The 288,358-nt window shown below is 39.6% G+C and overlaps 10 protein-coding genes and 1 pseudogene across 10 annotated transcripts; 4 read left to right on the top strand and 7 right to left on the bottom strand.

The window, feature by feature from the left end:
* The first annotated feature begins 1,960 nt into the window (after positions 1-1,960).
* LOC115062203 (olfactory receptor 11A1-like) lies at positions 1,961-10,462 on the top strand (annotated as a pseudogene).
* An 860-nt stretch (positions 10,463-11,322) lies between these two features.
* On the top strand, positions 11,323-12,258 carry LOC115062206 (olfactory receptor 52D1-like). Its single transcript, XM_029530837.1, has one exon. It carries the CDS (start codon positions 11,323-11,325, stop codon positions 12,256-12,258), a length of 936 nt encoding a protein of 311 aa, XP_029386697.1.
* A 3,199-nt stretch (positions 12,259-15,457) lies between these two features.
* agpat3 (1-acylglycerol-3-phosphate O-acyltransferase 3) lies at positions 15,458-33,948 on the bottom strand. The gene is made up of 10 exons (XM_029530963.1): positions 33,769-33,948; positions 24,922-24,979; positions 24,502-24,732; positions 23,782-23,951; positions 23,497-23,658; positions 20,772-20,925; positions 20,570-20,672; positions 18,988-19,063; positions 18,483-18,681; positions 15,458-18,322 (listed from the first exon to the last, which is right to left on the bottom strand). The coding sequence occupies exons 3-10, from the start codon at positions 24,677-24,679 to the stop codon at positions 18,231-18,233; spliced, it is 1,134 nt and encodes a 377-aa protein (XP_029386823.1). The 5' UTR covers positions 24,680-24,732; positions 24,922-24,979; positions 33,769-33,948; the 3' UTR covers positions 15,458-18,230.
* Positions 33,949-34,978: 1,030 nt separating this feature from the next.
* Positions 34,979-41,755, bottom strand: LOC115061953 (pyridoxal kinase-like). Its single transcript, XM_029530546.1, has 11 exons — positions 41,553-41,755; positions 40,180-40,234; positions 38,253-38,357; positions 38,015-38,098; positions 37,883-37,917; positions 37,695-37,780; positions 37,518-37,563; positions 37,306-37,417; positions 37,006-37,142; positions 36,825-36,891; positions 34,979-36,385 (listed from the first exon to the last, which is right to left on the bottom strand). The coding sequence occupies exons 1-11, from the start codon at positions 41,631-41,633 to the stop codon at positions 36,258-36,260; spliced, it is 936 nt and encodes a 311-aa protein (XP_029386406.1). The 5' UTR covers positions 41,634-41,755; the 3' UTR covers positions 34,979-36,257.
* Positions 41,756-44,503: 2,748 nt separating this feature from the next.
* chpfa (chondroitin polymerizing factor a) lies at positions 44,504-51,978 on the top strand. The gene is made up of 4 exons (XM_029492914.1): positions 44,504-44,982; positions 46,023-46,587; positions 48,142-48,324; positions 48,499-51,978. The coding sequence occupies exons 1-4, from the start codon at positions 44,690-44,692 to the stop codon at positions 49,759-49,761; spliced, it is 2,304 nt and encodes a 767-aa protein (XP_029348774.1). The 5' UTR covers positions 44,504-44,689; the 3' UTR covers positions 49,762-51,978.
* A 5,294-nt stretch (positions 51,979-57,272) lies between these two features.
* Positions 57,273-129,538, bottom strand: asic4a (acid-sensing (proton-gated) ion channel family member 4a). Its single transcript, XM_029530641.1, has 10 exons — positions 128,963-129,538; positions 66,977-67,121; positions 66,490-66,617; positions 66,209-66,362; positions 63,028-63,081; positions 61,158-61,311; positions 59,047-59,138; positions 58,846-58,925; positions 58,196-58,303; positions 57,273-57,404 (listed from the first exon to the last, which is right to left on the bottom strand). Exons 1-10 carry the CDS (start codon positions 129,536-129,538, stop codon positions 57,273-57,275), a joined length of 1,623 nt encoding a protein of 540 aa, XP_029386501.1.
* A 93,414-nt stretch (positions 129,539-222,952) lies between these two features.
* On the bottom strand, positions 222,953-230,580 carry gmppaa (GDP-mannose pyrophosphorylase Aa). The gene is made up of 12 exons (XM_029530465.1): positions 230,444-230,580; positions 229,708-229,805; positions 229,468-229,571; positions 229,048-229,240; positions 228,794-228,853; positions 228,578-228,708; positions 226,023-226,157; positions 225,560-225,657; positions 225,408-225,454; positions 225,230-225,322; positions 224,374-224,542; positions 222,953-223,495 (listed from the first exon to the last, which is right to left on the bottom strand). Exons 1-12 carry the CDS (start codon positions 230,481-230,483, stop codon positions 223,395-223,397), a joined length of 1,269 nt encoding a protein of 422 aa, XP_029386325.1. The 5' UTR covers positions 230,484-230,580; the 3' UTR covers positions 222,953-223,394.
* Positions 230,581-231,130: 550 nt separating this feature from the next.
* pnkd (PNKD metallo-beta-lactamase domain containing) lies at positions 231,131-241,458 on the bottom strand. The gene is made up of 9 exons (XM_029529988.1): positions 241,285-241,458; positions 238,702-238,817; positions 238,319-238,431; positions 237,479-237,537; positions 237,106-237,198; positions 236,368-236,531; positions 235,682-235,768; positions 234,442-234,557; positions 231,131-233,674 (listed from the first exon to the last, which is right to left on the bottom strand). The coding sequence occupies exons 1-9, from the start codon at positions 241,440-241,442 to the stop codon at positions 233,501-233,503; spliced, it is 1,080 nt and encodes a 359-aa protein (XP_029385848.1). The 5' UTR covers positions 241,443-241,458; the 3' UTR covers positions 231,131-233,500.
* On the top strand, positions 240,995-246,137 carry LOC115061586 (protein lifeguard 3-like). The gene is made up of 13 exons (XM_029529989.1): positions 240,995-241,051; positions 242,148-242,251; positions 242,690-242,980; positions 243,092-243,159; positions 243,280-243,344; positions 243,444-243,497; positions 243,642-243,692; positions 243,816-243,855; positions 244,089-244,126; positions 244,240-244,327; positions 244,661-244,756; positions 244,891-244,944; positions 245,265-246,137. The coding sequence occupies exons 3-13, from the start codon at positions 242,707-242,709 to the stop codon at positions 245,412-245,414; spliced, it is 978 nt and encodes a 325-aa protein (XP_029385849.1). The 5' UTR covers positions 240,995-241,051; positions 242,148-242,251; positions 242,690-242,706; the 3' UTR covers positions 245,415-246,137.
* Positions 245,840-271,392, bottom strand: dars1 (aspartyl-tRNA synthetase 1). Its single transcript, XM_029529987.1, has 18 exons — positions 271,256-271,392; positions 268,519-268,621; positions 266,906-266,935; positions 266,478-266,535; positions 264,786-264,878; positions 263,510-263,612; positions 258,804-258,906; positions 257,817-257,897; positions 255,408-255,467; positions 252,703-252,814; positions 251,094-251,228; positions 249,544-249,691; positions 247,978-248,124; positions 247,603-247,645; positions 247,189-247,269; positions 246,804-246,915; positions 246,545-246,616; positions 245,840-246,412 (listed from the first exon to the last, which is right to left on the bottom strand). The coding sequence occupies exons 1-18, from the start codon at positions 271,276-271,278 to the stop codon at positions 246,321-246,323; spliced, it is 1,596 nt and encodes a 531-aa protein (XP_029385847.1). The 5' UTR covers positions 271,279-271,392; the 3' UTR covers positions 245,840-246,320.
* Positions 271,393-273,927: 2,535 nt separating this feature from the next.
* Positions 273,928-275,864, bottom strand: cxcr4b (chemokine (C-X-C motif), receptor 4b). Its single transcript, XM_029530329.1, has 2 exons — positions 275,775-275,864; positions 273,928-275,571 (listed from the first exon to the last, which is right to left on the bottom strand). The coding sequence occupies exons 1-2, from the start codon at positions 275,787-275,789 to the stop codon at positions 274,441-274,443; spliced, it is 1,146 nt and encodes a 381-aa protein (XP_029386189.1). The 5' UTR covers positions 275,790-275,864; the 3' UTR covers positions 273,928-274,440.
* Between the last annotated feature and the right edge of the window lie 12,494 nt (positions 275,865-288,358).

Here is a 288,358-nt window from a genome sequence, read left to right on the forward strand (position 1 = left end):
TCGCTTCCGAACTCCACCTGTTCCACTGTTACACAAAATTAGTGATCGAACTTCACCGTGGTCATTTCTCTGCGTGAGAAATCACTTGTGGAAATGCGTGTGTCTCACGCCAAATAGGTGAGACTTGAGAGCCCTGCTAAAGGAAGCAGAGGGATAACCAAACGGAGCCAGACATTCCATGATGTGTTAAAGACATGGAGTCAGAAAAGTCTGACAGAGAATGAACTCTCACGAAGGCACGTGCTTTGCTTCTTGGTCGAATTCCGCTGTTCCGTAGTCGTATGTCGGACTCACAAATGTAATTTTGAGGCAAACTTGTATAAATTCACGAAGCATACGAATTGCGGAATTTGCATTTACGAAATGTGTACGTTGAATTTTGAGACTGATCAGCCAATCAGGTTTGCTTGCTTTCAGCCAATCATATAGCGCCTTACATTTCTCCACACGTAAACCGTTGGCGACCGTCGTCGTTATGGCAACAGTAAACAACATGTTTGCAAAGGCGGCATGTAACATCCGGTCACTTAGTTTAGTTTGTTTGTGCCTTGATGTAACTTTGTTATGATTTGGCGCTATACAAATAAATCAGATTTGATTTAATGTTTACGCTAAGAATGGCGCTTCAACTAATTCAATGACATTGCATGATTTCCATGTATAGTCATAAATGTCACTGACAGGGTGAGGTTGATTAAGTCTCTCTATGCAATTGGCTGAAAGCAGACACACCTGATTGGCTGATGAATATGTCAGTCGGAAACATACATTTGATTGACAGCTTTATCAGCTAATGGTGACGTTGGTTGACCTGCGACGTCAGATCAGTCTCAAAATTCAACGCCCAGATTTCGCAACGGACATTCAGCAATTCGTATGCTCCGTCAATTTGTATTATAAGTGTGCCTCAAAATGACAATTGTGAAGTACGAAATACAGCATGTGCATTTGTGAGTCCGTAATACGACCAAGAAGCAAAGCACGTGCCTTCGTGACAGTTCATTCTCAGACTTTTCTGACTCCACGGAAAGACAGCAGAGGGAAGATGTCCTGCCATCCCCCTCTGAGTTTCCACTTTATGGATTAATGCTCCAAGTTTTTGCAGCGTCCGGCAGCAGTGTAGAAAAAGCCAGCTGACTGACATCTTTAAGCCTTTTTCAGATGACTGACAACAACATGAGAAGTTAAAGGTGAAGCTGTATTGAAAACTTGATTGCATTAATATACTTAATATGTGCACATAGACAGCAGGAGAGAAGAAATGAGATAAAGGTCAGATTTTTTTCCCCCACATTTCTTCCTGTGAGAAGAATTCCTCATCCCACTTTGTCATTGCGATACGCCAGATTGCCAGAAATACGGCCCTGGTCATTGTTTTACATTTCAATGTAAGATGAAACCCAAATATGGCAGTTTGAAGTCCCATTTTTACAGTTCCACTGGGTATTTTTGCCATGGCGGAGTATGAATACATCACGTAGACACACAATAGGATGGCCTAGTATTTCCTCGAGCAGCAGGTGGGAGGGAAAATAGGGAATATGAGGGAAAAGGGTTATTATCATAAAGATGGTCCAAATACATCTTTATATTATTTATCACGCATTAAAATAATATATATTATATTGCATATTTATGTTAGCTTCATTCATGGACACTTTGTCTGCCATCATGGGGTCACAAAAGCACATTTCAGTCATCAGTGTACAATCCAGATCCAAAAGCTCGGGTCTTTGGAGGTTAATTAGCAGAGATCTTTCTTTCCTTTTTTCCTCATCACCCTGGTCTTCAGTAGGAGGGGTGAAGGAGGCTTTTATTAGGAGCGTTACATTTGTTCAAACTGCCAGAGGCCACCATCAGAGATTTTATCCATAATCATAATGCTGAAGTTCCAAATGATCAAATAGCACAGCAATGTAATGAAAAACATTTCATTATGGGGAATGTGTCAGTAATTACAATGTTTACTCTGTCGGGGTTCAATGGCACAGCAAACTTAAGACTCACTGTTCTTGCTCTCACTTTATTGTGTTACTTTGTTATTTGGCTGGTAAATGTGACCATTATTATGACGATCATAATAAATAGAAACCTTCATGAGCCCATGTACATCTTGCTCTGTAATCTGTGCATCAATGGACTCTATGGGACATCAGGTTTTTATCCTAAATTCATCGGTGATCTTCTGTCTGGGTCTTATGTCATCTCCTATGCTGGGTGTCTTCTGCAGGGTTTTGTGTTGCACTCCTCAGCTTGTGCTGATTTCTCTTTTCTAGTTCTGATGGCCTATGACAGGTATGTGGCTATATGTCGACCCCTGATATACCATGCTCTGATGACTACGCAAAGAGTTTGTATTTTTGTGTTTTTTGGGTGGTTTGTTCCCTTTTACATGCTGTTCATGAGCACAATAACAACAGCAAATCCAATATTGAGCGACTATCCGAAGGGTCCAAAAAAATATAGTCGCAGAGAGGCTAAGAAAGGGAAAGGCGATTACCTGCCAGACACGATGGTGGTGAGGAATCACGGCTCCGAGACATATTACCTTTTGCACATTTATTGCTGCTCAAACACAAACATTGGGACGATCACTTCCAAAGCATCTTGTATGAGCACCAAAATGTCAAAGCAAGTAAAAGGCGATATGAAGCAAAGAAAAGTGATGTGATGGCGCTGTGACATCGGTCAGCAAAAGTAGAACTTCCCCCCCTCACCCTCTCATTCCAAAAAACCCGCCAGGAGAAGACCAGCTGATAATAGTATTGCTGACGTAACACCTACACCATGTGACAAATCCCCGTATGTGACAAGTCATTCAGAAACCCATGCATCCTCAATAAACACCACAAGCCCGTGACATTGCTGGCACCTACATTCCGGCCCCATAATTATTACAATTAACACAGTAATAATTACAAACACACACACAAAAAATCATACAATTTCACCTTGTCCTAGTCCATTATAAAGTTCATCGTAGCTCTTGATTTCAGTTCTCTTGAAGGAAGTCAAGTCACGTCCATGACAGAAGTCAGTAATAATTGTCCAGAGTGAATCACTCATGTCAGGTCTGGGTCAACAAGTCAAACAGTCCTTAGGCCTGAGCAGACTCCTGAAGCAGACAGATCTTGGTCACAGGTCTGCAGAGAGTACTAGTCTGGGTCTTAATTTGAACCTGCCGCACTAGTCCTCTTCTGTCTGGAAGTGTCTCAGTGATCCTTCCAATGACCCAGGAATTCCTAGGTGCAGAATCGTCCACTATTAGTACGATGTCCCCAGGAATGAAGTTCCTCTTGACCTTTGTCCACTTCTGCCGTTCCTGTAACTGTGGCAAATACTCCTTTATCCACCTTTTCCAAAACAAATCAGAAATGTATTGGACTTGTCTCCATCTGCGACGTGTATAACTGTCCTCCTTGTGAAACAGTCCAGAAGGTAGACACGGTTGTTTTTTGAGAAGCAGCAAATGATTAGGTGTAAGTGCTTCCAAGTCGTTTAGGTCTGTGGATTCCTTGGTAAGAGGTCTGCTATTGAGGATGGATTCAACCTCACACAGGACAGTATGGAGTCCCTCCTCGTCCAAACTCTGTGCTCTCAAAGTGGAGTTAAGAACTCCTCTGATGGAACGAATTAACCTCTCCCATGCGCCGCCATGATGTGATCCGGTAGGAGGATTAAAGGTCCATTTAATTCCTTTCTGTGAGAGTGTATCATTGATCTGTTCCAGGTTCCATCCTTCTATAGCTCGTTTCAACTCCCGCTCAGCACCAACAAAATTAGTGCCATTGTCCGAGCGGAGCTCCTTAACTTGTCCTCTCCTTGCCATGAAGCGTCGTAAAGCATTAATAAAGGAACTTGTGTCCAAAGATGAAGCCACTTCAATGTGCACTGCTCTTATCACCAAACAGGTGAAGATGACTCCATATCTTTTGACAAGACTCCTTCCCCGCTTGATGTCAAAAGGTCCAAAATAATCCACACCGACATAACTGAAAGGTGGTGCATCAGGTGAAACTCTGTCAGCAGGCAAGTCTGCCATCTGCTGGTGACCGATGTTACCATGAAGCCTGCGACAAACCACACATCTGGACAAGATTTTTCTTATGGCTACACTGGCAGAAGGAATCCAATAGCGTTGACGTAGCTTTGACAGCACATGGTTCCTGCCACCATGTCCAACTGCTTTATGAATGTGGCGTATAATGAGGTCAGAGATGTGAAGATCTTTGGCTATTATAGCTGGATGTTTAGACTCTTCAGGCATAGCTGCCTTACTCAGACGACCTCCAACTCTCAAAACACCATCATCCAGTATCGGGTCGAGCTTGTATATGTGGCTGTTTGTTTTCACGCTCTCTCCCTTTTGTAAGCAGGAAAACTCTTCTGGGTACTTCTGCCTTTGACAGAACTTGATTATTTCCAGTTCACTGTTTTTGATCTCTTCCAATGAGAGGTAACCATGACACATCTTGATGTCCTTGTGTTGCCCTTCTCTTGATGCAGACTGAGCAGTAGCTTCCTTCCTCTTCCTGATGTTCAAAAGCAAAGCCTTAAGCCTCAGTATCCAAGCCATGACTCTCAGGAGACGAGTCCATGATGAGCTGCGATCTATCAAGCATGTCACAGCGTTATCTTTCTCTTGCTCCACAGAAATAATAGCAGAGACTTTGACTTCTGGGTCTCCAGCTGTAAACTTTCCCAAGCCATCTGGATACAAAGGCCAAGCTTCCTCAGGTTGCAGAAGGAATGAAGGACCACACATCCACATTTCATCCTTTAAAAAGGATTCCACTCTCACACCTCTGGAGGCGAGGTCCGCAGGATTGCAGGTAGTAGACACATACCTCCATTGCGATGGATTAGACATCCTAAGAATTTCTGAGACTCTGTTAGCTACAAAGACTCGAAATCTTGAAGTTTCGTTTTTGATGTATTTCAGAACTGAGGTACTATCCGACCAGAAAACAGAGTCTTGTAGTTCCATCCTCAGCTCCTTTCTCCACAGCTTGTCCATTCGAGCCGCCACAACAGCTGCTGTTAGCTCCATACGTGGGATTGTCACAGTCTTTAAAGGTGCCACCCTGGATTTTCCCATTATAAAGGCTCTATGTACAAGACCTTGGTGATTGTGCAACAGCAGGTAGGTGACAGTCCCGTATCCCTCTTCGCTTGCATCCGCAAAGTGATGTAACTGGGCGGAGGTTATTTCTCCAAAGTTGGGAGGTTTTAAGCATCTGCTAGTCCTGAAGCCATCCAGTGTTTGTAGCTCTTTAACCCAATCTCTCCATTCCTGAGCTGCAGATGCAGGTATAGCGTCATCCCAGCCCAGCCCTTTGCGGCAGAGGTCCTGCAGTATCCTTTTAGCAGTGAAAATCACAGGAGACAAGATTCCAAGAGGATCATAAAACGAACCAACAGTAGAGAGGATTCCTCTGCGGGTCAGCGGCTTCTCTGGAATGGTTATACTGAATCCAAAGGTATCAGATTGTGCACACCATTGCACTCCCAGAGCCCTCTCCACTGGAAGGATATCCTGATCCAAATCCAGATCCTTGACCTCCTTTGCTCTTTCCTCCTCTGGTATTGCTGCCAGAACACTGCGGCTATTACTTATCCACTTGGTCAAGTTAAAGCCTCCCTTAGCACATATTTTCCTCAGGTCCTCATACAAGCAAATGGCTTCCTGTTCTGTGGTCACCGAGACAAGAAGGTCATCAACATAAAAACTGTGCATGATGGTTTCAAATACATGCTGACTGAAGAATTCCTTGTTATCCTCGGCGCACCTACGGAGTGCAAAATTAGCAATGCTTGGGGAAGATGTAGCCCCAAACAGATGGACAACCATCCTGTACTCCATCATCGGCTGGCTAAGATCTCCATTGGGCCACCAAAGAAATCTTAACAGGTCTGCATCTTCCTCTGGCACTCGAACCTGATGAAACATCGCTTCAATATCAGACATCAGAACAATAGGTTCCTTCCTGAACCTAGTTAAAACCCCAATTAGCATGCTTGTGAGGTCCGGTCCTTGCAGGAGATGTGCATTGAGTGAGGTTTCTTTGAATGATGCTCCACAATCAAAAACTACACGCATCTTCCTTTTTTGAGGATGGTATACCCCATGATGCGGAATATACCAAACCTTGCCATCACTGCGCTCCAAATCTATGTCTGGCACTCTCTCTGCAAATCCACTCTCTATGAGGTTATCCATGAATTCAACATAGTCTTTGTGGAATGATGGCTCCCTGGCAAACCTTCTCTTCAAGTTGAGAATACGTTGCTCTGCAATTATGCGGTTATTAGGCATGCTTAAGTTTCTGTCTTTCAGAGGAAGAGCGATGCTGTAATGTCCATCAACCAGTTTTGCAGATCTATCAGCCATCTCAAGAAACTTGCAGTCATCCTTTGACATCCCCACCAATTCCTCTTGGTTGTTCTCCGGGAAATCCACTTTAAACTGCTTACTCCAGAGTTCATCAAGTGTGACAGCTGATATTCTGTTAATGGAAACTGTTGACTGACATCCAGGACTATTATCATCTCCACCAAGTGGTCCATTTACTGTCCAACCCAGCACTGCCTTTACAGCATACGGCCCTCCATCCATGCTCCTAATGACCTCCAGGGGCTCCAAAGCATTAGGAACGTTTGTGCCAATCAGAATCTCCACATCTGCATCAATTTCTGGCAAGCAAACATGTTTCAAGTGAGGCCATTTGTCCAAGTCTTGCTGGCGTGGGATGTTACTTCTATCGACAGGCATCTTTGGTTGTACAAAGAGCTTTGGTATTTCATAATACACGTCACTGTCCAATCCAGCAACTTCCAAATGAGAAGTAACACCACTGTCAACCACCTTTTCTTGTCCCATGGTGCGCAGAAGAATTTTTGTTTTCCTCCCAGGGAGACCCAGCCTGTCCATCAGACCCACTGTGCAGAAAGATGCTGTACTCCCTGGATCCAAGAAGGCGTATGTTTCTACTGTCCATTGTCCTTTAGCTGATTTAACTCTGACAGGTACAATAGCGAGCTTACAATCTTGATCACCGGCCCCAGTGAGACCACTGGTTTGCACTTCTACCATACCGCTGCTTGATGGATTTTCTGAAATGTTCCCATCCTTTTCCATTTCCACTTCATTTTCCCTCTGATGTATATGCAACATGCTGGGGTGTCGTGCACCACATATTTTACAAGAAAGACGCTTCCTGCACTCTTTGCTCATGTGCCCAGTGCACAAGCAGCCAAAGCAAACTCCATTAGTTTTCAGGAAATTCATCTTTTCACTGTGGGCTTTCCTCTCCAATAGAGTACACGACTCCATCCTGTGTCCATAGCTTTTACAGTAAAGACAAGATTTCTCAGGTCCATCCCTTTTGTTATCTGATTGAGTCCCTTTTTTGAATGTTACAACATTTGTGGCGAAACTGCTCCCTCTAGGCTTTGAACGAGGTATGGATTTTGTTCGGCCACTTTCCTTTATTGTGACGATTGGAGCATCCTGTATGTCTCCAAATACAGGATCCATTGTGATTTTTACCTGTCGTTCAATGAAGTGGACAATATCAGCAAACATAGCTCTGCGTCCGCACTTTTCTTGGATGTCACATGCTGCTGTACGCCACTTGTCCCTCAGCTTGTACGGTAGCCTTTTGATGATGTTAAGCATATTTGCTGATGTATTTAAATCACACAGATTGTATACATCCTTCATGGCATTACAACACCCACGTAAAAACAGACTGTACGCTTGCAAAGCTTTTGCATCTTCTGATTTAATCGATGGCCATGCAAAGATTTTATCCATGTAAGCAGATGCAATTACATGATCATTTCCAAAATGTTCATGGAGCAAAGTTTTCGCTGTGGCATATCCATTTCCATCAGTCATGTGTTGACAGCTTCTGACCAGTTGTTGAGGCTGTCCTCTGGTGTATTGCTCCAGGTAATAAAAACAGTCTCTCTCATTGTTGGCCTTTTGTTCAATTGTTTGTTCAAATGACTGTATGAAGGTGTGATATTGCAGAGGGTTTCCATCAAATATCTGAATATCCCTTTTTGGCAGTGATGCTAGACATTGCTGCTGCACCAGCATTGATGTTATTTCATTTTGTTTCTCCATCACAGACATGATGTAGTTGTCGCTGCTGATGTTCTGAAAAAAGGGTACATTTTCAGCCTTGAGATGAGACATTGGTGGTACTGCATCATTTGGAGTTGTGCTCTGAAATTTTGTTGGCACCGAAGACCCCTGCTGGAGAGTTTTAACTGCAACCTGTTGCTTTGACTTTACACCACCAAAGTTTGGATTCAAAGTTTCTGCTTCAGGTTGTCCTCCTCCATCCTTTCCATCTTTACATGGTAAAAAGGGCTCTGCATGAATATTAATTCCCTTTTCAAAATAAGACTCCATGCCGTCCAGTTTGCTAGAAGCAGCACTCCTCACGCTTGATCCAGACTTTCTCAACACATTTACTTTTGCCACAGATGCAGCTATCTCTGCTTCGAGTTGGAGTTGTTCCTTTCTTTTCCTTATTTGCTCTTCCTGCTCTTCAAGAGCGTGTTTTTCCTTGAGCAAGCTTTGGCGAGCCAGCAAAGCAGCAACATCGGCCTCAGCTCTGAGACGTGCGGATGAAGTGGATGACACATTAGACCTTGTGCTGTGTTTAACGCTGTCATGATTTGAAATACTGTCAAATGGTGCTATTTCATCCTGATCATCATTTTGAGGGCATAACAACCATTTTCCTTCTTCCACATCCTGCTGTGCTTCATCTTCCACAGACAATTCCTGATTGGACAGGTGAGTTTCCAATAGAGGTACTTGGGTTATTTTAAACCATGCTTCCACCTCCTTAATGCATCCATCTTTGTGCTTATTGACCTTTGAAAACCATTGATTTTGTCTTTCTTGTTCCTCAGTGGGAATAAATGGCATCAGAGATTCATGTAAAGCAGTAGCGCACTCAGATTGTTGCATTAAATCATTCAGTTGTGATTTGACCGGAAACACATTTTTCTTATCCCTCATGAGCTCCTTGAGAGATGAAATCAAGCGTTTTATTTCATCCACTTTCTTTTTGCGCTCCTTTTGAATTGATTCAATTTTATTCACCATGGCCTTTTCCGTGAGAATTCTTTTTCGTTTCTCCTCAGATTTACCGACGCTTGTTCCAGTATGTGTAGCGCTCATTTTGCATGCACACAAAAATCACAATGAGAATCCAAACCAAAGCCAGCAATATCAAAAACCACAATAGTTGCGCAACATCAGTTCATGAAATCCAGCGCCGCAATAAATCACACAGTGAGGCAGCAATCCAAGCTTCCAACAAAGCGTCAAAACTTCACTCAACAGCAACAAGCAAGACTCCGGGACAACACGCCAACTTCCATTCGGTATCAACCAGCTCAAACTGTTTCCAAAAGCCAACATAACAGCCGAACTAAGTCAGTTTTACATACCGCTGGTGATCCGCGTTGTTGCCCGGCTGCTGCACTGTGAGGCGTCCTCAGGTGAGCTCCAGCTCAAAGCGCTTTGTCTCGAACGTTTTTGCTGACAATATTGAGCGACTATCCGAAGGGTCCAAAAAAATATAGTCGCAGAGAGGCTAAGAAAGGGAAAGGCGATTACCTGCCAGACACGATGGTGGTGAGGAATCACGGCTCCGAGACATATTACCTTTTGCACATTTATTGCTGCTCAAACACAAACATTGGGACGATCACTTCCAAAGCATCTTGTATGAGCACCAAAATGTCAAAGCAAGTAAAAGGCGATATGAAGCAAAGAAAAGTGATGTGATGGCGCTGTGACATCGGTCAGCAAAAGTAGAACTTCCCCCCCTCACCCTCTCATTCCAAAAAACCCGCCAGGAGAAGACCAGCTGATAATAGTATTGCTGACGTAACACCTACACCATGTGACAAATCCCCGTATGTGACAAGTCATTCAGAAACCCATGCATCCTCAATAAACACCACAAGCCCGTGACATTGCTGGCACCTACATCCAAGGTTATGTGGCTTACACATACCAAAGATCTACTGTGTTAATTTGTTAGTCTCTAATCTTGCTTGTTCTGCTTCTATTGCAAAAATGATTATTCCAGCTTTTAATTATACTTTTTACTTTTGCCATTTCATGTTTGTTATTTGGTCTTATGTTTGCCTCATCAAAACGTGCCTTAGATCCGAAGAGAGTAGGAGTAAGTTTATGCAGACATGTTTACCACATCTCGTGTCTTTAATTGTTGTTGTTGCATGTTTGCTTTTTGATTTGTTGTACATGCGATTTGGCTCAAAACAATTATCACAAAATGTCCAGAATTTCATGGCAATAGTGTTTGTCTTGATTCCTCCTATCGTTAACCCCCTCATGTATGGATTCAAACTGAGGCAAATAAGAATCCGAATTCAAAAGTGTATTTGTAGTAAAAAGTCAGATTTTTGACCAAAGCCATGAGATATCAGCACAAAGAAAAACCATGAGGGTTTTCAAAGCAATGCCTCAGACGTTTAACCAGTTTCCTTTCAGGATAAGACAATGTGAGATTTATGCAAAAAACAACATTCAGAGTTGTATACTATATTTACCAAAGTCTGGTAAATATGATACATAATATATTCTAATATAATTCGATTTCAATATCTTTGTCATTGTGTCAACTATTTGGCTGGTAAATTTAGCTATTATGACAATAACTGTGGAAAAAATGTACTCATCTTTCTGCATGTGCAATTTGTGTATCAATGGGCCTGACAACAACAGGGTCATGGGACATGATGCAGAAAGGCAGTGAGCCGTAAGGGTTCAGATCTGACAGTGCAGGACCTGTCTGATTTGTTAATCCAGACTGTCAACTAAAAAGGAAAACATGAACTGAGGAAACAGATGAAGTGAGAAGTTTGGTAGAATGCAGCTTCAAGAGACATATTATTTACTCCTTATATGTTTAACCTCAGACAGGAGACTGGCAGTGTGTAACAATGATGGGTCACTTGGTCAGATGCTATCAAGTGTCTGAAGAAGACTACAACGGTTGTTGCCAAATGTAATGACAATTATTACAGTTACACAAACAAAGTCTATGTGTGTCTATCTACATAAACAAGAAAAAGTTCATTTCACCTTCACTGGATGAACAAACACTCTTATTCCCATGTGTCTCCCTGTTGTTGTTAGATGGTATAGAGAGAGGGCAGACCCTGTAGGGATGGAACTCCAGCTCTTTAAGCCATCTGTCCTGTCACTGAGGCACTGACACAGGGGAAGTAGGATTTGAAGTGAGGTGTCTGATCTGTTCGTTAATCATGGAAAATGTTTCTTTTGTAAGAATCTTCACCCTGTCCGGGTTAAATGAGACGCTTAATTACAGAGTAGCACTCTTCTCTTTGACGTTATTATATTACTGTGCTATTTTGTTCTTCAATGTCTCTCTCATCATTATTATTGCGTTAGATGAAAACCTTCATGAACCTATGTACATCTTATTGTGTAGTTTTTGTGTTAATGGACTTTATGGAACCACAGGTTTCTACCCCAAATTCCTGCTAGATCTGCTGTCACCTTCTCCAGAAATCGTCTATGAAGGATGCCTCTTCCAGGCTTTCATCATGTACTCCTTTGCTTCCTGTGATCTGTCCATTCTGGCAGTTATGGCCTATGACAGGTATCTGGCTATATGTCGCCCGCTGCACTACCACTCTCAGATGTCTAAGAGGAGGCTGTCTCAGCTGGTATGTTTCTCCTGGTTAACTCCTCTCTGTATCCTCTCCATCAATGTTTTTCTAACATCCAGACTCAAGTTATGTAGTTCAAACATGCAGAAAATATTTTGTGTGAACTGGGTAATTGTTAAACTTGCTTGCTCTGAAGCTGACACCTTTTCAAACAACATAGCTGCCTATATTTCAATTGTTATCTATGTTTCTCATGGCTTTTTCATAATTTGGACTTACATGCACATTGTTAAAACTGCTGTCAGGTCGGAGAATGTCAGGGTGAAGTTTATGCAGACCTGTGTGCCTCATTTAATTTCTTTAATTACATTCCTTGTTACCATACTTTTTGATTTGATGTACATGCGATTTGGCTCCAGAGATTTACCTCAAAACCTTCAAAACTTCATCTCGATCGAATTTCTGCTCATTCCTCCTCTGATGAATCCTCTAATATATGGATTTAAACTGAGCAAAATACGGCAAAAGATTCTATATTTGGTTCATGTTGGGAAACAAGTGACCTAGTGCCATAGATGGGAACATGTGGTATAGTAAACCAATGACACTTGCCGATGAGAATATTTCAACCAATACCTTACACTATACATGTAATTTGAAATATATAAGGGATTGAATATTGTATTTGAACAGCATCGTAGTCAGTTTATATGTTAGATTTTTTTTTTTTTTTATAAAAATCTGAATACCACCCTATGTTGAATGAAGAATAATGACCTAGCCCAAAATAAAAAGTTTAAACTGTAAAGAACGGAGTTTAAAAGGCTCTTTGAATGGTAATCTTTCACTTTTCTACCAAATGAATGAGAAAAAAAGAACTAACATGACGGTAAAAAGGGCTTTGCCACCAACAGCTCAGGCGGTCCCTCTGCTGTTCACTTCCTGCTTCTGTAGGAGCTGGTATGCAGTGAACAGAAAGAAGAGCTCACTCCGCAGGCTGCCGTTCTCTCTCAGGTGCACCGACCAAACACTGTCAGCCAATGCATCCTCTCCACTGTGGGTGTCTGTGTGGTCTTTCCTCAGCTCCACTCCAGACAGTCGTGTAGGATGGTGCTCTGAATCTCCTGACGACAGGAGACAAAACGAATCATCAGTCCAGCCATAATTCACTCTTTTTAAATAGAAACTAAGCATTAAGAGTCAAAAATAAAGCTTCTGTGGATATAAAAAAATTTTTTTTTTATTGAACTCCAGAGGGTTTATATTCTTGAGAGTTTAGAATAACCAAAAGCCAACACAAGGTCAATTTAGAAGCAAAATTTTTTCAAGCTTCACTTTTCAAACCATCGCAGCCAGCAGGTCCTTAGAGTGCAGAGATAAGTCTTTTACCATAATGATCGTGTATTTCTTGTAATTTGTATAATTTAGGGGGGAAAAAATGTCCATTCATTGGTTGGTTGAGATATTTGCTTGCTCAGTCAGTTCTAGTCTTATATAAAAACCTTTTCTTTAGTTCCCCTTGTTGGTCTTGCTGTGTGAGCAGTAGACAACATGTCAATGGTCTCAGTGTCTATGAACAAAATGTACCATTATACCTGCCTGGAACCTGTTTGCACACTCCTTTAATGATCCCTGAAAAATGTGGACAACGCTTCCTGTTGTCTCTGTTAATAAATCAAGATATTGAATATATTGTTAATGTGAACAAAAGAACGAGTCACACCCTTTCAGCTTCCCAAAAAAGCATTTTTATTCAGATTCAAATTCGGTGTTAATGCCACAGCAGATGCATTGCCAGTCTTTAAAAGGGTCCCTGAGTCAGAATTAACTTGATTCAGTGACTGTGCAATTATGCACGCCATGCAAAAAATCACGACTACGGTAGGAAACTGATTATAATTATAAATTATAAAGTCTGAAAAAAATGCTTGGCAAGCATCATCCGTGACAACAGCCTTCTGTCTCTGGCTTCAATTAGAAGAGAGGCATCGCTCAAGGTATTTACAGCTCCAAACCTGATAGACAGTGAGACAGTAATGAGTATAATAACCTTTGCAGATAATTCTGTAAAATGAACCCAGGAGGCCAGCTCAGTTTAACCCTTGCTCTGCTGTAGATTTTCAATCATTGGTACATTTGGTTGCAGCCTGAATGTGCCGTTCTGCCATTCAAAAGAAAAGAACAGGATATCTTGGCAATTTCTAAAACAGAACGTCATAGTCATCATTTACAGTATGTATACATTTATACAGTCTCTCAGTGACCCATCACATTTGTGCAACTATACAGTGGAAAAAAAAGAGTTTAGTTAACCCTTTGGAATGACCTTAATTTGTGTGTGTTGGCCCTGTGGTGGACTGGCAGCCTGTCCATGGTGTACTCCGCCCTTGCCCAGTGTGAACTGGGATTGGCTCCAGGATGCACCCCACTCAGAAACAGGTGGTAAAAGATTAATGAATGAATAATCTTGTCCATAGTGAAATACAATTCTAACACTCAGTGTCAGATATTAACATTACCAGAAGCTAACAGGAGTCTATTAGCTCATCAGTCCAGTCTGACAAACTGTCCATAAATGGAGATGATTTCAAGCTGTGACTCTTCTCATTGAGGAAGGTGCCAAGCCGAGATGACTCAGTCTCCTCAGAGGCTTAGAGTAGCCACTGGATCTGGTGTCCATCTTTGTTCATGACTATTATAGACAAATGAAGCAGCATGGTATCCATGGATACAGAGGCGGCAGCGTTTCGTAGACTGGTGAGACTCAAGTTGTATTGTTTGGGCTCAACACCAAACACATAAGTTCAAGGGGGAAGTATAAATCAACAGCGGTGAAGTACAGTGGAGGGAGTGTCAGGACTGTGCAGCTCAACGCCATCATAAGGAATGACATCCCTGTCCACCTGACAGAGTACAGTCTGGCTGATGCAGCAGGACAGCGGCCCTAACATGGAAATAAATCTACAGCAGAACACATTCATATGGAGGAAGTTACTCAGTCCCAGGGCCTGTTACTTTTCCGGCAGCACTATGAACGTTTAACGGCTGCGTGGTTTGTGTAGTATCACAGTGCAGCATTTATCTGCAAGTGTGTCTTAGATGAAGAACAGATTACATTTTACCAGTACAGAATACCAGATCATTCCAAAAAGTCTGCAGACCCTTCCTTACCAATGCAAAACGTCCTGTGGGCATCAGACATTGCTTCATATCATTTAAAAGGTCTACTGCAAAATAAAATCAAAGTGCAATTTCTAAAAACAAATGAGCCATTTATAATTTACCTTATGCACATATTTTCAGTTTACACAATCTTGTGTGACTATGTTGTAGCTTAATGGAAAGCTGAGTCATGATGAGAGGAGGAAGATGGATGCCAGCGGGCCTCTGTGAAAATGCCTGTCAATGGAGGAGGGAAACACATGAAGGGAGGAGGACATGTTTCGTGGTCACTCAGCCACTGAGCTGAACTTATTTCATCCAAATGTAAGCGCAGACAGAGAAACTCACACAAATCCAAATGAGTCGAGAGAGTAAAAGTTGCTTTGTGATTAAATCCTTTAATATTCTCAAGTTTTTGATTTGAAGAGAACATAAAAATAGCCTTAGAAAACAAAACAAAAGCTGACATAAGATGTGCAACTATATATCCCGAGGTTTAAAAATAAGAAGGAAAAAAAAAAAAAGTAAAAATTGTGTCAATTTGTAAAGGTATTTGGTTCTAGTAAAGAATTCAAACAAGAAAGAGAGCAACCACAACTTACACTTCTTGACTGAATAAAAAACATCCAGTGTAAAAAGTTTTTTTTTTCTTTTTTTTTTTAATCATTTCTGTTTTGGAAATGGTTTTTACTGAATGACAGCATGGATTTTGGAGTGTGTTTGTATCCAATACTCAGTGTTGGGAATTTAACAGAAAACAGACTATGCTCCTAAAGCCTTTCACAGATATCTGAGGTAAAGCAACTCCAGGTACCTTTGAGTCAAAAAAAAAAGAAAAAAAAAGTGGATCAATTATGGACATGACCTTTTCCATTCTCCTTTCTCTTTATTTCTTTTATCAAACTTTAGAACAAGTCACTTGACAACTAATCTCAGCAACTTGATTGTTATACTGGAGGGCATGTTTTACATTTGGATCCTGCATACAACAGGGGCTCAGTTACCATCTACAGAGTCACACAAAAATTAAGCATTGTTGTCTATTAAGGCTTGCATGATATTTGTCTGGGTTGAAAAACTCTACAGAAAGTACACAACATAACTGCCGCTTAGGAGTGATGATCCCCAAAACTTTAAAACACACTAAATAAAATATGGGATTAATACTACATGTGGCACAGGAGGGCAGAGGAGAAGAGAGCAGGTCACAAAATATTCCCTCCACCTCTTGCTACCATTATTTGCATTTGGATACTATGAAATGTGATCCTGTCATGTACTACATGAAAGGAGAAGAGAAAAAAAAAAAACAACAACAACCAACTCCGATTATTAAATGGTGAAATGTATAAAACTGAAAGTACACCAACAAAGGCTAAGTGTCGTAGTGTACCGAGTATCCATTGAAGTTGCCCTATTCGCCGAGTGTACGCAACTTTCTCTGCAGTTAACAAGACTCCTTCAACAAGGTGACACCTTCCGAGCTTTCTGGTTTTAAGACCAACACTGGTTTTCCTAAATCCTCAAACGCTTTAGTGATGAAACCAAATGGAAGCACACTATTTCACCATGCGCTGTTGTGATGGGAGGAAGCAAAGGCGTGTACTCAAACATAACAGAGGTGAGAGGTGAGTGCTGTTTTAAAGGGCTGGCGAATAAGCAATCCCTTGCCTGAGCAAGCTTGACTTAAGGCAAAGGTTAAAACATCACTACCACGTTTCCATGTGAGGGAAGCAAAATAATAACCAAACAGGCTACATAAAGATAGTTGGTGACCTTTTTCTGGAATCTCAAGTCCACTGCCATTCAACAGCATAGTGGTCACATCAATGCAAGCAGTGTGAGCTGCCTTTTTACTGGCATCAGAGGGCGAGTGGTGTGTTGAACTGCTCCAGTGATCATTCTGAGATTGCTGGTTGAATTAACATCACATTTAGGGGGGCAAAGAAAAAATAAACACCAAAGGACAGCATGTATGCAAATTCCTATTTGTGCAAAGCATGTGAAAACAGGAATGAGATTGAAAGGAGAATTGAAATGTTTTAGAATGAATATGTAGGTATCAGTGCTGCGGGCTACAAATGAGACCTGTAACAGATGGTAGGCGTCCTTGATCAGGACAGTTTTCACATTCAGAGCCCTTGTTGTAGTTCAACAGACACCAGCTTCTCGAAACCAGGATGTTAATAGGCCAATTCACCAAGATCACAAGATGAAAGCAGGAAAAAAAAAAAAAAAAAAAAAAAAAAGACAACAAACAAACTTCACCCCCCTGTGATATCTAGCTCTGGAGATGATGTGGGATTTATATCCTGAGAGCTCTGCTCTGAGGCTCCTCCTAAGAACCTCGTACAACGGAGGTGAATTGAATGTCATTATTGGTGCTCAAATTACATGAAATGAAAACTTCAAGAACATGTTGCTTTACATAAACTACCTACCAATGACTCCAGTGAGGACAGTTTTCACAACTCTTTACATTCAAAACATAGTTTCTGGTGAAAATCGTCAGTAATTATCTCACTAACATCAGTTGCTGTTTCTGGAAAGAAACTGAGATCTGAGGTATCAAACAGCGATTTGATCACCATTACCAAAATGTTATTTCCCTCCATTTTTTTGGTAAGGGGTCTGCAAACCTAGAGAAAGTTATCTCAATCAAAACTATCTGCATTGCTAGACATGGGGAGGTTAAATTTGGGGGGGGTTGTGATTTATGTGAATTGACCCTTTAAAATTAAGGAAACCAGGCTGGGCCTCAAGGCACCGGCTCCCATTACAAGTCCCACCTTGTGAAAAAGGGGAGGGGACATCCTGCACATAACAGATTGCTCTTGCAATAATGTGTGGCCCCTGGATGGATGGTAAGATAAAAAGGGGGGAAAAAAAAGAAGCCTGATTTGGATTAGTTCGTGTTCTGTGGGCGAAGAGAAATCAGCACACCCTCACACCCTGATCGGCTGATGACTGTGACAGGGAAGTGGAGATAGGTTGTGCAGAGCAGAATATGGGTGGACTGGCTGCCCATGTTACCTCAGAGAGGTTAGGTGCTGCACCTCAGATGTTACCAGGATTTAATAGGGCTGGGATGGGAACGAGCTGGATTAAGATGCAGGGGAATACGTTACTGCATCTCCCCCTCCTTTTGTTGTGTGCTACACCAGAGAGCTTGAACCCCAAGACCTTGCATGCTCTCTCTCAAACTAGTGCCATTAGTATTTCTAAGTCTGGTCTCTATTATGTTTTCACAGCTGCATCTCCTCCCCAATCTACCAACTGACTCAACAGTGGGAGGAGAATAGAGTTGGGTAGTGGTGAGACACCGCAGGGCGTTCACACAGAAACAGCCGTACACGGGAGGGGTGGGTTGACACACTTTAGTTTTGTTTTTTGGCCTCCAGGTTGCCGTAACTGGAGCCTGTTTTCTTCACCTCAGTGACTCCTATGAGGCGACGGATAGCTATGGAGGCTGTGGAGACAACAAAAGCACAAAAAGGAGTGGCACGAATGAGGACAATTCAGATGTTGAATAACACTGAGCCTTTAGCAAACTGAAGAGTCCTAGCTAATGCCTATGAGTAAGAAGATGCGCTGCCATTTAAAATGTCTCTGGTGCCGAGTTAACCCACCTATGATGAGGAATATGATGAAGCCAATGATGAGGAGTGGGGACCCACTGACAACCACTCCACAAGCAAAGTTGATGAGAGGTGAAAGCAGGAGGGTGGCCCAAAACAGGAAGTTCAATAGTGTCCATGGTCGGCGAGGTGGGATTATTGTAGGTCCGGGGAACTTGCCTTCTTTGTTGTAGAATTCCTGTAAGGCATCCTGAGAAAGACAGAAAGAAGAATTATTAACCATGTAACAAGCCTCCTTTATTTTGGTAGTACACACTGCACAAACTATAATGAAGCTATTCATCAAATCCAGAAATGTCTTTATGAGAAAAGACATATTAAAATTTGCTTGAGTGGTCTAAATGTGTGAAATATCTGTATTTGTGTTTCCATAATTTTCAGAATTTACTTATTCTGGTTATGACTGAAGAAAAATCCCCAACATTTGTGAGGTGGATTGGTCCTTTTTGGATTTTCACTGTGGGGAGCCTTTAGTGGCTGCTTTAATTAGTTTTACCTTCTCCTGATAGATCTTGTGCAGCCAGTTGGCACATTCGGCCTCATTATCTGGTATATCCTCCACAGAGAAACGTCTAGAGGGAAAAGTGCAAAACAAGAATGCGTGTCTATCACAAACATTTTGACTGGTTCATTTATGCTGCAATTTGTGTGGAAATAAGAAACAGGCATGGTGGATTGAAATCAGATGGGCTATTCACAGAAGCCAGGATTTAAAAGTCTGCACGGAGAGCTGAGGGTGAGTGAGAAAAGGCTATAAACTTCAAATGAAACTTACTCACGGCAAAAACTTTTCATTTTTTAACCATTATTTTTTCCATATTGTCTGTGGCACACAAGATAACAACAGGGATGCAGTGAAGATTCAGACTAATTTGGGTGAACAGTGAACAGCCTGACTGAAAGCACTATAATAGGAAATAGTTAAACTATAGACACATTACAACAGAACCCAAGTTATTTGTAAACAAAGAACCTTGTTTTGTCTTGTCTTTAAACCTTGCAATTATGATATAACAGACTATTAGAGTTGATGATCCCTTTAAAGACACAGGCAAGTTTCATATTAATACAATGTAACTGAAGTGGCAGTTTCTCGCCACAGGAGGGCGCCCTCATCATCTGCTAAATCATCCATTTCTCTGCGTACTTCAGCCTCCATATCTTTATAATTGACTCTGGTCCAAAAAAACAAATAAAAGTAGGATCTTCCAGTATCTTTATGTTTGTCTTTGGGGTTATGTGAAATAAAAAAAAACACTATGCATCTGTAGTTATGTGAAAAAAAATGCTTCCATAAATCCCTGGCAAGCTCTTTAATCAGACAAGGTCCAAACTAATATATTCTAACTTTATGGTAGAAATTAAAAAAGAAAATAATCTCTATCTACGTGATTTTTTTTACTCTGTAGAACACCTGAAAACATGAAGCAGACTGTGAACTCGGCAGTTTACCAGTTGCAGAAAATACTGTAGATGAGAAACAGCAGTTGTTTGTACAGAATTTAAGTGCAGCAGCTCTTCGTAAAGGAGGCAAGGTCATTAAATTGTATGTACATTATCTATGTTGCTTTAACAATAGATCATCGAGGCCAATGCTGCTTTTGCCTGTGAAAAGGAACTCATGACAGTAATCTGACTTTTTAGAGAAAGCTATATGGTTATGGATCAGGACCAAATCAGGAAGTGAACATCAGTGTCCGTGTCATGTTTCTGAAAGTCTCTGTTCTAGAGGTTTGAAAACTTCAAAGTAGTTTGGATGCCCAGTGCAAACTTGGTGAAGCGATTTGCTTTAAAACTAAAAGGATATTAGTGTCGATGTAGCCTCGGTGGGAATGCACTTCCTATTAGAGTTACTGGTCTGAAACCATAAACATTCTGGGAAACTAGCCAACACCCTAAGCTCTTCCACCATCCCTTTCATTGTTACAGACAAAAACCCAATTGGATGGAGGCCTAAAGTTTAAAATACATTCATCATCTTCCACTTGGAGACTCAGCTGGCAGTGCAACACATCATTACTAAAATAACAGAACACAGAAACAAAAACCCATATCAGACGTAAACGCAGAGTACTGACCTTACACTCATGTCAGCTTTGTATTTCTTGCCGTTCACAATACCCAGGAGAGTGGGAGTTTGGTTATCTTTGAAGTTGAGAGTCACATCATACACAGCAGTTACTGTAAGACACAACAAAGTCACACATTAGACACATTAGTGCAAAAAAAGACGTGTATTTTGAACATAGTGAACTTTGCATATGTGTATATATACACCACCTGTGCCCTTAAGACACTGCAGTGTTGTGGTGAATCCTTTGGTTCGGGGTAGGAGGTGGTATTTGAGCTTGGGCAGGCCTTTACTCTCTGCAACCTGCATACTGATTTGGTGTTTCTTCTCTGTAAAGCGGGTGCCCTCACAATAAAGAAGAAACTGAAGGGAAGAGTTGTGTTAATAGATACACACACAAATATATATATATATATATATATATATATATATATATATATATATATATATATATATATATATATATATATAGTGACCTCATTTTTGTTGCTTTTCTTCTGATCCTTTTATACTTGATTGAATTAAAGATTAAGTTAACCTCAATATAAAGTCTGTGTTATCTTATTGGGCTTAATGCAGGCAGGTGGGTGACAGCTCTACCACACAGTTATATTCAGTTAAATTTTAAATATAAAAAAGGAAATAAATATCCAAAAAAGGCTTGTTGTCTCTGCCCCTCTCTTCTATCCACACCCAGTGCCAGAATACCTGCTGCAAATGACACTGACTGGAATCAAACAAGTGCCGCAGACAAGGGCCATACACCACGTTCCAAATTATTATGATTGAAGGTCCATAAACATTTAATTTTTTGTTTTTCAATTAAACTCATGGGTGGTATTGTGTCTCAAGGCTCTTTGGATCAATGAAATAAATATCAGTCACCTGTGATAAATAGTTTGCCAGGTGAGCCCAATTAAAGAAAGCTACCTAAGGACGTTCCACATTATCAAGCAGGCCACAGGTTTCAAGCTGTATGGGAAAGAAAAAGAATCTCTCTGCTGCCAAAAAGCGTCAAATAGTTCAATGCCTTGGCCAACATATGAAAACACTAGATATTTCATGAAAACTAAAGCGTGATCATCGAGAGCTTTGTTGCTGATTCAGAGGGTTCATGCTGAGAGAGGCATAATTAAGAATTTTTCTGCCAGGCAAATTAATCGGATTAAGACAGCTACTGCTAAAATGCCATTACAAAGCAGCAAAGAGGTATTTGAAGCTGCTGATCCCTCTGGAGTCCCGCAAACCTCAAAATGCGGGATCCTCCGGAGGCTTGCAGTTGTGCATAAACCTACTATTCGGTCACCACAAGCAGAAACGGTTGCAGTCGGCCCAGAAATACATGAGGACTTGTATTAACAAACACACTAATTTACTGATGAGTGCGGATGATCCAGATGGGTGTAGTGGATGGTTATTGGGTGGCCACCATGTCCCAACAAGGCTGCAATGTAAGCAAGGAATGGCGGAGTCATGTTTTGGGCCTGAATCACAGGAAGAGAGCTGGTGAGCCCCTTCAGGGTCCCTGAAGGTGTGAAAATGACCCTGGCAAAGTATATAGAGTTTCTGACTGTCCACTTTCTTTCATGGTACAAAAAGAAAAACCGTCTGTAACCTTCTGTAGCAAATGATCTTCATGCATGACAATGCACCATCTCATGCTGCAAAGAATACCTCTGTGTCATTGGCTGCTATGGGCATAAAAGGAGAGGAACTCATGGTGTGGCTCCCATCCTCACCTGACCTCAACCCCATTCCTTGAACAAAAGATCTATGAGGGTGGGAGGCAATTCACATCGAAATAGCAGCTCAGGGAGGCTACCCTGACATCCTGCAAAAAAAAAAAAATTCAGGCAGAAACTCTCCAAAAACTCACAAGTTCAATGGATGCAAGAATTGTGAGGGTGATATTAAAGAAGAGATCCTATGTTAACATGTAATTTGGCCTGTTAAGATTAACAATTATCAATTGAACTTCAGTAAATATGGCCAGTGCATTTTGAGATTTTTATTTTGGGGGAAAAAAACAAACAAACAAAAAAACGACTTGAACTTGGGAAGGATGTTCGACTTATACTCTAACGGTTGTTGACTTGAATTCTAACTGTCATTCACATAAACCATTTAGGAAAATCTGAGAAAAATAGCATTTGTATAATAATTTGGAACGCAGTTTATAGCCTCCTGTTTATGGGGCAGGTGCCCAACCCACTATAACACCGGTGGCCCAGTGGCCTGATACTTGACTTGAGGGGAAATTAGATCAACTGCTGATCTGCCTAATCTAAGCCGGCAAAGTGGGCGAGTCACTGTGAAAATCTTTTTTTTTTTTTTTTTAAACACCCTCAGCAAAGATCTATGTCGTACAGCTGCACATGGCGCCATAAGTCAAGAGGGTTTGAATGTAAAGCACTTATTTATTTAGACTGAATGGAGCTGTTTTGCATCACTGAGCAGGGAGAAACCCACTCACATTCCAGTCCAGTCGACCGAGTTTCCCCAAAGAAAAAATAAATAAAACACACACTGCACAGTTAAAAAAAATACAGCTGGTGCAAACAGAGAACTTGAATTGTATACCAGTGAATGGGCCAGAGCATCTGGAGTTTATGTATTTCTAAAGAGTAGTTATTCCCTATGAAAATAATTCCACTTCATCACATCTCAGATCTTATTTTTAGAGTTGTGTTTCTATTGGTAGTAATAACATTGTACCCACTGAGGTACAAGATGAGATGTGGGAACATAAGCAGTCAGCCAGGTGCACCTTGTGCAAAAAACACTTGTAATCCTCTCTCGACCCCCAGACAGTGAATAAAGTCAATAAACCAAGGTCATATCAGAAACCTGTTTGCACAACTGGGCCAGAATGGACTGACTTCTAAAATGACACCTACACTCGTACATACAAACCCGTGTTGGACATGTACCTACCCACATATATTCAGGGTAGTCTTTGAGCCTGCTCAGTCCACTGAAGACTGTTTTTCGATCTTCCTCCCACTTTCTTTTGCAAAAGACTATTTCAAGGAAGTACCAGGTCCAGCCAATCAGAGGAACCTTCAGCAGTTCATGCTTGGCTAACACTTTTGAGCTCTGTAGAGGAAAGAGAGATAGTTGTTTAGTTCATTCAGAGCAATGAAGCGGTTGAGAAACGTTATGAATAAGTCTGTATGTGTATCTTTCATGAGGGTCAAAATATGTTGCTGCTTATCTGACCCCTAAGACGCCATATCTTTCACACATGGTCCAGCCACAGAGGAAGTCGATTTCAAAGTTGTGGTTGAGGATGATGATGACATGCTCTTTGCCAAACTTGTCCACCGTAGCCTGGTCGGTGTATAGGGTGCAGTCTGTGCCTGACCACCACTCCAGCAGCATCACCAGCTCTGCACACAGATGACAAGTTCTGAACATTAAGATGGCACTTGAAACTCTCATCTCCACTTGAGATCTTAAATAATTAGTTTTCCTAAAAGGCTGCACAAAAGCATTTCTCTCTAAATACAGGTCAGGTTTGGTGCTTTGGTGTTTTGTATATCAATACTGAGTGAACCTTCATCAAACTCTGTAGTGTTTTAAAGCAGTTGTGTAGCAATTGTAGCATCTAACTGAGCTGTGGCTACCTCTGTTAACCCATGACAGCAGCCATTTCTGGGAAAAAGCTCTGATAAATACACAGTGCACTTTCTGGACAGCACTGCATGGCAGATAAGGTTATTTGGCTTCTGGGGAAATCATCAAAATGAAGGAGCAAATATTTGTCTCAGATCTAAATTCAGATTATGTAATAGACAGGTCCGTGGGTCAGGTGTGTCAAAATAAGACATGCATGACGTCTTTACTTTATTTATGTTTATGTATATGAATATGAAATATGAAAACCTCTTGATGCAAAGATATTTTGCAGGAACAACACAACATGCATCATCTACTCACGGCTCCAGAGGGAGTAGCTGAGCCTGCAGTTGATTCTGCGGTAGAGTTGTTTGTTAATTGGCCAGAGGATGCAGGTACAGAGCTGGATGAAGTTTATGATGAGGCCGCTCACCACAAACACAAAGCCCATCAGCAACTGCAGTATAAACAGGCTCTTCAGGTAGGCCAGAAGAGCCATGGCTGAGGAGCCTGGAGAGCTGAGTAGGCTCCTCTCTATACACTACGACCAACCTGGAGGGGAACATGAACAGCAGAGGCAGTGCCACAGCACAACAATTTCAATGACAGTTACGCAAACAAAACCGAAAGGCACAGAAGTCGAGAGAGAAAATCACAGGAGGACAGAGTGGTAAACATTAAAAAGTTTCATGGAGCAGTGTAGACAAAAGGATGTGGCCTGTTTAAGACTGTGTTTCTTACCACGGTGGGATACTTTTACAGTCCGCGTTTACACGGTCCTTCAGCCAGTACCACAGACCTGGAAAGAGCAGCAGAGGTTGAATTAACAGCAGCCAGGGCGACATGGCTCATAGGCCACAGCCCAGCGTCATTACAGAATAATTTAATAAATGGAACCTGTGCCTGTGTCTTACACAACTAATAAAATAAATAAAAGAAGCATTCTTCTTTGAGCAGGTATCCCAGTTTGCATGAATCACAAAGTTATTTATGAACAGACTCAGGTGGAAATAAGTACATCTTAAGTGCTTTGTAATGATTGTTTGGATTAAACATCACGCTAGATTGATTGTTGAGGTTTTATTGTTGTGGCTGTCCTACCATTCACCCGAACTTGCCCATGACTAACTGCTTCTTACTGTTGTAGATTAACCACTGAAAGTGACAACTTAATGGATCGAGGAATATATTTTTCAAGATGTGCCTAAAATTAAACTTGCATATACTGCATAATTCAACCCGAGGATGTTACTTTGGTTATTACAGGATATTATAATCAGCAGCTTGTTCAGTTTTATTGAAATCTTTATGACTTTTTGACTGTTAATTTGACTGAATAAGTTGTATGAGGACCAGATCTTGGTCTAGATTTAAACTGATTTATTAAAGTTCAAGTGATAAAATATAATAGTTGCAGCCACAGATGCACTGTACTTTATGCTGCTGCTTATCCTGATAGACAAGGTGGCATGCAAACTCTCCTGGTAAGTGTTTTTCATGATTTTAGATTTACCATTTCAAATGCTATGTACCCTAAAAGCCACTTGGCCCTATTGACCCTGATGTAGCCAAGATGTAGATGCTGTATGTTGTTGCTGGTATGTGCACATTTGTTCATTTGGATAAATGTAATTTTCATAAACAAGCTCACAAGTCATCCACAAGTTGTATGGTGCTTGGAAGCAAATTAACAGAAAGGCTTGAGCTGGTCATTCTGTAAGATTCATATATTTACACTTTTATGCATCTGCTTGTAAAACATTTTGCATTTATCTGTCTTGCAGCACTGCAATGTAACAATGTAGCAACGTAAGTTAAACCATTCTTTTTTTAGATGCCCTGAAAAATATGTATTTGTAATATAATAATTGAAATAATAGAATAAACACATCACCAAATGGCTTGAACCAACAACTACAAGTTGACAGTAAAGAAAGCTTTACATGTTCGGATTCAGTCTGGGCCTGTGTCAGCTGTCTTTGAGTGCTGCGGTTTCATCCAACAGGTGAACTGAAAATAATTAATCGTACCTTGGTAAGAATGTGACTGCTTGTATGAGCTCTGCAACAGTCTGGGGCCTGATCCTGGCCATTGTCATGTGCAAAGGATACTGGGACAGACTGACCAAGAACAAACGTGAAGGGTCTGAATTATGCAACATCTGCCGCAGACGTAACATTGTTTATATAGTTTGTGCTGTCAAAACACCAGGTGCTGTTGTTAAAGAACATTTCACATTACATGATATTAGCTTCAATTATTGCAATTTTCTTTTCATATTTTTCAAAAAGGGAAACACGTTGGCATCGTGGTTAGCGCTGTTAACCCGCAATTAGAAGGTTGCGGGTTTGGTTCCCGGCCTGGGTCCTTTCTGTGTGGAGTTTGCATGCTCTCCCTGTGTCTGTGTGGGTTTCCTCCAGGTACTCTGGTTTCTGAAATTCCTAAAGAAAAACTCTGGTGACTGAATTTTTCCAAAAGTGAAATGGTTTTGGTTGTTTCCCCAGGTACATTAGTCCATTATTTTCCACGTTCGGCTGCTCCTGCGTGGCTGCTGTTGGCTATTTTGACATCAAATTTTTGCAGTCTTTTCGCTGGATGCCCTTCCCAGCACATCCTTTCCCATTGATCCAGGATTGGGACTGGCACAAGTGCTGGTTGTGGCTGAGGTTTGGACCTGGGGGCTCTGCAAGCAAGGCACGCACACTGAGCTATATCCCCAGGCCACATGAGTGTACATGTGTATGTGTATCTCAGCATACTTAGGTGACTAACCATTACAAGATATGTTAAGCAGAAGCACAACCTGCTTCACCCCTCCTACCATTAGACTATTGACGAAAATGTTGCCACAGATGTGACGATTACTATTCAGGAATACTGAAGAGTACGCTGGGTGCCTGGCCTTGAATGGACTGTTCCCACGTTTACCAAAGCCCATTACAGTGTAGGTCAAGCCAGTTTAAAGCTGTTCTGAGGAACGTTTCTAATCTGCCTAATAAGGAGTTATTCCTTTCCAGGTATGTGTAGAGATCTGTTGTGGCCATGGCCTTCAGCTGCTTTGTTTAGCATCATGGTATATGGCTATAACATATATTTACATGGCTGGAATATCTAAATTTGTTCAAAACATTTTTCAAACCAAAACTTCAATAGCTATATTATACGTTATGTGCAACAGCTAGTACATAATGCACAATCATTTAGATTCACAGCTACATCTGTGTCGGAAAAAAACAGCAGAAAATGCAGGAAGGACACAGGAACACTTTCACGCATGACTCTTACATAACGGCCTTCAACACAGATGCGGTCTTGACTACTTACTTGTTTCTTCAAATATTAAATTACTTTTTTTACACAGAAAAAGAACAGTGAAACTGAAAGAACTGCCAAACAGTCAGCAGAGCTTTATCAACCCAAAGAAATCAAGTTCAACTGTAACTTTCAAATAACCTCTATATATTTCCAGGGACTTTTACATTACATTCTTCTAAGTGAAGGGTAAACTGACAAACTAAAACTAAGCCAGATAGTCCACATAAGGGAGGTCTATAACAGGAAGGTAACAAGTCTTACCCAGTACAATTAATCCAATCCCTCATGAAACAAAATGCAACACAGTACACAGAACAGTGAAGTAGCTAGGGTGTAAAGGGAAGGAAATAATACTTGCACATCCACAGAACTTCAGCTCAGTTTCTTTGGCCAACAAAAATGAAAACGTTTCTAAATAACTGAAGTTAGGACAGGCAGATGTTGAAATACTGTCACATATGCATGCATGTCACTCCACGGTTCTGATTATCAGACACATCCAAGCTGTCTCTGCATTATGTTAGTAATGTGACCTTTAGTCCTACTTGGAGAGAGTGATCAGGACAGGGACCGTTACCCTATTGCACACTTAATCTGACTCCTGTTACATTCCTGTAAGGGTAGCAAGCAACAACACCACAGAACCAACGAGTGCAGTGTGCATTTAATACATATTACAACTGTAATTTAAGGTTTGCGTGAGATGGACTATACAAAATTAAGTCTAGGGTGGGTTGTGGGGGGAAATCTCTTACAATCATTTAATAGAAGAGCGTTCAAACTAATCACTGAATAGACTAAAGCATCGTGTTCTGTACAGACTTTGCCTTGGGCTGTCATTTCTATTAGTAGATCAGAGGAGGAACTTTCAGAAAAAAAACATACTCTCCCAAGCAACTTCAACAAATCCAATTGGGTAGGATTAAACAGAAACAGCTGGAAGGCAAACACGCTTATTAAATGTCTGACCTAAACCAAAAACTGCTGAGTCACTCTTATTTTGGGTAATCGCAAATTTTTTGAATGTGAATATTCAGAGTTTACATTTTCTAAATATGCAAATATCATTGAAAAATATTAACTAAACTCGGGGCTAATGGTGTAATGTTAGTTTGTTATTTTCAAACTCCTGTTAGCTGTTAGTTTTGGTTACACGTCAGGATTGTTTTAGAGTAAAGCCTTTTAAATTTCAGTCATTGATGTCTGGAGACAAATTAGCCAATGGAGAGCTAACGCAGTCAAAACTTTTCTGTAACAACAAGCAGTAACTCTGTGTGACAACAGATACACACTTGAGACCAATTTTATTTTTTTCACACTTTTTTTCCCTGCTATCAATTTAATAACCATGCCTAAAAAGAGGGCTGCTATAAAATGTGTCATGCAATCTGAAGTACTGTGAGTATACAAAACGCGTTAATATCACCTTCTCTTTGTCTTGCAAGATTGTCAGTTCACACATTCATCTTCGGTTCCTCATTTTTCCGCAGATGATATAAATAAGTGTTTGTTCAACAAGCATACAAACATCTAAATTCAACCTTTATATGAAAGCTTAACCCTTACAAGTATTTTGGCCATGCAAAGGTTTCAAATACTCTTTCAAATAAAAAACAAATAATTGCAAATTTAGGTTTGGTGATATTTGTAACCGACATGTGGTTCTCAAGCTTGAATGACAAGCCAAAAAGTCAATATTTTAATACATATTGCAATTGTATTAAGACACATGATTTCAGTTAAATTTATAGTTTTTACGACAGAAATTTACTTTGAATATTAATACTTGTGATTTCAGTAAGTTCTGTTAATTTTTTGTCAGACAAGAGAAAACCAGCAAGAGCTTTCTGGAAAAGAAAATATTTATCGTTTACAGTATTTATTGTTGTGTTATTGGTGTTTATTTGTTGTTCAGCTTATTTTTGTTTGACAGATATAAAAAGTGACTTGTCTGTGATAACACAAACACGCAATATCAGCCTGATTAGGTGGATGTCTTTTAAAACATTACAAAATTATGATTTCTTAATACAGAACATATAAACTGGCAAAAACAATGCACATTTTTTTTTATTATTAAATGACGATACCACTGTAACAATTTGCCTAAGGCACAGGTAAATAGCTAAAGCCAAATGGAACTAATTGGCTAAGTGCTGCAGTAGCTATTTAGGTTAGCTGTATTGACACTAATCAGCAAATTTGTTTTTTTTTTTCCCCCTTAATGCTCACATGAAGTAAAAAAAAAAGCAAACTATCACCAATATTGATCTTAAAAACACTATAACTGCATTACATAATCTCCCTAATCAAAAAGATAAACCTTTCCTATCGCCAAACCTCAGGTATTACTGTTTAAAGACCACATTCCCCTTTAAAGAAACATGAACACAAAGAAAAATTCACTTGCCATATAAATGACACTACGTAACAAAATTGAGCAATACTGTGCAAAGGACCAGTGAGGGTGCAGGGTCCACCGGGGCTGAACCCAGCCTAAAGGAAAGATTAGAGATGCTGACTGGGTTAAAGCTGCTTACAGATGAACAGTGCCTCGTCTCCGAATCACCTGAATACAGCCTCTGCACAAATAAATGTGGCTTGCTCATACTCTTATATGAGAAATCACTGTTGTCAACAGAAGCCAGCTAAACATTGGTAAAGTTCTGTCATATTTTGCAAACACCTTACCTTTATTTTTCAAATTCTAAAAATTGTAATTTTATTACGGAAGTCTACGTGTCACATGCCACTGGGAACAGCTGAATGATGCACTAGAGAACTTCTATCCCTTTTACAAGTACTTGTAAATCTAGTCAGGACTATCCTCACCTGGTATAACTACAAACTAAACTACTTCTCCTGCATTTAACTTACCAATAGACATAGTAGGCCATTGCCATGACCACCAACGCCCCACAAATTCCAGTGAAGATCATCACAGCACTCTGGTTCAGCATTTTGGCTCCTGGTATCTCACCAAATTGAAGCCAGAATAAAAATATAAAGAAATGCCTGCAGTGAGCTGTGGACAGTCACAGGCTGTCCTGCTTCATAGCCATGATAATCTCTCAGAAGGAAATAGATAATGATGATGGCAGCAAAAACACAGCTAGAGCCCAGATCTTGGTGTATGCACTGTCTGATCAGTGCAACAGTTTACTGGGAGCCAAAGAATTTCCTATCACTGGAAAAATTACCAAAATGAGTGGCTCTCTATTGAGAGCATGGGCAAAAAAGTAAACGGCAGAAAGGCCACAGCAGATTCTTATTACAGTATGCTAATGAATTCTAGATAGACTGAAAGGTGGCTCACTTCTGGAAGGGAGTCACTCATGTACTCTAAGCAGTGTCTTACATGCATCCCCATCCTCTAATCCAATGGATCAGATTAGTGCTGATTAGCAGGCTATGGGCACCCTGGATGTGTCACATTTCATCAACATCAACAAAGAAAATGATTTGGCTCTATCCAAAAAAGGAGCTGTGAGCAGGAAGGCATCTGTTGTACTTAAGTACCCAATCATTATGCAGAATTTCTTGCCTTGCCTTGCCATTGGCCACCTGTAAGTAAGATGTCACATTGGAGAGGTGCGATAACCTCAGAGAGAATAGTCACACCCTGTGTATTGCCACCCTGTGCTCTATTTCTCAAATGTAATTAGGAATTAATTAAATCAACGCCTGGATATCAGATGTTCATCTTCCATCCTCACTGCCTCCTTGACAAGGCCTCAGGTGCTGAAAATGGTAAAACAGATCCACACTCAGACAACTGATGGCTAACAAAGCTAGTGGGCAAGCCAACAAAAGCCTCTGGACGTTTGCACAGAATTAATTTTAAATAAGACTCACGCAAGTTGACAAGGAGACACAGAAATAAACTGCCAAAGGTAAAAGGTTACAATGCACTACTGAGGGTTTGCCACCGGGCATCAAAGCCAAATAGAAATAGAAATAAAAACACATAGTGATAGCTGGACAATGAAGGTCAAATAGAGCCACACATAACAGCACTATACCAGTTGTTTGTTGTAGCGATACTTCAGAGTCACACCATTTATTACTATTGCAGCTAATAACGTCATTCTTTCTGCAAAGCAAATACTAACAGAAGATGAGATAATGCCAGTCCATTATAATAATATCTTTATTTGGTTATTGTCAACAATAATTTACATCACTGACTGTAACAAACTAAAAGACCACATCCAGCAATTCACTGGGCCAACTAACATGTATCTACTGTTGTCAGAAAGATGTCAATAATTTTTGGTTTTGGTTGACAATTATCATTAAATTCCAGTGAGTGTAGCTTTCTTCTTTTAGCTACGTAAATATGGAACTGTGTACGTATGCACTCAGAACCATCTAAAGAACTACTCTAAAGAGTGGTGCTAAATTGCAGAGTTGCTCCACATTCATTTAGTAAAAATGCTGAGGAAAATATCCATGGCCTCGACTGAAGAGTCTCTCTCTTTGAGGAGATGTCGTATTTCACTTCACGAGGTGAAGACCTGGTTCATATAAAATGGCATTGAATGATATAATAACAGAAAATACATTAACACAAAAAACAGGGACAATTTCCATTGCAAGTGAATATTGAAGATGTAGGTTGTATGTCAACTATCAATGCTACTTTGTAGTTAACCAGATTGTCACAGAAGAATTTACAAGGTTCACTGAATTATATAGAACAAGTGTGGACCAAGACTCTTGATGGAAATGTTGAGATAAAGGCTTATGTGTATGTCTCAAAGTCCTAAAGTCCTCTTCCCATATGAACATGACACTCCATGAGTGATGACTGCGTGATAGATAATGGAGGACCGGCCATTGGACTCTATACATACAACACAACTGCATGATTTGTATTTCAGATATATATACACACACACACACACACACACACCAATATAATCACTAATGTTAGCCTGCACGTCTTAATAAACAGTTTGCTTGCACTGGATTTATCAGGCCAGAAATGGTACAGCCCTACAGCCAAAACACATAGAAAATAATGACAAGTTCTTAACAAATAGAAGGCAGAAATGTTAAGATGCTTCATGTTTTCAGATTTTCCACACATAACATGTTAATTTAGTGTGATTAAATGAGGAATGGCCCAAAACGATAGATACACATAACATTTCCAAAATGACTTCTTACAAATAATGGAACCCAGCACTTCAGCAATCTACACATCTCATTGTAAAGGTCTTGAATTCAGACAGACTTAACACGTGGTTACTGCAAGCCAACAGACATGTTCCCCATCTAAGATCCATGAGTGCTTTGTCAATCAAGCCCAACGCAGTATCAGTGGTACTAGCCATGTTAAGACTGCAGTCTAACTTCACTGCATGAGCCGGACATCCACGGCACTCATGTGATCCGCTGGTAAACATTATTTAAAAAAAAAAAAGGCTGGTAAAATAGCACCGAATCAGTACTTGCCTGTGTCGCACTGTTAGGCCGGCTGGCTAAAGCTGAGGTTCCTGCCTAAAGGGAGCCGCAGACTGAATGAACTCCAGTAACCTCACGTCTGGTGAGACTGGTACGACGCAGGTCAACCCGGAGCCAGCTGGCGCGCACGACGTGCAGCGTGGCAGCGGCGGCTTGCAGTGTGAAAAGTAGTTTCTTTTATTTTTGGATTATTTTAAAGCCACAATGACGGGGATGCAGTGGTGTGTGCTGCTCGATCAGCTACCATGCTTAGCTTTGCAGCTTTAGCATCTCCCATGTATCGGTGCGGCACGGATAAAGCACTACAGGTTCAATAACCGTTGAGCCAGCTCCTCCAGTGACTTGGCTTATCTTTTGGCACATGTCGTAAGATAGCAACCCCACACCGAAAAAAACAAAGTTGTACACGCAAATTGATCCTCTCCGTGTAAAGACGAGAAAGTGGAAAATGAACCTGTGTGTTTAAGAGTCGATGCCAAAGAGGACAAATAAGTTGAAGCTAGCTGACACCTGCCTCGACCTGCCGCTAATGAGCGAGCAGCGGCGGAAGGACGGACAGCTCCGGCGGCACATGCTAGCATGCTAACTTAGCAAATCCACCCACAGCTCAGGTTAATAAATGAATCCGAGCAGGAGAATGGAGTCGACCAGTCTGCCGGTTCAGCTGCCACTGAGTGCCGAATATCCTCACATATATCCTGTATGAGCGGCCGACCCGACCTGCTCCGCTCGCTCACATTATTACTGTGCCCGTTAGCCAGCTAACGTTAGCGGTCAGTGTCAGTTAGGGTACTCCAGGCTTACCTGAAAGTATCCACTCGGGAGTCGGTAGATTTTGTGACACTTCTTCCTTGATTTGTGATCTTCAGGGCCGTAAAATATCTCTGCTCAGCAGACCTTCAAAAGGATACGGAATAACAATGATTTGGGATAATGCGTTTTGCAGGAGCGCTATTGTTTGTCGGTTACAGCTCCACATTTCCTCAAAGCCCATCTGAAGGTGGCGTGTCCTACATCCGGTCCGGCCCCTTATTCATTTCACAGAAATAAATAAAACACAAGATTTGTGTTTATACTTTTTAAAGATGTGTTGCAGCCCATTAGTTCACGTATAGATTCTGCTCACATAAACATATTAACAGAAGTAGATTTCATATATTGGTATTATATTACTGTCAGCAATAATGATACATCACTTCCACATTGTGCTTCAGTTGGTGGGATTTTCTGTCAAAATTATATTTGTGAAATAGGAAGTGTCCATTTGTGTCAGAAATTAAATAATTTACTTATAACGTCCTAAATGTTTTCAAAAGTTTCAAATTTTTGCATCATCCACACTATAACCTCTCTTAAATATGTCGTCATATTGTGCTCTAACACTAAATCTAACAATCCATGGTGCCTATTTTTCGCTTGGCTTGGCTTTACATGAGAAGGGGTGCCAAAAGCAGACATTTCTTTCCTAGGCAGACCTTTGACTCCTGAGCCTCTATCTTGCATACTACACTATTGTCGTACTACTGAAGTGTGTGTGCGTGTTTGATTACCTTTAACCCATTTAGCCCTCTGCTGGTGAATATGCACAGCTACAGCTGAGGGTGTTTATCTGACAAGCTGTGGAAAGACAATCCTCATGCCCACGACCCCTGGGACCTTGTCTGTGACAAAAATGGCATGTCCGTCATGTATGGCATTTTATCATTGTGACCAGGACAAGAAATACTCCCTGTGACAAATTCAGCTCCTCTCTTTCACACAAGATGCAGTTGCTCTTGTACAGTCTGCCCACAAACAAGACACTTAACTTTGTGTGTTCAGGTTACAAGTTGGCAGACGTGTTGGCCTGTCTGGTTATTTGGGTTAATGCTGGCTATTCATACTGTGGATTAGTGTTGGCAAAACAGAGCTGTGTCACCTGTCGCTAATCACAAAATGAAGTAAGCGCCAGGCAAGAATTTCTTCCCTTTATTCATGTATTCAGCTTAGATTTTTGTAACACTTCCTAAAAGCAGAAAAGTATTAGTAAAAACAGATACACCTTTAAGAGAGTCCTTTTAAAACCAATCAATCATTAGATAAAAAAACATGAAAACAGTTTCAGTAAAATGTTAATCATTTATTTTTTCTGGACTTAATTTGATCTAGATCAGAGCAGCAGCTCCAGGTTTGGCACTTGACTAGCCTAATGTGTGAGGATTTATTATTAAATTAGTACACAAAAACATTCACAACCAATATTTTTTTCTTCCTAACCATATTAAGGCTACTACACAATTACAATGTGGTCTTACCAAGAGATTTACCAAGAGTCAGAAATGAAAACAACAATCGTTTGTAAATACATTAAAAGTTATCTGTGCAAATACCTCAATTTGAGATGATAAGACATGAATCTAACACATTACACAACTGATAATTCAGGAAAGCATTGCATAATAAAAAAAAATTGTTTAAAAGAACCAATTCAGCCATCAATTATTACCATTGTCAGTAAAGCTGCATTTTCTCTAAAACAAAAAGTCAAATAAACTGCCATGAAACCATATAGTTAGTAATTGCATAAAATTTGGTGTTAAAATACATCTCAGTTTGTATAATGCATCCAATCTGAATGCATAACGTCACTTATATTTAGTTAAACTGTACGATATATGCACACTGCATACATCCTTATATTTATATTTTAATAGGTTCTGAAAAGGCAGATTGCAATAAATGCTGTGAATTTTAGATTATTGTTATGAACTCATAAACATCAGAGGGCATTCACCCTTTTGCATTGCATTATGCTCTACCTCTGGATTACATTATGTATTTGATATTATAGTATATTGTGAGCACCACAGTGCACACTAAGTCCATGTGATGTGCCAAAACACCTCTACTAGCCAAAACAAGTAGAAGCATACTTGTGCATGCATTACTGGTTTTGTTTATTTTCTAATTGAGATGAAATGTTTTCTAGCAAGAAATTTTAACCATAGTAACTATTATTGAAGTACACTTACGCTATCTTTATTAGCTAATTGATTGCCTTCTTTTCTTTTGAAGGGTATATGATGTCTACAGAGGCCATAGTACAGACATACGGCAGTGATTCCACTGTGCTTGTGAGCAGAATGTACGTACAACAAATCCTGCTGACCCCTCTCATGAAAACATAGTTGTAATTCCTAAGAGATTTTATAAGGCAGAAACATGTGACAGTCTTTGATGTGAAAATCCAACCGTCCAGCTTTCGAAAACTCATTTGTACCAGCACTATGGCAGTGTTGACGGAAAGGCTGCTTTCAGTGGGAAGGCTTTTGTATAATCTTTGCTTCCACAATGATAGCAGGATTCTCAATGTCGGCTTTGCTCTGAACCATCCTCAGCTCTAGTTGTGCAGGGCTGGGTCTTTTCCCCGGGCCAGCCATCTCTGAAACAAAAAAAGTAGCAGAAGTAAAACAGCAGCTTTTTGGAATTTTGCTTACTAGTAAACATAACATGCAGGCGATACATGTTTTCAGTGACGGCTAAGGCTGTTAAACAGCTTGTAGATTATCACACACACAAGAGTAACAGGTAGGACACTGCTCATGTGCCTCCTTCAAGGAGTTATTTACTTGTACCAAAATGATCTTGGTGACATGTAGATTAGTATAATCCTAAATCATGTGGCTTGCCTGTTATTTATCCAATATAATGCTAGTGTAATATACAACATACAACAGTGGTTTACCTATTGCTGCTTATTTTATGAAAACAGTAATTACAAGAAAAAGAACAAACTGTGACGCATAATGTCTCCTAAATATAAATAACAATAATAATAATAAAAATAATAATGACAGTGGAGTAAGGGCAGAGCATTTTACCATTAGCATAAGTAATGGTCCTCTTAATGACATGGTGCATCACTGACACAGTCTTTTCACAGGCCATCTGTGAGAAACCAAAGGGAAAGAAGGTTACATGGAGCTGGCATTTATTCATTATACTGGAGCAACAACTGAGTGTTGAAGGTTTGTTTTTTTTGACATATCAAGTGTATTTGACCTTTAGGTCCTTAGGGTGATAGTGAGTCCAGGCTAGTAACATGGCAGCAAACAGGTCCCCGGTACCCACAAATACAGCATCGACTTTGGGGATGTCCATGTAGATCTTCTGATTGGTTTTAGTCCCATCTGGTTTCACTACAGTGATGGCAGGCCAAGGACAATAGTTAAAACTGCACCTGGTGCGCAGACAAAAGCTCTCCCAGAGTAATTTAAAAGATCGAGTTGTTGTATATCCCAACAAGTCTTCTCATTAGCTATAAGAAAGAGCTGTCTGGAGAAAGTCGGCCTGGTACCATACCTATTTTGTGACTTCCAAGGGCCACTAGGAACTGGTCCCCATTTTTTGAAGGTATGTCTGTACTAGTGAGGACAACAGTCTCTGGACCCATTTTATGAAGCAAGTCCATCACCTGGAAAATACACAGGGTTCCATTTTCTCATGTTTTTCATTTCTCTGTGTCACAAACTAAATCCAAATACAGCCAAACGGAAAATTCTCACAATACTCACTTCAACAGCATCTTCTTCTGTGTTAATTTTCCTCCCAGTTAACAGCCTATAGAGAAACAGACAGTAATGACAGATAAAACACTGATAGCTATATAACAATCCCAGATTAGCACCAAACTTTCATTTACATTGCTTTATTCTTTATTTTGTTTATTTTACTATCACAGAGCTACTCACTCTGCTTCAAACTGATTTGGGGTGAGGATGTTGGCCAAAGGCACTACTTTGTCCTTGTAGACTGGCAGCAGGTGCTCTGGGACGTACTATAGCAAGAAAGATAGCATTTTTCAACTTTTTTCTCCAGGAACAGCAACTTCCCGAAAACAACATTATCCACAATGATAATAGGACTACTGGATATTTACCATAGCACCATGATCTCCCATAACAGGATCGCAAACTGGGGAGAAGAAAACCAGAATGAAAAGCAACGTAAATTCAAACATTAATTTAAGTGACATTGCTCTCTTTAGAAAAATACCCAATTTTACACTCACCATATATCAGGCTGGGATTGGCTTTCTTTAGCCCCTGAATAATATCAACCACCATTTCCAGGAAAGACTGGTCCCTGCAGTATCCTTGGAAAAGAAAGTAATCATTAAATTAATTATTTTAATTATTTTTTTATTATAATTAATTTACTATAAATGATATAAATTAAAAACAGGAGGCCTATTTTTTTTATTAGGGGCTATAAAGTATAAAGTAGTAGTATATACTCCTTTGACTCACCTGTGAGGATGTAGTCATAGTGGTTCACCTTATTGAGTTTGATCCCCTCATACAGCACATTCAGCTCCTCTGCTGTCAGTACTTGTCCCTTCCAGTGGGCATATCCTGATATTATAGTAATCCATTTGGGCACACAACATGTGGATTTTATTAGCACAAATACAGAAATAAACAGCCAAAAAAAAAAAAATAAAGTATTGTTGGCACATTTTGGTGGAACTGAGATTGGATTTAAAGTTGCTGACATACCAAGTGAGGGGACAAGGACATTTGGACTACTTTATCCAATAAAAACACTAGCAATGTGCTATCAGAGCTGTATTTAAATCAAATCAGTAAGCATTCCCTTCTTTGCTTGGTCTTTCCACCACCCGTCTGTTGAGGTCCCTTTCCCCTGTATGTTGTCAAGGCCAAATGGGGCCTCTGCACAGCCTGAAAAGGATGGCTGTATGTGGACTGCCAGTTTCCCCCTTCTTTGCCCCCTTTACACCATTTACTTTGAATAAAAAAGTTGTTTATACTGCAAGAAACCAAAAGCCAAAAGCTTGACCTAGAGTACCTCATACTGGGAGGACTGTACAACAAGCTAACAGCAAAGAAAAAGCTGTGGGTGGAGGGGAAACTAAAGAAAGGGGTTATGAATATTAAATGTCATTAATATAGTAGTATAAACTGTCCAGTTTCCATCAAGAGCAGATGTTGATAATAATGAAAGTGTTTTTGTCCAAATGTCTCCTTCTCCTGTGGTGAAAGAGCATTCTTCACATGCTTTCAGAAATGAGCTCGATGAGCTCTGCTGCATCAACCAACAATCAAATTCAGAATTCAAGTTGCATGCCTTTTCTTTCCTTAATAGATCGGCGAGTAACATTTTTCCTGGCCAACGGCACAAAATGACTAATACAGTAGGAGCGGCACATTCATAGAGCCTGGTTTTCACAAGTCTCTACTTGTGATTTTGCAATTTTCAATATAAATTGGGCAATTTTCTCCTGAAATCAGTTTGTATATTTTTTATTTCATATACAAGTCACTAATAATGAATTGAAGATTTCAAGACTGGCCTAATACTAATACAACTTAGTATGATAAGATAACAGCTCACCGTTCAGGAATACTGTGCATGAAATATCTGCATTTAGATTGATTACTCTGGTATACATTTATATATCGCCAACTTTGCTATACTTGTCATTACATCAGTAGAACTACACAAAATATGCAGGTATGGTAAATTATTTTAAATATAGGTCATAAAATAGAGAAATGCAGATGTAAACATGTAGATTATAGTAAATTAGTTGGTGAATGCTCAGTGTAGTCGGGATTTCACTCTCTGCTTCATAAACTGAAAAAATAGATTGTTCTATTCTTCTAAGAAAACATTTAACCTTTTCTGAGTTAAACCCACAACCTGACCTGACTGAACCCAAACCAAATTGGCAACATCAGTGAAAGTATTTTAGCACCAGATAAAGAGATTTTTTAGTGAAACAGTGAAAGAAGTACAAGAAGAGCTGTTAACTCTGCACATCAGACCTTTTCACTAATTCCTGGGCCACCTCATTTAAGACGCACACAGGAGAGTCTTCTGTGAACAAATAGTTTTGTTTGCACTAATTGTCTCCCACACAAACTAATTGTGTCTCACTCTTAAGCCTGCCATTATGTCATAAATCTGTCTATTTTTTATAAAGCAGATTTACATCCTTGCTTTCATTATATGGCCTTATTTTATTCCCCTTTAAATGCTTGGTTTCAAGCCTTTTACAGAGCATTACCAACAGCCATGCGTTTAAGTAACACAGTGATTGTCGAACCAATTATTTGGTCAATATGATCATAATTTCAGGGGTTAGGGTTAGGGTTGAGAAAATTGACATTTCAACTTATTTCACACAGGTAGTTTTAAAATCATCCTGCCAACCTGTGTGATTGGAGAACTGGACAGAGTTGATCGAGTCCACTTCAAAGCCCAGCACCTGAGAAAATAGCAACAAAGCAGCTGTTAAAACAAAACTATGACATGAGAACAAGACCAACTTAAAAAATGTGATAGTCTGCCCTTTATCATTCTGTTGGATGAGCATGGGAAAGCACTGGCGTAGCAGTTTCATCCTATTTCATCAAGCACGTTGTTAGGAACATCATACTAATACTGGGTAAGGGGTCCCTTTGTTTTCAATGCAGCTTAATTTCTTTGACACATGAATGAAACACAATTTCCTCTGAGATTGGTCAATGTTGACATTAATGTATCAAATGATTTCAGCACATTTTTATTCTGCCAGTCTCATGTGATACCACATCCCAAAGTTGCTGTGTTGGATTTAGATGTAGTAACTGGGAAGGTCAATGAAGTTCACTGAGTTCATCGTCATGTTCATAAAGCCACATTAGTTCATGAGTTTAGATTTGCAGTGATTTATTTTATTTTATTTTATTTTATTTTATTTTTTTTTTTTTTGGGGGGGGGGGCGTGGCTCACCAACAAATGATAACATAGACAAAGTACAGATAAAGTAAGTTGACTGTGATAACTGAGTCTATATACATTAACTGTGGCTCCTGACCTGAGACTGCAGGAAAGATCTTATGCCCTTTGCTCTTGTTGCATGATTGTCTGCTTGGACAATGGCACAGATAAGTAGTTGAAGAGGTGCACGTGATAAAGTACTCGGTGAGTGTATACTGCTGCAGCTTCTGAATGTTACAACACTTGAAAGATAATAACCACAAAACTATTTGAGGTGCTTTTACTGCTATTGCAGCGTGACGATCAACTCAAATCTTCCACACAAAGCAACAGTGAAATAACTGAAAAAGAAGTCATTGGCTTAAAATTCTTCAGACTTCACAAATAATTCACACATTAATCTGGAGGAGAAAACCCCAACGGAGTCAAGACTTGATCAACTCAAGTCACGGACCAGGAGGCACAACTTTAACACCAGGTTCGCAGTTTTTTTGTTTTTCTTCGCCTGTAGCTACGCTGTCTAGTGTGTAGGGGCAAAGTGTGAGTAACGATGAGCTCCCTGAGTCCAAACCGTGTGTTGATTTTTTTCATCGTTGTGCTCTTGCAGCTTTCGCTTGTTAGGATGGGTGATCGAAGCCTAAAAACCGGAGAACGGCCCCTATCAGGTTTCGCCAGGGAGCAAGCGTTGCTTGACATTTCATTTAAATAAATCTAACAGTCAGACAGAAGGAACCGAACTTGTTCTCCGCGTTGTCTCCCTCCCAGCTGTCCCGTTTTCATGTCTCCTGGTTGAGTCTGCTCAGATGGAGTCAACCAGCTCTTACCTGCAGCGGGAATGTTGCCGACTTGTTCCCGACGTATCCCCTGACGACGTGACTCTGAATGGACAACACACGGCACTCCATGACCGCCGACCAACACACCGATTCGGTTTAAAAACACCGGGCACAGACAGCGGACGGAATGAATGGAGACTACAGGCCGACAGGAAGCACTGGCTCTGACAAACCGAAGCTAAGCATGTGACTGACTACTGCCACGGGGAGAAGCAGAAGCTCCGCTGCTGGTGACATTTACACTTTCCCTCAGGCAGCTACACGGACACCTAAAATATTGCATTCAGACGTCCACTGTTAATGTGGGAGACTTCAGCTTCCTACCAAATTAAGACTTAAGAAATTATTTAATGAATGATCAACTTGTTGAGAAAATATTTTTCTCTTGAACTGGGATGTGCACGCGTCTAGTTTAAAATGCTTTGGTTGATTAAGTATTTTTTCTGTACACTATGACAATTATTTAGGCCTACGTCAGGACAGTATACACCATATACAGAGTATTATTGGGCTCTAAACGTGTTGGTTTTAAAACTGCAAGAATATCAATACAGCGATGGCAACAATTTTTAATTAGGTGTTTTCCAGTGACACTGAAACTCACTAAACTCAGCCACATTTAAAATTCCCCGATTACTGTTTTACAAGACTGATGCACTGTTGGTGTAAATCCACATTTATCAAGCAAAGGGAATTTTATCTAAATTACTGTAAGATGTATTGCTTATCCATGGCCCCTCACTCCTGATCCTATTCAGCACTCTGAATAAGCCTAAAATTCTTACCTGATTCAGATGTATTTATTTTCTTTCCCAATGGGGGCACAGAAGAGCATGGCTTTGAAACAGCATGGATAAGGGGAAAAAATGTTGAGTCAAACTTGTTTTTATGTTTGTATATTTTCATGCTTATACATTGTCATATCAATATACAATGGGAAATAACTGATTACGTGGAGTCAAGGAAAGTTTCATCACTTTTATTTTCTTGAAGAATGATAGGTGTGGGGGCACTCCGTCGGGGCAGGCTGCAGCCCTCTGACCTCCCACCGCAATCTTAATGCACCACAGCACATTCAGGGTTACAGGCTCACGGTGCAGGGCAATGCTTCTTTGACTGGGATAGAGGAAGCACAGGAAAGGGACGCTTTCACTTGTCATTAGTCATGGCACGGCTCCGGCGGCGGACGGTTCGGTCGGGTACCCGTGGTCTTCCTCGTTGATGGACTTTGGTGCTGGTCCGTGGCGGCTCCCTGGTGGCCTCTGTTGGTCCGACGTTGTGTGTGGTGGCTCGCCGCTTCCCTTCTCCCTTCTATGGGGGTTTCAGGGCTCCACCCGGTGCTTGGACCGTTTCTTCCTGCGGTCTCCTGGTCCGCGGGTCCGGCACCGTGGCCCCCTCGCCCCTGCAGCCGGCCGTCTCACCCGTGTCGCCGGGGGATTGCTGGGGCTCCCGGTAGGTCTCTTCGGTCGGCGGGGTTCCTCCAGCTCGTCCGGTGGATGGGCGATGGGGTTCGGGTTGTGAGATGTCGGTGGCCGATGTGGATGGGGGGTGTTGGGGGAGATGGCTTGCTTGGGCGGTCCGGTGATGCACTGGGGGCTGCGGTGGCTCTCTGGGCTTGGTACCTCACTCGCTCCTGCACACAGGGTGACCTGAGCCTCTGGGCCTGGCGATGGTCTCATTCATATTTAGGGGATGCCCACACGCATGTGTGGTTTCCCTTGCCAGCTCGTGTTGGAGCACATCATGAAGAATTGATGAATCCTGCCTAAAATGGGCTGAGCTGCTCTTTCATTCCATCACTATGTACCCTGTCTTTGACTCGGCTCCTCTTTTAGGACACTTTCACCTACCTCGACTCCCAACTCTCCACAGACCTACACAGAAACCCTCTGGGCTCCAGTGAGGTGACAGGAAAAGCACAGGAAAAGCACAGCATCCTTCACTCCACCAGTTCCTACCAGCACTACCTGCTTCCCTTCCCCTGTCCATCCTCCCACATCCTCTCTGTCCTTTGTTCCCCCCTATATTTCCACTGAGGGGTAGCACTTCCCTCCCTGCCACACAAAGGTCATTCCACTCAATAGAGATCCACAAAGTACATGCACGCACTGACATAATAAAATATTTAGCTGTAAGACTGTAACTGCATCAATCTCATATAATGTTGACACTCTTTGGTGTTAAACTATGAGGACAAATGCAGACAAAAAAAAAGAAAGAAAGAAATGAATGATTGTTGTATTATATGGGCTCTGTGTCGATTGAATCTTAAAATTGCTCAGGTACCTCATAATAAACAGCTCCAACTCCTTGAGAACAGGTTATCTCAGCAGTGTAGTCCATTGCATCATCTCACAAGTTCAGACACCCCAATGACTCATCGTCTTACCTGATTCAAACGACCAGTCACAAACACGTCAAAGTATAAATTAAACTAAAAGGGAGAGACGTTAACCACCTATACCAACTTAAAAAATACACCTATTGATTGGTCTTTAAATTCAAAAGTAGGAGTTCTTTTCCTCTGCTAATAAAATTTCTGACTGTGTACGTGTCATGAGGAAGTTTGTACTATGAACCCAGCATTCAAGCACTTTGCTAATTTGTGTGTGTTTTAACGAGCGCTGTTTTAACTTCTCCTTTAGCATTTGTTACAGCAGTTTACGTGCAGCGCTGCTTTCAATGAGACCATGTAAAAATGACAACCCTGCCCTGAGTCTGCGCCCTGAAGACTGCCGGCTCAGCTGAACCTGCCAACGCTCACGCTCAGTGAGCACTTAAATTCGCGAGCCAGCGGGTGACGTCACGCGCCGTCTTAAATCTTGGTTGGATATCCCTCCGCCGTCCGCGGCCTGTATTCATCCACATGCACGGGAGCTAGACCCTCCTCTTACGCTGGCGCGCGGGAGGGGAGGAGCCAGGTACCCGCTAAACTGACACGTAAGTGGCCTGCGCAGCTTTTGAGGAAGAGACTATACGGTCTGCCTCAGCGGAACGCGGGGACGGCTTTAGTCGTATCTGACTTGATGTAACGTTGGCCCGTCCCGGACCAGACGCCTGTCTTCGGACTCTGCCGAGCGACGCCGGACCGTCGGAGAGGAGAGCCACCCCCCCCCCCCCCCAAAATGAGATTTTCAGTGTTTATTTCTGTCCTGCGGTCGGTCGGCCCGGTGGTGATCGGCATTTCTTTAGGATTCACGCTGAGTTTGCTGAGCACAAACTGGACGGAAGAAACGTGTTACCTTGACGCCAAACAGCGCGAGGATGCGAGTCTGGGTCAGGATGGGCTGCTCAAAGGAGCCCGAAAGCCCAACTCCATTTCGACCCCCAATGACATGGAGTCTGAGGAGGATTTCCAGCCGAGGATAGTCCCGTATAAAAATAAAGACCAGCAGAGCACTCCGAAGAAAGTTTTCAGGTAAGCTGGCCGGGGGCTGTTTGTGGCTTCATCTTGTTTTGAATGCACACAACAAGAGTCCAGCAACAGGCCGCAGTGCAGGTCATGATGAGAAATCAGTCATTGTGCCGGGCTACTTAACAGCAGTTGTACAGGTGTCACCATGTTGCTTGTTGTTTATTGTTGTTATCAGCCAATTTCTAAATAAAGTAAACCGCCTCACTTCCTCTGCTGGTTTCAGCCCGTGAACAGCCTTAACCCTGCAGGATGTCCAAACATATTTTACACCATGTCTCCATACTGATGGATATGTGCTGTGTGTCAAATGTTTCTTTCAGCATACACATTTCCTAGATAGCGCTCTTGTTTGACCATTATCTCTCACACAAAAGTGCACACCCAACTTTCGCATAAAGAAAGTTGTTCTGAGGTCAGAGGTGTAAGTGTCAAAGCTATAACGTTTCAAAGGCAACCCATGCCCGGCAGCATTTTCATCATCAACTAATATGACAGTTATTTCCTCAAATAATTGATGATTGTATTTGTATCTTTTGGCATATCCAAAAGTAATATGTAACAACCATCTAGAGAGTAAACCAATGTTTCAAGTTTTTGTGTAGTCAAAAGGAAAGATCCCTTTAAATTGTATTGTTGGACGTTTATTATGATTATTATGATTAGTTGAGGATTCATTTCTTACCACCTATTAATAGTATCAGCTCTAACAGGAGGCATAATTGATTAAACATTAAGCATAACAAGGAAAGAAACTTCAGGCTTGGATTTGGCTTGGTTGCAGTGATGAATCACAGTGCGTGTTCTTGCATGTTAACTTTTCAGTAGAGGTCAATTTTTCTCCTTATCTGTGTAAATCTGAATGTATGAACAATTCCCATGAAATTGTTTCGACACACAAGATTTAATCTGGATCAAAAATTTAGCCTTTTTATAAGTGTGAATCTTCAGTCACTATCAGTGAGTGTTTTAAAATTATTTACACAGGTTTGATGCGGTTTATTCAAATCACTGTTTATTTAGTTGCTCTTTGATTTCTTTTCCAGGGCTAGATACATTAGCACCGAGTTGGGGATGCGAGAACGCCTGTTTGTTGGCATCCTGACATCCAAAAACACCATGAACACTATGGGGGTAGCTGTCAATCGCACAATTAGTCATCATTTGGACACTGTAATCTTCTTCACTGGCACACGCAACCGCAAAGTCCCTCATGGCATGTTTGTGGTGTCTCATGGAGACGAGAGACTGATATGGAACATGTTTCAGACCATCAGATACATTTCAGATCATTACATCAATGAATATGATTGGTTTTACTTCGCCCAAGATGACACCTACACAGAAGCGGATAGGATCAAAACCCTGGTGGCGCACCTTAGTATGGATCGAGAGCTCTATATGGGCAGTCCTGAGGAGTTCATAGGAGGAGAGATGGAAGGGAAGTACTGTTATGGAGGGTTTGGGTACATTGTGTCTCGTACCTTGCTCCTGCGACTCCAGCCCTTCTTGGAAAACTGCAGGAATGACATCCTGAGTGCCAGACCTGATGAGTGGCTCGGAAGATGCATAATTGATTACACCAACACAAACTGTGTCAGTGAGTTTGAGGTAGGCTGGGTTAATTCTTCTTCACTTCATACGCATGTCTTATAATCAAATTGTACTTTAAATTCATGCAGGTGTGTTTCACCTTCTCATTCTTTCATGCTCAAAGGAAACAAAAGGAATCAGTCCATAATAATATTAATTGCATTCAGATGAGCCTTATGAAAGGTTCTCCTTGTCGATAGAAAAATAAGACTGTTATACCAGGCATCTCTTGGCTTAGGGACAGCATTTAAAATTGATAGGCAGCCATATTAAACTGTGATTACCAATCTCTCGCAGAGGTGGTATTTATATTGCGAAGTAGTTTGCTAATGCCCTTTTGTCTTTCTTTTTTTTCCCCCCATGGCTCCAGCAGCACCGTTGTGTAAATAGGCGAGCAGGGCACAGCTGAGTATAGCCTTACATGGATTCAATGGTGTGAAAAATCCCCTGTGGGTCAACATGCTGTGCTCCTATAATGTCATTAGCATTTAAGGTCAAACAAGCTCTGTGGAGCCTTGATCTGTGGAGCCTTGTCCCAGTGACCTTTGAGGCGATTGCTTACTGCAATAGTTTGCTTCCTCTGAGTAATCATTTGTAGTGTTTTTTTACAGCTATGAACATACTTTGTACACACACAAACCTATAACAAAATGTGATGCTACGCTTCATAAATGATTGAGTTGGGCTGAGATATCATTTTTGGCTTATTTTGAAGTTGTTTATTGCTGCCATTTTCTCCTCCTGGGCTATGACCTAGAGAAGGAAACCATCTTGTTTTACAGTCGAATGACTTGCATGGCTAACTAAAGTTCCCTGAGCCAGAAGGGCTTCGGCAGAACCCTGCCGATAAAGGAGAGAGGCAGGGCAATATTAAATAGCTTGGTATCAGTGAAGAGGACAGTATGAGCATTGAGCCAGACATCAATTTTTCTGTTCAAAGAGAACAGTAATGCCAATTAGCCACACACAATGGCTCACTAAGAGTACCATGACAGGCTGTAAGCTGTTGGCAAACATTTAAAAGTGTGGCATCAAAGCTCAGTTCAGCAGTGACACTATTCCATATTTTTTAATAGCTTGATTAGATTCACTTTTTTCAATCATTCAAGATCCTCAGGTGTTTTATGCGTTTCAATGACTGTGTCTTTTAATATGGATTCTGGTGCCAGGGTCAGTCACTTGTAAAATTAGTTTTCACATTTAAATTGTTAAGTGTTTCTTTTTAACCAGACTGATGATAATTTATAAATATATCAAGTGGTAAATTAATTAGGATGAAATATCTTTTAAACCTTATATTCCCAGAGCAAAGTTACGTCCTGAAAATTAACAAAACTCTGACAGTAAAACCGTAGTTGCTTAACAATAGTATTCTGTTCTTACAAAACAAATCTCATTCTTGACTTCACGATGCAATTATTGCATAGTGCATTGCATTGTCTGTTTGTAGTGGGAATGTCTGTTTGAATGGAAGTAGCGCATCTTAACAACTTAGCTTGGAATAACATTGGTCATGTTCTTAGTCATTCCAACTTTAAGATGCCTCATGAAAATATCTGTCTTTCCTTCAAGGAGCTTCAGTATCACCATTATGAGTTGGGGAAAAACTCAGATCCAGCCAAGGAGAAGAGTGAACAATTACAGAAAGCTCTGACTGTCCATCCAGTGTCTGATCCTGAACAGATGTATCGACTGCACAGATACTTCACTGAGATTGAACTCCAGAAGACTTATGATGAGATTGCTAAACTGCAGGTAAGATGATCTCCAAGTATCACATTTCGCTTGGAGTTCAGTCAAAAATAAAACCTGACCTTTCTTTGGTCTGGTCTCTCCTGCTGTAGATCTAGAATTTCACAATTTTAGTGTTGCATCCGCGTAGTGTCAGTGGCTGCTGCATCGATTTGAATGCTTCTTTTGTTTCCACAGGCAGAAATAAAGAATGTAAGTGTGGTTGCTTTTGAAGGCAACCGAAGCGCCCAGTGGCCAGTGGGTATCAATCCACCTTTTGAACCCAAAACTCGTTTTGAAGTTCTGAAGTGGGAATATTTTACAGAGGAAGAGATATATTCATGCATCGATGGCTCTCCCAAGTGTGAGCTGCGTGGCATTGACCGCATGGATGTGGCCGATGTCATTGACACAGCCATAGAAGAACTGAACAAGAAGTACAAGCCGGTATTACACCTGAAGAAGCAGCAGCTGATTAACGGCTACAGGCGCTTTGACCCCATCAGGGGCATGGAGTACACCTTAGACCTCCAACTGGAGGTAGTAAACCAGAAAGGTCACAGCCGTTCCATCACCAAGAGGGTTCATCTGGTTCGACCTTTGAGCCAAATAGAGATAATTCCCATGCCATATGTCACTGAGGCTACAAGGGTTCACATCATTATACCCCTTACTCAGCAGGACCGAAACTATGTTGACCATTTCCTTGAAGTCTTTGCCTCAAATGCCTTTGAGACAAGCGAAAATGCCATCCTAACATTGTTGTTTATCTATGACCCAGTAGAAGCACAACAAGTTAACCAGAATGACATATTTGCTAGTGTGAAGGCTCAGATTAATGCTTATGAACGCAAATATCCCACAGTGAAAATCCCTTGGATAAGTGTCAAGACAGAAATACCATCCCAGATCAAGTTCATGGACATAATTTCTAAAAAACACCCAGTTGACACACTCTTCTTCTTGGCTAGTGTCAACACAAATATAAATTCAGAATTTCTGAACCGCTGCCGCATGAATTCCATAAACAACTGGCAGGTGTTCTTCCCCATTCATTTCCAGGACTACAACCCTGATGTGGCCTATCACAACCAGCCGCGTCCAGCCACAGTTGATCTGATCAGGGACGCGGGCCATTTTGATCGCAGGTCATTTGAAGAATCCTGTTTTTACAACTCGGATTACATGGCAACACGCACACGAATGGTGGCAGATGTACAAGAGAATGAGGAGATTCTTGAGACTATAGATATGTACGACATGTTTGTAAAGTATTCAGGTCTGCACGTATTCAGGGCAGTAGAGCCAGCATTGCACCAGCAGTATCGTTACCAAGCTTGCAACCCACGACTCAGTGAGGACATCTATCACAGATGTGTTCAGAGTAACTTGGAAGGTCTTGGTTCTCGTTCCCAGCTTGCCTTGCTGCTTTTTGAGCAAGAACAAGGAAACAGCACTTGAAACGCTGAGGAAATGTCTGTTCTGGTTTTAAATGGCTATTAAAGGTCAGATGTTTGATGTTGTAACATCTGGACGAAAGCTAGAATTTGGGGTTAACGAGAGAAATGCATGTAGGCTAGTACCATAAATTAGCAGTTCCCCTTTGGCTGAAACACAATATACATTTTTACAGTTCATGTGGTTAAATATTGTAGATGAACTCGTCTGACACTATCCATCTTCCAGTATGCATAAAGGTTTATTTGGATTATGAGTTTTTAGGTAGTTTGGAAAAACAGATGCAGTACATTCCTTATATTCCTTATATATACAAGTTGACAATAATTGTCCAAACAGATGACTACATATAACCAAATGCTTTTGTTATTCTGATTATTTTTAAAGTTGCTTTAAACTATTTTTGACCACTAGAGAGCAGATACCCAAGCAAGCCTAGAGGGGTACTGTTGGCTTTTGTGGTTCTTATAGTTAAAGTGTCAATCAAACTTCCAGCTATAATCCCTCCATGTTCCTAACCACCATTTTGTCTTTGGTTTGGTCTACCAACGTCTGGCATAAATATTGTTGCTGATCAGGTGTAGTGGGTATAGCTGTTCATGGTCTTGTGTAGGTGGTGGATTAAACCAAGTGAACTAACATAGTGATGGCAGAAAGCTCAAGTGGGTTGTTGCTGGTCAGTGGGATCAGAAGTAGCAGCTATTGTCATTTAAAGAATGTTTTAATTAAAATCAAAGATATTTTAAATGGAACTTGGATGTATCAGTATAATAGAAAAACATACATTATTTTGTTACACCGTTAGTTTGCCCTCTCATAAAAGGGTACTGTAATATTGCGCTTGATATTTACTGATTTTGAGTATTTTCATAAGCCCATCTTGTTTATGTGCCTTGACACTGGCTTATCCTATGCTGGTACATTTGAAAGGATTACTCCTTCTGGTGTTGCACATTTAATGTTTTTCATCAGAATTTGGATATAACATGAATGATAGTTTTAGGTGGACAAAGCCTGTTACATAGCTGTGTTTTCTTTTTTTGGGTTTAGTTATATTGACGTTGAAAAGTTTGCAATCTTCCACAAATCGCATACGTGCCTAAATGCTAAGAGAGGGTGTAGATAGATACAGGGAAGTACCTATTATTAGTGCTCACTGGTCATCCTCATTGGCTGTTGGTGTGAACTTGAGTAAAAAAAAACAAACAAAAAAAAAAACAAATTCTTTGTCACTTTCTTACAATTTTTAAAAGGTTTAAAATTGAGGAAAAGTAAAATGATTCATATTGGGGATGAGTTGCCTTGTTAGATGTCTGAAGTGATGTTCAGGTGCTTCATTCTTTAAGTGTCCTCCTTGAAGTAAGTAATACTTTAAAACATCTTATAAATAGTTTAGAAATTAAGAATGTATGAAAGATTTTTCTACGTCACAAATTGTAGGCAGGTTTTAGACTATATAAATGTTCGATTGTTCCAAAGGGTGTGACTTGACTGTGTTTGTTTAAAAAAAAAAAAAAAAAATAATAATAATTTGTAGGTCATTGAATGGTGTCGCTGGTTTCCATTTCCTGTGCTGGCTGCTTTCTCCCAGTTGCAGTATGATTCAATGGGAAGCCTTTTCCACTTTACTGAGCAGAGCAAATGGCACCTGACACCAGATTAGAAGATTATAATGTGCAATATTACAAAGAACACAACTTGACAGATGTCTAATGGTGAGCAGGACTTTAATGTCAACGATATTTGCTGCAAGTGTAGTAGTGTACAGTATGTCACAATACTGTTCATGACATTACATAAATTAAGACTAATGATAAGTAAATACACTGTAATGTCTTTTCACTAGACCTTTTATATATTTTGCTGATACCACCTACTCATTCTCAAGTTTACTTTTAAATACATAACGATTAAGGCAAGTCCTTATATTTAAACTTTAATTGGTTAATATAGAATGGAAACACTAAATTCACGGTGCTGATCCAACACAGTGTTTACTGTATTTTCCGCTGCGTGAACAGACCACGGTCAGTTGTTGCTGAGATTTTTTTGCATAAATTTTGTAACGCATCTCTAGACGAGAGAGCAGTCTTTTTCACCGTGACATGAATGTGTCAGTTAATGTGCAGGATTGGAAACTGAATCTTCCAGAAAAAGGAAAAAAAATAAATAAATAAAATAGAAAAAAAAAAAAAGAACCCACTGTGAAAGATGGATGTCTGAGATTACAATATGAAGTTGTGGTGATCTGTGTTGTATTTGCCTTCTGAAGACATATGAAACTAAATTTAAGGGAGCGTGACAGATTAATCACCCAGTGTTGTTAACACAGCCGTCATCACTGAGTAATGTCTCCCACGTATTTTGTCCATAAGTTATTTATCTGTCATTTCATTATGAATTATGCAGATTTGTGTCTGCACTATCAGAGTCTCTTGTGACATTCTCTGTACATTTCTAAATATTTTATAGACACTATTTTTAAGCCTTTTTTAGCATTATTGACACAATAATTGACATTTTATTGTTGTGGTGACACAAACATATACTGTATTTTACTTAATATTATGTCGCTTGAAAACCATGCCATTTGAACATGAAGCTGATTTGAATTGTGTGCATTTTCTTGTAGCTTTGAATCAACTAAATAGTTTTTAAGAAGTAGGCAAATACATTGACTCAACATTTCAATTTCCAGTGTACTTGTGTACACCCATTGGTTTACATTATTTTACACAAATGGGTACTATTGTAACCAAAGCAATACATTTTCATTTGTACTCAGTATATTTAATTGTGTGCTGTAATATCCAATGAACTGTGAATTATTGTAATTTTTAATAAAGAATATTTGAATATAAAATGCTACTGCTTGGTATCTCTCTTTTTTTTTTTTTTTTATTTTAATAAAATCACTGTGTTAGATGAGAAGCTACAAAATCCAGTTTGTCCTTTAGGTGTCAGCAGAAGAACATGTTTACTCAGCTCAGGCCTGAGACCACCACTTGCTGCTGGGTCCTGAGCGCTGAGAAAAATTGAGGAATCGCGTTTTTAATTCAGTTGATATAGTTGTCATGTTCTTGTGCTCAGCATGTGCTTGTGAGGACTACAGTCACAATTTCCTCTCATGTTAAAGCTGAGGTATTCTTGATGTCTGGGGTTGGGTAAAAACAGGGAAAATGTTGAAACCTTAATTACAGCTCTAGCTATTTCAGGGGTCTATATGCACTACCCTGAGGCATGCTGTAAAACCACATAACTACAGAGCAGCTGGGACTTAATTGTAAGTCATTATTTTGTACTTTGTTTTACGTTGGATCCCAGGACTTTCTCCTCCTACAGTGGGACAAAGTTGTTTCAAGTCCTCCAGAAACCGGTACAAGAAATGCCCCCCCCACCACCTGGGTTCACCTGGAGGGTATTTAAAGTAGAATTGTACAATTTTCTATACAGTAAGAAAAATGGCAAACAAACTACTTACTTGAAGTTTGAAGGTTATGATATGTCAAATATCCTGGATGATCTGTCCTCCCAAAACTCACCTTTGATATGCCTTCGGTCTCCCGCAGTAACAGTGTCAAACTGTGATTTATTTTTACATCACTGTGTGAGTAAGAGGCGGAAATCTTGGAAGTAAATGAGTGGGCATACTGAAATGTCGTGTTGTACAGACAAAATAGACAACATGGGTTTACAAAGTAAACTATAGTCTCTTGATTTAGAAAGCACTGTTTTTTTTTTTTTTATCTAAACTTTAATCGTCATCGTATTTACCATATTTAACATTTATAAAATGTGTTCTAACAGAGGATATACTGTAATCACAAGATCACACTTCTGTACAAAACGTAAGCGAAGCGTCCATTTTCATTTTTGTCAAATATGGGATGAAATTTTTTTATGAATTCCTGACAGCAGCCTGTGGCTCCCTGCACTTACATATTCCTCCTTGCAGATGGCCTTTCAGCCAAAGAGTAGTCAGCTGTGAAAAAAAGGACAAAATAGATACTGAAAATTAACATGGATGGCTGGTTGGATTCAATTGATTTTTTATGGGTAATGTCATAAGCATACACAGACTGAATGTCATTGAGCTATAAAAAGGTAGACTTAAAGAGCTGTGCAAAAAGGGAGATTAGAGTCGGGGCTGGAGGAATCTGGGGAATGTGAAGTACATGTTATCAAGAGGGGAAGTCGTCACTTCTGCTACAGCACAGACCTGCTGCCCACCACTCCGTCCCGTGTCAACTCATCTGTGTTTTAAAGGCTTTCAGATGCAGAATTTCTATTTGGAATTTATGTTTGTATTTTACTGTGTGGCTAAACATACCATCTTGCAGATAAAAAAAAAAAAAAAACCCTTCTCTACAACGACTAGCTATGCCATTCAAACAAAACTCTGCAGTGATAAATCAGCCCTGTATTCATCTCAGCACACCAGCCCCTGTGACTTCTCTGAGGATAGCTACAATTATTGATGACAGAGGAGAAGATTGTTATGCAGCGCCTGTACAGGATGCCATCAGAGACTGTGATTGGGAACCTTTTGAAAATGTCAAAGTGACACATGATTATGAATATTAAACACCGATGTATTGCGCATGATTACTTGACAGGAGGAGGGGATTTGACAGATGGGAGCCTGTGAATTCTCACTGTGAACAAAAGTGATGTGTAGCGATATTGTGGCAACAGAAGTCACCAATAAAATTAACAGAGAAATAATTGTGTCTTCATTTGTAAACATGTTAACCTGTGATGTGAAGCACTTCCCAGACAAATTTTAAGAGTGGATTGTCTTGCACCTTTAGTGCAGTAACCTTCGAATCATGGCACTAAAATAACACTTATTTTTCCACTTTGCACCGAAATGGAGCTGTCTGTTTTCACACATACAAGAACAAATTACAGCAAAATAGCAAATTAGCTGCCTGCACACTAAGAACATCTCAACCAAGATAAGAGCATCGGATCTTCTGATTTAGCATGAGGTGCCATGTGACAATTAGCTATGCTTTTACCTTAACATGCGCCATTATACAAATAAATGTGACAATAGGAGAGATTATAATGTACAAATAATATTTTACAGGTCAGTGTTAATCCAACATCATTCTGAAGACTTCTTTCTCATGATCCTTAGTCAAGATTACCTGAGTGAAGCATATACTTGGAACCCTTGGAACAATAAGAAATAAAGGTAAAGGTGTCAAAAGCAAATGAAACGATGAATAAAGTCAAACTGACTCTTGCTACTTAAATATTGCCTCGTGAGTGTGAGAACATAAGAAGTGGCTGATTTTCCAGAATTTTCCGCTGCACAAACCTAACGAAACATGACATGTAGCCTGTTTGAAAGATTGTTTTTGTTTGTTTACTCGCTTGTTTTGGGCCAGAGTTCCTGGAGCTGATTTCCAGCATTGTTCAGGAGGTGACGCTGAAAGTTAACTAAGTGTTAAGTGTTGATGACTACAAGTGCTCAAATAGATGCGTGCTGGTACAACAAACTCAACAACACTAACTGGTATTTTACATGGCACTTGTATGATCGAGGTGGTTTGCCAGACCTCCAACTGGACTGTCCTGGTCCTAGTATCAACACCTACAGAAACTATTTAATCAGGGTCACAGAAACATTTGCATAAATCTGCTTCAATAAATAATAGTTTATAAATGGGAGAACCTTCAACTAATTCTTGACAGGTGTGGTTTTGTAAAAGGTTTTCCATGCAGGGGAAAAAGGGCTGCTACAGAGCAAGATGACTTTGCACCATGATGACTAATGTTGTTATGAATTAATGAATGTAAGGTTTTCAGCTTACTCCCTCTTGTGCTCTTAAAAATTATGGTGTCCTTGCCTTGCCTGCTTAGGTTTAAGTAAATCAATAAAAAATATTTCAGCCTCAGGAACTATGTTTACATTACACTCCTCTGCGCAGCTGTGGAACTGGATTTATTAGAGAAAACTCTTAGAATGGCAATAAAACTCTCCCAGCTGTCTTTCTAAGCATTCTGGCTCCAAAAAAACCTTTCTTTCATGGATCAGCTCAACCGAGCCAAGTCAGTCTAATGTGCTCAGTTGTGTGTGCAAAATATTAAAGTGCACATGCAAACAATCACGCACGAGCACGCACACGCACACGCACACACGCTCGCTTGCACGCGCGCACGCACACCCGCACCCGCACCCACACCCACACACACACACGTACATTCACACTGATGCCAGGGCCACAATGTAAGTAGCAGCTATACTCTTACAGTGTTTCTGACTCGGCCTAAACTGTAATTCTGTCTCTATGCTTAAGCCAGCTCAAAGTTATTATCCTAACCAAAGCAAACAGTGCGTGATGAGCAGAAATGGATCACATAAGGAATAATCATTTACATTAACCACATCAACCAAAAACATCATTCAGTCCTCATTCATTTGCAACAAATATGCGTGTGGTCCTGGAAAATGTTTAAGAACTGAGCAGTTTGGTAAAAAGCAGGCTATATAAAAAGGAAATGATACATAATAGTCATGACCCACACAGTCCATTTGTTACCTGGACAAAGTGTATTTATGCGTAGTGGCCTAACATATCTGCTGCTTGTAAGTGTGCAGCAATTGCTACAGTTGTGATTGCTAATGTCATATAAAAATCTTTTCTAAAATGTATAAATAGCCAAAATTAATATTACCTAAGCTATATATTAACCAAATATAAACAACAACAATTACAACAGAACTTTTAGAACTTTCAGAAGTTGGACTTTATGTACAGGTACAGTGCTACTCTCTAACACCTCAACCACAACCAGACAAAGTGTATTCATGTGGAAACTTGCTCCTAGTTCCTTCAGCCAAGGTCATACATTTCAGCCTGGATATTTCCCCCTCGTACTTCGGATGCATGTAACACGAATAAGATTGCTTAGACAAGTACTCTCATCTGGTATATAATATAGAACATATAGATAATAGTATCTCTTTAAATAATTACATAATTTATAATGTGTAAAGGTTTGATATGGTACAGGGTGTTTTTCATGAATAGTATGAGAATGGCTAAAAGGAGGGGTATAGACAGGAAAAAAATAAGATATGTTAACTGAATAAATAAATTGTATCTTCCTTTTTTTTTTTTTTTAGTATAAACTGAATCAAGGTGACATGCAGTCCTCCACTGGTCCCCTTGAAGTGATCATGTACCGAAAGTTGGTCCTGAAATCACAAATTGCCTGAATTCTTATATGAAGCAGGGCAATGCTGAGAGGGGTCCCATCCAGAGAGAGAGAGAGAGAGAGAGACAGAGAGAGAAAAGTAAAAGCTGTGTCCAATTTGTGCCTACATACTTCACGTACGTACAAGTGGTTTGTTAGCAGCACAAGTTTGGTGTCTGACTTTGGCTGTAGCTTTTCACTGGTGACAGCAAAGGAACGACAGAAACGCCAAGGGTCTGCGATTGAGCTCAACACAGACAGCTCACATCTTTTGTTGTCATCAGGACAGGAAACATTGGTGGGCTCTAGCAAGCAAAGTCCTCAAACACTGCGCGGTGTCCCGACAGGTGGTGGTGGGGGTGAGGGTGATGGTGGTTGGGGAGGATTGTGTTGGCGTACGCCCCCTCTGGTTGACTTCGTGTCATGTCATTAGGCTCCTGTTGGAAGAAGACAATAATGACTGATTGACTGATGACTGATTTCACTCAAGATTAATAAAAAGTAGTTTTTTTTTACTGAAAATATAAATTAAAAAAGTAACATTTTAACAATTTGGAGATACACATGTACGTCTTTCTGAGAAGATTAACTTAAAGTTGACTTTACGTCTCTCCAAGTACACTTCTATCTTCAGGATTTGGGTTGTCTACTTTAGTATAAAGCCTGAACACAATAGTAAGTCTGTTGAGTGCACGTCCTCTGAACTTATCTGTTCATGAAATTATGTGTTTGTGTTTTTTAAATCAATGAAATAGGTGAATTCTTCCAAATGCCTCTTCAACTCAGCTTCAACGCTTTTCAGTGAATTGCTCAAAGATAATTTTTCATTTCATATTAAAATTTTTCTAAATTCCAAGATTTCCTATTCTGAGCTAATTCAGTATCTAATAAAATAAAGAATGAATTTTGATGTAGGCCAGGTGCTCGAGCATCCAGCCCTCATCAGAGCTATTATCTTTTTCACTCATTTCAAATGTTTTATTTTGTAGTATGCCACTGAGATGCAGCAATGGTTTAATGTGTGGGGAAAATTGGCACCTTCAAAATAAAGCTGTACAGTCCAACTCTGAGCTCCGGATGAGATTAATGAGCAACATTATACTTTTCATTATTTTAGGAATTGAAAAATATGAATCAGTTTTCCCCTGAATTATTCTTTTGCCGTCCTCTAAAGCTGCAGGTGGCATTAAAATAGTCCTATTTGTTATTGCTCCACTACGTGCTGTACCTTTGCTTTCATTTCCTCCAGACCCACTGTGGCAACGGTGCTGGTCTGCTGCTTGTTCTTCTCCTCTTTCTGCGGCCTCAGCAGACGCTGTAGCCGGTGCTTGATCACCTGCTTTCACCCAGAGCACAACAGTGGGGAGGGAGACAAGAAACAGAGCAGAGCGAAGAGTTAATTCACAATGATGTCTGCATTAAAGTTCCTCTGTGTGACTTTGCTTTATTCATACATGTTTGGCAGTCAGCAGGTGGCTGGATAGAAAGCTTAAAGGATGTACAGCTGAGGCAGGGGTTCCTTTCATGATTTTATGATCAGTGTTAATAGCACGTCCTCAGCAAAGCGGATATTAGTTTCTCCTGCCTGGAAATGAACCTCTTCACGTGCCTAATATGTGATAACACACACACACACGACTAGATTTTCTCGTGATTATGTCTGGGAAGAACATTCGATACACACTGAGATGCTCAGTGTTCAACAGAAAAAAGAGAACAAATGATTGAGCACTAATGTGTTTTGTAAACAGTGACTGTTTGTTACAAAATAGAGCAGCACAATGAGTGTTAATTATTACTAATTGCACCAAATCTAGCGTGGGACTGATTGCGTAGTATGATTGGCCGATGTGTGAGGTGCTCCCACAGACACTGTACCTCATAGATATAATCCAGTATTTCTAAGATTGTCAGGATGCTGGCTCCGATGAATAAGCCCATCTGCCCACCAATGTCACCTGAGAAAGAAAAAAGACTTGGATGGACACAGTGCTGTTGCTGCTTCCTGCTGATGGCAATTAACAACACCTTTCGCTCTGATATTCAGAAACCAGTAAAAAAAAAAAAAAGGGATCATACCTAATAAACCTGCAACATCATAGGCTTTCTTTTGCTCAATTGTTTCATAGTTCAGAGCTTCAAAGAAAATATCCAAGACCAGGAAGTTGTCTCTGGAAAAACAAGTGAGAAAGATGATGAGAGGCATACAAAACAAAGTGGACTAAACTTGTGATGTTTTAATGACACCAACAACAAATATAACATATTTAGACAAAAAAAAAAAATAAAAGAAAAGAAAAAGTCAAAAGAAAACACTGTACCAACTCATCTTTATGCTTACTATAAATTATCATGATGTGACTGTCAGGCCTACAGGCTTTACACAGATCTAACCAGCGACTGGGAGATAATGAGGTGTTTCAGGTTTTAACTGAGATGAGCAGAAGGAGCACTGACAGTATGCGTTACCATGTCTCTGATCTTCTTGGGTTTAGAAAGTCTGCAAATTAAAGCATTGTGAGGCATTGCCAGCCCCTTGGTTAAGGCATGTTTACACTATACTACATGGTTATTGATTAGCCACTGAAAGGAATCAGTAAATAAGCACAGTGGTAATGCGCTGAATACATTAGCAAAATGTTGTAGAGCAGGATTAAAAGTTAAAGGCCTGCTGTTTGTAGAAGTGGCCATGTTCATTAACCCCGACAGTATTCTGTACTCATATAATGATGCTCAACAATACAGAGTTAAGATGGTGTACTGGCTGTTTGTACAGAGCTTTCAGTTGCATTACATGCTCCTTATTACTCAATGGTACATATTTATTGGTACTGAATAAAACGGCATATTCTGAATAACCCCCGGAAAGAGAAGACATTTTGTTTTGTTTATTGTGTCAAACTACTGTAAACCAAGAATACACTTTAAACCCTAACATTTCAATGCCCTTCTCATAACCTTAGGGTCGTTTGTCCTTAAGGGGGCACTGCAGGGAAAGCCAAGCTCCCAAACTACACTCCAGTTTTCTGCCATGAAGATCAGGTTATGGGATAAAATTGCCATTTTGGTTTATTGTAGTCCACAAAATAAATAGATTTCAGTGTGTACATTTTAAAACAATCTACATATTAGACCTTGACTTTTGTGTGTGACCCGGGGCAGTAGCACTAGAAGGGTCCTGCGACTTTCAGATTTCTCCAGTGGAGAAATTTTGTTTCTCCATTTTATGACGTACTGCAGTTATTTTTGAAGGCACTCAAACATGTTTTTAGGGGCAAATTCTGGCCCAAGATTGACACTAAAAATCTTGCAGTCACAAGGTCACCACCATCACTTGAAAATGAATGGAGTCAACACTACTGCAAGGTTTTGTTTTTTTTTTACAGCTGTTATCTTAGACTCTGTATGGGCATACAGGCAGGTAGCCATCAATTGTCTATCCCTTCCAAAATATAAATATATAAATATGAAGCACTGAACAACACCAACATGTACATTTATAATTGATGGAGAGATTCCCACAGGTTGTTTATAACCGGTGACTGATCGGCAGACAGAAACTCATGCAAATTAGGAGAGTTGAACTTTGGTTCCTCTCTATAGTCATAATTTCCAAAATCCCCAAAATGCCTCACATGCAGGCCATATACAGAGAATCATATCTACCTGAGTGGTCCACCAAAGTAGACCTGGAGAATGTGAAATGCTGCGTTGGCAACTTCCTCTTAAGAAGACACACATCATCTTTGAAGGTTTTAAGGGCACTAGCTGTGTATTGTATAGTGTCGATAGAGGGGTTTTAAAAGGGGCTGTCATTGCAAAATGTGCCACTGCAGGAGACCATTAGGGACTCCTTTTTCTTTTTTATTTTTTGCAGGGCCCTAAAAAATTTGCCCAGTATGCCCCTCCTGATGGTGGACCTGTGATTTCTTTTGCCGATCATTGATCAGACCTTTATGACTTGATGTGGCTAATATTTACATTTTTAAGGCCGACTGAAAACATTATACAAGATAGCTGACAATACGCTTTCCAGGCTAGACAAGATATAAATTTATGCAGTGAAATATAATTGATTTTTGTTTACATTTACGGATGTCGTTTTGTGATCACAGATTGGAGGTCATAGTTTATGGTCCTTTTTATGGAGCACCACATCACTGCTCATTGTTGAAGGTTCCCTGCCGTACCTGATGTAGTCCTCTGACTTGTCATATTTCCTGGAGAGATAGCGAGCTGAGCCCTTGCTGGGGATTTTGACCATGGAGAGCTCTTTACCGTAGCGTGTGAGATTACAGGGCGTCTCGCATGGACAGGTATCCCCACTGTTTTTCTGGAGCTGTGCTGCAACACAATGGAAATGGCAGTTTAACAGATATTGACTGGGTCAGTCTAGCACTGATTTTGTACCAGTCACTCTAATGGAGCAGCATTTGATATGTTGTGAAAGATTTAAAGGCAAACCCGATGCAAATCTTAAAAAAAAAACAAACAAAGCATGTAACTTTAAAGGTAGCTCTCAATATAGAGAGGAATTCTGTGTTTATGAATGGTTGGCGGGTATCTATAAAGATGATGAATACACCACCAGACCATTTCAAGTACAGCTAGACAAACACTCTATGTGTTTGAAAAGTTTAATTAAACAGCAAGCAACCATAACAACAATATTCAATTACTATGTCACATTACCTATTAACTTTCAAAAAAATGACAATTTTAAAAACAAATGCTGTATCTCTTTTCATGAGTAGTCATAGTCTAACTAAAAATAAGTAAAAATGGTGTGCAGAATCACTAAGTTATGTGACTGCAATGCCAAGAATTCTTTGCCCCAGTTCTGATAATTCTCATGTTGATGATAGTTTATTATAGCATTGAAATTACAAAGCCATAAAGTCATATCATGGACAAAATGTGTAAGAAACTGCCAGGTAGTGTCAGTTTTTATGGTCTTCCTTCCCATAATTACAAAGAGACCCCATGATTTTAACTGACCAATTTAAGTCTGAATATATTAAGATATGTCTTTGACAGTGTTTACAGTGATCCAGTCACAACATTTGCTTGGAGAATAAATGATGGGGTACAGTCAGTGTTTCGGCAAATGGTACCTGGGATTCCACCCAATTAACAAAGCAGGCGTGAACTGCTTACACAATAAAAAGTACTAATTCTAACTCTCAAGCAACAGTATGCACACAAAAAGAGTAAATAGCCTTTTCCAGTTTCTGCTTTTGAATTATAAATGCATTCAGTCTGAACAAAAAGAGGGAGCAAAGGAAGCAGTAATTATGATTTGATGACTTATGTATTATATAATGCTAACAATTAGGTTATTTGTATGCAGGAGCACAAATATCTTTTGTCTGACGTAAGAACAAAACACATTTACAACATAAATATATATAACTTATATTTTGAAGTTGTTACCTTTCATGGAGGGTGAATTTATACATACCATTGGATTCCATAATATGATTTGCATGAATATGACCCTCCCCTGAGACCCGGAAACGGAAAAAGTGGTAGAAGATGGATGGATGGACAAATATGACCCATTCTTGTAAGATATATCTAAGATTTTATTCTGCCATATTTTAATTGGGGTTTAAATTCAGCAAAGAGTGACATAATTACATTTCTGGCTTATTTGGCAGTGAGATGATAATTTTATTACGCCGTCTATTATGCACAGAAAAAAAAATCCACCTTTGTTCAGCCATGATATCTGGTGCAGGAGAGTGAGGTTGGTGTCACAGCTGGAGGTGGCTAGGGGGTGGGGGGCGGGGAGATATACTGAACTGAAGTGTCAGTTAAATATTAACGGTTCAACAATGGCGGCAATGCAGCTATCAAGCTCTAAAGTGCCTAAATCACAATGAGGAAAAGTCATTTCAGAAATATCAGTCCACCTCCAGTTATTTGTATTCCAAAATAAATAAATGCATAAATAAATAAATAATAAAAAATCCTTATCATATTTACTGATTGTGTTTCCATTTCCCTTTGACGGAATCTATTGTAATGAGAAAGAAATGAAGGGAGATTGTTTCTTACCGAGTGCTTTGTCAACACAGTAGATTTTACTGGGAGGGCAGATATCTGCTGTTCCTGGAGAAGAGAACAGAAAATGAGTGTGATCAGTCAGAAACAAAATGTTCAGTGACCCGTGTCTGCTGCAATGAGGAACCGCGGTTGTGAACAACACCCCGCCGCTTATCATTCATCTCCAAATGAAGGCAGGCACATAGAGGATGACTTCCATCCACTGGGCCTGGGCCATCTTGGACGTCTGTCCTTGATTGCACTGAGAAATGGAGCATGGTGGCTCTGCCCGTGAGGCATATTTAGAAAGTCTTTAAAAACGAATCAATGCGTCCACCTCCTTGCAAGACAAACATATTGCCCAGACCATTAATGACAGGTATTCATCAGCAGCGAATTAATTGGCAGCTGTGTGAAATGTTCATGAGGTTAATGTTTTGTGGAAGGCTCCATCCCAGTCACTAAGAAATGCTCATTAATATGCAGTGGAATAATGGCTGATGACCAGAGGAATGAAGCTTTCAGCTGGTTCTGAACATATACAAACTTTTCTGTCTTTCTGCAAGACTATGTGGGAATAAGTTTCTCCAAAAGTAGAAATGCACTGATTTCACATCAAACAGGCCATCATTAAACATTATTTATTAAACAATAATAAGAGAAAAAGGCATTAAAATGCCTTTCATAATTTATTTTTAAATATTTTTAAAGTGGAAGAAAAAGCCGCATTGAGTGTCTGTGTATGCTGTCCACATATCAAGAGTAAGAAGCATTTTTTTGGGTGGTCATCCAAATATAGAAATAGACTAGAACACTAAAATATTGATACTAAACCAAAGAATCCAGGAAAACACAGTTTTGCTTCTTCACCTCACAGTGCAGCAATTATGTGTAAAAACATAAAAAGCCATACAAATGGCCACATGGGGGTGCAGCCCATCTCCACTATTCACCACTTCTTTCTTGGAAAAAGTTCCAAAGAGTTTTGTAGAAATTAGATTTTTTTTTTTTTTTTCCGCTAAGTGTTCTTTTCATCGCCATATCCAGCTAACAAATAGTCACGCCCCCACAAATATGAAACATAATCTACTTGGGAGTGGTAATAGCAACAATGTCATGAAAACACAATTAAACATATCTAAAAAAGACCGCAAAGAAGTGTGAGATTATGTGAATGGATGCTAAGGAAGATTTGCTGGCATGTCAGACTGACTGTAAACAACTGTGAAATCACTGGATAGTGCAAGAAATGGATAAAGAAATGGACTAAAAACATTTGTACAGTTTTTTCAATAACAAACTTAAATCAAAGCAACATAAATCTGCCACTGCTGGTGTGCTGGGGAAAAAAACCCCAAAAACATATACTACAAATTGTGTAAGGCGCAGGCCTCTTGCTTTTCGATGATACAGCATGGGCTGTCACATCACGGCTTTAAAAAGATTTTGAATTCACAAGTTGGCTTCACACTCCTTTGGCAAGCTTCCAAACCGGCGGCTTTCTTCAACCTTCTGAGGGGAATTCAGTGTGCTTAAAATGCAACAGTAAATTTGACAAACTATTCATCAATTACTGAGTACTGCTACTCATGATGTCACTGAGGCGCAGCCGATGTAACACATCATCACAAGGCTGCCCTCTAAACAGCCATGTGAGCAGCGCTCACATAAAGTTTCTGCCTCTTTTGGCATTTTTCTTACTTGAATCATACATTTTAAGAAGTGTTGCAACAGAGGACATTTTTAAAAGAGGTGCAATCTCTCTATAGATCTGAGCGATCAGCTGATGATTACTTTTTACACGTTTGGATCTGATATCCTGGTGTGGTGGTTGGGCAGCTCTGCACACATTGCCATGCTCTGATTTTGAAGTTAAGGCAAGTTTTCCCAAAATCTTGAACTCACTTTGTTAGTGTAACACACTGACTGTGTGTGTTCTATTAAGCACTAATTATGCTGAGCTAAATGTCAGGTGCACTGTGTAAATATGGATATGACAATGTTTCATGCGAACATTACAAGTTTCTGCAACTGTTGCAAACGTTCCCATTTGTTCGACACGTCAGTCAAACAGCTTGCATTTGCTGAGTCAACACTTCTTTCCTGCACTCTATCCGTGATGACGCACATGGTGAGTCAGTTTAGAGGCCTTTGCCTTTAATGCACTCTCCTATGCAGCGTGTCTGCAGGATGAACAGAGAATCTGCGTGACTGGTGTAATTATAGTCGTCAGAGAAAGAAAGTTTTTCAAACTGATTTTTTAATTTGTCTCATCGCTTTGAAGTCCTGTGTTAATTTTCATTATTGACATCATACTTCTGATACAACTCTGATTTATTCATTTGTGTTCTCTATGTACAAGTTAACTGCATTGTAGTACATCTAGTCATTTTCTGAGGCTATTTCGATCTGGAATTCAGTGAGATGTTGATTCACTCACCCATTCATGTGATTTGATTTTATTACATTTTTATCAAATATAATCACCGGTTTCTCACACTTAATCGAGCCTCTCTCTTCTTTCATTTCTGATTAATGAGAAATCCACAGATTCAGATTGGTTTTATATCACATCCACCACTAGAAGCTAAACATTAAGACTAGATGGGGCCAATAATATTACAATAATTAATGAGGGCCTCAACAGAGCCATTTCCAAACAAGATGATTGGAGCAAGAGGATCCAAAACACATTGGTGCTTTGTGGTTGGATGTGTCAGCAGCCAGAGAGCTGGTGACAGCACCACCAAAGAGCATCCCACTCCACATATCAAGCATCAAGGTCAAGCATGTGACTGCCAAAATTATATTTGGACTGGAATTTTTCAAGTGGGACAAAAATAATGGCTTGTTTTGCTCAGTGGGTCATTTAATATCATGCAAATACTGGGCTGGCTGGTGGTACTTTCAATTATGCCAGAGCAAACAATGAAAAAAAAAAAAATGGAAGCTGCTTGTAAAAACTAACTCTGATGGATTATTTTTTTTAAATCTTCTAATGCAAATGTGTACATTTTATGACACTGAATTTGCATGGATCTGTGTTGATTTATTTAAATACATTTAGTGAACAACCCGATGTTCTACTAACTTGGCATTCATTTCAAAGTGTGAATAACTGCTTTGCTTAATAACTGCACAAATCAGTTATTTTCAGTGCTCTGTGCAAATAAAAGGCAGGGGGTGATCTTACCAGGCATATGCACCATTCTGCAGTTGCAAACTCGCAGGACCTCGTTCGTCTCGCAGAGCAAGCGGCAGGCGCTGATGCTGTATGTATCGTACCCTGGGAACTTCTCCTTGCTGGTGGAGCGGCAGTTCCCCCAGGGCTGGGGCAGGTAAGTCAGCTAAGCACACAGAGATTTATTAGACCTCGGTTTTAACCACAGAGAGTGGGTGGTTTCAGGGAGAAAACTAATCTGGTGCTGGGGGGAGGGGAAGTGGGAATGGTGCACTGTGATGAAGAAGACCTACCCTCTGCTCCTGACATGAAACAAAGGTCTGGAAGCCCGGAGAGACACCAAAGCCCAGCTGGTGGATGTAGGGAGGCTCGTCTTGACTGTGGATCTGAACTCGGATGCCGGCCTCCAGGGAAGTCTCGTCTTCAGGATGAAACAGAGCAGGAACACAGAACGTTGCAAAGGCAGAGTACAAGGGAATATCAGATTGCTACCTCATCTGACAGGTTGGACTGATGCAAACTCCAAAGCACATTTCAGTCACGTTTGAAGAATAAGCCAGGAGGGATTAATAGTATGTGACAAGCAAGCACAAATTCCAAGTGATATGATTTGTTTGGAAATTTTCTTTTACAAATCAAATTTATCTTGTGGCAGGATTGCATTCAAAAACTGCATTATTTGTTGTACATGAGCTATATTTTCAATTTAAAACCCCGCAGAGATATCTCATGATGTACCATAGGAAGGGATTACAATGGACAAATAGTTTTGAGGCTTACTTGTCTCTCTCCAGATTGGCAGATACTCATCCTGCTGTATATCCAGCATGATCTCCAGCCCATTTCCCATTCCACCCTGTTTGGTTTTCCTCGATGTGGTCTTGTTGCCATTAAAAGTATAGCATTTCCCATATCTGGTGTAAACCTGTGAGGGTACAGATTCATATCATGAACATCACCATAAACATGACAATATCCACATGCTGGATTCGACAAGCTTGTACCAGCGGTGCAGTGAATTGAAGGCAGAGATATGGAGCATAAAATAAATAAATGGGATGAATCTCTGCAAGTTGCAGAATATTACCCACAAACCCCTGCATGCAGTCTGCTGGCTCAGTCCCTCGTGGACTTTGATAAGCTGGTCTTGAGTGAATTCCCAGCGCCAGCGCACAAACCCTGCACAATGATTTTCAATAGCACAACCATCCCACTCAAATATCAAATGGCATAAGAGATTCTTTAATCTTGCTTCATAAGAAAACAAAAGAAAATAAGTGAGAAGCTGCTTTAAATGAAGTGCCACATCAAGGCCGATCAGAGGAGCAGTCTTTGTGGCGGACACATCATCATTTTGTTTATGCCGCCCGTCTAAACTGCTGCACTGCAGAAAAAACAATCTTACAACTTGTTTATCTCTTATCTCCTGAACCTCCTGAATTTATAAAGGCACAATATGTCAGCCTCATGCTAACGGTAGCCCCATCACTATCATCCAAAACACTAACATGTCAACTTGCCTTAGTGTTCTATTTTCCAGAATAATGGAGAGAAACAGCAAATTCTGAGTCACTTATGTTCGAAACAGGGTAAGTTTTGATGTAATCAATAGTACGTTCTGATGCTCATTTCAATCGATTTAATGAGTGTTGGCTGAGTCCCTCCACTGGTGCTCACAATGATGGTCCAGCCATTTAGGCTATGCTTAGCAACTCTGTTTTGCTTTTTATTGAGTTTAACAAAGTATACACAACCTGGAAACCTCACGTTTCAAGGCTGACGTTTCTGTATGCTAAACAGCTTGAGAATTAAGATTTATTTTTTTTTTTTTTAAAACCTACTAAATCCATTTTGTCTATATATCAAATAAAAAGAGACTGTGATAAAGGCATTAAAGCTGGGGTCACCAGACAAGCTGCTGGAGAAACGACAATGGAGCTGAATAGAGAACAGATGGCAGACATGTCATTAAATAGACACCAGCGTTCTCTAAAACATCCTCGTCTGTGTTCTGACTTTGATATCAGCTTGATCCTCTTAATGAGCACTGTGATGTCTAAATAAGGGACATTGATGAAACAACACAAGCTCTCATTTACTGACCACAGGGTGTATTCACAACTGAAATGGTTGAACAGCAAATCAAAGCTATGGTTGTGGGGCTCAGTCAAGTAATTCCCTGTAACAGTGGGCAATTTTGCCATGTCCACAACAGTGATTAGAGCAAGAAAGCCCTGTTTACAGAAGCTGCTGTTTAGACAGACAGCTGTATTTTATGAATTTTTGGTCCACTGAGGCCTTTGATCTGGCAGTGTGTGTGTGCATGCATGCACGTGTGTATGTGTTTGTAAGTGCATGCTTTCTGCACACCTTACAAACAGTACTCTTCTTAGCCGAGGATTCAGAGAAATGGCTGACACAATTAAAGATCTGAGATCAGGCTCTTATGTGGTACAAAGGGGTCTTCTTGTTGAGAATTTACTCTCTCAATTGCAATTGCCAATTAGATTTTTATTTTTTTTTATTTTTTTTGGGAGGGGGGGTTGCTGCATATTTCTAGCCAGTGTAATTAGGAAAAAGGAGGTGGCGGGTTGGTGGCAGAGTAGAGGGGAGTAAAAGTATTCGAGTGTGACTTTTGACTGACATGTGCTATTAGGCTGAAATGGTTTAATCTCTATTTGGCTTGTGCGAAGCAACTGAGAAGGTAAGCTGCACTTATCATTGATCCTCCCCTCCCCGTTCATTGACACGCTTAAGCCTCGGCAGCAAGACTTTATCTGATGGAGCAGGCAACAGAGGCAAAAAAGGATTTCACTTTAGAAACGCTCCAAACACCCCGAGCAAGTGAATGGGTTCCACTCTAAAACTTTGGTCTCTGGAGGACGTCAGTGTGTTCACAATGTCCTCGGAGAGCACGGGGAAGTTTTCCCATCATCTTGTCCACGAAATAGTTACTGGCAGAGTTTCCGATGGTCTATTTCTCAGCTTGTGAAACACAGCTCAGTCTTCACTTTCTGAATCTGCAAGTGATTGATGGAGCTTTTTTCTATTGTTACATCTTGTGCCGATAAGCAAACGTAGCAGGGCTGACTTGGGCAATTCCCAAGTGGGGACGTTGCACTGCTGCTGACGAGCTGAAACGGAGCAGCTGCATTGTGGTTACAAACTAAATGAAAGCAAGTACTGTACTCCCTGGTGTAAATCAAATTGTATACTAGAGTTAATTATTGTGACGCTTACTGTAACATTATTCTTCACTCGATATGATTGTATGTGACAAGACTGACTTATTGTAATGGAAAACAGATCAAAGCATGGACTCCAGTTCTGCATCATGTTGTCAATTGACCCTTTAATTTATGATGCTTCATTTTTTTTCAATATTATAACATGTTATTAAATAGAATATTCTGCTATTATATGTGGTGATGTGTTTCCTAGATGTTATTGTCTTGCCCCAGGCCCCCAAAACCTCAGGGGCTCAGAATGCCCTGGATTCATAATGCAGCAATTATCTAAATACTAAATCACTAAATACTAATTTCTTTGAAAAAGGTGCAAACACAATACAGATTGAAAGCAAGAAGGGCCATTTTTATATCAAGCTGTTTCTATCTACAAACAATCCCATCAATATTTGGATGTGGGAGTCACTTGTGCACAGGACCTTTAAACCAGTGGAGCTAAACGCAATTCAGCCATCAATAATTTTATTTCTTACACCTGCTCTTTGTCTGTAATACCTCAAAGTCTTTTTTTTTTTTAAAGGCCTGCCGTTTTGCTTTTACAGCCCACAGCCATACTATTTTGGCTCAGTATCAACACTCTCATTCCTATTTATTCCTAAATGCACCAGGCAGCTCTTTTCAGTGACAAAAATCCTCCACAAAGCTACCTGACAGTGTGACTAGCTAGTGACAAGAATCCAGAAAATCTATCCATGCCAGTTTGTGGAAAGTCCCGTTTGTTTTTTTTTTTGTTTTTGTTTGTTTTTTACCTCCTGTGCATCCTTTGTCTTTCACAGGCACCCATGTCAAAATGCAGTTCTTACACCTTTATTGATTCAGCTGAAAGAGGGACAATATTTCAGAATAAGAGTAGAGGTTTGTTTCTGGGCCTCTGGGTAAAATATAATGGAGCTGCCATGTCTGCTGTGTGCAGTGGACACGATGGGCACTTAACAGTATATACATATAATGCAAGACCAATGCAGCTGCTGCTTCTGTCTACTCTGTATAACATTTGCTGGATGACTCGCTGTCTCATATTGAAGTGTTTCTGTTAAAAGGGCTTTTCCTTTTTAATTTCAAGAGCCCACTACTATAGTGTGTGTTATGGTCACGCTGTAGGGTGCCTCCATATATTTCTGCATCATTTCAATTCATTATGTGTTTTTTCCTCTAATGTGCATTGTATTGTTCTAAATGCATCAAGAAACAAACACCTTCCCATGTAATTCATAAACCCCAGTGGGGGTAAACTCCAAAACATACTCTATGACTGTAATCTGACAGTCTCATGGCACTTTTCCCTTTAAATGATCACGTCAATGCTTTTTCAAAGGACATCCATTTTCAGCCACTCTGCGTGTCATCGGGTTGCTTTCTGACTATGAGGAAGAAGGATTTGAATTCATTTACAGAGGGCGGTAGAATATGCCCGAGAACTGATTGGCAGTTGAAAACCATTAAGGCTGGCTTACACAGGTTTAAGGTTGAGACAGAGTCATCTTTGATTTAATGGCTTCATTACAACCTCCCAGATCACAATGACATAAACTGAAGATTTACATATTGCTGAATGTTTTCCAAGGGCCGATTACATACCACAGCGCTGCTTGTCAGAACATGAGAATCATCATCGCCAAATCTCTCTCACCCACTTATTCAGACTATTATAAATTTCTTAAAACAAGACAGAGAATCTCAGGATCCATACTTACAATCACTTATTTGGCTGTAATCATTTCTCAGAATCCATGCTCTTCTTATTTCTAGTGTAATGATTAATCTGTGCCCTTTAAAAAAAAAAAAAAAAAAACTAATGTGAGATTAAATAATTAGTTTTGACACACACACACACACACACAAACATAAAGTAGAAAATTGGCCTCAGTGTTATTTCATCATGAGGATGAGTGAGCAGTAGGATAGAAAGCAGGCGCTGCTCTCCTGCCATAGAGACACATTCGCACAGCGGCTAAAGGTGTCCCACGTCACATTTTTCTTTCCTCACATAGATGTGCTGATATTTTCAAATTATCCAAACCCTCATTTTGTTTATGCCAACCTGTACTTTTTTTTTTTTTTTTGTAAAGGTGACATATTGCATATGACATATGTTTCTATTTGGATGCTGAACAACCAAACAAATAAATAAATCAGCACCGCCATGGTATTTCATAAATCTTACATGATGCGTCAAAGACAGTGTCATCATTTTTGCCCCAAAAACTGCACAGGCCAAGACAGAGACATAACAATGAAAAGAAAGCCACACAGCAGCCTTGAAAAATACTCAAGGAGACACCTCAGTACAGTCAAAACAGTTGCTGCCAACAGGCATTAGAAAGTAGATGCCAAAAGGATGTGATGTCTTAATATTGGGGTTCTTACCGAACAGGGAAGTACAAAGAAACACGTTAGGAATGACTCTGAAAAAAGAAAAGCTATAATTTCCATTTTAGTGCCAGCACAAAATCCGGTAACACATTTTACTGCTCTATTAAGAAAGAATGTGTTATAGTGCTGTAGTATTTCTTTTAGACATGAGGCACTTCTCTCTATTTTCTTTATCTGAACCCACACAAAAATTTCTCTCTGGGACAAAAACTTCAGGAATCTTCACAAGTCATGGCCAAGGCTGAAAACAAGGCTGCAGATTTTCTCAGCGTTGTTTAGCCCAAGATTAGGAAAGAAAAATGACAGTGATGTGTTAACATGGTGAATACTACCCCCCTCAAAAAAAAAAAAAAATAAATAAAACCTGACACAAAGTGATAAGAACTTTTTGTTAAATATTTCATCTTCTCGTGCATCATGGTTAAGATGCATAATTCATAAATGATCTTCAATCAAATGTCAGGCATTGCACTTGGTCAGTCAGCACACTTTGAAATCAGTGCATACACACAGCGGTTAGTACAAATACAAATCTGGCTATCATAACCTCCCTTAGCCCTCTTTCAGATATCATGAGGGAATAACAGTCCGACTAAACGGCGGTGAAGCTCAGACAGGCAAGCTGGAATGTGAGGCACACAAGTTTTGCATCATTAACCACCATCCCAGTGTTATTCCCTGAACCAGAGATGAGGCTCTGGATTCCCGTTCAACACATTTCAGCTCAAGACAGCTCCAGTTATTGTGTATCAAGTCAAGCTGTCATTACACAACTGAATGCCAAGATCTCAATGAAGGTTTAATCCAGTCATTCGCATGGGGCAAATATTGTGGAATCAGTGGGGTGGTATGGCTTGTCTTGCTCTGCTGCTGGGCGAGGAAAAAAAAACATGTTTCAGAAAGAAATTGTGACAAACAATGTAAATTAATACCAGATACAACTAACTTCGGCATTCCCTGCAGACTTTGCGATTAATAAGGACAAAAGAAAATATTACCTCTTCTTGTCACCTCGTTGCTCTCATTTGTTAAGTGTGAGCAACATTTAAAATACAAGGTGATGAACTGATTTGACCATTAGCACTGTGCATTAAAGCGATGAGCTTAGATGTAAACCTGCAGGGCCCTCTTCAGTCATTAGTGTAGGAGTTCTGACTCATCTCCTCTCTCCCCTTGCTGCCCTCTTTCTGGTTTCCTGCAGCAGAGCATCAAAAGTAAGTGGAGCACCAAAGTCAGAACAGTGCACTCAGCAAACCTCTCTCTCTCTTCAAATGTTAGTATTCCCTTTTTTTTTTTTTTCCCCTGTCCCTTTTTCCTCCCCGCATATCCAAGCATGCTCAGCTAATGGAGAAACAAGAGATGCTCTTGAAAAAAGAGGATGAAAATGGACAGACTCTCCAGTACAATGCAGCAGCGCACAAATAGAATAGTCCACAACACTCGGCACTGTCAGAGATATCTGCGGCCGATGTGCCCTAATAGCACAGCCCTGGGCCCATAAAGGTGCTGTTTCATATGTGATTAGAAACTACCGTCATAAGGAGGGTAATTCATTTGGATCTCCGCTATGAGACGGCTCCCTAATCAGTCTTTATGTGTAATTAAGATTAATCATTACAGCAGCTGAAGCATCAGCCAAACTAAATGATAGTCAGCAATTCTTGACCTTAAAAATTGAACAGAATGTGGATGATTTTACGATTATCTATTTCTCTTTGCTAAAACGAGTCAGCTGGGTTGGTGATTTCCATGTCATAGAAGCTTCAGAGATAATAGATAATAGATAATAGACGTACCATGTTCAAGAGCTCCTGTCAAACTCTGGGCCATTTCAACCATTTGGGGGCCTCCTTTGAAAATCCTTAGAGCGCCGCTGGTGAAATCCTGGTTATTTTTGGGCCTGAATGTCCATTTCGGAATTATTTCAGACTCTTTATTTCACAACAGAGCTTGAGGTTATGGCCCAGAGGAGCGGAGCATAGTACAGTCGTGCTGAATGCGAGGTATAAAGCTGCTCTCAAAATAGCCAAGCAGCATGTTGCACCGTATACATGAGCCAAGTGCGCTTTACTTTTCCACCTCGCCAAGGTTTGCCCACAGGTCTGATCAGCCATTCTGTATGGTGACTGATATAGCTGAGGAGAAATCTGCCCTGGGCACTGCACCAGCAGACAATCCTGCCTAAGGCATTTGTCTAACTGTCAACTTTGTTTTTCTGCAGCCATTTAGATATTCAGGATTCATTAAGGTACCTCTGTCATTAACACGGGATTTCTTTTCCTAAGCTCTCAATCTCGCATTGCTCTCTGCTTCCCTCAGACTCTGGCACCCACTCCAAAACACAAACACTCCCACCCAACTGCCACTGACGAAACGTCGTCACAGTTCCCTGGCCAACCTTTGCTTTGGTATTCATCATAACCGAAGCACCTGCTTTGTTGTTTTTCTTTTGCGGGGAACTCTGGGGAAATGATATCTGTTGGATTGAAGCCACATGTTAGGGCTGATGAAACTTCCAGAGAGGAAAAGCAGGATCTACCATCTCATGACATGAAACGTCAGTATAAAATATGGTGTCCCTTCGGGGATATGAGAATGATGCAGATGCAAATAAATATCAACTGCAAGCGTTTGTCATGTTGTGACAAGTTTTTCATAACTGAGTATATGCATCTGCATTTACAAACGTTTGCAATTGCAAGTACTTTAAAATTCTGCCTCCTACACAAGATCATTTAAATAAATGGTTCTTTATTTTTCCTCTTGGGACTTCTAATGACATGCAACACTTGCTTTATTCACAAGATGGTGCAATAAGTGCACTTACTTAGCAACTTAGTGACTAATTTACCCAAAACCTCCCCTTTTGGTGAATGCACCAGTGAAACAATATTTGCCTCTAAACTGTGTAACATTTATGAGCAAAGGGATTTGTGTTTTTCATGCTACATAAATCATCCAAGTAAACAAGTCTGATTAGTGTTTTTGCTCATGCGAAAGAGCTTGCTGTGAGTCAAAAGCAGATCTCACAGTCCATTAGCCTAAGCTGGCTCTAAAGCCAGAGCCTAAGAAAGTCTGGCAGACACAGAGGTTTAAGCTGTGCACCTAAACACACCCAGCTTACTCCGGCCTCTAATCACGATCCCCTTAAAGGGCCGCATTAAAAAAAGGGAGACAGTGCAGCAATGCAACAAAGGCTTTGCAGATCAAACAATTGAAAACCCAGAACCACTGTCCTTGACTGTGACTCTCAAAGTCACCATAAGAAATATTTTTATGGGACAAAATGACCATATTCTTGCAAAGCGTTTCTGCAGGGGACTGATAGAGTCGATGATTAATTTCAACGAATTAATGACATTTGAGGTGGTGACATTTCTGGCATTATAAACTCACTTTCTCTTGCTTATTGTATTCTAGAACAAATACTCCACAAACCCATTCAACCATCCACAGACACACACACACACACACACACACACACTTGCACACATCCTTGTCTTACAAATGAGCGACCGGCATCACATTTCATTTATGAAGACTAAACGCCCTTGCAAACAAAGTGCTAATATTACTCTGCACAATAATCGCTCCACTATTAATCACTTCTTCGCTAGAGATTTCTTGCCTACTTACTTGTCTCCCCCTCTCTTTCTCTCTGCCCCAGCTTCATCTATTACGATTGCAACACCTACTGTTCGCCAATGGAGGTCGATAAAGATTATAGATGATTTGATGCCTCTTTAATACCAGGTTGTTAAGAGTGAGAGCAGAGGACCACAGTAATCCCCGGCTGCACATCAAAGACAGGCCAGATATTTGGCCTGCTATTAGCCGAGTGGCTGGATGCCACCTGCCCAGATGTTTGGCATGTGGGCTCCAGTTCTGCCAAATGGGGACCAGGGGACCACAGAAAGCCTTCAAGGAAGCATTTGAAGCTCCCAAACTCCAAGGACAAGCCTGCAGTCGGTTTGTCAGATTTTTCACATTTTCTGGAATAATTGGTCAATCCTTTTATATTTGCTATAAATGTAATCTGTTCTCATAAAACATTTTTCAAAAGCTCAATTTCACACCTTGCTAACATGGTTCTTACATCTGTTCCAGGCACCTTCGGAAATTGATGACATAGCTACCTCACTGTTTAAAGTTTAATTTTCTATGAACATAACAGGCGTTTTCAAGATGCAGCTCAGTGTGGATTAGAAAGAGTTGATGTTTGACTCTGTATATCCCACAGTTGCGACAATCCCAGGCCTGTTGCCTGGGCTCTGACTGTCAGTTAAAGAACTTGTTTGTGATAGGGCCTGAAAATATTGGAAGGCTTCCTGTGGTTACAGCCTTGACTGTCAATGTGCATTTGATCTCCTTGGAGTTTACGAACACTGAAGTTGTTTGCTGTTATTTACAGCCAAAGCCGCAGAGTGAGTCTTTGCCGTTGTCCGTTCCGCTATGCGAAGGTGGAGCTTGAGATTGGCTGTCGTCATTAATGGTGGCCCATTAATAATTTGATGGCACCCAAAGCAGTCAGGTGACCACATTTTCCCATGAATGTCATGTGACCTCAATGACTATTATCTAAATCAGCAGTTTCCCATTCACATATTTCACTGAAGAAAATTATTACTTCTCTTTTATGTTTGTGGGCCAGTTTGCCTGTTAAATTAAAACTCAACTCATCTAAACTCAAATATCTCTGCAGCTATGGATTGTCAGGAAATTCGAAAAAAGATCAGACCAGATGTTTGGTGATGCTCCAGTACCTTGGTCAAAATTATTCCAGCCATGCAGAAAATTTGTTCTCACCATCTCATCAATCCTTTGTGGTATTTGTGGTGTAAAACAATTTACACAAAATGGTAAAAGTAGCAATCACTGACAATGATTCACGTTAGAACTGCAACTATGAACACTTGGTGTATAAATATATAAAAACCATCAAGACAGTGTTTTTATGTTCCATCTTTGCTCACCCTGCAGTAGGTAAGATACCGCTTCATAAAATGGCTCGTCACTGGACATGACAACCTCTCTGCTGACACTAGATGCCTTCATGCCCACAAAAAGATAAACACTTCCATTTATGCAACCAGACATTTATTCTGACTCAACTTTTAGCCTCGACGCTATCGACGAGTTTGCAGATATTATGACTTTACTGGAAATTACATGCAACAGATTTGTCTTGTGAAATAGGGAAGGGGCTGAAAGGAAATGAAAGAAGCATAAAATTTACAAACTGATCATCACAAAAAAACTGCTATTTAAGGAATGGATATGTAGCGTAACTACTAGATTCATTTGTACAGTTTTGTTTTTTTTTTTTTTTCTTGCCAAAGCTCATTTTGCAGTTTCAGGTTTTGCAAAAATCTAGGAAAATAAAATCTGTTGCAAACACAGAAAACTCTCTACTTTTCATCCATAAGAAAACAGATGACTATTCTCTGTCAATATAAACAGATGAATGATTCTATTTGTCACATCTTCTGCAGATGGAAGTGTTTATAGTGTATTAGATGAATATATATATTTTTTTATTTTTCCTCTGTGTCACAGGTGACAAATGCTTCAACGTTTATGATGCAAAAATATCTGAAGGAATGAATTTTTAAAACACACATCTCTTCCATGTGGATGAATCTGTATCAAATCAATTTCAGAGGTGGTAGCCTTGACCTTGTTCCCAGCTGTTCAGTGTGTGACTGAGTTCCATTAATACATTTCAGAGCAATTTCTTTGCATTTAACAGACGCGAAGGCAACACACATGCTTCCACTGATAAGTATCAAGAAAAGAGCAGGTAGAAAAGAAATGATATGACACACTCTTTCCATATCCATTACCTCTAGAATTAATGCAAAATTGAATTAAGAATTAATGCATTTTAAGTAGTTCAGAAAGCATTTGAATTTGAATAGATTTTCAGGTCACAAGTGAAGACATAGAATTAATTGAATTTTGCACTTTTACATAAGATCATCAACTATGCGGGAATATTTCTCTTGCAACAAGGTTATTAGGTTATTTCCATCCCTCAATCCCCCTCCTCCGCCACATCACACACCAAAACACACACATGCACACATCGGCTCCATTACCTGAAGGTGGGGAAGCAGCTGCTTTGTATTTTTCTCTTGTTTTCTACCCCTAGAGCTCATGTTGCATAAGTCCGATTCCAGCCAGCCACTAAAAATGGATGATTTATCATGAAAGAAAAAAGCCCCAACAAAAAAACAAAACAGAAACACAAATCTGGAAACCAAGAAGAAGAATCTGGACCTCTGCAACTCTTCTCGAGATCTATAATTCACTTTGACAGATGTCAAGAACCGAGCATGTTTACTTTAGTCGCACAGTGTCAACAAGCTGCAAAATATGCTGCTGAAAACGTCAGATGTTTTAACATCCAGCAGTATTTTGAATTCTTTGCTGTGCATGACTTAATCATTAGCAAGCGATGCCACCACTGAGATGGCTTAATGATGATTTCAAAGTCTCATGCATTAGAGACTTTTCACAGTGACGGGAGAGGAACGACTCACCAGACAGTACACAAAGCACTCTCTGCATGTTTTCACCCCTCTGAGACATTTTAAACATGAGTAGCTGACTGCAACTGAATGACACTAAGTGCAACTTAGAAGAACGGGCCTTGCTGTTTGCACTCGAGACACCCATCAGCATAATCACATTGGTTGTCATCATGGTTTGAAGTGAAGACTTCTTTTCTAAACTGACTCTGGCAACATTTCACTGACAAAAAATGTTAAACTAGATTTTTTTTTTTTTCCCTCCCAGAATGAAATGGAAAAAGAAGTAGACATGGCCTCGCAGTGCCATGAAATGAACATGGTCTTTGACGCAGTGCCTTAGTCTGATAAAATTCTGTTCGGCAAGGAGAATATCACAAATTGATCGGAATGGAAGTCAATACATCAGTGTGTGCATTGGGATGAAGAAATCAATGTCAGTGTATTCCCGCGGTACTTCCATCTCTGCCAGTGAGCCCTTGTACAGGGATGGAAAGCCATCAACTGAACTTACCCAAAGGGGGTGCCGATATTGATGTTTGAAAGGTTGCCTCTGTGCCAAGAAAGACCCGTGTAAAAGCCATGGTAAAGGATTACCCAAGCGAGCATGTCCTCCTTCAGCACAGCCGAGAACACTAGTTTCCACCCCTGGTACCATTTTGAAGGGTCATTTTTAAACACAGCGAGGGATGAAACAAACAACAAGAGAAGACTGGACGGGCCATCCATCACTCCTACTTTGCTCTACCTTGTTGTTTGTTGAGCTGGAGATAAAGTTGGTCTTATCTTCAATTAGTCTTGATCAAACATTGTTAAGGCCCAATCTGCTATGTTAAATAAAATACACAGTGATGCTCACTTGGGTCCCTGACATTTTTATTATCACACTGATTGATAAAACAACAAACAACAACAAGAAAAAAAAAAGAGTATTTATGTTATCCTGGCTAGATCCATAGTGGTAGCTTTTACCATAATTTTATCTCTGTAACAAGTTCTGCATGTGGATGGACGAGTTTTATCTTCCATTTTTTCATTTTTACATAACTAAATAATGTGTTGAGTGCAACAGCGGACGAGGTTCAAAAGTGATTAAATATAAAAAAAATTTCACTCTGAAACAGCAAACCAGAGAGCAAAATATCTGCAGCACTTCTGCGGGTCATGTGTCAGCTGAGAGGCTTCAGTTGAGGTTTGGGATTATTGAATGCAGCTGAGCAGATAAGATTGATGTTCCACTGCTCTGCCAAACAGACAATGTAATTAAAGTCATGCAACCATGGTTTGCACCATATCTGAGGCACATGTAGCAACGTCCTCCTCTTGTTATTCTACTGATTCCAGCAATGTAGATTTGGAATTATTTTGGTTCAACAAGAACCTTTGTGCAAATGTAAAACATGAATTTTAACTCAATATATAAAAACAAATATTAAAAAGAAATATCTCTAAACATCAAAGTATATATTTACTGTCAGTTTTAATATATACGTATATATATATATATATATTTTACAATCAAATATTTAGTCAGCCAAATAATACAAAATAGACTAAGAAGATTTTGGATAAAAGCAGACTGGGGCCAACGCTCTGTTGCCATGGGGGACATGTTACACAGGAAATTACTGATTGAGATCACCAGCTGCAATTGTGATGTAAAACAAAGACTAAATTCTTCTGTCTTAAATATTGTCAGCACGTATTTTTTTATCCAAAGGGAACATAAAATAACACACAAACACATCGAAATGACGACAGTGATGTCTTGCGTGAACAATAACTGGCACTGTTGCTTCTAAAGGCTCCAATATGTCCACCAGCTAGTTTCTCACATGGAGCAGGTAGACTAAAGTGGATTTATTATAGCTTTTCTTCTGAAAAACAGCCGCCTGCTGTGCTTGGAAACAAGGTTGATGAGAGTGGTGAAAATGCACCCAAACATTAAAGTAAACCAAAACAGACTGAAATGCACTTTGGAGTTGAGGAGAACTGCAGAGCCTGATGATAATACTCAGCGGGTCTGGCATAACAAATGACCCCTTTCACATTACCCATAGTCATTTTCCATTGTTAACACTAAAATATTGATCAGTCTAGCCTTAAAAATCTGACTGAATGTAATCTGGGGTTTTGTAGAAATCCATTATCGATGCTCTGCCTGACACTGAGTTTAAATGTAAAAAAGTCACAGAGGAATGAAACTGACAAGCTAGCCATTCAGGTATGCTCACAGTCAACCCGAGACTCCAATTTCACCACATCTTAGGGCTTTTTACGTAAGAAACACAATGCGGGTTTTAATCTCGACACCAATAATCACTGCACGTGAGAGTGGAACAACAAAAAAGTGCATCACCAAACCTCTCACCCCCCCTCGCTGTGGGGGAAGAGCTTGAGCCCTGTAGTGCTGTTCTCACCCGCAATGATGACTCATCTGACCATTGAAATTTTTTCACACACCTCTGAAAATCAGTACCTAAGCTTTCTCAACTCTCAAATGTACTTTTACTAATGAGGGGTTTATGCACGACGGCCCCTGCAATATTATCCCTTTCCATGTGATCATCAAGAGACTATTCTTGCTCCCATTCTGATGCTGCTCTCCTGTTTTTCTTTTCATATGGCGCTGCTCCACAAGCATCCCAGTCATTAAATGTTTACCGTTTCCCACAATTTTCCCATTTTAGCGATGTCCTTCCAGCAGATACTAACGCAGATGTCATTTTAGTCACCGTAACTGTTGTGTTCCTGTTGAAACGCAAGCCAGCCTTTGTCAACTAACGCTCCTGTGATCAAATAATAAACCCTCTATCAAAGTCTCTTGGATCTTTTCCCCTTGCCATCTTGATACAAAACTAGAATCAACCGGGCCGGGTCAACATTTTGATACTTTGATACATACAGGATTTATTCTCACTATTCGTTCTTTTTCTAATTCCTCAGCTCTCTATAGATTTACAGTAGTCTGCAAATCACCGGTGCTTTAACTCTTGTGAAACTGAAGATGGTCAGTGAACAGAATGTGTGGTGGTGGTGGCCGTTAATTTTGTTGGGCAAAAATGGCCCTGTTTTTCTTTCTTTCTTTTTTTAAAGACTAAGCTGGATAGTAAATGGTCATTGTGCACTCTCCTATTCACTGCGCATATAACCACGATGTCATACGACAAAATCACAAAACACTTTAGGCAAAGACTGTGCTTTGATTTTAACAACACTTAAATATAACACAGCCATGATCTGGTATCCTTACTTTTAAATCAAAAAGCGATAGGAGCTTTTAGTTACCTCAATTGCTGAAGGCTGCTTTTTATTTCTAACTTCCTCTGTTTAATATCCATAACAGTACAAAAACATTGCTTTCAGTTGGTGCTGTTTGCTGTGTTAAAGCTGCTGTACTTTATTTTAATGATACTCCTCCAGTAAAAGTTCCAAATTGTAAACCTGATAGTGTTTCAATGGACATAAACTCTTTATTTCTTAGCAGCTTTCATTGTTGTGCTGCAGTAAGTGTACTGTCTCATCGGCTGTCGCAGGTGTTCATTGTTTACACGCTGCCCAGATCTCCCTCTCCTTCCCAAACGTACTTTTCCTTACTTTTCCTTCCCCCTCCTTTAATATGTAGTTGAAGTAATAAATTTGCAGTAATGGAGGGAAAGCTCACTGTGTGTAAGAAGACGCTCAAGTTCCTGAACAGGAAACCAGAGCGATGAGTGGACTGCCTGAAGCGAGAGGTGCAGTCCAAGGACAAAGTCTCCACCTGTACACATTCCAGCCATGTACCAAGTTCAGAGTCTCCAAACGTAGTGTTTGTGGGCTAAGTTGACATTGGTGGCTGTAAACACCCGGCTAATAGAACCTGTCTGTGCCAGAAACTCAGACTTAGTGAGAAGACTTTTGGCTGACCAGTAGCAGAAATATCAGTCAGTCAGAGACATCCCTGATCATAGGACTGACTCCACTGCTGTGGTCCAGCCAAAAACACATCTATTACACAAACTCTTAAAAAGGTTAACCCTGACAAATGAGGTGGTGCCATTAAAATGTGATAATTAATGAGCAAACAGAACATTTTCTACAGTTTAAATACGCACACACACTCTCTTTTATCACTTTATCATTTTAGTTTATTGTAACTCATAAATCATCTCTGTATCATACTTGTGAACACCCACGTTTGTTTTACCCATGAGCTGTGACCTCAATACACCAAACTGTCTTTACAGAGGAACCAACCAGGGGTATAAACAGATAAATATGAGAAGTTGACCCTACTGAAATCCCCACTTTAATTAATGCCAGGTCCCCTTTCTGTAATTTGAAGTCTCCTTTATTAGAAATTTTAAAAGTGCTCTCCCCAGGGATTGCCTGAGTCACAGGGAAATTGTGGCACAATATGTTTTTAATTTCCCTGGAGGTCCTGGAGCAGCAACTATTTAACGACGGAGCAGCTTTGTTGAATGAAACTAAAAGGTATGCCTTTTTTCTTTTGTCATTATGATTGCCCCTTACATGAAATATTATGCCTATTTGCATGTTCCTCAGCTGCTCGCCTTCGAAGCCGTGCACTGGGCTACACCATGCATTAGATCAAGCTATAACACGTCAGCTTTGACTGAATAGGGATCGCATTTAAGTGTTTAACCTTGAAATGTTTTATTTTGGTAACTTCATTGTTAATTGTTTTGTAATTATCTAAGTGGTTATTTAATGTCTGTGGAGCAAGAGTTGCTTTGTTAAACTCATAGCTATTTTAGTGGTGACTTGAATGGTCACTATATGAAGCATATGGTTCAAAATGCTTCCCTTTAATTTCTTACTGTAATTATTATTTAGGGAGAGTTTTGGGTATAACATGAAATAAACTAATCATATCTCCATTCCCCTTAAGAGCCAGCAGGTTTGCACCTTAATTTGGCACCATGTTTTCTGCTGCACTCAACTCTACAAAGAAATAATAGTACAAATCACAACATTAAACATAATTACCTCATTATGAAACGGTGGAGAAATTAAGTCTAGGAGACAGAGGGGAGCTGCTGTGCAGGATTTACCAAAGTACAGTTCTCTGCAAGGCCAGAAAAATGTCACTGACACATGGCAACAATACGATAACACACCATGATCTGACACGAAAGTCTGAAAGTTCTGAAAGTTCACCTGACTGTGAAAAACTGAGTGAAATCTATTCAAGCCAGAATAGTAAATGGCCCAAAATATTCCAGGTTAATCAGATATCCAGTCAAATTGCCACTCATGGAAATTTCATTTCCAAAGTCACAATAGCTGTTCTCCGATCAGTAAGGCTTCATTTGCCAACACAGCAAGTTGCCTTTAGCTATATTTTTTTACTGAAGAAGTAATCCAAAATAAAACAATTAGGACTTGGAAAAAGTCTTCCCTTCCCATTAACAACACACAGACTGACAGTGAAGTGACCACAGCTGTAACGAGGCCGTAAAGAAGTCACTTCACACAACGAATTAGAGCCACAGAATGAGGTTTCGTTCAGGTCCGGACACTGTGATGGCGCCTTGTCTCTATTTTTAATCGGTAGCACAGTCTGAGGACACATCCATCATCTGTTCCTGCAGTCTGGTAGGCAGCCGGCTGCTCTCAGTCCTACTGAAGGGGTTCCTTACCCAGTTCAGTTTAACAGATGTCCTGTCAATATCACTCAAATATGAGTTAACGCTCAGCTCATGCAGATACATTTTCACCACTTCTACCAAATGAGCTCTGTCGGTTGTCTGTGTGAGATGGTGAATGTCACACTATCTTTCTTTCACAACTTTCACTATGTGACCGTCTCGTCTCTTCTCCTACAGTCTGAGCTTTCTTTCAAACCGTTAACTTCTTTCTTTGACTTCCAAGTGATATGTTCAACCCATTCGCTTCTGTGATAGTGTGCCCAGCCAATCAGGGGACAACCCCTGTTAGGGTGCCACGGTTCAAGCTCAGCGGCCGCGGCGAAGCTCTGATCCACCTGAACAGGATGACGGCTGTCATTTCACCTTCTTGTTCTCTTGTACCACCCTGATCCTGCTGCGGCACAAATCACCATCAGATGGAATGAGCTACAAATATGAGACGCAGCTGTGTGGATGTGCATATGGTTCCTGACCAGCCAGATTTTGGTGCTATAATGAAGGCCGAAACCAAATCAATGTGTTCTCTACCAAAAAAACAAAACAAAACAAAACATAAGTTTTTTTTTCCTGCTCGGAAAAAAATGTGATAAAACAAAATGACATTGACTTTTTGGCCATAACTCATTATCAATTTGTCCAGCCATCATAAATTTCCATATCAAGATAAGATGCTGCTACATTGCTAAATTTAGAATTTTGTTCCTGCATAAATAGTCATGATGAAAATTGATTGTGATTGGTCTCATTTAATAGCATTAAAAGTGCTGCAGTGACTTTGCTCTGCTTCATCAAGCTCTAAACTCCCTCATTGGTGCTCTCAGCTTCAATTTCAACAGATGGAGCAGCTTCCTTTATCTGAGTACAAAAAGGTTAGAATGAACTAAATACAACTAGCAGCCACACCTTAACATGTATTTTCACAGGGTTAGGGTTACTTTTTGCTAAACCACATTGTCAGGCTAATTAATGTCTGCCTTTTGATTTCATGTGTTTGATTTCATCCAGTTTTAGAGTGGCAACAATATGTCAATTATACCTGTGTGCCTGTCTACTACAAACTGTGTATTCTGGATTTTTTATGTTTTTTTACAAATCCATCCCAAGCCAATGTGAAACGTATCCATAATGCCATTTTCAAATGAACAAGCTTTTTGTCGTGATTCAGCTGCATGTGCGGATTTAATTTCACAGCTCACAATTATGAACAAATCTATTTCTATGCTATCACTTTGTCCGAAGTTCAATCTGCTAGTGTTTGCTGTTATATTTCTCATTTAAAGGAGGCTTTGGAGCTGCCAGGATAAAGATTGAAATGATTTAGCTTTTCTGGACATTGTCAGGCCTCGTGGTTTTTGCTCCCCAGTGGGCGCCTTTAAGCTCAAAACACAGACAACAGACTGCTCCACTCAGAACGCTGGTCTCTGCCATCCAGGTTTCTTCGCTCCTTCACTCCTACATCAAAATTTCTGATCTGCATTTTTATAAAGTTTGTACAGAGAGATCCACCCTTTGGTATGTGCAGCTCTGTTGATGTTCGGGCTCTAATGCGAAAACAGTGTTACACACCTGTTGTGAGGAAACACACTCAGCAAATCAGTTAAGCAGCTTCTGAGCTATTTGATGTGCGTTTGCCCTTTTCCTTTGCTCCACATTTTAATTTGGAGCGATACTGTCTTCTAATGTGCTTGTAATATACTGCATGTTACTCACGATGACACAAATCAATAGATATACTAATCCTGGTGTATCCAGCGGGGCACTCTCTTATCCTCCTGGATTTTCACACACTAACTTAAAAATCCAGTGAGTGGTCTTTAGGGCAAGTTTCTTATTCCTATCAAAAGTAAAAGGGATTATGTATGATACTTAAAGCTTCACCCACCTAGAGTTTGACTTTTTTTTATCCACACTCAGGAAAAAAAAAAAAAACACAAATAATATGACCAATTGTGATAAACAAACCTAAAAACAGGAGCTGTGCAAAGATTGTCCCATCAAACTGGCAGATAAAATGCCTTGTTTTCTACGCCTGCTGGCATTTTCCAATCTCAAGATGGAAGAAAATTTCTTTTTGAATGTGAGACTAAACCCGAGACATTTCAAAAGAACAAAATAAATACATAGACAAAATACTAAACACAAACATAGCAATCCCTAAATGAACTGACGTCAATCTGGACTGCGACTGTTGTGTGTTTTACTGCTGTGGTATCATGTATCAAGTGTTACACTGTGGATTCTTAAAATTCACATCACAACTTCCCTCTGACTTTGAGACTACTATTTGTATCACAATCATTTTTGTTGTCTGAAAGGAAAAAATTGCGACCTACACTTTCCAATACGCCCCCAGCTTTTTTGGTCAAGCACTGCTTCTAGAGGGGCAGATGAATATTCTTATAACAGAGTACATTTGACTTTAATCCACTCCTGTGTCTGCCTCTGTGATCCTCTTACCAGAACTTACACAACATTAAGGGTGTTTATAGTTGACACACTCCTGCCAGCTCCTTCCTTCCATCAATCTGCACCGCCGACGTTGCTATTTGTAGCTATTTTGAGAATATCCAAAGAGGATAAAACGAGGCACCTTACCGATGGTAAATTATTCCCCCCCAATCTTTCAACTGTGCGTCAAAGCTTAGATTAATGACTCAACTCACATCTAAGAGAGCTTGAGATCCAACATTGTCACAGAGTAAAGAGTTGGCGTGTAATTGAATTGAAAAGCACAAAGCCAGTGGTAGGTCGCACTGGAAATTCCCAAAGCCTACAGATTTGAAACCAAGTCACGACCTTGGTAGCCATAAGAGCCATCCAAGTCAAATCCCAGTTGCTTGCATGTGTCTCTCTCTGTCACCCAGAATCCAAATTCCCCCATCAATCGAGGCGGTGGCCGACACGATCCCTGACAACTTTTCACATCAGTCCGGGGATTAGAGGCACAAGGTTTACGCTGGCCTTGCCAGAATCCAGGATAACATTTTTTGATTCAGCAATTTAAACTAATTTCAAGGCTGGCTCTGCAGCAATTTTCTGGATCAATGGAATGTCATAGCTCACTTGGTCACTAGCCCTCTTATCGCAGGTACCTAATGCAGAGGGATGCTATGCTAATTGCTTGGTTTGGTGAGCTGAGGATCTACATTTCCTCCATCTTACCCTGACGTCTGATGACCAGACTTAAACATTTGATATCACTCATTATAGTTTTTTCTTGCCAAATAAAAGCCTGTAAGCAGGACACATAGTTAAACTGATATCTTGTGCTGTTTTACAAAAGATTTTATATATATGTTATTATTTATATATATGTTATATTTTTATGTTATTATTAGAAACTTTTTATGCAAACCCTTTTTTTTTGGATAGAAAGATAACAATACTAATCTCAGGGACTACTCTGTACCAATCTAAAGATATGGATACATTGGAAAGGAATATGAAAATATATATATACAATAAAAATATTTAAACTATGTTTTTTTAGATGTAGTTTTTATATTATTACAAAGTGAACAATGCTATTCCATTTAAATTGAATTGTTAAACGACCACGAAACAAATAACTATCTGCAATTCGTCATTTTGTTGCTTTGGGGCGACATAGCTGAGGACATTATCTGTTGATCTATTTATTGGGTCTTCTTATTCCTTTGAACATGAATAACTGAAATGTTTCAACAAAATTTTCAAGTTAGTAAATTGTGCAAGTGGAGGGCAAGTACAAAAAAAAACAAAACAAAAAAAAAAAAAAAAACCCAATAACACAATGACCCAAATAAGCGGTAGGGTTTGTCTTCATTTCTTTCTGGAAACATGTAATCTAAAATATGGTTTGGGATGAGACCAGAAAGCATTTTGCCTTGCAGAACCTGCTTCTTTTTCTTTAATGTTTGAATTGCCAAGGACATAGCAAAGCCACACAGGGGTTAAAAAGCAATTTCCCACATCATGACAACTGTACAAATGTATGGTGGCAAACGTTGGAGGAGAAAGGGGGGAGGTGGGTGCAGATAAGGGGGTGAAAGACACCATGGTGACAGTGGTGGAGTAGAGAGGTTAATCCTGCTGTTTAATCTGTGGAGGTATGAGGGGGTCTTATCTCTGCAGCCTGCTGCCGTTGCGCTCTCCTTGAGCATCCAGTATCCCTGACTGTCTGACATCATTCAGCACTGGGTGGTGGCGGTATGAGGAGGTGATGGGACGGGGGTTGTAGGCGATGAAAAGGGGCAAAGGAAAGACAGGCTAGCTGAAGCTACATCAAATGGCAGTGCTACCCCTGGCACACGCTGCACCTCCCACGTACCCCCGTTGTGCAGATTTGTGACAACCACAGAGATTCAGATGCTGCTGATTCTGTTTACCGTCCTCTGGGACTCAGCACTGACAATCTCCATTTACATATTTGTTTTGGTGAAACTTCAACGAGTGAAGAGACCACAAAAGAAATGTAGGGACTTATTGGCCTGCTGTCTGACAAGATTGTTGGCAAACCAAACATCTGTCAACTACCCTCAGGCAGCAGAGAAACAAGAAAAATCCCACATGGGTATAAATGGTAGTGAATAAATCTATTTAGAAGAGGTGAAACAGGGGTATTTTGGATTGGAGAAGAATCCAAATCTCACTGCAGTTTAATTCATGGCTCTAATTAGTAACAGTGGCAAGTGCAGCAGGGTAGCCAGTGCTGTAGGCCTGCAGCAAACTCATCTACTCCAAAAGCGCCGAACAACTGACCTGCCTAGAGGAAGGCAGATGGGAACACAGATGTCAGCATCTTTTTGATGATGACTTCCACTTGACCTTACACCCACCACTTAGGTTTCAGCTTAGGATCAAACAAACTTTCCTCAAGGCCTCCACGTAGGAGACAGGAGCCTTGATGAGTGGAAATGGAGAGACGTATTGCTGTGTTCACCGATTCAGAACAGCATGAATTTTAAAAACCAGCATAAAAGGGAGACAGCATCAAGTGACTTTCCTCCTAATGGCTGTTCCTGTGCATCAATCTCCTTAAAATGCCTGCCACCTTAAATTGTGGAATAAAATGTCTAAAGTTCTGTCTGCATGTGTGATGTGTGTGCTTTTGTTTTTGCGTCTACTTTATTCCTTTTGTGTTTTTAGATATTTTTGTCACTGACTTCTTAATTTACATTTTGATTTGAACCATCAGTCATATTTCAATTATTCATATTCTTGCTATTCCCAGATACTCAGATACTCAGTGAGTAATTTTACTAACTTCTAGACTAATGTCAGACTTCACAAACAGGAAACAGATGAAATGTTAGATAGTTTGTTACACAATCTAATTTTACATATCAGGTTATATGTATCAACAAGAAGAAAGGTTAAAAATGTTGCGTGGAGAGATGCCCAGCTTTCCATTTTTGGACCTAATTAAAAGTGTTTGGCACCCATGATTTTCACACAGTGTATCCATGCAGAAAACAGGCAATGCTTAGCTATGATACTGAAGGATACAAACAGACTAACAAAGCAAATCCTCAACCCTGGCCTCAGGGTACAAAAACAATCAGCAGAAAATCCATTTATACAGAAACAGCTTCCTATTCCTTTAATGAATCTATTAATGATAACAATCCATTTGCTGACCAAGGTCCCAATTCTATTGTCCATTTTGTTTATTCTTTTAACTGACTGAAACTGCCTGTTTCCTTTACAGAGCAAATCAACACAAGAGCAGCGCAGCGTCTGAGGTTTTTGGACAGCCCAATCAATCCTCTGTTTATGGTATGGACAACATCCTTCAAATACTAGAATCAGACTGTCATATTCCTGTCACACGTTAACACGTGTGTTGTCTCAGAACAAAGACTGCGCTGTGCGGACAAATGTTGGCGGATTTAACAGATCTGGCCTTTGATCAAAGAATTCTAGTCATTTCATCCATAAGTCCAAGTGATGCTTGCATGAAACTGAAATGTCCTAAAAGTCATGTTCATGTGACTGAGGCAGGTGGCTGGAAAGCTGGAACCATCCTCTGTGGTTTTGGCTGCAAGAAGGAGATTTGTTGACTTGAGCTATGCCATATCAGTAGTGTTGGTGTACACACCTGTAAATAGCTATTTGAAGGAAAACTTCTGGGAACTCTCAGCTCCTGAAATAAAATTGGGGACCCAATGTTCCTGTAGTGCATTAGCTTTTATTTTCCCCCTGTATCTGAAAAACTGTGAAAACTGGGCAGATGAGACTGTTCTCAGACTAAAGGCCAACATTATGGACGGCTTGAGATGTAATTCGTGCAACCAATATGACAACAACAGAGTCATCAAGATGTTCTCTGGACAGGAAATGTGGAAAGGTGGAGAGGGAGATTATAAACACCACAAAGCAGACAGACGCGTCTCCAAAGGAGACTTTCCTTATCAGAAATTACAGCACGGCTCATTTGTTCAGACGCTTTAAACCAGCAAAGTCCGAAGTGAGGCGACATGTTTGTTTCCATCCAAAACTTATTCTGCCGGTTGAGGGGATGTCAGGGTGTTTCAAACATAAGAAACATAATCAACACCTCATCATCTGCGAACACAAATTCACCTCCTCTATATGTTTCCAAATCAATGCTTAAAAGTTGAGTTGTCCTTTCAGTATGTCATACGATTTTTATTATCTTCTTCAGACAAGATGCGAATTAAACAAAATGCTTTTATATTTACAAGACAATTTCTAAACATTCAGTGTTATGTTACTTGAAGCAATTAACAGAGCACTAACAGCCAGGCAAATTGCCAGATTGCGGAAGGCATTTTAAGTTTTTAATTGTGGCAAGACAGCATTTCTTTTCTGTGTGGTAAGCCCTGGCTAGCAGTGGTAATGTACAGTTGATGGCTAATGATAGGTATATTAAGTGATCATGAGATTATAATGGCCTCTTCTCGCTGACTGTCAAAGACAGATTTTATAGAAATCTGCTGGGAGCAGCTACAGTAGCTGTCTGTCTGCCAAAAGGAAAGCTTTCTGCTCGCTGCCTCTCTCTTCTTCCCAAGGTTTTTGTTGAATTTCTCTCCTCAGCCTAATGAGCAACCGACGTGTTTAACTTCGTGGAACATTTGCGTCACTGTTGAATGTAACATCTATATCAAAGCTGTTTTAACATGCCTGTTGTTTCTTTTTGAAACCCTCCGTGTCAAGGCAGTCTGGTTTTGATATTCACATATTTATAAAATGCAACAAATTTCTATGCTAATGCTAATTAGGTGAGCTAATGAAAGTCATTAATCCTTCCTTTTGGTCTTATCAAGTGTTATCTGATTCAGACCCTCCAACCAACCGATAATCGAAGTTTTAATAATGAAGAGTAGCTGATATTTCCAACGTATTTACATTTAAATAAAGGGTCTATCAGCAAAGCAAATCATTGTAATTATATGTATTATTCCTCCTCCTTTAAGCAAGAATATTTCTAACTGGTAATTCAAATTAAAAAAAAAAAAAAAACTGAGGCATGCCTTTAGGAAAGATTTTATTTTTGCGTTTTAGCATTTCAGCAATGTTTTGTTCTGTAATCATGAGCTGGTGAGGTAAGGAGGCTGTTCACCTTTGAACTCTGTATTTCAGAGAAAACAGGTAAGAATACATTTTCACTCTCCCTTCCCCTCAGCAAAGAACATTTCTCATCGTGATCCTCTGGGGGAACCTTCTCAAACACATCCAACACCTACATAACTTCGATTCAAGATCCCAGCCAGCAACATTACAGGCTAACATTTCACAGTATCTGACCATGATGCTTTGTCATATGTTGCTGCTCCTCTTATGTGCCTGTGATTACTCCTCTGTGAGCTCTTCGCTGGAGTCGTATGTGCCAATATTTAGCGGCAGGTCTGTGTTGGCATAATGGTGTTTGGACAATTGTTCACTGCACGTCATTCAGATGTTTGGCTCACAGCCACACAGAAATTGTATAGATTGCAAGAGAGCCATGTCTATAAGTTCAGTCTGTATTAATTTATTGTTTGGATCAATGTATTCCTTCATTCTTGGGAACTTCACACATTTCATCATGTCACATTTGAAATGCCAATGGTTTTATTGATTTCCGTTGGTGCCGTTCACATCCCCTGGGTAATGTAACGGTCAGGATATTTAAATGTTCAGATTGTTTAACATGCTCCACCGCCTTCACTCACTGCCTTTCTTTAACCGACCATACATTTATGTAAAAAACGATCCGTTTTTTTCAGTTCGGTGACATTAAGTCCACCACCATGACAGCCTGAGGACCCGCTCTGGAGTGGCACTCCTGCTGCCTCAGTGCAAAACCCAGGGTCCATTTAGAAAACCAGAGACTGGGTCCATTCCCTGTTGGAAAGTAGAGGCGCATAGCACTAAGAACCATTCAGTGGTCCAGGGGACACACTTGAATGTCATGTTGGATCACATCACACATTCTGGGACTAGGGTCAGCATTAAAAAGTGTGGCGGTCCTCAGCACAAGGACGAGGCTGAGTCGAGATTGGTGGGGGTGGGGGGCATTATTAGACGACCGCAGCTGCATCCTAAGGACATAATGTTGTACTCTCTCCATCTGGCTCAATAGCTGTCAAAACAAACACAAAGAAAACATAATCACCCCAGTCTTGCAAATCCAGCTGTCGGTACAGTCAAGTGCTTCTACTATATCCCTAATGGAGGATACTTTCCTCCATTGCCAACAGCCAAGAAGGACTGAGTTATAGAACCCTGTTGGTTCGTTTTGGCTCAGGATAAAGTACCACAGATCATTTAGATTATAATAAAATGAGCTAGCAAAATGTTTATAAGAAAGAGAAATCAAATTATATAGATTTTCTTTTAGCCAGTAAATATATCACTGATAGCCTTTGTGATTAGCATGTGAACTGGTTATTATCTCATTACTGTAGGTATAATTGTAATGAATATCAGTGTTGAAGTAAACAAAACGCTTGAAGAACAAAATCTGTCGAACTATTATTGGTACCCATACAGGATGCAATGACAATATTGATGGAAGCATTTTTTTCTAACTTTTTATTTTTTTTTTATATATCTATCTAATGTCGGGATTACCCATCAGCCAACCCATCTAGGGTAGAGCACTAACAGACTGGAATTGAAGGAATAATATAGATTCAAACCTATTTGATAATATAAATAATAGCGTTGAAATGCAAAGTGCAGCATTGTTATGTTCTGATTCAGAGTAAATGTGCCGAATAGTAATGGCCACAACTCTCGCTATGTCATATGCATTAAATGCAACCCATCATGACAGAGCCCATTACAACCCTTCATAAGTAGAAACTGCCCAATTAACGCAAAGTCCCTCCCAGCAGGGTGCTTCTGTATCACTTGGTTCGTTCATTGGACTGCTTGCATCATGCTCGGGTCTCAGAGCTGCAACCGTCAAGCACACAGCTATTAGCGCCTCACCCACAGCATAACTATAAATGCTTTTGTCTGCAGCATGTGAGTGCATTCACCCAAATGCCAGCTAACAAGGCCAAATGGAAAAGAAGTGCATTCACACACAAGCTCATTAAGACATATTATGATCTCCCTGGCCTCAAGCTGGATCACTAGGTAGTTGTAAAGAAAATTTAGCCTGCGAGAAAGTCAATGAAGTGATGATTGAAAGGAGCCCCCTTGATGCAGCTGATTGATTTTTTTTTCAATGAAAAATGTCAGTTGTAGGTGGAGTATTTGTCAGCACTAAACAAATAGCAAAAGGTATGGGGAATCATTTTTACTTGGTATTCACACATTACCTGAATTTATATCGGAGACTGGGGAACAGGGTACGCCTTAAAATGCAGAACTGCAGACTTATTTTGACCTTGACTGAAAAATCTGAGCCAATCATAGATTAGAAACCTCACTCTGGATTTATATTTTGGAGATTTTCCTTGTTTACCATTAAACAAAAAATAAAAAACCAATCAACCCCCCCCCCCCCAATGAAAAACTGACAGATCAGAGAAAATGTATTTAGTGTGAAAATTCACAGAGCTCACATTGCTTCATGTGAGAGGCAAATATATAGCCGACTCTCAATTGATACTGATGCTACAAACTAAGTGTTGAAAGTGAGGTAAGCAGCAATTTTTAATATTTGCTAATGTTAAAATGTATCACCTTTCAGCACACTGCAAACTGGTTGTCTGTATATATGTTTGGTTCTGTTTTACTTTACTTAAAAAACAACACCCCCCCCCAAAAAAACAACAACAACAACAACAACAAAAAACAAACTAGGCTATGACAGGAGAGATTGGCCACAGTGAATATTTTGCACATTCCTCCGAGTGCTTTCATGATGATCAGAGAGATGGAAACTGTTTCTGCTGGCTGTTGCACAAATGCAAAGCCATGCAAAAATCCCTTCAGATGGATATGTGTCAACATCAGTGAAGCATTTCAGGGATGGAAAGAAACTTGCCACACTTCTCTTGGACAGGAAACATGCTGCTTTCTTCCTTTTCCTCCTGTCTGTCAGTGTGCGGCAGTGTTGCCTGCGAACACAGATATACCACCAAAGCCCGCAATGACTGGCTATGCTGATTGGTGTTAATATTTTAGCTTCTTGCTGGGTTACGACGTGCACGCATACGCCCGTGAGTGGAGCACTACAGGATGGCTGCATTTTCAGTTTCTAGCATTTTTTTTTTTAACCGCAGCTTTAACAGGAGCCAGAGCAAATACAGCGCCTAAACAGCACTGGGATGATGCCTCTAGTCATCCAAAATTGCCACCTGCATGACTTTGAGACGGTAAGACATGAACCTCAGTTGATGCCAGTTTTAAATAAGGGGGGTAAAAGAGTACTTTTTGCATCTCTCAGCGGCATGAGCCTCTTTTTAGATGATGGAAAACATACTTCAGATGGAGAGACTGGAAACAATTCACTCATTTCCAGCCTTATACTTGAAAACAGACAAGTTTTTTTGACTACTAGGGTATCTCCATCATAGTCAAAATCTACAGTAAAGAAAAATAAAGGAGATTTTAGGGAGTTTTTTATGCATAAATTTGTCTTTCTAACAGTCTTTCTAACAGCAGGCCCTATGGAGTTGTAGTGTGGAGGCTGCATGAACAGAAGAAAAAGTAGTAACACAATCGTCCATCCATAACATTAGTAGCCAGGAACAAGACACAGAAATTGATTCAGAAAATCACAAAACTTTGTACCAGAGGCTGAGATATTTTCGCCTAAAATGTTGGCTCCTACATTGCCAGTAATGCATCACCACACCACCTTTCTTTGGCCTTTTTCCTACCCTCTGCTCTAAATGCCCACTTCTTGTAAACGCCAAACTTCCATTTTCTTATACCCATTTTATGTATTAACCCAGTTAACATTTGGATGGCCTCTATCAACAACAACAACAACAACAACATAGTTAAAGTGGCACAATGCAAGGCAATGTTTGATCACAACAGCTTTTCCTTGGCTACTGTTTCCACAACTTTCACACAAATAGGCTATTGGTCCCTCTCCTTCCTCTAAAAAGCCAAATGGCGGTCGCGAGGGAAAAGTGTCCAGAGTTTCACACTCAACTTTCGTTTATGACAACACCATATGGAGTCTCATAATGCACTCCATGTTGCCATTATCGTCAAAGTGAGTGCACTTGCCTGCAAAAAATATTCAAGCAGGGATTCTTCTTATGGGAGAATGTAAAATGAGACACACCATGAGACACAGAAAGCTCCCCACAGAGCCACTGAAGATATTATACTGCTGTCAATTCATGAGTGAAGTGGCACATGGGTGTAACATTTGTGCCTCCTTACAGTACAGTAAACTGCTTGGGAAAGTGATAAAATTACGTATGTCTCTGCAACACTGATGCGTAGAAGAAGTGGTGAATCTTGATGTCCCACAAAGACACGCCTCAAGTGTGTGTGTGGTTTTATGCAGAAGACTACCTCAAAAACATTTTCTGTTCGTTTCTTGCCAAACCGACAAACGATATACTGTATTTGGTGTTCAAATAATCTCTTATTTTTCCCAACAGTGATTGTGTAGTGAGGTACCAGCTTTACCATCACTACCTATGAGGCTGGGAAATGATCAGCATGTTGTTTATTCCACTGGAGCCTCTTTGAATTTGTTCATTTCCGTCAGTTAGTCACATTACTGTAAATATGAAGCCAAAAGAATAAATGTTAAAACAGAAAGAAAGCATCTGCAATAGCTGCATGAATCATTTCAGCTGTATTTTTCACAGACAGGGAGATGTGAGGGGATGGTGGTGAGGGTGACGGGCAACATATGAACTAATGGCCTTTTGCCATGTTTTACAGGACTAGGATTGTTTTCTGCTTCCCAAAAGAGACCAGTCAGCTGGTTAATGTTAATTCGAGGCTGTCAGCAGCAAAGCCTTTAAAAGGGTCAGAGAAAAGGTCAGTGTGCTGTCTTATAATTATTGTACATGTTTAAACCAGAGCCTGATTTTTCTCCCAGGAATCTGACACTGAAACGATCTAATGATCTTTCATTCCAGAGTGGTATTTGTTTGTCTACATAATGGAGAAGAGGGGTTTCACACACATCCACTGTTTTGACTTGTGTGATTCATTATCTGGAACTAGAGCAATTACTGTTCTTGACTGACTCTTGAATGATGCAATGTTTTTGATAGATGAGGTTTGAAAAGAATGTAAATTATTACCAGTGAACTGAGGGCACCACTTACCATTTATTTTTTCCCTGATGGAAATGCATTTATTTCTTATTTTACGACACTGCCCTCACATGAAAAACAGAATTGATCATATACGGTATTCAAAAGCCTGAATGAGCTTGTGTTTATTTCAATCTCACGGGGACCTCCAGCTGATATTTGCTCTTGGCATGTTAGGAGGAGGGGACTGACAGTGGCATTATAGCACCATAAAACAACAAAGGTTTAGGTGAGTCTGAGTGACCTGAGAAATTTGACAGCACTTTGAAACACCGGAGTCAAATTCCTGGCATGTTTACAGATACCCAGCAATAAAACAATTTCTGATTCTTTCAAGTCTGGGTGTTGTTGTCGATGAAGCTACAACAGCTGATTGGCTTAGTTTTGTTTTGCGTAAACAGGGGAACCGGGAGACACAGCTACCTTGGTACTACCCTATACAAACCCCATAACAAAACTAGTCTGCCAGTGACTCCCCAGCTCACTGATAATCGATTAATGCTAAATATATTTGCTTCATCCATACATGAACCAAAGCGTGAAAACAATTTTATTTTATTTTCGCAGGTTGTTATGCGTTACTATTTTTTGTCTCCTGCAAAAGTGGCTTATTGTTGTCCTTGATTAATTAAAATACTTTGTTGGAGCTGGAACATGATGGCAGTAAAAGGGAAATCACAGTTCATTCATTCATCTTCAACCGCATATCTGTTTCTGGGTCACGGGGTTGCTGGAGCCAATCCCAGCTCACTCTGGGTGAGGGCGGGGTCACCCTGGACAGGTCAGCAGTCCATCACAGGGCCAACACACAGAGACAGACAGAGACCAACAACCACTCACACTCACACTCAGACCTACAGACAGTTTCGAGTCACCAGTTAACCCAAACATGATGTCTTTGGACGGTGGGAGGAAACTGGAGGAACTGGGAGAACATACAACCTCCGACCCACGCCCCTCTTATTGTGGGGCTACAGCGCTAATCACTATGCCGCCATGTTGCCCAGGAAATCACAGTAATAGGCTCTATTGGTTCAATTCTATGATGTAGAAATTAAGTTCAAAATTGTACAATGACAGCATTCACTGCTGCAAGAATCAGGGCAGACTATATATAGTCTGGGAGAAAGCGAGGCTGTGGCGGCGGATGAGGGAGCCAGTCTGGTCATGAAGGAGCTTTCTCACTGAACTGCATTTAATGTCAGCGGTTAATGAATCCAAACCAGAACAGTCAGGCACCAGATTAATTCAGGATAGACGTAAGGAGTGTCAGACTGTTACAATTATTATTTGGTTTGATCGCATTATGTTTTAAATTTAACTTATTTCTACTAAATATGAATAACGACAGGATTTGTATGTTGCCTAGCATTGCAGGCGTGCAAAGAAGAGGAAAGAATTCTCTGTTGTTGGCTGAGCCAAAGGCAACATAATTCGTTGGCTGTTAATCCACATTATATCAGGTGACACCTGCCCGTCCTGGTGCCGACCTTCCCATTTTGTCCTCGCCCTGCTCCTGTCTATCCTCCGTGGCAGTGTCAGACAGAAATCTCCCAGGGCCAAACTGTGCCATGTCCATTCACCTCGTCCAGCCTGTCAGCCAGCAAACATCTTCAGATTGGACTGTCCGGAGTTAGCCCCCACAGCCGTCAGACCGTCCCCCTCCCTCCTGCCCACAGACAGGTGCAGCCAGGTAGGAATGTGTGTCTGTCTCTGCTGGGCATTTATCACACCTGCTTCCCCTCTTGTAGCCACTAAACAATGTTGCGGAGATAATGCAGCATTAGAGCCCTCACCTTCATCATGCTGACATTTGTTACGCAGCGGCAGAGCTGCTGTTTGATCCAGCGCGTGTTTCAACACAACATCTTTAATCTGTGTAAACAAGTCAAAGGCCAATGTGGATTAAGAGGCAGAAGAAGAAGCATTATTCAGGATGAAGCACGTAGCACATCGGGTTAACCCTGGCAGAGATTAGAGTGTATAGTCATGTCACGAAGAGTCAGGACAGTCACGTCCTGAGCGTGTGCGTGCGCTCACGAGCGCGGCTCTATAGCAGGTGTTTTCTCGATGACATGTGAGCAGAGTCCGTGTTCAGATTCCTGTGTGGTTTCCCGACCCCAGGCTGTACATCACAGGGCAGACTGTGACGTTTGAAATTGACATTTTTAATCTGCAGTGCTTCTCTCCATGATGTGATCTACTGTACTGTCGACAAGCCCTGAGAGGTGGGGGACACATTAATTTAACAAGCGCATTTATTTTAAAAAACACCATAAAACATTTTTTCCCCAAGTCTTCACAGGCAAGAATTAATATGACATAGCTCATGTCCCCTTTTGGGAAAAGGCGGCAGGTAATTACACGTCAGAAGCAACATATCATTTAACATTTAACATTCACAAAAACATTTAGGATTCATATGCAAACACATATTTCAAATCATAGTTCTACAAAAGAAGGCATTGTTGAACCACCTGTGTTATCGTTTGGAAATTTCCATATTAAAGGGTTTAATTAGGCAAAGAATGGCTAACAGCACACTCAGATTTGGTTGGACAAAGAATATAGAAAATCAATTCTCCAATGCTGTTTCCTCCATCTCTTTATTATCGGTTGCCAACAACGGTGAACATTTGTCAGCGATGACTAATGACTGGGATGTTGATAACAGACATCATAACAGCCTGTGATGCATGTGGACTGGATTGCTGCATTATTTGTACTTCTGTCAGTCGTTTTCGCCTTGCTGTGCATGTGAAAAACATTTAAAAAGACGACATGATGTTGAATGTTATTCTTACAACTCTGAAGTCAGAACTGAGATTAACCACAGAGCCTGCTGGCTGCAATTGGCTATTTAATTGGCAGATCAATTTAAAATTGTTCTCAATTCGTCCCTTTTGATAACCCCGTTGGGTTGTCTCAGCGCAACATTTTGTTCTTTCAAACATAAGAGAATTTGTGAAAGCCTGGTGCTTTCACTGGCAAAGGACAAGCAAATGACGAAAAATGAAAAAAAGGAGAGCCCACAGGTCCATCAGATTAGTAGAAATTTGACAGTGCAACCAGAATCGCACCACAAATTTTCACTGTCCAGAATTCTCATTGACACAGTCAGATGAGAACATCAGTCAGAAATGCTTCTTCAATTTGAGGCTGTACAAAGTAAATAACAGACTCACGATGTGGCTTCTTCGGTGCTAGGTGGCTCTATACCTATGTCGAAGGTATGGGCTTCATCTTACAGAACTGAAACAAACTCAGCTTTAAAACAATTCATCTGGCAGAGTCTATCTCTTTGCCCTGAACTGAAATATCTGGGCTTATTTTGGATGGACAACCATGAAATTGGATTGGTGGATTCTGTTTAACCCCTTAACGCCTGAATGTATATACAAGTATATAAAAAATTAATTATTTGTGTTTTTGTTTTCAAGGAGCTGTTAAATTAAGCGGTGATTGTTAACTTGACTATAACACATCAAATAGATAGAAATTTGGGTATGGCCATAACGGTCCATAGTAATGAAAAAGTAATAAAACTGAATTTCCCGTCTCAGGAGATGGAGATAGTTTTATTGATGCCACAAAATCATTTTCAGTGTCCTGACTATATAACACCAACTATTATAACTATTTCCTAATCTAATTTCAAACAGAGCTCAAACTTTTCATTTACAGCTTAAACTGAGTGAATCAAAACATTGACAGGAAACAAAACAGGTGAGTATTGAATATGCACAAACCAGCATAGCGGGAATACACACACTGTCTGGGCTGTTTCCGTAATGGAAACAGTTTGTAACAAGTTTGCGACAGTCGGCATTGTGGGGTTAAGTTTGGTATTATACGTGTGGCTGTTATTCTGAACCTTTTCAACATATTAATGACTCTTTCAGTGTAATTTGAAAACTTCCAATGGCAAATTGTGCCGGAAATTTTTTTTTTTTTTTTTTTTTTTTTTTCATTATATAATTACAAGGTTTTGCACACAGAACATTTAAATAAGCATTTTGGCTGTTTCTCAGCTAAAAGTAATTGAAAAGATAGCCTTTTGTGAATGGAAACACAATGAGCAATAAGTCACAACATAGACTTAGTATGTGTACAGTGTTGGCCCTTTTATTGAATGGCCTGCCAGTCACTTTGGAAATGGTAACCAGGTTTTTGTGTGGATTTTAATTTAGACTTGTATGGGCCATTTCCTAACATTTGGATGGAATACTACACGAATAATCCAATTACATTTATAATAAAACTGTTATAATAAAATGCTAATTCTGAAGAGGACACCGCAAAATACTCAATTCATATTATTTGACGTAATTTCTGAAGACGTCAAAAAAATAACAGTCTGGAAACTACATCACGTGACGCAGAGCTTTAATTCAAAAATGCTGGGCAAACATGAACATTAAACCAGCGTAAAACGGGTTCATGCTTTGTTAGTAAAGGTTAGGCCAGCACAATGATGATGTGCCTTTTATCCTCATATCCTCATCAGCAATCTGTTTAAAATTACCTCATTATGTTGACGACCAAATCAAGTGCACCCCTGAGCCCCACACACTCCTCCTTAGATACTGCTTATGCCAAGACATGAGCTGCCAGTGCTGTAAGGTTAGACTTGATGAGAGCTGAAGGGCACAAATACTACATGTATGCCCGCTAAACCATGACATGTTATTAATTAAGTTAAGGCCCTTCTTGTCAGGCTGCCTGCTTTTATTAATATCACAAACATTGCTTTTCATGACTGATCCTCAGCACAGTGAGTCCACTTCATGTTATTACCTACTTAAAGTTTTCAAATTTTTGTTAATTCCATTTGGAATAACTGTTGCACGGGGGTTGAAATGGCAAAAGCAAAAAGTTCAAGCAAGACAGATGGCAAAACCAAACATGAAATGTAATGATATGCCAGTGGAATAGAGCCTGAAGCCGCTGCTGACAGGCTCCAAATTCAGGCACACCTTTGGTTTTCACAGTTTATAAAATGACGACAAAACTTTGACTTTGAATGAAGTCTGAGTGATCTTTTTCTAGGTTATAATAATTTACAATACATGCAAAATCAGGCCTTGGAAAATGTCTTGGCGAGAACAGCAGTTTCAATCCAGTCAGTCAGGGGATATTTCCACATGTATCACCTCCTTGAGTCCCGTCGTAATTTGACTGACATGCTGGTGCATTCTGATAAAAGAATGCACTGATAACAGATTTTAAAGCTGAGAAAAAAGGAGACAAGCAGCTTCTTTTCTTAGAAACAGGCCATGGAACTTTAACTTCTCTGATTATTTAGAATAATACAGCATAAAGAGCTGCACTCCCCTCCCAATAATACCTGGAGTTATTGATGTGTGAAGACTTGCGTTGCCTGAAGAAATCTTAAAATCATGTCAGAAGCTTTCAAGAATTTTATTGAATTAGTCTGTCCAACGTTTTTCACCATGAGTAACTCAAATGTTGTTTTTTTTCCTCTATTTGTTTCATTCAATTTCTTTCGTGGTTTGTTTGCATAGAGCCATGCTCATATGAAGTGAATGCATTCATGCAGAACATCAAAGTGGCCACCCAAGTTCTTATTGATTAGGCCTCAGCGCACCGAAACAGTCAACGCTTACAGTCTTTGGAAGAAATAAAACGTAGTCAGTCTGACACTTAACCCACTGAGATCAGTATTATCAACCACCCTTCTGTGATGGGACACATTTATGGTTGTTAATGTTGGAAAAGCATAGAGAGTCAAACAAAGAACCCATTTGGCAGCAGGCCTGAATATGACTAAACGAATATTTCAATAAAATAAAGGTTACCGCTGGTGCCATATCCTCAAAGATGAACAAAGCGGAACATCATCAAGGTGGGCAAAAGTGCTTTTACAAGCTATAATCACAGAGAAGCAATGTTAAATGGAAGAGACTGCATAGAGAACCACCCAGATAATTCTGACCATCATTAACCTCTGGCTGACCCTAATTCAGCTTCACAATCCCCGGGATTCGGAGGATTAATGCTACATTTAAATAATTAGGGTCAGCAATGGACAAACACAACATATATAAAACCCGAGCTGACACAGCTCCTATTGAATCTAATAAGACTCTGCTGCTACAATGAGCTGCTATCCTATATGGAACTAGCGAACAAAAATGTGGTAATAACATGTTGATGAACCTGTTTTATGCATCTGGCATCATTACGGTTTATCGCAGTACACATTAGTGAATGCCATTTAACAAACTGTTACTTTTCTGTTAAAATAAGCTCAGTCTTAAAGTTAATAGTTGGTTAAAGAAAAGAATAAACCACCCTATGACGGCCGACAGTGCGACTGACCATAATGATGCTGAAAAATAAGAGCAAACACAATAAGGGAAACACACTGGGAATGGAAAAATGTCCTGCAACCCTGCAAGACACACATTATTGGGAGGGCAATACCAAAAAACAAATGCAAAAGGAAAAAAAAAAACAGCACATCAGGTCAACACAACAGAAGTTGTTCTGAACTCCTCAGGTCCTTGGCATGGTTTAGCCTCTGTTATGGGTTTATGTGAAGTGACATTATCAGTGTAAATACATCAAGTGCTCCGCACTAACCAGCAGACATAATTTGTTAACTGATGAAAACAGTGAAGCATTTAACAGCTAAAGAGATCAGGATTTCTCTCCTAAGTCTCAGAAGAAAAGAAAATGGGGCTAAAAGGAAAGCGGATATTGGAAATTAGCATTCCAGATAACTGTTAATGTGATTTGCTCGTGCATCCTGCTCTATGCACCATAAATGGGTGACGGTCGGTGTCCTGTACGCTGCCTCAGCCACCCAAGTGGTCAAAATAATGGATATTAGAATGCAGCTAAATGCTAGATCAAATGTACTGGGGGAGTTTTTGGCTACTGGTCTAACTCTGAAGCAATATTTTGCTGGCAGTTCAAGAGCCTGCTTTGATGCTGTTCAACTAACTGACAGGTGGTGACAATTATGTGCCAAGAAACATACCAAGGGCAAGAGAGAGGATGACTGCAAGTTAATGAAAAAAGCCCAGAAGATACTTTGATATTTGTTATAGAATTAGACAAAGTATACATCAAGACAAAACATTTTGTTTATCACCACAAGCTTACTTCTCATTTTTGAATTTTGGCTAGTGTTCAACGTGCATATGGTAGATCCTGTTGCAAGGCATGCCATTTCTCTGTGAGTACTGAATACTAAATACCCCTATGCATAACACAAGGTGTTATTTCTGCCCTCATCAACCATCTAGCTTTCATTTAACACCTGCTGCTGATATTTTGGATCAGTGTGATGTCTAACATTAAATGCCATACAATTGAATTGTGCTTTGCTCCTAATCTACATTACACAAGGCAAGATGCATGATTTGAGCCTAAATCGCATTTTGCACCTCAAAGCTGAGGCAAGGTTAACCTTGATTTGTCTTTTAATGTTGCACCTCGCAGCCAACATTACCAGACTGAAAAGGTGAAACTTAGTATAGCGCAGTAAGACAACACTTGAAACAGCTAATTGATCTATAGAAAATATTGGAGAAAATCTGTGAGATCATTTCGGCTCCTTTAGAAGTGATAATTAGGAATACTGATCCTAGATAATAAATTAAGGAACAGGCAGCTCATACCTCACCATGTAATCTACTGTATCAGCTCAACTCTTTTGTGAAGGGTGTTTTTCTCTGAAAGCTTTGATGGTCCAGCGCCTGTTTTGTTTGTGTTTGGATAATTAGGGGGAAGTGAGGGGTTGGCAAACATTTCACCCCTTTTCTGCCTTTTTCTTGTTCTACCCTTCCCCTTTTGGTCACAGCTAATGTCTTTCGAGCTATTTGAGGTTAAAATCTGTGCTGCCTCCGGCTGTAATGGCCAAGTGAGTGACAGGCCAGTGACAGGAAACAAATGTGAGTCTTCATCACACCGGGCACCCACATAAACACCCAGCAACCCCAGGGTTGCACTCTGAATTGCTAATTCATTTGCGATGAGGACGACGTAAAGTGTTTCGATGGGGTAAACCAGGGGTGTCACACAGTCCACTCCAGCTTCCATTTACAAAGTCATCAATTCAGTGTGTTTTTCACTTCCCCCACGGCTCCAAGACAGAATAGACAGTTTTTGGTTTCTAGGAACATTGATCAGCCTCAGAGCTGTAAGACTGGGGATATTAGAGGGAAAATGATCTGCTGGGCTGGGAGAAATGGCTTACTGCTGGGAGGCTTTGATTGACTTCCCCTAGGGTGGACACTGCCTCAGATCTACTGAGGGGTCTCTGCTGATATACTAGTCCACGGTGTAGCTGAGAGGACAGAAGGGATGTGTGTATTTGTGAAGTTGAAGAACAGGAGTAACAAAAGGTGAATACAGGAGAAGGTGGGATGTCTGGCCACTCTGTGTGGGATGTGAACTACTTGTTCTCTATTCTTGGTGGAGTGCAAAAGCTTGTGTTTTATTTTTGAGGCAGCAACGTGAAAACAAAAAAAATGTGGCTGGAAAGCAATAAAAGGTTTGAGATAGAAGTATACAGAGTAAGATAAGCCAAAGGAATTACTTAGTCGAACAAATGCATCTCACATTATTACATGACAGCAAAACATTACAGCCTTTTTAAAATTCTTTTATTCTGGTAGTTTTGAATATGAGAATAATGTAGAGTTTTTCAAACAGTGAGGAATTTCGCTATTGGGGCTCAGGAAAGTCGGTGAATGGAGATAGTTGAATTTATTGAGTGAGGTGAAAGGCACGAAAGTGTACGCCGGTGCTCTGCAAACTACTGGGAGGTAGATATTGTAGTTTGTCACGTCGATTTGGCCTGCTTATAAACAAGGTCGGGATTTGGAGCTGCAGCCGTTGCTGATATATCTCATAGCCAATGGACCGCACACCCAGTTGCTCCTCAAAAATCGTAATTCTTCTGAGTCATAACTGAGTCAAATCTGGATACACAGACGTGACACGTAGTCATATTTTCAAAGTGACAGTTTCCAAGGAAGCCAACTCCGACACTCACTGGGAAGCAAATCATCACACTTTTAAGTTTCCATCAGTCTTAAAGAAGGCCACTGATTGCTATCTGTAAATCCTGACCCTGGAAATTAAGGGAGCTTAATGTAAGCACTGGAGCAGCACTCAACTCAATTAAAACAAGGAGAGGATTGGTGATTTAATACAATAATCTACTGTCATCGCCTAAAAATAACTCAACCCTTTTGCTCCTTTCCACCTTTGACTGGAAAAAAAAAAAAAAAAAACATTCAGCAAATCCTTGTGTCTTTTCTATTAGCTTTTTGTAACAACTGCCACAAATTGCCACACTATGCAAAGGTCCAATTCAGCATCAAACCTGATTAGCCACAGTCATCTAGGTTCATACATTACATGTATTTTTTACGTCTTGCATGGAATAAACTCACTGAGGATGATTCTGGTTGAAAGTGCAAAAACAGGCCACATTCTGGACCTTGTGCTGTCATTTGGATTGAATGTACACACCCTGTACGAGTCTCCCTCTCTCTGCGCACACCCTCCACCACAGACTCTGCTCACGCTCGCCGTCTCTGTGCTTTTAATTCTTCGACTCCTCCGCAGCGCTGCACTGCTTTTAGAGACTCTTTCCCACATTTTGTGGATGACTTTGGCGACCTCAGTGCAGATGTTTGTATGACGATGTTTGATTCAATCTGCACTAAGATTTTAGACTATTGTGAGTCTGACATTGAAGCACGTGAAGCCACAGACTGAGCCTTGGCTGAACAAGTCCACTCGTGCGCTCAGATGTGCATGTAGACAGGTGGGACGAAAGTGGAAAAAGGACAAACTCCAAATTTCTCTGGATCTCTTATGAGATTGTCTTTTTACGTATCAGTGGGCTGTTAAAGCTGCTAGAACTGATTATTTTTCCTCGCTTGTCTCCACAAATGCTCACAAGCCTCAGGTTCTTTTTAATGTAGGGCAGACTGGGTATGTTTGTAACACTTTTCGCTTCAGCACTTGCAACTCATGGTATGTTTGAGCAACAGCATTCAAATTTTTATACAAAATACCCACATTTGTTTAATGCAAATGGAACCTTGTCAAAAACCTAAAAAAATAAAAAATAAAAATCACAGACCTCGTGAGCTAAATGCCAAATACATAGTGCTACTGCATTACAACCTACTCCACGACCGGGGTGGGTTGTAACACATGCTGGGGACAGTTGTAACAATTAGACAAAATAAGCAATAACAGAAAAACAACGCCAATTAATATGATTCAAAACAGCTGTACTGGAAAAATAACTAAACACAAAAATACAGAACAATGTTTGTCTCTCTCTGACTGACCATAAGTCAAACACACTCTCTGTTTAACTCTCTACTAGAACAAACTTTCATAACAGTATGAATGCTAAATGAAGACCACGAAGCCCACTTCCTTTGGCTGCTCAGTGTTAGATGGCAGATCCCATGTTCCTTCACCACCAATCTGACTGACTTGCCCTTCCTTGTGACCTCATCAGCAGGAACATCTCTCTCTTTTCCTACCTCAAAATCTGTTTTGTTTTTTTTTTCTAAATAAAATCTGCATGCACTCTGTCCCAGCCTTGACGATCACCATGTGAGATTGGGGATGAAGTGGCCAAACGCAGAAATAATCATACGACTCCTATCTCTCTCCTAATTTGTGGATTTGGTGCAACTCTCTCCATGTTGCAACCATTCCTGGTCTCCCCAATTTAACTCTTACTCTTACACTTACGTCCTGCTAACTGTCCATCCGACAGCATTCAAATCTATTTGTTTAAAGAGGTTTTTTGTTCAGGTGAGGTTATTATATTAAAACTTGTCTCAACTCTGGATGTGCTTCACGCTCCTTCCAAAATGCCACATTGCAGCCTCTTTTGAAAAATAACTATTTGGAGCCCTCAGATTTGGCTAATCTCAGGCTAATCTTCAAACTCCCTTTGATTTCTAAGGTTTTGGAGAATGTCAGTTTAACCCGGTCCCAGAATTTTTAAAAACTGTTAACGTTGAATGTTAAAATGTTTCAGTCTGAGTCTTTTCATGCTACTGAAATGGTTCTTCTAAAATGTTTGCAATGACATTTTGCTAACCCTTGATTCTGGCAACTGGCAACAGTTCTCCTGGACCTGACAGGGGTGTTTGACACAGTACATGATTACATCCTTCGAGTGCACTGTGGGGTCAGGGGTCAGTTCTGGGCCCTCTAATGTTCTCCATTTATATGCTACCCCTGGGATCAATATATATGGAGCATGATATATCCTTTCACTGCACTGGATATGCTCTAAAGATCCCCTTCAGGCTGTGCTTAACTAAGTGATATAAAAACAAGGATGGACTTAAATTTCTTAAAATTAAATGAAAACGAAACAGAAGTTATCCTGCCCAGTTGCCCTGATCTAGTCCCGGCCCTTGGCTCATTAGCATCTTACTTGGGATCCCATGGAAAGAACCTTGGTGGAGTCACTGATGGCACCTTTAAACTAGAAAAACAGGCCAGTTCTGTTGTTAATTGTAGCTTTTTTCAGCTGAGGCGCCGAGCTAAAGTTAAACCTTATTCACGCCAGAAAGACTTTGAAAAAGTTATTCATGCTTTTATTACTTCTTGCTTGGACTACAGCTATTCTTTGTATTTGGGTATTGATCAGTCACAACTACACTGCCTGCAGCTTGTACAAAACTGGGACAAAGAAGCGCAAATACACAACTCTGGTGCTCTCTTCACTTCACTGGCTCCCAGTCAGATATAGAATTGATTTTAAGATTCTTTTATTTGTCTCTAAATGGGCTGGCACCAGAATATTTGTCTGAGCTTACAGTATTCATTCACATTAGCCCTTCATAGCCCTTACTTCAGCAAATCAGAAGATTTTGGATGTTCCTCGATCTTTATTAAAAACTGAAGGAGACCAAACTTTTGCATTTGTGGCTTCCACTCTGTGGCACTCATTACCCTTGGCAGTGCCGACTGCAAATAGCCTGTCCACGTTTAAACACTGCTGAAAACAAATTTTTTCTCCTTTGGCTGAGCCCAGAAATGTCTCTTAGGTCTCTTATCTTTATTATATTTTGTTCTATCAGTGTGTCTATAATTGTGTTGTTTCCTTTTTATAGTCTTTGTTTCCTTACTGTATTTATTTTGCTGTAAAGCACTTTGGTAGGCCCTGAGCTGTTTTAAAATGTGCTATATAAATAAAGTTGACACTGACACTGACATCATCAGACTTTAATGCCTTGCAGATGAGAGCCTCAGGTTATTTAAACTTCGGGAAAGGTTTGAAATGTGATGTTTGGCTCGGTTTATTAAATGGTGGTCCAGCTCTTTACGTCAAGGAGCAATACAAAAAGTGCCACATGAGCAGCCTGTATGCATAGTAAACAGCTGCCAAGTGAACTCTGGGGAGTGTGCTGCAAAAACCAAAAAACAAAAACAAAGCAAAACACTACAGCACAATGAACTCTTAGCAACAAAGATACTTGAATTCAAATGGTGAGAGTCATTATAATTGAGTCAGTTGGTGGTCCTACCAATTTACTGACCAGAAAAAAGCCACAAGAGCTAGATAAGATAAGCCAAATAAATGGACCTCACTCAAATGGTAAATTTACTGCTCAATCTATCAAGGCTACCACCTCCAATGTCTCTATTGAATGTAGGGGGGAATCCAGGCACAGTGAAGCTGTGTCTTTGGGACCAGGGCACAGAAAGAACTATGCTATATGTAAGATTTAATGGAACAAAAGGACTTCACACCAAAGAGGATGGCAATGCGAAAAAGCAGAACTGATAAAAAAAACAAACAAAAAAAAAAAAACCTGACGCATCTCATTTGCACTCAATATAAATCCACTGCCAAGGACATAAGTGTGTCGCTATTTTGATCTTTTTCATTCACCATATAATGAAAATCTGGATATCCTTCTCAGTCTCACTCCTACTCTCTCTCTCTCCTGGCTGAGGCTTGTCAACTTCTTCATTACACATTTTCAACACTTTTAATTGTTGATTTCACAGGAATCTAATATCACGAATGCAAAAACAACCATTACGGCATCCGCAGAAGTTGCAGATGAATAATTTATCAGTTACACTTTTTTTTCCTACCTCTAATTAGGAATCCCTGTTTGGATAATGTGAGGTGTGACAGCTGAGGGTTGCTTCGACTTAATGGACTCGGGGGTTGCAGTGATTGTACAACATACTTGTGATTGTGTTATTGCGCCGGTTAACTTTCTTGCTGTTATAAGTAACTACATGTCATAAAAACACCACTGTAAGAATGAAACTGAGCCTTGATGTCGGAGCCACACTGTGATGGCTGTGTTGTAACGGTTATGTGTTGACGGTAAATGACTTGGCTTCATTAGAACCTTGCCCACATTTTGAATGTCTGGCCATGTCTTGCTTACTTTCTTGATCTTAGGTCAAAATGCTGAACAAAATCGCCATTGAGAGCAATTTTCTTTTCTTGATCCAAAGTAAAACACAACTTCTGTAAATCGGCCCATTTCCATTCTACACCAGCCTCCTCATTCTAGACTAATGGCAAAGGATCCCTTGTGGTGTAGCATCTTTTTCTCATCTCATTGCCTATTGTACAAGACATCCTTCACCTTCCGTCTCTTCTTTGACACTGTCCCTTTTGGTTTGCCAATGCAAGCAAAGAATACACAAATACATAGCAGGATCTTTAAAAAAGGGTCTGACTGAAATACTAAAATTGTCTAAATGTAAAACATCTTTGTCTATTTTTTTATGGCACGCTATTTTGTATGTGAACGTGTTCATTTGCATATTAATGTGCATAGTCCTTGGAATCATGACATATTGCTCAGGAATTCTTGTGGTGCTTTGCAGAGAAACGGCCACAAATCATTGTGAACTCATAAGTGAGGATTACAGTACGGTTTTGTGGCCAGCCTCTGTATTAGCAAACAAAATCCAGGTACCTGAAAATGAAGTAGAGAGCCACCGTCACCAGATTCAAAAAGCATTCTAAGTGTCCTCGAGCAACTGCTTGCATGATGTGAGGGAATGAAAAGAAAGCAAAAATAATCAGACAGCCACTCCTTCTCGCTCTAATCTCCATGACTTTCTGCACTATGGCTGATAAAGTCCATTAGAGTGAAGTTAATGTATCGAGTCTTGACACATTTGGCCTCTGAATCCCCACACAACATCAGCGAGCTGACGGCAAGAATAATGTGCAGCACATATGGGAGCAGTCCAGCACATGACACAGTAAACAGGCTCAGTGCATGATTCTAAACAAGGGGTACTTGTGAGGGGTGCACCGCAGGCCTCCTGCCATACGAGTAACTGAAATGCAGATGCACTGCATTGACAGACTGTGTTCGCAACTACTTGGCTCAGTAACACAAGCAGCGGAAGACTTAGATTAATGTAGTTCCTGGCGAATTAAAAAAAAAAAAAACCTTCCTCTCTTTGGACTGTATCTTACACCAAGCAGAACCCTGGTTAACATTCAAATCATGGGCACCTTGGCTAGTTTTGAAAAAGAAATGCCAGGCCATTATAGATTGCAGTTTTTTACCGAGGTAAAACGAATACATGAAACCTTTATTACCCACAAGGCATCAAAAAGAGAGATACCCTCAGAATAATTCCTTTCTTCTTTCCAGTTTACTGGTCAGATCGGATGCTCTCCGTACACCCCCTCCGACCACACCTGCTTCTTTTACATGTTCTTGAGCCTGTCATGTCAGGGTCACGGACTAATCACATTAGGGCTTGATCAAAGTAGCAGGAGCAAGAGGGAGAGCAGGAGAGCCTCATTTCTCACAACGTGGGGATTAAACCTCAAGCAGCATCTCCGGATCATCAGCACAGAGCCGCGTCCCACAGGCCCCACGAAGGCTTCAGCTGAGTGGTGGGCGGTGGACAGGCAGCTGAACCTGTTGTAATCTGGAAGACTGAATACACAAGGCAAATCCTGGCTCCTTGTGTCAGCCTGAGATAGATGATCGGCTGGATAAAATATAAAATAAAATACAGGGAGTGAATCACCGCTGTGGATATCTCTGAGGTGGGTGATCAAATGATCTTAACTTTCCAGCACAGGGAGACTGTTGGAGCACTCGTTCCCAGGCACACTTATCAATACTTCACAGGAGGAGTTAGTGGAGGCTGTTAAAATTATTTCAATCGCATCTAACAGCAAACTGATCACCTTCATTACAGGAATACATAAAGTGGCATTTTCTCATGATCAGGTCCATCAGTGGGTATGTTCCCTGCCAAGCAGCGAATATTGAAAAAATTTGTCAGGCTGTATAAACGGTCGACTTTGGCCAATACTGAAGTTTTAGAGTGATTTAAGAGAACATAGACAATGTTGTTTATCGATGTTTCATCAACTGCATGATGAGTCTTTACTCCTACTAGTTTAAATTAGCATCAATATATATGTACATATAGAAGGCCTCGCTAGTATAGCGGCTTGGTATGCGGGAGACCAGGGTTCGATTCCCCGGCTTGGAACCCCAGCCACAAAGTGCCCACGAGTGGAATGGTGGTATTCTGGTCCCAAGCCCGGATAAATAGGAGGGTTGTGTCAGGAATGGCATCCGGCATAGAACTGTAGCCAAATCAATCATGCAAGCTGCAGGACGATGACTTCCTGTGGCCATCCAGTACAGGGAAAGGCCAGAAGACGGAATATACATACATTTGGAATGGCGCAATTCAGGAATTGAATTCAGGTCAAATACTGTGATATTTCTGTTCCGTCAAAATTCGAAACATCTTTGTTGCCAGATTTTGATCTGAATCAGAAATACATTCAAATTTGGTAATTTTGTTCAAAGATGTGTCGCTGATGTTACTGTCTGGTAATAAAGAAGTTTAAGCTTGAATCCCTCTATTCTCTCACCTGGTTTACTCAGAAGAGGACAACCATGCCCCCCCAACACTTTTTCCTCATATGAGCTTTCACCTTCCTTCCAAATCATGACAATAACACATTGTTCATCTAATATGAGCTTCACTCATGTAAACATGTAAAGACGTCCCCATCCTCCTCTCATCCCCGATTATCTTAGCTGACAATTGTGGCTTGGTAGCATAGTTATTAGTAGGTGGTTGGAAAATAAAGGTTTGAGTTCTATCTGTGATGGCAATTAAAGCCCGCTTCACACATAGATGAATCTGCTCATTATTGGGTCGATCCACCATGAACACGACTCCACTGTAAAGACTGGGCTGCTGCAAAGGAAAGTCAAATGCACATGCCTGCTTTACACGTTTTAAAAAACAGATCAAGGCAACAATAATAATCTCAACAATGCAGAGATTCGTGAGGAGTGCTTGGTGAAGATAGCAGGTTGACGTGCTGGTTAATTAGTGCTACTCATTAAAACATAACTCACATTATAAACAGGATGCATACATTTGTCACATCTGATGGAAGTCAGTCTGGAGAACTGCTGTAAAACGAACAAATTAAAAGGAGGGCAGGATTAGAGGACTGCTGATATGGTTCAATTAGCTTTCATGTTAACCGCTGACTTGGCATTGTAGTCTTTGTTAACAACAATGCATTTCTGAAATACACAACAGTGGCTTGCAAAGGGCATAAGATGACTAATTTCATGTTCAGTAATGCACATCATGCCAATGTTAGTTAATAAGATCAATCCTCAAATGTTTTAAGTACATCGCTACATCAGTTTTTTTCCCCCCACATAAACAAAAGAATGACTCAAGATGTAAAGAAAATTGCTGGTACGCATTTGCGTGCCTCCATTAACAGCACCTGCGACCAAGCATTTCTTTGTGAGCTCCGCAGGAAACTAATAGCAGCATAAGGAGCAGACGTGCTGTCATTCACTGAACTAAACCATGCTTCGATTCAGGTGCTTCAGCTGCTGGTGATGCAGGACGAATTAGTTACCCGTTAGTCATGGCTTCATGATTTCTTATTTGTCACTGTGACAGCCAAAATGGACTACACTGAAGCACAGTACTGTCACTTCTTTCATTTTTTTCCCAGACAAAAGGATCCCCGTGTTGGCAGATTAATACTGATGTGGTGTTCACCTCATCTTAGAACTCGATGCATGTTTCAACTTGACAGAAAACAACCAAATAGGGGAATGAGTTCACTCTTCTACTGCTCATCTTGATACAAAAATATGAAAATGAAAACATTATCAAAAGATGAAGGACTCTAAAGATTTCAACGTTCTGTTACTTGTTCAACGTTAAAAATATATATGCCCTTTCATTTTTGAATGGCACAGCAGGATGCACAGTTCATTGTTTCTATGCTGTGTTTCCCCTTCCATGGACTGTACTTACTCTGTGCTTAGAAAATACTTTTCTAACCTTTCAGCAGGAAGAGGGGGGAAATTTTTTTGCAGTGAAATTAACTCATGTGACATAAAAAAAAACAAACCAAAAAAAAAAAAAAACTGGAAAAACAACTTTTCAGTAAACCATCAGGAACAATAGTAACTGTGCCTAAAAGGTCCGACACATTTAAAGACTATGCCACAACGAATGAGTAAACAAATTCAGGTGTATGAGCATGAAAAACGTGACTACGCAGTATCTGATTCTATTAAAAAAAAAAAAAAAAAAAGACAAAAGGTGGAATGGTGGAAGGCAATATATTTCTCTGAGGAGGAAAAAAAAAAAAAACTTAAACATTTTGGCTGATAAGGGCCAGTGTTCTTGGCAGGTAATTTTTTAGTTTACAGCCCTTGGCAACCAACTAAAAAGTTAATTTCAGACGCTGCTGACACGTCACGACGACAACACAAGGAGAGGCACTTCAACTTCGGCAAAAATCACTGTGTGATTTCGTGCACTGCTTATAGTGACATGGAAATTTTTATGATACTGTCGCACACCAACAAGGAGTGGAAAGAGATCATGGGACTATCAGCAGCCAGATGTAAATGCAGCACGCATCAGAATCCAGGAGCCAGCTTTCTATATGCTCGCTGTGTTTCATAATACTCGTGGGAACAACAGTGACATAGCAACATCAAACTTTGTTTCAAACTTGGTTGCATGAAAGTCTTCAACATTAACCTTGCTGTCCAATCCTGCAACGAGTTGTCCGTGTGGCCAAATTGAGGCGGTGGTATGGAATAGACCGGACTGCCCTGGCAATCCAGGCATTTCATATCTCATTCATACTGGTCAGCCAGACTACATCTCCCAGAGACATCTAGGAAATCAGTGCCGCTATAAAAGCTTCTTTTGCTTCACATTTTGGAGCCATGGCAGAAGGATAAACTGAGATTTAGCTTTTATCTTAAATAGAGGACAGAAACAGGGACTCACATGTTTACTACAAACTGGCAATCTGAATATCGAAAATCTTCAATGTGCCTGTAATTTAGGGTTAAGATTTGTCTGTTCATGCACATTATCACCTCAATTTTTTGGGCTCCTGTCTTTTGTAGTTTACTGCTCTGCTGAACGTGTTTACTTATCCGTGGGGAGCACAATCAAGGGGAAATTGCATGTTCATGGCACAGATAACACAGACTGACCACCAGCAGGAGACACTTTTGCTGAAGCCAATTTATCTCAGAAACAGACTGTCACCAAGTTTTTCAGTGCAAGTATTCTGGAGATGAACCAGTCATGGTAGGTGCAGGGACGTTTAGTAATTATCTTATACTTTTAAAGATTTACATGGGTGAATTTGGCTTCTGCAAAATTGTTTGTACTTCAAACTAACATCTCTGTCATGATGTGCTGTAATGATCCACCTTATGTGACAAAACCACGTTACTCATTCAAACTATCCTCCACCCTAAATCTCTTCCACAAACGAGAAGGATCTAACACGGCCTCTCTCCTGCCGCCATTTCTCACTTCTTTGTCCACAAACCAGCAGCACAAGAACGGTCTAATGAGATGCTAATCCTGGAATCTTAAGCTGGTGTTTAGAAGGGTTAGGGTTTTATTTATTCAGTGGCATCTACTCAGTACACAAGCGATGTCTGGTGAGATCAGGCCATAGTCTTGCATAACTTGCATTAGAAGGAGACACGTTGAAAGGTGACCTCTTCTGAGTATCATCACTAGCTCTGCGAGGATCAGTTCTGATTTATTTTCTGCATCGTAACTGAATTCTAAGAGTGAAAAGTTCAATTGTTCATGGACGCTTAGATGAAGAAGCAACAACGTTGTGCTGACTTTGGAAAGGAAATCTCTGAGAATGTAAAATGATAGGTTTCTTGTTGTGACGTGGTGAAAATTTTTTTTCAGTTTATAATTCTAATTATGAGAAATATTATAGTTGAATGTGCACAACACACACCTGTCATCATTAGCTGTCACACTACAGGGGCCAGCAACTGACTGGCTTGCAAGCTGAGCTGGGTAGCAAGAAAATGAAGCAAATGATGGCTTGACTTGGATCAGTTGAGCTGCATACGCCAGGTGGAAACAAGGGGAGGCTCTAATTCTGCACTCGAAGCAGCTGCTCCTGAAGCAGGGCTGCAGCCCGTCTCGCTGTCCATCTCCCACTGCGCTGTTTGCAGCTGAAGTCTGCCAAGAGGTGTGGCACCTTTCTTCAAAACACCTTTCTGTGGGCTTTACAAGCCAGTGTATAATCATAACACAATCATGTCCACTACATCTATTGATCTGTTCACAGCTGCCTTGTCTGGAGCAGCCAAATGGTATCCTGAGGCGAAGCTTTTGCCAAGAGAGATATAATGACACCAATTAGATTACACTGATATTCAAATACACAATGGATTTCTCTGGCATGGGCTCCGGTCTTAAGCTTATCAGGCTTATGTTGAGGGGTATGCTAACATATCCAGTTACACTGTCCCAGAACTCACTCAATGTCATACTAATTAATCGTTTATCATTACCTAAACTCACTAATTAATTGTCAGATTAAAGGCATACTTTTATATTTAATCTATCTCAGGGGAGCGCCTTTATCATACTGTACATTTCGATTATTTATTAATATCCTTCTAATTTTCTTCACAGCAGATAGAGTGAAGGTCAGAGAAGAAGAAAAAACTGTGATTTGTGTGAGTGAAACCCACTGACATTTATCCCTTGCCTTGGACTTTCAAGATCTGTTTAAAAGGATGCCATTACCCCCGTTCCTTATTCTGAAAGTGAATGTCAAGGACACGGATAAACAGCAATGCCATACCTCATTACTGGACATATTTATTCTAAGGAGATGCCCTTATCACAGTGTTTATAATTAAATGGATGAGACCACCGTTTTGAAAAGATCTGTCATTTCCTCTCTCCAACTTCCCGGGGGGGGGTGTTTAACGGATGAGCTATTTGTCTTTTCTAGCCATAATGCATGTTATGTGCTTTTCCGTTCATTCTCAGATCAGACAATCACATTTTGTGTGGTCCTAATTATAGAAGCCTCCCATGAGTTGGCATTAAACTGGATCAGCATGCAGACATCTCATATTCAAATGATTGTCACACTTGTAAATGGTCCATGGCATTTTACAGATGTTTTTGTGCATAGGTTAACATTGGACACCCATTAGCTGGTTCTGAGCTGGCATCCAAAGAGCAAGAAACTAACTATTAATTTACCCCCCCGGCTCCCAACTTCAAATGCTTAGTCTGGTGATGAAGGGAATATAAAATGCAACATTTGCTGGATCCTGGAATGCTGTGTAGCAATCAACAAGAAAATTGAGGACATGCAATAACTCCAAAAGGTTTTCATTTGACAATAATGTTTCCGACGACCATCAATACAGTAATATCATCAATTAATTATATGTTTGACGTCAATTTCCAAACTAATGTTGGGAGTATGATGGCATATTTCTCAGCACATTCAAGGTGAAACACTCGCTGTCATCAAATGTGAATAGTTTCGATTCATCTGTGTGCAACAAGCAAATGATTGAAATAATAACTAAGCTGTTATAATAGCAGAAATGAAACTGTTTAAGCATTATTCGGAAGGGAAAGAACAACACAGCTGCCTGAGATAGTTGAAAAAAATATATATATTGGCACCATTCTACTGTATCCATGATGCTTTACCACTGTGTGTCTCATAAATAAAAAGGATTTTATATGGTCTAAGTTAAATCTAGGACAGTGGGCTATTAATGGCCAAGGTACTCCTCTCCTGGGGCAACGGTGTTAATCGGCGCAATAGGTCTCCTTCCTGCTGGATCAATGTCAGCACAAATTTCAGATTGCTTTCCTGATGTGCGCCAAGTTATCTGTGATTCAACTTTAATAGGTTATTGAACGGAGCCAGCATTTAGGGAGCAGAGTCGTATTTCACCTTATTGACAATCAAATGCACACAACTTTCTCATTAGCATGCATTAGGGAAACACAGAATTAATCTTGACAACACTATTGGGGCACATGACCACAGTTACACGCTTGTTTAAACAAACATGCCTAACAGTGACTTGGTGATCATGTGAGGAGCGGGACATAAGGGATGTGCGTAAATACAGCATGACAGATGTTAGGGACAAAACGCTATCATGCTAACGAAATGAAAAGCATAAATTTAGCAAAAGGGAGTGGGCACGGAGGGTAATGGTTTCTGAATTGGACTGGATTGGATTATACATGTATAACGATAAAGCAAGTCCCAATATGATCTTTAATGTTTCAAACCTCGGTACGACATAGCTTCCCTCGCACGCCACACTGGAAAAACACTGGGCTTTTCAACACGAACGGCACGTCAGTTATTTTTTTTACCTAGTATCTCTGTCATGTAGACAAAAAAAAAAAAAAAAAAAAAAAGGTGTAAGATTTTCACATTAATTTCACCAACAAATTGCTATTAAAGGTAAAAAAAAAACAAACAAAAAAAAAAAAACACCATGTAATGACTTCATCTATCTTCATATTCTTCACAATTACACTGATGCAGAGATGCAGATATACAGTAACGGCTCCGTAAATGCTATGTCCAAATGAGATCAGTAGTCTCGATGTGAGTGAATCTCCCCCTTTACCCAAGCTCATTACACCATAATGCGTTTGTTCTGACACGTCCCAGCCAACATGAAATGCTTGGATGACAAAATAAGTGGTGGCAATTCAAACTGGGTGTGCTAAATCAGATGACATTTTGCTGCACCTGAAGGTCAAGTGTTTTGTCAGCGTGGCCCGAGCCAGGCAACAAAACTGCCAACATGAGGTGAAAGATTTACTGTCCACATGTTGTCCAAACAAGTCATGGATGTCACAGTTAAAAGGCTGGTGAGGGAACGGTTTGTGTACGCTCAGTAAAAAAAAAAAAAAAAAAAAAAGAAAAAGAAAAGGCATATTTACAATGAAGATAAGGCAATAGTGACAACTTTATATTTACAGTGTGCATCGAGAGTTTTAAAAAATGACCTTTATGTGTAGAGAATGTAATACTCTGTCTCGGGTCTGTATCAATACAGGTATAAAAACAGTAAAATGACATTATTAAAACACAAGCAAAAACAAATTCCTTATTGTTGAGCTAAACGCAGCATAAAAAAAAAGAGGAAAGAGAAATAGGATCAAACTTCATTGTATTTACATAATAAGCACTAGAGTTGTACAATTGTTTTTGTTTCAAATCACAATCGGAAAAACACAAATTTAGCTGAAGTAATTATGCATCTACACAAATCGCAACAAGAGAGAATTGCAGCAGCCAACAACCACTGGCTATCTTGGCTCCATTGTCACAAACTGTTTACTCAGCCTAGGGAGACAAATCTTGGCTAGTACACTGTCTGTTTGCTGGTGTCTGTTATATTAACAATTCGCCATGAATTACTTTGTCAAAGATCTATAATTTAAATAATATAGCCTACACACACACACAGAAACCAGACTGAAGGACAGAGAACGCAAAGGGGTTTGAATATTCCAGTTAAAGGTACATAGACACTCGCTGGTCACTATTAGGTATACCTTGCTCGAACTGAGTTGGACCCTTATGCCTTTCAAATTGCTTCATAACTTTATAACTGGCATAGAGCCAACAAAATGCAGGCTTCTGGTCATGATAGCATCACAGTTGCTGAAGGCTGCACATCTATGATGCAAATCTCTTGTTCTATCACATCCCAAAGACATTTTCTCAGATTGAGATCTGGCGACTGTGCAGTGAACACGTTCCTATGTTTAAAAAAAAAAAAAAAAACATAGATGATTTGAGCTTTGTGACATGACATGTTATGCTACAATCAAACGATGTTCATGTTCATAAAGGTTCATAAAGGTTGGTCTTGGTCAGCAACAGTAATCAGGTCAGCTGTGGACTTGAAACAATGTTGAAGTAAACGACAGGACGGACCCAAGCTTTCATTTTGCTCTGACGCAACCATTCAAATGGCAGCAGAAATCCAGATTAATCAGACCAGGCCGTGTTTTCCCAGTCTTCTATAATTCAAGGTGAAAATGTGTGAGCTGTAGGCTCAATTTCCTGTCCTTAGCTGACAGGACCTGATGTGGTCTTTTGCTGCTGTGACCCACCTGCTGCAACGTTTGACGCGTTGCACAGAGCGAGATCTCCTGATGTTCTCTGTAAACCTGCGTTTTAGGTGGAAATCCAGGTAGGTCAGCGACTTCTGAAATACTGAGACCAGACCACCTGGCACCAACAACCATGTCACATTCAAAGTCTCTAAGTTTTTGAAAACGATCATCATTTGGGGTCACTTCCTCAACATTGACTCAACATACTCTTCGTAGCCATAACAACAGCAATGTTTCAGTTTTCCAAACAGGTGTGGAAACAGTACAAACTGCTACTTTCACATGGGAATCAAGCACTGTTCTTCATTGTTCTTTATTTTGTTGATCCATATATCCACCCCAATCTTCTCCCCCCTTGGACCATTGCATCGTCTTTCTATAAGCTACACCACTAAACATTTCCCTTTGCTCCCACTGTAATTATTACAGCCATTAGATAAAATATAACTATAGATGATAACAGCCAGCTGCACAAACACGATCATTATTTACGGGAGGGCGATCTCATATACGGTCAGCAGCAGACGTTTTAATAACTATTATGCCTCCATTTTGCCTTTGCTGCTAGGTCAGAGTTCTTTAGCCTCCTTAATATTTCTTATGCTGCAGCATCCCACTGCACAGTTAGTACCATGTAAAAGTACTTTCAATAGGTCCACCACAAGATCAGGTCTAGTCAGAGACTGGCTGGAATTAACTCTCGCAGAAAGGACAGATCCTGATCTGGGTTAACTTGCATCTTCCAGTTTTAGGTTGTGGCAGTCGGTAAGAAGGTCTGGTTCGCCTTTTTGTCAGTGCCTCTTTGGGAGTTGTGGATTTGACAGTTACCAGTCTGGGCATAGGAGCTTGAATCATAGCTTCTTGTGCCTCTTCCAGGGTCGTGTTAAGCCTCACTTTGGTGTTTTTACAGCCCTCAGTGCAGCTTATGATGGACAGTTCCAGAGCGCCACCGCATTTCAGGCAGTCTGCTCAGACAACATGGGAGTCCAAGCCGTTGATAAATGAACAGAGCATTCTCTGATGGGGATTTTGTATGCTGTTAGGGGATATATCAGATGGTGCATCACACTCAGCTGCAGGCGCAACAGCTTCAGCTCACTCTGGGTGAGGGTGGGGTCACCCTGGACAGGTCACCAGTCCATCACAGGACCAACGCACAGAGACAGAGACAAACAACCACTCACACTCAGACCTACAGACAATTTAGAGTCACCAATTCACCCAAACATGATGTCTTTGGGTGGTGGGAGGAGAGGAGAACATGCAAACTCTGCTCATAAAGTGAATCGAACCAGCAACATTGCTGTTGTGGGGCGACAGCACAAACCACTATGCCGCTGCGCTGCCTTGCTAACTAAACGAGATGCATTAATTAGGAAAAAGGGAGTAGGCACTTATGGTAGTGGTTTCTAAATTGGATTGGATTATACATGTAAAAATTATAAAGCAAGTCCCAATATGATCTTTAATGATTAAAACCTCGGTACAACATGGATTCCCTCGCATGCCACATTGGAAAAACACTGGGCTTTTCAACACGAATGGCACTTCAGATATTTGTAACCTAGTATCTCTGTCACAGACAAAAAAAAGCTAAAGATTTTCACATTAATTTCACCAATAAATTGCCCTGGTGTAAATTTATCTTGTTTAATTCTCTCTTTCTCTTTGTATATATATCCACAATTAGATTTACACAAAATTACATTTTTAATCATAATCATTATGTGCCAGAAAAATCATATTTTTTCATTGTGATTAAAACAGCTCTAACTGCTCATCTGCAATAGTGCAGTAGTTATTGAAGATCAATAGAAATAAAGGTAAGTTAAATGAAATTTTGATGGGAATTTTAAAACGAACCTCTGATTCCAGAAAGCTTTACAAAACAGTATAAAGGCGTAATACTGTTCTCTCAAGAGCAAACGGCCTCAGAGATGGTCAGTAGGAAATACTTAGACAACAAAGGCATTACTTTGAATTATTCAGCATGTTCTATCATAGCATGCCATTCGATAAGCTCAAAGTACATTATTAAGTAATATAAGAATGTCTGGTATGAACATTATGGAGAAGGAAAATGTATTGTGTGTATTTGCTCTTGCCTGAGAGCTATTTGAAAAATCAGTGCATGCATCTCCCAAGAGGAAGCTACAAGGTATGCCAAACATCATTGTAAAGAAGGCCTTTTCACATAGTTAACACCACATTGCTATAAAGGTTCAGACAAAATATCACACCTGTCATGACACCTTTGTGTTTATGTACTATAGTTGAAACATTGTTTGCATTCAATGCAGCCAACAGTAATGCGCCAAGAGAGGCAGATTAGATTTAAAAAGTGTGATGATATTACGCAAAATCTGTGCACATGTCAAAAAACAAAAACAAACTCCAAAACAAAACAAGCGGGACCTTGGTCAAGTGTGTGTGACGTTAGGCATAATAAAAAAAAGAAAAAGAAAAAAACGGTTAAGTGTCCAGCCAAGCGGACAGATGAGGCCCTCATGTTAGGACTATGCCAGGGGTAAATATTCACTATGACATTTGTGCTGTATGCTATTTCCATTGGAAGATCTGTGACCAACTGACATTTTCATCCAAGTCAAACTGGCCATTTTAAATCAATTTAACATATCAGCTACATATGTGACGCACACATCAGTGGGAGCACTGTACAATAAATTATGAGGTGTTCTTAATGTAGCCATGGCTTCAGAAATATCCTTTGAGGTGATGTTAACATATGTTTGACTACATCTGTTTGAGTTTTTCTGGCCTGTTTTGATTACCATTTATTTACATACTTAATTTAACTGGGTTTATAATACTAAATAGCAATATAATGGTTTTTCTTCCCCTGAAATATGTGGTGTTTCGATATCTGTTTTGACATTTCTTTGGTTTTCCATTATAGTTCAAAGACACAGATGGCTGAAAGATCCCATTAAGTGGTTATCAAAAGTTTGATGCCTTCTGGTTTGTACTCAAAATGATCCCACTTTGCGCTGACATCTGAAACATCTCCTTTTGTAGAACAAGTCTAAATCTCAAATGTACACACTCTCTCTGAGTTACTTCTCGGCATTTGCAGTTAAACCCTATGAGCAAGTATGAACCCATTTTGTGACGGTGGCCTACAAGCAAGTTTGGTTAATTTTACAGACAAATTTCTACTAATGTATTCAGAGACTGGGAAAGATGACAAAATAAAACGCTCACATTGGCAGCTAAGAAGACAAGTGTGTATTTAAAGTGCGCTCGGCCAAAGGCTTTCATAATCATAGATATCCGCATGGCAGATGCTGTTTTCACCATCACTGCAAACTATAACAAAGAAAAAGCCTTAAAATGATGGAGGGGCATAAGTGCAGTTTGAGTCAACTATATTTTTTTTGAAAAATGCAGTCAAAGACACTCTAAAATCATTTATTAGCTTTCCTCAAACAGAGATCAAAGTCTTTTCCTAAATCCGCTGATTAATGAGTCCTTTTTGAAAGGATCCCAGCAAGTGAGACTAGTATTGTGGGCAGTGACTTTAGCTTGGATGAGATTTAGTCATTTGATTGGGGTCACTGAAGGAGAGCAGCTGCAACTGAAACCTTTCAATGTGTTAACATGGAGACACTCAAAATGAAAATGATACTTTTATTAGCTATGCTTCTGTAGAAAATGCGGAGCAAAAAAACTTGAGCAGAGGAAAAAAAAAAATGTAATAATAAAGTTTTCTAAATATGTTTCTACCTGCTTAACCCTGCAGCATGTACATGCACACTTTTCATTTGTAAGAACTAATTTCACTTTGAGTTTTTTACATTTGAGTAATCTAATCAGGCCTAAGGGTGCAATATCCATCAATTCTTGTTTGCTCATTATTGGGTGGATCCTAATTCAGACAGAGCTGCCTTTACGAATACACAAGTTTTCTTATATTACAAGACAATGATCAACCCGGTATTAAAAACCTCACTTCTGACTTTTGGATCAGACATTAAATTTGTCAGAATGCAAATTCCTCCCATGCTCTCCCTCTTCGATGTGGGTCACCTCATTGCACTTGATACTTTCAGCGTCCTTTAGGGAAAAGGTAGAGATTGTATAGATTGATTTGGGCTGTATACACGCTAAAACAAACTGATATCTTGTTCTAAAGACCAAATTCTTCAACAACTCTGGCGGCATTAACAAATGCAGCGGTGACTGGGTCCAAAACACAGGCGCAGGATAATTAGTCACACCAGACTTGGAGTAGGAAGGGCAGGGAAGCAATCTGACTGAAGGATGTATTGATCCTATGAGAGGGAGGGGCACCCAGTCAGGAGTCATGATCAATCTTGCAAGCCAGCTCTCTCAATCTGTGATGAAACCTGTGTGCGTTTGTATAGGTGTGTGTGTGCGAAGCCACATTAACACTACCAACAGCTCAGTGTATGACCTGTCAGAAAGAGACAAATGTCTCTGTGAGTAAAAGACTCCCAGGGGTTAGAGGAGGGGCTTTAGCTCTACCACAACATCGGAAGCCTTTATCATGGAATTAAAAGCCATCCCTGAGCTACAGGTTCTCCTCATCAAACCGAGTGCTCCAAACAGTGGGACGGTGAGAGGTTTTAAAACAGGTTCAGGGAGTGATAAAAAAAGGTAAATATTCACAAATATAAACTGTTTGCAGGTTATCCAATGGCTGGTCACAGGCGGATTTCATCTGATTAGACAGTGGTGATGCATATCGAGAGAAGCAGCCGGCCAATTGCACTGCAATTCATCTTCCTCTCACATGCTGGAGGAGGAGGATAAGCTTAGGGAAGGAGCTGCGCAGGACTAAGGAGGGGTGGGAAAGCAGCAGCAGTCCTCCTCTAGCCTTCATTGTGGAGGCATGATGTGGAATTGGTTAGTTAACTTTTTTCTTTATTATTCCGTGAGATGGGTGGGGAGAGAAAACTGCGGGCATTTGTTTGTTTATGGTTTTGGTGGGGTGTAATATGGTTCAGCACTGTGATCCAGGGTTGGGTGTGTGGATCAGATATCAGACAGTTAAGCTGCAGGGACACCCACAGCAGTGGAACTGTAGACGGCTAATTGACAGGCTGTTGGAGATGAAGCCAGTCCAGATAGCAAGTCACTTTCACGCTCCCACACTCGTCGCTCTCCACCAGGGGGAAGGCGGGTGGCTGGGTTAGGCATGTGTGAGTGTGTGTGCGTGAGCGTGTGGGTACACTGTTAAAGGATGTGAATGCTTTGGACTCACTGGGGAAGCGGATGTCACTCTCACAGCCATCTGCACACGTACACAACATAGACACACACACATGCACACATTACATACATAAGAGACTGAAAATGAAAGCCATGTGCATGGGACTCTCTGCAACATTCACATAAAACGGCAAAGGTAGGGGCCGTATTTCTTGTTGTAATAGGCGAGACCGCATTGATGTATCTTTGGCAGACACGTTGGCTAACAAATAAAAAAAAAAAAAAAAACATCTTATGCGTCACAGTATGGCTGAGTTGCACAGAAATGGTGTGATCTTACACATTATGTTCCCGTGTACATTTCAACATACCAGCAAAATGTAAAACTTGTTTCCCAGGAGAAGAGAGTAGGAAACCGTGGAAGACATGATACAGTTTTGGTGACTCATCTCTGTCTGAATGCAAAATCTTTCTACTGATTCTTTCTTACACCACGAACAGCACAGGGCTATTTATTGAGATCAACTCAAAGTAATGTCTCTTTTGTATCAATTTACATTAATGTTCCCACCGTGAAAGACTGAGGAGCAGGCTGATCATCATCAATGGCTTATACTATTAAACACATTATTATCTATAAAAAATACATTTGGGGCTTCAGTCAATATAATGACAGATTGCACGGCAGAGAGCCTCTCAGTGTTGTCCCTGTTAACCCAGGTTTTTATAGATCACCCCGCATGCCACCCTATAGCTGTTTAGTTATCCCCATGAATATATGCAAGAGGGATCTGTCCTTGCTGAGAGCAAAATCTGATAATGCAGCAGAAAACACAGCTGAGAGTCAGAGCAAACCAATTCAGAGCTCTGTTTAAAAAAAAAAAAAAAAAAAAGCCAAAGGGCTCAGTGCTCATCTCTGCGACAGCAACACACAATGGATGAACAATTATTTGGAGTTAGACTGGGAGAAAAATATTAATCTATTTATTCATGGCTTGTTGAATCAGCTTTATCTTGTGTGATTAATCCAAGTCAATAATGTAATCTTTAATTATAAAGACTGGCCTTATTACCTACGTCAAAGAATCAAGCTGTCCGACGACGCTGGAAAGAGGAAAACAAATTTCACTGGCTTTCACTTTAGCTGCCACTCATCACTGTGTATTTTCGTTCCATGAATTACAGCAAACAGACAATTGATTGTTAATCATTCAACTGTGAATGAATGTATTGAAGAAATCACATAAATCACAAAAAAAAGCTTTAACCTAAATTTATATATATATGTGTGTGTGTGTGTGTGTGTGTGTAAAGAAAAGGAGAAAGAGAGAGAGAGAAATAATATAATACGATAGAAAATGCATTTGACTGATTATATCACTCCAATGCAATTATTCATTAAATTATAAGCAATTAATCATTCTGAGAATACACCAAAATCCAAACTGAACTCTATTACAGAGAACGTTGTCTGTTCGCAGAAAATCTATAGCATGTATAATATCGCAATTACATTTCATCATTCAATATTCCAAGAGCGCCACATCCACATTACCCAAATAAAAGATTTCAGGGATGTAGAACGATCAATCAGAGAAAACAAATTATAAGAGGCTGCTGAAAAAAATGGAGGTACCTATGAACCTACATAATGCAGAATGATGTGTGCGGGACACCTTTGTATTTGGGTTTGTACTGTATATGCTTGCATGACTTTAAAAGCACTTGACCTGTAATAACAACTTTCTACAAAAATGACTTTGGGTTCGGACTGACGAAACACACACGCACACAAACACAATCAGAGCTGTGTGTGACCAAGTTCCATTTGTACTGTGACTTTTATTTTCTGCTCTCCTCCCTGTTCTCACAACTCCCTGCCCTTTTCTCTACACACACTCCCACTAGTGATCCCCACCAGGACTTGGAGTGACTGATTTGTCATGCGTGGAGGAAGCAAGTAGCCTGTAACAAATCTAACTGACAGCCCTCGAAAATGCAGATCACATAGCTGACAGAGAGGAAACAGTAGCTTAGGGAACTTTCTACAGCGTTTTAATCTGCGCTGAAGCCACCCTGCGTCCAAAGAGGGCCACGGGATTTATTGACTGACACAGGACACACGTTTCCTAGATGTCAGAATTGTCTGCTAATTAATATACTCAGGGAGGACAGAGAGTCAGTGTCAGAGGACATCGCTGTCAAATGTGCAAGAAGCACATTATCAGCTTTTGTAGTCATGTTGTTGCTTTGGACAGAATTTTGTCAATCTATTCAGCCCCCCTGAAGAGAATGGCGTTTCCGTTTTCCTGTTTGAACAACCTAGAAATATTCCCTCTCTCGTGTCACAGGTACTTCTGTGTCACCATGTGTAAGGCTGTTTTGAAAGACAAAGACAAAGAAAAATAAATTGCTCTGCACACAGTTAGAGAAACCATACGAGAGGCAGTGAAATGTCATCATTTCTTTGGTGTAATTTGGCACATCAGAGGTAATGTAGCGGCATCTCCATGATAAGACAGAATCTTTAGGTCTCAGGAAGGTGAGCATATCAATGTTCAACATACCCTATTAAGACTTGACACCTACACTTTATCATCACTAAAGCAATTGCATATTCCTATTTCTGCAGGAGAGATGGGGAAATCCATCTCCCGCAAGGACAGTGCCTTTAATAAATAGTGCACAGAACGCAGGCACAAACTCTCTTTCACCTGTTCCCCCTCTCTTTCTCTCTCAGACACACACACACACACACACAAACTTTCCCTCTCATGGAAATAGTTTCATTCCTTTTAGTCAATCTGGCTAATGCAAAAATCATGTATGTCTGTCTTTAAATATTTAATCTTAACAGCAGCAAGATTGAAATACAGCATAGAAGAAGCACTACTCCTTCTATCCTGAAATGTACAAGAGCTTAGAGAGAGAGAGAGGGAGAGAGAGAGAGAGAGAGAGAGAGGGAAAGAGAGAGGGAGGCAGCTGCTCTGCAATACCAGAAAGAGAGTGGGGGAGCGACAGGGAGAGAAGGGAAAGAAAGAGAGAAGAGTCTCGATTATTTTAGATGACAATTTTGTTGCCATGCACTCTGGAGTTTGAGGCAGCATTAAGGTACAGTTTGCCTTGAAAAAGTATACAACCACATACGGCAGCTCTTTGATTTTCATCCACAGGAGCAGCCTTTGTTGTTTGATATAGCAGATTCTGATACAAACTGAAACACTGTTGCTGAGAACTTATGGAGATGAGACATAGCTCAATGAGTGAGCCAAAACTATGAATCATGTATGCAGAAATGTATCATGGGAACCATGTGGACTCTAGAGAAGAGTACACGCACAAAAAGAATTTAATTTTCTCTTGCTCTAAAATGTTCATTTTTCTTTGATGCTCATCTGTAGTTTTGATTAAACAAGACAAGCTTTGTAAAATATTATGTACATGAGCACTCGAAATGATAAAAATGTGATTGTCTCAGTTTTAGAATTGTTCTGTGGAAAGATTTTTAATGAAGTGAATAAGTTATGATGAAGTAATGGGACATGATCAGCGTCAGGTGAAGGTAGAAGTTTGAAGAAACTTTCTCACTCACCACAGAGAAGTCCTCGACTGAGCAGTTCTGTCCACTGAAATTGCAGCTCATGAGCATCTCTTCTAACTGATGTCCTGTCCTGTTGAAGATGTCCTGCATGTCAGGGGCAGGGTACATTAAATCTGTGGGTTTGTGCCCATCCCTGTTTTTGGGGGGCAGACCTGTTAAGTTAGCCAGGTGGTAGATGTCAGCATCGGTGAGCGCAGAGAAGCGAAAGCGGTTGATGTTGCAGATGGTCACAGCAGGGAAAACCATCTCAGGGGTCGCCTCCTCATTCAGAGCTGTGACATGAGGGTGCTCCAGGTAAGAGATGGCACACTTAGCTGCTTGGTACAGGAATAGCGCGAGTGAAGTCAAAAAGGCAAGTGTCCAGAGTGTCTGTCGGATACCCAGGCGACCAGAGACAAAGATGTGGTTAATCCCATGAAGGGAGCAGGAGTTAGCAAACCCGGCCAAGTCCTTGGCCGGAGGCGTGCAGCTCTCCTCGATCAGGCTCTCCTTGTCCCCATCCTGCTTGCTTTTCTGCTTCTCATCCTCCTCTGCAAATTTGATTTTGCAAACAAATTCGATAGGCATGGAGGCAGCCAGGTCTGCGTTTTGGGTATTGTTTTCAATGGCAGCTATCAGCCCTCAGACACTTCCCTCCTACTTCCTTGGCTTTTGTCCTCTGAGCAGGAAACAACTCCACAAAGAGGAGAAAAAGACAGGAGAGAGTTTGTTGCTGCTGCTGCCGCCTGTGCTGTGACTGATAGTGCTGCTGCTGCTGCTGCTGCTGCTGCTGCTTCTGCCGCCACGGCTCCTAGTGACTAGAGCGCTGCTGCTGCTATGCTGCTACTCCCCCGAACGCTTGTCTCACTACTTGATCAGCTCACACAGTCTTGCTTATCAGCAGTAATACAGCTGTCAGAAAAAAAATGCACCCTTTCCCACTGCCTCAGACCCACAGATGAAAATGCAGCATTTTGAGTCAGGCTAAAATAAGCACAAGGCACTTAATAATTCATGAGAAGGTAACATTGTGATTATTTCCTCCTCACTGGCGCGAGTCACAAGTTCCCCCGGTCATCCACACGCTTTGTGTAGACAGCCCCCCTGAATAAAGTTTGTGTCAAAGGTTATTCTGCCAAACATCTGGTGTTTGGTGTAAATCACACGGGGGTCACCGCTCCTTAATGCCACCCGCGAACACAGTCTCGAGAGAATGCCTAATTGAAACAATAATGAGGAGTGCAAGAAGTGGAATTGAGCACGCGGCAACTCGCAGCAATCAATCATGTCTTTGCAACAAAAAAGTAAAAGACTATTGATTGAGAGATCATGTCTGTCAGAGTAAGAGACGCGGTACAACGGCGTTCTCTTTTCACAAACTAATGGTAGCGTCACAAGACTCCTGCACGAATTTGAATTAGTAGATGCTTCCTGCTCTGGACCCCAGTGCTGCTAAAGATGTTGAAATAAAGTATTGATCTGCCTCCATCTCAACCCCTTACTGTGTGTATCTTAGTGCTGTTAATGGCCCTTTTCCAAGTTGCCAAACAAAATTATGCAAATGCGAGGCAGAAAAGTGAGAGCCCTAATGCATGTTATTCCCCTTTAAATGGAATTAGTCATGCGGGTCACATCACAAGGGGCTGGGACCTCAAGAGAAAAGGCATATTTAAAAGTGAATTCAACCGCTCTACGCAAACGTGCCAAGTCAAGACCAGAAGAGCTTCAGAAATGCTAAATTACTCAAAACAGCAGAACAAAGGAGGGCACAGAAAATTTCTCTGTAATCATTAGACTTATTATTGTAAAACATAATAGTTTGGCTGCAAATAAAGGACAGCACTAAATAATAATCAGGTCTGAATGAGGTCTGTTAAAAAGCATCATCTCTCCCCATAAAACATAATACAAGCACAAAAACATTTCAACTCTCCCTTTTTGACTTAATTTATTTATGGCCAAGGCAATTCCTCAGACATCTGCCTTTTATACTTATTTTAAAAGCAGGGTTGTCTTTTGATGGTGCGCTCTGCTGATAGATAAACAGAGATGTCTAGGATATTGCCTTTACCTGATAGAAGTGAAGCATCCATGGTTTAGTTGTGCCTCTGGCAGGCACTGAGGTCTGCTAACCACGGAGTGTTTTATGTAGTCACTCCCAGAGGATCCCGGTCTTATTTACAGTCTCACAGAGGGAATGAAAGCTCACAGTCCATGCCATGACTAAATACCAAATGTGAATAAAAAAACATGCAGGCACATCTGGCACATGAAAACCACTGAAAGCGTGGATGGCATTATATTTGTTTGTAAGAGCCAATTATTCTCCAAACCCTGGGACTGTGTTGTGTTTGATGCCCTAAAAATGAGATACAATGGATTAAATGTTGTGACCTTCAAGTTATTTTGGACACCGTGGATAACGTTAGCAAGGTTTTTATTTTGTGGTCTCATGGTTACATCTAACATAACCATAAACTCTATGAATAAATGCATTTCCACAATTTCTGAAAATTGTGGAAATGCATTTAAATCATTGTTTTACCCTTTAAAATACAAGACAGCTGAGTATAGATTTTGAACACAAAATGATTCAGATGGCTTGAAATGGCTTGTTTTGGTCGGTATATTGCAAAATAAAGGAAGCTGATAGAACCAAAATCTCAAAGTTTTGGCCATCACACTTTTACATGTTTACTTGTACTGTTTACAAATATTTTCGCATATACAATTTCACATCAAATCTTGTGGGTGGACTGCGTTTCAGTCTTTCTATGAGTCTCTGTCACATCTTTTGCCGTTTTAACCAAATAATTCCAAGTACCACAGGAAAAGCACGAGTGCCACTTCAAAATCTAAATTGGGATCATGTTACCACCGTCCTCAACCGTCACTATCAATAATGGACTCATATGCAATCGCTCCCTTTGGCATACAACAAAAACCACATCACAACATAACTCCCACACCCTCTTCTTTCTGTCAAATGTTAAATAATGGCTTCACCCCACTCTGAATATACCGGCAGTATTTGGTTCAAGTAGTGAAAGTAGTCTCTTTCCAACAGGACTAAGACTGCAGCTCTGTGCATGCTGAAATAATGATCAATAAGGGACCTTTTACTGGATTCACCATTATTGGTAAGCAAAAAGTAAGATTTCACTGTGAGTGCTTGAATGTGTATCTGATTGAGCAGCACCCACTGTGAGCCCATTTCCTCCATAAAGGGTACAAGTCAGGGGACCTTTGTTAAATAAAATTCATTGGAGCTGCCCCGTGGGTTGAACCGCTCCTTTTACCTTTAAGAGACAGCCGACAGCTGGAATACAGCATCAGCCAGGAAGCATTCCTCCAACAAGTCTGGCATTTCCTAAAGAGGAGATGAATTATCCAAACATCACACAGTGGTGTAAGATGGATAATCCTGCGTTGTCAGAAAGTTGTGGGGTAAATATGACAGAAAATGACAGGGTTCGTTCAGACAGTGACTCTACTGACAACTATTGCGTTTCAAAGCACATAAATGGGATGATGATATATGAAATGTGTCCGCAGTCTGTAAATTAAACGAGAAACTCTAATTTAAAAGAGGGAATGTGAGCACAGATTGAGACTGCAGTTTCTATGGCAGTGAATAACAGTGGCGCATTGCTCTCCCCATCTACCAATTAAGGGTCAAAGCTGTATTTCCTGTGGGTTACACTTTACATTTTGAAAGACAGCTTGTGGCAATATTTCGATTTATGTTTGTGAATATGAAAACTGTGGGAGTAAAAACCATTTCCATTTTTTTTCCCCTCATCTTGAATCAAACAAATACTGACTCAAATGACAAACAGTCATTTCTGAAGACTGGAGCCTGTAGTCTCCCAGCTTCTGGAGATAACATTCATTAGACCCCAAAAAGTCCTTAATAGACAACATTCATTTCATCTCAATAATGTGTCCTTTATATACATATTTATATCTAACAATTCTCTTGGGTAAAAAAAAAAAACATACAAATTTAGGGTTCGATAGTCCATAAATAAAGTTTCCAAACACTGATTCGAGTGTGTGCTGTTGATTTCTGTCAGTCGCGGACTCTGAGAACAGGCTTTACACCTCATTCTTCATTTGGATTATTTTCCTGAAAGGATTTTTTGGAAACTTTTCTAACCTATGTCAATATTACAAGTTGGCATCTCAACATTTTTGTTGTCAAGGTTGAGACCACACTTCGACCAATGGAGGTTTCCTGATCGGGTACAACAATGTAAACTGATGAGTTAAAATGGGTGGGATGATTCTGTAATTTAAAGGGAATGTAAATGACTAGGAATACAGTGTGTAGCTATATTGCAAAAAATATTTAATATTTTTTGCTATTATAAACTTATTTCTTCCCTTATTAGTCCATACTCAACAGCACATGATGAATCAGAAACAGAAATACCTTATTAATCCCCAGGGGAAATTCTGTTCATTACAGATGCTCTGGAATAGAGGTAGGAATGGAAATAGAAATATTACAAGAACATGGACATATATAAGTAATAACACAGACTGATATAAAAAATAAATTCTAATATTAAAGTAAAATATGTGAAATAAGATATGTTGGAATTTAAATAAAACAAAAAATACTGCAGTGTTTACTGATAAGTATCAGGTAAATAAAGGTGCAGCAATGGCGCAGAGTATTGTGCAACCATTCACGATCACAGAACTGGTGATCAGAGGGCGGAGTTCGAGAGTTTGATGGCCATTGGCAGGAAAGATTTCCTATGACACTCAGTGGTGCATCTTGGTAGAGTGAGTCTATGACTAAAGTGACTGAAAGTGAAATAGCTTTGTTTGTTTTACATTTTTTGCTATTTCATTAAAAAGGAAAAAATGTAATATTGACATAGATATTCAGAGCTTTTACCCAGGACTTAGCACAGTCAGGAGTGATTACGGGCTTGAGGCTTCTGGGTTTTAACGTGACAAGCTTTGCACACCTGGATTTGGGGATTTTATGGTATTCTTCTCTGCAGATCCTCTCAATCTTGCAAAAGGTCGTGACATAAAATGTTTGGGGGGAAAAAAAAAGCACAAAGGTATCTGAATACTTTCTGTATGCTCTGTAATTTAAGATTAAACATCATGCGTGTCCTTGGACAGAATGGTTTGGCAAATCAGGGTGAAAAACTATATTTTTATTAGCCTTTGAATTGGGGCTGGGATCAGATCCATTTGGGGGCCGTTGTCTGACAAACCTGAATTTATCAGATATGCTTTAAATCTTACATCAGTAAAACACCTTATTTTGAAGGTAAATATCACAGGAACTTAATCAAATGTGGTCAATTTATTGATTTAAAGAGAGATGTGCAAGCGATAACTCAAAATTCATTTTGCTCTCTTGAAATGAATCTCACGTTCATGGACTGCATATTAAATTTTAAAGTTCACTGTTCCAAAAAACCGAATAAGTTCATGCTCATTTCCTCCGTGTTTTTATAATCAGCAGCTCTCGGCCAATCTTTCTTCAGCAGAACCTTCACCTCCCCATTCATCACCAGCTTTCAATCATTTCCAAAACCACTTCCTAATCTAAATGAATTACTTCCTAACACTATAAAGTCACAGACTGAAATGTCTTAAAACTCTGGAAAAACTAATGGACCAGCAGCTGCATTGTTTGAATTACCAGAATTAGCAATTGCAGGCATATTTTGTCATGAATCTCTGTGCCCAACTAAAAATAACAAAACAAAACAGCTCTTCTTTTGAGGTCTTTTTTTTTTTTTTTGTTTGTTTGTTTGTTTTGCCACTTGCCAAACAGTTCAAATATGTTCATTATTTACAATTGGACACACTCATGCTCTTTTACTGGGCTCACACACAACACTTCTGTCAGATATGAAGAAAAACATCAAATGCTGGAAAACTGCAGTCAAATTCATTGTGGCAATTGTCCTCTAATGAAACATTTCATTCATTCATTCATTTGTGGCCCCATGCTGCCATCATGTTTCATCATCTTTTAAAATACATACACTTCCACAAGCAGTATTTTTCAATACAGCGAATAGCCAGATTAATTCACGAACAGACAACACATTGTCTTTAACGTAACACAGATATAACAAAGACAAATTAATTAGTATTGTGCGTCGATGATCTCTTTCTGATTATGAATGAGTGAATTTCTTGGAGTGTCGTCTCTCTACGATACATCACTGGAAAATGTATCATTCCTAATTACGGAATTTGTCAATTGTTTTTTTGCAAATGCTCTGATGTCTGTGCTCTGAAGACAAATTCAAATTGGCATTTAGTATTTTTGCACTACACTGCATTTGCCTCAATCTCTTTAATGATAAAGCTGAGTGAAAAAAATAAATAATGCTAGCTATGCACTGTGATTCAATTCCCAAGGTGCAACCACAAGATAGGCAATGCCTGTACAGTGACAGAATTGACACACACTTCCCATAGAGTCGGTACACAAGCAGCAAAACTTTTTGACTTGCATGTATGTATGTCATCTCTATCTGACAGGTATTAATTCGTTGATAACAAATAGTGAAGACTCGCTGCAACAGAGACTGCTGCTGCCTCAGCAGTAACACAGGCAGGTATCTGTGGTCAACAGAGGACCTGGCTCTGCGGAGCCAGCAGGGGAAATGTCAGATTTGCATAAAAGCCACAAAATATTGTATTTCTTGTTTTCCTCAATGTTTCATATTTGAAAGTGTGGGATTGTAGAGGCTGAAGACACTGGGTTGATATTTACTTTTTTTTCTTTTTTTTTCCCCCCTTGTGCAAACATGCGTGATCTCAGCTCAATGAGAGGACATTTCTGATTGAACTGTTACAGTGTAATGAGTATTCAGTGGAATTAAGTTACTCATGCCTGTGTTTACAAATATTGTCATTGTAGTGCTGAGTTTTTTGCTTGATATCTGCCTGTGCCCACTTTTGCCTGTTGTGTTAGATTTGGGTCAAAAACATCAATTTACACACATTCTTGCCTCAATTTAATGTATTATTTTTGTTAGAATAGACATGGCAGTTTTTGCCTAATGTACTTACTCTGTATATTTTATGGCTTTATTTTGGCACACTGAGGCTTTTTGGTATTATTATGTTGTGATATAATTTTTTTTCATGTGGCAAAGTCTGCAGGAACATCTATGGCTTGAAGATCCACCAAGCAAAGATGAAGCGCTTGATGGGAGCAGAGGCAGCGCGAGGCACGGGTGTGCAACCTGGTGAGACACAGGAGGGGACAGGCCTGAACTCACCCCACAGTGCCCGGAACCTCCAAGTGCTGCTGCCTAATCCCTCGAGCATCAATTCGGACACAGGGTGGATCAAATGGCCTGCAGCTGACATGACTTCACTGTGGAAGCAGTTTGACAACGATGCTGATCAAATTCTGGAGGCAATGTCGAAGGGAGAGGTAGACCAGAAATTTCAAGCCATACGGGAGAAGGTCAGGGTATAGTGGCATCGGAAGCGGCAACGCAAGAGGGCACGTAAATGAGCTGCCTTATAGCCAACCACTTCAAATTCACCCTGGGGCAGAAGTGGGAAACTCGCCTCCTCACTGGAGGATATAGACCAACATTTTACACAGACATACGGTAACCTCAAAAGAGAGCAGGAGTTGGTAGAGTGTAACATCCTCATTGATCCCCCTGAACTGAAAGTACAGTTCGACATGTCAGAGCTGCAGCTAAAGGAGTCAGAGTAGTATTCCACAAAGCAAGGGCTAGCTCCACTCTAGGATCAAGTGGCACTTCTTACAAAGTGTACAAGAACAGTCCCAAACTCCTACTGCGTCTGTGGAAAGTCCTTTGATTTTTCTGGAGAAAGGGAGGATCCCAGGAAAATGGCGAGGGGCTGAAGGGATGCGGATCTACACAACTCGAGCAGTTCTGCATCATCTCCCTGCTGTGCACTGAGGCAAAAGATCTTCTTCAGTGCCATTTCCAAGACGCTGTGCACCAACCTGACAAAGACCATCTACATCGACACATCACTTCTTACTACAACGATTTCAGGATGAGATTCTCTTCAGGAGCAAGTACATCAAGTCGGCACAAGGTGGAACATTGGCATCATTACGGGGTGCACTATCTTTGTGACGCTGCTCTCCCTAGCCATGAATATGCTCACCAAATCTGCTGAGCCAGAGAGCAGAGGGCCCCGGACGAACTCCTGACAAAACAAACTCTGATGAAAGTGACCTGGACTGAGCTTTGGAAAGCTGAACCTCAAGGCATAATATTCATCATCAGGGCAGTGTATGGTGTGCTTCAAACTCAGTCAAACCTGCACTCATGGGGCATAGCAGAGACAACAGCATGACCCGTAAGTCCCAAGCGAGGAACCATAGGGCACTTCTTCAGCTGTTTCATGAGGGCACTTGGAGGAACGAGCCAGTCCTGAAGGCCATTGCTGGTGGACCTTGAACAGCAGTTGAAGTTCCCCAGCCACATTACAGCCACCACCCTGAGTCCAGACATCATCCCCGTGTCTGAGTACAGACTGGCAGAAGCCTTCAAGAGGAAGCTCACCAAGTATTCAGGGCTGGTCGGTGACTGTCAGCAGGCTAGATGGAGAGTGAGGTGCCTCCCAGTGGAAGTGGGATGGAGGGGCTTCGTAATACGACCCTTAGCCACAGCCTTCAGCAGCTTAGGCACTGAGGGAGAGAGAAAGAGGAGAGCATGGAGTCATGGTAGCTAACTAGCCATCTGGATGCAAGCCGGGGTCTGATCGGCCCCAGCTGGGTCACCTGAAAGAGGGTGTATGATGTTGAAAGATCCAAAACACCTGATGAATCCAGGAATAACACTGACAACGTGTCCAGAGGCATCAGCAGATGTATTCACCTAGCTGCACTTTCTCAGCTTTGCTAAAAGCAAAGAGTTTTTCTCTTGTTCCCAAAAAGCTACACGTGTCATGATGTGACATAAACAAGCCGAGATAAAGAGCGCAGCATGCAAAAGCCTTCATCACTGCCAGGAAAGTATTCACATCAGATGACACCCATGCCATCAAAAACCCCATTTATACTGTCAGGTTGCTCTGATCTGCATGAATGAAATGGTAGCACTGAACCTACCTCCTTCCCACTGCCCTCACCACTCATGTTGGGTCCAGGAAAAAAAAAAATTACAAAAAGATCAGACTTCCAGTGATGACCAGATTTTCTCTCTGCAAAACTAAACACTATATTATATTGTCTGCCAGGTTGGCAGATCACAATCATGCCACAGACAGTTCCATGAAAGTGTATAGAAGTACAGCATACAGACTTTGTTACACAAGGCTTTTTTCATTTTCACCAAGCTTGTTACCACAAACTGAGCACGGTCCCTGAAAACATTGACAGAAATTGTTTATTGTCCCCACCTTTCATTTTAAGAAGCTCAGTTCTGGTACTCCACCACAGACAACCTTCAGAGTTCACGGCTGTAACGCACCATCATCTGCTTTACTTTACTACCTTCCCTCCGTCTGCAAACGCAGGACAAATCAGGCTGCAGAGGGTCTGCTTCAGAAAAAGCTCTGTGGCACAGCCCTTTGTACGATCCCTGTCCATAGCTAAAAACACTCAGCTAATCTATCTGTATTATTACAATGCAATTATAGGAATTTGCATGTGCAAACTTATAGCTGTAGCAAGTGCAGCTGGTGGAACAGGCACCTGCACAGTGGGGCAATTGGGGAATAATGGGAACCTCTCGTTCATCACACACTCATTAATTCCACGGTCATGTCATGTGGAATAGAAGGAAGACAGAGTGCAAAAGCCTATGACCACCTATGATGATATATTAGCATTTCTGAAGTGTGACTTTGATATTTAAACACTGAAATACTTAAAGATGGCAAAGCAATGAATAATTGCCTGATGAAAGATTTATTAGCACTGCTAGCATAGATACTTTGATTCCAAATTGTGCCGTTCATTTTGTTCTATACTCAAAAAAAAAAAAAAAAAAAAAAAAAAAAATCTGTAATGGAAAAGTGCTCATGAACAAAACAATAAAACAAACCCTGCTGTGGTTATGATTTTGTTTCCTTTGTAACTACATTGTAACTTCTGGTTGAAGTCACCTTTAACAGGACATTTTTTTAGTTTTGGTTCTTTGCACTATGACTTTCTCAGTTGAAGAATATGGAGCAGCAACTGTTTAGTGGAAGAATGGAACTGGCAACAAGTAGCTTTGCATTTTCTCAATATTTTCTCAAGAGCAGCATGTCAAAAGCCCACAAGCCAGAACAGACTACCAATTAGTTTGTTTTAAAAGTTGAAGTAAAAACTAAAAAGAACGGGAACGATTGGTTTCTAAGATTTGTTTATATTAAATGATAGGGGCTGTTGAAATGGCAGCAGTCACACGCTGTGAGGCAGAGTGATCAGTGCCGCACAGTCTAAATATCAGATCATTTGTGATTTTGAATTAGGCAGATTCTGCCCCGATCAAGTGTGGCTAATTTGAAGGGATTCACTAAACACATCACTGTAAATTCAGAACAGTTGATTCTTACTGTAGCTTTCATCTGTACGGAAATGCTGAACTGGTGCTGCTCACTAGGTAACATATGAACTTGCATTAATGCTGAGATTGGATATGGTGTGGTTCAGTAGCTTAGTTCAGCCCTTACGAGCACAAATTCTGCTACCACATTGTAATAGTAGATGAAAGTCAGAGGTTCCACTCCCTAATGAGACCTCTCATTATTAAAGTTGTACTATCTTCTGAAGGACCATATGTGTACTCATTTTCTGTATATGTAAGAACACACTGCTCAAAGGAAAGAAAAAAAAATAGCAAGCTTGTGCACTGGACTGAGGAATTGCCAGGAACTGCAGGGTTCAGTGATTTTTTTTATAGCCCTGAGGATCACTTCTCTTCAAGTCCACACACAGAATATTACTCTACTCAGCAAAGCCACATAGTACACACAAACACACACCCTCAATATTTATATGAAAAACAGAGAAAGAAGGTAAACAATGGGCATGACCCATGTGTCCCTTTGCTGGAGGTCAAATAATCACACATTAGCCACACGTTAAAACAAGAGGCCACTGAGAATTTGACATCAATTTGTCCGTTTGTAGCAGCACGGCAGCGTAGTGGTTAGCGCTGTTGCTCCACAATCAGAAGGTTGCAGGTTCGGTTCCCAGCCTGGGGCCTTTCTGTGTCTGCGTGGGTTTCATAGGTCTGAGTGTGAGTGGTTGTTGGGCTCTGTGTGTTGGCCAGGCTGTACAGGGTGACCCCGTCCTCACACAGTGTGAGCTGAGATTGGCTCCAGTACCCCATAACCCGGAAACAGATCAGCAGTAGAAGATGAATTGTCTGTGTGTTTTTGTTGTTTTTTTATTTTTTTTTTGTCAGCAGATGACTATGAATAATTTCTCTTGAATAAGTGGAAACTACTCACATAAGAACAAAAGAAATTGAGGTAAATGTAGAATTATTGATCCAAATGCTGAAACAGTGAAATATGGCTGCTGACAAAGGGCACCGAAGAATTGGCTTGCAAAATAGCAGGGCTCTGCTTTTATAGCTTTAAGGTCACCGCAGCAAAGCAGGTAACTGAGGCGAGCCTTTGCTTCAACCTTCCAAAGTGCATTTTTCAGCTCTCTAAAATGACCCCTGCATGAAAAATGAAAGAAAACTTCTCTTTCCCATAAGCAAGTGGAACAAAAGCTAAATGTCACCAGTTGAATCTTTTCTGACCAAAGAAAAAAAAAAAAAGCAACAACCCCAAAAAACATCCAAGTGAAACATCTACTATATGTGTTGTTTATTGTAAATAATAAATGAGGTTGCTTTCTAACAGACTAAAAAACTGAAAACCTAAAAACATTCCCTCTCCTCCTCTCAGAGTTCATGGTGTCAGGGTGTCTAGCCGGCTGTGATGGGATGAGGAGGGATTGTCAAGAGAGAAAACAATCGCTTTAGCTTTAACACCAAGTTGGCTGCGGTTGAGAACAAACCCAGAGAATGATACTACACAGATCAGCACACTTTGACAACAGACACTGACTTTGTTTGTGTTGTGGTCAGAAGCCTAAAATTAGGGTCAATGCTAGAATATTTGTTCTCTCAGCTGTCTGCGCTCGCGCTTAATGCACAAATGAGATCGGCGTCAATCATCTCATCCCACCCCCCCACCGAAAAAAAATCTAAAATATATGATTTATTTAATATTTCCTAATTTTCACATGCAAAACTTGTGACTTTCTGAACACAATGTAATTGACAAAATGCAGATGGAAACTGATTTCACACAGCTTTGTTTCCTGCATCTTCATGTAAAGAAATGGATTGCTTGGCTATCAGATAATTAGATTTAGTTCTCTGTGCAGGAGCACGCGATAACGGTGACTGAACAGATGAGACTACGCTGTCGTCATGATCAAACTGTTAGCATTTGATACCCCGACGCCGAGCGTAGAATGTCATTACTACACAGATGTTGACTTGTTATTCTGGTCACAGTCTGTCAGTACAGGACAGATGGGAAAGGTGGGGGGGACACGATGGGAAGCCTGGGAGGTACCGCTGACCCTCCTCGTCTCCCCATCAGCTGCATCAACAACATGCCACACGCATCACGGGCCTGACCCATCCTTGACTCTGATGGAAGCTTACCTGCCCTCCAGTCACCAGAACAACAGGGCGTGCTCCCCTGCCAGCTGTGTCGAACAGCCTGTGACACTGGCCCGCTGAAGCCTGAACAAATCCAGCGTTCGCTACTGGGAGACTTCCTGTTCGTTGGGCCTGTGACATTTTATGAACTATGGCATAACTAACTGTTGTTGGGAAAAATTGATTGGAAGACTGTGAAGAAAATAGTCTCAGAGAGCAGAGGCTACAAAATACAGAACATCAAACATCTTTGTTGGAAATAGGTTGAAAAGCGATAATGTCTTTTTGAGATAAGATAATTTGATTACATTTTTATTAGTGTGCCTTTTTTAAGTGTCTCGTCAGGACCAACAACTGCCACTCTCAATTTTCCTATGTACCCTTGTAAAACTACCCAAAATAAGTATAAATAATATTAAAAGTGTTTTTTGGAGACATTGAGACATTGATTTACAAATTACATAGAAAAATGTTTCAGCAAAGATATTAGTGCTGATTTGTTTTCCAAAAACAATCTTTCTAAATTACTTGGAGTAAGCATGATCGTATCTAAGCTCCCTGCTAAGCTAGGTGAATTCACAAGAGGCGTGATGACACTTACCTCATTCATGTTGTCTTATCTCGCATGCCCAGGCACGGGTCTCTGGTGTATGACATCTAAAGCATGAGATGCACTTTAGTGTCGTATTTCCATCAATTTAATAAACAAAACAAAAAAAAAAGAAGGATTAAACTGAGGTATATGATGCAGAGGTGTACTGACTTTTCGCTTTAAGTAGGGCTGCACACTTAATCAATATACAATACGAAAATGTAATGTGCACATGTGCAATGTACAAAACGCAAGAGTTGCACAAAATGAATAGATTGTATCAGCTGCAATTTCTTGACAAAGGTAAAATCTGTGACAGTATTGTACTGCATGATTACCACCATAAGGATTGTGATGCTGCAGAGGCAACCTGGCCAAAAAGTAACATTTTGCAGGCAGACAACCGATAAGTTTATATAAATATATATAAGAAAAAACTATGATATACAATATGAGTGTAGCAGTGTCACCTGTCATGGTAAAGTACAGAGTAGAATTTAAAATCCTCCTCCTAACATACAAAGTAATAAAGTGCCAATGCATCTCAGAGCGCTCACAGGTCCCTATTGTCCTAGGATGCTACTTTGCTCTCTAAGCGAAGGTCTACTTGTGTTTCCTAGAGTGGAAGAGGAGTCAGATCCTTCACCTCTCAGGCTCATTTTCTGTGGAATAAGCTCCTGTGGAATTTGGCGACTTTTAAAGTGTTGTAGCCGGTAAAATATTTTGTCTGTGAGCTGGACTTGAGTGGACCTATTGCATGCAGATCGTCGAATGAAGACCCAGGCCAGATCAGCACATACTCATGCGTCACCTACGCACAGTCAAATAATAAGCCAATGCTGTATGATGTCACAGCAACACACCACCCACCACAGAATCAACATTTTTCATTTAGTAAATACACTCCTAATTTATACTAAATTATTCAAATTTAGGAAATAACAGAACAAGTTGTTCAAGTTGAAATAAGGCATGACGGTATGAATACATGGCCTGTCTATTAATGTATTTACTCTAAGTGTATACAGCAAGCAACCTTGCTTTTGCTAAATATGTAGACTTGTGTAATATGTGTATCTGAAGTGTGTTTGCTGTAAAGTGTGGGGCTTCAGGGTGCATCCTGGTGCACTGATGAAGGTCACGGGCTAAAATGTTTACACTTGTGTCAGCTGCTCATTAAATTGAGCCTTTGGTATCATACGGTTGGGTAGTTATCTCCGTTTTTTTTTTTTTGGGGGGGGGGGGGGGGGGACCTGAATCCATTTACTGCTGGCTGGGCAGAACAGTCTGCTCCACTGCCCTGCTGACGCCTGAACAGATTCTCTGCTTACCATTGGGAGACAGTTTGCCTGTGATTTAATGTTCATTAGGTTTAAGAGATTTTGCAAACAAGTGCTGCATTCCCATGTAGCGAGTATGACTAATGCAACAAAAAAATCTGTTGTTTCGACTAATGAATAAAAAACATTGTTTTTAGGGACAAATTTGTCTTGGCTTGGCTAAGTATTGCTTTGAGAAATGGAAAACTTCTTGTCTACATTTGTCCGTCAACAGAATTTGAATCATGTTGCTTTTGAGCAAAGTGGAAATGGAAAGGAAAAACAGTCCTGTATCAAAAGCCTAATTAACATTAAAGGTGACTTTCCACATTTTGTTGGGCAGTTACTTAAATAATCAGTCTCACTACTAAGTGGAGAACGCCACTGCCTCTAGTAGTTTAACGCAATATAACATGGGACGATCTCGATAGTGTTTTGCTTTAAAATGACAAAACATGGGCCTAGGGTTACCAGCCTTGAGAAACTGAATTTTCCTGTATTTAGAAACAAAAATATGCGTTCCGTATTGAGCTTAAAAGGAAATCGAAATTAGTCTGTCAATGCAATCATTGCATAACAGGGCACTTTACATGATAGCTTACACTAATCTTATTGCCAGTCCTCTCCTGAACTTTGACCTATGAGCTGACAGCACACTCACACACACATACACTGGTCGAGGTACTGGTGCTTGCAAAAAAAATAAATAAAAAATACCGGATGAGACAACTGGGACAACAAAGTAGCATGGTGACACTGGCTCAGATTCGCAGCCGGACAATCCTTCCAAGATAAGGTTGCCAACTGTCCCTTAAAATACGGAATCATCCTTCATTAGGAAACTAAAATATGCGTTCCTTTTTATCCTTATAACTGATAAGGAACGCACTTTGTCCCTTAATTTTCAAAAATCCACGTCACACAATTTTTTTCTTTCAACGAAACTGTGCAGCTCTGACGACTGCTAACTCTTTGTCTGTCTGCAACAAGCTTGTTATCGACCAGTGAAACGGAACAAAAAATAGTCTGTTACATGGAGTTCATGTATCCCTGTCTCTACATGGAAACTGATCAAATTCAGTTTGGTATTTTCAAGCATACCATATAACACATGGATGTTTTATATGGTATGAACAGGATTTTGCGACATTGAATTTTTTAATTAATTGCTCTGTATAGTTTTGTCATACAGCAAGGGGATTTGTTTTAATTAATTCAAGTGGCCTTTTATTTCATACATGCTGACAATCAATTAGCCACAATATTGATAATTTATAGTACCACCACGAGTAGCACCATTCAGCTAAAAAATATCAAGAAATGACTTTTAGTCCAGATCGCCCAGCCCTAGCCTCTAGCATCTGGAGAAACGGCAGCTGTAGTGTGTAAATAGTGTTGGATACTTAGAGAGATGATGAAGGTACACTGGTTTTGAACCGTCAAATCCCAGAGGGCAGCCCCGACACAAGCTATTAGAACCTAAATAAATCATGTAATGTTGCTGTATCATCCCTGCCCTGATCAATCTTAGCTGATCAATACATCAGTCTTCAGACATGATAGCTGAGAGACAGAAGAGCTGGAACCTGGTCATTAGCATTAGGTGAATGATTGGCTGACAAAGAAGCTCAGTGGAGGTAGGAGAGGGCAATTATAGCAAGGGCAAAGGCGGGTGGAGAGCATAAATATTGCAAAATGGTCACCCGATAATGAAATTCTGGCAATCGCAAATAGAGACAGATCAATTTCACCCTATCTGGTAAGCTTTTGCATCAGCCATCTGCTGGGTACAAACTCTGGGGATGGGTAGTATTTATTGTTTCTTCGAATAACACCCAAGTCTAGGTCAGTTGTTCATAATAAAATGTGGCTATTCTCAGCATGATGTTCAGTTATCTGACAACATCTCATATTGTTCAGTCGGTTTATGAATGCACATCGATTTTTATTTTGTTCTATGGAGATAGATAAAGAAAGCAATAATCCTTTGTATTAAAAGTATTGTCATGGCTCCTTCAGTTCATCAAAGCACTAAAATAACATACTGAGCTACTGCTTGCTGATTAATTTGTGTTACACTTGCTCACAGCATGGACAAAGCTTCTTCATATGGACTTATTTCCTCATTGTCCTCATTTGAGACCATTTTAGCTTTAGATTCTTTTTTTTTTTCTGTTTTTTTACTATAAACAGATTATTTTTGTGATCCCCTGTGATGCACTTGAGCATGCTGATGTACTGGGTGTTTGTTTCTCACTAAACATTGTCTGGCAAATTGTTGATAAATGTCTAGTTATTAGAAACAAATTACCCGTAATCCACATTAGCCCTTACGTGGGCACATCGATCGTCACTTGTAATTTTTTTTTCTGTATAGAACATAGTTATTTCCAGTGTTTCTCACAAAAGATATTTTCCATTTGGAAAATTACAGGTCCAAATTATGTTCGACAAGGGCTGAATTTCTTTTAGCTGCCACAGTTTCAGCATGATGTGTGCTGCCTCATTTTCACACTGTATACAGTAGTTTGAAAAGAGCAACGGCTTTAGGTGGCGCCAGAAAAATACTGAGTATATGTAGAAGAAAGCGGGGAAAAAAAAATAAATAAATAAATAAATATAAATAAATAAATAAATTATTGGCATTGTTCAGTGACACTGATGCAAATAAACAGCAATGAATAACAACAGCAAACATTACTGTGAAATACAACATAGCATCTTTCTCTACAGGAGTTTGAGTCTTATTATGTTCATTCTGATCAGAGTTTGGATAAAAAATTAGAAATCCTGCATTGGTATTACTACAGCTCCCCAGTGACATCGAATATGGATGTCTACGGATGCATGACAGATTACTGGCCAACATTAAATTTATCAGGGTTCAGCATCAAAGAGTTTGCCTCTTGGCTCATGCTTGGGCTATTTCTTTGAAATATTCAGTTCACACTTCAGTTTTTGATATCAAAACATACCCATGTAGCTCTGAAAAGAGAGAATGGAGTCTTTGATAATTGAATGGTAAAACATTTGCTTTCCTATAGATATTACCGATTAACATATGGCAGAGGAGCACCAACGTCAACAAACGCCCTGACACTTTGTTATCCAGAGAAACAAATGTCTCTCCACTGATATCGTCTTCTCCTTATTTTGGGTCTATATCTACGATATGTTTGAGGTCCAGTATAACTGTCACCCAGAATACCGGAAAAAAACTGTAATTTTCCATTTCAGCAAATAAACCACATTATTGTATCCTATAAAATCCCTGTAAATACCGTTTTTCGATCCACTGAAGCACCACATGAGCTTTTACTTGTGCACAGTCACAGGAAATGTTGACCAATTACACATATCAAATACAGGGAATTGGAAATAAAAATCAGCCCCTAAAATAAATCTCCCTTGTTAACTTTCGTAATTGCACAGAGGGCGATTATTTAAGGCAATATGACTATGAATATATTTAAATGTAATAAATATATTCCAACAAATGATATTGAAAGACTAACATTCGACAATCTAGAAACATTTGAAACACTGCAAATACACAACTCAAAAAATAATTTAAGTCTTTTTAACGTGGCAAAGTTGCATTTTATACTTTCAAGCAGTTTCAGCATGACTAAGGCTGTACACTGGGGTTTTAATCTACACGAAATCAAACGGATTTCCAACACAAGTTTGTAATGGAATAATAAAAATAACAGTACTTAATTGATTAAGTTAATCAATCATCTTTAAAATGCATATGCATCTGATGTAATTAATCCTCCAACATGAATTGACTGGCCTCAGGTTCGTGTGTTCTGCTTTGTTGACATTTCTTGCATTAAATTTTACTATACAGCTGGGCAGCTGTGAGTAACTATTCTAGCATGAACACTCGATGAAACAGCTTCAGGCTTTCAACTTCAGCCATATATTCTATCCAGAAGATATGCTGTAACCTTTAGTTCAAACTTTTTGTTGTGCAAATTATATATGTGAAGTATAGATTCTTATAATATATTTATATATAATATATAATATAAAGATATATATATAGATAGATATACCTTCCTTACCTGCCTTTTTCACTACAATAGATTCAAAACAGTGAAGTGGATAAAAGCCAGAATTGAAGGAGACTGTCTCTTTTGATAAATCCCACAGTAAAAATTACATTTTCAAACAAGACTGGCCTTAAATCAAAGGAGAGGGGAATAGTTTTAATCTAGGTTGTATTTTTCCTGTGAATTAATGGTAGGTCTTTTGACAGACCGCAGCACTAATAAGACCAGTATAACGCATAATGGCATGTGACCTTTTACAGTGCTTTTGGCTTCACCTCCAGATTGGAACATTTTGCTGTCGCTGTGGCCAATTATTTCTCAGGTACCTCCTGTTGTGTCGGATAATAACACTTAATTAGCCGAAGAATGCAGGGCGTGCTCTCTTTTTCTCTCTCATCTGCTATTCCCTATATCACTCTTTTTCCTCTGTTGGAACGCAGCTCTCTGACAGGGATTGCAGTGAGAGTCAATCATGTTCATTTCTCTGCCTCAGCACTCACCTGCACAGTGAGGGGTTGCAGGTCTGTGCAGTCTGGCCTGGCCATAATCAGGGTATTCACAGGTATCATGGTTTCAAGGGAGGTGAAGGTCAGATCATCAGCGGGGAGGTGGGAGAATGAGAGTCCATCTGGCTCTACAGCCCAGAGCTACTCCTATAATTCTCATCGTCATCATTATCAGCATTGTCATCGTCATCTTCATCATCATACAGCAGGGGTCAGGAGAGATTAGCCAGGAGCGACTAAAATGCTGTGCAGGCACTGTTCCTTAATACCTTATTGACTCTGAGGTCATAACCATTAACAAAGACTAAGCAAGAGTATGTGGATGTGTATCAGGTTGAGAGAAAAGCGTAGGTGTCATACATTTATGAGTTTTGAAAGGAGTTGTGAGATGAACTACAATCGACCAGGATGACCACAGAATATAATCTAGGGTAGAGATATCAGAAAACACACTTGTATCCCATTTTAACATGCATTGCAACAACAAACAGGAAGATTTACTCATTTGGAAATTTGTCATGACGACACATACTATTACTGGTTAGAACATCCCAAACGTAATTGATCAACACAACTCAAATCTGATCATCTCAAGCATTCTGACATTCATTTTCCATCTATAAGACTTAACATGCTGGTTACCAAAAGGTCCAGACAAGTAAATTGACAGTATCAAAAGGGAGAATTGAATGGACTTGTTGGACTTCGGACAATGGACAGTGTGTGGAATTAATTGTTCAAGCTGCCTGAAACCTGAAAAGAAGATAACTAAAAAAAAAAAAAAAAAAGCCACAATGAAACACAATTTAAAGCTAATAAACCAGGCAGACACTTGAGCATGAGCCCATCACACCTTAGAAAATGTGTCACATCTAGACACCATGGTGAGGCAACAGCACTGTCAGACATTCACCAAAATCTAATAGTTCCAAGGTTTACTTTTATCGATTTATACCATTTTCTCTGTTATATTTGAAAGCCGTTCTGCCATTTTAATAAGGCCAAATCCCCCTTTGAGGTCCCAGATTCCTGTCTCAGAATTATGTATTCAAAGAATTATAAGGCTGAAATTTTATAATGTTTCACAATATTGTACAGCCCACTGGATATTAGGGAATTTAGTACTTTAAGAAATGTTCAGTCCATATATCTGTATGATGCGCGTGTATTATGTATAAAAGCTGAGGTGGTGTTGTATTAGGATTTTCCATCATTTTTGGGCGGGGGGGATAATATAGTGTTTCTTCAGAGATAAGTGGTTATGATGACACAGCAGGTTATAATGTCCCAGTTTACACAACGGATTGTCTCAGTTTAGATTACCCTCCAACATTTTCAGCAGTGCGATTGCATGTCTCGTGTGAAATGGAGCTTTGTAGAAAATATTGGTTTGGGAGCTGCTCAGTTAAGCAATTTTTTAAATCTTGATCCACACTTACATGTATTTTGTTGTGTGCACGGTTCGTTGTTTGTCTGAGCGTGGTCAACCTTGAGTCGCTTTCTTACTTTCGCACAGTCTAGCCGAGATGCATCTTTCCACTTAAATTAGCAGGTATGAGCGAGTTTTCTGCAGCACAGGTTGAAGCGTGAATAAAAGCTGATCAACCCCTTCACTACTGCAAGTTCAGTTTGCCTTCCTGTTCGGATTGAGGAAACACAACTGCAACTAGTGGCGGACACAAATCAACAAAGTGGGCACATGGATACACTGGAGGAATACAGGGAGCAACTGTGCATCGGCTCACAACCTCGGTTAAGTGTGCCTGTAAAAGTGTTGGAGCCTCCATGTGAGGAACATTGATCTGTGATTGTGTACACTTTTGATGTGACAGCATCGGGCTGGATAGTTTCTGGTCCGTATCTCTGCTCCTAAAGGTGTGCTCACCCAGGTTCATGTAGATAAATGACTGCTAGCTGTGAATGGTGACAAAAATCTGATAGTGGTGGTTATTTGAAAAGCAGAAACAGCGTTTTTGTGTATTCCACTAAATGATACTGCTCTCTTTTTGATTTTCTTCAAACATGTGCCTCTCCAGGGCTCAAAACTCAATAACTTTATCAGATGACTCTACATACAAGTTACTGAATCGACATTTGCGTGTTGGAGCCTAAAGAGTATTTAGTCATTCACCTCACACAATAAATTGTGTAACATAAATATGTGCATGACATAGTAACCTATTTTCAGATATGCCGTACCACAGCAGTACACACTTATATGTACTTCTGAGGAAAACAACCTTCTGCCTCCTCAGTAAATGTGTTTGTTTAAGAAGCCACCAGAATGAGAATGAGATCCAACTGTCCATGCATATATATATATATATATATATATGGTCAAATACATCCACATGAGGCGTAGCAGTTCGATGTTTGACTTGGCCTCTTGTGCATATTTCCACCTGCATAAAGATATTCAGCATTCATAACATCTTTTCATCCAACTCAGAGCTAAAAACAGGACACAGATGCCATAGATTTGCATGAAAAAGATAATAATGGAGATATTCCACTTTTGATGTGACCACAGTGAAAGGCAAAGGCTTAGCAAACCAGCTGATGTCTGTGGTCGCGGTCTATCACTGAGAAAATGGCAGACAGTAAGGGGCTGAGATCAGAACAATAGCACAGACAGTCAGTAAAAGACTTCAGTCAGTCATCAATTACCCAGAAGACTATGTGGGAAGTACAAAAGCCACCTAATTACGTTTAATCTCGCCTGTAGATGTAAAACAGGAGGTTAACATAATATCACTTAACCATCTTCATGGTTCAGCGATGCTAAATGACTACGCTAATGAAAGCCAGTCTGCCTCTGACCGGTCATTTTTCCTGAGACAAGGCACTCTTGAAAATCCAATTTTCTGTGTGCTTGGTTTCTTTTTATGTCTATTCAGTTGTCATGTCTTACGTCAATGATTTTTTTTTTTTTTTTTCCCAGTTTTTCTGCCTCTTTCTAAATCTGTCATTTACAGCAGGTACAATGCTTGGATAGAGCAAATCCTTTCTGCATGAGCTCCCCCTCTGTGTCAAGAACTTGAAAGGGGATGGAAAGTGTTGAGCAGAAGGAATGAGTTCAGAGGCTTTGAATATGTCATTGGCTTCATAATCTCAGGAGGTGAGACCAGAGTAGAGCGGAAAACACTGCCATTAGGAATTAAAGTAATTTGGGATCAAACAAGATTACTCTCTACGAACTGAACCAAGAACACAAACAAAGCTTTAAACTCAATATATGCAAAAGCATAGACCTAACATTACAACACAGGACTTGTGCATCTCACTGGTTGCCATATGACAGTCATCGATCATGAGGAGTTATTACACCTGTAGCTTGTAATGGGTCTGTACAGGTAATGGGAGAATGGCAGAATGTGGCCAATTTTCTCCCCAACCTCAGAGGGCCTCTGATACTCCCCCACAGGCTTTGTGCTCTTATAAGACACACTACAGAAGTTTGCGGCTCCCATTATAGGCAGAAACTTTCCAGTAAAACAGACAATATGTGTGTGTGTGTGAGGGGAGGGGGTGAGTGAAAAAAAGAGCAGAACAGATTTTCCGACAAAGGATACACTGATGTTGAAAAACTTGTTTCAGATGTGGCAGTGAACGTGTCCCACAAGGACAATTACATTAAACACACAAAAACACACAAATGTGATGAGGCACACACTACAGTGGCCTGAGGGCATCACTACTCAACTGTATAAAAAAAAAAATATATATATATATATGCATACACACACTCTTCACCTATTGTAAACGTGTTTATAAATAAGTGACTTGCCCGGAGGCCGACATTGACAGCAGTCAGTGTACAGAGCCTAATGAATCTCAATTAGGTTTTTAGGGCAGCATGAGGCTGGGTTTGACCCTGTCAGAGACATCAGCGTCTAATCAAGAAGAACAGTTTCCATTATAATAAACAGATATGAAACATCATTACTACCTCCTGATCAGATCACTGTTTCCAGAACTAACACTGGATTATATCAGCAATTATCTTAAATCCAAAGAGATTCTTGGTTTTTATTCAGGAAATAGTTAAACGTTCTTGCAAATCTGTAAAATTCTATGTGAGTACTAGGGCTGTGCAAAAAAACAAAAAAAACAAAAAAAAAAAAAAAAGGATTCATATAAGAATCATAATTCTATGATACTATGATTCAGAATTGATTTGAAATGTCCCAAAATCGATTTTAAAAAAATCTAAAAACAAATCTGCAGGTTGTCTGCCTCCATTTTGTATGTGGGACATCCTGACATCACCACGGAGCCGGTTCTGGAACATACGCATGCGCGCTAAGCACCAAAACAAGGAGGAAACTACAGTAATGGAGGAAAGCAAGCAATATGTGATATTGTTTTTATGCAACAATTCCATCTAAGCATGGATAAATGTTTAAAACTGAATATGAGTGTGAAAAAGACACTTTAACGTCTCCATTTGTCATTCTGTCTTGCAAAGCAGACTGGAGTAGATCATGAGGATCTTTTGCACACCTATAGGTTGACACAGAAAAATCGCTTTGAATCGAAAATCGATTTTGAATGAATTCATATCCCCAAAAATCGAATCGAATTGTGAGATAGTAAAAGATTCCCTTGTCAGTACTGTTATACACAGATAATCTGTGTAATTCCGTTCGATATTACCTTTAAAGTATTTGGTGTAATGGGTTGTTAAGCTTCTAAGGCCACTTTAAGGTTACCTTTCGAGCAAAGCTTCATTTATTTCCATTCACTATACAAGCTAAGCTAAAACAAAACTGTATCAACCCTCTAATGGGGAAAAAGTGTTTTTTTTAAACTGTCAATTATTCTTTGAGGAATCTATGAGCTTTTCTGGCAGCGTGTTAAATATTTTATATTAATCATCATTGCGAACTTGTCAAAATCAATCTCAGCAACTAAAATTAGTCTTGTCATAATATGAAACCGCCTTTTTCTTGAAGCTTCACCCACCTTTGTCTGTTTTTCCCTCTTGTAGCAAGAGTATTGGTGACTTTTTTGTATAAAAAACCTCTTTGTGGTAATTCAGGTTGAACCAAAGAAAAAGAAGACCAAAGAAAGAAAACCAAGAAAAAGATAGATGGGAAATGGGGTCCCTGAAGGCACCTTGTAGTTTCATACCCAACAGCCTGCAGATACCTTGGCTAATATTCCACATTAGCTGGAGGCTACTTTAAGCCTCTGGGGTTAATCAGATATTTAGTAGCAAACAAGAACACACTGAGTGGATTTCCACTAAACACAGTCCACAGCAAGAAACATTCTGCTGGACTCTGATTTAGCTCAAGGGCTTACACTCTCACTTCAACAAAAGGGTATCTTGTGCCAACTCTATGCTGATTCTCATTTGAAGAATTATGCCATCACTAGGATGAGTGCAATTGCTACTGCCCTTTGTGTTCTGCGTGCCAAAGTGGCCTTTTTGAAAATATTCATCCAGCCTGAATATGCTTTTTCCCTAAAGCGTCACCTCCATGCCTTATTTTAACCGTAAGGTCACAGCTGAGGGTAACTGAAGTGGGCCCAAAGACAGATTTAACCCTAATGCAGATTTTTTTTTTACCCCCCACCCCGCCCTGCCCCCTAAGGGATTCTGTGCATGCTGTGGATTGGCAGTGTGTGACCAAACATAATGTGGTAGTTAGTGTTTACTGCTGTCGTTTCTTTATTGTAATGTAATGGATTCCACTGATACAGCAAGCAGGGTGTAATGACTTGTGAACCTTGTGGACCTTGAACACAAAGTCTAAGAATGTATAACTTAAATCTAGATTCCCTTGGCCTCATAATAGAACTCAGCATGTGTCAAAATAATGTCAGTAAGTAACCTGTGTTAGAAAATATTCGCACCAACACATTTTTGTGGCCTTGCACTCTTATATACCTAAAGACAGGATGTTTTTTGCACGCATTTAATCATTTCCTCATCATTATCGGCAGCAAATAAAATATTTATGCGTTCTGTGACCATCCCTTCTGCATAAACCTCTTCACTAATCCAGTGCCCATTGCTTCAAGGCCATTGTGCATGTGAGCAGAAAAGCAATGTTACCCCAAAACCCAGTTTCTTTGAAGTGTACTGAAAAAAAAAAAATTCCAGAGAAAAGCAAAAAGGTTTTCATTTAAGTCTGAAACAGGCCTGCCACAATATCTTTCTAACATTAAATACAGTTGAAAAGAAATAAACAAACACTCTCTTTTTTATATATTCAATCTTTTTAAATGTTTTTTTTTTTTTAACCACGGCAACAAAGGTTGGCTTCAAAACTCGAACAAAACCATATAAAGTTTTCCCAAAAAAGGTGACTAAGAACTTTATGACTCAGAATTCAGAAAGTTTCTGTTTTGAGCTACGAATTCAATTGAAATTCATTGTTTAAAGTTTTTGTGTCTCTTTCACAATAGTGGCGTGATATAATGTTCAATGTAATATCTGAATTCATTACGGTACTAGTCAATATTACAAATGGATGAAAAAGGTCAGTCATATTCAGCAATTCAGGGACTATTTTTTCTCCATTTTGACAAATGATTATACTGCATTGCTCTTAATGCTAAATTATCAAGCGTAACAAGCACTTGGAAGTGTTTCTGTTGCAATAAATGTTGCATAGATATTAGTATATATATAAGTATATATACTAATATATAGAGCAGTATATAAGTATGATTGGTTTGGGCGATATTGGATGAACAAGTCCTGCAAGACATGGAATTTGTGACAGAAAGCTCAATTAGCTGCTGTTTCTTATGCCCCTGGATAAGACTGCAGGATCTACAGATTTAAGCCCCATTAACTCAGCCGCTCCAGCCTCTGTGCTATAACCTTACAGGATATCTGATGTCGGCGATCAGTCGGGTGGTTGACTGTCACACGGAACCACAAGATTGAGAGCTTGCTACCTTCACTGAAGTGACTGACATGAGAGCTGGGGGCTATGATGGTAGCTTCAGCTTTTAAACCGCATTGCTCCCAGTTTCACTAGGTTCAATAATGGCTATGTCAGGTCATAACAAACGAGGAGATGTGAAAAAGTGATGCTGATTGATGTTTGGAATTTGCACTGGAGAAAAGAAAAATTACTGCTGCGAAAAATATCTGATCTGATATTTGATGCGTTCCTGAATTTTCACATTTTCACAGTCTGGGTGCATCAGATCTTCCCAGACAGTGGTTTGACCCACAAACCACAATTGCACACAGCAATGCAAGGAAAGCTAATGACCCTTTGCTTTCCATGCAGCATGGATACGTAGCATCAGTACCAAAAAACACACAACCCCCAGCGCCAAGACACGACATGAACTGCACACTGGGCCAGAGGAAAACATATAAAGGCCAACATTACCATTTGTGTTTCTCCTCAACTGAAGAATAAACTGGTGTTAAGATATAGTGACCATATGAAGCTCATAGACAGCTTCCTTTTCACACAGACATGGTTTCATTAAGTCATTCCTGAGATGGCTGCACAACTGGAGGGGGTAACTAGTCCCATTTTCTGGTAAGAGAGGAATGAGAGTGTTAACAAGGAACTACATCTGCAGCGATAAGCCACTTTTTGACAGCGACAGAAAGGACAACTACATGAGGATGCTTCTCGCGGAATTCAACTCAGGAATTCTTCTTGCCATCATCATCCCACCGAAAATAATAGGAACATTGTATTTTCAGTTTTCAGATAGATAGACCACAGGTTAAAAACATCATTCATAGCATCTCCATCTTTATCACACTGAGCACCACATTCTCAGCCATTTACCATTCGTTCTGATGACTGGACTCCTGCGCCGGGTCCAGCTCTGTTAATGGAGCTTGCTGCTGATTCGACTGTGGTGGAGAATCGGTTGCAATGGGAAGTTAGCAATCAGCGCAACGGTGGGATAGCTGGTGACCTGGGACAACTTCAAACTAACCCTCAATGATGATAAAACTAAATGGTGACAGGCCTCAGGTTACCCATAGGCATCTCTTCCTCTGAGAACAGCCAGCGCAACAGCAGACTTCAATGAGAGGTCTCAGCTAGCTCACAAAGAAACAAATATTTAGAAGTTGTTGATAATTTTGTCCAGATGTTCACATGACAACATGGATGTGAACAGTCTAAAGAACTACTGAGCAAATATTTGGCGCCCTTCTCTCTGCGACCCAAGACATTTTTTCACAAGAAAATGAATAGAGATCCAGAAACATTGTACTGCACAATTCACACAACTTCTTCACTCCTCCCTCCTCTCCCTATCCAACACGAGCTTCCACGGGAGAGCTTCCCACAGCCTGAGACTCCTTAGCCCCCTGCTAACCACCAGCATCTGACGGACACTTAGTGAGACTTTATTCTGTGCCACAGTTCCCTCATCTCCTTTAATCCCCCTTACACACGCCCGTGGGTGTATATATAGCTGCACTAGCAGTTGAATTTACAGAAATTTAGTTTTACACATGTGCATATGTGTTGGATAATCCACACCTACACCTACCTGATGTTTCTCAACTGTGTATGGCATTTTCTTATCCGTTTTTTATTTTTATGCCCTTTACCCACCCCAAAAGGCCTCTGAAAATGTATCTGCCGTTTTATTATATTGTTTTTCTATTTTTATATGTTGCAATCATTATGTGTAGCATTGAACAATAAAAAGTATACACGGCTGTGTTGAGGTGACAGTAAACATCCTTGTGGCCTGTATGCTGTTGACTTACCAAACACTTCCAGTACAACCACAATCCATAAAGCCTCACTGGTGCATTTGCCTTGCTCTTAGTAACCTTAGTAGTAATTTTCTCCTCCAGAGATTGGAGTTGTGGGTGTATGTAGGTTTAAGCAACAAAAGCACTAAAAGGTTAGAGAATGATGTTGGTTTTGGCAAAATTAAGTAAATTATGCCGAGTATCATACTCCAGAACATTCCGACTTATTCAGCGTTTTAACAAAACCGTGGCCTTCCTCTAACGTTAATCAAGGAAAGGCTTTTTTTTGATATTAGGTAATAATAAGTAATATTCTTAGATCAGAACTGATGTCAAAAATGTTGCATTGACAGATACTGCTCTCTTGAAACTTGAGCAATTATCTGGGCTTTCAGCTTGTAGGTGTTACCGTCACAACCTGCTGACAATTTTAGACAGAAAGGTGGGAAAGAAAAAAGGACTTGTTCATAGTGTTGTTAAGCTTTCTTTTCAACATTAAATCTTGAAGAGGGTAGAAGAACAGAGGAACGACACATAAATCCTTCTGCATTCTCATTAGCACACAAAAGGCATCTAACAAAAGGCTGACCTTCACACCATGTTTTTGAAGGAACCTGTAGTTTTAAAGTCTTTATGCCAGATAAGCACTAGTGCATTTTAATCCTCTCTCTGCTGAGTGGGGCATCTGGTTAAATAACTGCCTTTTCACCTCTTCTCTTTGTAGTGAGGATTTCTCTTAGGACTGCGCTTCCTTCCGCAGATCCCCAAGACCTCAGATCCACCCATTGTGCTGGCACATTGTGTCAAATTTAAGCTCCTGCTCTGAATAGCCTTCACAGGCCAAGGCAGCACATTCCTGTCCACAGCTTGGACGCTTACTTCCGGTAAGCTTTATTCTGCAACATTTTAGTTTATATCTTATGTTTACAAAAGCTGCTGTTGGTCAGTTATGGCTAAATCGGAAAAGCAATTAATTTTTTCTCCCTCTTTCCAATCTCTCTCACGTTTTCCTCTTTCTTTCCAGTTCTTGGAACTTCCAATACAGCGTTTCCAGGGCAACAAGGGTTCAAGAGAGATGCTGCACATTTGCCGTTTCAGGTCATTTCATCCTAAGCATTTCAGCCAGGTTAATTACTTATTAAAGTTTTAAGAAGTGCACATTGACATGGTCAAGAGATGCAGTAAGAAGTGGGTGGAAACTTGTAATGAACCTCATTATTCTTGCCAACCACTCCACACCCAGATAAAAAGCAAGGGAGAGTGCACTCTTTAAATATGTATGCGTTGAACATTTCACTGTACTACCTGGTAGACGGCATGTGCAATCAAAGCTCTCCTCATGCCATATCAGAGAGATCAGAGAAGGTGTCAGCGTATGACAGTTTCTGTACTGCTGACTTTGGTGATGCTGTGGTGATCTCCCTCAGGCACAGGATCTCCAGCTAGCTTGTTCGGAGCTGATATATGACACTTAGAGATATTACAAAGTGGTTTAGCCAAGTGGCAGACAAGCAGACAACCTTTCCTTAGCATCTTACCACGCTGCAATTTCCTCCTTTACCCTGATTCTAATAAAAATCCTCAACTCCCTTTTGAAAGTCCTTGTCAAATGTAAGTTCCAATAAGCAGTATGCACAAGGTGTGACGCTGTCTGTACCCATCAAGGAAAACAGAGAGAGATGGGCCATGCAATGAACTGCATCTTAAAAGGAAGATCAAGTTGGTGTTTAAGAACATGGAATTACAGGCATGTTGAATTATAAATGTGTACAGTCCAAGTCGACTGCACAGTAATATTCGTTTATGCAAAGAAAGCAGACCCCTGATGGCTTTGCACATACCTTTCCTGTTCTAGCATATGAAAAGAGAATTAATGTATTACATAAACAATATGAACATTTCTCTAATACTTATTTGTGTGGTATTACTTCGTGGGTATGTCTAAGTGCATATACTAAAGCATAAAGCATGAAGAAGAAGCCATGCTTACATTCAGATTGCCCTACAAAAATAAAAAACTATATTTTAATTAGATTTCCAACCTATGTGAATATTATGTCAACATACAGTGGAAATACAATTTTGAATTATTTTGTTTTTCATTATGTCCCCTGATGAATATAGTCGTTACATCCAAGTTAATTGTGTACGTTTGCCTTGGACTGTATTATATTCAATGTGCAGATGCCAACAGAGTCAAACAATCTCATCCCTTGACCTGTCATTAATGCAAACACTGACAGAGCCCAGACTGGTCACACTGCGGCACCAGCTCCACAGCAAAGCGTAGAAGGCGACTGGCAGTGCACACTTGTTTCTTTTGTTCCAGTTTTGAAGACATTTCAATAACATTGTTCACTATCCATGATCCTGCTGCGTTACATTTTCAATGAAACACTTCCAGGTGGCGCTGTTTTTCTTGCTTTTGGCATATCTGGTTTGTCTTAGAGCCGAACTGTCTAACAATGCAGAGGGAGACAATGTGACAAAAGCCCAGAGCCTCAACGAAATCCAATTCACAGCATCATCATTCTTAAGGAAGCTTGTATTCACCTTCACCAACACCTAGGCCTGTCCTATCATTTTAAACTGAAAATAATGCACATGTTAAAATGGCCAGTGTTTTCTCTTTAGTCAGTGATCACAACAGTGATCATTTATCATCACTGGTCAAAGTTTTTAATTTGGAAGTCATTTTATTAATGAATTTATTGTTTGTGTTACTGTCAAAAGAAGCTTGATAAAATGATCCACCATATCACAACATTTATACTACAGAACCCCTCACTGAATGAACTCTTTGACGATGCTGACCACAACATCAAACATGAGCAACATACTTGTGTGTATCTTCACCACTCTGAGAATAAACAGAATAAATGTCAGTGGTGCTCACAGCACATCATTCAGAATAAGTGTGATGAGAAACTGTGAGGGACTGCAATTAACATTTAAAAGCGTGGCCTGCCTCACAGGTAATGGCAATGGTGCCACATGTCTGTACGAGTTGGCACGGCACAAATGTTTAACAAGGTGCTCATTGAAATGGACGAATTTGCAGGCGGTGATAAAGTGTCATGTGAGAGAGGCAATCCTGCATCTGCCTCTTCCTCCGTTGTATTTTAAATGCAAAAAGCAGAAGAAAAACATGAACACTCATGTTAATGTCATGCCAAAATCCCTAACAAGTAATAAAATAATAAATAGTAATACACTACTGATTAGGCTTTGAGGAAAAAGTAGACTTGGGCTTTTAATAATAGTTCTGAGGAGAAGAGTTTCTGACTAGCACTAAATAAAGTTACAAAATAAAAAGGTTTGAACATTGTGAAGAATAGCCGTTATAAATCAGTTACAGAAGTATGAAATTTAAGGTTGTATTATGCAAGGTAGGGCATTGTGTGCTTCCATTGTGTAGGCAGGAAAATCACGCTTGCAGCCGGATGTATCAAGAGTGAAATCATTGCCGGCTCCTTTTCTGTTTTGTTTCGTTTCAATTCTGATTCGCTCAGCAAAGACACACGGCCCTTATTGCAAATAGGAACACCATGCGGGGACTAGTGGACATGGGATCATGCAAAAAGGAAGCAATACAAACCATGACAACAACGGTGGCGTATTAAAGGCCATAGCGGATTGGATAGTTAGAAGGTAATGGGCTTTTAGAGCCCTGCTGGACCTCGGACAGCGATCCAAAATGATTACTAATTTAGAATTGGTGCTTCCATTATGATTAGGCCATTCTGATTATTACATCAAACTGACATGCTCACTGAAGAATTTGGTCTGGGTGTGCAGAAGGACACGGTGAGGAGTTTTTTTTTTTCCACAACAGGAGAAGTGGCAGACCAGCAGGGACTTTGACAATTATCTCTGAGATGGGCAATACATGCTGTGTGCGACTAGACTGCATGTATGTAATGCAGGCGCATCATTTTCTGTATGCTGTGGTCGAGCAGGCTAACATTAAGGCACAATTTGCAACCAGAGACAATTTCTCTCATGCAATCAGAGCAGCACACACATACTGCTATAAAGGCCCCATCAGAGGATGAATTTGCTTATGTTAATAGAGAGCATTTTCATTCCGTCGACGTGCAAATAATACATGACGCACAAATGAGACTGACTAATATTGTGGCAGCGTTGCCCATGATTCATTTATCCTAACAAACAGCAGAGCACGGAACAGGCTGCTGGCAGGCAGGCCGCGCAATGGGTGGCTTCTCCGCGAGCAATTAATTTAAAAGTTAAATCAATTTAAAAATCAACTCTTCCAAAGCCCAAAGGAGCATACACACCCTAAATATCATGTTGTCTTAGCGGTGTCATTATTCCTCAATGGTTTAGACTAGAGAATCAGCGGTTCCTAGAGGACAATTACGTCCGTTGATTTACTAATGAGTAAAGTTGATTAAAACTCTGGCTTGCAGATTGCTTCATCCACGGATGTGCATACATACTGAAAAAAGTTCTATAGCAGATGTAATGAGTGAAATAAACCAAAAAACAACTTAACTATTTCACTCATGTCAACAAAGGGATTGTGCAAAATACACAAAAATAATACCCCATTCTGGTGCAACATACTTCAGGGACCACATTACATTAACAGCCTCGGCCATACTCCATTTGTTTTCTCTCATTATTAATGGCAGAGGAGTGAGTCTTTTAGTGTCCAGAAAATAAAGTCTTTTGTGGACTTCCAGACGTAGCACCTCCAACTCAGTGAAATTTCTGTTTTCGGCTGACTTGCTGCTTGTTCACGCTATTTGTCCATTTTCTAAAGAGAGATAGCTTTAGGCACAGCATATTCAATTTAGGTCAGAGGTGTGCATGGTCAATTTCCAGTTGATTGGGATGGAAATGAAAAATGTGCGTTGAATCCTGTTGGTGCAGTTTCATGCATCTGAAGTTTTTGGTGTGTATTTAATGTGTTTATATGACTTTTATGCAAGGCTTTGTATATCAGGTCCGTGTTATTCCCTGGTATGGGAATTTGAACCGTTCATGTTGGCAATACTGTATTAGGCCAAAATCTGCATGTTCCACATAAAGAATGTGCAAGGCAGAGAGACGTGCAGCAGCTGCCTCTTATATTACTGAATACCTAATACAATCTACGAATGTGGAGTTCTTAATATTAATGTAAATCCTTGAAATTCAGCTTTCTACCACTCCAATCTGCCATTTCATGAGATAGGCAAAGGTTGGAGTGCTAATTACCACACTTGAAGAAAACAATTACTGTTGTTTGTTGTTTGCTTTCTTAATATTATTTTCTTTTCTTCAAGCTTTGCAACGACTGCCCTCTGTTTGTCTTTGAAATGAAGAGCATTGTTGAAATTGGCAGGCTCTACGCATTTTGTTCAATCAGGGAGTGGCAAATTATGAAATGGATAACATATATGGAGAAACAGTCTTTCTGATTTTCCCCCCAGTGCAGTGCACATGTAATATTTGTTCTGCAGCTTCCTCTCCATTTGAACTTGCGGAAACGCACTCTGATCCTTTTGCCTTACATTTTGGCAGTTTTTGGATGACTATGAAAAAAGCTCTGTCAAAACAGGCTGATACTTCTTAAAGAATCTGGATGCCTGCATCAATGTTATTCGACAGATGCATTTCCAGTAGAGCTCATTCCCATGCCAGCTGCACTTCTTTGATGTCTACAGTGAGGATTAGTTCAGCAAAAAGCAAAGTTCTAAGAGGAGAGTGTCTCACCCGGCTGTCCTTCCCTACCCGCTGTGAAGGACATTTCCCTCCTCCTGACTGCCCAATCAATCAGCTTCCTGTAGGGAGAGGGAGCTTCCTTGTCCCTGTCACAACAAGTGATTGCCTTCGCTGCAATAGCAGAAGAACATCACACTCTCAGCAGCCCATAATCACCCTTACCTGACTAAACAGTCTCGGAGACACAGGTAGGACTTAAAATGAAAAAGATATTATAATCATGTGATGAATTACATCCATGTATTTGTAAAAAGAAAATATATCTGCATAAAAGCTCACAAAATGAAAAAAATAAAATAAAATAACATTCATAACATTCAGTTCAAGAGAAGTTTGAAATTCAGTGTAGATCAATGATGGTGCACTGAGTAAATTTTTACTGTCATTTTACCTTTGATTAACTTTCTTTGATGCAGCATTGCTAATTACAGAATAATCACTGTCAGTCTGCTTTCTGCTGAGTCTTTTCAAGCCTGGATGATTTACCCACTGACAGTATATTTATCTCTGTAATTGTTGTGAATCCATAGATTTTTTTCTACAAGTGTCATTGGTGAGACTGCAATTTGAAGAGACTGAAAGGAAAAGGAAAACACAGAAACACAGACCTTACCAGATTATTTTATATTTACACACACACACACATACACACACACACACACACACACTTACTTTTCATGAGATTTCAATAAAAGGATAATTATGCTTCCAGTATCACATGGAGTTGATTTCAGAAGCCAAAGAATGGACAGAACGCTGTTATGAAATGAGCTTTTATTACTGTTTGAGGAAGACATTCCTCAAAAAGAAACTGGCTTTTTGGAACAAATGAGAATAAACCTATAATAATCCTCCCCCTCATCTGTGAAAACTTCTATACAAACCTATTCTGTTCTGACAAAATACAACATGAAGTGTAAACAGCAGTTTAACTCACAAAGATAAAGTGTTTGGGACAGCCAGCCATACACCCCAAGAGCAAAACTGTGCTGACCTTTGGAAAACAGTGTTAAAACAGTGAATCTGTTCATACCACCGATGTGAACAAATTCTTCAGTGAGACTGACTTCCTGATGTAAAAATCAGAACGGCCTAAGCATAATCAAAGTAAATGACAAAATCAAACTTAATTCTAAATGAATTTTCGTTTCTGTTCATCACATCATTATCACCATCATCACCACAGTTCAGTCCAGTTAAATATCTTTCATCATAGAGACTGACAGAAAATGTAAAAACTTCATGTTTTTTTTTTTTATGGCCCACTGGAATTTCTCTAATACACCCAATGTAAGACAAGACAGATGGATGATGACTGAAGTGGATTACGCGACACGTTTCAGACACACAAGATGGCCTAATCTAATCTTGTCTAAATGTCAATCATCTCATTAATCTGAAAAGTCCAAATGGCACAATCTACTTCTCTATTCCTTGGTTTGAAACCATAGTCTGATAATCGTGTCCAAGTTCATGTGCAGTTTTATACATTATGTGTTGCACATCATTCATTAACACTGCAGATTGTCCAATGTTTTTTTTTTTTTTTTGGCCTGCTTTTAATACTGAATCAAAGAGACTGAAACACAACATTTCTGCTTCATTATAACTCTCACTACTGCCCAGTGTTTACTGTATTATTTTGTCTAGCACATTTAGGCCAGAGAAGACTAGAACAGAAAGACATCCGTATAATATAATAAAGCTCAAAAGCTCCAAACACTACAACCTCCAAATCATTATACAGTTTAATGGGCAACCCCTCTGAAGGACAGTTACATTGAATTACATCAGTACTAGCTATGTGTTCCTATAAAATAGCCAACTGAGTGTATATTAGTAATCATCAGGTGTGTGTACAAGCTGCAAACACGCCTGACTGGAATTAATTAGGTGCCTAAGATGATGTTCTCTTCTGGGAATTGATATGCCTGGAACCCATATTGCTTATCAGATATTATTATGTTTTACTCCACCCCTTCCCCATTTAAAAATTAAGTAGAGTAAAAGAGAGTACATTTTATCTGACTCAATTTTCGGTTATGGGTGGTGTTTACTGCAGTTCTATCTTAGTTTGGTGGTCAATGTATAATTCAAATATCTGCATCCATATTGTTGAACATTAATGACAGGAGACAGTCCTGGTGTCATTTTGACAATAGTCACTGTTTTAATGTGATAAACTATGGTGAAAAGTGACTGATTAAATTATTGGGTTCCCAGCCATCCCCTGAAATTACAGAATTATCTTGAGAATTAGATAGATAGATTGATAGATAGATGTACTTTATTGATCCCAAACTGGGAAATTCTTATGTCACAGCAGCAAGACACACTGTACATCAGAATTGCGTGATCTAGTTCACCATAAACGTGCAAGAAATAGCGACACATTAAAGGTTGGATTCTTAAAACAGGGGGATTTAGAATTATAATTACAGAAAAAATCTCACTCTTTCATGCTCTGGGATACAAAAGTGAATGGATTTCTCATTGTGCTCTCAGCTGACAATCACAAACAGACTCATCCAATTTAAATTACTTCTGTGGCAAAGGCAGCAAAGAATTAAAAAATGAGTAAAGAAAATACCAGATGGAAACGATCGAGTTCATACAAATCAGTGTAACAACACATGGAGATATGAATTCTTTAACTTTTGGCAAAGTGGCATGCTACATATTTTTAGCTCAGAGAGATCCTCCACAATTCAGCTGTTCGCTTCATTTTCCAGTAACCGTGTCCACAACAGTAGACTACTTAGATTTACACAGTACTGACTCCTTTCTACCTTTCAGTAGTAGTAGTCCTGACATCTAACTGTCTGGTCCTTCCACAATTCTTTATATTCTTTAAGTTTTAGAGTACATCGATCTAAAGCTTTGAAGGTTTTTCATCACAAAAAGTATTCAGCAAACGAGGCAGGCAGGGAACTATTACCGGTACTACTTCTTCCGTCATCCATGTACTTTGGAATCTATGAGAGAGGTCTTCAGACGGCAAGAGAGGGATGGACATACATTTAAGTGGGATCAGCGGCGAATTGTCAAATTCCCACAACTAAAGGATACTTCAAATCAGCATAGTTAACGTGTGTAAACCGCAAACGAAGCACGCTACACACAAGACTTCTGACTGTCTGCTCTGCCTCCCATCTCCCTGGTCTGATTTGAATTTACAGTTTAAGGTTCGGGGAACACCTGTAGCCAGGGACAGTATATGTATATATGTTTTTCTTAGGTTAAATCTTGCCACTTGATTTTTGTCTCACTAGCATGATGGTCTCATGAAAACACACCATTCATATATTTTAGCTGTATGAGTGATCCTAACCATTACATAAAAATAACGGAAACATTTTTATTGCTAGAATTTTGCATGTGAGAGGTATAAAACAATATCAAATATAGTTTTTGATTGATACATTTTACAAATACCTTTATCAAATAGATTTTTAGAATGGTCAAAGATTGTATCTCAATTTCTAAAATGACTTGTAGCTATAATTTGGTGGTGAAAAAGAGACACAAGGCTGTCCATGAAGGTAGCCTAACGCAAAAGAGGGAAACAAAGGAACAGTTACAAAGTGAGAGTGGATGCTTTTAGTGCTATTTCTGTCCTTTTTGAATCCAGGTGAGTGATGTAAAGCTGTTTCTCGTCTGCTCTACTCACCCTCAGGCAGCATTTTCTCCTTTCTTTCCTTCTCGCTCGCTTAAAAAAAAAACCAAAAAAAAAAAAAAAAAAAAAAACACTGAATTATCAAATAAGGCCTCCAATCTGAGGCGAAACCTTTTGCTTCTCGGCAGTGCAACAAATAATTTCCAAAAGCAAATAGGCATACAGTAAGTGCCAAGGCACACTGATGTCTTGCAGAATATGAGACTAGATTATAAGGAGACACATTATCCTTTTCAAATTTGGATATATCTTGTTCCCCTCTTGGTCGGTAAATCTGTGGTGAGAGGGAAGTAACTTGGAGGTTTGTGCAGGCTTTATTAGCATTTTTCTCCAGTTAATGTTTCTCAATACAGGACTTGCCTCATAGGGGCGAGGGGTCTAAAAGTGTACCCTAAAGGTTTGCTGGAATCACCAAGAGATTTTGTTTTCATTTCAGGCCAAAAGGCATCAGAGTTGTGTTGTGCTCACTGAGAAGAGAATTATGGTCACATAAGTGCAGTATGTTCGTGGTGGTAATAATGAAAAGCAAAGCTGAAATGAGTTTTCAGGAAAAAAAATGTTTTCCTATTTTTGCTTGGCAGTGCATGTTATACAGAAACATGACTGCGATCCAGATAACCTTTACTGCATATCAGACGGGAAATCCTCTTTCATCAGCGGAGGCAATAGAAGGCACGTGTCCCCACTGATGCCTCCGTCTCCCGGCGATGATGGGTGGACAGAAAGATCAGGGATAAAACAAGCCAGCCAGAGAAGTAATATTTCCTCAGAGGCCCTAATATAATGGCTTGGATCTTTTCTGTGCTTTGACACTGTATAAAGCAAATTTCCATGCTGCCCAGTTTCTATCAGGAAGGACAAACAATACCAGCTTGACAACTGGTTTTACTTGTTTCATGTTCTCTGCTCCCTGTGCGGAATAGTTTGCAGAGAAGTGTCATTGAATAAAACAGACAAACATTTAGACCGAGAGATGCCCTCACTGTAAAGTCTTTGAAACCAGCTGTATTGATTTCTTGTCCTGGACAACCAAACACAGTAGCAGGATAGAGTACCATATTATCTCGGCTTTCCGTCACTGCTGTGACTGATAGGAGTGGCTCGTGCCTAACAGGTCTGTCGTCTACATACATGGACAGCTCAGACCAGCTATACATTGTCCCAAGCACGCACCCGCCTGCTCCCTGAGCCAACAGTTACAGTATTTGACAAATGGACTGATGCTATCTTGCTCAACAATACTGACTTCACCAAAAAGCAATTCACTGGGACATTTCTGTATTTATAAATGTCAACCTAAGTAAAAGCCAAGGTCTCCCGGTCCAAAGGTTTTGTAATTAAAGGTCAACATTTGTGATAAAGCTATTGTTTTTCCCCCAACTATTCTATTTTTCCCCACACCTGTTGAAAGCAAGAGGAGCCATGTAAGATTAAAGTTAAAGGTCTGCACTACTGGAAAATTAGAGAAAAATACAAGTATGCTGTTTGCTATACTCTATCTATACTTACCACAGCAACCAGAGAAGACAAAAGAAATACTAATCGAGGGTGCAGCTCAGAATAAGAATGTACTGATATACTTTTACGTTGATACCAGGCCTGAGACCACAAAAAGTGGGAACCCTAACTTGACATAAACTTTCAAATCTGTAGTGATAACATGCATGCAAACTATTGGAACAATATGTGATGGTGACCTTCCAAGTGGAGCAATGCTGTCTACTGTATGCGCGTCTGTCTTCTGCCCATCAAGCTTTTCCCCTGACATTTCTGGAGCTGACAGCCACTCAGCAGAGAGCACCGGTGGGAGGAACAACTCAATTTTAGAGGACCATGTGCAGAATTGAAGCATAAAATAAATAAATAAAGGGGGAAATAAAAGTCAGTGTAGGCCTGGAGAACATCAAACGAGACACCTTTTTCCACTCCAGTAACACAGTGACAGATGAAGAGAACTGGCCTCCTGTTGGAGAACACGACTTTCTCAACCGGACGCATGATTGCAGGCATGCTGATGAGTTCAGCTGTTACAATTAGCGATAAAAGCAGTTACTGAGTTGCAGCAATACGTTCCACATTAAAGTGAATTAAGCCTGAAATAAAGCAAGCTTTCTGTTTCATAGTTGTACATGTAATTACCCAGAAGATGTTACTATTCAATGCAAACCATCATTGCATCAAATGTTAAGTTTTATGCAGCACTTTTCCTGCTTCATAAGCCACTCAAAACGCTTTAGCTGCAGTGGTCCCTTATATTTTAGCTGCAAGTGAACTACAACAATTTAAAAAAAAAACAAAAACATTCAACTCTCTAATTCCTTATATTTACACTGATTAGAAATTAATGTTAAGTGATCACTCAAATATATTCATCAGACAACAGTTATTTCCTGAATAAGAACACATTACTAAATATTTTAGTTTTCCTAATGCATGAATATGTATAATCATTACTACTGCTAGCACAAATGCTCCTGTTTGTAAATGAATGAGGCCATTTCATTGATTTTTTTTTTTACAATTCACAATGAAATTTATGCTTCTGAACCAGTAGGCAGGTCTGGTGTGTGTGTCTTATGATGTTTCATATGATACGACCTGTGTTGCTGTACTACTTTTTCGGCATTTAGAAATGTATGTTGACTGAAACGGAAGAGGTGACGGATTGCTCATTTTTAGTAAAGACTGTATTTAGACCTTGTTGTTTTTCTGATGAAGAAGAAGGACCTGAGAGGTCTCACCTCTTCTTGTGTCTTCCAAGCCAAAGGGCAGATAAGCTGCTTCTGCAGTTTGTTTGGTTTTGAGTAAGAAGTGTCATCAGGGAGTGTTGAGTGGGCGTGGGGGTTGAAAATGAATGGGTTGTTCGGGAGGGCAAAATTTCCAGCAACTCAAAAACTGGCCTAGAATCTTTGGGATGTGCACAACAATGTTAATAATTCGGGCTAAAAGACTGATTAATCATAATATTCATGAGGCTCAAGCGACAGAGTGGGAGTGACCTTGACTTCTCTCTCAATATGCTTATACCAGCCCCGCAGTCAAGAAATATCAAAGGGGACAGAGTTCTGGAGATTTGGAGCAGAGACATCACCCACATCTGTCACAGACCTCTGGGCTAAACCAACACTTAGAAAGGCTGAACCATACTCTTGGTAGAATATCATATGCCAACTTTGCTTCCTTCCTTGAGCTCTTGGCCAAATCCTTTGAGGCTAAAGCTGCGTGTGTGCACTTCAGTGTTTATAGGTGCAGCTGGATAATTAATAATTTGAGACCCGCATTGCAATAACATGTAGTTAATTAAGGAACTTCTAATTAAATGTTGCTAATTAATACGGTTCTGTGTGCAAATGATTTAGCCAATCAAATAACATACAATCAGGCTGTACTTTGCTTGAACGTTGTCATAGTTGCATATAAAAATAAAGCAGTCACTGACTAGTTGGAAAAGTAGAGAAAACACAGTACAAACAGAATAAAAGCTTCTAAATGGGGAAAGTTCATAAAAAAAAAAAAAAAGTCACTTTGCAGAATGTTCAGGTGTTCCAAAACCAAAGAGGGTCAGATATGAAAATTAAGAAGTAACTTTCTACAGCAGATTTATTCACATGACAGTGCCAGTGACAATTAGCATTGTTCCCTTTCATTCAACTTGTGCTCGCTGTCTGTGCGGCATTAGTACCTGATTAAGTAAGGCAGCAGGTAATCAGTGACTGGGTCTGTCTACTGTGTGCATTCTGTGGGTGAAGGACCGCTCGGTAGATGTTATTCAGAGGCTGGAGAAATCCAAGCTCAGAAAAACAGATGATCGCTCAGTTTGACAGCCAATTGAAATGGCTGTGGAACTGTATGGAGTATATGTATATGGAGAATCCATTTCAAACTTATTTAAAATCAAACATTTTGGTTATTTCAAGGGCACACAAATTAGCCGCACTCGCAGTGATATCACAGGGTGCGTAGTGGTTAGCACTGTTGCTCCACAATAAGAAGGTTGTGGGTTCGGTTCCTGGCCTGGCGCCTTTCTGTGTGGAGTTTGCATGTTCTCTGGATACTTAGACAATAGGTCTGAGTGTGAATGCAAGTAGTTTGTCTGTCTCTGTGTGTTGGCCCTGTGATGGACGCCCCGCGATGAATGAAAAAGGTTATACAGAATAGCTAGTTCCTCAATGTATCAAAATATGAAAAACACAATGTGTAAGATATAAACTGGGTTTGATTGGCGTCCAGCAGTAAAATGTGTTTTAGCTGTTTGTGTCCCAATTTGGAGTTCCATATCACGTTAAGAATCTTATTAATAGGGAGTGTTACCCATTTAAGCTATCTCATCTATTCTGCACTGTCTCCCATTTCTGTCAATTTATTGCACTCCAAGGGAGGTGCCTGATGACCAGACAGACTAGCTCAGCCTTTCTTGAGATACACGTTCTGCAGCGCCAGCATTGGCTGTCAGGGACATTTAACACTAAATTTGCATTATTTATGAGCCCACCTTTGAAATGCTTTCCTTAATTATGTTCCAAATTTCCATATAGTACTCGTGCAGCCGGCTTAAAACATCCTGAAAACACACACTTAACACAGCCATTACAGAAACAGAGGTTGGTGTCTACACAAATTGAGTTGTGACACAGTTGCTGATTGATCATGTTTACCTCAACCATCTCGCAACTCACATTACAGATAAATGAGTTTTAAGCAATTTACAACAGTTATAGCGGTATGGTTGCCTTGGTTACTTTTTTTTGTCCAATCACAAAGCACAATGCCCACCCCCCCTCGCCCCCAAACACTCAGCCTATAAATGGCAGATTAAGTTAGGGGACTTGGATAGATCCATTCCAAACAGCCTTGGGTTACACTAAAACAAGCAAAATAAGGCAGGAACTAAATTACCTTTGTTTGTGCCCATGAATGATATCACTCAAAGTCACTTTCATACATTGTATCAAGGGGGATATCGTCTTGATTGTTGGAGGGAGTGCTTACTGAGGATAAATCTAGGTATGTTTCCACTTATTTGACAAATAACCATCTGTATATTATAGTACAATAATAGAGCCTAGCAAATAAAATAAAATAATTTTTGGTGGAAATTTACAGTTAAGATCCACAAAAACAAAAAAAAAAAAACAGTTCATTCATTAGGATGAAAACAAGATTTAATGTTTTGTTGTTAAATCTCAGAAAGAACCAATTTTTGAAGGAACAATAAGCCGTAATTGCCCATTGTTGACTGGCAATTGTCATTATTCGACTGCTAAATGACTCCAGGCAATTAGGTTATCGGGCAAAATTTCAAGAGGAAAACCAGATGCCAAGAACGAAGAGACCAAATTCTGAACTAATACTTGATAAAACATGTGCTGGCAAGAGAAAGTCATAGGACTGAAAAAGAAAGATAAATGCATCGCCTGTTGCTACAGTTGAATACCAGAAAGATATTTGGATTTATTTCCCAAGATGCAGATGAATAACATCTCCTTTCCAAGTAACAGAGAAGCAATGAGGTGCTCTTTCAGCATCTGGCAGAATGATGAATCCCCTCATCAGATTCTTCGCCGACATGTTAATGCATTTAACAAGCTGCAGTTGAGTCTGAAACAAAGATATTGTGGAAAGACTTGGTGGATGAACATTTGCTATTTGCTGTTGTGTTATTCTTAATGTAAATCTATCAAATTTTCTTGGCATTCAAGTCATAAAAGAAAGAAAATAACCCATGTCATATTTTGCAAACATACACTACCAGTCAGAAGTTTGGACACCTTTTCTCATTCAAGTGAATAGGAAAGTGTGTCCAAACTTTTGACTGGTAGTCTATTTTGAAATTCACTTGATAAATCCTTGATTGATACATCTAGATTACTAGCAGGATGTCTGACAGCCGGTTGTATCAAATGAGACATGGTAGACCACAATAGACAATGCTGGAAATTTAAGATATTTGAATAAGAGAAAAGAACAAAGTTGCACCCCAACAGGCTACAAGGGAATTACATTCAGGATGTCTCTGCCTCTGCTGCATGACCATGCAATGGCCATTAACTGAAAACTAAATCACACCATTACAGGCCACTTCTGATTTAAAAAAAAAAAAAAAAAATCATTCAGGAAGGTTTCATGTTATGAAAATGGTGTTTTTCATATCATGCATGACCTGTATCATAGGAGATATAAGCAAATTAACATTATGATTGCGTTGGCCAACAGATTCAGAGCCGGTCAAAGATTCATGAGTAAATAAAAAAAAGATCCTAACTGTGCTGTGAAGTCTACTGGGTGTCACATTTAAGTGCACAACCCAGCTCAGAAGGTGTCTGACTCAGTGTTGCCAACTCCTTAGTAAGGAAAATAGCTATTGGCTAAAAGTGGCTAGAAGTCGCCATCGCTTAATTTGCATAATTTATTGACCATAGGCATGTAATAGACACTGTAGGAGAGAGTCTAACGTTGTTAGAGACAAAAAGGGAGTAAACACCTTAAATATGTTTCATCACTTCTCCAAACTTAATGACTTTAATGCCACATTAAATAGGCTAAATCAGTTTAGTCCTGTGTTGTTTCATGTTAGAATACAGGCTAGCCAAGCGTCCGTTCATGTGGAAACTTCGCATTTACATCCAGGGCAGCATCAGCGGTGGCTTTGTTTGATTAGCAGGAGTGAAGCTCTCTCTGCTGTGCCTGTCTTTGGGACGGGGCTCCTAAAGGGGTAGTCACTGAATCTAGCGACAACCTCGCCAAGTTGGCAGCACTGACTCATGTAGCAGATTCTCTCCAATATGTCGTCCTCTATCTCGGTTGTCTTTGCTCTTTCAACTTAGCGTAAATGGGAGCAAAGCCTTTTTTCTGAATTTCTCAATAGGGAAGAAGGCGAGGATATACTCCCCTTTTTACTTCATTTTTTCCACTTTATAGGTGAGAAAAACATGATAAACAAATATGAATCATATTAGAGTTTTGTTGGGTTTTTTTTTTAAGTTGAAAACCAGTGTGCTGACATTGAACATAAACTCAGGGTCAGAAAAAATACCTTGAAATCTCTCTCCTGACAGTAAACAGTGTGATGCGGCTGGTTGCACAAAGAAGTCCAATTGTATAGAAGTCTATGGGAAAATGGGCCTACTTGTCACTTGACTTATCACCTCTAAATGTTTTGCTAATGATTTCATGGTCTCAGTTGCTAGATTCAAAGCTTCTTTAATACAACACGGACCAAATTTCGTAAATGATAATGAAAATAGACCATAAAGCTGAGTAACACCGAGCATTAGGACAGGGTTACTGCGTGATTGACAGGGTGCATCAAACACAGTGACCTGTCTGATATCAGGAGAGAGCAGAGGCTGTCAGATCCACCCCTCATGCCTCACAATTTTAAAATCGCTACAGGTAAATTGTAAAGTTGATGATTCAATAGAGCAGCAGCATTCACCAATGAGTGAAAAGAACAGAGATAATACTTGTTCAACGCATGTTTTGAGAAGAATTTTAAAGTAAGAAATCTCAAGCAATCTGCAATGTAAAATCCAAATGTTCTGTCCTCTTCCAGTAGATTTGTTGTTTTAGATACAAGACTGAAATTTGGATACAGACACTATGATTTTCATCTATGCAAAGCGATAGTTACTATTTATCAATATATGACACAGTGCGTGAGAATACAGCAAAGATAACAGATGGCATGATGCATCCAGTCTGCTCTTGGCTTTGCTGTTAATCCACCTTATGTCTTTAAAGCACAATTACACAGACTGCCTGCAAACCTTCTTCCCAGAAGCCTTTGTACATTTCACGCATATTCACAAATGACAGGATCTTAATGGTGCCACTTACAAAAAGGGAGGAGAGAAACGAATCATCTGAGAGTGGGTGGTATGACTGCTGATGGAACGGAGCCATAGATGCAGGGAGAATGAAGGGAAGACATGAGGTGGAGGAGAAAACTCCAAGAAAATGGATATAGACAGAAAGAGAGAGAGAGCGAGAGAGAGATCAGGAAGATCCAAAATAATAGCGACATTGTCTCTAGACAGCACTCATTATTTCTCTATTCAGCGAGCTCCGTCCTGAAGGGGCATGGCTGAAATACAACTTCAGAATGCATTTGACAGCAGGAGCAGAGAGGAGGCGGTGGATTTACAGTGCCATACAGTATCAGTGTAATATTCAACTCCTGTCATCACAAATCACAGTGTAGTGCACACTGGATAAATCGAAGAACTTATTTGCAGAGAGGAATTTTCAGTTTGCTCAAAGGAAGTAGGAAACATTAAGACTATTTCATTTGAAAACCCAGATCGAATCTTCTGTTACAAACAACAAACCAAATTATTAGACCAAGTGCCAAATGATTTGTGGGCCATCAGAGACCTTGCTCTGAGTTCAGCTTTGCCTGAGTTGATCTTGCTATTTGGCCTAAGCTTTATCTGCATGAATGTTGAATTTAGGATACGCAATGAACTGACTAGAGGACAGTGAAACACTAGCATTGTTTGACCCCGGTGAAATTGTGTGTGAAAGTATTTGGGGGCATTTATTGCTTTAGCTAATCAGTGTCAAGATTATGTTGCATATGTTCTAAACAAAGTGCTGGATCAATCAAACATGGCCAGTTTGCAAAAGTGCAAAGATGTAAAACACACAAAAAAAAAAAAAAAAAAGACTGAAAGTGATAGGACTCATTGATTGATACATGGCCATTACCCACCTAATAACCTGATGTTACTCACTTCAAAGCATACGTAACTAATTTTTCCAATAAACATACCTTCTTCTCTAGGCACTTAATAAAATGCACTCTTCCAAATTCAAAGTTTTGTTCATCAAATTCAAAATAAAATACTTCAACCCTTCTAATCTGAGTGTCGTCACTGGCAGCCACGAATTCGAATTACCGTATGTTCACAAATGTTAGCTCGATCAAAATATTCTAATGGTTTCTGAAAGCTGAGAAGTTTCACTTCACAGCCAATATAGGGTCATTGCGGTAATTTCACTCACGCTGTTGGCGGAAGTCAGCGAATCCGTTCCTTCGTCGTTAACCCATTCTTTCAACATAATGTAAACTGCCGGATATCGATGGTTCCGACTCTTCTGGAAAAATGGCAAAAGCACTTAGTGGCAGGACACTTCCTGGCCTGCTTACGGTTAGAATAAGCAAAAAGTCCAGGCGGACAGAATAAACTGTTGGTGCAAAGGGTTAAAGTGTGTGCTCTTTCCAAATGTATTCAGGATTATATATTCTGTGAGCTATTAGCTGACTGGAAAAAAAAAAAAAAAAAAAAAAAATCAGATTTCTTGCTTCTTTGTTCAATCTGTCTTGTCGATGCACACCAGAATGAATGTCACAAGGTGGACAGTGACGCAGAATTGCTGTGAGTAAAGACAGAGGAGAGTTGCATTCTGTGAGGACATGAATAAGTAAGTAAAACAAATCTGTCTGCTCGACATGAGTGGCCCATATTAATCAACTAAATGATGGCGTATGAGTTGCCCTTTAAAATCCCTGCTGTCCCTGGGGAAGTGCTAGCTGTTAATATTTAACGCATACACGCGTATTGTCACAAATCAATCTGTCATACAAATTAGTTCCAATTAATTCAATTTGTGGTCAAAAAGCCATCTGATTAACATGAAGTGCTGACATCAGTACAGTGAAAATTTATGGCATGATTAATCTCATCACGCTGGTTTCTCCTCTCTGACATGATGCCGTTCCCGCCGTTTTGTCAGAACTACACACAATGTCAAACCGCTTTTCATATTTTGGGACCACCTGAAACATAAATGATAGTCATTTTGCTGTTTGTTAATGTTAACAGGACACTGGAACCGTTCGAGCTAAAAGACTGTTTTGTTTTTGAGTCTGCTTTGGTAAGCATCCAACTGGGCCGGGTGTTAAACAGATATTTCTAGCTGGTGTCAAGGTGGCAGCACATCATAAATATGTATGTACCTGAGGTGCTCACGGAAAGCAATAAGACATCATCATCATAGAGATCACCCTGCTGTCACCACCCTCTGCAGGGCCCATTAATAAACACTGACAATCAGAGCCCTTGACCTGCCCCTGGCACCCTGAAGGGCTGGAGGCGCTGAGCATCCCCAATCCCCTAAAAACTCATTTCAGGGGTAAGTTCACACCTTCTTACATTCAAATTAAATAGCTAGGAAATAGTTATCCATAACAGATGTGTTTGAGGAACACATTTTATATCATCATTAATTCATACTTCTTAATTTTTGCCTAAAGTGAAGGCTGATCAAGCCCCTGTTAAGATCTTTCTCATGACAGACCTTTAGACTTACAGAGTCAAACTAAACGCTGAGGTGCAATACTTTACATTTAAAAGAAATACACAGAGAAAGGTCCAAATCTGAGCATAGAGCGCAGCAGTGGTCCAGCTGTGGTTGTTATTATGGCACTAAATAATACACTGAATGCAGTTATGTTGATCTAGTGGAAAAACTAAGAAAGTAATGGATATAAATTTAGTAGCCATGTGCAGTTCTCAACACAGATGCAAACGCAATGCCCCCGATGGTTTGCAGTCCAATTCAAAAATGGATTTAAAAAAGCATTGATGCATTTTCCTTATAATTTGTCAAAATCCACTTTCTGTTGACAGATCATTCTTCTACTTGGGATTTATGCTGCATCCAAACAGAGACATGTTTGTTTCAGACGTAAGTGCCCAAAGTATGAATTTATATCTGTGGTGTCAAAAGATAATTCAGACCATATAGTCTGTCTGGCATCTCAGTTTAACGCAGGTGTAGTTTCAATGTCTATAGTTTGGCTAGATCCATCAGAAAAACAGAAAAACAAGTGAAAACCCCACCTCTTCTTGCTAGCTCAAGCTGCCTGTCAAAAAGGATACAGAGCAGCCTTTCCTCAGCAAAACAAAATAAGTGTTTCCTGGCACCTACTGTGTCGCATGTCCCCCAGCTCCACCCACCTTCTTTGCAGAATAGAATCTAATCATAATGCAGACAGACTTGGCATGACAATATCCAAATGCAACTATAACGTCCTGGATTTCAGATAAAGACGACATGCTATACTACTTGTAATAAGATAAGAACTATTCTGCACTATTTATGATATACAAACAGATGAATAGAAAGGTCCAGCCCATTCCGTTTGCCTTGGTGAAAATCAGAAAATACCACAAAAGACAAATCATCCCTCAGAGAAATGTGGAAACACAATCAAATACAATATTTTACATGACAGGGATAAAGAGAGAGAGCCACTGACCTTCCAAATTTCATTACAGAATATACCACAATCCCTCATCCCTCAGGGAGTCTGAACTGCTGAATGGGGGGAAAAAAAGTTTTTTAAATGATTGGTATTTTTTTTTTGTCCTTTCTTTACAAACAACCCTTTGGTGATGATAAAGGTTTTTATGTGTGAGTATTTTTCTATTTAAGTTTTCTTTCTATATGATTATATATTATCAAGCCACATCCAGGCTGAGTGAGATGATAAAAAAAAAATAAAATCTCAATTTTAAACTGCATTTCCATTCACCCCAAGACAGCAAGTGTCTATCCATGTTTAAGCAAATAGCCTTTACATGGAGACAGGAGGATTTTGCCTCTAGGTAGCAGAGGCATTGGTGAACGAACAGGATGCCTGTCACACCGGAGCTCTTCTCCTCTGCTTGTCTGAGGGGATTAACCTTTGTTTATACCTACCTCCACAGCCAGCCTGGTGCTTCAGAGCACTGTCAGCGCCACCATCACCTCAGGCCTCTACCTGGCTGGCATCCTCGCCACGAGATTTTCTTTACTTTTTCTTTTTTTTTTTTAGATGTCATGCCAATTTTATTAATATTAGTAGAAGACTGTAAATTGTAAGCAGCCTACCACAGGGCCAGTACATAGAGTAAAACAACAATTCACATAGACATCTACAATTTTGCAGTAGACAATCTCATTTTGTGCTACCAATTAACCTAATGACCTTGCAGTGCAAGGTTTCTGTTGCATTCCCTTGTTTAGTCCACCGCATTATTGTTTTATTTGGTGTGTTTGGAAACTGCACTGTAGGGGAGAAGGTTAAGATCTTGACCATCACTTTGAATACATGCTTATAATATAAATGCAATTTCTAGCAGATAAAGTTGATTATTTCTAATCTGTATATGTGCAGAATTCTCCTGCAGACATGAATGTGGATTTCTGAGCAGACCTAATGTGAACTGCCCCAGAGGCTCAAATGAGCATAGACCAGAACCTCATTTGGAAGATTAACATTTTTTTACTTTATTTATTTTTTTGCTGGAAAGCCAATCGACAAATCATCAAAACTATAAAACTACAGGAAAGAGCAGCAAGATTACTTAAAATGAGAATTTACAAGAAACAGATATATTTTCTTGCTGCCAGCATTCTTTTGTTCCTTTGTGTTCATCTGGGACCACTTCAGTATAGCCTAGTGTTCTGTCAGCTACTTTTAGGCTGGGTACTGGTGTCATGGACTTTTGTTCCTGAGATCATTGGGTCACGGGCAGGGGGGGCAGATGTACTGGAGTGCGACAAACCCCACCCCCCAAAAAAAAAAAAAAAAAAAAAACAAGGTTACTGGAGGATCCCCCTTCCCCTCCATCCTCCCTAAGGCCTTGATAGGGACATGACATTGCCAATGGGACCAACAATCTGATTTGGCCATTGATGGTTTTGGTGAACAGCTGAGACTGAGAGCCAGCAGTCTCTGGATAGTCATTCAGAGGTGGGTTCCGTTCACATGCGAACAAAAATGTGGTCTGCCAACATTGAATTTTTGTGGATCTCCTCACAAACATTGCTGATACTGAGGTACTTCAGATGTTTTTTATATATGCCAAAGCACAGGTTATAATGGAATCAACACAGAGTACAGAGTGTTGAATAACTTTTAGAATGAATGTAATCTTTATAATACTCTTATTTGTGGTAAGGAACTGTCTGTTGAATAAAGCTTGCTCAGAGCTGAAGAAACATATGTTGATATAGATTTGAAATGCTTCAGAGTAGTGAAAGTTCTGGCCCAGACAATTTTCAGGGTCAACTTTAAGTACTGTGCAGAACTGTTAGTTGACATCTTTTCCACTGAAAATCCTTTAATATTTGGCCTGTGGCACACACTTCTCTGGTTATAAAAATCTATGAAAAACTCGCAAAAATTTGATTTTGAGGCCAACTCGAAGAAATTTGGACCAACTACAATTTCCTCTAGGGCAGGTAAGGTTTTGAGTATGTCACATGTACTATACTTAAAACGGTTGTGGGATATCTGGAGGTACCAAAAGTCATTTGGCACAGTTGCTTTTCACTGATTTCTCTTCAGCTCCTGACTGGATTCAAGCACACAATTAAGCATCTACAACACTGACCCTGGTTTACTATACTATGGACCATCGTCATGATTTTAGTAACTGATACACACAAACCTTCTTGAACATTAACACGTAAAACTAACTACATAAATAAATAAATAAGTAAATAAATACATGACAGGGCCCTTGATCTGTTTATGGTGTCCAAAATGACAAATATGTAGGGACCATAACTGTTTAAAAACATCAAGATTTGACCCAAAAAAACCGATCAAGTAGTTTGTGAAAAAGCCCATAAGCGTGTGTACTTTAAGGTTAGTTTAACCTTTTTATTTACCTATTTGATTGGGCCACTCACCCTGGAAAACAGAAAGAGGGTGGAAGGGATAGTGAGTAAATACAGTGACATTTCCAGGACAAACTTCGAGGAATTTTTGGTATTTAACAGCTACAGTATAAGAAAACAGGCCCAGTCAGCACTGGCTGACTGCAGTCATTTCCTGTTCAGTGGGTACAAGTTGCTACCATCTGGCTGCAGAGATTTTATGAATCTGTCCCCTTTTCATGGTCCTGTGTTGGCTATGTTTGCCTTTAGCATAAATTGTCCAACTTTTAGTGTGTGATTATTACATTTATTTGCTGCTGGGCGCACTACAAATTTCTTCCCCGTGATATTTAAAAGTACCCTCAGCCTTATGTTTGAGCCTTCAAAATTGTGAAATACATCCCTTCATATCAGGTGAGACCAGCATAGATATTGGTCAAAACTTTGCAAAAAGAAATGTCCACTCAGGACTAATACATACTAATACTTAACATTTGGTGAATCTCTACTGCTGAAGGTTTTTTTTTTTTTTTTTTCCCCTCCCCCCCAAATGTGCAGCATATAGCATTGTCACCACATTTCATTTGGCAGTATGCTGCAGCTTTTAATTAGGATCTCTATTGAAGTGCCATTTGGGCAACTTAATTTCTGAAGTGAGAATTAATCCTTTTAAAATGTACAAACCTTAAATTTCATACATCGGACCTTAAATGTTCACAAAACCATTAAAGGTTAGCATATTTCAGGGCCATTCTGATAAATGTATTGGTTCTGATGAGGAATGTTAAAAAAAAAAAAAAGGGTCAGATGGAAATGCACTTTGAAGTGATAAGCCTGGGGACTTCTTTTAAAACTTTACTTGTAGTAAACATGAGGACATAATCTCACTGAGGTAGAACGTCTTTTGGCCTCTGTTACATTCTGATTTATGCAATTATAACTGAAATTGCTGAAGGGCAGCTGCTCCAGTGCACCATTCACCCCTTAACCCTGGGTGCCAGCCGCAGCCCCCGTTTTTCTGCCAGCAACTCCACTTAAAAGTAGCAGCCCTCTGATAAATGAAAGCATGCAAATTGTGGCTGTAGTCAAGAAAATTTTGGCAACTCGAGGCAAAGATCACAAGTCTTCTTTCTGATGCAATCTAAGATATCTAAGACAAATCATGGACTCCCTGTATATATTTTGCAATTTAGAGGAGTAAGTAATGACATTACTGGATGTGTCTTAACAGGTGGCACCGGATACAGGAGATGGCTGCATGTTGTGTGCTGTCATTTTATACAGATGTACATTTAGGAATATCTAATAAGACCTTTGTGATGAAGTTTGCATCACCTTACAAACTACTGGCAACTCAACAGCCCCCCTGCCTCAAAATGCTGTCCTTGTTTTGCATTTCAAATGCAATCATGGATAATTCTGCCACAATTTATCAGAGTGACAGCATGACGGTGGAGTAACGTCTGTGAAAATCATTCTGCCGCTTGATGTTTGAAACTAAAAAGACATCCACACTCTGCATATTTGTGTATATTTTCATATATTTTTAAGTACAAAGTGTATTTACGTATTTACATATCGCACTGTACAGTATATGCATGAGTGTTTGTATGCAACAGTGTCCATGTCTGCATGTAGGTGTTGTGAAATTGAATGACCACAAAATTTCAGCATCTAGCCAAGTAGTCTTGCACATGGTGGTATGAAAAAGTCACTTCTGGTTATTGCTCACAGCTGACCTTTAATGCCGTACACAATGCAATTCAGCTCCTTGTGCATTACAGCACAGAAACATTTTAAATATGAGAAGAATATTATTTTCTCACAGAGAGAAGTATTGATTAAAACTTATGTTTGAGTTCAGTATGTTTAGCAGCAGCTGGGTCCTTTTTCTGGAAGAGAGCCTGGATAGGTGTTTCCATATATATTTTATGTTTTATGAGTGTAATCATATGTGAACTTGTCAGACGGGGATGTCAGCAGCATTATTAAGAGGTTTGCATATGCCCATTAAGAATAAGCCCAGGATCTTTGATCAGTAACAATTTATAACTCAAGCTGTCCTTGATACAGTGTCTAACATTCAGACTTAAGTTATGATATTGGGCTGTTAAGTTCATGCACAGAAGTTAATGTAAACTAAACTTTCCCATTCGAAAGATTACTCCAATAGTCTTGTATTAAGCGGCGTGTTAAGCGGCTGACAAACAGAAGAGAAAATCCATTAAGTAAGCAGGGCTACGTTCACATACTCATAACCATACTAAGTACTCCTGTCAGTTTTTCTCTTCCAGTAAATAAGATTTTGATTCTGTAGTCAGAATTCAGTGAGAAATGGCAGTGGAGTGGCAGCAGTGATTCTAACTGGGTCACAAATGATAAAGAGTTGATTTTGTTGTCCAAGGTAAAACATAAACAAAATGAATTTCAGAGCTCTACAGAGCATCTGCAATGTAATACATCTCGTGTATTGATTCCTGGACACTGGAGCCTTTTGTTTGAACAATAATTGATTTGTTTTCTCTCTGTGTTTCTGAAACCATTGATCTGAGCATGCGCTGTGTGGTGCTATTCGGTTCAGGGGTGGGAGGATGGGGTTCTTTAAAATGTCATCATGAGTGAAAGAAATGGAGAATAGAGACTGGTTGTATGATGCTTGTCTTAGACTTGAGAGATGTAAAAGATTTCAGTCTGTTCCTGAGACTAAAGTGCAAAAACAGAAGAATCTTTTAAGATTATTTAAAGGATGCTGAAGAGTTTGAGCGTAGAAATTATTCTATGTTGGTTCTATGTTGATGCACAAACTGGATGAATGTATGTTTTGTTGTGATCCAGAGAAACTCTGTTGTCCATCATGTTGTTTTGTGTTCTGTACATGCACATCGTAAGAGCATAGCAATCAGTGCACAATAGTTCAATTTTCCTTCCCTTCAGATCTTTGTGCTGTCTTAACACTAGAACGGCCAAGACGGTCATTTTAACCGTTTTGAAATTTCTATGTGCAATAACTTTGTCGAATAATAAGATACAATCCTGCTGGTATTTGACTTTTCCTAAAAGTGTCTGTATTTTAATTTAAAATGTTTTTTATATAAATAACACAAACGACAAAGCGGATATGATCATTTTTACCCATTTCGTCCATAAGCGGTCATATTGACCGCACGGAATTTCACGGTATTGAAGTTCATATTTCCCGCGATTTATGTTGACAGTATGACAGTTTTAGTTGCTCAGCAACTATCACTGTCTGTCAAGTCACGATCGGTCTCGGATTATACAGAGATCTGTATTTGTACCATTCTATATATCAAAGTTTAGAGTAAGGAGACCAGACAATGTCTAAAATAAATGAGCGAAGGAAGAGAAAGATGACAGCTGCCATGGCCTTGGAAATGCTTCAAAACTTGGACAGTGACCTACGTGAAAATAGGTCTATACTGAAGAAAAGGTGTCGACTTTCATTGGATACTGTGGATCCAGATGTTCTCTTCACGGCTGACGTGGGCCAGGTGAGCTCTGCTGTCCTGTGTTTTTCTCTGCTGTCCTGTGCTGCCTTTTTCTCCGCAACCCTTTCACTATTACTATTATTATTATAATTAGCCGATTCTTGTTCTTCTTCTTCTTATTGTTGTTGTTGTTGTTGTTGTTATAGGGATTCCAGAACCAGTACATACCCCTGAGCCAACTGGGTCTAGTCTGCCCTCTCTTCTCAGCCGGAGGCAGCTAGCCCCACAGCGCATACCAAAGCTCCGAGCCTTTTTATGTGTGTTCCATGATGGCATGCTGAAGAACGTCAGGGACGACTGTTTTGTTCCAAATGTTAAAATAAAATGTTTAACTATCAAATATAATACTTAAAATTTTTGTATTCGTGTTCTACGTTATGTTGAATTCTATCGAGAAAAAATGCAATAGTTACGATTTACGATGCTTTAAATGTATAATTAAACTTGTTAAAATATACATCTTGGTGTTATTTAGTTTTTTTAAAGATATCATAACACAATTAATGAATACATGTTCAACTGGGTATTTTTCATGAGCAAGTATAGAGTTTGGAATCAAGCGGTCAAAATGACCGTTTACAGCAGTTCTAGTAGTTATGGAATTCCGGCTCTTCTGTTAATAAGTGTTAATAAGGTCACTAACACCTAAACATTTGAAATAAGACATCTTTCATCAAACATAGATATTTTTTGGCCACTTTTGGCCAGTGGAAACAACTTCACAACACTGATGCATTTTCTAAGTTGAACTTTCTAAGTTGGTATTGTAACTTGTTAGAAAAAAAGCTGCATACGTGCACATCTAGCATGCCTACCTAGCAAATAAATGTCAAATATTTACATTCTTCAACCTCTATGCTAGTTCACCACAGGTTTTTGACAGAAATATCTGACAATTTAGGACCTAAATGGTCAACAGATGGGTGTTTGGTGCTGAGCAGGTGACTGCTGGCTGAAATGATGCTATGAGAGCAGAGCTAAAACAGTGAAATGTGGATAGCACATTAAACAATAAGCTAAAACCTGTTGTAAAGCCCCATGAAGACTCAATTCAAGTTTATCACTGCAGGTGATACTTCTCGTAATGTCATTGTTTTATCTTTTTAAAAAAAGGGTTTTACACTTGTTTATTAACCAAGCAGTGTCTTCACCAGCACTTACTAGTGGTTTGGTTTCCCTTTAACTGATGAGTGCGATGTAAAACTACATTTACACTTCAAATATATTTATCCCTTGCTTTGTCCAGAGCCTGCCAGGACTACAGTAGATAGATAAACTCATTCTTTCATTCATTCTAAAGTAACCCTGAAAAGGAAGGCATCACTTCATTTCATTTTTTTTTTTTTGTGCATTTATTTAAGGAGTGTCCTCCATGAAAGTAAACCTTTGGACTGTCAAAATTTACTGGAGTTTGGATATTGGATTTACCACTTTTGCAATCACGGGGGGGTTTAGTTTATATTGGTAAGTTTCCACAGAGATCTGTGCATCATGGAGTTGAGCTCTGACACATCAGTTGAAGAACAAACAGCACCACAATGCAAAAAGAACAAAAGAAAAAAGAAAAAGTAGTCTCCTCACTTATATTTGGAAACAATGCAATCTCAAATTAAGCCTTTGACTAAAAGAACAGATTTCTCAACTGGGAATTCAGTATTAAATAAATGTAGGTATCTTTTAAAACAACCATATAAGTAATATTTGTTGGTGAAAGTATAAATCTAAAAATTTGAGTGAAAGGAAAGAACACAGTGAATAGACATGCTGAGATTCTGGAGTGATAATTTTCTGGGAATTAAGCAGCTACACTTAGTGCATGCTAATTATTATTATTATTATTTTGTATCTTTATCTCCAACCAGTCACAAACTGACTGACCCCTTCAGCTTCCTGAGCCATAATTTAGACTGGTCCAGGCAGGGCTCTGCTGTGAAAGTTAGTGGCAGCTAGCAATTATTCAGGTTTGAAAGCTTCATTGTTATGATGCAACAAGCAGATTTAAGATTTTCCACTGGAGCTTACTTGCAAATCCTCAAAGCCTTGACCATTGCCATGGCGATCAGCCTTCAAACCTTTCATGACAATTTTTTTTTTTTTTTCTAATATTTGAGAAGAATTCTCACAAATGCTGGATGCCAAATCTACCAAAGGAAACAGGCCTATCACAAATCTGTGAGTTTGGCAAAACACTTGCAAACATTCAGTAACAGAAACACTGCAGCTGTGGGTAGTGCACACATGCCTTCAAGTATGTTTTGGGCCACAGTGAGTTCAAGAAATGGATGCGACAACATGCTTCTATGTTCCGCAGACAAAGGAGGGTCCATTAAATTCAGCCTCCCATAATGCTCATCTTTTCACACCTATGTGAAGACTGCCACAAACCCTGGGTCTCTGTATGGCATGTGACCCAGGTCTACTGCGTTCATTCCTCCTCTCACTCTATTCTCTCTTGGCCCTGAGCTTGCTCTCGCCCCCCGGATCCTCTTGGCTTGAATCCTCTGAGGCCTTTCCTGGCTTGTGGATTTCTCTTGGCCCTGACCTCAATCGCAACTCTTCCTTCTCCCCCATGGTAGCAACGCCAGGTCCTGCTTAAGATTTCTAAGCATGAATGCGTTAAACACCAGCAGACTTGACCACCATGTCTTCCTGCTGTTTCTTTCAAGCAAAAGGCCTTATGTATCAACAGCTGACTTAACAGCAACACAAGCAACTTGAGGAGCTAAGGAGTAATATTCCACCCCTCAGACCTGCAGCTCTGGGCCTTGGACATCGGGCCAAGGCCAAGAAAGGACAGTTACTTGAAATAGGTGATGTCCACTGGGTTAACGTTTCATAAAACACGCACTACTGAAAACAGCGCTGCTAACCGTTGCATACACAAATGAAAATCTGGTTACACACTCTGTTAGGGTTTCCTCTATGTGTTTAGGTTTCTGGTTAGCCACACCAGGGGCTGATGTTGATTTTTGTATAGTTACACATACTTCAGCACATCACCCGCCCTGCATGTAAAATGGGCTGTGATTGTTGCAGACCCCAAGCAGTCAGTTGCACTGTCCTTACGTTGCAAAGACAGGCCCAACCCTAACCCTATTCAGGAGAGTGTATGAACCGTCAACAGCAACCTACAGTGTGTCGATGATGATTGCACTAATAATAAGTGCAATGGATAAGAAAAGACGTCCCAACCCATGTTGGCATAACGCAAGAAGTTGTTTCTAAACTGGAATTCAGGTGGTTTGTCAGTAATTACTGAAAGAAGAGGCAGGACTGAGGGTTCCTGCACACTAAATTTCTTCTAAAATTGTTCATACCAATGGATGGAAATACCCCGAAACAACATCTGCTCCATGCGCAGTTTTACTTTGTGTGACTTAGTACTTTCAAGAAATTTTTAAATGTGTATTACACATTTAAAAATTTCTTGAGATATAGAAACCACATTAAAACACCCAACAAAGCGTGCTGAAAAAACACTGACATACTGCAGTTGCCCTCAAATGCAGATCCTTGAACACACTTATTCTTGCTATTTCAAATTTTGAATTAAGGGACAGATAGATTACCAACATTTACATGACACAAAGTAATATTAATTCATACAAATGATCAAAGAGCACATTATTGACAAGCTCTGATATTGTCAGGTCTACTCGGATCATAATTTGTTGCCCAAGTCTGTTGTGTTTACAAGCAGCCTTGAATACACAAACTAAGTTAACCTAAATTCTACTAGCATGGCTGTTTATATATGAGAGAGAGAGAGAGAAATACTACAGTCTAACTTTAGTATTGAGATGAGTGTGACATATGGAGATAGAGTATATTGTATAATATACAGTAGAGTCTGTAGAGTAGAGTAGGTTTGTGATGCAAATGCAGTAATGGTGTGTCCAAATCACTTTTTCTAATAAAAACTGTCACAGTCACTAAAGGGTTGTGCTGAGTACTCTTAATTAATCCTGCGAGTGTAACTCATAAAAAACTAATCAGACCATCTTCCATACCATTGAAATGTCAGCCACAGGCACCTTGGTGTATTGTTATTACAATGGTGGAGTTTCAAACAGAATGGGATCCTACTTGGGGTTTGCCGGTTTCGTATTGTGACTGACCAGTGAGTCCAGTCTCGGCAGAGAAACACAGCCACTCTGTGCACCCTGAGGGACAAAGAAGGGCAGAGTGAATCAATGCTCTGAGCTCAGCTCAGCAGCAGCAGCACAAATCAGAATGTTCCTTGTTCATTATCACTGTGGACAATTAATGGGAAACACTGTGGCACACTCTGCTTATGCCTAACAAGAATGACAGTGCATGCATGTTAGACGACGATAGTGAAATCCATATTACTCTTTTGAATACACGCCCTTAAAGTAACAGTGAATTACTGTGGCCCTGACTGCAGAGCAGGTTTTTGTTTTTTCCAATTGCACAGACACTTTCCGCTGCCCTGAAATAGCAATGGGCCAACAATGCCTGACAGCACCTCATTTTAAAACCATTTTATAAGCAGTCTGCAGCCTGGTATTAAGTGGTCAAGTGGCCATCATGATGTCACTAGTTGGTTTCAAAAATGTTTAAGCCTCAAGTTTGCAAACTGGCTGTCACCATCAGAGAAGAAACCACAAGTGGAGGACGTTTGCGTGGGTTCATTCGTCATCCAGGTCATAGCTCTCTGAGAAAATTTAACCGAGGGCAATTATTTGTTTATTCTTAAAGATGCTTCAACTCATCCGAGTGGCTTCATCAGTTCATTTTATATTTGGAGGAGAAGATGAAGAAGAGGATGTATAAGTGAAGGGTCTGACCTGCTCTTGGCTCCATCCTGATTATCAGACAGCTCACCATGTGGTACTCTCAACTCTAAATGGCCTCTAAACTCATTAGAAAAAAAGTTTTACAGAACTGATTAGGAAATTTTGTTACAGTATTTACAAAGTTTGTGATCGGAAATAGTGTCTTTTAACTTTAGTTTAAAATCAAATGCTATCAAAAACTTACTGATGAAAACTTAATAGGTCATAACATACGAACTGGCAACTAACATTTCATTTAAGCTTTGCCACTGACTAATAATTTTTAATGAATAACTTAAAAGTCCACTGGTTGCATATTTTATTAAAACTTTTAACGTCTTTAAAAAGGATAATTAAATCTTCAGAGAACTAAGAGAATCCCTCAAAAACCAGACAGTGACATCCATGCTATCAACCATACCATGCCTTTTTTCATGCAATCTGCTCCAAAAAAAATATTTTCACATTTTTGAACATTAATCAGATTAACCATAATAAATCTGCATCCCATTGGTGCAACATTAGAATATGTAAGTATTTTTATGTTAGGGCAAGTGAACTTATTACCATCTCTTCTAATCACCTATCAGGATCATACTGGAGTTTGGAAAATATGGTTTCTGTTGTGCACTTTCAAAATGGGGAAAAAGACCATTGGACCAACCTTGAAAATGCCCAAGCAAGAAGAATAGCCTCAGGTGATGGACGGACACAGTGAGCTTTGGTGAAAGAGCCAGTGCAATTGTATCCTGTGCTATTCAATTCTCTTATAATTAATTAGGGTTTAGACAACATAAAGGGATAAAATCAGCCACATTATTGTTTGCCAATCTGTAGAATTTAGTGAATCAAGATTTAGAGATGACTTTATTATCCAGGCTAATCTAGAGAAGTTTTAAACTATACAAAAAGCTGTGACAAGAACTGTTACTCAGGAGTACTGTTTAATCTTCTCCAATTTATGAATTGATGCATTGTCATATTGAGAATAATTCTATTCATAATTACAAACAAATTTTATTTTGTCAAAACCCATTTTTCAATGAATCACAGTCTGTAGTGCATTTGAATTTGAATTTGAAACATTGGTAGATGATGAGAGAGCAAACAGAGGCAGACCAACGCATGATCTTCTATTAATTTAATTAACAAGGACAATATTATTTCGACAGAACTAACACAAGCTCCATCCACTTTTACTAATATTGATTCCACACATTGTTTCTGGATTTATCTGTCAACATGTAGTGGTTTTAAATATGAAATAAGAGCAACATGTCTATGTACGGTTTGTGCTGTTGTTGATCTGAAGCCTAGTGGTCAAAATCAACATTTTTGAATGGTAAGCATAAGAAAGCAAGGAGGGACGTACCATTCCTAGTTGTAATGTGTGAGCATATGTTGTATATACATCGTTGCTTATGAGTTGATTAGTGAAATTAAACTTGGAATCAATAGATAATCAAATTGTACCTAATCTGACAGGCTCATTCATCATCCAATGGCATATTCCTTCAGCGCCAGCGTCTGAAATTGTTCTGCAGACCTGCACTGATTGAAATATGAAAATGTTGTGTAAGTTGTCCAAGTTTAAGACTTCTTAACTATTGTCGGGTGTGTGCCATAGATAATATCTAGTCTTTGGTTAGGACAATAAACCGACACACAGAAGCAAATGGTTTCTGTCGTCCTTTGAGTGTAAAAGCATTGACAAGAGCGCAATAGACTGTTTTAACAATTCTATTTAATTTGCTTATAATATTGATTCACCTCATTTATTTGTGGAAATGGAGCAAAGTTAAATCTGGCACTCCTCCGTGCTAGAGTCTTCCACAACAATTATCGGAAAATGTACATCAGTAAGCTAAACTATGAGCCTTAAATTTATTGGACTACTCATAAGAACTTAGATTGTCTGCCATCATGCATTCAGCTTGCACAAAACCAGGTGATGCACAGCTCCGAATAAACAATACTTATCAAATAATTTACTTACACGCCTTATATCCTAATTAGGCATGTTTACTTTGGCAATAATCATTTTCAATTTCACGCCGTTTTAACTTGAAGTTAATTAAACAAGGTTGTTCATTAGCATGGTTCCAGACCCTTCCCTAGCCATTGCACCTGCACAATAATGCAATGCAAATAGGTACCAGGGGGAGAGTGAAGTGCTTTCACATTTCCTCCAAGAAAGTCTCATAAGAAATGGCCAGAAAAGAAAGAATTAAAAACTTATAATCCAAATGGCAAAAACTATGTGATTTATACTCATTGAGTATTTACACAACATGTCAATTTCATTTTCATTAGAGCTTAAAAATGCCAATTTGCATATTAAGACCATTAGCTTAGCCCTGCACTCACGCTATAGCATTGTGCAGATAACAGACACAGGAACAATCAGGTGCTTATCAACATTTTAAATGAAACAATCCCCAGAGAGGCATGTTTGCTCCATGAAAAATAACCCAATTAAAAGAACCTTGACAAATGACCTTTGAGTTGGTAAAAATACCAAGCAGAATAGGGTTTGGTAAGCAGTACCGAGAAACTCATCACAGAACAGACAGTCACTACTAAAGTAAAGTGCAAAATATTAGCTCTCTATGATTCTTATTGCCTGAGCTGCGTTTCTAATCAAAGTTAGCAAATAATCCAATATAATGGAAAGTAATACAGAGCATTCCTTTATATTTAAGTTTCTTGGTACCTAAAATCCTTCAGTTTCTGTACACTGGTCCTTGCAGCACAGCAGAGCATCTAACATCATACTTACACAGATCAGATAGCCAGAATAAGTACTTTTAAAAGTACAATTTATTTTCTTTTTGTTGCAGAGCTACCAAAAAAAAAAAAAAAAAGCCTTTTGTTTTAAAAACCAAATCAGGAATGACATCATGCAATGGGTCTTCTCTGGTTTACAAAGCTGATTAGCTTCTGGGAGACCCTCTTATTACAGTATGGCTACACATTTAATATGGTTAAAAAGTGATTTTAGTAATTTAGTGGAGTCTTGGATCAATACAGGCTTGTTTATTGTAATCTGATCCCCTTTTATACAGAGCTAACGAACTGTCCACTGTGCTGCAGTCAAGACGAAATGAGTTTGGGTACAGCCACAGAGAAGAATCAACTGGAGCAACTCTAATTCAGGTTGTTGCTATGCAGCAGGATTGTTGTTCACTGTCGTGAATGAAATGAAACGTGGCTGCAACAGTGTGGTCCGTGTTTGTTTACAGTCGTGGTAGAGCTGTGTTAGCATGACGGCAGCATGTGATCTATGTACAGTAGGTGTAGCTGCGTATCGCATCAGTGTCTTCATTAAGAGAGCAAAGAAACCCCACTTCCCTCTGAGGCAGGTCTTGTTCACTGTGTGAAGGGTAGGGGTGGGGGATCTCGGGTGTTTCACAACCCATGGCTTCACAGACCATGCTCCCTGATTGATGTTTTTATAAGTAAGACCTTGCACTGCTTTCCTCCTGGGCTGTGCCTATGCTTCCTGGCATCAATCACATATCATTTCCATTCTTGTGCCGTCGCCTGACAGAAATACTGTAAAGGTAATCTATGTGTGTGTGTGTTAAGTAATTATTAAGTGTCCAGCCACACTAATAAATCATTCACATCATATCAACACCCCTTCTGCTAACCTCTCTCTCCTTTGCACCATTCCCCATTTGCTTCTTAACATTTTTTTCCTCCCGCTTCCTGAAACAATATCAAAGCAGAGAGAGTTATAGTTATGGTATGCTAAGGTCCATTTCCTTTTCTCAGGAGTACACTTAGTTTCCTGGGGACTTTTAACAGTGCTGCAACAGTGAGAGGGTGTTGTGCTGATCCAACATGTTAGGAAGCCTTGGACTGTGGTGGCGTTAATGAGATGGCTGCCATCAATCAAGGAGCTGTGGGAGATGACTGTAAATAAGGCTCAGATCACAGGGGGTGTGTAATGACAGCTGGGGTTCTTGGCCCACTTTACCTCCTCGCATTTGACTTATGTAAACATGTGTCAAAGAGGCCGAGGTCAAGGGGCTGGAGCAAATCTGGAACCTATGTAAAGCCACAACACACCAAACCGCCAGCAACCCAGATGCTCCGTGGGAGACAATGTCAAACAAGCCAGCCAGCAAATGAAAGAGTGGAGACAAGACCATAGCATTCCATCAAAATCAACTTTTTGCTGACCACCTGCATCTTAAGTATGACCCAAACAGTCACATCTGTGTGCTGATTCATTGCTGTGTAAAAATACACATTTCCCTGTGGTTCACCAATGTTCTTTTCATTGGCTACAGTCCTAACCCAAAAATAATACTCTGCAGTATCATCAGGCTGATGGAGAAACCATTCCGCAGGGATTCCTCATGTCAGGCATCTTTGTTTGCATTTTTATTAATGCGTCTGTGTTTATGTGTGTTTCTTATGTGTTTGGTGATAGAGTGATTGATGCTCTTTCCCTCCACCCATTGTTGCTGAGGGGAAGCAGCATATTTCAGCAAGCTAGTCATTTCGGGGCCAATAAGTAATTTCTGTACATTTCCTGGTGGAGCTGTATATGTAGAGCACCAGATTTCTTGTTTGTGATGATTCTGTGCTCATGCTTCTATTTCATGACTGTGGTACTATTAATCATTAATTAAGAGAAATATTGATTGTAATTAATATTGGAAATATTAATAAATTCAGTGCATCTTAAGCTGCTTTCGTTTGTGCTTATTTTGCATTATTCTGCGGTAACAGCTGGTCATTGCTCAGACTCTACACATCACTATTCACTTCTATTAATAATTTTGATTCATATTGGTTATCCTTGATAATTGTTAATAACTAGCCAATAATGACACCCGCTCTGACCACTGCCCAACAGCTGCATGCCTGCAAATGGAAAAAGAGAGGAATGGAGCTGTTGATTTGCTGACATGCTGCATTTTGCTATGCAGTTGCTGTAGACGATGCATTATATTTGCTCGAGCTTTGTCGACACAGTTGCATCTTACTAACAGCTTATCAGGTTGTCATATTCAAATTATGATTCAAAGTAAAATTGGACCCTAAGGAGTCTGAGAATAGAAGTGGATTTAGCCCACCCACACAATCACACACTGGCATTTTTCTGTTAATCTCAGCGTTCATTGCTGACTGACAGGTTGACTAGCTCCACTGCTCCGAATGGCCAGTCAACATGTGATGATTTTCTTTTTTTAAGACAACATTTAATAAGTCACAAATGATCTCTCTTTCTCCTGGGCATTAGTTGGTGGACAGCAAACAGAGAGACAAAGATACATAGCAGTTTTCAACTAGAGAAATTCAAATAAAAGATGGGTACATAAGATTATAATCTATAATTAAATGTTGGATTTCAAAAGCTCCTTTACTTGGGATTTAGATAATGAAATGTATTAGAGGGCTGAAAAAGTCTGTAGAGGGGTGCTGTCACTGCCACCATGTTTTAACTTATCACACTTGCACCTGGAAGACTTTTCCCAGTTAATGCCACGCAATATAAAACCACATTTAGTGGCTATCAACAACAGTTATTCTCATGTGTCGAATTTAAAAAGAAATTAGAAAAAAAAAATTCAAATAATAAATAAATAAATAAATAAATAAATAAATAAATAAATAAGTAAGTAAGTCTCACAGCATTACCAACAATCAGGCATTTTTCCATGATTTTATGTTTAACTGTAAACTGTTTTAAATTGAATTGGGAAACTGTATTTTTGTGAAAAAGGCTGACACTGAAATCCTTTGTCCAAGCTGTGCGATTATGCTCATATGTTTGAGAGTGATCAGAGCCTGTGCACCTCCTGACATCGTACCTGGCCTGCACACCAGGTGGCTACCTCTTTCCTGCAGCTACACACTTGTTAGCTTGGATGGTTGGGGTAGGTGCGGGAGAGGGGGTGACTTGAAATTACTTCAAGTTTCAACATGTGGATTACTTTTTCAACTGTTAAACAGAACAAATTGATGAGGGAGCTTTGCAGACATAATTACACACCAGTATTCAGATAGTTTTCAGAGGAGCAGAGAAATATGAGTGAGGTGATAAGGTGGCTGGAGAAGAGCTTTGTAATATGCATTAACATCTTTTTCATAAACCATTTGTTGTATTACACACCCTTAGGGTTCAAAAGGCCCTGAATATCAAGTCTCAGTAGGCAAGCAGATTATTTCTAATGCAAATGAGCTAGAAAATAACTTCTTTTGACTTTGTTGACAGAAAAAGAGTGTTTGACAACAGTTCAGATAAAACGTCCTCACTGACAAACACAATACAAAGAAAAATGTCCAGTTCCAAGACAATAATTCAACATTAAGCTACGGTAAAAATAATAGTTACATAGCCCAGTCAAAATATTTCACAAATCAACATGTCAAAAACTATTAGACAATTTCCATATCAGCCCTTAGTCCCTGTTTGCTTTTGCCTGCACTCTTGCCACTTAACGTTAAAAGTGAATTTTTATGCCGTTATGTCTGTCTGTAAATACATACGTATTTTTGTCACAAACTTTGTTTCCAATAATTTCATTCTTTTAGTGTCTGCTATTAGCACTGCTTGTCCATCTGGTCTGTCAGCTGCAGTGAAGACAGCATGGCTAAGATGGGACTCTAATACTCCACATTAAATGTTAATTTATTTCCACATGAGCTAAAAAGTCTAATTATTGTAGTACCTTGTGAAACTCTGTAGACAAGTGACCGATTCTTTTAAAAGATGAAATAAATAGGTCCTTGCAGGTTCTCAATCAAACATTCTTTTTAGTGAAATTTTATAATTTTACCTCTGTTGTCTAAGTGCCAATCTCTTACAAAGGTTCCACCTAAAATTAGTATGACAGTCACTAAAAAGGCCTGTCTCTTCAGCACATTAGTGCCATCATTCATGATGCAGAAAACCATTTCCAGTAGATTATTTCTCTTGCTTCTTGACTCTTCCACAAATACTCCAGTATGTGCTTTCTCTCACCTGAGAAAGCCTGCACACCAAACCAAGGATATAAATCTGCTGCTGAGCTGTGGCAGACGAGGTGAGCGATGTGATACTAACAATGCAGAGGACTAGGAGAAGAGGTGCTGGTGGAAAGTTTTTCTAGCAGTTGGGCTTCATGTGCCCTATTTCCTGCTTTCAGAGCACACCAACCTCACACAAAATCACTCTGTTCCTAAACGGTTAATGGAAGAATCAATAGCACAGCTTGTAACATTAATGTTGTAATATATACGCATATACTACATTATAAAATTACTGCAGGCCTAGTCCCAGCCTCGTGCTAAAACACATTCAAATGGATGATGATAATCTTTTAAGCACTAAAACTCTGCGGAATAATTTCCTCAAATTAAATGACTTGAAACTACTGGGCTGACTTTATGAAATATTTGAGCGCTCAGTCAATCTTGACTTGTCCGTGTCCCCAATCACAACATTTTGAAAATAGTTTCCTTTTTTCCCAGAACTGTCCAGCAGTTGAATAGAATTGTTATTAACTGGTTTGTCAATCAACTTGTAGGTGATGAAACAGTAAATAATGCATGAGACAGGAGTTTGATTAAATATGAATTAGACGCTGGTTTCTAAATTCTGCATTAAGACAGCAAATAGTCAAATAGCTAAAAAAAAAAAAATCTGTAATTTGTTTATATTACAACACATGAACACAGGATTGTACACTACAATAGACCCATTCCTATAATGCCCCTGAAGAACGATGTCTGAATGTATATTATTAGAGGTACGTTCGCTGTCCTGTGAGTTGAGAAAGCCAAATTTTGGTTTATCCGTTTACAGATCCAACGTGCTCATCCGTTTCAAAAGTCTGGTTAAAATAATACAAGTCAGTTCAACAATGTAATCTTATATCATGTTGCCCAACCCTCCAGAAGTTTACGACTTACTGCAACAGCAGTGTTGCAATAAAGCACAAAGAACCACTAACATCACTTGGTTGGACACACGTACAGTTTACAGTAATTGTCAAGCTTAACTTTAAGATAAGAACATTTGTGTTGAAGAGTATTGACAGGGCAGTACGATATTAGAAAAGACCTGGATAAATACCATAATGGTTCTGGATGTTTAACCTGATAGGACTGTATCCCTTTAGCTGCTCACACACACTTGAACATGAGTCACAGGTGGCTGTATGGTGATTTTCTAGTTTAAATAGACAAGGGGAGGGAGGAAATAGGCTGTATTCTCAGGCAGTTTAATATTCTAGGAATGTAGCAGCACAAATGAGAGAAGGGCTCAAAAGGTTTAGCTTGGGTTGCTGAATGAAACAGCTTCAGTGTGTGTGTGTGTGTGTGTGTGTGTGTGTGTGTGTGTGTGTGTAAATATATATATAGTAATATAAATGTTGAGGTTGCTCTGTAATGATTAGAGAAAGGATGGTTCAGTGGGTTTAATAATATTTTGCAAATCAATTTAGCATGGCTATAAATGAAGCTGACTGCAAGACAGACAATAAGTCATGCAAACCTCATTAGGGTTTCCTTCTGTGAGTATGTGTCTGTACTAGTTATTGCATTTAACTATAATACAGATTATGTGATAATTTATTAAATCCAGAGTTCACTGTGGTCGTGGAAATTAATTTCAAGCAGGGAGAATACCTTTCTGTAACATTTAGGTATGTCAGACTACCTTAATTGCATGACAAACAGAATTATCACAGTTGATAAGCTAATATAAAACAACAAGACGGCATTATTTGTCTTTAATTTTCTTTCTTTTATATGGCAGCTGAGTGCTGTACACTGGTAAAGACCAAGGAACCTTGGGCTCAAATCAATGAATGTTTACTGCAGAAAAGAAATTCATTCATATTCAAAGCACTGTAACCATTTCTCATTTTTTTCAGCACTGAGAGTCAAATCAACCTGAAATTACACATTATGGCTTCCATATAGCAAGTACCATTAATCAGGTAACTAATTCCCACATTTCCGAAATCTCTCATACTGTGCAAGGGTTTCAGGAACCGCATATGTTTAAATCCTTATCTATCACACAATACTATAAAGGGAGGTGTCTGATCAGGCCCATATTCATCCTGAAGCATGATAATAAGCCTAAATACAGCGCAAATCACAAAGAACTAACTTCAGCCGCAACAGTCCTGCAGCAGCTGGTATGACATCCACAGAGCCCATGGAGTCAGGTCTGAGATTTCATGCGGAGACAGAAGGCAGACTACAACCACAGAAGAACTGTGGCCTGTGGCAACTTCTCCAACATGGTTGGAACAACCTACCTAAGTATCTTGAAAAACTGTAATTGGTGCCGTTTGAGACCAGAAATGGTCAAATAGTGTACTGGATAGATTCTTTTCCTCTTTATTAAACTGTGGGTGATTTTATAAATACGGTTTTCTCTCCTATAGGACCTAAATCTTTTTTGCACTATTGTACATTGTGTCTATTGTGGCTTTAACCTTTTGCCAGTGTGTAGCCACTGCTGTCTTAGTTACAGTTCCTCAGCAGCACAGTTTGGTTTAACTGCACAGATTGAAAACTGTTTATTTTAACATGTCCCTCAAGGCCAAATGATAGTGTTTATCCTTGGAGTTCATTCTTCACCAATTTTCTTATTTCATTTTTAAAAACAAAATGAATAAGTGCACAACGCTAGATACTTCGGTAAGAATTTAAAACAAGCCACCACCTAAGCAGCTGTACACTCCATAGTTACAGCTAAGACCAGTCCCTCTTGTATCACTACAGACTTGGCACTTTGTGCCTCACTCTATATGTTCACTCATGGTTGTGTCACTGAAGATGTTGATAACATAACTGTGGTGCACTTGTATTAATGATTCGAGATGGAGCAACAAAAGCTACAATTTTGTTGCACAGCAGTATAAAAGGCACATATAAAATCAGTAAACTGAAATCTGACTGCCATTCCTCCTCTCAAGGTGTGAAAGAGCAGTGTACAGGACACAGGAAATGGCATCTTCAAGCACCCCATTAGACAAACTGGGTTGGCTCTATAGAAGTAGATAGGACTACAAATGTGAGCTCTGTCTCTCAAAGTAAATGTCAACTCAAATGGCCTAAAATCAATTACACATAATGATGGTGTCTACTGGATGCAGGAACAATTATGGTTCCTCCTCAACAAAAACAAAATATGAAAGAATGTCAGTGCTTTACTGCAAATCCTAGCAAATGGGGCACAATTTCATTTTTCGTTAGGACAGGTTGACAGTCATCTGAATGATTTGTGATGTAAATGTCAGCCTGTTGAATTGAAATTGCAAAAAAAATCTGTTCTACATTCTAAATCTACAGTAGTTGTGCCTTCATGAAAAATGACCCACTACCCCTGCAAGTCATCTTCCTGTGGTGCACATACGTCCATATCCTAGAGAGCAGTAGGCTCTCCTGGGTGGTCTGCATCACTTTTTCTTAGTAGTTATCTCCCTCAAATCATATTTTACATCTGTGGAAAACATTCACAGTTGTTATCTTGTCTGTAACTTTAGTATAGCTGCAGTGTTCTCAGACCATCAGTCTTCCTCAATCTCTGAATCAAGGGTAAGGAACTAAAAGCCTCTTGTGTAGTTCCAGGTCTTTCCACATCTCTCTGTCCATTAGCTGCGTTCCCCTGTCACTGTATGATCAAACACATTTACACTCAAAACACATAGATATGCGCACAAGGTCACAGATGCATACCAGAGATGCACAGTCACAAAGCTGGAGGTTGCAGATGGGCAGTGCCAGATAGCCTTGCTCTGCAAACAAGCTTGGGAGGACGACAACTTGCCAAAACAGCTCATTAAACGCTATTAGCCTGTCATTTGATCTAAGTGAATCCTCTGGATTCCTCTGCTTAGCAAACAGCTTTAGGGTCACAGCTTAAGATGAAGAAAAAAAGACAGGCAAATGAGGCAGGGTTGCTCGCCCTAATGGTGCTTGTGGGAGTGACATAGACGATAATGTGTTGTCAGTGATCAGAGAAAGGACTTGAACCTTATTATACGCAGAAAAGAGCAGTGCATGTTAGATGATTTGTTTTCTAGTTTTGAGAACATGCATCAACCTAGTAACAAAAAAAAGAAAAAGAAAAAACAAAATGAGGACATCCAATGAGCTGTGCAACAAATCAGTGATTCATATAAAGCAAATTAAAAGAGTTAATTTCAAGTTCTAAATGAATGCAAGTTTGAAGAGCACGGGAAATAGATGAACATATGAAAAAAACTGAAACCTCACATGAACTCAAAAGATCCATTCTGAAAGAATTACACTTTGGATGAAGAGACAGAGAGAAAGTGAACATGCATATAGCATCTTATTCCTAATGTGAAGCTAAAATCCTTTGAAGCCATGAAGGATTATATAAATCGGTATTACACCAGTTAATTAAAAAATACAAAGTTCAACATAACTTAAATGATTAAAAAAAAAAAAAAAAAAATGCTCAGGTCATCCAGCTTGATTGTTAAATTAATCCACTGGGATCTAAAAGACTGAGACCACTTAATCCGTCTCAGACCTTTGGACTCCACTGTATATCAGGTTGTGTTTCTATGGCTATTACACAAACTTAATTAAGGTGACAACATAAATGTTATTTTACTATGCATGTTCTTCAAAAAAGAAATAAAAAAAAGGATCAAGGATTTAATTATGTACAACCACATTGTTGGGTGGTCTGCATATCTACAATAATATAGTCAGCGAAGCGCATAGGAGGGAATTCTCCAAGGTGAAAATTTCAGGATAAAAGCCAAAACCAAACAGCCATCATTTCTATTCTATGGATGCTCTATAACTTGAAGAGACACACCAATGGTACAAATTTATTCACTTGTTTTTTTCACCCTGACATACAGGATGAAACGGCGCCATTCAGCTCTATTTGAAAAGAAGTCTGGTGCCTCCCTGCAGACAGCGTTATAAATCAATATGACTCCACAAAGTCAGAACACGGCCTAAACAGAGGATAAATAGATGATTAATATGGCTAAAGGTTTGACAAAGGTCAATTTGGGAAAAGTATGCATCAGTTTGAAGCAATTACCTCCAGTGATGTCACTCTACCTGCTGAATTCGAGTTGCCATGGATACATGCTGAGCAGGAAATGGCGAGGCTTCCCCTGCATGACAACATCTTAAATTTATTCATTATATCTCTGTTTACTGAAGGATAAAGTTAAACACATACATTTCTCCTGATTATTCAACCAAAGAAACTGGTCATCTTGGAGGATGTTATATTGAAAAATAATATAATACAAAATGTGACGCAAAGCTACAGTACAAATGAATCTGGTTATCACTGAATTAAAAAAAACCCATGTCTGTTAGGTTACCAAGTTAGGTTAAGCAAATGGGTAATGCAATTATGTAATTCCTTATAAAGGCAAATTAAAGTAAGGACAAGTTTGTGTTCTTATGATACTTATGGTAATATATGATGTTAAATGTCCTGATCTGAAGTTTTTGTAGTCTGTCACAAGCTGTTACTGAAAGGATAGAGGCAAAAATAGCCTTTTGAAGATTTCTCTTTTGCAACAACTCCAAAAAATTGTGTATGCAGTGTGCATCCAGGCAGTTAGACTGTTCCCCCTGCCAGACCTGTTCCAGTAGACTAGTTCTTCAGCTCTTATCAAATATCTTTATGTTCACATTAGGATCCCAGCTTTTTCAATTATTTTGTATTTTAAAAATAAGACAGTTAAACATTGATAGCCTCTCTGTTGGTTGGAGAAGGTTGTATTTCTTACTATTTAAGTGGATAACCAAAATAGAAAAGATGACAGGAGTTCAATTTTAACTAGTGTCCATACTGGCTATTAAACAAGTCTCCATAATCACCCGAAAAATCAGCCTGGATTTAATCAGACTCGTCATCTTGTGTGATTTGAATTCTCGATGTAGATTTTTTAATAAACATTTACAATCTGAAAGATTTTCATTTGGACAAAAATAATGATAGGAATTCTTGGATAAAAAAGCTCACTGGCTCTAATGCATCTGATCTTTCCAGAGGAGCCCTTCAACGTCCTCCTGTTTGAACGTTCTCAGAAAATCTGTGGCTAGCAATTGTTCATTGTCTCAAGTAAATATGTCGAAAATCACACTAACCCGTGTTTACATACTTCTCACCAAAAGTGTGTTACATGGTGTAACTGAGTGGCTTTGTATTCACTGACTGAATTACTAATCAGAATTTGAAATTGTTTTTTTTTTTTTTTTTAATGAGGATTCAGCACTAAATCAGAAGTTTCTCCCTGATTACAACAACGGACAATAGCTGATAAATTGCCTTCACTTAATCCTTAATTGTAAATGACCTTTAAAATGAAAATGTAACTGCATCACACCATCACATCATATTTCTGTTCTTCAATTTAACTAAATAAATCATGTCAATATCTTTGCTATCCCTACCTGCTGAACACCTCTCCAACACCCCTTTGAAAGAGAGTGTGATTGCTTTATTTCAGCCATCAAGTGAGCAAGCAGGAGGGAACAACATATGCCATTACATGATGAGTACAAGAGGGCCTACAGCTTCCGGTGTTGTATGTTTGAGAAAGCAGGAGAAAGGACGCGGACTAATAACGATTGGCCAAACTCCAACTGCCAAATTGAATAATAACTTTGATTTTCAAGGAGGTAGCTGGGAATGCCATAATCTTCTCTGCTCATTACAATTGCAGATTTGTCAGCAATAGTTAATGTTAGTAATATAATCAACAGTAAACCATCTACAAATAAAGGTAATATAACTATAAAGAAAAAAATAAATAAAAATTTAATTAAATACAAATGCAACATATGCTTAGAATGTGGTTTTGTTCTTTATCGTATGTAAAGCATTATGAGTCTGAGTAACTTGATGAACAGCATGCAAATTTGTACTAAAATCTCAAAATGTCAATTACACACCAATGGAGCACATGGTCAGTATTTGTGAAGTGTTAAGCAGCATGCACCCTTTCGCCACAGGCCAAAGGACAGGTGTGAATTCTGAAACAAACAAATCATTTTCAGTTTCTCATTTTATACAAGTCATGCTAGGGGGTAGTGCTTCAACATAAAAATGGAAAAGCTAGTCTTGGCATTCTGTTTCTAGTGGTTTGTTTTTTTTACAAAAAGTTATCCACCTGATTTTTTTATTTTATTTTATTTTATTTTTTTGATTCAGGAAGAGAATCCAAAAACTCATTACAGTTTTCACAGGATGTCTTTTTTATATAGTGGTAGAATCCTAGATGCTTATTATTTGTGCAATATTTGTAATATGTGACTGTCATTAATATGGTTTGCAAACATTGTGATAAAAGATATTAACACAAGGTTGCAAAGATGATGGTAAAAACCTGCTATTTCAGAGCAATGACACTGACTTCTGAGTGAGCATGGTTTTAATTAACCCACCAAAAACAACAGCCATTGATAAAGTCTTCACAACTTACTGCCTCGTGAGTTTCTGCCATGGATGTGAAAGGACCGGGTGGGTTATTTATACCATGGGGGCAGAGTTAATCTGCCTTGGTGTGCTTAGATCTATATTCAGATAGGAAGAGAATGTAAATAACACAGAATAATCTACCCTCGTCTCATGGAAACTCTGGTCCAAATCAACAAAAGGTAGAACAATGATGGACCTTTTTTTATTACATACAATTTGTGGAAAAAGTGATATGTGATGTAATGAAAGTAATGCATCCTGCATTTTCCATTAAATGTGAAAATATAAGAGGAAAATGTTATCTTTGAATTAAATGGGCGGTATACTGCAGATCCAAAATATATCAATTCTAGCCACTTTAAATGGTGTCAGTACATTTGATTACTGCAGCCTAAAGGATAAAACTTTAATAGTTTTATGTTGAGTAAATTCAGTTTTTTCTGTGCTGCACCAAAAGTGGTTATTTAAGCATTTAGACTGAGTTAGCACACAGAGTTGATTTAATGTTTAGAACCGATTACAGGAATCACACTGCTTCCTAATTATTTAAGGGCAATCTCTGTGCATACTTGTTGCAATAATCTAAACTGTGATCATTTTCATAGATTATAGGTTAATTAAAAATTCACTCCCCCACAACAGCTTCCTTCCTCCTCACATCATTTTCAGTGCATACCTGCCCCTCACACTGTCCCATAAACCTTAGTAAATCAACCATACCCACAGTACGTCTCACTCTTCACACACAGTCCTCCCTAAAATGTAAACACACAAAGAGGAAAGGGGAGTGCATACAAATTACAGATAAAACACTTTCTCGGGCCAGCATGCCTGTTTGGTAACTTTCAGGGACAACTTTCTGTGCACAACGCATGAAAAAGAGTGAAAAGAGGTCAAGTGAAATAAAAACATACATGATTTACTATATCTAATCTTAAGAATCTAACAGGCATATTTTGAGGTCAGTTTGTATTAGAGGTAAGACTTAATATTTAATCCCCTCTGCTACATATGCATAGTTAATTATAGCAAGATTTCAGCATAAAGCCTTGTTTTCAGGCCCCCCACATTTCTGTTCTTGACATGCTAATCAGACCTGCTGATTTCTTTAGCAAATCTCTCTCTCTCTCTCTCTCTCCCTCCCACCCTCCCTCAGTGTGTGTAATGGACACAAGGTTCAGTAAATAGGAAGTACTTCTCCACTTCCCCGAGGTTGCTGAGCAGCCAGAGAAGCTAAAGCAGGTATGTCAACTGCTGGTTACAAGCAGCTGGTTGGCATCCATATACAAAGCAGCCAGGCACTAGGTCTGCAACCTAAAATTTGAATGAATTACAAAAACACTATAGTAAGACATGGACTTCAAACTGGAAAAAAAGTATTTTTGCTTTGATGCATCACCGCCTTCATAGATGAAGGTTTCTTGGTGATCTTGTTCAAAGTGAGTAAGTGTGCACATCCTCTATCATAGGAGAAAAGAGCCATATATATATATAAAATCCCTTTGTCCATTTCCTATGAAACCAATCATACTCTGAAACCAGGTTAAAAAAAAAAAAAAAAAAAAAAATCAGAGGGGGAGTCTTTGATTCTTCAGTACAGTGGTTTGTATGCATATTTCTTGGTTTATTCATATCTCTCATACAACTGTGAGAGCCTTAAGGCCAAAACCTCAGCTGAAAGGATTAAGTTCAAAGGCAAGCGAGAAAATTACTCACAGACTCAAAGTCTTGAACTGCTTGAAATGAACGGTCGTACAGCCTTTTCCAGTCTAACTGGCTACAGCACAGAAGCTTTGCTTACTCAAATACTGAAGTATTTTGAACTTTCCTTATTCACATTACGCACAAGACTTGTGATTTCCTCTATATACTCTGCAGGTGTATGCCAGATCTGCCTCAGATATTCTATGCCAAAGGCAGAAAGTGCAGACTTTGTAAAAGGATTTATTGGGGCAGGCACAGTTTTCGCTACCTTTTCCTCAAGTTTGGTGATGAGATGGAACATTTTACACAATCCTGCTAATGCTATGGTAGATGAAAATATTAAGACACCCTATGAAAGCAAAGCTCCAGAGGGCAATGTGTGACTTGAAGAGGATGCTTTGTTGATGCCATGCACCAGACCATGTAGAGAGACCCTAATGGCAAACTGCTGTGATTTCAATTGCTCTTGATGAGAGTAGGAATCATTGGCACAAGGATGAGGGGTTTATTTTTATAACTGCCCCTGAAAAGTAAATGCATTCTTGGACAAAACTAAAGTAAAATCAGCCTGCTTTTACTGGAAACGTTGGTCGAGGCAGGAAATAAACAGGCTGTGCATTTACATTCAATTACATTATCTCTTTCAGTAACAAAACCTTTTTCATTAAATATGCACTTTACACAAACAGAAAGCCAAGTTTAAATGTATGTAGCACATTATGAAAAAATAAAAGCAAAGTTCATGCAAAATGGAAGTTAATGAAAGCCCCCATTAAAAGCCTTCTTTGATTTGAGTGAGAGTGACGAATTTCTAATGCAACTTACTCTCACTGGTCTTCCCAAAGAGGCATGACAAAGGTCCTATGATTGACAATTAAGTTTAATTTCTATGCCACAGCAGCAATAAATCAGAGAGGATTCAAAATGCAGCTTAGGTTGAAAGCATTGGAGCAAAACTAATTTGTGCTTTAACTGTTTTGTCAGAAAGCAAAGTCTGTGCCGACTCTGAAACACATACAATACAATGTGTACATACATTACTAAAACTAAGGTTGGGCCGGCCAGCGAGAGAAACATCACTGTGATTGTAAACAATGCGTTAACTGAGGTAATGGCAGACACACAGAACAGTAGATATTCCAGTTGCACCCATTTTTCGAGTGAAATCACCACAGCTACATACGCAGATCCCCGAAGAGAGATGGGATGTCCATTTTGTGTAGAGTTTACATTTTCCTCTCTGAGATCCTAAACTATAAAGATCAGTTTGTGCAACTGAGTTACAGAATTTTATTCATGTTGCCCTCTCCTTGTCTCCTTCACTCTCCGTTACACCTGCCTTCATCCACAATCAACACACCTGTCTACCATTCAAGCCATTATTTCCAGGCTATGAGAACCCTGCACCAACATCTAGTCCCCCAAGATTGTTGCATCAACCACGGTAAAGCAATGAATGGAATGGAAAGGGGCTTTTAATATACAGCTTAAACAATGTCAAGATGGGTTATGTCATTTTGTGTTGGTTCATTTACATATCCCGATCATCCACCACATTAACCGCCAAGAAGCGCTAGAAATAGTAAGAAGTGCAAGTTTGGAGTCCCACGGATGTCACTGACACCAAGGGAAAGGTGAGCATGGACACAGGCAAGGAAAAAGCTGTCATGGATGAGGACCAAAGAAAGCTGTTAAGTAGACACAGTGATTAAAAAAAACTGATCTATTCTGAAAAAAGGTGGAACAATCTCTTTAATTATCAGGATAAACATACCATGTCTTTTTACCACCTTTCCAATATTCACAGGATTTTTTGTTTTCCTACTTTATTTTTACAATGTGCTGCATAAAGCATAAAAAAGAAAGCCGCCTGCATAAATTCAATGTCCAGAACACGTTTTGTTGAAATCATTCTGAAATTCCCCACAGAACATCCACAATGCTCTGTTATGGTTTCCTTCAAAACAAGTAATATTTACAATGAAAATTCTCCTGCAAATAATTCACATGCAGTACAACTTGAACACATTTAAAATGGAATGTTAGTTCTGGATTTTTGAAAACATTTTCTGTTAACTTATATAAACAAATAAATAAATAAAAAGTCAGTCTCCCTCATTACTGTTCCTTATAAAGCGCAAGGTTATTTCTTCTTCTTCTCCTACTCCTGAGCAGCACACATCACCACCTAGATGACACGTCGGTCATGTTTCAGAATAGGCTTTCCGGTAGACCAAACCAGACTTTTCACTTGACTTTATCAAAACTTTCAACTAAAGGTATTTTGGTAACTGTTGCCTCGTTTCTATGGAGTGGCCAATATTACTTGCATTGTAAATTTGCTATCTGAAGCAAGCCAATCACAAACACAGCACATCTTAACATGAAGACATGCTTCACTTTTACATTGTATTGTATAATTTACTCCATAACATCAAGCCATCGGTGGTCATGAGCATAAACTGTGACATGGTCTGTTAGACAAGGCAGCAAAACAGGCAAAACTCTCTGTAATCTGCTTAGTGTTTGTTTATTGCTGCTGCATTGTATAAATATTAAAATCACAGGACAACAATGGATGTTCATTAAACAGTGATAATGATTTTTTAATCTTACTTGATTTGGAATTTCTCTATAATGCTCAAAAATTACCCTGAACTAGCTGAGCAGAAGGAGCCAGGGTTTTACCTCTTATCATTCCGAATAGACTGAAAATCCTTAATCTTCCTATATAATTAGTTTCAAAAAATTATAACACCCTGCTAATTAATATTTTCATGTCTGTCCACAGTGAGAAGAATGATGGATTAAATGAATTACACTGCCCCCCCCCCAACAAAACTCTAACTAAATATATGTAAATAGAGCTGTATTTAGAGTGTTTTTTTAAGTTTGTTTAAAAATATAATTACCTTCCAAAGTTATCTGTATGCGTTCTCCAGCCTGAATATTGCCCGGTCAGAGAGGGCCCTCAAAAATTATTGGCAGCGTGGGTGCTTAATTGGGTAGCATATATGCCATATTATCGCAGTGTCCCGGGTTCGGCTCCGACCTGGGGACCTATGCTGCATGTCATTCTGAACATGGATATCTGGTGTTGGGATTGAAAGGCTGTTTTTATTCAGACAGTGGATACAGCACAACGGCAATCATCACCGCTTGTTCGCAACAACAGCAGCACTTCATCTTACATGAACTAACCAGCAAACAGTGTGATCATGTGGGTGTGTTATTAGCTATTGCTACTGTTTGTCTTGGGAAAAGTTGCTTTCCTGTTCAGGCGTCTTAAGTGATAACTCAACCTCCTGTCAACTCTGCAAGGTCAATAGCCGTGAGGTGTGAAAGTGGGCCACAGACAGGTTGGCTATAGATAGGGCTGCATCACAGAATGATGAGAGATGAAAGGTATTTATATTATGGAGATTCCTCCCCTGTCATTGTGTGGATGAAGGTGATGAGCCACTACTGAGTGCTTTCTAGGCACAGGGTTGCAATAAAGGGCTGGTCTGGCTTCAGGATTGCAAATGGTTCACTTCTGGGTCACATGTTAAGCTGCAGTCTGGCCTGAGTGGTGGTTTTGCAATGTGTTATGGAAATTTCATCTCCGAGTAACAAGCCGAGAGTAGAGTCTTTGTTGAGGCCTTAAGCCTCAGGGTTTTACTCCAGTCCTGACAAATGAATTTGCCTCTTTGCAAGTTGTTGTTTGATGTGTTGGATTTTGGTGCTGATAGTGAAGGCTTCCCAGAAAATAAGAAGGCAATTATCAACCCTAATTTCCAACAGCCAAAGATATATTTACCAACAACAGTCTTGCATCCCTTTCCCTGTTTGAAACTATTAACATGTAAGTACAAGAAAAGAAAAAAAAAATCCTTTTTCAAATGAAATCCTCACCCTAACCCTAACCCTAACCCTGTGGTGTTGATATCTCAATTAAGTTCTTTAAAGAGATAATCCCTCTGTTGGTCATTTTATAATATTATATTGCACATACTTGATCAGCATCATAATTTCTGGGTCACCATAACTTATGGTGTTGCAAGACCAAAGACTGTACATGAAGGCGGACGTAGGTTTGGGAGTTGAAATGGGAAGTCAGTGCTGAAGTCTAAAACCATCTACCTAATGACAAACAGCAGGCAACCTCACTGCTTGTTTTAGATACCAAGATCCTCATTGAGAAAAGATTCTTTTAATCACTTATAGTTCTCTAACCTCCATTAAATGTCTCATTTTTTAAGCATGCAATCACAATCCCCTTTTTCCATTCAGAATGTAGCTCAGCCAGTGTATTTATTCCCCTAATGCCTGTTTAGCAAATAAATTCAGGTGTCAAGGGGTTAATATCCCTTAAATATTACAATGACATCCTTTATAGGTCTCATTCGGGTTTCGTTGAGGCACCCTCAAGTGTTTTAAATGATCTGCTTTTAACAGCTGATCAAGCTGACTACTACTACTACTACTACTACCTTCAACACAACTGGTCAGTCCAGTCTCATGTACCATCCTCAAACCTGGTTTGATCTTAAGGATACTACAGTAATTTCCGGATATAAGCCGCTACTTTTTTCACATGCTTTGAACCCTGCAGCTTAAACAACGACGCAGCTAATTTATGGATTTTTATGAGCTTCATGCCGCCAATTTAGCGTCACATCAGACCAATGAAATTACCCAACAGGTCACAGTGGACCAATGAAATTGTCCACCCACACTAAATTCTTCAGATCAGTCACTTATTTTGCGCTTCATGCACACACCCTTATCGTGGAAAACACATGAAGTAATGCATATGATGCAGCTTTCAAGTTAAAGTCAATCGATCTGGAGAAAAGGCGAAATCTTTCTGTGGAACATTATTCCTGCCATATGCCATTTCCTCCCATATTTCCGACACCTGCGGCCTATATATGTACAAAACAGTTTTTCTCTTTAAATTTAGTGGGTGTGGCTTATATTCAGGTGCACTCTATAGTCCAGAAATTCCAAGATTTTCATCCAACTTTACCATGGGGAATTACTATGTAAAGTCTGAGTTTTGGTCCTTGTCTCTATCTGATCTCTTCCCCACTATAAAGGAGGTCTTGCCCACCATAGGATAAATAATGGACATGATGACCATCCATGTTTTGCCTTTCTGGTTAAGTAAAGAGTTGAAGTGCTAGCTTAAATTTATTCTGCAGTGTGCCAACTCTATTTTATTCTGCAGAATTAAATAAATGGCCCATTTTTCTGTTCTGCTGCATAGCAGAAGGGCTAAGCTATATGGTCCCAGTTGACAAGAGGACTAAGCTTTTTTACCTCTTTTGCTAGAATAAATGGAGATCTCCTCCCACTGTATCTCAGTCTAAATGCCTCCAGCCCCAGCTATTGCTGGTGCAGACGTTTAAAACAAGGCGCAAATATGTGGCCTGCAGTTGCCGTACAATTTCCTCTACAGCATTGTAAGAGTAGTTGCACTTGGACAAGTGGGAACATTATTCACTTGAGTTATTAAAATGCAACTGAAATGCAATTTTAAAATTTTGTTTTTCTCTGATCCAACAACATAGCCATGTTACACTTCCTCTTGCTTGCACAAGCAATTTTAATATGGCTTAAAGAGATATATTGGTACATCTACAAAAGGTTGTTGTTTTCTTAGTTGAATTACAAACTGTCATTAATGTTCTTGTAACTTGAACTTCTGTACTACTGAATGGGTAGAAATACCCAACATCACTTTGTTACGAGTCAAAATTGAAAGAAGACATCTCACATTGATGATGACTGTTTCTCAATTTAATGGATCTGTCATTCAGTCCACATTTTTTCCTCATTCAATCACCAACCCTATAGAACTTGCTCTCCCTGATCAGTGGGACTTGGTTTTGAAAAATCTAATTTTTTTTTAAGCCAAAACTATTCTCATTCTTCTTGACCTTGAAAGAATGCCAGTCTGATGTTTCTCTGTGCACTAAAACAAATCGTTTATTTGCATAAAAATACAATAAAGTAAACGAATTGTGTGTGGTCATTGTTATTGCTCTGCTGTAAAGTAAACTCGCAATCCAGTTGGAGGTCCTGAGCACACTGGACAAGATTTTCAGGAAGGATAATGTCTTTTCTTTTGTGCAAATAACAGGAAGCTGCAGACTGCCCATTCTGCCATAAAGCCCAAGGTCACTTCCTAAAACCCATTCTTCCCCGATTGCTCAGATGGCCTACCAGCCAGCAAGAGTTCTGGTTGTTGCAAACTTCTTCCACAAAGAATTATGGTGGCCACTGTGGTCTTGGGAACCTTCAATGCAGCAGATGGATCTCTCTGGCTTTCCTCAGACCCGTGCCTCAACATAATCCTGTCTGAGCTCTGCTGCCAATCCTTTGGTTTTTAGTCTGTTTCGGGTCTGAAGGGGTCTGAATACTTAAGAGATTATATGTTTGAACTATTATTATCATGACCTTATCAAAATATCCTCAGCAGTGGTCATGTTTTTTAGCAACTTTATCCTGGTTCATATGAATACAAAATATGGGGGAAACTAAGACATGCACCTCAATATTTTCTTGACAAAGATATGCTGTTTTAATCAACGTTTATCTTACTTACTGACTTAAGTCAAACATTAACTTTCTCTGAACATCTATAGGCAGAAAGAGCCTCTTTAAAAAGATTTAAAGGTACACTGCTGTGGCCTTTACGTTATTTAGAAACATTAACTTTTTAATGGTCTATCATAAAATTTTACTTTATTATTGATAAAAGTTACACAAGCATCTAACTGCATTCTTAAAGCAAACTGTATTATTTTCTACATGGAATCTATTTCCTGCATCAGCAATGCCAGTAATGTTTCCCAGAGGATTCTGGCATGCCACATTTTCACCTTTTGTGCCTTCATAACAGGTCTTCAAACAAATCCACACACACACACACAAGCAACCATTAAAAGAAAAAAATAAATCAATGTTTCAACGGCTTGCAGTATTTAGCAAAGTACTCTACGTCAATTTCTGTTCTTAGCAAAGTGTATGGTTTCATCAATGTGCTCTGTCTAGCTCAAGTTGTTTTAAAAATGGGATGCAGAAAGTCCACATTATGGTTGAGCAAAGTAGTTGAACGAAATCTTTTTTTTAACTGGATTTAGTTTCATTTGATTGCAGAGCAAGTCTTAAAAGCTCAGTCTGAACTGATTGTTCATGTCACCTGTAGAACACTGTCAATTGTCTCACCTTTCCTTAAATGTAACCTTTTTCAATTTTATGCTAAATATTTTATCATTATCATCCAAGGGCTCGCTTACTTCAATAAAATTGATTCCTATTAATTTACACAATAACAAGCCTGGGTACTGAGGACTTTACTGCAAAGGTCATAAAATTACATCAGCTTAGATGAAATGTAGATTTCTACAGATCTTAGGAAGCAAAACTATAGGAATATATAGGAGTATAAGAACAGTCTATAAATGTAAAAAAAAACAAAACAAAAAAAAAAAAAAGTTCAAAGGTGTCAAGAACAGTTCTTTTACACAAGTTAGGTATTCAGCAGAGATGTTGTTACTAATACTGAAAATATATATTCTGTTTTACTACTTTAGTTCTTAACAACAATAAAAAAATGGTTTTGTACCAAACAAGGACCAGGTAACTAAAGTACCATTATTTGCAAACAGTACAGTAATGTTTATCAGACACTGTTCTGTGTTGCATGACTGCTTTTTAAACTGGGTTTAGTGGCTCACCCAAAAGGTAAAAATTATCTTGCCATTCATTCCACAGTGACCAACAATGGCCTTGTCCATATTCACTTTTTAAATGACTACTTTTCATTGAAGATACACAAAAATACAGAAAACCAAAACCTATACAAGACAAAGATATTAGAGGAGTCATTTGAAAGTGCGAACTCAACAGCAGCGTATCTTCCTACCAACGTCTCGCTGGATACACATCAACTCTTTACTATTTTGTACTGAAACTTAAAAACTTAAAACTGAAACTTAAAAACTTAAAACCTAAAATAAGGCAAGTAAAAAGCAAGACAAATGAAGTGCAGAATTGGCAAAGATATGTTTAGGGTAGTTCAGTAACACTCATTTTCACATACTGTAGGACGACTGCCACTTAAAAAAAAAAACAAAAAAAAAACTGAACATTGAACTGCTTTAGACATGGCTCTCATTTAAAATTTTTTTTGGCATGAAAATGTTCCCCAAATGAGTAAATGTAAGTACAAGGCTGCACCTAAAATTCTCAAAATGAAATGCATAGATTTCTTCTAGTTCTACACAAGTTATTACTTGCACACATTTTAAAATCACTTAGTGTTACATTATGTGACTAATGTTTCCTGTGTAAAGCTATATGGAAACATTAAAAACAAATGCTGGGAAGTGTAATACCAAACAATAATCAAGCATCAAACGGCTAATATACTAATATATTGGTTATTGTCCCTTTCCTGTAAGTACAGCCAAACAATCAATTCAGAGTGGTTCCTTACAAGGCAGAGAGACCCAACGGCCTTTTCACTGTGTGAAATTATGTTGAATACTAAAAGCACTGGCTGCAATTAGCCGTTAACAGCTAAACTGTGTTGGGAGGGAATCTACTGAAAATGTTTTCAAGTAAAAGACTTAGTCATCTGATAGCTGGATGTCTGAGCAGTATTTCCCCTCCTCCTTTTAGACTGCCATATTAAAGTGTTCTTCATGACTACTAACAGTGCAGATTGTGGTTGTGTTGACTTTCTGTGTGGCAATAACAGCTCTGTAAGATGTAGTGCTGTTATTACCTTTAATCCTGTTTTTATTTAATCAGTTAAAAAGAAATAAGATACCAGTTTAAAGAGAATGGGTCATTAAATGGCTGCAAGCCTTCACTAGGAAAGATTGCATTTCTAAAAATTTCTAAGACTTTTTATGAGCAAATTATGACAACTTGGAAACACAAACTGGTTAATTAGTGTTGTGTGGAGGCTTTTAAGTTTTTAAAACACAACAGTCCATGTCATTATGTTTTGCACGTATTTGTCAGTATCATCATGATGTTAATTACTAGACTCAGGGTTAGTAGTTTAATTTATTCAAAGTAATATGAGGTTTTGAACTAAAATGTTTGTTAATCAATTAAAATGTTTTATTCTGAATTAAACTATTCTCAAAATTTAATGCAGATTTTTTTTTTTTTTTTTTGGAAAGTCAACATTGATGTGGCCCAAAGAAAAAGTCAGTTATGGAGCACGAGGAGCAAAAAGTGAATCAGTAATATAGCAAAAAAAAAGACTTGCGACTTGTGAATTTAGCCCAGTAAATCCACATACTCACAAGACTTATATCTGTATAAAGACTACATAAGTTATTATTTAAAGCAAGAAACCTGTAAGTAAGGCTGCCCAAATTAAAAACAGCTCAAAAAAAGCGTTATTGAAGTAATATGAACCACAAACACAGCCAACAGACTGTATTATTTTCTTGCCAACCATCTGACATTCAGTTTAAAGTGTTTCTCCTTGGAGATGCAGAGTAAACAGACTTCTACAGGCAAATATTTTTCTCTCAAGACTTAATTACAGTAAGAAGGACAATTAATAAGGATGTCAGTTTAGCCATAAACAACGTCAAACACAGATAAGCCCCATTTCATTGAAACAAATGTGCAAAACAAATCCAATGTCTTATTATTGCCTACCGATAATTTGGAATCTGAAAAATGTTTTGTAAAGTCATAACAGATTCTGCATGACTGTCTCCAACAAAATGACAGTTTCTTTTTAGCCTTGGCAAGAGCATTTAATTTAGAGAGCAAAAGTCTGTTTCTATAATCATGACAGGATTACATACACAGAGAAAGAAAGATGATGAGACGGAGGAAGGCAACCAATAATAAGAAAGTATGCATGTATTCATGTGCAATAGGAGACGAGTGAGGGGTTGCAGGGTCAGATAGGAAGTGAGTAAAAGAGGAAGATAAATTAGAAATTACTCTTCACAAAGGATCCAAGAGATCCATTAATATAAGTCTCCCCTTTTCTCATCAGAACAGACAGCATTATAGAGACTTGGGGATGAAAGTGTAGTGAGACATGAGACTTACCTGCAAGATTTGAAATCATTCTTCTCTTCTGTGGGTGTCAGTTCTCACTGTGTTCTTTGTATAACTGTATTCAGAGGTGTGGTCTTCCTTTTTAGATTTTCTAAAAGAGAGTTCACATTTAGTCTATATAATTGTCTGCATGCTTGCTTATGGCACATCACGTCTGTTCTCCAGAAATGCAATAGCATGAGCCACAAGAAGTTTAATTTTAATATCTGATTCAACAGTGCAGTGGTAAGAGTGTACTCATGAATATAACCGAACTTACACAAACACCTGCTTTCAGGCTTAGGCATGCATCTGCATCTCACAGTGGGATTCAAGACTGCCTAATCGCAGAAGAGGTTTGTCATAGATCAATAAGAAATGTGATGTATTTTAATTTTGTGGGTTTTTCTGTCCTTACAGGTGCAGAGGGAACACTAAATTTGAGGGAGTAAAGCTTTAAATTCTGCCCTGCAGCTTATTTACTAAGTGCCACAAGGTCAAGCAAATACAACACAGCTTTGCTCAAACAGTGCCATCACGATGGGGGTCACACAGTCACACATCAGGCTGTAATGAATACCCACAGTGCCCTCTACCGGGGGCAGAGGAATGCACCTCTAAACTTCATCTTTGATGCTGATCAGGAATTCCAATTAAGGAAACAAGTGTTCACACCAATTAAAAAAAAAAGAAATTTTGTTTCTACCTGTCATTGGATTGCCTGAGCCTCAGCCCCATTGAGGAACTGGTGGAGAACAGGACTGGCTGTTGACTGGTGAAAGACCTGTGAAAAGAAAAATCAACAGCCCTGTTATTTGTATTTTTTTTTTTTTTTTGACATATTTTTCTGGAGCTTTCTTAATTAGCAATCTCAAAAACTTTTAAATCTATGGATAAAATAAGGGAAGAATTATAAGGTAGTAATCAGAAAAGCTAAGCACATTTCAGACATTGTAGTTCACAGGTACCAGCAGACCAATACTTCCAACTGCTTGATGTAGATACATGTAAATTCAGTAGATTGCAGATGAGCTAAAGCCTGGGAAATGTGGTTCTGTTGGGAAGTTTGAATAGATCTAAATCCATTTTGAAGGCTGCTCTATATTTCAGAAATCTGTTTCCATGGTAAAAACGTTTTATGGTCAGTGTAGTAACAGCGTAGTTTTGAATAAAAAGAACTGCTGTAAGAAGTTTTTAAAACACTGGTATTCACAGGTTTGTTTGTTAACTCATTTTGAAAGCTGTGACATTTCCAACAAAATAAGTAGTATTGCACATTGCTGGATATCGCATGAAAATATAATAAATATAATAGAGTGCACAAAGTGTGGTCAGTTCTAGCTGAGTAACCAGCTCAGAGAGGAAGGGAAGCTGGTGTGTTAGTGAACATAACTATTCTCTGACAAGACATCAATATAGTTTAATTTAATGCAAGCACTGTCTGACAGCTGCTGCTAGCACAGCAGAAGCAAACATCCCCCAGGATAGGATGTTTCTCAGACACTTTAATCTTGGATGTACAGAATGTGCAAAATTATGATCTTACGGAAATGATGCAAATAATCACACTCCCATCCTCCATTAGTGTGTGACAGCCATGGATTATGCAATGCACAGCATTCTGTCCACCCACCACTACTGCATTCAGAATGCAGAGAGATGATGTGCATGTCTAATAAATATTTCAGGAGGATACATTTGGACCATCTACCCCACTACATAAATCAAGCAGCTTTCCACTCCCACATTATCAAGGCTTCACTTGGCTGCATGGCCCTTTTGCACCCCAGCAACTGTCACCAGTTACTCATAGGTATGTGTGGGACAATGCCTGCGTGTCTGTCTGCCATTTCTATGGAGTGAGGTGTGCAACACATTGTATAAAGTTCAGTATGGGATCTGCTGTTATTCACTGAAACATAAAATTCGGTTTACTTCTAGCTGGTACATTTCCAGTGAATATTGGGTATTAGGTCATGCTAAGTGCACTCTCTCTCTCTCTTTCTTTGTGAGAACAGGTTTGATGATGATTCACGTGAAACAACATGGGTTAGGCCAAGAGCTTTCCAATTAAACATGATTTTTGATCTTATTTTTTTCCCCCATGAATAGTTTAAAAACATGACTTTTTAATACAGAACAAAACTGAGTGAGTGCAACAAGTTCAATACACGACTAAGGTCTAGACTTTGACACATGGCCATCTTTTGCAATGCATGGATTTGTTCGAGTTCATAGATTACTTCAGTGATAGAACGATTCAATCGATCAAATTATGTCAACCCAAATAATACAGAGGATTAAAGGACTTAGCTGGTTAGTTAGTGAAACACATTTCACTTGATTCACGTGCAAACGTCTGATATGCAATATTTCACTTTTATCAATGGACCTTGTCTCCTTTGGATTGCTGAAGTTAAGCCAAAAGCAGTTAACAACAACATAAATTCTGTATTTACCTGCTGTCCTGTTTCATGGCGGCTGGCAGCAGCACGCACACACACACGCACGCACACACAGGTGGAACTGATGACGTCAATCACGGCTCAATTAATGTGGCGACGGTTTACTGAACAGAAACAAACCACCTGTTTGGAAAGCAGGTGGAAGGTTAAGGGGCTTGGGTTAAGACAAAGGAAATTAACCGTGTAAATCGCATTAAAGACGTGATGGTTTTATTATTTTTTTGTCAGAGGACGTCGCGCTTACAAAGTCGTCATCAGCTCCGTTAAAGGACGCTCAATGTGGCAGCTGCAGCACAGCAACTCCACGAAGAAGAAGCAGTTACAGCTGCTGCGTCACAACGACACACTTCCGGTGGAGCGCTGACGTCACGGCTTAGGCTTAAAAGCTCCATGTATGAATGGACTTATTTGACGGAGGCTGAAAGGACAGGGGGGCTTGGGCATCCTCCTATTCCACAGGAGCGGACAAACGTTTCTCTCGCCCGCCCAAATGTTTACATTCGAATATCTGATGAACACAAATCGTCTCTAAACCTAAAATCAGGCTGTTCATTTTAAAGTTTGTAATTATTACATTTTTCGACACGAATAATAAGAACGTACTCTCAACTTCTTGAAACTCAGTTAGCTTCGTCTTTTGTGTTGGTTTTGCATTGACCCTCCACATGTAAATTATTTAATATTCACTTAGTTTAAGGTTTGTTTGTTTGTTTGTTTTTTACTCCCTTAAATTGTATTTTGCATTCACATATGAAGAAATGTACAGAACAGAAGAAATCCGTATTATTCAGCACAACGGGTTTACTTTATACCCATCTATCTTGTTTGCGTTCTTTATCAGCATTATTATCATTAAATGAAGTAACACATCCATCATCAGCGCTTCATCTTTTTGTCTATTCTGTATTTTAGTGAGCATTCAATCCCTATATGAGCTCAGTTAGCTGGATTTGTTTAAAACTTTGACGCCACTCTAAAGCTTCATGCTGAGCTGGAGTTCAAGAGAAATAAAGAGCAGCTGATGAAATCAGTCAAACGCTGCTACGCAGTTGAAACTAAAATGTACCCACAGTCAGGTGGATGTGGATATGAAGAAGCCTACTTCAAAACTGAGGCAGCCAGAATATCATGGTGAGGCTGTCAGCAGCAATACATGGATTTTTTTTTTAACCCGAGGCATGGCCCTTAAATCACATTCCAGCAGGGCTAGAATATCAGATTTATTATCATTTATTAAAAAGTGAGAAGAATATGAAGTCAGAAACATAGATGCAGAAAAAGTCTAACTTTTTTACAGGGTAGGTTTGTCTGAAACATGAGATGGACAGAGTATTTTTAACCTGAGGGGAGGATCAGAAAGTTTACCAGCAGCTGTGAATAATGCAGCTTATGCGATCTTGAGTTTATGAGCACAAATGCATTGCATATGTGAAGGATGAGCATAAGTCTCCACTGGCTGGACCACAAGGGAGCCAGTGTCACTCAGCACAAGAGCACTAAACTGTAATAGATTCAGTAACCTCTCTCAAAAACAAACATTAAAGGCCCTTTGGGATTAATTATTGATTTTTTTTTTTTTCCCTCTGGTTGTCAGTCATTTGTGACTATCATTAACGCTTTAATATTAGCTATGATAGAACTGATAAGGACTACAGTATGATCATAACACTGACATTTCGACATTGTTCATATTACTATCATTGTATTGACTTCAAACATTCTTTTCTTGCATTTCTTTGCTGACAGAAAAGGTAACATGCCAGATTGGGCAGTCTAGCAACAGTAAAACACAAGACCAGCCGTTTGTGCTGCTGTTTGGCTCTGCTGTGATCCACATTCTTCATTTTCAGCACTAAGCTTGATAGATTTATCTATCAAATCTTTTATAAATTTATAAATCTTTTATTTAAAAAAAATAAAAATAAAAAACAATTTAGTGGAGAATTGAATTACTAGTGTACGCATTGTCAGCAGGTTGACAAGAAATATGAAAACTTCAGATTTTGTGGAAATAAAAGATATTAATTCACTGTGGGATTTATAGTCTAGAGAAAATCCTGATATGACAGAATAGGTCAGTATTTTGTTTGCTTTTTAATGAATCCCTCTGAACAGCAGTTTAAAGGAGATGCCAAAATGCAGCTTATTGTGCAAGTTTATGAGAATTTTAAACTTCTCAAGTAAAACAAACTTCATCCAGTTTTTCCATGTTGCTGCATATGCTCATGCACTGCTCCACATTTAAACGACTTAGTTTGTTTCAGACGTGTGTTAAATCCTGTGCCAAGAGGTGTTTGACCAGAGAGAGCAGCCGAGTTTATAAAAGTTCTGGTCTGCTGAGAAGCGGAACTAAGACTGTTTTCAACATGGGGATCCTGATTTAGCTTAGTCTCTTAGTATTAAACTTGGCAGAACAAGGGTTAGAGAATGGAGGCAGACCTCATACAAAGTGGGTTTTAATGAAACCGTACAAAGACTTTATGACTTCCTGTTTCTAGAGATGTAACAAATGTTGCTTTCAAGGACAGGGTTGGTATAAAGAACGTATGAGTCACCGTACATATGTGTTAAACTGACAACATTTGAGCAAAAGAATGTCCCTGCTCTTTTTATCTCATTAAACTATAACCAGTCTACAGTAACTGAAATGGGAGGATGGTGTTCAGCTGTTTACGGTTACCCGAGGACTTTGTCATACTTTAAGTAAAAATAGCTATTACTTGTTAAAATTGCTTATTTTGCTGCTTGCTTCCAAACAAAACTTGGCATGCAATGTTTCAACACGTTCAGGTCCATAAATCAGTTGTTCCCATTTTCTGCAGTGTACTCTGGCATAGACCCTTGGCTAGTTTTCCTTCTAAAGTAATGTCCTTCTCTGCTCAAAACATCTAACTGTCGTACAAAACAGGAAGACAGAAAAACAAAACGCATGTTTTTAGAAATACTGTATGACAATTCATTAAATATCCAATATTGTATGGTAAGGAGTTAAAATCCTTATCTCTGAACTGTGTTGACTGAATGAAATGCAACTTAATATCCTCAGAGTCGGAACAAATTTGTTGTCCAGTTAGCATTCCTGTTTCAGGGGTTATTACAGTTCATTTATCAAAGTCAGAAGTCAAGAAGTCTGACTTCACATATTTGAATCAAAGCACATCTGCTGAGGGATGAACAAAGCCACCTGCCTTACGCTGCCTGTGGGATCTGGGGACTTGGTGCTCTCAGGTTTTCTGTGCAGTTTAGCAAAAACATTAGTATTCACCCGTAATGCATGACGTTTTTTTTTTTTTTTTTTTTTTACTGTATAAATTTGAACAGTGTGAGGTGTCAGTTTCTATTTGACAGCTCATTTGTCAATCCTTTACGCTTTAAGTATCATGCTTTTACTGCACAGATACACAAACCCTGGACCTCTGCCCATAGTCAGTCTGGCCCCCCACCGCCACACAACTCACACGTACACACAGTACCCGAGAGGCTGATTTTATTTTGTATCTTATTATATATATGAGGAGACATTGGGTTTGTCTGCTGAGTCTGCAGCCAATCCCTTTAACCTTTCAGTTGGCTGGAAATTCAATCGTCGATGTTATTGTATTGGTGGTCTGGTTTATATGTGGTATTGGGCCTTGCAGTTTCGTGACATTTTTTTTCTGTTGAGGGTAGCCAATTAATTTGCTGTTTCATAGTCTATATATCACTCAATCATCGTGGTTGCGAAGGTGGCTGGAGCCAGTCCCTGACAGTGACAGTGGGTAAGCGGGGTTTACTGTGGACTGTGGAGAGGTTGCCAGTCTATTGTTGAACCTGAATATGGAGACATATGATTCAAACTCACACCCATAATTTATGTTCTACCCTTTTTGACAAACAAAACAATATCAATGCCGTCAGTAGCAGCCGCTGTTTATTTTCTTAAGATTCCTTGCCTGCATAGTGCCTCGGGGGGACCAGTCGGACTGATGAACATGTATTTTTTATGCTCAGCAAAATGGCCACTCACTTCAACCTCAAGTCCACAGCCATTTTAATGGAGGCTTTGGGTACTTAGCACAGGAAATTACTTGAACATCAATTTATCAATGAACTCAAAAAATATTGTTTTGGGTTTTTTAATGCTGTAGCACATTCTGAAAGTATTACTTTTACTCACCATGAGGGACCGGTTTATTGAGACAAAGGTGTCATATAGCCAGTCCTTTTGCGGACACAGTATTTCATGACCATTTGAGAAACTGCAGTTCTGGAAAATCTCAAATCGGACATCTTTATAAATGGCCAGCAGAAGTTGAATGTGGTTTCACAATACTCAGCAGCCAGTAGCTCTCATCATCTGAGGCACAAGCTGGATTCACACAAACCTACCCTCAGAGTAGTCAGCTGTGGGTGGTGTGTATTGGATGTATACTTTTGCTCTAACTTTGTGCCATCAATTCCCTTTCTTGTTAGAGCATACCATCACTGTCACATCTTTGTGCCTGCCTTTGACTTCCTGACCCCAGCATGTGTCCTCAGCACAGATTCTTGTTGAGAATACAGCACATGCAACCGCAGAACACTTTCTAAAGACTAATAGGACCACTTTGACTTTCCTCATGCCTCATTTACAGAGGACATGTTATTTTGCAATGACTGCCCTGTTAAAGACAACCCCTGGCGAAACAGTGACTTGTCTGATTATGGCAGCTCCCAGTTGAGTTGGATGTGTCATGGGAATACAGGGGCTGGACATCTACTATATGTTGGTTGTCTCATACAGCTGCACTTCAACAACTACTGCTGAAGAATCGTGAACATTGGAGGCGTTAAATCAAAAGTAAACGCTAAAGGTTTGGTTGCATAATGTTATAATTACATATTATAACACATGGGGTGAGACACAGCTCCTTTTATAATTATTAGTCATTTAGTTCAGACTACATTTGTCTGCTACATGTTCATGTGCAATGGCTGAAACTAAATTTTAAATTTTTTAATTAAAAATGTAATTTTTTTTTTGAATGTTGTTCAGCTCAAGCTCATCAGAGGCATTCTACTGAGTTGGATGCGTCTCAGTTTTGAATGTCTTTTCCTGTGCAAAGGCTCGGTCACTACTTCCTCACACATTACACAAAAACATAGAAATAAGGCTGTGGATTGCTCATCTTCAATTATGTGACCTTCTCTTAATTTCTCCTCCCTTAACATCATGTAGAAAGGTGTTTTTATGCAGGCCCAGTATGCCACCAATAATTATAACGGCAAACTTTATGAGTCGCATTGTTCCATTTCGCTGGTGACACAGGCAAACTGTATTTGAAATAGTTTCATTATTAGCAATGGCACTTGCACACCTCTAAAAGCTGTCAGGTTATAATGTAACCCTCTGAAAAACCACAAAGACAAGAAGAGTAGCTTCCTGTGCCGACCTGCTCAGAGCTGAACACTGACTGTTCCCACATTGTCTTTGTCACAGGGCATCAGTGAAACCCCTGAAGAAGCTTTCCACAAATAATGTTTAAATTTAGGCCTACAAACTGCCCTGCCCAAACGCCTGTTTGAGCTAACTAACATGAGGGTTAACTTTCATGTGAAGAGCATCAAAGTTTTAGCTCAGTTGATGAACATCTTACCAAGACGATAAAAACTCAATAATGCAGCAGCAGCTTTTTAAGGCATTTGTTGAGTCACCCAAATCCATCTGTAAAGTTCAGCAGCTACATACAAATAAACTCATAATGAATGAAAATATACATGAACTTATTTTTCCCTTTCATTTGGGAGTAGTTTCTGAAGAAATTTGACCATAATCTATTATGATACACACTTGACATTGCTCTCTAGTGCGTGCATTCATTGGAATAATTGGTACGAAGCTACTTAAATGAGCGGAGGGGTCGAAGGCTTTATAAATGGATGTTAATTTGCTCCATCTATAAATTGAAACAGTTCCTCCGGTGATTGAAAATGCACAATTTAAGCATCTGCTGCAGCTGCTTATTTTCAAGGCTCCCCGCTAAGTTTACATTTTAAAAAGGGAACATTAGTTGATTGCAAAGTAAATCTCAATGATAAATAGAATTTTTGAATGGTTTTAATCAGAGTGCCACACAAATAATCACCTCTGAAAATTAATCAGTAGCCAGTTATTTTTTTATTTTCTTCCACTTCCATTACCATGCTTAAGTAACAGGTTTTCCAGGCTGCCCTTGAGAAACAAACCATGTCTGTCTTTCAACTTTGTTAATGTCATATTATATTAATCCAAATAGTGTGTGTGTGTGTGTATGTGTAGTTTGTTAAAGTTAATAAAAAAAACAAAATCAATATAAACCTTTGACATGACAGCCTTTTTCAAGTTGAATCAACATGCTTAATTAGCTTCTCTAGATATGCTGACAGCCAATGATGCATACTGGCTTGAGGATAAATATATAAAAATCTATCTTTCAAAACTGTTTGATGAATGTCTCATATCTTCATTATTGACATCTTATATACAGTAACTCAGAGGCAGTGCCAACAGCTGTCCAGGTGCATTCTTCATCAGTGACTGAGTGCAAAGAAGCTCCAGGAGGATTAACTAAAGAATAATTTGGTTTTTGAAGCCGCGGTTGAGATCTTTATGTGGGAGGACAATTGAGTTGAGTATAATCACCTCGGATGGGATGCTCACATTACAACCTGCGGAGACAAAGCATGGCTGTGTTTAGTCTGTGCAGCGTATCACAACACACATGCAGGATGCTCACATTTTCTGTGTGTTATTTATTTAACATTTCTAGTTCACTTTGTAAAAGATTACAGCCCAATGAACTCAGATATTCCTATAATAAAGACTCATGAGTGCATTGTTTTCAAAGGTGACATCAGGAAATGCTGTTTATCGAGTCCTACAGAACATTAGCCATTTGTCCTAATTGTATGATTTATCTACGTTCTGGTCAATTACTTGGTTTGTAGCTGCATTGTGATTGGTCAGATTGGTCACACCCATGTTCAGTTTGGTTGCTTTGAATCCACAATCTAATGGTCGACATGTAGCCACTTCCTGATTGATCAATTTGTATCCTTATTCTAACGGACTGGTCCGTAGCTGGATTGCAACTGTCTTAATTGTAGAAATGTGTATCAACCACTCAGAACAAACGACCAGTTACAATATGCCTGCAAACCAACGAACAAATGTCGACACCAGCTAAAGGATTAAAAATAGTTGCACTAACCAACCATTTAAAATGAGTTGACAGACCAAACAATCAGATAATGCTAACAAGTCAACTGGCCAATCACTGTGACCTTGACCTTGGTCCACCAAAAGCTCATCAGTACATGCTCGTGCTAGATTTGAAGAAATTCATTCACAACACTACTGAAAAATCCCATGTACAAGAATATGATGGACGTTAGACAGAAGGACTACCTGAAAACACAACATCTCTGACCCTGTCTGTCACTGATGTGAAGGGTAAAGAAATGCTATTTTTTTTATTTTGATAGAGAACACAATGAATATTAACACTTGATATTAAGAATGCCAGTTCACTAAAGAGCAGACTTACCCAGAATAGTAATTGAGGGTGTGAGTCTCCCGTCTCTGAAGAGAGTTTCACTGTCTATCTTTGCATAGGGATCATTGGGGTTTGGGTCGCTTGGGGTACCTTCTACTCTTGCCCACTTGCCGATCGTGCTATCCCATCCCACAATGCTGTTCAAGACACAGCAGTGATCCTTTAGAAGAAACAATAAACAAGAACAACAATCAAATCAGACTACCTATAACATCAGATTAATAACAGCGGGTGTTAATATGAAAATAAATCCCAACAAATTGTCCCTACAGGTAATATGCACTGAGAGCCAATAATTTACCTGGAGTCCAAATTCATTTTGGAGGCTCTTAGTCATCACTTGGGACTTGGAAATAAATTATGACAGCCTCTAAAAGCGTTAAAAATGACATCTTTGCGAGAGGCTGAGGCAACAATATTTCTGATATGACCAAAGAGCTTAGGGATATATTTCAGAGAAGTCTCTGCTGAAGTGTGAATAATGTTCGTAATAAAATGTAAAGGCGTCACCAAAAGTGAATGAGCAAAAAAATTTGCCTTCAAGTTGAGGAGTCTGAAGTTCAGAAGTTAAAATCGAAATTGTTTGTCATATTTAATCATTACTTCAACTACTTAATAACCTAACTTAAGAGTTAATTTAAAAAAAATTACATTGTCCCTGTAAAGTCGTTGTAGAAGCAAAACTGCAGTGCACCTCACTCTTTCCTCAGCTCAATAAAAAGCCCCTCTGGCAGAGCAGAATGCCAATTTGCACAGACTCAGACCTGTGTTGCATCTAGCTGTGGCTGGTCACTGAAATCTGTCCTTTTGTACATTTTGTAAACTGCTGTATATTTGCAATGTTCACCTGTAGAGTTGCACCATGGAGGATGATGGATTCTCGTACTCTGACCCCAGCACCAATAGTCACTCCAGTTCCGATAGAGACATTGGGACCCAACTGCACAGAGACATGTTATCATTGCCTTCATTTTTTTTGGACATGTTCTAAGAGTTAAATGCAGCAAATATGGAAGAGCACTTACCATAGCGGTGGGGTCGATATTGGCTGTCGGGTGAATGTAAACATTACCTGAAGAGACAGAAAGTACAATGAAAAATAAGTCCATGCGTGAATACATTTTGAAATGTGAAAAAGTAACAATGTAACTATAGCTAATTTAATAATGAACCTTACCACTTATTGTTGGCCCGCCCTCATTATTTGCAGCCAGTCTTTCAGGATGGGTCTTGTGATACTGGTTGAGGTAAAGGCGACTGGCATAAATTGCAGACCTAAGATTACACAAAAAAAAAAAAAAAAGCAAATGAGGATTCTTTTCAAATTCTTTTCATTTTGGACAAAGGCAGTGATATACGATTTTTGGGTTAAAAGCACAAAAAAATTTTGTGTATTTTGGGCAAGGTTGCTTTTTCTGCCTGGGTATAAAGTTAACTACGACTCAGAGTGCAGGGAAATTATGTCCATGGATATATCATCTTTAAGAACTACATAAACTGAGTTTGAAGGCTATATTTATACAGTCTTAGACCAGGTCTCTCCCCTCCACTGGAGTAGGGCAGGCTATAGCGTTGTGCGTATTAAAATAATAACTTTATGTGCTGTTGAATCTGACAGTATTTATGATATATTTGCTCACCCTGCAGATTTAATCTGGCTCCAGAAGCTGAGGGTTTTATACACATAGAGTTTTCCCTGTCCTGCCAGGGCAGTGAAAATGTCCTGCTCCAGCCTGATGGCTTCTGCTCTGTGCCAGCCATTGGTTGGCTCCTCTCTGTAAAAGACAAATGATCGGTTTATGGCACCAAGTTACAAACCAGGGGCATGAGCCTTATTTATGAAAATCAAATATTGAAAACGTTAAAAGGTTAGAATGAAATTAAAGACTAACATAACATGAAGATGGCTATATTCGGTTCCATTTAAAATATGATATTATATGATTAAACTAACTTAGCCAATAAAAGCTATGATGGTAACACATTCTTAATCTGCATCCTACCACCAAAGTCAAATAGCTAAAACAACTCAACTATTCACATTGTGCACTATTATTATTTTCCCCTACTAGTAATTTTTCTATGCCCCCCACCCAAAAAAAAAAAAAAAAAGAATAAGGAATTTAGAAAGGTTTCCCATGGCTTTCTCTTCATCCACCAAGTACTTACAACAGTTTTCGAGAGTGCTCAAATATTTAGTTGAAAACCAACCCAGCAGACCTATTACCTCAAAAGTCTCTTGAAGCTTAAGAAAAACATGGAATTTATTGCCCTACAATCCAGGCCACAGAATTAAGTGAGAGCAATCAGTTGAAATGCATCACTGATACTTAGCTTTGATGGTGTCAGTGCTGGGCTCAAACCAAAGCTGATTACCTAGTAGTGAACCAAAACTCAAGTGAAAGAATCTACGTGTTCCATATTAATCAGGGTTTCTGGCAGTGTATTGTGAGAGCCCCAAGATGAAACAGACAGTTAAATATTCATGAAAAGAATATTTTAAAAGATCGCACCCATAATCGAAGTTCTACGGAAAGGGTTCAGATGTAGTTTGAGGCAAAGTAGTCCCTGAGAGATTTAGCAGTACAACACTTCTCATTTCTATCAAGTATCCTTGATGTGTTCGACAATTTTGCTGATTCAGTGGCCTGCTTGATTTTAGTGCTATCAATTTTAGTTGGTGAAATACGAACAGAGGGGTTTGACCCTTTTCAATATATTTCAAGTATCCTTAAGTTGTCAAATGTTGAGGCTACTACACCACTAAATGTGAAAACATAAGAAGTGAAAATGTGTCAAATCTCCAAACTTAACTTCGATGCAAAGGGATCACGTGTTATTTTAGCTTCAGTCAGCGACAAAGGTGCTGTCTGTCTACATACATATCTAGGCTGTGATCAGACAGGAAGCATTTTCTAATATTCACAAAGAAACTCAGTTGGCACTGATGCGGTTAATAAACAGAGCAATAATTCATGACTAATACAAAATTCTCACTGTGAATGAAGTTTCATCAAAATAAAGTTATCTATTTAGTTACTGCAACCAATGTAGAGAAACAACAGACACGACAGAAAAGATAACGGGGGAACCAGAACACATTCTGCCTGATGAAAAGACCACAGAGAGTCAGCTAAACAAGCTGCAACATGGTCCGTTTTTAGGAGAAAAAATAAATCAGATACTGAATACTGCTGTTGCTGTCTTTACTGACATGGAAATCAAGTGATGTCTGTGTGCAGTTTAGTCATTTTGAGGAACTTAATGGCATGGAATTAGATGTGAATATCAAAAATGATCACAAATTTGTTTGAATATGAAACAAATGATGTCTAGGAGCTGGTTAGACTAAAAAGAATTGGAAGAAAAGGAACCATGCCTTTGTTCAGAGGTAACTAATGTGCCGACCAGCATTTTTGCTGTTCAGCAATCGACCTGTTGAATCGCTCTTGGTTTAAATTGTACAAAAATGAAATTCAGTTCAATGTTAAAACCATAATCAGTAGCAGACTTTCGCTTAGTTCTCAGCAGTTGCAACACAGCAAAGGAATATTCCATCATATAATCAATCCACCATTAAAGTGCATTTATTATGCTAATTACTATCATATTATTTCAAAATGATTTTGTACAGATGCATTTACTGAACAGACATGAGAGTGGTATCAGTCTCACCTAACTCTCATAAGTGTTCTCTCACAGGCCAAACCTTCAAACTCTGACAGGCAAAAATATTTCAACAATGTCTATTTAAAGGGTAAAATCTGCCCAAAGACAATAATGGTATTTGCTAAAAAAAAAAAAAAACAACAACAAAAAAACAAAAACAAAAACTACCACCAAACAAACAGACAGACAAAAAAAGGGCAAGTAAATTTCAAAAATATTTAGCCTCTACTGAAGTAGGTGGTGCACCAAGTGCACAGGCAACACAATGCAAAGCATCCTATGCAGTCTCAGCCTGTTCCTACAGCTCACACCATACAGCAAGTGCTCTATGAACACACCGTGCATCCTAAATGTACCAACTTACCCATCATATGGATACCTGATGAGTGTGTGAGGAAACAGAAATCATGGCAGGGGTAAAAGAAAAGGGGAAAAAAGACAAGTGAAGAGAACCAAAGGAATGGAGTAAATGGTATTCACATGCATTCCCGCAAATAGCTCCTCGAGAGGAAGCGCCTCAACTCACAACAGCATGTCCTGCTGATTCTTCTGGAAGACTGTGCCGATGTGCTGGAAGATGTCTGGGTTAAAGAGGTAAATGCCGCAGTTGATGATGTCACTCACAAATGTGCTTGGTTTTTCCACATAATGCAGGACCTGCATAAAACGAGGAATAGTTACTATTCAAGGACAGATAATCCTGACTAACTAGAGGAATGAAGTAGGAAATGTCAAATGCTACCTCGTTTGTTTCCTTGTTCTCAACGATACAGCCATAATTCATGGACTGTGTCCTGTTTGCCTGATAAGAGAAGAGTCATCGTATGGTTTAGCACATGTAGAATTCTGTTTTTATACGGATGAACTGACTTGTCACATTTAAATATAACCCAAATGATGAAACCAAACAAAATAAACACTTTTGGGGGTTATACTCTCACTATATTTCACAAGTTTGTTTATCAATATTATAAACTGCCAATAACAAAATCTCACCGTTGTCCCAAGGATGACAAAGCTGTTCGGTTCTCCGTGTTCTTTCTGGAAGCTGAGCATCTCTGTCAGAGGAAACGCAGAAGAGACATCCGCATTCAGAACAAAGAAAGCCTCTGGGTTGCCAGAGACGATCTGATCTCTGAAATGATAGATGCCCCCTCCAGTACCCAGGGCTGCATACTCTTGCAAATACCTGCATTGAATGGTCAAGAAGAACAGCAAGCATTCAATAAGCATTGGTGGTGCACCCTAACAAAAAAAAAAAAAAAAAAAAAAAAAGCATGTATTACTTGTTCACAAAACACTAATTTTATGTTTTGTGTTTAAAAGAAAATGAACATCACTACATTTATGTGTACCTGTTCAGTCAGGGGCTAGGGGCTTTCCTACTTTGTTTTACAGTTTTGTTGTTTTATTTACCTGACTGAAATTTTGAACTCCTGCTGTGCATTAACCAGGAATCTGGTTAATTCTTCATTTGGCTGATAAAAGCCAATGAGCAAAATCTCTTTCATATTTGGTACCTGTAATGCAAAAGATGGTTGTTAGATGAATTATGTTACAGTCTTCATGAAATGCCAATCTGTGTCATAAGGACTGACACGAGCCAGGCCACAACTGTTGGCGACTACAATAGAAGATGGGCTGCATGACATTCACCTTGGCACATGCTTCGATGTGGTGCTGCAGCATGGGCACACCAGCTACTGGGAACAACGGCTTGGGGACTTCAAATGACAGCGGCCTGAACCTTGTGCCTGCAAATCAACATATGACATTATAAGGCAGTGACAGTAAGTTGATTCATTAATGGGTTAACAGAAAGATATTTTTTGATAAGCCACTAATCATTACAGTAATGTATGAAAATGTACCAAAAAATAGCTGAAATGTTAGTGAAATTCATCTAATTGATCCAATTACATATTACATGTGACTACTGGTTGGATAAAACAATACAAAACATGATGTTCTTGCACAGGTGATCAATGAACTCATCGCTGAGGTAAATTACAGAATAGATCACTTTGTGTTTGTTAGGTGATAAACTCAAGTCGACGACTGAGTTTAAGAAATGGTTCAGTCTCGACCCGTAGTCTTACGGTGTTTAATAGTTTAATAGGATTACATTTGCCGACACGTTAAACAGTTCAATGAATGGGGCACTATAAACTGCCATTGTTCCAATAATATGCATAACCCCAAGTGTTCACTCGCTCTGACCGGCGTGTTTAGGCCTGACTGGCCTGGCTTTATCAGGTGTCCTGTCATTATGCCACGTCAGTCACATAAACAAGTTCAGCGCGTCCGAACTGGGCTTGTTAGCATTAGCAGCCTAGCTTCCTTCAACCGCCCACAGCTGACAGAGAAAAACACGAATACATCTTCCGCTCACCTTTCTGCGGGCCTCCGATGAGGATGACCGCCTTCAGCATGTTGTTTGAGATGTAGATGTTTCTGACAGCACCGTCTGATAGCTACCTACAGCTGTTCCCTCAGTAGTTCTGCTTCCACTTCCTCGTTGTGACGTCAGGGCAATCGCCAGGAAAACTCGGAGCGGAGCGACGACCCGGAAGTGGAGTGAGAGCCATGGCCGCAGGAGATGTTGTCTTTTCAGGAGTCCCGATGCCACCATGTATCTCCTGTTTCATTTCCCCCCCTCACAGCTGCTCACATAAATGTGACATACTGACAACTCGAGCCTTTAAAGGTGGAGGGGGCTGACCGCGGTCAGTGTGGAGGACATCAGGAACGATGAAGGATATAAAATAGAGATAGACTCAATGCCTTTAGGCCTCTGTTAGTCAGGCCACAATGGCCCCCTCTTTACTTTGGCTTCCTCCAGCACGATGGCTATATACCAGGGATTTGAAACAGATTCAACCATTTTTCCATCTTTATCCATTCTGTGCAGAGCTTTAAAAAGATTCATCTCAATCTCACACATTTGGTCAGCTCAGATGATCCTACAACTGTTGACACAGCTGCAATTTCACTGAAATTGTCAAAGTAAAAAGACAAGCAGAAGAAAATGACTTGCACCACAGAGTGCTTTATTCATTTAAAATACATTTTCTAATTAAACTTTGGTCACATACAGCGGCTTCTGGCTGTGGTTTGGGCTTTAGAATGGATTGTTTGGGTCGGGACTTGGAGGAGAAAGGCTGCTCCTGACTGGTAGTTACCATGAAATGGTACTTTCTTTATCCTTATTCTCACAGGAGGCTTACTAAACCACTGATTCTACTCTCGCAGTGCTCCCTGCTTTTGACAAAATACTACATCTTGAACCTGAGGTGGACTGTGGACCACCTTGAAATCCTAGTTTGTTGCTCTGTTGTACTAGCCTGTTAGATCAGCAGCAAATGCAGCTCACTTTTTCTGACATAAAGGATCTTTTAAACATGTTTAAGTAGGTTATCCTATTTGAGCTGATGTAAGTTATAGCAGTGCAAAAAATAACTCAGCTGTCAGTCTTTAACATTCATAAGGAAGACGAATAACATACACAGCTTTAATAGAGAAGTTTACTTTCATATTTACTCATTAAAACATAACCTCAAGAAAAACAGTGTTGTGGTGTTCATAACTCAAACATATGCAAATATGGTGCAAATCTGCATCAAACAAACAGCATAGCATTTTAGTAAACAATCACCAGGGGACAAGGTGCTTTGGTACATGCTCTTTTTCAGGAGCAGCAAAGGAATCTGTTCCGCTTTCATATCTACTCAAAAGTTTCAAGGTTTATTCCTTTAGATTCCGACACATCTGTACCATAACAGAGGCAGCATTGTATTTCCTTCATAAAAAGCCATACAGAAAACAAAAACAAAACAAACAAACAAAAAAAATCAGATCATTATTTTTAAATAAAAATATTTTCCTCTTCTGTATTCTTACAGTGTAACAAACCCCTTCCGGTTTTTAAAAATATGGATTATCTTTCACAGGGATTGATTAAAAAACAAAAAAAGCCTTCATTTTACTGTCAGTAAATTTCAAATTGTACTCTCATATTAAAAAGAAAGTAAAAAATCCAAGACAATCCAAATATTATACATTTTAAATTTATGGCACAGCATAATAAAATGTTTACAGATTGCTTGATTTGGTTAGCTTTTGGAAATAATTTAACTTCATATAAAATCTTCTCAACTGCAATTTAGTCATGTTTCATTTATTATTATTTATTAACAAAATAAAAGAAATGCTGAACTGCCTTCAGCCCACATTGTGCCTAATGACTACCAGGAGCTGACTTCACTTTCAGCCAAAAGAAGTTAAGATTGTGTTGAAGTCTAAATCAAACAGTAAATAAGTATATATACTCAAGTATTCAACACTATGTAATGTTCATTTTTGAGATTATGGTCCATTTGAGAGGGAAATAGACCATAAATAAGGGTAAGCATTAAGGAGTACATATCGTGAGATTGACAAACCCCAACACTTCAACCATCAAGATGAAAGGATTAAAGAGGAATTCAGATTGAACGCTTACTGCTCCTCCAGATATGTTTTTTTCTGGTTTCAAAAATCCAAGATGCTCAATGTAAAACTTGGGGCTTTGAAACAGCAGTCTACAAACCAATGGGGGACACCACAGGTTGGCGCCCGCACTTTGCGGTACGGGTACAGTATGGGTACAGTATCTGTTTACTTTCAGTTATATTCCTGTTCATGTAGTGCCACCAATGCAATTTAAAAATACAGTTTTAAATGCAAAAGATTAACCTCTCAAAAAACGATTTTCTGAGAGGGACATATGTTTTTATGAGAAAACCAGTGTTTCCCCCTTTGGACCACTAGCAGAAAAAATCCAATAGCTTCATGACTGAATTATTAAATAAAGCATCTGGGTAAAAACATGCACAAGTAAGAACTAATGCTACAATCACATTTTAAACTCAAAACGCAATTAACGTTTGGATACATCAAAAACATAACATAACTTAACATAAAAGGCAAGTGTATATTCGGTACCGACAGCATAGGGTATTTGTGCAATTAATTCAAATAAAAAAGGTACAATTATTGTTAAAACTGTTAGTATCTCAACTCAAGAACAGTCAATCAACAGTCACAATCAAAATAGTCAAGTCCAAGTCACATATTCCATGGAGATGTGAAGAAATCTTCAGTAGCCTGATCTAAAAGAATCGATAAATCTGCTAAATCTACAACGCTGTTAATCAAAACAGTACGATAATGAGGATCATATAAAGGGGGAACTAGGATTATGAAATTGCTCCTCGTGGTCACTGGAACAGGTTGTTAACGGCCAAAAATTACTTAATGCCCCTTTAAACATAAAAAACTATGGCATTAGCCTCAGCTCAGAGCTCAGCAGCAAATTCATTTTTGTACCACTGTCCAGTATATGTGGGTTCAATTCTTTGTTCCCATTTTTTTTATTTATTTTTTTTTTAAAGCAAACTTCTCACCAGTACTATCTCCTGTTGTAGAGGTCTTTGCGTTTTCGCAGTTCCTCAAGCACCCGAGCCCTGAACTGGGTCCAGTCTTCATCCTGGAACTGCTGGAGACCGAGGGCCAGATGGAGCTCAGCAGAGTGGCTGCGCAGAAAAGGATTGTACTGCTTCTCTTCTCCAATACTGGAGGGACTCTGAAAATGAAGTGCATGTCAAAATGCAGCTCTTTCACAATCCCTCTAGTGGCCCGAATGATTCAAATGCCATTCATTCACTTGCAAAGCATCATTATGGGCACCAAACGATTTCTGCCAAGTTAACCCACCACAGCTTTGCTGCCAATTCAGCTGCTGCAACACATTTAATCAACGGTTACCTTTCAGGCAATTAACAGAGTATATTCTGTTACAGTATACAGTGCTTGCTAATCTGGACATGGATCAACTAAATTTATGAATTACAAATCAATCGTAATTATCGTGAAAAAAAAAAAGAAACAAAGAAACAAAAAAAAAAGAAACAATCAAAATTCTTCAGAAACTATTTCTAAGGAATAACACTAAACATAATTCATGTTCTAATCATGCACATGATGCAGCAGAAACAATGAAAGATATGTGCTGGATTAGGGAGTTGGTGAAATTTTGTGAGGTGCAAACATTCTGTATTGATGGTAGTTGAATATTAATAATAATAATAATAATAATAATAATAATAATAATGAAAAAAATCTAATTCTTTACTTTACTCAAAAGTGAAACTTTGCTCTGCTGCTGAGCTATTGTAGATGTGACTCCAGTATGAGTCTGTAAGAGGAGGAAGTGAGAAAAAGAGTGAGCACCCTTTCAGGCACTGAAGACTGTACACAGATAAGCCCTTCTTCCCAGGTGCTAGACAACATGAATCCTTTTCCTGGACTGTGTGCTTGAGAGGCATAACAATGGCAATATATCATTCTCACCGTGCAGAGCTTCTGGCCTCGCTGCTGCAGCACCCATTGATATTTGTTTTCTCTGGCAGCATTGCGTGGTTCAACCTCAGCAGCAAACAGCAGGTTGTCTTCAGCATACTCATGACCTAGGGGACATCCACCAAAAAAAAAAAAAAAACAAAAAAAAAAAAAACAAAAAAAAAAAACATGCACATTTCCAAACTTAAAAGCTTACACTCAATAGAAGTCCCCATGTAATCCTTTTGTGTAAATTAGTGTATTACTACTTTAATACCAGAATTAAATGTAGACCGTTGATTCTGATCATATGCACATATGTGAGGTACACGCGAACTGCGCCATCAACTGGTACATAACCATTTTCGCAGTCAACATTTTCTATAAATTAGAGAATCCTGCGGACATTGCAAAAATAAAATTCTTAACTAATAAATTTGAAGCTGCATATTTTAGATTCCTTACATTCACAGTAATATCATTTTTGATTAAAAACAAAAGAATAAGTTGCCTTTCTATCCCATGTGCATATTTTAGTTGAATGAGAAAAATGTTCCTTATGTCTCTGACAAATTTAGACATGTATTTTCATGTTGTTCGGTTTATTTTCTGATACCTGAAAGTCATTTATAATAAAACAAATATGATCATTATTACAGGTCTTAGGAAGCTGTGTAAAATGAGGCAATTTTAAATGTTTTAGCAGTAAATACACAAACAGATTGGAATTAAGAATGGTCATAACTTGGCACCTGAATAGACCTCAAATTAACTCCCCATCCTGTCTTGGACACTGACCCGCTGACTTTCCACTCAGACCCAACAAACTTGCTCCATCTTGTCAGTAATATGAATTATTGTTTAAAATCTAATGTCAATTCACAAAACTCTAAGAAATTGTCCTTGGGCAGAGAAGAAACAATAGGGCAAAGCATCTGGATCGTGCTAACTGTCATCCAGCTGTAGGGAACAACAACAGATGCTCGTTTGGGGAAATCCTTGAGGAAAGTTGTGACTTTGTTCTTCATCAGTGGTTTTGGTAGCATACGTTTTGCTGCAAATTGCTGATTATGTAAGAGTGAAATGCCAGCTTCAGAGAAATGTCTAGAGTTTGTAAATAGCTGGAGTTGGCACACAATTTTTAGTAGGTGACCACCTCACAACTCTCTATAAAGCAAAATTATATATATGAGCAGAGATCAAACCACTGCACATCCAAAACACCCCTGAAAAGGAGGAAAAAATTTCCTACCTGGCCACAACAGTGTATTATCACTTAAGGAGCTGACTGTGTCCAGAGATGACAGCATTGTTGTTGCACTGCCTTCAAACATCCTCCCTAAAAACAAGAAGAGGTTTGTGCATGTAGCATACTCCACAAGCAACACAACAAATATGGCAGGACATATCAACAAACAGAAGTAGACTTAACCATGAAATTAACTCTTCTTCTAAGAAATTACAATGAATTATCATAAAACAAACGACAGACTTGTCTAACATATGGCTATTTGTGTGAAAAGGACCACAAAAGAGATCAAATTGTAACCCCCTTTTAAGATATGATTACTACTGTTAAAACTAATTACATTTTTCCGTGGATAAAAGATCAAGACTTTGCATTTGCTATTTACATCAAGAACTTGAGTATGTGTGCCACGGCAAGATGGCTAGTGTGCATGGGTGACATAACACTACAACATAAACAGTAGGCAAATGAGCCAGAGACAAATTTAAAATTCATTGCCTGGAAAATCGAGACAGCATAAACTTAACAACCAGATAAAAGCACAGATAGAATGCTCATCAACAAACCGAATAACACAGATAAATCTTTCTGCTGTCAGCCAACCAGTTTTCCTTTTGACCTGATGATGCATGCTGCTGTAGACACAGTAAAACCGCTTCATATGATCGTTTCTACAATGTGTAACTCACCACATCCTGAAAGGAAAACCAGGTCACCAGAGAAAAGGCTGGAGGGTGCATCTACCACTTGGCCATCCAGGAGGTAAATCATGTGGCCCACTGTGTGTCCAGGAGTAAAAAGGGCCTTAAAGTGCATACGGCCAACTTTTACCCAGTCCTTGTGCGAGAGAGGACTGGGAACAGAGAAAAAATACACAGCACTGATGTCAGCAGAATGCCACCAACTTAATTTCTGTGTACTTCTTCTGGCTGATTTTACAGTAACACTGAAAACAACACCCCCTTAAACAAGTTATTCAGGTTAATACGATGGTTTCTTTGTCTCTGTAGAATGTGGGTCACATCAGGGGATAATATCAAAACTAGGCATATTCTCTAAGAGTCTCTACGAAGGGTTTTGATTTCATCTGTTACTTAAGGGAAAGCAATGATTTTGTTAGTGGGGAATAAACTGCAAAATTTACAGCTAATTGATTTATTCTGAACCAAAAATATCAAGTAATTAAAATGTAATTTCAAAATATTTAAAAAAAAGAACATTTTAAACAATAGTTTTTTAAAATACCATCTTGTTCAGATGACCCAATTCTTAGACCATAACGGCATAGGCATATCAGAGCAATTTATCATACCATGATAATTGACTGTGAAGTCAGCTGCTACAAGCTCTGACAGTGAGGAGACAGCAGTACAATAAGGCTTATTCTTTAAGAAGCACTGAGCTACATTTTGCAGACCATAACTTACTGAGTGAGGCCAGGAATGTTATCGGCTGCATTTCCATACACACGGCACGAACTGTGGAGCCTTTTCAGCCATTTATTTCCCCCACTGTGATCCCTGTTATAGCACAAAAAGCAGGACTTTTGAAACATAAGACACAGTCCGACAGATTTTATTTTAAATTTTTTTCAAAAAAGTCCCGTTTTTCTTTTTGAAGAGGCTTTATATAGTTAGAAATTTGAACATTGCTGTATTAAAAAATTTACCCATATTCACACACACTACAGTTTCAGCAATGTGTAACACTTGGTATATCGAGCCCCACTCTGTAATGTTTTTATAAATAAACCAAACCATGCATTAAAATAATACTCTCTTAAAAACCTTTAAAACTCACCAATGCTTGTGTGTACAGAGTATGGCTTCTAATATCACTCCCTCTTCCTCAAGGACAGCCTGAAAATGTTTTTTTGTGTTTAATGCTTTCAACACTTTTATTCAAATGTACATTAAGCGTGCTACAAAACAGCTTGCTGATACACTATGCCATGCACTTTCAAAAAATAACATTGACTTTTGACAATCAATAGCTGTAGCTGCATTAAAAGACAAATGGTTGTCAGGCAACAAAATGTGCATTCCCTGAAAGTGATGCTGGAAAATCAGGAGTGAACTGACAATAACAAAGGAAAAGAAGAAAAAAAAAAAAGGCACTATAATTCCTGAGCCAGTTTACAGGCCTTACTTTCAGTGGTTTGTGTTCAAGAGTAAAGGCTCTATAACAAGCATGCGCACAGTTATGTTCTTTGATACCAAAATCAGTAATAAGTAAGTATAAATATTTATAATAATAATAACAATAAATAAGTAATTTTCAACAAGTCAACAGTAATCTTACCAGCGTCGCTGGGATCATCCTATATTGCTCCATATTATCCTGATAATGATTTCTGTTTTTACTTAGTCACCTTTAGATAACATTAACTGAGACCTTGTCAGTATTTCAGGGGTGTTGTAAACTCGCATTAACAGACGCAAAGCCGCTATTTTAAAGCTGAATGGTTTTTCAGTAAGCTGTGGAAAATATTTAACGTATCAGAATTAATTTTCTTTTTTAACATAAGGGATGATTGCACATGCCAATGTTTCTGCATATTAGAGCCAATCCTACTGATTGCAACCAAGAAAGGGCTCAAAATAACAGACTTTGCATGCAACTGACAACAATGTCATTCACCTGAACAGTCTGAGGGTCAGCAGGATCTACAACAACTGCAATGCTGGAAGCAGTGTCAATTATGAGATAGCTGTAGTTATCAGACAGCACCGAGATGGGAATTATCTTTATATCTGTGGGCAGACAAAAAGAATAAATCACAAATAATATATGGAGTACATAAGTGGCACAAGTAAATGTGTGGTATTAAAAATAATTCATGTATAATGGATACAAGTGTCAAGATGTGCTGTTTATCACAGATCCTATAGTAGAGCATTGATTGTAATGGAAGGTCTCAAGTTTGTATATTATATGATAGTATGTAAAGGTATATTTTACACAGACAACAGGACTTGTCCTGTTTTGCTGAGCGACTCAATAGTGAAATCTGTTTCACGTGCCATTAAACTCCACTGGGTGGACTGTGGAGTGTCCAGCAGGGTAATGCTCCCTGGCCTTCCTCATTTGCCTCTTGTAGTACATGTAGCCGAGTCTGGTCCTGGTGTACAGTGTGTACCTGGGGAGCAGATCAAGAGGTCGGTCAACTATCTGAACGCTAAACCCACCAAGCCAATGTGTAGGTTACTGGTATGTTATTTATTATATAAAGAAATAAATTGAGAATGCATTTGTTCGGCCATTCTTTGTCAATCTTTATGTAAATGGATGCCAGCTAGCATAGCTGTGCGAGAGTAGCCTACCTTAAGTAAACCTCACTGCCGGATCACTTACACTAGTTAGTCGCTTTGATATGGACTGCTAGCTAACTGGTTAGCAAGCTCGGCTGACGAACTGATTTATTTTTGACGTATAACGTTACTATTGCTTAGAACATACACTCACAGTTACCAGTTACACTGTAGCATATACACAAGAAAAATTCAGCAACAAGGCATGGTATTTATTTACTCATAAAAATTAAAAACAAGTCAACAGGCGTGGACTCGGAGTTTGGAAGAAGAGGTCACGTGGGATGCTGGAGCCAATCGCAGCCCACTCTGGTTGACACGTCATCAAGGTTAGGTCAGGTGACGTAAATGTGAAATGGAGAAGTAGCGCAAATGTTTGCTGCAACTCGAGCAGCGCTGTGGCGCAGCGGTAACGCTGCCGCCCCGCACCTAGGTGGGAGGGGTTCGATTCCCGGCTAGGGATGGTGATGTAGATGTAAATGTAATGTGTAATGTAACCCCGGGGTTAGTGATGACAATGTTAATATATATACATGATGTAACATGTGACATGTATGTAATGTATGTAATGCTGAATATTAATGTGTATGTATGTAATGCTGAATATTAATGTATGTAATGTGTATGTATGTATGTATGTATGTATGTACAGGTCCATTCCCGGTGTGGGCACCTGAACGTGTCTACGAGTTAGTTGGTTGCGAGTAATGGACTGGGCTAATGCAGATACGGCGCCCCCCCCAGGACCTAGGCCGAACCAGACCAGACGGGTGACGGCACCCCTCCAGGAACGGACCGAGACCGGACCGGAGACAGGACATCCACAGACTAGACCAGTAAAGCGAACAAATCTATACTATATTAACTATTTTAGTGAAAGATCATGTAATATAGTATATTAACTTGTTTTCTTCCTAATTGTAACCCCCCCACAACAAATAGTTTGGCCACCGATCCTTCGCTAAGCCCCGCCCCCTTGGTTACTGTTGCTATGCTAGCCTGTTGTCTGAAGTTCGGTAGGAAAATGTCCAGTCAGCATCAGTCCAGTGATCAGAAAGGAAAAGAAAGAAGAATAAGAAAATAAAGGGTTGAGAAATTTTCTATACAGTAACGTAAGCTAACTGGCCAGTTCTAATGCTAACGTTTTAACGTTTGTGTCGGGCTTTAATACAAGCTAGGCTAATGGACGTTAGACCTATAGCCTATTTTATGGGCATGTCGTGCAAGAGATAACAGATAATGTGTAGGCTTTCAGGGAAAAAATATTTTAAGTGTTCAGTGAATGGATCATTGGCTTCCATATAAATCTTGCCCTTACTTGGAACTAACCCAGGACATAAACTAATTCCCAACCCAATTTCCCAAAGGGCGCAAATTTGATACATTCGGGAGGCCAAGATGAGCGTTTGTCATGTGAGTGTATGTTCTTAAAATGGTAAACTTGTGTTCAACGAGTTCGTGAATTATGAAACATACGGACACTATCCGGTGGGTGTTTCCGAGGAGCAGAAATGTGTCATTCGCAGGCGCTCTGCCCGTTTTCAAATGAACGGGAAGCAATAGTAACGTTATACGTCAAAAATAATGTCATCAGTTCGTCAGGCGAGCATGCTAACCAGTTAGCTAACCAGTTAGCTAACCAGTTAGCTAGCAGTCCATATCGAAGCGACTAACTAGTGTAAGTGATCCGGCAGTGAGGTTTACTTAACGTAGGCTACTCTCGCACAGCTATGCTAGCTGGCATCCATTTACACAAAGATTGACAAAGAATGGCCGAACAAATGCATTCTCAATTTATTTCTTTATATAATAAATAACATACCAGTAACCTACACATTGGCTTGTTCCATTTCGCTTTCCGTACACCCAGCTGTGTTTCTTCTTTAAGTACGCACGGTAACTTAGCAACTACGCCCGACTCAGCAGTAAATCAGCGTAAAGGGGAACAGGAACTTGGGGGGAACCAAATTGGTTGACACAGCGGCGGCTGAAAATGGAAGAGTCACACCCACTCCACTGCACTCCAGGCATTAGTTAGAAGACTCAATTAGAAAAAGAAAAGGTAAACTCCACCAGGCTGGACAGCATGCGAAAACAAGCTGTGACCAATAGTGAACGTCTCATATCAGAGACCGCAGTTTGTGACTCATAAGTAGGACGACCGACCTTAAACCGGGACACATCAGGGTCCAGCTTGGACCAGAACGGCTATTTGTCGCTAAGCTACGCTAGCAGAAGTCACTTCGACGACACTTCGATGCAATTTTGCTATTTTGAAGGTCGTGTTGTACTCACGCTATTCGGAACAACGGCTTCTCCGTCCGGGCCATTATTTTGCTCAACAATTTCCTCCCGAACACTTGTCCCGAGCGTCTGTAGCGGACACATAAACACAAGAAACAGAAGAGGGATGCGGCGACAGTTAGCGTTACCATCCAGCCTGGAGGCGCCATGCTGCTCGGCGGAGCGTCATGACGTCAACAGACACCACCCCGGAAGCTAGAAACACTTCTTAAAAAGTCTTGTTTTTTAATTTGTAAAAAATATTATTATTATTCGTATCTGCGTGACATCCTGTTCAACAATTGATCAATAATCGTCCGTCGAGAAAAAAAAGAATCAAAATCATGTTGCATCTCTTCCAGAGAGAGACAGAGAGAGAAATCCTGTGAGGCCTTCTCTATAAATGCATCCATGCCCACATTAATCACTCAATAATTTTATATTAGCCCAGAATAATGTATTATCTCCATTAAAAATAACAAGGTAAAGGGACAAGGCAATACACATTTAAATAGTTAGCTCAGCATTTACTATTTCACCTTTGAGACAAGTAGAGATTCCACATTCATTCATTTATTGTAAGCAGTGTCAATATGAAACCGACTCAGCTACTGATCAACTTCTAAGTGATTGAACTATGTACAGCTGATAAGGCTATAACTCCAAATGAGACAACGCGGTAGACTAAAAGGCAATACATTTAAGTGGCAGCATCTTTAAGATGGTAGACAGTCAGTGGACTGGGATGCCTACAAAGGTCTAAGTTTCTGATATAGTGTTGTTATCATTCTGAACACGAGGCTGAGCAGCCAGTCTCCACTTTCAGAGACACAGCAGTAACAGTGTGAGTTTCAGTGAGCATATCCTATTACTAGGATGACAACTCCCCGTGGTGCATGTCTGCAAGCCTCTTAGGAGAGAAAGGACTGAAAGGCACAGTGATCACATCTTCGCAAAAAAAACCAAAACAAAACATCAGGTAAATAAATTAACCTTTCTGTCTTTTTCTTTCTCTTGAACACCTTACATATTAGACCACAATGAGCATTTAATCTCTTTTTGTTTTCCTTGAACTTTCTAGCATTACAGGGTTGCTTTCTGTGGTGTATATATTTGATACGGTTCCACAGACACAGCTTCTTCCCAGCAGATAATAAAATCCTGGGATGGTACAAAATGGTTTCAAGTCTGCAACAGTTATTCTCAATAATAAAATAACCACACTTTGCTTTAACATTATGCCGATGAAAAGTGATTCACGTTTATGACTTACTGCCCAGACATGACTAGTTTGGTAAGTTATGGGTTATCTTTACCTTTTTTATGTCATGTATTCACTTTGTGAATGTGTCTTGTCACCAATACAGCGTACAGTATGTGTCTAATGTAGCTGATCTCGCCTTATTCTGTCCTCTAGGTGATCTGGCAAAAATAATGACATCTAAAATGGATAGTCCTCCACCTTATGAGGATGCAGTCCACCATCCAAAGAATGGAAATTACCCCTACCAACCACAACATGGATCCTCTCTTCCACCGCCTCCATCTTACAGTCCCAGTCCAGGCATGTGCCCCGGCCCACCTGGCTACTGGGGCCATGAAGGCGTCTATCCGCAGACTGGCATGTGGTCAGCCCCTGGCTTCTCTCCATCTGCGATGCCCATCACAATACCCACTCTGTCGGCCGGAGTGCCTCCATCCAACTCAGGTTCTGGGGAAATGACACAGGATTTTACTTCATCACGTCGTGTTGAACATTAGCATTACCTCCAAAAGCAAATAAATACAAATTACAACTTTGCTATTCCCCATTCTGCAGGCGATATGGAGGATCTTCTGAGCTCCCAGTGGGAAAGTACATCTATTCGGCATGCCTTCATTAGAAAGGTAAGGATTTCCATCACTCCCCACGCTCCAAACGCAGACCATGCTGTCTTCTTGAAGACATCCACTGATATGTTTTCTTGTGTGCTCAACAGAACGTCTTGGTTTTGTGTTTATGGGCAGGTTTATTTAATTTTGTCAGCACAGCTTGCCGTCACCTTTTCAGTTGTTGCTGTCTTTACATTTGTGTAAGTGCCTATTCACCCTATTCTCACTGCTTAATGTATCTATTGGAGAAATAGAAACAGTCTGTGGCTGAGTGATCCTTCATATCTATGTTTTCACAGTGACTCAGTGAGGCTGTTTGTCATCAGATACCCTGGCATCTACTGGGCATCTTTGTGAGTTACACTCAAGGAAGTAAACAAATAAGTACTTAAAATGCAACTAAAACATTTCCTCAGAATTGAGAATATTTTCTGTACTGTTATTCTCGTGACACGATGCTACACACTGCAACAATCCTATGTTTTATCTCTCCATAGTGTGGTTTATTTTTTGGTTTACTGCATTCTCATCTGCTGCAAAGAGCCGAGGTATGGCTGTATGTAGACAATAGTTATACAATTATATTGTTACATCTTATTCAATGATTCTTTGCCAGCAACAATTCTGTATGTGTGGATTTAAAAAAAATATCCAAAATATGTTTTGTTTAGGAGACGTTTCCCATGGAATCTTGTGCTGCTGGGAATATTTGTAAGTATTATCTGCTAGATTATGAGTCAAGATAAAATAATGGTTGTTATTTAGCACATATAACATATAATATGGCAATAGTGAGCAGGTGATGTAAGAGCTTTGATAGTGTTTGAGTTGAAGGCTGGAATAATGAAATGAAACAAAACAAAGGAGAGCAGTAGAAAAAGCTGAAAAAGGCTAGAACACGATCTTTCCTCCATGTCACATTGTTTTCATGTTGTGTCTTGCAGACTCTCGCCTTGTCTTACATGTCTGGCACAATTTCAAGGTAGGTTTTTTGGCATCCACTCAAGCTGTGCGCAATACACTGATAGAATACACACAAAAGTTTTATTATTATATGTTTATTGGTTTTGTTTTAATCATGTCTGTCTTTTACAGCTATTATGAAACAAAAGCAGTGTTTCTCGCCATGGGAATAACAGCAGTAGTTTGTATAGCTGTCACAATCTTCTGCTTCCAAACGAAGGTAGACGGAGATGTAAACTGTGTCACTCTGTAGCTCAGTAGCCCGTGGCTTGTCAGAGAATGTCTTTGTTGTCAATGTAAAAGAACGCCTTTGTCTCGCATTACAATGGGGCACTGAGTTCCTTTAAATATTTATAACATTTTGGGATGAGATGTGAATCCAACTTCTCCATCTGATGCAACTCAAGATGAATAGGTTACATTTTTGGCTGGCACATGACAGCATCCACCCCTGTTTAGTATTTCTTTATTCTGGTCCTCTTTGAAATTATCTTTGCCTGCACTCGTCATTAAATTCACTTTCATCCTAATAGTGACTTCTTTCTCAACACAGGTGGACTTCACCTCCTGTGGGGGATTTCTCTGCATTGCTGCTGTTTTGCTCATGATCATTGGGATCATTACAGCCATCGTACTTTCCTTCCAATATGTGAGGAGTCTTTGGTCAATTCTGCCAATTTATTCTATCTTCTCATGTTTCTCAGCGTGAAGAGTATCAGCTCTGTGGGGTGCATCTGTCAGACCGATTTTACATTCAAATGCCTTTCTTATGTCACTCAACAGGTCCCTTGGCTGCATATGCTCTATGCTGCGATTGGAGCCATTGTGTACACACTGGTGAGTCTGCACTCACATGAATTTAAAGACAAGCTGTGAGCCTGGAAATGTACAGTTATTGCTGAATAACAGTGCATACTACTCCTGAGACTACTCAGCACTGTGTTTGTCTTGCTGGCCTATAAGAGATGCTAAAGAGGGAATTATTTTTAAAAAGGCCACAGGGGCGTGGGTCAAAGGGAAAGACTTCATACTTCATACTGTGGATATTAAAAATAATCCATGATTTTCAAAGCAAATTTAGATTAAGACTGCTAAACTCTACTAAAACATCTTAATAAATGTTGTTTTTTGATGGATGAACTCCCTTTCTGATTTAGTTTTTAGTGTACAACACTCAGCTTCTCATTGGAAACCGAGAGCTGGCCATCAGCCCAGAAGAATACATCTATGGCGCCCTCTCCCTCTATGTTGACATTGTTCACATCTTTCTCTTCATCCTTCAAATCAGTGGAGCTGCAACTGAATAAGATCATGGTCAGAAAAGATCTTGTCCTCAGGTTTGCAGTATGTTGTCTTTAAACACAATGAAACATGAACGTGAGTGTAGAACCAATCATCACTAACTGTAAATGTTCAATTTCTTCATTGTCAATTGAATTATACTGTACATATTTTTAAGTCAATAACACTTGAGCACTTTGATTTATTCCCGCACTGTATGAATCTGTGATCCAAGTATGACTGAGGAGAGATACTGAAGCTGTAATTTAACATTGCCTTTTATGTTTTAGTGAGTGGTACTTACGTAGACCATCCATGTTAAACATACACATTTAAATGATGTAGTAGTTTGTAGATTATTACTTCAATCAAACTTAATCCTTGTTGATGTAATAAGTACTCCACAGTGTGATCCAGCATGAAGAAAGAATATCAAAAACAAAGAACACAGTTGATGTCTGAGAGGTTTTTAATTAGTTTGTTTCTGTTGTTAATTTATAAAAGACTTGAAGTTACAGACATACTGCGGGAGACCACAATCATCAGTCCTAAGTTTGTGCTGGTAGTGGGAGGACCCAGATCTGTAGTAAAGTAGTTTTTAACATCTCCATAGAAAAGAGCTCAAACACTGACTCAATGATCAAAAGATTGATTAGGTGTGTGCGGATTTTCAGCGAATTCCTTAAATCACTAACCAACTCTTCTTTCTCTATCGTTTTTCAAACTATTATTTGTTGTTATTCGACAACCATGCGCACCAAACAATAAAGTGGACCCTATTGTTGCAGCTGCTTTATTCTGTCATCTTAATGATTAATCATAGTGGCACGTTATAGTCACAGGGTGGCACCAGCTCCACTACCTCCTTTTTCTATCACCAGCATCTGTGTGTTAGTCCAGCAGTGATTTGGTCGGTCCAGATGGTGGAAGGTTCAAGGTGTCAGGCGCTTAGGATCACGTGGGAACATGGAGGTCTGACGTACATTGTGGAGACCAAGGTACAGCATGCAGACTCTCTCTAGGCCTGGGAAGAACAACAATTGAGTCACTCTAAAATCCTTATTTTTGGGATTAACAGGAAGCATATTCATAACCAATGTGTTCTGATAGAACGGGATATTTTCAGTTCAACAAAAGATCTGTCTCTTGGACATACCAATGCCTCCACCACCATGTGGGGGAGCTCCGTACCGGAAGGAGTCAATGTATGCCTTGATCTTCTCCAGATCTGTTGGATAACAAAAATAAATGGATCCATTTGTTTCAAAAAACAAAAGTTGAAATAGCTTTTTCCACACCATTATTACAACAAATGTTCTGGTGTTGTACTTGTAGCTGGTCACCAACAGAGGGAGACAATGAGTGCGCAAGTCACTTTATGTCTAATAAATGGTGATCTCTCCACTTGGTCTTACCAATCTGGTGATGGATGGCCCTTTCAGTCAGCAGCTGAGCATTGTGGATTCTCTGAGCTCCAGACAGGATCTCCTCACCCCTCATGAACATATCATAGGAGTTGGAGTATTTCTGAACAAAACAAGAATAAACATCACCCGTTATATGAAGAATCAAGTCAAAAGGATTGTAAATTGGCAACACTTGGTAATGGGAGTTGAATCCATCTTTGAGCTATAGCCAGCAGAGAATTTGACTAGTCTGAAGCAGCTCTCTGACTACAATGCAACTTTATGTACAGGATGATCACAGAGTAACTTAATATCTACACAATTATACATACATACATTTGTTACTGTAGATTTGTAGTCAATATGTGCACATATGATTAGGTGAGCAACTTACAGGGTTGTTTGGATCAGGCATGGTGTAGAAGGGTCTAACAGCCAGTGGATACTTATCCAGCACATAGAAATCAGTATCGTACTGAGAAAAATGAGTGCAGATACAGTTGTAAGTCACATTCTGAGGACTGATAATTGCATTCATGTTTTGTCTTTTCACAAAAGTAGAAAAAAGTAAAATATAATACTTTAAGTAAATAAACTGCATCTTCCATCATACTACATGATCCATTAATCAATCTATACTTTTCAAAGTATAGAAAAGTAGCTGCTTGTTTAACCACATCAAATGTTTACTACTAAAGATGCATGAGTGTTGTAAAACCTGCTGACAGTTTCTACAGTCATTGTGCATTTGAGCAGCAGTCATATTTTTTTACACTGACATTAAATAATGAATGATAAGTGAACATACCTTTTCCTTGACAAGACGGCCGAGCAGCTTCTCATTGGGTGTACTGCAGAAAAGAAAAAAGCATTAATGATTGGTCTGAGTGCTACTTGTTACTGTGGGATGGTGGCAACCAGTAATTTGTGTGACTGAATATTAAACAATCATTTAATTCTCAACTAATCTATTTACACAGTAAATATGTCTGCCCTCTCCAATAGTTGAGCAGAATAGTACTAATCACAAGAATCACTTGAATCTTAAATTAATAATTAATTATTGTTACATTTTTCACTTTTTCTCTTTAAACTTCAAAAGTTAAAATGAACTTCTTTTTTTAAATGGCATCTGACAAGTTGAGGAGGAAGTGGCGGCACAGAGCCTAGGACTTATTCTGACCTGAGGTCATCCTCATCACCCATTTCCACTCCGGCCTCACGCAGCATGGCCACAGCCTCAGTGTACTCCAACCTCAAAGTGGGCTCCAGGAATTTGAAAGGCTCACTGGGGAACTGCTTGTTCACCGTCTGGATCTCCGTCTGGAAGCTACACACAAACAACAAAGCAGAATAAACTAAAAATGCTTTAATGGACCTGAGCCACAATATGGTCCTCTGTCATGTGAGATGACAGAGGACCATTTGTCTTGTTGTTCGGACATCAAACAACCAGTAAATTGATTTGTTCTGAAAACAACACAAGAGGGCAAAATGAGCCTAAAACAGAACAAGTTTTATGTTAACGCAAACTCATTCCAGTGAATATGCAGTCACTTATTACGTCAAGAAAGAACAGTCTGTAAAATAATACCAAATGGCAAACATTCAAATGACTTAAAATTCCCTTAAAATTCCCTTAAAATGTCATAAAAAGACAGGAAACTATTGACTGGGACTTATTTGACTGTAGAAAAGGGGTTACTAGCTTATCTCTGGCATACCATCTTCCACAGACTTATTTCACAGCTGTGGAGTTCACAGGGGATTTTCTGAGGTGGTAATGAAACTGGAGAGTATCAGTCTGTCCTTTGTGAAACCTCTTCTTGTTTTCTTCATAAACGCTGTGGCATTTTACAATTACATGAGGCCATTGGGTAAATCCCCCTTAATTGTTATCTAATTCAATTGCTTACTAGACAAAAATCCGACAATACGTGTTCAGTCCCTCAATCCACAGCACATGAAAAGAACAAATCAAATGAGGTGGAGAACCTTTAAGCCTTGTCTTTGTTTTTTTACTGAAGTCGTTTGGGTCCTATTTGAACATGTACAGCATAGAGCTGAATTCTGTGGACTATACACACACACACACACACACACACACACATGGAAGCACACTAAATGAACCTTTCAGAAGCGGACTTCTATAACTCAAGACTTTACTGCAATTGGGGGCAGACCTCATCCTTGCACTAGCTGCAGTCAGCAATTACACAAGTGGCATAAAAGAAACATGAAACCACAAAATAAGATTTCAGCAGCCTGTGTGAGAACTGAGACCTCAGTTCTCACTTCAGCTTCACCTTCTCACAATTTCACCCCATCAACTGCTTTCACAGCTCATCGCATGTGCTGCACTGATTCATACCACTAGGAGGCAATAGCGCCACATCATTACATTGTGTTTGTTGGCAGTTCACCACACCGACACAGAGTGGGAATAGCGGACTCTACCAGAGCACACAGAGGTGTGTGACAGCACTTAAACTGGATTCAAGAGCTCAAACAATTTTACCAACATGTAAAAAATTTCAGCTTGCTATGCAATCATCAATGTGAGATAAAAACAAACAGGTTGAACATTATCGATATAATGTATCTATATCATTTGTTATGTTTAAACAAATATATCTGTGTTTTATTTTTTGACCTTATATACATCCATCTTCATCCACTGATCCAGGGTCGGGTCACGGGAACCTTGTAGAAAGCTTTCATAAATACCACAAATAAATCCTAATCTTACTTGTCTCTTAAGCCCTTGAAGATCTGGACCATTGTGTCAGTGATGGAGTCAATCACTTCATGGTAATGGTAGTTGAAGGCAAGTTCAATATCCAGACCCACAAACTCAGTCAAGTGACGATGGGTGTTGGAGTCCTCTGCCCTGAAAACTGAAATAATGGTGCATGTTTAGACATCAATATTTCAATGAAAGAAAAATAAAATGGATGGTTCAAGCACACACACATCTGTCTTGTATTCAGTATTATTGTATGCTGGGTGCACTGAATCCCTCAGTCTACTTTACTAGTACTTTAAGACTTTAGTAAAAATGCAGTCATAATAATAATCTTATTGCAAAGAGATTGCAACTTGACCACTTTTATCTTCTCATTGATTCCTTTGTATTCTTGACTGTAAAGCAAAACATTTTCCTGAGTCCTGTAAACTAAATCAGTACTGATTAAACTTTCTGAGGATGACTTCACTGCTGATGAAAGTTTGCAGGTACTTGCCTGACAAAATGCTGCTGAATATAGTCAGCCAGAGCTGTGTGTGTAATAATTGAGCATAAAGATACCTCTGTTGATGAGTTTAAACTCTGTTGTCTGTCCTACTTACATATAGGTATATATCGCATGAGGTGGGTGACACGCACTCATGGAACTGGTTGATTAAATATGTGCCCACAATTGGGGCACATGTACACGCACACAATTTCACAATGACCAAAGTTTATAGAGCCGATCCATACATATGTATGGCTTACAAATGTGGTTATGCATAGCTCAGCTTCTGCATGCGCACACAGTTTTAATTTAGAACCTTCACAGTTAGATGAATCTGAATCCTGAATACATTGAGTAAATCAAGCAATAAAAATAAATTAATAATTAAATAACAGTCCCAAACAAAATTAACAAGACACCTGCTGAAGAACAGAAGTGTGTTTATACCTGGTTGCTCCCTGATGAACTGCTTTAGCCACTGTTAGACAGTGGGACCATACATTTAAACGCAGCCGTATCACAGGCCACTGAGAGCTGTTCCCACTTGCTTAAATCAGGGCAACTGTAACTAAGGCAACAGCTGTGAGAACGGTACTGTCTTAGAAGCAGTGATGACCTTAAGGCCTTTGATTTCTCTGGTGTACAGTCAGTACACAGTAGCAAACACAGACCTAACTTCAGTCTGGGAAAAAGGATGCATATGCATCATTTCTCAAATGTTTCTTTAATATTGAGTGTGATTCATTAACCAGCTTAACATCAGTTGCTGACTAAAAACGGTGGCTCTGTGAATGGGCTAATGTATTTATGCATGTTGTTTTGTCGTATTTTGTGGCAACAGTGTCTGCCAAACAAGGGCTGGAAATGCTCTTCAATTCAGTACACCATCTTAAACTCTTTCAGAGGTACAATTGAGTCACCAACAGCTCCTCAGCGGCTCTGACCAAAGTGAAAGCAGCACAGGGAGGTCTGTTAAAGTTTAATAAACTAAATGCTGTTGGCTGTTTGCGATACATGAATAAGAATATGTGGAGAGACAAGACGTGATGTGAGGACTTCTTACCTGGTCCCACACAGAAGACTTTGTCAAAGTCAGCACAGATACACATTTGCTTGTAGAGCTGGGGAGACTGGGCAAGGTATGCGCTAGTTTTGAAGTAAGACACCGTGAAGACATTTGCTCCGCCTTCACTTGCAGCTACGAGAGAGAAAAGGCACCTTTAACATATGAATTGGCGTTTTTCTGCCCCGCAGCACAAAATGACCATTAACTGCTAGAGCTCATACACAAATACACCTGACTCCTCACAAATCTTCACAAACCTAAACAACTGCGCTCATGATAATACAAATCATGTATTTAAAAAAGTCTTAACTTGTTTAAAAATGAAGATCTCTGAGGGCAGCAATTTTTTGAATGTTAACAATTGCTCTTAAAAAGTAATTAAAATAATACATTTTTGATGAACAAGGGTGGGATGTTTGTATAACACAAAAAATACAAATCCGAGGGAGCCGTCAGAATATCATCATAAAAAGGGTGGGGGTTCACACGGCACACACTGTTCACTACATCTCATATGGGTGTTGCCAGACAGGAAGATGTGGTTTTTGCAAAGTACACAGCTATGACATAGAGGTGCCGCCAAAATAATAGCGGCAATTTTGAATTTTGATGTGGCAGCTTGGGTTCATATTACTGGCTTAAGAATAAAGGACAGGCAAGTGCCATTGGCTGTGCCAGTTTGTTAAATCAGATAAGCACATGAGGGGCTGAGGACTTTAGATTAGGGTGCAGTACTAGCACAATTTGTTGAACAGGTCGAATGTGAATATGAATGAACACGATTGAAATATAATCAAAATTACAATGAGGCAAATGGAAATGGAATTAAAAGAAGGTCAGCACCAAAAGACAATGTCCCCAGCCTACAAATCATATTCTCCAGATGTAAAGGATCCTGTTTATTAGGTAAAAGATCCAATAATCTTTTTATTTCTGGTGAAGATAAAATGTAAAAACGATCATCCTAACTGAAGTTGTAATTGGATATTGCAGTCTCAATATCTGCAAAGATAACTGTGATAGGATTTTTTTTTCCATATTGCCCAGCCCTAATGTACCCAACACCAGATGTTGAGAAAAAGCCTGAAGAAAGAAGTCACTGCCAGGGAAATCTTGTGAATGTTGGTGAGAAGATTTTTTTTTTCCCCTGGAGGTGCTTTTTTTTTTGGTCTCTCTTCTTTCACTTATGTGGGATAAAGCCTTTTGGGACCAAGCTTAAGGAAGGCCTCCCCTGTCAAATTAGAAGGGCGGAAATGTGAGAGTTGATCGATGTGGGATGGATTACAATCCTGATTGGTCTGAAACAATAAAACTCTAATACCTTCTTGTGTGTTTTCTTGACCTGAAATGTGTAAGGCTGTGTTAAGGTTCAGAAACTTTTTTGTGAACTTCTTTTGAGTTTCAAGTTTGACACCTGATTTCTATTACAGTCTAGACAAAAAAAAATGGGCGCCCTGAAGTGGTTAAACCTCCAACTGCCACACCATATAACAGTGTGATGACATTGAAACTGAAAGTATGCCTTTTCTCAAACAAATTAAAAATGACCCAGTGCTACTAGTCGCAGTTTTCTGTTGAAATCAGTGTGTTGGATGGAGTTTTGCACCTGATATGATTTTAGGGGTTTGAATCTCCACAAAGCCCTTTTTGGTGAGGGTGTCTCTGAAGAGCTGGCACACTCCAGACTGCAGTCTGAAGATGGCTTGGCTGGTGGTTGTCTGGAGGAGGAACCATAAAACACATATAACCACAACCACAAATAACCATGAGTTATTTGACTTACCTCACAATCACAGCAGATGTGTGAAAAAAAGACCACCGACATCTACAACTCCTCAACATGAAGGGCAAGACCTTTTGTTTGTTGACAAAGGCAAAATACTCAAGACACTCCAAGAGCCCCAGGAGCGTTAAACCAATATAAATACAACTCCTTAATGTACTGTATAATTATAAATACTGAAAACGAGGTGGGGTGCGGCTCTTGTCAAAACAGAAGATAACTGTAAAAACTGAAGCCTCAAAAATCCCCCAATACTCCTGCAGTTAGCTGACAGGGCATGAGAAACGGTAAGTGAACACTCCCTAAAATCTGATTCATTTTAAATGACCACAAGATTTCTACAAATTGTCTGTACTGGCTCTCAGCTCCTATGTCATTATAGATCTTCATAAAGACAGGCCCTTGTCTTTTCACAATGCTTAGGACTGTTAATTAAAAGGGTTCTTCTTCTTTACCAATCTCCTATGCCTGTCCAGTCCTGAATGTGCATTGTCTGACTGACAGTTGGCAGAATGGAAAGGTGATAATGTCTAAATACTGGCAACCTCATTATTCTACAGACAATGCCTCGAGCCTGTCTGACAGAACCTCTCCCTCATTTCTAATCTGAATACTTCAGGTCTTCATACTCAATAATGAAGAAGTGAGAGAAAAACATAAAACTTTCCGATTTCAAAATCCTTCATCAAAAACCTTTAAAAATCTGTGAACCATATAAATCCCCTCACCACCACTGATTCATGTGTGACATGTATTACACACATTGGGCTGTGCCCCATTTTACCCTGGTAAAACTGACTGAAAACTAGACTGTGTAGTTGAAATTAGAAATAATTTCCTGTTTACAGAAACTCTACAGTGAGTAGGTACAGAAGTGTTAAGAGGGTAGCGGTTTGTCGTGAAACTGTTTCTCTCAAATGGTGTCCTCACAGTGTGGGAAAAAAGGGGCAGGTACCATTCATTACCAAAAAAACCTTGGTTAGAAACCCAGCTGCGGTGATAAGATGCCACAAGCAGGTTTCAAAGCACTATACGAATTAAAATTTGCAGTAAATCAACTTGTAGGTCTTTCCAAGAACAGATGAAGGTTTCAATCCTCTACCCTTGGCAAACCCTCTTTGTACGAGTTTAATACATGCAGGTAACATGGCAGCATTATGGTAGAACACACAAGTGTCAGTTTTTGAACTACAAGGGTGCGTTACACACAGCAACATGAGCCTAAACTGAAAGATATCATGAGTAGAAAATTCATTGCTTTATCGCTTTTCCGTTTCCACTAAGTGAGGGCGGGGTACACCCTGGACAGGTCGCCAGTCAATCACAGAGACCAACAACCACTCACACTCACACCTACGGACAATTTAGAGTCACCAATTAACTCAAACATAATGTCTTTGGACGGTGGGAGGAAACAGGAGTACCCAGAGGCACAGGTACACAGGCACGGAGAGAGCATGCAAACTCCGCACAGAAAGGCCCCAGATCACACCCACAACCTTCTTACTGTGGGGCAACGGTGCTAACCACTATGCTGCACCACTATGTGTTACTGAACACAAATTCTTAAAATTTGATTGAGCTACTTTTTGGCTGAATTCTACCTTTTGACTTGTTCCAAGCATCTGGAAGGATGAGATTTGTTAGATTTTTTTCCCTTGCATGATTGTGAGCACAATTTTTTGAAATACTAGACACAAATTTTATTGTGTAGCTCTATCTAAACAGCTGAATAATTAATGGCAAACGCTGAACACGAGTAGCAGCCCTAAAATAAACCTGTGGTTAATGAAGTTTGTATTAACATTGATATTTGTTTTGACTCTATTCAACAACTAACCCTACGTGACTGAACGCTAAGCCATTATGATAATAAGTGAATATTTCTACTGCGTTTTAGTTTCAACAACATCATGATTAACGACAGTCAAGTTACAGGGCAGTTCCATTGGAGCTGGAGCGTCTCTTTGCGAGTGTGGGAAAAGCTTTATAGTTTATAGTCACTGCGTTCTCAAGTGTAAAACTGATGACAGAGTAGAGTCCGTGAGCTCAAAGTGCACAGTGTCATAGAAACAGGTGTTGTGAACTCCACAGTTCTGTGCTGTGATGCCACTGCCTTCCTGCCTGTCGCATCATCAGCGCAGGAGGCACAGATCAAAAACAATCAGGCACTTCTGCTGCTCGCGCAGGCTTAGCAAGTCTCCCACTCTACAAATGACTGATAGTATCAGCCCATTAAATCACTGACTGCCTCGTCTCACTTTAACGTAGCATCCATACAGTCGATCATAAGTTATTCCTCATTCCTTTACTGTGAAAAAATATACTTTCATCTGCTGTGTGATGGTTTAATCCTTTTGGAATTTACTTTACATTTTGTTGATTCAAATAAGATTCCTAATTTACTAGAAAACACTTGAGAGACTAATTTAATTGGTACTGTATTTATTGCTATGATTTTTTTTTTTTTAAGAGAAATTAAACAAATCACTTTATGGAGATAACTATGAGCAACTGTAGCAACTTACCCTGAGATCAATCACTCGGTTGTCAAGCTTCGTGTCCTGGTTGACTGTGGCTCTACCTTCCTGAAGGGAAAAGAAACAATCTCAATCACCAAATACCCAGCCAGCTATGAAATATTCAGCATAGTTGCAACTTTTTACCCTTTTTCAAACTCAGTGCTAAATAAAAAATATTAAACATGTCACTGAGTGAAACAGTTTTAGTTTAATCATCCCAGTTCAAATATCATCTGAACACAAGATTTTTAGTTAATCAACTGGTGCATGTACTATTTTTTGTAAAAACACTGAGCACTAACAACTGCTCTCAGCTTAAATAACAAAATACAGTTGGGTTTGTACATGGAGCAAATATTACAGGGTCAACAATAACCAAAGACATCTGCAATGTGAGACAACAAGGCAACAATAGATAAGAAAGAAAAACAACACCACCAAATGAAATAGTAAATATTTCATCACAGGAGGAACTACTATTTCCAGGGTCATGGATGTCAGGCTTCCTCATAGTACCCACTGGAGTTTGAGGTAATAGCCTGTGTGGCCACATCCTGATCCAAACAGCCAACATGCAGAGTGACAAAAGGTTAGACGGGTGGACTGTTGGACAGACAGGACTGTTAAAGTCTGTGTCTCTCGGGAAGACAGATGGTATAACAAGTGTGTGACTGGCATATCGAGTCCCTGCAGAAAACACCTGGGATGCTGATACAGCTACATAGATTGACTTACTGGATAAACAGAAGGGCTCTTAGCTGTCTTTTGTATGGCGACACCCATATATTTATTTTCTCATTATGTGATACATAAAATTATATGATAATAAAACCCTGGACAGTCTACAGCTGCAGGAAAACAACAGCTGTTGGAGTGGGGCATTTATTGCAACTATTTTCATGATGCAGATTCCAAACTAAGATGATTTTTTTTGTCCGGCAATAAGAAGGTTTGCATCAAATAACCATTCAACAAAATCGATGAGGGCTATAAAACTTTTTGTTTCATTATCATTGGACAAATGATAATTGTAGTAATAAGAGCAATAACTCGTCTTACCAAATTACCAACATCTAGCACTACAGATGCAGCATTTAACATATGAACAGGACAGACACAGGCAGCCAAAGTTTTATTGCTTCTGTTTATCATTTAAAAGCATGGTAACATTTCAGAATTCCTATCCAAAGTCTAACTAGGCAAAATAAAATAAAATAAACTATCGAAGAGGGAAAAAAAAAAAACAAAAACCAACTGCTGTGGCTATTTAATGATTTTACATTTATGGCGACATGTATTTCCCAGGCAGCAACAGCTCTGACAGTGAAAAAAGAAAATCTAAACTGAACAGAAATCTAGTAATAATTTTTCTTGAATCAAATCAGAAACCAATAATGTATGAAGTTCACCTGCTGTACCAGTGACTGACAGCCCAAAACAGCACCCTCAAAGGCCTCCATGCTTACCCATTATAAACAGCTCCTAAATCTTAGATGCAAAAAGTTTTCAGTTTTCACAAATGAAAAATAAAATAAATGCGAAAATCTCCTTAATTGGAATTGAGGGGGTGTCCAAAAGTCAAGCTAGAGAATTGTGCAAGCAGTCGTCAAATGTGGTAATTTCACTCACTGAATGTGATGCTAATCGGTGAAAGCAATTCTGCTCTTGATCTTGTTTTGTTTATCTAATTTTGATTACCCAATCCTCAACTCAGCTAAAAACACTGGTATCTGTCCTTGCTGCTAACAAATTCTTCAGTGTGTAAAGGGGGAAGTACATGCTACAGTTTGACTGCTAATATACAAATAAGATTAACTCGGATTCGGTGGTTAGCTTCACTGTTGTTGCAATCACATAGTCATATGAAACCTTTCCATGCACGTCATGGGAAAGTGACTGCTCATGCACACTGACACAGTTCCTCTTAATGTGACTGTCATCATCAGATTTGTTTTTAAATTAAAGCAGTGTCAGGGGCAGAGTCAACAGGAACCTTGTTTTCTGGCGGATACTGAGCTGTATTTTTGGCACAACCTGATTCTGTTCACCTGACAGTAAAAGGTTTCACAGTACCACTGCACACCAGGGATACCCGGCCCCTGTTCATGTTCTAGATGTTCCCCTTTTCAGCTAGTTAAAAACTTTCAGACAGCATGAGGGGATTTTTCTCATGAAAATGCCACATAATAGCAAATTCTTAGGAAGATCTTAATCACCTATGCGATGCTCTTATAGTGTCCTAATGTGAAGTTAAGTACACAGCTTTATTGAAAAGAATGAATGTGGTTAGCCTAAAATGAGCAAAACCCCCACCTTATTAAGACACTGTTTTCTCCCCAAGGGAGGCTGATATAATTTTGGGTGATGTATGCCTTCAATTGCCACTGATCCCTTTACCCCTACTTCCATTCTTACCTCTTCCCCCTCTCCGTCAGGCCTGACAGCATCGTCCAGCTGCAGGGGGAGACGAGGTTCTGCCTGGCTGATGACAAAAATCTGAGTGAAAGAAAAACAATGTTAAAACCCCAAAGGTGACATACCGCCAATGTTTCCAGAGCATGTTTCTAACAACGGAAAGTACCAAGACTTTGTACACAGATTAAAGGGTTTACCGGTGAGAGAAAGTGACAGCCTCCTCTGTTAAAACCTCATATATGTGAGTGACTCACGATGGGTTTCTGTGCTGCTAACAGTCATATACAGGTGTTGGATGCAAATGCAAAAACTCAAAGAAGAATTTGCTCTGTCTTAAAATACAACCTGTATCACAGTTGAGTGTTATGTGACAGTTTTTGAATTCGCAAAATTAAGTGTCCCTGCTACAAAAGCAAAACGTATGTAGGGAAATCACAGCATCAGAGTCACTAACAGATTTCAAAATAAGTATACCATACAATTTAGAGAAAACACTAATAATGAAGCTATCAGTCAAATTAAGTGTGTGTCATGTGTTTAATATCTTTCCAGTGAATACATTTGACTCGAATATGAGTGTAGGGAGCTAAGGAAAGTCATTGACAAGAGTGATACAAAATTCAAAAAACATACGTAATGGGAATAGAAAATGCAATCTGATGAACTGAAGAACAACAGATGTATGAAGCCTAGTATCTCCCATTAGGATGTTCTCATATGAGTACTACTAACTTGATATTAATATTTCATGGTTACTGCATATTTTATTATGCTGTATATCATGTCATATTATATGCATCTACCCAACACAAATGAATTAATATGTGTAGGGCTTTGCATGCCACCTGTGTAATTCCTATGTGGCTCCCTACTGCTGTGAGGGATGTGAAAACATCTTGATTGTATTGTTTAATTTAGATGAAGAGGCAGCCCCATCATCTGCTCTGTGTTCACATACAATAACGTCTGCAATGAAACTATGCCCACCCTCTCAATGTGCAGCTCCACGTCCTGCTGGGAACAGCTTTCGATCTTCTGCTCCACTTTTCTCACCAACGCCTCCACATCCACGATGCTCTCTTTGGTGATGCTGGTGTAGACAGTTGGGTAAACAGCAGAAAGCATTTAGAAACAAACTTTGTGTGGGAAGTTGACCACTCAAGAACAATGTTTCCATTAAAACTAACATTTGCTTGTAGACTTGCATTTTCATTGTTGATGTTGTGATGTGTGGGAGCTACTGTCGTAGATGGGTGAACAGTTTTAAGTTGTGGTTTTCTTTTTTTCAAAATCACTACACATCCTAAAATTACAGCCGTTGCACTGACATTCAACAACGCAGAGAGAGACAGCTAGATGAGATACCACATAAATGCATAGCTTTCGTGAAAAAAACAAAAAAACAAACAAACAAAAAATAAATAAATTAAAAAAAAAAACAAAAACAAAAAAACAAAACTGCTGCTACCTTCCAACCCTGTTCTCTTCTCAAAACTGTAGAAAATATGTCACAATTTCACACTTTGTGCTGTAGACAAGCGTAACTATTATGGGACATGTCATCCTGTTGGGGAAGTAAATAGAAAAGCCAAAATTTTCCTCACTACAATTAATTTTGGGCCCTGAAGTTATTCCTGTCACCAGATTTTCCAAGTAGTCCAATTCAATATTTGCTTTCAAAATCTGGTGCAGTGATTCATCTGGTGGCATCGCATTAATTTTAAGGAGTACATTGGATTACCAAAATGTTTTGTTGGTACCTTATACCCATTCTAAATGCTTATTTTTCCTTCGCTGGTTTATATATGTCGGTTTGAATTTGTTTTGTGAGATTCGTTTTATTTTGTTGTCAAGCACTTTGTGACTTTTATTTGTGAAAAGTGCAATAGAAATAAACTTTACCTACATCACATGTACACTTACTCATTGGGCAGACTTGACACAGACACCAGACATATCTAAAGAAGGGCCATCAGTAAGTCCAGTGCAGTGCCTTCATGCAAGTATTAAGTTCAATATATATTGAATAAGATGTAGATGATCCTATGAATGAATGTGCTATAAAAGTCCATTGTAGATGCTAGTTATATATGTTGCTCTCAGAGATGAGAATTTTTTAAGCTAGAGAGGGATGTCCCTGCTCTGATAGATTCAGTGGATTTCAAAACTGAAAACAAATTGTATGCAGGGGTGTCAGTGCCAGACACTCCAACACTGCTTAGAGAAACACACCAGCTGTTAAGGAGCATAATGTAGAATTAGCATGGAGACCATACCTAGTCTGCAATATTACACCTCCAAAACACTGCATTTCTAGATACTCAGATGACAGGAGATACATGATAGTAAACTGCATTCTAACACAGTTCAAGTGCAGTTTGTTAAATCCTCACAGTACACTTTCCATTCCTGAATGATTTTATTAGTCATCCAGAAGTAGTAGTGAATTAATGGAAGCAGGTGAGTAAGAGATGTGCTTTGACACAACTGATTTGCAGCTTGTTGACGAAGGGTTACAGATTCCTCATAGTGTGAGCTTGTGGGAAGTACCCATATCGGCCACAAAAACAGTTTGATCTTGAGAGCAGCGGTATAAATAAAGCCAAAGGAAACTAAAAAAATGCTAGGGGAACCGCTGTTTTGTTGTATTGCTTTGGGCTTTCATAACAAGCCAACATCTTCCTGTATAGGCTCCCCACTGAAATTCACAGTATCACGAGATGCGTGGAAGAACTCTGACCATCAGGCAGTGCAAGGCCAGATGGGAAAGCAGCTGAAATCCTTAATTTCTCCTCATTAAAAAGCAGTAATGAGGGCTTGAATATTGGGTTAACGCTATTGCTTCAGCCCCACCTAATGCTTCCTCCATAGGCCTTCCCCTCTAGTAGGGGATCAGTTAGATAAATAAATCCCCACATTAATAACCTCCGCTGCAGGGCCCAGAGGCTGGTAAAATGTCATTCAGCACACACACCAAAGTTAACAGACTGATTAACTTAAAACAGTGATTTGACAATATCAACTGGAAATTAAAAAAATACAGCTCTGGGAAAAATGCAGCATGAATCTGTGTTTTTAATGTGGGTCTTACATTTCATGCATTAGAGATCAAAAGGGAAAAAAGAATTGAATGAGAATTTGAATTAAGAACAGGATTAGAATGACTATAAATTGCATTACAATTATTATACTAAACATTATACTATCACTGGTCTGGTTTTCGTCTAAATCTTTCAGATGCTCATGTACCAGAATATAATCTAAAGGGATGGTAAAGATCACTGTCCTATATTATATGTAATGGCTGACTCATGATAACTATGTAGGATCAAACACACACACATTATCAGATACCCTGTGATTATGACAAAAATCAGCAAATATAAAAAATTATCTGATTGATTGAGCCAGTTCAAATTTTAACTGATCTTTTGTGCTTCAAACTGCACAACACTCCCACAGGATGATGGTTAATTCTATTTTAGCCAAATACTCAACAAATCTAAAGTAGTTGAGTTGGGTAACAGTTGCAGAGTCTGAAGATTGCTTAATTAAATTGTGTGAGTAAGAAGAGGATGTCTAGGATATACAATATGCAAGAGGAGACTTCCTCAGCAATGTCATCTCTGCCTGCCTCATGATCATGAGGGATTAACTCGTAATCCAGGGTTACTTAGCTTGTCAATCATCACCCTAAAGTGTGTTGAACTACAGCAGGACCAGGAAGCCATAGGAACTGACACCTGCTATTCTATATTATTAGAGATTCAAAAAAAACTAAACAAAACATGTAACATTTTGATTCTATGAGAAATATTGGGAATGGTTATAGTGCAGTATGACAATATATTTTTTTTTTTTTTGATTTATGAGACAAGACCCATAACGTTGTGGAAACTCTCACTTTCAATTGCTCTGTTGTCAGGTGACAATGTGTGGCACAACAACCCAACTGCTCAACCGCAATATTGCGGAACCACACTAAGGAACTACTGCACATTAAAGAAATCATCTGACCGTTACAAAAATATATTGAAACACAATGGAACAACCTCCTCTGTGACATACAGCCAACTTTTGGACCATATTAAAAAACACAGTTAAAGATCGCAGGCCTCTTTTCACCTGCCTTCAGTGTCATATCTGAAGCTACAAAGCACAGTGGGAACACAAGAGCTGAATCTCAGGGACAGCTGGGAGCTGGCCAGCTGAGTGATAGCGAAAAACTATGACTTGGTCACTTCTGACAAAGTGGGATCAGTGTGTTCAGTCAACAGAGGTCAGGATTCAAGTCAGAGCAGCAGTGACCTTGCCCTCATAAAAAATAACAAACAAACAAACAAAACAAAACAAAAAAAAAAAAGAATTTATGTCTGAGTTAAGTTTCCTGTAAACCTTAGCATAAAATGCCCAGAGGCAGGCTCTCATTTATCATACAAAAGAATAATCAATGGAAGTGAAACAGTAATTTATGCCCATTTGGATATTCATCAAACATTTAGTAGCTCTGACTGTTTACATATAACTCAGGCAGGTACATCCATAAACTCTCATTAAGTCTGCACCGTCTGGAATAGATGGTTGCTTATATTTGCTCAAACCTTAACATTAACTACAGAAATATTTACCCTGCTGTTTACTGTAGATGTTACCTGATATAAAACAGTTTTGAATTCTGTAAGGCAGATTTTTCTAGCAGCACGTCCTGCCAGTCATTCCTAACTATCCGAGGGTGTGAGCAGCAGCAAAGTGCTGAGCACGAGTCTGGAACAATGACAGAGCCTTATACATCTTCACTAATGGGCCACACTTTTCGCTGTCAGTGATGTGCTCCTCAATTAAGAGCTTTAATTAAACTGATTTCTTTCAAGCTTGTCTGGGAGGCTGAGCAGACACTTGTTCTGTCTGCAGACTTGATGACAGCTTTTTGCAAAACTTTAAGGCTGTAATAGGTGCTACTTAATACTTGGATTGCTTTGTACAGTATTAAGTAACACTACAGACTCTTCATTGCTTCAGTTCTGTATTATCCAATGCCATAACTGCCATTTTAGTTAGGCAGGTTGCAGTTACGGGTGTTGCTCTTTGTCTAATTTAGCAACAACTGAGGAGCAAGTGAAGCGATTTACCTAACCTCCCCCATTTACAAAGGTACTGATTTATCAAACAATGAAAGCAATGGAAAACAATAATTTACTAAAACACAGTATACTAATCTGGACCTGGATTACACTGAATAGTTTAGGGGTTGAAACTCACAATTTTAAATCATTACACAAATCACTCCACTTGTGAACAATGGCAGAAAAAAACTGTTAGTATCAGCCTTATACCCTTAACGTGGTAGCCTTAAAGTGTACATCTGCCAATGACTGTGTTCATTCATAGACTACCAATAATGGGCTACAATTTAGCTGCAAATACGACTAATGGTGCTTGGCTCTTAGGTATTTCTTCCTCATCTGATCCATGCTGCTGTATCTGCCATCTCAACAGGAACTGCTCCATTAAAACGCTGCTGTATCCCGCCCTGTTAACAGCCAGCTTTTGTTGTCCAGTGAAAAATGATTGATTTCTCCACCATCCACCTCACTCAGAATGTGTGAAAATGGGCCAGCGAGCACTTGGGGACCAGGATTTTCCCACCATTGTTTTTTGCCCTCTCAGACAGGAAAAGCAGTTTCAGTACTCACTTTGCAGCAAACTTGACCATCTGCTTGCTGGCACAGTCTCCCACTGCAACTAGTGCCTGCACGTTAAACTGCTGTTGACGCAGGACCAAAAAGCATTGCTTCCCTGAAAACAAAACAACAGATAGACAGATAGATTATTTGAAGGGGCTTGTCATGATAAAGGTTCGAGATGTTCACTCTGAAGCAATATCACTCAGTATGGTCCAAAGGCACAAGTGTTCCTACGGATGACGAGTGTATCCTCAGCTGTAAACTTCTCATTTAAAGGTAAAGTGTCAGATATTTGTAAATGAGTCTTCTCTTTGAAGATCACCTTGTGGAGAAAAGATTATTGCCACCTTCCTAACTAACACACACACACCTAGGAGCAGCATAAAACATTTAGCCAACCAGTGGACAATCAGACTTTGATGTTTGTTGCCTGTGAGAAGGGTGTGTGTGAGGATAACAGTGCTGCCAAAATCCCAGATGTACTTCATTCCAGAAAAAAAAAAAAAAAAAAATCAGGATGTTATTCTGCTCACGCTGACGTCCTTAGGGAGAGCAGAGATGATAAACTTATGAGTGGAGGGGAAATGACTCTTAACTCTGGAAGTTATCATGATAGAAAATAGCCAAAATATAATCATTGAGACTTTAGTGCATTTATAATCACCTTTTTTAGCATGGTAGTAAAAAGGCTCAATGCTTTATACAGAGATGTAATAACCTGGCAACACTCAGAAGGCTCATTGTATTCAAATACAGCAGTTATATGGCAGCCAGTAGCTGCGATGCAGCAAATAGAGGTTATCTGATCTTCCAGCTGGCAGTGACACACTAATCTGACAATGATATCAAAAACACCCTGAGGTTGTCAAACTCTGCCTGACATGGAATGACTGTTTCCATGATCCCCGAGAAGGAAAAAAAAAAAATCTCAGACAGAGATTTGGTTTGGTTTGTTTTCAAAAGTGAAAAACGAATTTTTTTTGAAAGCAGGACATGTCTTTTTGTTGGTTTCTGACCTTCACCACTGATCACCCTGAAGAGACTGATATCAGTCAAAAAATACTAGGTCAAAGCCAACTGGTATCACCATCTGGTCCCGAGTACTACAAGTGATGTGAAGAACTGGCTGAGGAACGAGTGTTACACATTGCAGTGAAGTGTACTGAGGTTTAACACAGAGATCACAAAATCTTTGTTGTTTTCTACACAAAAGAAAGGTGGGCTAAGCTGGAAGAATGGTAAACAAAATAAAGAGGGGGTGGGAGTAGGGGAGGGTTGCCCTTACCTTTGGCTCGGCTGGTGTGGATGCGGGCACGCAGCCAGATCAGCTGGTCAGCTTTCTCAGGAGTAAGGTCTTGGACTCGCACCAATGCCCTGTCTGGCACACACATACAGACACCAAAATCGCATTACATCAAAGGACTTTTCTGCCTCCCTCACTCTGCACAGGGACTCTCCCACCCCCACTTCTCCTACCTATACACTCCCAAAGGCAGAAAGAAATGTGAACAATCATGCATGTGCGTGTGGACATATACACAATAAAATGCTCAAATTACAGACCTCTGTAATAAATAAGACATACTAGGAGGCTTACTGAAAGCTGTCTAACTCACCTATTCTCTCTGGGCTTTATGACAAATTGACTCTAGTTTCACCTGTGTCACTCAGAGTCATCAGTGAGCAGAAGAGGCAGACACCGAGGCTACACCAGAGAAAACAGAGCCGACGTTTTTGGCTGGGAACTTTGCATCAACCCACATAAAAGCCTCTCCCCGCCATCCCTATGGCTGAGCTTAGCACGCAGGTGAGGGAGGCCCCACTTTGTTTGCTGCCACTGGAGCTGAAAGAGCATCCAGACAGATGTATGACCTCGACAGGCCTGTCTGCTGCCTCGTTCATCCGGGAGTTATCACACGCTATTAGCTGCAATTATCACGGACGCTGGTGCAATTGTGATGACAGAAGGAAGAAGACTTTTTCATGATGCTTATCAGCTGTAATCATGCTACATCAGCAACGTTTGACAACCACACAAATGTAACCTGAAACTTCTTGGATCAGGATGTCATTGTGTATTAGCACATGAAGGACCTGCAAATTCTCCATTTTATCATGCTATTGTAATTTCCTCACCTCTGAAGTGTCTGTTTAGATTAAATATCCCAGTTTCATGTTCAACCTGCACTTTTCAACATTTTCAACAATGACTTGCATTGTCTTTTACACAGGATCAAGGCAAGAGTCACATCAATCAATCATGATCTTGAACCCACTTCATGACTGGAGCTTGGTTCAAATTTGCACCCATAATTTTTTGAAATACGAAACCCTATTTCAAATTAAAAGAAAATTGTCTTACCTTGACATTACTATCTAAGGTCTGACAAATAGATGAAAATAAAAAGACGTGGTAAAGGGATTATTCTCTGAGGTAGTTTCTACTTCCGGTGTCAAATGACCGATAGGAAACTCAATACATGGCATTGTTCAGGAATGGAAAAAAACTCTTGATACCTTATCATAATATTAAAATAAGATATTTGTTCTAACCAGAAGAATTGCATGATTTGGACTTTTTATAATATATTCTGTGTCTTTTTATGTGGGTGAGTAATTTCTTCTGAGATGCATATCTTTCTTTCACTGCGCTGGCATGCAGACATACTTGTAAAACAGAGTGGCAAAACACACACACACACACACACACACACACACACACACACACACACACACACACACACACACACACACACACACACACACACACACACACACACACACACACACACACACACACACACACACACACACACACACACACACACACACACGATGAAATATAGTTAAAAACATTTAAGGGGGGTAATCAACCCAATGTGATGCACTGAGAACAGTGTTCGTGCTACATGAAATATCACCTCATATTAAATTAATCTTTTCGGTTGATTGTGACAGACAAAGTCTTCATACTGACCCAGTTTTTCTTGGGACTGGACCATAGCTGATACACCATAACGGTCTTTGGCAAAGTCCTGTGAAAATATATGTGCATTTTAGCTGCAGTTGACATCAGTCAGTTCATTAAATAGCTTAAAAACACATCACACTGCTTTTCACATTTCACCACTGAAATGTGTTATTGTTCTTAAACAGTAACTTTGGCACTTTGATTTCAGGCGCGTCAGTCTGTCTACTGCCACTCAGATAACACAGACAGAACAGATAATGAGGCTTATCATGATCTTATGAGAGAATTGTAGAAAAGAATAGAGGGGCACAGTAGTTCGGCATACTGGTATTTGCATACAAACGGTTGCATAAGTGTGAATGCGGAGGATGAATCAAAGTCAGACAGAAAGGCAGGAAACGGGTCAGAGACTGTGATCTGTATGGAATACTTACATCTTCCTCTGTGCTTTGTTGTTCAGTAGCCTGAAACAGAAAGAGGTGACAGGGGTTTAAGGCATTACCAATACCCAGTCGGTATCAACAAGAGGACTATCTATTAAATTCAAACATGAAAATTTTTCAAAAACATTCAACTTCAAATGGAACAACTTTAAATGTTTTGCGACAACAGTCATGTAAATTGTGTTTTTATCTTGTGCTATCAGGAGTTTGAATGAAATTAATAAATCATAGCTCAGTCCTAGAGCCAGGCCTTAGATCCCTGGAATGCACAGCTCTTCTACACATTACTCCAACGCTTCATAGACAATGAGCAATGGCAGCAGGAGATATTGCTTTGAAATAGAAGCAGCGCAAGAGGACAGATATTCTTTATCTCTGCAGTGACGTACAGGCAAATGACTACCAGAGTGCAATAAGATCGAATCTTGGCAACGTTACAATTCCATTTTCTATGCAAATTGATATCAGAGTAGGAAATTGCTGGTGGCATTGGAGTGAATTGGAATCACCCATCCTTGATATGATAATCCAGTCTCATGATGGATGATATAGCAGTTTACGATCAACCGAATATAGACCTGCTGCAGCTATAAAGCCACAATCCCACAACGGAGCGACTAAAGTGACAAGTGTCAGCAAGAAAAGTGAACAGCAGAAAATAACACAGCTAACACTCAATAAACATTCAGCTCAGCTTTCAGGTCTGTCCCTAGGTAATGCTTATCACACTACACTACTATATGGAGCAATAGCTAATGTATTAAACAGCATCAAATAACTTATGAAATATGCTCATAAGGTTTATCCACTGGGAAGACAGGAAACCTATATGTGTCTAATTTTTTTTTTCACATTTTCACATTTATATTCAGCTTTAAGGGACTGTCCCAGGAAGACTCTATAGATGCACCCAAATAAGTTTGGATACTGACCAGATTAAATGCACTCAAGTCACATACTTACTGCACATATTCAAATATTTTCTGCTGTTTGCAATTTCTTCTGTGGGCGAATTGTGATCCAATAAGCTGCCTCCTGTAACAATCACTTCCTGCCTATACCTCAACAAATGTGTTTTAATGTGAAGGCCAGGTGTATTTTCCATTCAATTCCTGATTAGATAATGTCAAGTACATTTTATGCACTTTTTGCAGATACCTTTGGAAAGGCATATTGAGATATATACACATTGAATGCCCAAAATACAATTTCTTTTCACAAGATGATGTTGATGTTTGCTAATGTGCAGGATTTTTTTTTTTGTGTGTGTTCTTTCACAGTCGGAGTTCACCATCATAACTATCAACAACAGGTTTTGGTCTCTCAGGGCCCTGTATTAAGTTTGACCTTAACTGTGTGGAATAGAAGCAACTTCGCATTAGAGAGAGCTTATATGCTGTGCATTCAATGGAGAAGAAAATAGCACTTTGTTTGGGTTGACATAAACAAAGCTTAAATGACAGGAATACTTAAACAATGGCTTCACATGCCCCCCTGCCGACGAATCTGCCATCCTGGACCCACAATTCCCATCATGCCTGCACGTGACAGCCTTACCAGCTGTAAGAAGTGGAGAGAGAAAAAAAAAGCACCACAGCACTGACCAGCTTGGCTTGTTTCTCAGCCTTCTTTGCAGCTTTCTCTGCTTCCTTCTGCTGTTTCTTCAGAGCTTTCTTTGACTGAGCCTGCTGCTCGTCCTCTGTTGCTCTGAAACAGGAAGAAACACACTACATAAACATTTAAGTCCACTTCCGCCTCTTATTTCTCCCTCATCCCATGAGGAAGTTATTGACTGCCTGGGAAAACCTGAGCTACCTAAGTCTGAGCCATGGCCACCTCCAGCTTTTAAGTCAGAGCTACCTCTATTCCCATTGTTGTTTTGTTTTGTTTTGTATTTTTTCACACAGTACAATAAAATGAGGGATGAGAGTTTCTTAAAAGCAGAGATGTCAGAAAGTAACACCGGCTGGATAAACAGTGGATTTCAGAAGACAGTAGTCTCGCGAAGACTTTTCCAATCCATTACAGAATTTGTGAAGAAAACAGATTATCTGTTTACGATAACAGTCCTATCTGAAAGTAAAGGTTTCTTTATTTACTAAATGCTATAACAACGCAATGTCAGACCTGATAAACATGTGACATTTGCCTATAAAGTAAATTTTCTTAGCAGACTTAAGTACACCGCTATAACCCCATCAAACAATTGGGTCACAGTAAAATAACAGCAGAAATGAACAACAGTGTGAGTTATAATTGGTAAATGCCAATTAGAAATGCTAACTACTTGGGCATCACTTCACATTTTGCATTTCAGGCTCATAACAGCATTTGAAAGCTCTACTTTCATATTTTGTAAAACAATCAAATACCATACCTAAAAACTGATAGCAAAAACCAAATGTGAGTGATAAACATTGTGTGATGATATATATCAGGAACTTTATGCTGCTGTCAGCTGCATGTTAAAAAAGCGACGAGTCCATATTTAAGCTCAAAGACTACAAAGCTGTCAAATCAGAGGATCTGAGACTTATGATCTGCGGGCTAACCTTGAAACACCATTAAATTTAACTTGCATAACTCTTACGATAATAAATGAATGAGGGAAGTTTGTTTTTCCAACAACCAGGTGTTCTGACCTGAAGGAGGGCAGTGAGTAATATGGGAGCTGTGCCTATTTAGTCACAGGAAATAACAAGGACCAGAGGCCCACTATGAATAGCACTAAAACCTAAACAAGAAACAAAAATCACAACAGATGACGACTTCTAACAGAGGACTTTAGACCTGGTTTTACACTTCCCCTTCTGCCAAAACTGAATTTGACATGACTCCTCAGTGAGAAATTAAGAATTAAATTGTTATATATATGAAGTCTGTGGAAAATATAGTTTGGGCTTGAATTTCCCTTTTTCTCATTGAACTGACCAAAGGACAAACAACCAACCTCATACGTACACATGAATTGCTATCTTGTCTTCTGAACTTCGTCCACATCAAATAAAAGAAGGCTAATATATATCAATAAAAACACAATTGTTTAATTGGTTTAATTATACACTCCACCAACCAGCTGAATCCGTTTAACTGGATCAACAATCTTTGTTAGCCTCAGGCAGGTGATGTCAGTCTTACTGTGAGGAGCAGATGTCTACAAACCACCTACAGACAGGAGGCAAGCCAGTAAACAAACTTTGTCTCCCTTTTCTTTTCACTGTTAGTAAACCACACCTTGGCCAAATGACTGAATGTTGTGGAGTTAAAAATACACAGCTTATGTCAACCAACTATTGGCACTAGTTAATTCACACTTGAAGCACATGTCATGATGAACAATAGTCTGTCCAACGGGTGAATTACAAGCCACACTGTCTCACAGGTCAGCTGTTACACTTCTGGGGACATTTTTACATCCTAAAAGAACAATAAATAGAATGGGTGGTTGGATATTAATGTGTTTAAACAATTCTTATCAATTTTAAAAAATCCCAAGTTACCACAAACTTGTTACTGCACTTGACTGCATTTCATTTGCAATCTCAATGCAAGCATGTGAATTGTTTTATTGGTAATAAACTACACCCATCTTCTCATTCTCGCAGAAATACTCAATGTATTCTCAGCAATATGTTAGAATAACCTAAGGAAGAGTGGTTTGTTTGAAACACCAAAGTGTCTGTCTTCTCTGTAAGTCCAACCAGAGGGGAGACTGAAACAGTGGAATGTGGATGAGCATGACCTGACAAGTTGGGAGTCTGGAAACTGTTTATGAAATAAAACTATTGTGTTGTGTGCTATAAAAGAGGAAGGTGTGAAATCATGAAAATGGAAGGGATGTCATGCAGTTCATAACAAGACATATCAAAATTTGGCATCTATGCAAATGCACAGATTGAATTTGACGTTACAACATTCAGTCTAATGCTGCAAACCATAAACTCCACTCTTAATATCACCACTTTACAACAACATGGAATATGTTTAATTCACCAGAAGGCTCTGGTTTGTAAGAGATATTATTGTAACTGGCACGGTCAGCGGTAGAGACACAAAGTGAAAGCGACGAACTTCTCCAGTGTGACCTGAAGTTCAACTCCTCTCTACAGGGGAAGAACGGGCTCGTCTTCGTGTTTATAATTACATGTCTCATAATTTACACCGTTTGCTCACTCGGATGAGCGGTGTGACTCCTTCCCCTGCGCTGACAGCTGATGCAATCCGCTGCATGTCGAGGAAACGCTAGCTAGCTGCTACATGTGCTAACCCAGTCGGCGCTACGGAGCCGGAGATGTTGTGCGACGTGAGTTGTGGCGCGAACAACACACACGCCATTCTTACCCCTGGACTCCCTCCTTAGTCATGTCGAGCTATATTCTTAAAAGAGCGTGGAGAAAATGTGTTTCGCGGCTGCCTGACAGACGGAAGAACCACATCAGCTGTTCAGAGCATGGGTGGGAACGGGAAGGAACGACCTGTTTTGACGGAGCACCGAATACCGGATGCCTCGGGTTCCGGCTAGAAACCAGTCAATGAAGTGTCGTTCCCATTGATGTATTATGTGATGGCCGCACACAGGGTGGACAAAATAATGGAGCATGACAGGGTGTGTTAAGGTGAACAGTTCACCCTTAAATATGTCAGTCAATTTTAAGACGACTATTGACTGACTGAGAATGTAAATGATAAGGTCAGACTGCAAGTGAAATACAAAACTGATCATTATAAACCATCAGTTGGCTGGTCAAAGTGCATAACAAGTCATTTTGTGGGTATCTCTGGTAATAAAATGCAAATAAACATTCCACACGATATCAGGAAAACCTTGAATAATTAGATGATATTATTTAAAGATTCCTGATTCAATGGTCCCTTCAGGCAGAAAGAATGTATAAACTGTTATGAGGCCTGCATATGACAATATCATTCAGTGAATACATTAATGAAAGAAATCACGCTTTAAAGTGTTTTTACTAGCTAAATAAATTTAGGACACCTACCTACAACCCCAAAAGCACATGGGGATAACACTGCTCACAAGTGACCATCATGTGTGGCCTTTTTAACCCCCATGAAATTACTTTCGCGCCTTTGGTTGAGTGCACTTAGTACACCCAGGTATCCAGTGACCATTGCAGGAATGGTCATGCACAGTGAATGATGGTTTGAATACAGTGGGGGTGTCATCAAAGCTTTTCTCAGGCTGTTGACCACAGGAGCCCCTGATGCAGGAAACAGCCTTCCTGCTGCTCACTTTTCCAGCCAAAACAATGTAATCATTAGTGAATCAGGTTGCTGCCCAAAAGGGGTCGGGGGTATTTGTATTCCTTTCATTCATAGTTTGCAAAATTGCTCTGAATAATCACTGCGCTTAAGCAGTACTTATGCTGTCAATCACACTTCTAATACTTTTCAACAGCAAAACCAAAACAAGGCTATATCCAGACTGAACAATGGTCTCCAGCGCACTGGTAATGAATCCCCAGAATAAACTATTTCCTCTCTATTTCAACAGCTTTGGCCTTTAACCCAATAAAGGAAACACGATACAACTACGGCACACACATATATCTGTTTAAACAAACACAAAATGTGAGAAAAAGATTTTTGTGAGATTGAACAGGAAGATGGTGTTGATGTTTTGCAAGATATTAAGGTCACAGGATCACAGATGGTCATCATCTCACTGAGTATATCTAGATAAGATAAAGCCGTGTTAGAGTTGTGTGTTTAGTGTCTCTTCACAAGAGAACATGCAAGCTTTGATATTAGTTGGAAGATGATCTTAAATTGTCATGGGAGTTTTATGAAATGACATCGTGTATTTCAAACAAATCTGCATTGAAGTGGGCCCTTTGGAAGAATTAGAAGAGTGACTTATATCTCCAGACTCAGTTGTCAGCACTGATCTCTTCATATATCACTGGTTACTATTTATTATTACCGTATTAAAAAAAACAAACTTTAAATACGTATTTAACCAAACCAAATTAATAACACACATTTCTATCATATCTCGACCACTTACAGTCACACATTACTGATATTTATTTTAAGCTGATTATTTTATATATACAGATCCCGATCCACGAGAGTTGAGGGATCAGATGAAGAGGATTCATTTGAGCACAATGAAGTGTTACTTACAGATCTCTTCCTGCATTGGCTCAGGCAGCTCAGCACTTATGCTAATTCTGAATCATCTGACAAATTTCCACCTGAAAAAGTATCTCTTCTTTTATCCTGTTTCCCTGCAAGGGACCAACACACCAAAATACCCATTAACCTTGTGGCTCGATGAGGGCACTTCACACCCATTTTACATGTAATGAAATGGTAATGTTACTCCACTGGTATCTCGAAAGGATGGCAACACGTCACTGCACACCCATTTGACGTCTTAATTTTCCTTGAGATCTACTTATTATGTCTCTACTTACATTTATTTTGGTCTCTAACATCAATTTCTTGTACGGCTAAAGCATGAACATGATTTTTATGGCTTCATTATCACACTATATTCCCAACTGAATTATTAGCATTCTGGAACCCCCCAGAAGGACTCTCCATGCCGACTAACATTTTAAGAATATGCAACCATTTTTAATCTGTTTTGTGGATTAGGGAATTCATACATTGGCCAATTGACCCTTTCTAGGAAGTTTATCTGCTAAAAATAATGAAAGCACTATTTCTTATAACTTGGAGAAGAAAAGAAGTCAAAGGCTGGTGTTAACATGATATTTTCTTTGTCCAGCAGACATATGGGTGCTAATTATGACTGAAGATTTTAGCCCTTGTGTAATGGCTGCTTAAGATGTAAAAGTGCACAGATGTTCTGGCAATTACAGGGTTTGTCTGCTCATTCCACCCTCTGCTTTATAGCCAGATCAGGTGGAGACATTTGTGTTCGGCCACCCACCCCTCCCCTCCCACACACACACAGACATCAGTCCCCACCCCCCTGAGGGAGTAGGAGTTGGTCTTTGCTGAAAATACACACAACACTCTCATTAGAAGAAGCATTGAATTTTTTATTTATACAAAAAAACCAAACTCAAGTAGATGAAAAAAGATGCAGTTTCTTTTTCAAAATGCCCAATGGGAAGAGTAATAAATAAAAGCTTTCACATAATCACACACCTTAAGTGCGAACATACAAAACTATGTACAGGTTTCCAAAAGTATATACCATCCCTGAAAACAGACAAAGACACTGAAAGCCTGAGGTTTGTTACAGCAATACTGGTTTTAAAAATCAAAACAGAGAAAATGGATTGTGATTGTTAAGCGAGTGAATAGAAATGAGACACTGCCTGAGGATACATCTGCTTTGTGGTACATAAAAATCACAATAAAAACCCACACAAGTCATACAATTACAGCAAACAAGGTAAACAAATCAAAATGTATAAAAAAACTTTTTTCTTTTTGTCTTTTTTTTACATTTGTACAAAATGTAGTTCTTTGAAATTAAAGCTTAGGTATTTCCTCTCCTGAGTATTAAGTCACTTAAATGTTGTCTGTTAACTTGATAATACGCTTGATGACTCTGATTCAGTTGATACAGATGAAATTGGCCCACGTTTCTTAGTCATCAAATTCACTTTCTGACTTGACCTGCTGTTGGCTGTCAGCGCACTCCTGGCTGTTTTCTTGAACTTAACACCCAGGAAAGCATAGAGGATGGGGTTTAGGCAGCAGTGGAAATAGGCCAACGCCTCAGTGATGGAAATCCACTTCTCCATAGCTCTTTGGAGGTCACAATTGGAAGGGACCACATTCAGCATCATGAGGGTGTCCAAAAAGATGCCAATACAGTAGGGCAGCCAGCAGGAGAAAAAACACACGATGAGAATTACTGTCGTCTTCAGCGCTTTCTTCTTCAGTTTCTGGCCCTTGGAGCCTTGCGACAGCTTGGCAATGATGATGCAGTAGCAGGTAAGGATGACCAGACCAGGCAGTATGAAGCCCACGAGGATGTGTTGGAAGCGGAAAACCACGGTCCATATGAGATGGCTTTCCTGTGGGTAGATGCGCTGGCAGATGGTCCTGGAGTCAGAAATCGTTATCGTTTCATCAATGAAAGTCATGTTTGAAGACTGTGTGTTGGGCACCCTGGCAAACACCATGTCGGGTACGGTCAGAATGACTGCAGGGAGCCACACACCCACATAAATCACTCTGCTTGCAAGCAGTTTCCTTGTGGCTTGGCTGTTTGTGGCTCGCACAACTGCCAGGTATCTGTCCAGACTGATGAAGGCCAGGATCAACACGCTGCTGTACAGGTTGACTGTGTATATCATGTGCACAGATACACATAGGAAACTTCCGAAATACCAGGATTTGGCTGCATCCACAGCCCAGAAGGGCAGTGTGAGGACAAACAGGAGGTCAGCTACAGAGAGATGCAGCCGGTACTTGTCTGTCATAGTTTTGACCTTGTTCTGGTAGCCCATGATGATAATGACTAATCCATTGCCAATGATTCCCAGAGTGAATATTATTCCATAAACCGTAGGGTGGAAGATCTTGTTGAAGTTGCTGCTCAAAGCACTGCCACATGGTTCTTCGAAGTCCAAATCAAAGTCTCCAGACTCCTCTGACGTGTTGTCAGTACTGTTCTCAAACATTTCAAATGTCAGTTCCATGTCGAACTGAAAAGAAAGGCATCAAAGTTAGAAAACTGCTCAACTTTACTTAGTTTTTCATCACTTAACTATAGAAAAAAACGTTTCCCTCCTTTGTTATTCTTACCATTGAGTGACAAATTATAAATTATATCGTCAATTAATTATATCGTCCCTCTAAGCAAAAACACACAGGGAAAACTTAGGTAGACAGAAGGAAAGAGACTCACATGTATGTCTCCCATTCGTCGTTGAGAAAGCTAGGCTGTGAGTATTTGAACGCAGGTCAGCGGTTATTCTGGGGAGAGCGCTCATGTGTTGAATAAATACCGCCGGTGGAGTGAGCCCTGCCCCCCTAAGGAGGGCGGGGGGATGCGCTCTGCCCCTGGTGAGGGCGTCACTGCCGAAAGTTCGTGCCTAGAGAAACCGCCTGTTTCAACAACAGAACAACAAAAACCCAAGAACAAAAAAAAAACCTCCAGCGTCTGTGGAGGTAAAGCCTACAGGGACAGTTGTGTCTTTCTTCATCAATTTGTTGACACTAGCAAGACAGAGGCAGAGACATAAACATTTTTCTCTTTACGGATTTTTCATGCAGTGTGAATGGTTCCTCTTTTCACACCAAAACTTTCCAATGATGCCAGTCAGTGAATTGATCCAACGGTAAAGGCAAAATATCAGAACTATAAACTCTATAAACTATAAAATCAAATAGAATGCAGACTGAATTTTCACATTGGTTTCATTGGTGTGTAACGTATGTAAGAGGTAGAGAGAGGGCACACTGACAACCTCAGTCAGGATGCAGGAATGTTGCCACAAGTGTAAACTCAGCTAATATATCAATCCCCCCCAAAGGAACGTTGAAGAAACTGTAAGTGTGTTTTGCTGGTATTATGATATCTCCACAAATGTCTCTGATGCTGTCCTCACCTTCGCACATGTTTTGTCTTTTCCTAAGTGCTGTTGGTCTGTGACTGTGCTCTCATGACCCCCAGTGGATGTGTAATGTGGGATTTCTGTGAAATGGCCTTTCAGCCCATCAGTTGAACATTCATTCTCCCACCAGCCCTTTCAGATTTCAGTTGGTTGTGATGACAGCAGCAGGCCACGTGAGAGTCCCCACCCACAGAACAGGCGGGTAGTTGCCTGAAACTGAATATCCTCCACACGACATGCAAAATACCACTTTGTCTTTGATGTATGAGAGAAGTGACAGATTTTGTGTTGATCTGCGTCATTGATTCAATTGTTGTCATGTTTGTCTACCTCCATGACAACATAATATTTTAAAAAAGCAGCTAGCCATCACCGATTTCTTTGTGTCTTGATTGTCTGTTAGGAATCACCATTTGAGAGACAATGATTTTTAGATTTATATTAAAAAAAAACTAAAATTCTTTCAAACCCTGAGAATATTTAGCCAGATATTTCTGCAATGCCAGATGTTAGTTGAGGTGGGGTTTAGAAGGTAGAGGAACTTAACCTTAAGACTTAAGGCTAAATTCCTAAAAATAAACCCTGAATGCATCACAGTTCAGACTGACCTTCAACTCAGATAATTTATAAAAACCACTCCCATTTGTTTTGTGGTTATATGAGTAACACTGAACTACTATGTATGCCATTATAATAGCACAAAATATAATCCCAATGCAGAGCATGTGGTGTATGTATGATCATAATACACTGATTGTAGGATTTGTGACATTCAAGTTGTTGCTTCTGCATGATGCCTATAAATTTTGTGATCCAAGCCCCTTGTGTTCAGCTAAAATCCCCAGTGAGGAAAGAACTAAGTATTTTTTATTTTCACTTTCTTTAGAATGAGGATACTCAGCATGTGAGACATCTTTACAGCTAATCTGTTGAAAATGCAGCACTGAAGCGGCCCCATCAATCCAGACAAGGAAAAAGAAAAGAAAAGAAAAGAAATTAAGAACTCAATGACCCTTATCAAATACAACATTCACAAATTATTAGTCAAATAACCATCAGAACCTCGTCTTTTACAAACAAATTAATAACATGTCACTGAATTTAAATGAGATTACTAATCCTGTAGTTAGTCGGGTTGTGAAAGTGGCTTTAGACTAATCCTGCATGTTTGGAGTCCTCAGATCCACCTGCAGTCAGACTCCTGAGGAGAGGAAAGAGGAATCTGCAGCTCAGAGAAAGGCCACTGTATTGGTATGATGTTCTTATCAATGCCATTCAGACAGACAGCTGCTCTGTTATCAGTCAGAGAGCAGAACTCCATCGGAATTACTTTTATATTTTACATTTTGCAAAGCATTTTCCCAACACAGGAATTTCACTGATAGAATTTTTTTTTATTATTATTATTTTAAGTTGTCAGATGCCGTTCTTCTGGAGCCTTGGTATGTTTTTTTTTTAAATGTTATAGTGCTTGCTCTTGTTTTCCCAAGACTGTTTTTGAATTCAGTGGCATTTATCTTCAAACTGACTCAGTTGTGAGGCACAGCATTAATCCAGTTACATGAACCATTAATGTGCAACACTCTTTGACAATTTCACAACATATTTCAGCCAAATGCAACAAACAAGGCAATAGCAGCCAGCAATGGAGCAACCGTGAACATGTGAATTTATTCACAGCCAATTCCAGATTGTCTTAATTTATTCTTATCTTTTATAGCATTAACTTGGGATCCAACACATGAACTGGAAATCATTCAGTACTCAGGAAAATGTTGACACCGGGCTGTCACTTGGGACAAACCTATTGAATCAAAAAGAACATCAATCAATTACATTTTTCAGCTGCCCTTTCATCTCATAGGATCTTGTGTTGCAGGATTTCAATACAAGAAGCTTCACCTTTCTTAATAAATAACTTAAGTTTGTTTTTTGTTTTTATTTTTGTTTTTTTGTTGTTGTTTTTTTTTTTTTTTGCTTCAGCAGCAGGATATCTGCAGCCTCCACTGTCAACGTAGGGATTCAGATTGCAATCGGCCTGGAATACAAAAGATCTGTGAGCCACTTAGAATACAAATCACAAGTGTGAACGACAGTGGAGGGGGCTCCTCAATGAAGAATGGCTATTGAAATGAAGCAGAAGAATGCCAGCGAGATAAAGAGAAGAATGAGCAGCGCTGTTCAGTCAACACCAGTCCTCCAGTTCCAACTCATCCTGACCCCCCCAAGCAAGTTGGCACTGGATCATTTTTCATAATGATACCTCAGCTCAAATGTCACCTTCACTTTCTCCCCCTCTTTTTAATTCATCACATAGAAAAATTACATCCAGCCTTTGTTGTTGAAGCTTGACTCTGGGTGTTGACCGTAAATGCACAAAAGGTTTTTGGTCAATTTAAAATACCTTTAATCTTCTGTCTGAACACTGAAAAGTGGTTTATATGTATTTCAATCCAATGTGTGCATAGAAGAATTGCATGTGCTCAACAGTGAACTGTAGACTGCATTGTGTAACAGCGAGCGGAGAGCTTTTGATGTGTGTTTCAATCTTTCACATATTAGGAAAGTGTTTTTTCCGCCACTTATTCCTCTCCTCGCATCATTATCTGTTTTCTGGCGTATATGCTGTATTTTTACTTCTTAATTAAATGCAACGCCCCCATTCCTTGGGGGTAACGTGAGGAATCTGCTCCTAAAAAAACCATCAGATGATCTGAATGTCTCTGCATGTTCGTGCATAGTTATGTTCATTATTCACCCAGGAATGCATAAACGTCTCAGTTATCAGTCTCTATCTATCTATCAGTTGTGGCTGTATCTGGGTACTTTTGTTTTTCTATCTCTCCATGCTTGAAGTGCATAGCCCCGTTTGTGGAAAGGGTTGGCTGTGGAGGAGGGATGATAGGGTGCAGTGGGGGATGGCTGACAGTCCACAGCAAAGATGAGAGACTTATCCTTCATTCTCTCTGAGCTTTTGTTTGGGTTTTGTCTTCTGTCGAGACAAGACGAATCAAGCGTCAGCGAGTAAAACATGACACCAAAATATGAAACTGTGATTCTCAACTTATCACAGAAGTAAGAGCATTAATGCAGATCCTAAGCAGGAGCGACCGTGAGCTGACTGAGAGTCTTTGTTTGACTTGAGTGACACATAGAAGCTGTCAGTACCACATGGAAATTATTTGTTGGCTCGGATAAATATTGATGATTGTATTTATGTGTAGTGAAAATATTTGTAACTGCATCCGGTTTGCTTGCTTGCTTAAATGATTGTGTTTGAAGAAAAAGCTTGCATTTGAACAATAGACCCACTTTAAAGACAAAGCTTGTTCCTTATCTCTGAATGGCACCCTCTTAAACTTCCTACTTTTCAACTTGTCCAGGGCTGTAAGTGCTTCTGGCCCCTTTAAAAACTCTTTCCTTGACCTCAGTCAAGGTCACAATACCACTGTGATTTCAGTATGGAGTATGGCTTGTGCAAACACTCAGCCTGCAGCTCAATGGAAATGACATTATTACCCAAAGTATCCTGTGTTTTAGTGTTTTACAACGTAGGATGAAGTGAAGTCAGGATATTCAGTGATACTCCCCTGGTGGGGAATTTAATTTTAACCAAATGTCACAACTCACTAAACTTGCTAAAAACTAAGGAATGCGAAACACAATCTTATCAGGCACTCATCAGCCAATTAAAGCTTAAGTGGATATACAGAATGAGATGATTGATGATGATCCTGTATTCATCTCATTCTGACCAAGTGTGGCGCTGGAGTTATTCTGGAGCCACAGCAGGAAGGCAACATGCAAGTTCCCTTCAAAATTGAGGCCAAAGTGATTTATTATGACTTTTCCTTACTTGCTAACAAGCGGAGCCTACTCCTCAGCCTTAATCTGACGACGCTGGTGGGCATAAACTAGAGGGAGGCGATTTTTTTCTTTTTCTGATTACCCAGACTTTTGCTGCTGCCTGTCCTGACATGGACTCCCTGCAGAATTAGACAACAGGGCATGAACCAATAAAAACCAATATGGGTGACATTAGCCTCAAGCAGTTAGTAGAGAAATATATCCACATGTGGCACAGATCCAAAGCAAGCCACAAAGCTGGTTGAGAAATGCAGCTAGTTGTTGCATAGGAAGGGTGTTTTCTATGAGCCCATGATAAATGCAAGCGGGGTTCCCTTTCCTTTTCCACCAACGTCTCCTCTGTGGTTTTGCCTTGCAACATTAAAATACAAAAGAGCCTCCAGTACCAGTGTAGAGTTTATTCTGTCATGTATATGCATTCCACACAAACACACACATACACACAAATTAATCTGCATAACTGTTCAGATCTTCAATGAACAATCTGTTCCTTTGAGTTTTTCTCAAAGAAACAAGGTCATATAACCATCACAGCCTCAACACATCAGAGACCTGTCACAGTAGGAATTTCAATCATGTTCTGAATGAGTTGCTCCAGTCATCATTTTCTCCAGACACTGTGAGATCCCTTTGCTGCATATCTACGCAACAGATGATCACAGCCAGCGGTCTTTCAGGCTCTCTGCAGGTGGAGGTCCTCCATCTGGCCTGCGTGGACAGTGGAGTAGATTCAAATGCTGAGAGAGGCTGAGCTTTGCTCAGATCACTTCAGATAATGGGGACAATAGGCCATATGACAGCAGATAAGCTTTCCAGAGTCAAATGACCCAAGAAAGGAAAGAGGGAATAAACCTGCTGCCAAGACAGGCTGCCTAATTACTTTTAACATCAAGAGTCTCAAAGGAGAAAGTTTTAAAAATACACGTAAACATTTTATTTTATTTTTTTGCTGTATCTTGTAAGCATTGGCAAAAAGCATTGTATTTAATTTGCCATCCCAAAAAAATAAAAAAAAGTACCATCTTTTCTAGGAGGGGAGCAAATCATACTTGAATGGACTTTAATAGAAATTCATGTTATTCTGTTCCCCTTCTGTTTCTGTTGAGCACCCAGTCAAATATTATACATTTCCTCATGGTGTCAGATTATTGATGAAAGCCCAACATTTTACCCTTGCCAGAGAGACTCTGCATGTAAAAAGATATGGCATTTCGGTGCTCTGCTCTTTGTGCTGATTTAAAGCCCCACTAAGTGCAAGAAGATGGCCTTCATTTATTATTTAAAGACTTTGATGGGAAATTGACAAGCTGGATTTGTTTATATGGGCATCTTAGTCAATGGATAGAGCTTCCTGTGATGAGTGACACAAGGCTCTGGTCTGGAGTGAGGGGGACAAGTGTCCAGCACCAGACCAGAACAAAGCACCAATGGAAAAACATTTATTAGCCCTGGCCAGAGGGATGCTTTAACGCCCCTGTGGTGCCTCCTTGTCTGAAAGATGACACCGTCTACATTGGCTGCCTGAAGCTAAAAGAAAACCAATAGTTTTTTTTTTATTTTCGTCTTCCTTCAGTCTCCAGGAAAGTGCAATGGGCAAAAACAACTATCACTGTCAGCAAAAAAAAAAAAAAAAAAAGAAAGAAGTTTTTCTGTCATAGTTCAGCGTTTTGTTTTTCTGCTCTCAGCTGATGAGTCACATGAATTAATCATGGTCTACTGATCATCCTGGAGCCTGTTCAGCAATTCAAATTACGTGCCAGCTTTTCTAGTTTACCTGGAATAATTGCAGGTACACGCATGGTTTCGCTGAGGGTTTACTCCTGTGTCTGTGATCCTGGCACAACTAATACTGGGAATGGGGGGGCTTTTTGTTGTGCATTATTTCATAAAGGATGGGCACCACAATGCTGCCGAAAGAAGTCTTGAATTGTCTCTCTTCATTTTTTGTTGAGATAGAAAGAGAGCTGCCTCTTATGAATTAAAAATACCATTATTTATGGCTAAACAAACCAGCCCTCTGTGCTCTCTGAGCCATATGATAGAGGGTTAGGGGTTTGGGTTTCCTCCTCAAGCCAGCTTCACAGCTGAATCCTGAAGCCTGGCTTGGGGCCCTTTGTACTTAGTTGCCTTTGGGTTTATTTCCTCAGCACAATTGAAGGCTTTTCTTTTCTAAAGACTGAGAAGACTGTAGATCCCTCTGCAGATATGGAGTATTGCCTCTCCCATCCTCCCTGTGCCCCAAATCTGTGAGGATTTTTGTGTTTTTGTGTAAACAAAGATTTGGAATAAACAATGCATCAGGATTTAGTCTCCTTAGACCAGCAACTGGGCTGCTTACTTTTTGTTTATCTCACAGGCTTATTAATGTTGACGGCAGGAAATGCGATGAGTGCTGGTCACCTTGCTGGCACACCAGCACCACTGTATTCCCACAAGAGGGCTATTGATCAGGATATGGCAGGTGCCATTTGTTTTGAGTCTTATTCCTCGTTATCCTTTTGGAAATGATTCAGTAGTCTCTCCCGTGACTCAGCAGGCCTATTTGGTCAAAACACAATCTCCTCAGACCAACACTGTGGCAGGAAGTAGCCATTAATGAATCATTAGCAGCCCACAATGTGATGTGACTCTAAAGAACAGGATGTGAAATTGTTTGCCTTCCCAGAAGATTATCAGGCCTCAGGTGGGAGCAAATCAGATTATTTCAACAGATTTTTATCTGTCAAGAAGCGAGACACTTGGATATTTGCTTTGAGCAGCACTGGTCGGGAGGAGATCTATGAGGCAGCTGGCAGAATGTGTCATTATCAGGAGAGTCAACAAAGCTTGTGGGTTATCATCCACAACATCTGTATGGTTGCAAGAGCAGTGTATGTACACTTCAGTTAACTCCCTGACCTACTGTGATTCCCGGTTTACTTTAGTTTTGCACGATGATAAACGATGATCGTGTGTACGCTGAGTGTTTGTCGTAACCTTTCTGCTGACCTCCACACCTTGCATCCATTTAATCTTGACTTTACCAAGAACTCCTCAGCACCCGGAGAGTACCTAGAAGTCCTAATTCCTTCTGAGGGGTGTTTAGTTTTTCTTTCTATTTCTGTTCTTTTGACTTCATTTCAATCAAAGTAACAGGTGAAATTGATAGCGTACAAAAAAGGGGTTTTCCTGAGGCATTTCAAACACTCCTCCAGCTACAGCACAATACTAAAGCTCTGCTTAAATGCATCAGTAATAATGATCTAATAATATCATGTAATAAAACACTGACAGGGGCCATCCAACATTATGGCTGGTTTTGCTCTCTCTACTTTTGTACATATTGTCTGGACTCATCTTATTCTCTCACCACTGCTCATAGTGCGTTACCAAATCAATTTGTCCGAGATCGTTTTTACTGAAAATAAAGTAAAGAGAGAGGAGAGGCAAGAGCTTAAACTGTGCTGGGAAGTCTTTTTAAACTGCTCGTTGCTGTTTTGAAGATAGATTTGGATTTTACCCTGTGGTTGTGATTCATATGCAGGCGAGGAACATTTCAGCCAAGCAAACTACCTGTCACCATAATTTTATTAAGTGTAAACAAAAGAACTGCAGGTGGGGGCTGGGGCATTTTTCACCTGCAGGTTAATCAGCTTCGAAAAGGTGCTGTATCTGATTACTGTTGTGAAAAAGGTTTTATACATTTATTACATCTGTTTGTGTGCTCAAGAAGTAACAGCATGGAGATGGAGTTGGGGAAAAGATGGCGGCTGTGGCTGACTTTTTGTTTCTGCTCCGCAAATCAACATTTCATCCTCAGACAGATTTGTACAAAAGGTGATTGTTAGCAGCAGGTCGAGCCTGTCCACTTACAGTTTCCTAAGTGAACCCTCCAGACAGCCATTGCTCAATCATGGTTCACCTCTTTGGCAGAGGGCATGAACAGTGGCTTTCACACTTACTTCAAATCAAATCAGTGTCTGATCCATCATGGGTTTGCTGCCTTCGGGGCACCTTTGAATCCGCTAGAACTACCCACTGTGTTATCCTCTGGCTGCTTATATCTTAGATATGTGTGTTTGTATGTGAGTGTGTGTGTGTGTGTGTGTGTGCACAGAATAATAGAATTAAAGAATCCCCTGCCTCCCTTGGGAGATGTCCATCTGGTTTCATATACACAGAGACACACATGCTTAAACATAAAAAAAAAAAAAAAAAAAACTAAAAAGGAAACTTTGTTGAATGTCTTGTCTTGTGACTGATTTTGGTGCTTGTGAGCTGCTTCTTTCTGTGGAAGTGGCAGCTCAGTGACACTCAGTATTTTACCTGCATAGACAAAAGCATTAGTTCCTGTTCCCTTTTATACCTTCAAATATCATGTACCAAGGAAACATGTGATATCAGATGGCTTTTGTTTTTTTTACATACCATAAAACAATCTATATTCAAATTTCACAGCTCAGGGTTTGAGAAATGAAAGACTTTGGATGAGTTTTAATAATTGTGAGGTGAATTTCATACACAAGTAACGCAAAATACACACTTCAGTATTGTCAGGAACACCTGCTTTATGGGTTGTTTGATTATGCATTCTGGGGTTAGATGATATTTCTCCTAATCCTCTGATAAGGATTTTATGTGCCCTTAGCTGAAGGTAAAAAGGGGGGAGGTCCCATATCTTTGTTAAAACTGAATTTTATTCATTCATTCAGAAAAAATAAATGTTTTATGAGTTTTATTTGTCATCTGTATCCCTTTCTTCTACTCAATGAGTGACCTTTTGTCATTTTTTTAAATTCTCTTATTAAAGTTAGGATTGCCACTCTCCTTTTTGTTAAATATGACAGTGCAACTGGCAACTGGTGGCTGAAACAGTCAGCTAGTGGAGATCATAGAGTGTGAGCAAAGATGGACATAGATGTCACCCACACGTGGAGCCGAGACCTCATTGTATGCCAGTCTAATGCCAAATCACGTGCTCTTGCCAGCATTGTTTGTGCAGCTGGGTGTCTTGCTCAATCTGAAACTACGCAAACAGCCTCCAGCTTCAGGTACACAAATAAGGAATAGTTTGGCAAATGTGGTATACTGACCATGTACTTTGGTAACAAATCCTGAAGATTGATGATTACACCATGCATCCCAGGGAGCCGAAACAATTGGCCAGTAGTCCTAACCTCTCACTTGATAAAGACCATGGAAAGGATTGTCCTGACCCACCTCAGACTCCTGGTGCATACTGAGATGGGCCCTCTCCAGTTTGCATAGAGACCTGGCTTTGGTGTGAAAGACGCTGCCATCTACCTGCTGCTCAAATGTCAGTCACTGGGGACACAGTGAGGGTCATGTTTTTTGACTTCTCCAGTGCTTTCATCACCACAAAGCCACTGAGCCACTGCTCAGGGAGAAGCTGGAAGGAGCTGGAGTGGGCTGTAACCTGGCTGCGTGGACCAGACCACAGTATGTGACTGTGTGTCTGATGTGCTAGTCTGCATTACAGGGGCTCCACAGGGGACTGTGCTATCACCCTGTACAGATCAGACTTCAGACACAACACTGACAGCTGCCACCTCCAGAAGTTCTCTGTTGGACCTGTATCTCAGGGGAACGATCTGGAGCACAGGGAGGTCATCATCAACTTTGCTGACTGGCGTGAACGGAACCACCTGCACATCAATGCCAGCAGGACAAAGGAGGTGGTGATTGACTTCAGCAGGAAGTGACCCCGTTCTGTGCCAGTGAACATCAGGGGTCTGGACAGAGAGATGGTGGAGAGTATAAATACCTGGGTGTTCACCTCAACAATAAACTGGACTGGTCACTCAACACTGACGCACTGTACCAAACGGGCCACAGTGGTCTCCACCTATTGAGAAGACTGAGGTCCTTTGGAGTGTGCAGGCCTCTGCTAAGGACTTTCTTTGGCTCTGTAGTGGCCTGTTGGTGCAGCGGAAGCTCAGAGAGGGACAGGAAGCTGGAGCTGTCTTGGACTGCTCTCTGGACTCCATTGAGGAGGTGGGTGAGAGGAGGATGTTGGCCAAACTGACATCCATCATTCACGAACCCTCCCACCCCCTTCATGCCACTGTGGGTGAAGTAAGCAGCTCCTTCAGCAACAGACTGCTGCACCCACAGCGCAAGGAGCGCTATGGAAGGTCATTCATTCCAACAGCTATCAGACTGTATAACACCTCTCTGTGAAATAATATATGCACTCTGGACTACAGAGTGGATTACATTTACATTACTTTTCCTTCTGCTCTACTTGACTGTCACTTTATCTTTATCACTGCCACTTTAAGTATATATTTCCTAGTAGTTCTACTCCTTGTCTCTATTCTTGTATTTTTTTTTTTGTACCTGTGGTTACTGCTGTAACAACAAATGTACAATCTTATCTTATCTTAGGGTGTTGCAAGGTTACTGTTGAATCTGCACCAACACATAAGGAAAACCATTTTGTCGTGACAACTTCTTAACAGGCAGAATAACTTCAATTTAGCAGCAGATGTGTACATAAAGCAATTTTAATGTGTGCTTTACTGTTCTTTCTCTGCTGGTTGTCAAATAGACCTCAAACTTACCCTCATATAAGTCAGTTGTTGTTTTTCCACTATAGTTGTAGAATGGATTACACATCTAATCCGTACAATGCATACTGTGTTAATTAGTGAGATTTTAAGGTACTGATGAAGGCATCTTTGTTGTCTTTGGACAAAGCCAGACTGGCTGGGGAGACCTGTTTCTAGTCTTTGTGGTAAACAAAGATAAATGGCTTCTAGTTGTTGCTTTAAAAGTAATGTATAGACACAATAGGGAAGCTTTTCAACTCTCTTTGCACAACAAAGTGTTTTTTTTTATGCTACTTATTTATTATTACCACAGACCTGAATAGCCAGAGCTAAGAGTATTAATGTGTTTTATTTATATTTTTATGCGAATGTAAACACTTGATCATGTAAGCAGTTCAGTTTGAATAGGATTTTACATCAAATGTGTGCTCACAGTCACGTTTGGTATAATTACCAAGATAAATATAATATATATATATATATATATATATACTTTCTCCTGTGCCTCTTACCTGACCTTACCCAACTTGTTGTTGTTCAGACTTATTTGTCTTACTCACCTAGCATTGTCTGCAGTCTCTGACAAGGCTCCTGTAATAGTGACTCATGCAACACCAACTGCATTTTACCTTTTCACCCTTCCTTTCCTCATGATTCATTACATTTATCGTGTTTGAATGCCCAACGGCAGGCTTGCCACCAGGATAGGACTGAGAGAGATTGTTTCTTTCATCACGAAGCTTCTAAATCATCTGCAGGGCTTTTTTTTTTTTATTTTCCAACATGATGATAGCAAAGCAGCTCTGAAACAAAGTGCCCCAATCTATCTCTAATCTATCTAACTGTCTTTTTTTAATGATGTGATATGGTTTTGTGTAAGATGCTTTCATTCTAAGCTCAGAAAATTTATCCAAAGTGAACCCAAACTCATGTACAGTGAAGGGCAAAATTATTCAATCCAAATTCAGGTATGTTAGAACATTTTTGCAGATAATCAGATCACTTTTACCTCAGAGAGTACTGTCTGAAGGAAATCTTTTGCAAATACACACACTCGCAGCCAGCGGCTTGGCTGCATTTCAAAAGAATGTCAAGCATCAACCTGGTATTAAATTTTATTGGCACCATCTAGGATATTTGGCAAGCCCATTTTCCACTGCCTTGATAATTAAACGATAACTGCAGACACGCTGCCTATCTCTTTACTGCTGCTTTTTTTATACTCCAGTGACTCCTGTTAACTCCTCAAGTGCGACAAGCACTTGAGCACACACTGAAGCACGTTTCAGCATTGAGATTAGGCGGTAGTCAGGGGAGGGTTGGAGAAAGTGAGAAAGAGAAATAAGCAGCAGCAGGACGAAGAGGGGAAAAAACGTGTTGCTTTTGCTGGGATGGCATTGAAACAGGGTTGAACTCTTAGTGAACCTGTTTGTCTTGCTGTCGCTGCCTGGCTGCTT

Source organism: Echeneis naucrates, chromosome 21 (genome assembly GCF_900963305.1).
Source record: "Echeneis naucrates chromosome 21, fEcheNa1.1, whole genome shotgun sequence".
Taxonomy (NCBI): Eukaryota; Metazoa; Chordata; class Actinopteri; order Carangiformes; family Echeneidae; genus Echeneis; species Echeneis naucrates.

Bases quoted from the DNA above. Each gene is read 5' to 3' on its own strand.
- LOC115062206 (XM_029530837.1), top strand. From the start codon at position 11,323: ATGGAAAATGTTTCTTTTGTAAGAATCTTCACCCTGTCCGGGTTAAAT.
- agpat3 (XM_029530963.1), bottom strand. From the start codon at position 24,679: ATGGCTCTTCTGGCCTACCTGAAGAGCCTGTTTATACTGCAGTTGCTG. The intron at 19,064-20,569 runs GTCAGTACTCTG...TTTTCCCTCTAG, and splicing joins AAAGCTGACATGAGTGTAAG to ACGTTTCTCTGTGGAGGATA. The intron at 18,323-18,482 runs GTGGGTTAACTC...TTGTCTCCACAG, and splicing joins CATCATATTCCTCATCATAG to CCTCCATAGCTATCCGTCGC.
- LOC115061953 (XM_029530546.1), bottom strand. From the start codon at position 41,633: ATGGAGTGCCGTGTGTTGTCCATTCAGAGTCACGTCGTCAGGGGATAC. The intron at 40,235-41,552 runs GTAAGAGCTGGT...CTATTTTCTCAG, and splicing joins CGGCAACATTCCCGCTGCAG to GTGCTGGGCTTTGAAGTGGA. The intron at 38,099-38,252 runs GTGAGTCAAAGG...TTCTTTTCCAAG, and splicing joins CTATGACTACATCCTCACAG to GATACTGCAGGGACCAGTCT.
- chpfa (XM_029492914.1), top strand. From the start codon at position 44,690: ATGAGATTTTCAGTGTTTATTTCTGTCCTGCGGTCGGTCGGCCCGGTG. The intron at 44,983-46,022 runs GTAAGCTGGCCG...TTTCTTTTCCAG, and splicing joins ACTCCGAAGAAAGTTTTCAG to GGCTAGATACATTAGCACCG. The intron at 48,325-48,498 runs GTAAGATGATCT...TTGTTTCCACAG, and splicing joins ATGAGATTGCTAAACTGCAG to GCAGAAATAAAGAATGTAAG.
- asic4a (XM_029530641.1), bottom strand. From the start codon at position 129,538: ATGCCTATCGAATTTGTTTGCAAAATCAAATTTGCAGAGGAGGATGAG. The intron at 61,312-63,027 runs GTAAGAAACAAT...ATTGTGTTGCAG, and splicing joins CTGTGTTGACAAAGCACTCG to CACAGCTCCAGAAAAACAGT. The intron at 59,139-61,157 runs GTACGGCAGGGA...TTGTTTTTCCAG, and splicing joins AAGTCAGAGGACTACATCAG to AGACAACTTCCTGGTCTTGG.
- gmppaa (XM_029530465.1), bottom strand. From the start codon at position 230,483: ATGCTGAAGGCGGTCATCCTCATCGGAGGCCCGCAGAAAG. The intron at 225,455-225,559 runs GTAAGGTTCATT...CTGTCTCTTCAG, and splicing joins GGGCGGGCCAACAATAAGTG to GTAATGTTTACATTCACCCG. The intron at 223,496-224,373 runs GTAAGTCTGCTC...TTGTCTCCGCAG, and splicing joins ACCCTCAATTACTATTCTGG to GTTGTAATGTGAGCATCCCA.
- pnkd (XM_029529988.1), bottom strand. From the start codon at position 241,442: ATGGCGCCTCCAGGCTGGATGGTAACGCTAACTGTCGCCGCATCCCTC. The intron at 238,818-241,284 runs GTGAGTACAACA...TCTGCTCCCCAG, and splicing joins AAGCCGTTGTTCCGAATAGC to GTACACACTGTACACCAGGA. The intron at 233,675-234,441 runs GTGAGAATGATA...CTTCATTTTCAG, and splicing joins GAGGCCAGAAGCTCTGCACG to AGTCCCTCCAGTATTGGAGA.
- LOC115061586 (XM_029529989.1), top strand. From the start codon at position 242,707: ATGACATCTAAAATGGATAGTCCTCCACCTTATGAGGATGCAGTCCAC. The intron at 244,127-244,239 runs GTAGGTTTTTTG...TGTCTTTTACAG, and splicing joins ATGTCTGGCACAATTTCAAG to CTATTATGAAACAAAAGCAG. The intron at 244,757-244,890 runs GTGAGGAGTCTT...GTCACTCAACAG, and splicing joins TCGTACTTTCCTTCCAATAT to GTCCCTTGGCTGCATATGCT.
- dars1 (XM_029529987.1), bottom strand. From the start codon at position 271,278: ATGACTAAGGAGGGAGTCCAGGG. The intron at 263,613-264,785 runs GTAAGGGCAACC...TTTTGTTTTCAG, and splicing joins CCACACCAGCCGAGCCAAAG to GGAAGCAATGCTTTTTGGTC. The intron at 255,468-257,816 runs GTAAGAATGGAA...TTTTCCCTTCAG, and splicing joins CTGACGGAGAGGGGGAAGAG to GAAGGTAGAGCCACAGTCAA.